The sequence below is a fragment of the Asterias rubens genome, chromosome 18 (assembly GCF_902459465.1).
Source record: "Asterias rubens chromosome 18, eAstRub1.3, whole genome shotgun sequence".
Classification (NCBI taxonomy): Eukaryota; Metazoa; Echinodermata; class Asteroidea; order Forcipulatida; family Asteriidae; genus Asterias; species Asterias rubens.
In genome coordinates, this window is record NC_047079.1 from 348,042 (window position 1) to 565,617 (window position 217,576).

The 217,576-nt window shown below is 38.8% G+C and overlaps 9 protein-coding genes across 13 annotated transcripts; 5 read left to right on the plus strand and 4 right to left on the minus strand.

The window, feature by feature from the left end:
* The first annotated feature begins 10,405 nt into the window (after positions 1–10,405).
* Positions 10,406–51,744, plus strand: LOC117302494 (chordin-like). 4 transcript variants are annotated; one of them, XM_033786450.1, is made up of 23 exons: positions 10,406–10,782; positions 29,231–30,210; positions 34,316–34,413; positions 39,551–39,686; positions 42,118–42,219; positions 42,408–42,519; positions 42,866–42,950; positions 43,097–43,238; positions 43,521–43,768; positions 43,902–44,046; positions 44,152–44,261; positions 44,375–44,491; positions 44,859–45,015; positions 45,360–45,604; positions 46,022–46,135; positions 46,234–46,440; positions 46,653–46,752; positions 47,099–47,229; positions 47,738–47,837; positions 48,520–48,585; positions 48,819–48,916; positions 49,676–49,769; positions 50,056–51,744. In XM_033786450.1, the coding sequence occupies exons 2-23, from the start codon at positions 30,021–30,023 to the stop codon at positions 50,148–50,150; spliced, it is 2,892 nt and encodes a 963-aa protein (XP_033642341.1). In that variant the 5' UTR covers positions 10,406–10,782; positions 29,231–30,020; the 3' UTR covers positions 50,151–51,744. The 4 variants fall into 4 exon arrangements, with proteins under 4 accessions (XP_033642341.1, XP_033642343.1, XP_033642340.1 ...); XM_033786449.1 differs by lacking the exon at positions 10,406–10,782 and adding an exon at positions 25,234–25,310; XM_033786452.1 differs by lacking the exons at positions 10,406–10,782; positions 48,819–48,916 and adding an exon at positions 25,232–25,310 and having other exon boundaries at positions 50,056–50,145.
* A 7,687-nt stretch (positions 51,745–59,431) lies between these two features.
* On the minus strand, positions 59,432–69,184 carry LOC117302541. The gene is made up of 11 exons (XM_033786515.1): positions 69,051–69,184; positions 66,764–67,133; positions 66,288–66,557; positions 65,445–65,669; positions 65,060–65,296; positions 64,161–64,268; positions 61,938–62,286; positions 60,708–60,845; positions 60,094–60,192; positions 59,802–59,898; positions 59,432–59,483 (listed from the first exon to the last, which is right to left on the minus strand). Exons 1-11 carry the CDS (start codon positions 69,182–69,184, stop codon positions 59,432–59,434), a joined length of 2,079 nt encoding a protein of 692 aa, XP_033642406.1.
* A 3,081-nt stretch (positions 69,185–72,265) lies between these two features.
* On the plus strand, positions 72,266–90,538 carry LOC117302699 (guanine nucleotide-binding protein G(s) subunit alpha-like). Its single transcript, XM_033786696.1, has 14 exons — positions 72,266–72,358; positions 73,929–74,664; positions 77,452–77,524; positions 77,889–77,943; positions 78,806–78,925; positions 79,015–79,112; positions 80,159–80,213; positions 80,725–80,798; positions 81,032–81,090; positions 82,075–82,195; positions 82,611–82,735; positions 86,709–86,786; positions 87,425–87,498; positions 89,713–90,538. Exons 2-14 carry the CDS (start codon positions 74,544–74,546, stop codon positions 89,869–89,871), a joined length of 1,212 nt encoding a protein of 403 aa, XP_033642587.1. The 5' UTR covers positions 72,266–72,358; positions 73,929–74,543; the 3' UTR covers positions 89,872–90,538.
* Positions 90,539–92,731: 2,193 nt separating this feature from the next.
* On the plus strand, positions 92,732–114,070 carry LOC117302485. Its single transcript, XM_033786440.1, has 8 exons — positions 92,732–92,902; positions 98,804–98,897; positions 102,998–103,192; positions 104,384–104,443; positions 109,613–109,726; positions 109,836–109,949; positions 110,891–111,068; positions 111,781–114,070. The coding sequence occupies exons 2-8, from the start codon at positions 98,826–98,828 to the stop codon at positions 111,873–111,875; spliced, it is 828 nt and encodes a 275-aa protein (XP_033642331.1). The 5' UTR covers positions 92,732–92,902; positions 98,804–98,825; the 3' UTR covers positions 111,876–114,070.
* Positions 114,071–118,389: 4,319 nt separating this feature from the next.
* On the minus strand, positions 118,390–157,616 carry LOC117302705 (DDB1- and CUL4-associated factor 17-like). The gene is made up of 16 exons (XM_033786703.1): positions 157,521–157,616; positions 152,435–152,562; positions 151,527–151,676; positions 145,337–145,398; positions 144,345–144,386; positions 143,675–143,771; positions 143,186–143,319; positions 139,123–139,189; positions 137,572–137,652; positions 136,555–136,662; positions 135,812–135,917; positions 128,578–128,747; positions 126,527–126,633; positions 125,914–126,097; positions 124,256–124,435; positions 118,390–120,437 (listed from the first exon to the last, which is right to left on the minus strand). Exons 3-16 carry the CDS (start codon positions 151,650–151,652, stop codon positions 120,303–120,305), a joined length of 1,599 nt encoding a protein of 532 aa, XP_033642594.1. The 5' UTR covers positions 151,653–151,676; positions 152,435–152,562; positions 157,521–157,616; the 3' UTR covers positions 118,390–120,302.
* A 102-nt stretch (positions 157,617–157,718) lies between these two features.
* Positions 157,719–174,805, plus strand: LOC117302704. The gene is made up of 5 exons (XM_033786702.1): positions 157,719–157,807; positions 167,040–167,246; positions 167,544–167,671; positions 168,471–168,740; positions 170,725–174,805. The coding sequence occupies exons 1-5, from the start codon at positions 157,739–157,741 to the stop codon at positions 172,622–172,624; spliced, it is 2,574 nt and encodes an 857-aa protein (XP_033642593.1). The 5' UTR covers positions 157,719–157,738; the 3' UTR covers positions 172,625–174,805.
* A 1,992-nt stretch (positions 174,806–176,797) lies between these two features.
* Positions 176,798–178,271, minus strand: LOC117302426. Its single transcript, XM_033786366.1, has 2 exons — positions 176,996–178,271; positions 176,798–176,962 (listed from the first exon to the last, which is right to left on the minus strand). The coding sequence occupies exons 1-2, from the start codon at positions 177,645–177,647 to the stop codon at positions 176,889–176,891; spliced, it is 726 nt and encodes a 241-aa protein (XP_033642257.1). The 5' UTR covers positions 177,648–178,271; the 3' UTR covers positions 176,798–176,888.
* A 2,911-nt stretch (positions 178,272–181,182) lies between these two features.
* LOC117302238 (cytosolic acyl coenzyme A thioester hydrolase-like) lies at positions 181,183–202,587 on the minus strand. Of its 2 annotated transcripts, none has more exons than XM_033786085.1 (7): positions 201,911–202,587; positions 196,408–196,528; positions 194,049–194,229; positions 190,718–190,945; positions 188,078–188,287; positions 186,453–186,637; positions 181,183–181,448 (listed from the first exon to the last, which is right to left on the minus strand). In XM_033786085.1, exons 1-7 carry the CDS (start codon positions 202,231–202,233, stop codon positions 181,332–181,334), a joined length of 1,365 nt encoding a protein of 454 aa, XP_033641976.1. In that variant the 5' UTR covers positions 202,234–202,587; the 3' UTR covers positions 181,183–181,331. The 2 variants fall into 2 exon arrangements, with proteins under 2 accessions (XP_033641976.1, XP_033641977.1); XM_033786086.1 differs by lacking the exon at positions 201,911–202,587 and adding an exon at positions 198,164–198,248.
* A 4,727-nt stretch (positions 202,588–207,314) lies between these two features.
* LOC117302748 lies at positions 207,315–217,189 on the plus strand. The gene is made up of 4 exons (XM_033786769.1): positions 207,315–208,597; positions 212,845–212,988; positions 215,081–215,408; positions 216,042–217,189. The coding sequence occupies exons 1-4, from the start codon at positions 208,207–208,209 to the stop codon at positions 216,286–216,288; spliced, it is 1,110 nt and encodes a 369-aa protein (XP_033642660.1). The 5' UTR covers positions 207,315–208,206; the 3' UTR covers positions 216,289–217,189.
* Positions 217,190–217,576: the final 387 nt, after the last annotated feature.

Sequence of the window (217,576 nt, forward strand, 5' to 3'; positions counted from 1 at the left end):
GACGGTCTGAAAAGGGCAATAAAAAAGGTTTGTTTTGTATTATGTCCACGGAGGAGGAAGAATGGCTAAGGTCCGGATCGTGACAATAGTTTCTGTTTCAGCTCAACACTTTCTTTAATCATTTAAAATAGCTCTTTACAACATTTCAATCTAAATTTTCGGGTCAAATCTGCAAAAAAATATTAATTTGTTCAGATAACCATTTGCAGGAACTAATAGGCCTATGGTTCGCTAAATTGAAAAACAAATTTCCGAACCATGAAAATCGCAAGAATGGCTGTTCAAATGCCTGTACACGTTTGGTAATAATTGTCAAACACCAGTCTTCTCACTAGGTGTATCCCATCATAAGCATAAAATAACAAGCATGTGAAAGTTTGGGGATTAACTGATCATCGAAGTTGCGAGAAAATGATGAAAGATTGGTAGACGAATTTGTGTGCTTTCAGATAGGAATAAAAGTACTTCTAGCTAGAAGTCGTTTACTATTTTAGTGAGAAATTACCTCTTTCTCAAAAACTATGTTACTTCAGAGGGAGCCGTTTCTCACAATGTTTTATACTATCAACAGCTCTGCAATGCTCGTTACCAAGTCAGTTTTAAAAATAATATTTGTTTTGAGTAATTACCAAACGTGTGTTCCTTCCCTTGTATAAGCTATTGGTGAAGTCGCTCGTGTTGGTCGCGAAGTGAAGAAATAAGATCAAGGAGTCGACGTTTGACAAAACAACATATTATAATATAAAGAGCCAACAACTGATGGTGATTAAATTTAAAAAAAAAAATTATAAATAAAAACTTCACGGAATACAGTGCCAATGCAAGATCATATCATAGAGCAAGGACCAGATATCAAGCTAACTCGGGCACAGCTGACAACGACTTTCCATCCAATATTGCTGTAGGACGCCCTCTAACAGAATAACTTTTTATTTTATTTTAAACAAAATAGTTTATTTTGTACAACTTTGGAACACAGCAAACGGACAGAAAAAAATAGTTAACACAAGTAAATATAGTTTCAATAAAGCAGAAGAAACAAAGATGGGCTGAATGATAAATCCTAAAAAGATTCAAAAAGTGATTACTACTAAAATAATTACTTTGGTATAAAGGTTCTGCAGAGTGTACAAAGCCTAATTTCATGGCTCTGCTTACCGCCGAATTCTGCGCTTGCGATCATGATTCCCCGCTTACGTGCAAGTGCTGAATTTCTGCGCAAGCCTTGTAAGCGTAGAATGCCTAGTAACGTACGCACGCACAGAAGCCAAAATTCGCCGCTAACCCGTGAAATATGCTTGCCGTGAGCACAGAGTTTCCTGCTTCCGTAAGTGCCGATTCTGTGCTTACGGTAAGCAGAGCCATGAAATTGGGCCCTGATGGTTTGTACATTCAGTTAAATTGAGAATTACAGACATAATTCAAATTTTCAAACAAACCTTAAAATACTGTAATGCCACAGAAATAGGTATGTTTAAAAGTCAACCAAAACTATATATTAATGAAATGAAGTGAAACCTTAAAGGCACTGGACACTATAGTCGTTTGATATAATTACAACTTACTTTTTAACGATCACTGGAGAGCTGTTGATAGTATAATATATTGTGAGAAACATCTCTCTCTGAAATAGTAAAGTTTTCCATTAAAATATTTGAATATGATTTCGACAGGTCTCGAAATCAAGCATCTGAAAGCATACAACTTCGTGTGACAAGGGTGTTTTTTTTCCATTTTATCTCGCAACTTCGACGACATTCGTGAAAATCAATGATACGCTTATCACAGAGGGCGTTTCGACCGAATTCGTGCACGACGGGATTTCGTTCGTCGCTAGGTTCGTTTCAATCGTCGTATTTTAATTTAGAAATTCAATTACAAAGCTAGGACAAATTTGTGAAATCTTTTTTTCCGGTGAACTTCTCAGAATTACCATGTATTTACAATTGATGAAACTGAACGGCATTCTATTACGATATTGAATGATCTGTACGTTCATGATGAATAAGAATGACCTTATTTGACGAGTGAATGCTAAACTGTTGAAATTAAATAACCCCTCTCTAGACTTGAATGATGGTGCAATGTAGCATTTTGTTTTCAAACGAAATTGAATAAGCAATTTATAAATTTATAAACGAGTTGAAATTTGCCGGGAAAAAACAGGTTGATTTACTAAATTTAGGTTACAATAATGACAACAAGTTTAAGGTTTTCTCCCGCTGGTGAATAGTCTTAGTAAGAACTTTATGCTGAGAGGGTTTGCAAAGTTTATTTAATTACATTCTTTTAGATTTAAAGGAAAGCATGTATACAAAGTTGGACAACATGTCACAATTGTTCATATTCTTATTTATTTATTGATACAACCCTCATGGCTATTATACGAAGTTCATCCAATCTTTTCGGTGACATATATTTACTTTAAAACGACGTCATATTTATAATGAGCAATCTGTATTTGGAAATTTTAAAACCTACATACCCATCCAGTTGATTTCGGTTCATTTCCAACAATAAGTACAGTGTAAAAAAACTGCATGGTTTTTCAACCCCCCCCCCCCCGACGACTCACACAGCGGATTGAGCCCAAAAGGTTCATATAGGTCATATAAATGGTTGATTACACACAACATGAAAAGCCTTTAGGAGATAATATTATGGTGGACACAATGCTTGGTAATGTTGTCTGTACACTCTCTTACTAAACATTGCACTCCCTATATAGTCCATCATATCTTAAAAAGGCTAATACTGTCTGCTCTACCAATAAATAGCAGCCTTCAATGAAACTGCCCTACCAGCTATCAGAGGGATGTGGTTACCTGTGGGCTCACATCTCCTCTAATTCATCCCTCAGTTTTTACGCACCCTAAGTTATCGTCTATTGTTAGCAGTCTTTTCGCCACCTTTACTCCACCTTATTTCTTTTCACTTTGCCTGGACGTCACATCTGCACCATCCTACAGTAAAGCTATATGTGAATAAGATTTCACTATTGAAGATTGAAGATGTCCAATATTAGTCCACAAAGAATTTGCAACTCTCTCACCAAGCAACACAAACGTTAAACGCCCTCTTGCGGTTGATCATTTCGAAGTTAAAACCCTTCATGCTTCAATGGAGTGAGCCAAAGTGGTGGCGAAAAAAACCCCAAGAGGATTTCGCTGGTTAGGAGACTATGAACACTATATGTTTTTATAATTGTAAGCACAATAAATCCCTTTTTGGTAAAAATGTTCACAAAGTTTAGTTAACCTTCAGTATTGGAACGAAACGTTTAAAATGGACTAAAAACAATGTTTTACAACATAATTAACCATTTTAAAGGCTAAATTAGATTTGAACAAGAAATGTTGTTATAAAGGACTCTATATACGTCTCGACAGGGTTGGAGCGAATAATAAAATTGCCGTCACAACATATTGGTTTGTGCAGTGAGCAGTTCATCGGCGCCAATTGAATGTCATCACTATTTTATGCCACGGGTCAGTGTGAAGGTGTTATGCCACTAGTCTTTAATAACAGCAGCCATTTCACCCCAATTCATTTACCGATCCCTGGATGGTGGCTTCAAGCTATAATTAAGATGTGACCGGGCCAATGTAAATGGCTCAAGGTTCCATGGTGTAAGTAATGATGCCTGATAGATAAAAGGTCGTCACCTTTAGATGAGATATTGCCCATTGATTACTGCCATGGTTGGGGTTAGTGTTCTCTCATGTCGCTAAGATGTGGGTCGTTGCTGATCTCAGAGTCTATGCCAAAAAGGCTCAGTAGTGTAGGCCAATCTTAAAGCATGTAATTTACCAATCAAGTTCCTTCTACCGCGGATGCAAAAAAAAACCCGATATTTCCCCCATGCAATGATGAAATAATTTCATACGTCTTACGTTTCGACAATGCTACAGCATTTTAACCCATACCTAATACTACCTCCATGCTCATACAGTGCTGATTTGCCACTTAAATCAGCTGGCTAAATCGATATGCTGCTGCCCATAAACACACCGAAAACAGATATCAATGGACGTCAAAACCTATAACGTTGTGTGATTGTGATGAAGTATCTGACAGAGACGTGTTATTGACGGTAATTTGTGGGGGAAAATCTTCTCAGAATACATCTGCATCAATTTATTTCAGATTCGCATCCATTTCCTTCTCGGCGTTTAATTTGTCATTGTGCGCGATAACAATAAACTTAAAGACACTGGACACTATTGGTAGTTGTCTTAGACCAGTCTTTTCACTTGGTGTATCTCAACATATGCATAGAATAACAAACCTGTGAAAATTTGAGCTCAATTGGTCACCGAAGTTGCGAGATAATAACGAAAGAAAAAACACCCTTGTCACACGAAGTTGTGTGCTTTTAGATTGTTGATTTCGAGACCTCAAATTCTAAATAAAATTCGTGGAAAATTACTTCTTTCTCAAAAAGTATGTCACTTCAGAGGGAACATGTTCCTCACAATGTTTTATACTATTAACCTCTCCCCATTACTCGTCACCAAGAAAGGTTTTATGCCAATAATTATTTTGACCAATTACCAATCGTGTCCACTGCCTTTAAAGAGCATGTATTATTTTAGTTACATCAAACATTTAAAACAAACAGACAGACAGTTTTCTTTCAGAACAATTAAACATTCTCAAACTTCCTACTGTGAAATGGCTAGAAGTAGCAGCCCATGTTTGAGACTGGAACCGTTACTAATCTTGCCATGAAACAATTACAGCTATGTTAATGTAGTTTAAAGAAATCCCCATTTCAGGGGCATGCCCCATACGCCGCACTGAAAGTTAGGTACCTTTTTCAGAACGACACTTTATAATCCGAACACAGAAAACTTTGCAGCATCGAGTCATTCAACTCAGACACTATTATGCCTAGAACTCTGATACAGCATCGGTTCCTTGCTCTATCGTATTACATTATACGTTCTAGTCAGGTTTGCTTTACGGGGTTCACGAAATGGTAATTTCAACCTCTTCTTTAAATGGCGTGCATTAAACAGGAACTATGCCTTTTCCGTTTGGTTTGTCATCATTTCTCCTCATGCTGCCACGTATTGAAAAACAGCCAACCAGTAAATTAAAGTCAATGGTTTCTGAGGCTCCAAGAACTCTGGCCATGTTGATGCGATATAATATCGGTCCGAACAGTCCTCCCTATTATAGGACGTCTTGTGGTCACTATTAGTCCATGCTCTTTTAAAGACAGTGGACACTATTGGTCATTGTCAAAGACCAGTCTTCTTACTTGGTGTATCTCAACATATGCATAGAATAACAAACCTGTGAAAATTTGAGCTCAATCGGTCGTCGAATTTGCGAGATAATAATGAAAGAAAAAACACCCTTGTCACACGAAGTTGTGTGCTTTCTGATGCTTGATTTCGAGACCTCAAATTCTAAACTTGAGGTCTCAAAATCAAATACGTGGAAAATTATTTCTTTCTCGAAAACTACGTCACTTCAGAGGGAGCTGTTTCTCATAATGTTTTATACCATCAACCTCTCCCCATTACTCGTCACCAAGAAAGGTTTTATGCTAACAGTTATTTTGAGTAATTACCAATAGTGTCCACTACCTTTAAGAGCAGGCCTCAACGATATAGACAAGTAAACAAATGTATCACAAACATCATATTCTGGTAATCTTTGAAATTCTAAATCCATGATTTCAGATGATTTAAAGTGAGTCGTAAAATACAAAATATCGTCGTAAATGCTAAAAGAGGTAACGGTTTGAAGTAGATCCTTCGACTTTCTTGGGAGACAGAAATGAAGTTGGTTTGCACGTATAGAGTGGAGCTCTTCTTAAAGTTATAGGAGCAATGCAGAACTTGAAGGCTATAGGTGGCATTATTAGTAACACGTATGTACGACCTGTATACCGTAGGAAATAACAAGCTACTGACCGTGGGGTGAAGGGTCTAGATTTAGCAAAACCCTTGTTTTAGATCTTTTACTGCTGAACAAATAATGGGTTGACGTGTGAGACATGGGGTGACTCAGTTAGCCTGTATTAAATGACAGGTACAAATCTCTAGGTACATGCTGCATGAACGTCGGCTATCGGTTCAAGTCCATTAAGGAACAAACACGGGTGGAGCATTGTCCCTTTATAGTGTAATGTAACAGGGCCCAAGAGACACATTTAGTCATTTCCTTTTAATGTTATCCATGAACACGTAGCAAAAACTCAACTCTATAAAGCTGAGTAACACCATGGAAGTAGTCATTAAACTGGCCACCCCAACCATACACTCACAGGTCAACATTTCACAGTTTTCATTGGGTGTCTTTCCTTCAACAAAAAATCCCCAAACACCTCTCAAATTCGATGCAGGCCTCTTTAGAACATTCTTGCCATGGAAATCTCTTGCCGTGATGTTTTATATAATGATTAGGATTTATGATACCCATTTCACGGAGCCCGCAGAATCAAGGCCATTTTAACCTCCCCAGCGATATCTTTTAAGAGCTATTTTATGTGACTAAAATTGTAAGTAGTTTCGAAATGAAAAGAGGCTGATATTTTTGTAGTGTCAATACACTGAAGTAAAGAGTGATATTTTCTACCTCCCTGCAATAGCACAAATTGCACAAGTTGAATGATTTTATTGTGATTTGAAACGCAAGCGTTGTTTATACGTAGGCTATTGAGCTATTAATGTTAGCCACTTGCAAATGGATACGGTTGAAACGGGGAGGAAACCTCAGTCCATTATTCGAGAAACAACATGTGTATTGCGTTGGTAAGGATGGGTGACGCTTGGGAATGGAGGCCTACTTCACGGTGTTCAGGAAGTTATCAAAGCACGGGTCCAGCTAAAGTATAAAATAAAAAGGTGTATACATTGTCGTTGGTATTTAAATTCAAAACGCAGACTGATTTGGTTAAACCATGGATTTTGCAACACTCGGGTAAATTACAGAGTGTTGCTTGCATCAATATACAGCTGATGCCCAAAGCATGGTGTATATTATACTGAAACCAGGCTATACATGTAGACTCCATGTTTCCCATCGATGACGACTCATTGCTTCAAGTATAGCTGCATGTCAGACAAGCATGCATCCTTGTTCACTAAGGATAACAATCAAAAGGAATAATGTATGAGTACATCACCTGTTGATGTACATCGCTCGTCATTAAACAGGTGGATTATGAGGGCGCACTTTCACTGGTCCATGCCCAAGGCACCCATTGTGTACAAAGTAGATGATAATGCAAACTATAGGAATCTTACACGTGACCGACCATGATATGTCGGCTTGAGTTTACCCCAGCGGGTCTCAGTCAGGATGTTCTCCAATACATTTCTGACCTTTCTTTCAACAAACGGTTTTGTTATGTCAGTTTCGACACCCACCACCCTTTAAAAAGAATTAGGAAATTAAACATTAAATTGTTAAGATTAAGTCTGCAGACAGTCTGGGTGGAAAGGTTCGAATACCCCGGCTGTCTCATCAATTTCGATCAAATAAACTACAAGTACTCACCTAAATCATGTTAAAATGCATCCAAATTATGTAGTTCATGCCAAAAAATAAAACGTTGTAGATGAAATCACGGGCTAAAAAGAGTAATGAAAACAATTTGTGAATGAGTATAGCCCACATTGCCATTAATCTTTGTATGACAGCAGACATTCCCAGCAGAGGCTAACATAATTCAAATCCTTCAAATGCTTTCAAGAGACATCTCAGTAAATGTAAGTATCTTCGATTTGTTAAACTGTAAATTATAACTTTATAGAAGGAAATGATGTTTGGGCAAATTAAAATGTTGATCTGGTCATAGCATAAATGAATTGCAAGGCGTAGTGCCTAACTTTGAATGGTCTTGAGGCGTAGTGCCTAACTTTGAATGGTCTTGAGGCGTAGTGCCTAACTTTGAATGGTCTTGAGGCGTAGTGCCTAACTTTGAATGGTCTTGAGGCGTAGTGCCTAACTTTGAATGGTCTTGAGGCGTAGTGCCTAACTTTGAATGGTCTTGAGGCGTAGTGCCTAACTTTGAATGGTCTTGAAAAACAACAACAAAGAAACACAGAAACAGGACGAAAATCTCTTGTACTCCCTAAAGCAGGCACTCCCAATAATTATTAACCATTCGTTGTGGCACAGATATACCAGAAAGAAAATACAATGTTTATGACGACGTTCTGTATTTAGGTTTAACTTTTGTTTATGAGATTGCTAACAATTGCTAAAAAGTTTGTGTTTTACACCAGCATTATCTCAAGCGTGTCATTTCGCAGAGTATTATTAGGATTCACATTGACTGTACACATACCGTTCAAGTGACCCGGTGGAGCAATTTGGTGAAACTACCAGTAATCAAGCATACTTGATGTAGTCGTAGTTCTGGTTAACATCACCATGATAACTCAATCGCTGTGGTCTGTGGAGCGTATTCACACGAAGCGAGTGCCGTTGAAAAGTTATTTTGAACGGTGCACCACCAGGAGCTGATCCAACACTACACGAACAATTCATACAGGCGTCTTCGGCAAATCATGGTTTATTGTTTCCATTTTACGCAAAAGTTACTAATCTGCAAACAAACAACACTGGTGCAACTCGTGGAGGTTTGATTTACAAAACTATCAATGAACAATGTGCGGCCAACTGTAATGTTTGCTTTAATGCTATTTTGCCCAATGTTGTGTTTCTTTGTTAGTTGTGTTTTGTTTGATTTTGTAAAAATTGTGATTGAGTTACGAGACGTGTTGTGCATCTACAGTAAACTCTCGGCCCATTTCGGCTTCTGTGTTTATAAGAGGTCTTGATGATGGTTCACAACGGATGGACATAGTATGCGGTCTCTTTTCGTTTAATGGTTTGTAGTGATTTTCCAAAACTAAACATCGCTTGATGACCTTTCAACCATTTGGAGCTGTCAATCACTATGGAACGGAGACAAGTTTCTACTCAAAGTAATTAGACGGCAATCATGGTGTGAGAGATTTGGCTTTGACTTTTAGTTTCTGTATTTCATTTTAGAAAGAATTGGTAAAATTATAATTGTTAACGACCAAAATGCGGAACTTATGATTGAAAGTAACATGTTGTATCAGTACGAATGACATTTAGTATGTGCTCTCACAAACTGACCTCATTTGTAATGACTTAACTCGCATGAGTGACTTTGGTCTCCGCTCCCTTTAAGGCCAACCGGAACTATGTTTTGCACGGTGAAAAGTTTGGATGTATTAAGTTTCGCTATGGATTATTATGGAATGCGACCTAATTCTAGCCTTGACAATTCGGAAGGAGACTCAATTAAGTGGAGATTTAGGTGACTGGAAAACCTCAAAACATAGCAAGGTGGACAAACACGAAATGCGCGTGTGTGGCCACATCTGCTTGTGACGAGCAATATTGCTGCATGCGATGTTTCCACTCATACTCAATTTTGGAATATTAAATAGGATCTACCACCACTTTCCTCATAACAATATGGACGAAGTCGCCCCTGTTGAATGTCATATGTTGAGTAGTGTACTAAAAATAACCTTTGGGCTATTGAAGATCGGATAATCGAAACTTCTGCTCATATTGGGATAATGCAAAGGATATAATTTTTAGATCAAAGCACATGAGACGCGCTGATATATGTTCTGTCTGAGCTCTTCGTAAAGTAGCCTACAAGTTACCCCCCTCACATCCCCCCCCCACACCCGGAACAAACACACCCAGCTCTGTGTTGCGTTCACTTTTGTTCTGTTCGCTCTAGGAAATTCTTACTCATAAACACTGTATACAAAAACACCAAATGAATGTTATGTCCTCTGTTTGAGTTATAACACTATACGAGTCCTACCACACACACACAAGCCAGAGGGATTGCATGGATTGTCATTTTACAGAATCAGCTGTTGGCTGAGTGGAAAAGTTTAAGGAAAACCCCAACACAATATCCACACACTCCACAATCCACAGCATTTCCAAGAATTCTTCATCTCTTTCCGGACGAACCTGCATATTCTCCAGAGCGGCTCTCCAGCTCACTACACTGCTTTCACCATAATGAGTGACAGGCAAGGGACTAACTATAGAATGAAAGGAAAATTGCTTATATCTTTGTTTAACAGCATTGTTTTCAACTGGCAAGGGTTTCACAATATTTTGTTTGGTGAATTGTTTTTCTACATTGCCGGAATTCACTTTTTCGTCAATGTTGGTAGAGCCTGATGGTGCTCCCACTTCACTCGCACCTGTTGTGAACAAGACTTGACGGTTTACATGTTCCACACCATCCAGTCATCCACGTAATCCACGGCAAAGCTCTTGTAATCATCAAGAAAAGGTGCCAAAAGAAATGACGTGTGTCGGCCTAAAAGACAACCAATTAGCCAATAAAACCAAGACATGTCCTCGAGGCAAATGGTATCCCAATTTGTGATTAGCTATAGGGCTAGCAGTGCTTGTCATATTTAGTAAACCATGCTTCTTTCATGCAGACGTTTCTGAGGGGATGATCCAAACACCAAGCGTACAATAACACCGTTGTGCTATTCCTTTAAGACAGCTTATCTTGGTCCCGTCCAGCATTGAGAAACTCGACTCACTCTAATGAAGTCTCACCACGACGGTATTGTCTGATTTGCCAGGGATGTTGATTCGCGCACACATGCTGCTTCCTCCCTTATCAAGTCGGTAAATAGATGTATTGATGATGAAACAACTATGCTGGATCAGCCCACCCGCTGTGTTCTGTGAAAGAAGTGGGTTGAAACCACTGCGAGCTTCAATGGAATTGTGGTTGTAAGTTTGATCGAAATCACTTAAGAATTTACAATAAGAGGCAGCGATGCTTCTTAAAGAGAATGCCTTGAATTCTTACAAAACTTAATTCAGTCAACCAAATAATACTGGCAGAGTCACAGTGCTTTCTTTCAGAGCAGAATGCCCCACGCTGTGCTGTTTACTCATGAACACCTTATTTGGTAAAAAAATTTCAAATTATGAAGGGCATTATATATCACCAAATTTGCACTAACTATTGCAGTTAACATCCTGCTATGATGAGTATTTGGCCACGCTCAGTACGATAGTTATCGTTTGTTAGATGGGTCAGTTTATAACACGGTCTTAATTATTGGTCAATTACTTTGGGTAAAATCACCATGGTTATTGACTTGAGTCCACTGCTTTGATAAGAAAGGTACCGGGTTCCAATCCAATACCACCAGGCTACTTGTGAAGTTTCTTCAGCATCAAATCTTGGAAACATCTGAGCATGTGGTATACTAAATCAACACAGATATGAGCGTGAATTGCTAAATATTGTTAACCACGTAGTCTGTAGTACTGGTATACATAAGGGACAATTTGCGTTCAACCGCTGATCACGGTACCGTTGTTAAAAACCGGTATACATGTACATTAATGTAGTGCATAAAATACATACAATAGTACTGCACAGTTCACATAATGCAGGCAATGGATTTACCAATGGTGTCTGATCACAAGAGTGAGTAGCTTACCGATGACACACCAAGGGTCGCAGCATATCGACGGTTACCACTGTGGGCCATGCAGCTTACCAATAATCCAGCCTTCCTCGGTGGTCAACTACCAAGGGTTCAAGCATATCGATGGTTACCACTGTGGGCCATGCAGCTTACCAATGGTCAAGCCTTCCTCAGTGGTCAACTACCAAGGATCATAGCATATCGATGGTTACCACTGTGGGGTAAGCAGCTTACCAACGGTCTAGCATTCCTCAGTGGTCAACTACCAAGGGTCAACGCATATCGATGGTAACCACTGTGGGGCCATGCAGCTTACCAATGGTCAAGCCTTCCTCAGTGGTCAACTACCAAGGATCATAGCATATCGATGGTTACCACTGTGGGGTAAGCAGCTTACCAATGGTCCAGCCTTCCTCAGTGGTCAACTACCAAGGGTTCAATCATATCGATGGTAACCACTGTGTGCCATGCAGCTTACCACTGGTCAAGCCTTCCACAGTGGTAAACTACAAGGGTCAAAGCATATCGCTGGTTACCACTGTGAGGCCATTCAGCTTACCAATGGGCAAGCCTTCCTCAGCTCAGGATTTGTAATGTGAATTTGTGAATTTGTAACTTGTAATGCGGGCATTTTATTTCAATGCATCGTTTTTATTGACTCAGTGTGAATATAACGTGTGGTAAACTCCCATGTGTGTCCATCTTCTCTGGAAACGCCTTCCAGGATGAAGACGCACTCTCATCATATTTTAGTTTTATACATAGATCCTCAACTAATTTGGGATTTGAACATTGTTCAACCACTGAGCAAGGTTCAACAGTGAACTGTAACCAATTGTCACCATTATGTGCCAAGTGTATTTAGTTTGTCACCCTTCTCACTGGGCCTAAGAAGCATGATTGAAGTCAATGCCGGTTAAGACGTGACAGTAGTCAGGTCATGAATACAAGATAATTATAACAGGTGCTTGCCTTCTTATTATTCTGTTTAAACAAGTAGGGAGCTCATGCTAATCCCCGGCTTATATCCACTTCGCTGTAGCAGTTCAAAACCTTGTTTTGGGGCTTCCTTTGGTCTAAAGGTCGTGGGTTCCTTACAGGTGTTGCGGCAATAGAAGAGTGTTTGGTCCAAGGCGTGGGCTGTTGACAACTCCGTCACATTAAGCTACGTTATGAGTAATTATCACAACATAAAAATGCCACATAGTTAGAATTCCATTTCAGGGCAAACTACACACCCCTGTCATGTTCAGAGTCACATGCTTAAAATTAGCAGAAAGTAATTTATCATTGTGATTTATACAACGTCAACAAACCCTAATATTATACGTGTTAGAGCAAATATCAGTTAATTATAAGGTGCACTACATCAGTGTGGCATGTTTGTCATTCTATGCATACAAGGGCCAGACGCGAGCAGGGCACATCACGGCCAGGCCAAGAGCCAATACACGAATGCATGGTATGGTGTCTGGCTACGCTTAGATTTAGGGAACAACTTCCAATACGTCTCCACTATTTTTAGCTTGGAACTACCACTGTTCATTTCAAGTGACGTACGGTCGTGACGCTCTAAACACTAGCAGAGCTGACGACCACTTTGCAAGACAGTTCTTACAAGACATATAGGTGGTATTTATAGCGGGAGAAAGTCAGAGGCTAGGCCAGTGACATCACTCGGGAATTCCAGTCTATTTTGGTTGTACATGCATTCTCTCACCTCGTACGGTTTTATCATTTCATGGATCACATCTAATAAGGCATGCGCTTTCAGTCAGATTCATATTTAGGTTTAAATTCTTCAATTATCCCATTGGGACCTTCTAGTCAAGAAGCTTCTGAGTATGAGCTATGGAAAGCACAACTTAATGTTTTCAACCCAATTCTTTTTCTGTACAATTGCATTTTCTTGGTGACGAGTAATGGGGAGAGGTTGATAGTATGAAACATTGTGAGAAACGGCTTCCTCTGAAGTAACGTAGTTTTCGAGAAATAAGTAATTTTCCACGAATTTGATTTCGAGACCTCAGAACTAGATTTTGAGGTCTCAAAATCAAGCATCTGAAAGCACACAACTTCGTGTGATAAGGGTGTTTCTTCTTTCACTATTTATCTCGCAACTTCGACGACCATTTGAGCTCAAACGTTCACAGTTTTGTTATTTTATGCGTATTAGTGATCACAAAGTGAGAAGACTATAGTCTTTGACAATTAGCAATAGTGTCCAATGTCTTTAAATGCAGTGGACACTATTGTTGGTTATTTCTCAAAGTAATTGTTAGCATAAAACCTTACTAGGTAACGAGTAATGGAGAGAGGTTGATAGTGTAAAACACTGTGAGAAACGGATCCCTCTAAAGTAACATAGTTTTCGAGAAAGAAGTAATTTTTCACGAATTTGACTTCGAGACCTCAAATCTCGAAATCAAGCGTCCAAAAGCACACAACTTCGTGTGACAAGGGTGTTTTTTCTTTCATAATTATAATCTCGCAACTTCGTCGACCAATTGAACTAAATTTGTCACAGGTTTGTTATTTGATGCATATGTTGAGATACACCAAGTGCGAAGACATGGTCTTTGACAATTACAAATAGTGTCCAGTGTCTTTAAACCAACAGCCATGAAGGTTAAAGGCCTATAGCAAGCAAAGCCACGCACTGTTATTTGTTGTATCATTAAACGTATTCAACTTCGAGGTTTAATATCTATGTCAATGGCGAAACGAAGATGGGGGGAGAGTCATCGCCCCTTGCTAGAAGCCTCCCCCTCCCCCCCCCCCGTCTTTCCCATCCCCACTCGAATCGAGAACTAAAACACCCCCTTTCGACAAATAATAGTAATATAACAATCATAAATAAAGCTAATAAATAATTAAATTAAATTTGAAACTAATTAATGATCAAAACATAACATATTTAGAAAAACGCTATGGTGCCCCCATTATTTCTCTAACTAACCTTCTATATCTGAGTTGGCTCTACGAAATTGATCACACTAGGCAGTGAAACGCAAATTTTGCATCGTTGAGGATTTTGTAAAAACAAATAGTACGACGTGTAAGGTTGATTTTTGGCCACATTGTGTTATAAGTGTTTTGACTATAGTGCGAATTCCATTGAAATGTGTAAGTGAGAAATTACTTCTTTCTCAAAAACTACGTTACTTCAGAAAGAGCCGTTTCTCACAACGTTGTATATACTATCAGCAGCTCTCCATTGCTCGTTACGTTACCAAGTAAGTTTTTGCCAATAATTATTTTGAGTTATTACCAAAAGTGTCCAGTGCCTTTAACATGTTGAGTCGACTTGAAGGAGTATTTGACACGCCACTGTTTTGGTTCACTAGTTATTTCCGTGAGGACCCCGGTCTGACGCAACCAAAGTTGAATTTGGAGTACCTCAAGGCTCTGTGCTTGGGCCTGCACTCTTTTCGTACTATATCAAACATGTTGCTAATATCATTCAGCATTACAACATAACTTTTCACATTATGAAGACAACATATGGCTCTATACTTCGTTCAACCATGTTGTTCCTGGCGACTCTGCCACTCCTCTCAAAAACCTCTCTTAATGCATTTGTCGTTTACAACAATGGATGCCTACCAATTTGCTGAGTTCTTTGTTGCAGCTTCTCTACGTGTCCTAACTCGAATTGAAGAAACTCTCACACTCAATATTGGCTCAAAATCTCTCGGGGACGTGTTTGTTCACGTAAACCCCTGTATTTGTCTTCTTGATTCTAGTTTTTTGTCTGTTTTGATCTGTTTTGTAAAGGCGCTAAATAAACCCCTGTTATTATTTTTTTTTATTGGATTCAGAATGCTGGATGCCGTTCCTGGTCATACGGTTGTTCCTAAACGACTGGAATCACCAATTAATTGTTATTGTAGAACCATTCATGTAATACTCTCCATTAAAAACCTTTTAAAATAAAATAAGATGTTCTTGTTTTTCTATTAAATATAGGTTTTCTCGGTCAAATTCGGCAAATGAACAACAAATTTAATTTTCATGCGTTCGAATTAAAGCTGTTTTGCTTTTCAAGTTGTTACTGCGTTTCAAATTCAGAATTCGGCCATTCAATTTCGTTTTGGGTCGAGTCAAATTCCTTAAGCACTCTGTTCAATTTAGCATAGCGTCATTCTTTTTCGTGACACACACGTCTCAAGAAGCGTCTGCGAACTTGAATGCTGCTTTGATGAATTGTTGAATTGAATGATTATTTTGTTAATTCGAATGACGCAACATTACATTTGACTAATTCCAAAACGAAATCGAATGACCCTTTTCAGTAGCATTCGATTTTGCGCGAAATAGAATAGCTTGTGGTTAAATTGGCTGCTCTTTTTCCGAAATTGACCGAGAAAACCTATAGTAAAGGCCCGTCAAAATAAAGTTAGAAGAAAAGAATGTTCTTTGGTCTACCTTCCGAGGAAACAAACCCACATTTGTGTAGAACGACAATAAGGTTGTCTCTTTGCATCCTTCCTCCATGGCATAGTAACCGAAGTGGTTGCATTATTTATTTGTTGTTCCAACTTTGATATGGTTTAATTCAATGTTAAATTAGTCGAATTTATATTTGTCTGAATGAATGGTACCAATAGGTTTCTCCCCTCCATGCCTCAGATTAACGTTCATGCTTGACCGGAACCCCCAAAATGGGAACGCTGGGGTGAACTGTCTAGCTTTGTTTTCATAAAGTAATTGCGATGTGTCTGTAAGTAATTGGCGGAAGTATCTCCTTGTTGCAATCAATTACTTTTGTCCCCTGAGGCGGACGTGTTGACCCACTGTTCAGTGGTGGTCAGTGGTGGTCAGTCAAGACAGGTTGACCCAAGATTAGCTCCAGGACCAAGCATACTTGGAATACAATGGTCATGAACAAATGAAAGCGACTTTACTGCATCATTGTCAAATTTCAAACTCGAAAAGTAGTTAACTTGGCCCGGCATGAAGACATTGAGTAAACTTGCCAATCGGGGTGCAAAGGGACATACAAACGAGACCTCTTGTTTATTTTATCTTAACACTGAGGGTGGTGTTATAAGGAGAAGACTTTACGCTATTTGAAATAATTTAATAAAGCAGTGAGTTGGATGTTAGCACCTGTGACTAAAACGATAGATCAATGTCAAGCAATCAACAGAACAGAACAAGAATGCTAGAAGTTGATATTCCGTTTAAAAAATCTCAACACTTTCTCGCAACTGTGAATCTTTCAATTTGATTGACTGACTTTGATTAAGCACCTCCATACCACAGTTTGGTTTACCTGTAATGTTCTCAAGAACAATATATCTGTAGGCACTCGTTGTCATGAATGGCTTACCTAAACACACCTCCTCTCGTGTGACACCTAATTACCAATCACAAACCCACACCCAAGAAGTACTGCCGGGTTAATTTACGGACAAACCATAAAACATGACGAGTGAAATACGGTACTGCTTACGAGGACTACAGTAAAGCAGCCACGCGACAAGCGGTTTGTCCATGATCAGCTGGCATATTAATTACTTGAGAATCATTGTTCGATCTGAGCTGTAAATATCATCCTCCTTGCGTCCGACTTTGATATTTATAAAAATTAATTAATATAGGTTTTCTTGGTAAAATTCGGCGAATGAGCAGCCAATTTCATTTTCAGGCGTTCGAATTAAAGCTATTTTGCCTCTCCGGTTTTTACTGCGTTTCAAATTAAGAATTCGGCCATTCAATTTCGTTTTGAGTCGAGTCGAATTAAGCACTCTGTTCAGTTTAGCATACCGTCATTCTTTTTCGTGACACATACGCCCCAACAAGCGTCTGCGAATTTGAATGCTGCTTTGATGGATGGTTAAATTTAATGATTATTTTGTTAAATTGATTGACGCAACATTACATTTGACTAATCATAAAACGAAATCGAATGATCCTTTTCAGTAGCATTCGATTTCATGCGAAATAGAATAGGCTGGTGGTTAAATTGGCTGCTCATTTTCCGAAATTGACCGAGAAAACCTATAGCATAAAACCTTACTTGCCAGTGAGTGGGGAGAGGTTGATATAGGTTTTCTCGGTCAAATTCGGCAAATGAGCAGTCAATTTCATTTCCATGCGTTTGAATTAAAGCTGTTTGCCTCTCCAGTTGTTACTGCGTTTCAAATTTCATCGTTATCTCGCAAATTCGAGTACCAATTGAGTTCAAATTTTCACAGGTTTGTTATTTTATGCATAGGGGCTATATGCTGAGATACACCAAGTGATTAGACTGGTTTTTGACAATTACCAACAGTGTCCACTGCCTTTAAGTTCTAGTCCGCAGTTGGTGGCAAACATGCGGCAAGAGGGACACAAGGGGTTAGCGACCTTTATCAGTGGGTTGCCTTCCTACAGCCACAAACTTGTTGAATTTCCGTTAGCATTTTTTCTTAATAATCCTTTCTCATCTCTCTTGTTATGCCGTTCGCTATTGTGTAAGAAGAGGGATAATTAAATATAATTTATCTGTTTGTATTAAAATATAAATAAATAGTTTATATTTGAGGCATTGCATGGTGAGGTATCACCATGTGTGTATCTACAAGGTAGAGTTTGTTCTTAGAGAACTGTCTTGCTTTATTCTACTACCGCGGAGTAGATGTTCGGGTGTTCGGGAGACTACTCAGTTCTGAAAAGAACTGTCCTGCTTTTTAACTACTACCTGGGCGGATGGTATAGAAAATAGGCCGGGACTAGTAGTATCGTGATTAACTGTACTTCCGCGGAGTCAGTTCTTAAAACTGTTATAAACATACAGAGATACATCATTAAAATTGTAAAATGAAACAATTCATTTCGGCAACTTTTAATCTGGGGACGGGAAAGAGGACCCCCACTGGGTAATGGATACGCAACAATGTTCACTTTGTTTTACCCACACTCTGAAGTTGGGAGTCTGTTTGTGTTTAATTGTATACCTGAGCATCACGCAATGATGTATAGCTCTTGTATGGCCACCATGTGGTCAGCATTGGGCACTCTCCATCGCTACCTTTAAGTGTTTGATGCTCACTTCAAGCATCAAGTATACTTCAAGCTTATCTAAGTAACTATTAGCAAGTCCTCATGAAACAATTACTCGTGACTAATAACGAGCAAGTATATTGCTTTCAACCAAATGCTTAATCCTATGTCTGGGTCAAACCAAGCTTGAACCATTTAGCACCCACTTAGATAACATACTCTGAATTAATTTGATACATTAAGCAGTCTAACGAGCCGTCTTGATTTGAAGTTTAGCTGTATCATCATTCATTAACCAATTAAACTGAATGGTTGAGTGCACAACAAGGGGGCTAGCACCAGTATCGCAAGTCTTGTTCCCTACCGTAAATGATCGGCGTGTCGCACCATTAATAACAGTCAGTTGATTTATACACACGTCTACTACTTCTTTTCTTTGAATGTAGTTCTATTGTCAGGCACTGACTGATGCGTGCCACTATGAAAGTTTGTATAATCATGGAGGTGGTATATGCTGTTATATGAAGACAAAACTGGTAATAAACTACGGCAGTACGTGTCAGACATGTAAATTATGCTGCAAATGAACGCTAGAAACCCCACCTTACTGCCCTGTTACTCTCTGCTTAAGGTGCTGTACACTTTACAAACACATTTTGAGTTATGAGTAATTCTGCTCACTAAGTCTTGTGTTGCTACTAACCGATGGCACATTTATTGCTGTAGTTAATGCATGGTAGATCCTTCCATATACAAACTAGGCTAACTCACAGTTCCTGCCTTATGTTAGGAAGTGTACTTCGGTAATAAATTTGATTAAGTAGAAACAAACACCAGAATATTTCAAGGTGTTACGGAATTGATTGATGCATTTGTTGATTGTTTTAACTGGCATTTGTTTTATTAAGGAAATGCATGACGGTGGTCTAATACAAGTAGGGAGTGAGGACAATAATTACGCTTGTATAACTTGTTTTTGTTTCAACTTGTTTTCCAACACAACATAATATCAAGACACGGGCCTGAAAAAGAATTCACATTAGTTTCGGTAGTCATTTCTTTAACTGCAATTCGTATACCTCTAAAATCGATAGGACAACCACTTAACCTCATTATAAATTAGCGTACTAAATAGGAATCTTGACATATAGAGGGTGCGCTCGTTTAGCTTCCCTGGGTCGACCCCGGTGTGTGGCAGGGTTTTTTTACAGGACGAACGTGGGTTATTATCTGCACACGTTCGTCCAAAAAAACAACAACACACACACCGCGGTCGACCCGGGGAAGCTAAACGAACGCACCCAGAATAGTCATTGACTTCTGCCATCACGTGACACCCTAATTAAGAGGGTATTTTCTTTTAATTTCCACTTCAAATAATTTTTTATATAGTTGGAGTCATAGTAATGTTGATATATTACGCGCCTTCAGGCCAAGGAAGTATATCAAGGTGAGGCCTACCTTCCACTATATACTACCCCCCCCCCCGTGTTCATCCTGAAACCATGAAACCAACGCCATGCTATTGGTACAGCACCGGCAGCCCAATCGGGTGCACAAATTGCTAGTAGTTCACGTCAACCATCTCTACCCCGCAGGTAACCAGTGATGAGAAGCAATTAACAGCTAAGTGCCTTGCTTAAGGACACACGTGTCACGACCGGGACTCGAACTTAAGAGGCTGATGCTCGATTTGAATGCCAAATAATAAAATACACCGATACAATAATGATTACATGATTAACAGTAAATTCGTATTAGGATCAAAAGCTTTGCAGAAGAAAGGTGGCAAAGCAAAAGAAAAGCAAAGAGCATGCAGAGCTTGTTGGGTTCAGGGAGTCACCCCAGACACCATTGCTGCATATTGTCTGTACTAAAGGGTCAAATGGAACACAGAAACAAGAATATTTATAAACAATAAACAGTTTAACTGTTAGGCCTACGAGGAGTACGCTATGAAGTAGAAAACAAACCATGCAGAATCACTAAACAAAACAACAACATTTGGGGCAAAACGGAAGTTTATTTAGAGCGAGTGAGAATGAACAAGTTTAAAATATACTTTTAATGTTATGGAAGTATTGGGACAGTTTTGTAGTTTAATAAGATACCAAGATACCAAGTTGTAAACCGTATGGCAACCGTACTGGGAAAAGAATTTCACATCTCATTGACTCAACATTTATAAGGATAACGTATTCTGAAAAATAATTGAATTTTGACTTTTGAGTCTATAGATCCAACCCATTATGAGAGCGGTGTAGTTCAATGACTATCAACCCGGGAAGGAAACCCTTAAGCACAATTAAGTCAATCTACAGAATAAAGAGGTGTGTCGAAAGATTCTTGGTCGGTCCTGCCAGTATTTATCTTGACTTCTCATGACCAGTTCATCCACAATTCCTTCAGGCAATATGTCAGGTTGAATGATCTAACGGCCAAGCTCTATTCTACTCAACCCCCATTCCTCTTCGCCTAAACTTTGGAATTTAGCGAGTCTTTCTGAAATCTTCCCAAGGTTCATTTTCTAAAGAATCACGTGACGGCATCGATAACATTAATCCTGTGATTGGAATGGAGAGCACGGAAAGCTTATCTCCATTGTCACATTGCTGGTGACCCAAGGTGTTGAGCCAAACTTTCTCAGTATTCCTTCTTTATACACCTCAACTCACGCCATTATTGAGCAATGTGCATCATTTGCTGCTATTTGAGTTTTGTTGGCAGGGATAGTTTGATGTCCTTGTTTTTATGTCCTTTGACGAACCAAGCAAAAGTCCCAAATGCACAGACGGCTGTTGCATGAAGTTATTAAACGTCTTGCCAAATGATTGATCACTTATAAATATCCTGTCATCACACAAGTGTGAAAACTACCAACAACCAATCAGTGTTGTTTATAGTAACACATTATACCGACACTGCACCTGTGTAAGGCAAGTCATTGTACTTATCTGAGAGGCACTAACAAACCAACAATGTGTATCAGACTTGTTAAACCATCACAAGACGCATCGCATGCGATCACACCACTATAACCTATAACAATAGTTTTGTTTTATTTTAAATTGGGCGGCCATATTATTGTTAAAAAAAAATCACCATTTAATCAATGTTTTGCTTCCATATTTTGAAATGGTATCGGAAACATGGCAGATGTTATCCAGACGATGAGTATTATGTTACGCCAATAAACCCATCTGAAGGAGGATCGAAATGGCAAGATTTCACCGTTAACCCCTGTTCATATATTTTCTGCGAATGCGTGTGCGATACGAATGTTGACGTCACAAATCCGCAGTTGACTTGTGCTCAACTCCTGTGAAAAATTCCTGCGAAAATGGAGCTATGACGTCAAAATTCGTATCGCATTCGCATGAAGTATAAACCGGGCTTATGTAGATTGTGTAATATTATTCAACTTTCGACAAGTTTACGTCATGTAAGCACCACTTGTGTCAAGGTGTGCCAAAGCTTGTGTGCAATCTGGGTGGTCATGTTGCTACATGTACTTGCAGGTGATAGGACAATCGTAGAGGCTTTACATGTATACGTGCTCTAACAAACCTCTGCAACCGCCATGTTTATTTATACGGGTCTTCTCACAGGCGTTTGATGTATACACAAAATGATGACATTTACTTAAGTATCACTTTAAAATGTTACTCTGCGTATGGAGCTTGGAAACAAACCCGCGTGTATCTTGCATCAAACCCTCTTTAAGGTGCTTAGACATTGTGACAAAGTGATGGATAACTTTGCAAGTTAACTGTACTTTCTGATGATGACTGAGTACTGACCTCCGAAGGCTGAGTGTACCCTGCACTTAAAGAGTTTACACTTTTCACAATACATGTACATGTATACGCAAGCCTTGGTGATACCAGTTCTGTAATAAATTCAATACAACGTCCCAATCTCAAGCAAAAGTGTCGCGTTCAAATAAAACGAATAATTCGTTTTTCTTTAGATTGGTGAACATCGCATTGATTATGATACTATCTTTAATTGAAAAGAAACCAACTATGCATATATATACATCGCATTGATTATGATACTATCTTTAATTGAAAACAAACCAACTATGCATATATATACATCGCATTGATTATGATACTATCTTTAATTGAAAACAAACCAACTATGCATATTATGTAATATGACGACATAGTTCAATGTGTTATTCCACATAATTATATGACCGAACTATTAAAAACTAGATCTAGTTCAACCATGGTTCAACAAGCAGTAATTTGAGGATGTCCTTGTGATTTTTTGGCTACTTGTTACCCAATGAATTTCTAAAATGGTGTTATTTGTGTACACATGAATACCTGGTCCGTGGTATCGAGTTAGTATAGATAATCTCGTTTACAATATTATATATACAGTGACAAGTTAAGTGTCTTCTTTTATGTTTTTAAAACAATACATTTTTGGTGTAAGGTCAAAGTTCGTTTGATGAGCCTATGAGGTCTCATATAGCCTAAATTGTGAGAGTGAACTGCGCGAGGTGACCCATTCACCCTATGCAAATAAATCGTGTAGTTCATCATGAAACAGCACATACAAGCCAAACAGTCTACCTGTCATCCACTGCTACCAGGTGATGTTCCAAACCACGAGTAGCCATACTGATACAGCTACCCATGCACTCTTCTTATTAACCGCTCTTCTATAGAGCAGCCAGTAGCTCGATGTAATGGTTTTAATCTCCAGTTAAGAGGATTGTATTTACGATACTCTATTCGTAACATTTTGACAATCTGATCTACAAACAACCTGAATATTTACACTTAACACCCACTATGCGAATACAACTTTCGCAGAATAATTTCATTCGGTTGGCTGAAATGAGTTTTTAGTTTGCACTGTGGAATAAACACTCAATAATGATGGTTTATTCACCGTCCCACTCAGCAAATCAAATTTAGAAACACTGATCGGCAGCTGATGTACGATTTAGTGAGGATCTTCAATAGAACTTATAGAAAGCAGGCACTAAAGCCGCAACAATCATTCAAAGGCGGGGCTTTGCACATTCTTAGCTCATCACCGCGCATCTCAAACCATGGACATACAAAGTATTGTTCGAAGTAAAACGGTTCACGACATCAACAAAAGATGGAATTATCATTAGCTGGGATGAAAATGCCGACTATTCTCCTTTCCTCTCATGTTTCCATTTAAGCCCCTCTTTAGTTACTAACAAGGGAATTTTACAGAGCTTTAAACAAGTTTGAGCTGTGAATTGCCCAACTCTTCTCCGTGCTCAAACAGAACCCCTACAAAATAAGACGCCGGTCATCGCTTCGTCTTTGTGTAGTTATAAGCCGGCTTGTATAAGTGATCCTCGAGCTTTTTTACAAATTGGATGGTCCCCATTTTCGTTAGCATTCTTTATCTTGCCTGTCGGAACTTGAAAGTGTACGCACAGCGGACAATGAATAAGTACCACATTAGTGTTTGGTAGCAGACGGGTGAGACAGCCTAGATAAACTATCTCAGCATCGCCTTATGGCAGGTGTTTTGCCACGGTGTTTGGGTAGTTGGTGTGAACCGACGACCAATACCGGATTATGTGGTTACTGGTTACCGGTACATACTGATTATACCATGGAAGGTGGTCAACGGAAACGCTATTCAGACAATCAATCATTTAATTACAAGCTAGTTAATTAACTAACTAGATTGATGATGTGATAACCCTAGTAATTGAGTTGCCATCCATTGTGTCACATTATAAATAACTAGGTTATAAATAACCAGTATACATTACTCATCGTACCAACAGTTATCTATGACTTAAGTCTCAATTCAGCTCTTATGTGTTTCAAACGCTAAATCAAACTCACATGTTTTCACTCCATTTTTCGTTTGTGTGCTGTCACGTTGTGTACGCAAAAAGCTGACATTAACTGTAAACAAGACCTGTATATTAACATTATGACAAATCGTGTTCACTATACAAGAAAGAATAAAGTACAAAGTGTTATAGTGCGTGTAAAATGTCAACGTTTAAACCGTCTAAAAAAGTTTGCTGATTGCTGACCTTTGACCTTCTGCTATCATCTCATCTATGTTTCATAGTTCAATTTTGACAAATAAATACCCTTTATCTTTCCTTAGTCTGGCCACTGTTTGACCCCACTCCATAGACCCCACACATTTTCCTGTAGCATCATATTTTAATCTAATTGTTACAATAAGGCTTTTGTGTGTTTGTAATCACTGCATATTGGTATGCCAAATAGCCTTCGTCTTTACTGAAGACACAATACAAAAGTATACGTGACAGCTCCTAACATTCAAACCTGTTTGTTTTGTGTGTTTCGTATTTGTCCAACTTTAGTTAACTTGGTTTCGAATTGCACGTGATCATTCATGTTCTTTTTCACACAAACTTGGTTATTTTGTTTATAGTTTTGGCTAATCAAGTTCTTCCAGCTCTCGTCTTTCTGTTCGTGTACATGTCAACTCAGTGATATTATCTATAGTTCAAATAATGTGAATGATTATGAACGGTAGCACGTTATGATACTTTATCAAATGATAATAGTTTGTCAGTATTGGGAGTTGGTTGTCTTTTGTATGAAGGGAATGTATGTGATTTGCAGGAGTGTGATTGACACACTGATCGTAGCTGATTTGTCACCATGGCTCAGATGTTGCTAGGCTGCTTCACCTCCTAGGTCTATACGCATGAGCACCAGTCTAAACGTAGAAATTATCAACATGTAGCCCTAAATCATGGATTTTACAAAGATCAAGATGCTGGTTCTAAACTGCGGGAAGCTACATCACATTGAAGTGAATATAACATAACTGGTAAGTGTTACATGGATGTTGCTGTCTGGGACTGCTCAGTTTTCTTAAGATGCCATACAGTATTAATCATTAATTGTTTTACGCTGTCTCGAATACACCACAAAGTGAGTTGAGTTGCTGGCTGCACGTCAACCTATCAGTCACGTGACATCATGACAGCACACTTACAGTTATCTGCTATGCGAACAAAACATTTTGGGAAATTAGACCATCATTTAAAAAAATGTGACCAAATCATTCTAAGTATACTTTTGCTGACCAGGGAACAGAATGTTCCGTGTGTTAAGATTTAATTCAAGTATTGTTTTCTGTCGAGCATTCTTTTGAAGTATTGGAACTACATATTAAAAGCGTGTATTCATCACTTAAATGTAGGCTTAACCAAACCCTATATTGAAGATGTACTAAATCCGTTTGACAAAACCACAGGATTTCCCAAGTGGATTTCATGATGTATGCCCATGTGTCAACATTGTTGACCTAGAAAATGAATATGCATGTCGAGATGTATTGAGTTTGACATGGATATCAAGGACATTTGTCTTCTTTGATGTTGAACGACTCGAACAGTGAAGATGGAACCTGAGATACATGTGTCGCCTAGATGTAAGTTTAATTGAATTTCCTGTAGCATTATCAAGGGCTACGGTATACTCCAATCCAATTGCTGCTCAATCGGGGTACACTATATTCTTGTGTCAAAGGGCATTTTGAATTTTGCTCATTCAAGAAAGCTACCATAAACTTATCTTGCCTTAAAGACACTAGACACTATTGGTAATTGTCAAAGACCAGTCTTCTCACTTGGTGTATCTCAACATATGCATAAAATAACAAACCTGTGAAAATTTGAGCTCAATCGGTCGTCGAAGTTGTGAAATAATAATAAAAGAACAAACACCCTTGTCACACCAAGTTGTGTGCTTTCAGATGCTTGATTTCGATACCTCAAATTCTAAATCTGAGGTCTCAAATCAAATTCGTGGAAAATCATTTCTTTCTCGAAAGCTACGTTACTTCAGAGGTAGCCGTTTTTCACAATGCGTTATACTATCAACCTCTCCCCATTACTCGTAACCAAGTAAGGTTTCATGCTAATAATTATTTTGAGTAATTACCAATAGTGTCTACTGCCTTTAAGTGTAATTTGTTATGGTTCCAATTAAAGATAACAGGGTTTGCTCCTTTTTCACAGAGTTGGCCGGCGGTCTTGGTGCACTGTATACAGTGTAGTAATTATCTGGATGGTGCGAATACAAAACAATGCCGAGTGTTTCAGCATGGTTACAGCATAGAGCTAGGAGAGATTTCTATGGTTACAGTAGCAAACTGTCAATAAAAATCAAAATATTTACTATATAATATACAACAGAAGTTAAAAACACATGGAAACCATGGTTTACGTTACACGCTCGCGCATTACAAAACACCTGAGCCCCTAATTTAGGTCTCTGATATAACGGATACAATCATGGGGACCACTTCTTCGAATCCCGAACGCAGATAAGTTACGTTCAATCTGTTGCATTACGATATGCTCAGATTGCGTACGGTGGGCAAATAGGCAGTTCATGAAGTTTGCAATCGGAAATGTGACTATATTCACTTTGACTCATCGAACAAACAGGTGCACCAGACATATATTACCACCACTACGACATGCTAAAGACCTAATAATCATGATGTTTTTAATAATTCCGGTGATTATATTTGTAGATTTGGTAAAAAGTGCTGAAGGCCTCCCTGGATACGGGAAGAGCCTGTAATATTTAATACACGTCATACCATTCTGAGAAATTTAACTGAATTCGATAATCTATTTCAAAAGCATCAACAAATGGTTTTATGTTCTATCATAACTGGACACGTGTAGGGCCCTGCGGCAAGATATGATTTTGTGTGACTTATGTTATTTGTTGTTTTTAACAGTATTTCAGAAGAGGACATTGTGATAAACGGCTCCCTCTGAAGTAACGCAGTTTCTGAGAAAGAAGTAATGTCCAGTATAAAAACATTTTAATTGATTTCGAGACCGCACGTGAGGTCTCGAAATCAAGCATCTGAAAGCACACAGATTCGTGTGACAAGTGTGTTTTTTCTTCCATTATTATCTAGCATTTTGGACGACCAATTGAGCTGAAATTTTCACATGTTTGATTTTGTATGTATATGTTGAGATACACCAAGTGGGAAGACTGGTCTTTGACAATTACAAAATGTGCCCAGTGTCTTTAAGCGTGGTTAGATGAATACAGCAATGTGAGAAAATTGGAAGAGTGACAAGTCAAATATAAATGAAATCACAAAATCAAATCTTTCTAGTAGTATGCAATGTTTGCTTGGTACGGAAGTCATGTCAATATATACACATGATGAACCTCTGAGCTCAGAGACTGTGAGGTAGAGATGTGCTCTGGGAGGTACGGTATCACTCAAAGCGTTGTTTCATTATTTTACCTCCAGAGGTGTGTCGTAGGTTTCGTGTGTGAAAACTTCAACAATCTCTTAAAACGGTACTGACTTGGTTTGCAATTGTTGTTAGTTCTCGTGAATAATGGTTCTCGTGAAGATTCCTCGACGTGTCACTCAAGGAGAGCTATAAGAATACTTCGTCTAGGGTGGAAGCGTTTGAGACTGGGCCGGACGGAAAGGGTTAGGGTTAGCTAAATACAGCTGGGGTTAAGATTTAGGATCTCTGCCTATTGTCTTAAAGTCTCTGTCGTCTCATCTTACTATATTGCCTTCAGCTTTATGCAATTGTGATGGGAATGTATAGGACGAGTTTAAACTTTGACTGGTGTAAAGGTAAAAGAAACTTTCTGATGACAATCGTAACATAAGAAGGTGGTTCGAACAGGATGGGTAGGCCGACGACGTAAACGAATTAACACATCATCATCATAACATGTTGAGATTGAAGTGCATTATTCTAGAAACAAAATAGGAAAGACCTATCTTTAAAGGCAGTGGACACTATTGGTAGTTACTCAAAATGATTATTAGCATAAAACCTTACTTGGTAACGAGTAATGGGGAGAGGTTGGTACTATAAAACATTGTGAGAAACGGCTCCCTCTGAAGTGGGGGAGCTATCGAGTACGAAGTAATTTTCCATGAATTTGATTTCGAGACCTCAGATTTAGAATTTGAGGTCTCGAAATCAAGCATCTGAACGCACACAACTTCATGTGACAAGGGTGTTTTTTTCCATTATTATCTCGCAACTTCGACCGGCCGATTGAGCTCAAATTTTCACAGGTGTGTTATTTTATCGTACGTTGAGATACAGCAAGTGAGAAGACTGGTCTTTGACAATTACCAATAGTGTCCAGTGTGTTTAAGCGACTAATTGGCTTCAATAAAAGTGTTAAATAATGTGAGGTGTTATCGAACAAATCACCTACCTTGAGTGAATAATTTTATGAAACTTTGTACTTATCCCAACCTACGCACCAACAATTAAATAACAGAACGGGCAAGTGGGTTGGCTTTCACAGGTGTGGTAGCATTTTTAATGAAAGCTAAGCTGGTTTAGTCCTGTTCAGATCAGCCATCTGATCGTCTGACAAGTTGACAGCATTTGCAGCTTTCTGCACGGTAACAAAAGCACCCCGATTTCGCCATAATAAAGAAGGCTTCTAACAAAGAATGCAGGACAATAAGTTTAATGGTTAGGCTGACACTTGTGTGAGTATAGCAAGTATAGGGTCCATGCACTTAAAGAAAAGTGAGAATCGCCTTCTCAATTCGTCTGGCATTAATCGCCTTTCGATTAACTGATCCTATCTTCTAGTCACCTATCTGTCAGACACACTAAATTCTTCCCTGGCATGTGTGCATAGAAGAACTACGTCAGAATGTCATGCGCAGACCAAGCTAGTTTATCATAATGTACAACGTCTTGGTTTTGTCTCCTACAGGTTGTACTGGTCCCAGGGCCAACGTGACTGTATTTTGTGAAGTTGGACTGCATAAAACGCTCTGTCTACACTCACATTTGTTCATAGAGAAGAGCTGAGCTTGGTCTGCGGGTAGCTACGACACACTCTGTGCGACCTCTCAGCGTCTCATGAGCGGCCTGCCTGTGTACTTTGGTGTCACCAACTTTAGTTGAGGGTCCTTGATAAATAGCAATCGTTGAGCGTATATGAGACGACGGACGACAAGCAGCCTCCGGCAGCCAGGTTTCTTCGCTTTTATTTTCTAGATACTACCGCCCTGTAAGCTCATTTGACCGGAACGTAGATCCTTGATTTACCTCCAGCCGAACCACCTTCATAACGAATTGACAGAGAGATGCTAGTGTCAGAGAGACCTTTTACCAACTTGCTGATTGTATTGTGAAACCAATGCGTTAGGTGTACCTGTCAATGCTGTATATGTATGTACAGTACTTATCGCCCTGGGGCTCTCAGTGCGATTTGGTGATCGGCATTTCAACTTTGCTGAGTACTCGGTGCTTACCGACCGAGTAACGCCCTCCCGAGTCATTACACATACCTCGAGGTCTTTCATTAGTAAGCAGCATCCTACGGCATCAACTCGTGATTAAAGAGAGCGGTCGGAGACGGCGTGTGTCCGTTAAAGGGTGGCGTACCTGTAGAAACACAACTCATTACCAGATTGACTGGACGTGTATATCTAACACACATCTTATTGAATCTAGTGTACAATACAAGCCCATCACTAACAATATTCAGAGGTGCTGGGATGTCTTTTCTCAATCTTGCTCTCACATGTCAAATGATGAATTGGAGAACTTTCCAAGTGGTCCGGGAGATGCTGATAGTTGCGTGTTTGTTAGCGTTTGTAATGCCATCAACACATGCAGCCAGAAAGAGCCAACATGAAATCCCTATCATAGCAGAGCCAGATACACCACACTCAAGGGGCATTCCAGGTATGTTCAAAGTCATTCAATTATATGTAATAAACACTAAATAGTGAGCGATAGACAGTGTAGGCACCTAACGTTTCAGCAAATCAACTGTATCCCTCCCTTATTCTTGGTTTTGTATGCTTTAGAAAACTGTACAACTTAGTATTTTTATGAACAAGTTGCAAAAATTGTAAAGAGAGAACTTCAAAATGAAGTCTAGAGATAGGGAATGCTGTTGTGCAGAAGGTTGACCTATATTTCAACTTGCAACCATCCAACTGTACAGTATAGTAGAACTATAAAGACCGTAAGATGGATTGGTGCATTTTGCATGAGTTGCTGTATCGTTATCCAACAATATTTTTAGTTACAGTTAAAATGGTTCCTTTAAAAAAGCACCCCTGCACTTGATTATTGCAACACTACGTGCAAAATCTTCGTCTTATTTTTGTTTGAGTGATGCAGGAGCCCATACAACGTTCGACACTTTGGAGTTGACATAAAAATTGTTTACGGTTTGAGTTGACCCTCTTGCCATAAGGCTACCGAAGTTTACTAGACCTGCACAATTTGTTTTCTTTTCATGATTAATGGTGAACAGCCAAACATGCTATACACAGCACGCGGTCTGCAGCAGCCAGACCTGTTGAACAAGAACACTAGTCCAAATCTCAACTTCAAATGCCTGAATATTTCATTAACTTAAAAATAAAGCATCTGAAATAATCTTCATGATAATTTTTATCCTGACGATTATTTCAGATGTATTTTGTTGTTCGCCGCTGCCTTTGGTTTATTCGGTGGTTATAGGCCAGTCATGCGCAATAAGTCACATAGTGATGTTACTTTGCATGGCCATTATGTGCCAGTCTTTGCTTGTTAATCAGTCATCAATGATTATAATCAAAACTCGGTTGGTTCATTGTTATGTTTCCAAAAATGATGAACAAAAATCTTAAGATCTAAAATGGTTTATTATTATAGATGAACGTTTTAAGCTAGAACATTCTATAGGGCTATGCGTGTTTGTCCAAACTAGTAATTTAGACATTTAAGCCAATAATCTGCAAATTTGACAGGTTGGGTTGTGTGAGGATACCCATGCTATTCATTAAAACTTAGTATTTCATGTAAAGTATTTATAAATGCAATCCATAAAATGCAAATTTTCACGGCCTACCATGCGATAGCTTTCCCTGGCAGTATAATCAAAACTCGCGTATGTTTTGTTTTAAGATGTGTAATGTAGAGTTTGTATTTTTTAGCGAGTTGGCGTTTGCTGTGTACGTGAATATCTCCCATGTGTTTGCAAGCTAATCACTATAAGAAGTAGATTGGACTATGTACGCAGTAGGTTCACATAGTGTGATGTGATAACAGCATAGTAAGCATACCACAGCAAGTCAAAGGTTTCAATTATGAATCGTAACTGATATATTGAATTGTTCTTATTTACATGTTTACCATGAACTGTAATATGACTTTGAATGAGAAAGATACAAAGTTAATATTTTGCACTTTGCCGTCTATTTCTTATCACACTGTGAATGAAATTTCACAACAGTATTTTTTGGCACTAAACAACTTATACACACTCAAAAGTTTAGCGTATTTTAGATTTATTGGCCTGGAAATAATGTATACAGATGCAGATGATGTTGGGCTGAAGCCGTGGGTTGTTAGTCGGTGACTGAACCTTGGCAGTAAGGTTACCGGGGGACTCAGCGGTGGATACCCACAGCTGTGCTTGCATAACCGCGTCTTGAGCAACACCATCTTATACCTGCACCTGCGATCAGCCATAACGGACCAGAAATGTTTGTCAAAATGTCATCGCACTTGAACTTACACAAGTGAACTTGCTTTTCATTTACACCATCTAAGATTTACAACGCCTGTTTGTCATGATTGCATGGAATAAGATGCAGTGAACAGTTTCGGAATAGATGCAGCGATTCAACCCTGTCGAAGACACTTCGTGCATTGCGTAAACAGATAACCATTATGTGCGTTACTCATTAAACCAAAAAGGAAATGAGGGTGTAATTTTGGAAATAAAGGTACTTCAATAAAAGCAATTGATCTAATTGAGATGAATGAGTAGAGCTTAAGATCAAATCGTTGGACCAATACACACTGCCTGCAAAGCACATGACACAATAAACTCAAAAGCTGCTTTGCCTGTGACGTATTTAAAATGAAAATTGTAGGGATTTGATGGCGGTTCAATCCAGTTATAAGTTTAACAGATTTATCTCCGTAAACTGAAGTCATGTGTTTCATTATCTATGATTAGTTAGTGGTCATGTTGGCCGCTGGTGCTCAAAATATACTTCCACGGGGACACAGCTATATGATGGAAAGTATGAACCGTGCATTTTCTTATAGTCGTCTCTCCACACTGTGCCACATTATGTGCCATCCAGATAGTTTTGGCTTAAACTATTTGAACAAAAAAGCTTGTCAGTTTGAATTGATTTGATCGCATAATCAAAATACATTTCAGTGCAGTTGCGAGTTATGAACTTCCCGATTAAAAACATCAAAGAGTCTGTATAATGAATGAACGGTTTATGGTGAAGTTATAGATGCAATAAGTAAGACAATGAATGTTTATAACCAACATTCAATATACTCGCATCTAGAATGTAAACATACTTTGTAATCCTACCGAACAATACATGTAAATGCAGCCAATGCAGATACTTGGTTGCGATAACAAATTAGGTTCTTTTCATTGTTATGATATATGGTAAGCTGCAATTCAAAGAAAAATGGTGGGGTGTGAAATCAACTTTGCCCGTATAGATCCGAAATGAATCGACGCTTTCATTGCAACCAGGACATGCATAAACTTTTGGAGCCGAGGTTTCTTTTAAAACACATTCAAAGTCACAGGAGAATAAAGTATTTTTGCCCGTTGGCTGATTGTGTATGCGAAGTGTGGGGTACTCGTTGGTTTATAGGCTTAATGATGATTGATTTGACTTTAATGTGGTTAACTATGGCTCCTAGGGGATGCCGCCAAAAAAAAATCAAGACTAAATGATCACATCAAAAAAGATCGCAAAGAAAGTTGTCATGCATTGACCAAAACCCATGTCTAGCCGTACAAGTCTTATTCGTTCTCATCCACACTTCAACCAATGCATACAATTTAATGTTTACCTTAAAATTTGCAATGATTTATTGAATCTTCAGCAAACTGATTGTTCTTAAAATGTGAACTATTTGAACATTATTTAACACTTTACCGTAACTTCTGCTGAGCAGTTAAATTTGGTATAGACTATAACTTATAGTTTGAGAAATCATTCAAATGAAATGTCGTTTTTGAACATGTTATATGAAATACGGAACAATTTTCGATATTTCCTCACGTCTGAAATGTCTGGGCCTTTTATTAATCGGAACTTATTTGTTCCCATCAGCCCAATCTGAATTGAATTGTATGGGTAAATGGTTCCCGTGTCTAATGAAGGAATAACTTATGTGACGCCATTCCATTTCTCGCTAGACAGACTTTGCAGACGGTGAGAAAACCCTCAATACTTGCTTTTCTATTATTTATTTCATCGCATTGTATGTTGGTTGCGGTGGCGAAAGGTCGTTTATATATTTCCCCAATCTGCCATCGATGGGTAACATTCTTGATAATTTAATGCTTTTCATTGTTTAGTATATCGGACTAAAACAGTGAAATAAGTTGAGCTGTATTTGCCGCACGTGCGGGAGACTGGTTAACTCGGAATGTTTTGAATTATGTGTCTTCCTTTGAGCTATTTATCTTAATCATTGGCCCGTCACGATCCAAGAGCGACAAACATTGCACTCCATGAAGGAAGTATAGTCTTAAACTGCCCTCCCCAGGGAAGTTCAAGTGTCCCACTTTGGCATGAGGTGAAAAAATGTCATCTTGAGATTAGACTTCAGTTCAAATCTCATTTTATATGAACTATTAAAAACAAATTAAAGTTGACAGTGAAGATTAATTACAATCTGTGGACTTGAGTTGTTTATATGCACTTGTAGTATGTTCTAACCTTCCGTGTTAACATCAATCATAGCATTATTAGTTTAAGCAGATTGTTGATATTAACTGATTGTCTCATATACCCATCAACAGGTTGCATATTTGACGAAGTTTTCTATGATCTTGACACGCACTGGCATCCAGACCTTGGCTTTGGTGAAATGGCATGCATGGACTGTGAATGTATACCGGTAAGTTCAATTTCCTTCATCCGAAAATCCATCTTCAAAAACAACATTCTCAAACAGCATTCCACATAGTTTATTTAGATGTTAAAGGAAGTTGTATTTGTATCGGTCCTTTTTGCTGAATGTAATAGGCCTATTTAGCCTGTGTCAAATTTAAGATTTGTATGTGCCTGTCCGTTTTTTACTGTGTAGGCTTACTGTGGCAAGCAGTAGGCCTACGGCCAATGGTCTTTTTAACGCCATCCACATTCACGCATCATCATAATACAAAAAGAGGTACTCGGTAGGCTTACGGATGAGAAACTGGCAAAAGATTCTTTTGTTTTGCGAGAGATTGCCTTTAGTTTCGTTACGAGGCTACCTGGGCTGTGTGACTGCCTGAGCCATGGCTAACAACCAAGTACTAGACAGACCTTGTGTATATAGGAATGTGAAGGACTATGTCTGTTAGTCTTTTGGCTTTGATTTATGGTTAATGGGTCATTATTCCGGAAACAAAACAAACAAGAACCCCTACAATATGAACGGGCTTTTTGCTCACATTTCATCTGTTAATATTATTATTAATAGACACAGGCAAGATAACTTGTGTGTGGGTATAGTATTTGTAAACGGGTCGCTGCTCTAATGCTTACCCACTAAAATGTCAATTTGAATTGTTATAACCACCAAGTGTAACGGGTATGCTCATAAAATGCATTAAAGCATCGTTTTGCCAACTATTTTATAAACAAATGGTACTTGGTTGTTTTTCCTGATGCAAGAACCTTTTGAAAAGTACGATATAAATTTGTTACGGGTTGAACCATATATATCCCATATTGAACGTGATGATCTGGACTTATATCGGCGTGGTCAGTGCGATTATCACACTCATTTACCCAACGTCTATTCTTAGACTAAGCTCCGGGGTGCAGAGTAGAAAATTGGATTGACTTAATCCGGGTTCAATCTCTAGGTGAAATCCAAGTCAAGTGTGACGTCATAGAGAAGGTGCTTCTCACACATGTACAACAGCTTGCAAAAGCCGACGCCATGTCGTATAACATTGAATATTAAAACCAGTAAACATTGTCATATACGGGTTAAAACAATTCTGGGATATTATGAGGCCTACAAAGTTGTTTTAAATTGGCCAAATGAATCAAATTATCATATTAGTTCACTTGATCCCTACTTGCTCTCAATATAAACTAAGCTGATGAGGTTGTTCACTGCCATGCACAAAATATTGTTTTAACTAACACTTAAACGGCTTTACGAGTTACCTTTTAGCGTAGTTTGTACAAAAAATGACACGGAAGCGGCAAGCTACTCAAACACGGTAGAGTATGTCCCCGAGATATAATCAAGGCAGCGACAGGTTTACGACTGTTTTTCTTAAGCACAGGCCACTAGCAGTCCTAAATTAGGGACATGAGTTATATCGCATGTTGGCCCTCTGCTTGGTTCATCGAAGCTAAACCGTCCCGTGGGATACGTGGGTTGTGTCTGGCCTTTTAAAAACACTCAACGATGCAAAGGATAGTTACACATTATGGACGGTGACAATATTGCAATATAAAAGCAAGACGCCTTAACATTTTTCTTTCTTTTAAAAGCATGAAAATCGAAGATGAAATGCATAACAATTTACGAATCAATGCAGTCAATTCTGAAAACGCCTTTTTCTTAAACTCGTAAAATAGTTTAAAAGGTCCCTATATGGTAAACGAAGCACTGTGTTGGGCACCAGGCTATACCGCAATGTGATGCCTTGTACTCCGTCAGCTGCATGAACCATAATCTTAATTGTGTCCGGATTGAACATGCGCGACCCGCGCTAAATTCATACTGCTCCTTCAGTGCCTTTTTACTCAACAAAATGTTGGCAATTAATATTGAAACATTGTTAGGCTAGGGCCTAGGGGTTGTAATTATACTCTGCGTGCGCATTTAAGACACATGCGTTAATGTTGTCGTATTTTAAATTATTACCCGGTTGTGGCTGACAGTATTCGAATGAATTGTAGTTATTAAAAGCCACTTCGTTATTGTTTGTGTGCGCCATTTCGGTCATTATTTTTTGCAGTAGGCCTACACTGCACTGCACAAAGGCCGTTTTATATGTGCTACACCATTAAGGCCGAGTTATAGTCGGTCGCGCGATGGTCGGGCGTCGGAAATCTTGACGCGCGATCATAAAAAGACACGGTTTTTAGGCCTCAGTCTTAGGATCGCGCGTCAAGATTTCCATCGCACGACCATCGCGCGACCGACTACAAACCGGCCTTTACAATAATTTTTCTGTCCTTTAAACTTGTCTTGGGAGGGGATCGGGGCAGGATATACTGTGTTGTCTTATTGCCTGAGTCATCTATGAAAGTTGAAATGATCACTTTTTATGCATTAAGTGAGGTGAACTTTATACCGTAGAATGGTACAAGTTTTGTAGACAAGTCATCATGCACATAGACATATAAGCTGGTTAGACGGCACAAAGCGTAGACCTGTGTTTTAACAGGTTCATGTCAGATTGTCCCAAATACACGTATACTATAATATGGAGCAACTGGGTTTACCTAACATGTATAAACCGCACTGACACGGAATATTAGACAATAACTTTGACCAGAAGTCTTTGCACGAAATGTAGTGTACATATCTTTCTATCATGTAGATTATAAAAGGCGTTCATCCATAATTTCCTTTTGAAACGACACCTGTTTGAAATATTTTCCACTCTGACAAAAATTGGGGCAAGACAGGCGACAAATTGACCGTTTGAGATTGTCAATTAAGGATTATGTTGGTTGGCACCTCGCTTTGCCCAGAGGCAATCCAGGTTTAGGTGGCAGATCAGGCGACTCGGTGTGGTACCAAATCATATTTTCACATAGTGGCCCATATCTTGACGTCACACATTCTTTAATTTTCAACAAATTCTCGGCGTGACAACGGACCGGCAAACAAAGCCTTTTATAAAATAAAATAAAACTATTGTTGTGCAATTAGTACATTTAGACAAAAAAAGTTTTGTTTAAACTTATCAGGGAAATTATTGGTTTCAATTCAAAATCTGAATGGTTTTAATTTCATTCCAATTACCGCCATCTATAAGTAAGCATTGATCAACCTAAACATAAATCTCGAAAGAAACGTATTCGTTTTCAGTTGTTTTCACTAAAAAGTGACATCCGAACTTTCGTAGGTTTGATGTGTTTGTTGAAATAATGACATAATTAATTACTCTTGCAGTTTACTGTCGGCATGTTTGCATCGCATGGCCGACCTGGTACAATAATGTCGTGGTTACAATCCACTTTCAATATTCTCCTTTTAATAAAGCTTGAAATAACCATAATAATATCACGTAGGAATAGTTTATAGGTCATGTAGTCAGTCTTATTATTAACTGAATTGTCTGCAACAAGTTGAGTTAGTTTAGACAGCCAAGTGGCGTCTTGATATTATAACTCCATATGGTACGTATTACCGCCACGTGCTGTGCATAGAGTATCGACCTCCATCAAACATCAACAATTTCTGTTGAAATATCTATTGCCGAAAATATATTGTCAGATAAAACCGACTATAAAAACAACGTTTTCAAGAATGCGTTTTCATTAATTTGATGTGGCTTTCTTTGGGAGGGGTCGATGTGTTTTTCTTTGTCTATCCCCTCACGATGTCACATGTTGTGCAGGTACTTCTTTATATAATAAGCCAATTGGTCCTCAAATGCTGTTTGGAAGTAAGTTCTAACGGCTAGAGAATGCTGAGATCGAAGTTGAATCATTTTGAATGCATAGAAGGCCGTCATCTCACTATACCATCCTTCATTTATAACGTGTATTATTCACGTTAAGAATGAAACCAAAATTCTACATGTATTATGTCACTGTGTCGGCCTTTAATCGATTCGATCACATTCTGTGAACAATGCAACAGTTTTGTAAACCTCGCCATGAATAATGTATACTATTTTTCAAGAAACCTGTCAAAACGATGAAACTGAAATTTGCTCTAAATAATAATATCAAGATTTTTGTTAGATAATTATTGTTATAAATATTTTACGTTTTCCTGAGTTTTGTATTTAGATCTTGAAAACGGTGCAACAATGTATTATTATTAATAAGCCAATATTTAAGCAGCTGTATTTCATTCTCAAGCAAACATTCTCGAAACTATATAGATTGACTACACTAATAAGAATAGTTTGAAAGGAATAGAACTTCATGCTGTAATTGCTTGGGTTTTTCCAATGTGTAGAATAATAGGCGATACCGGTACCCTAGCACATGCATTCTGATTCCTCAGTTTGATCGCATTGATTTGATTGACAGAAAAACCAATCACTGTGATATAATGGGGACATTTTACTAATCCGACTTGATTAAAGACTAATAAATTGAATCCTGGCTATACACGGCACGGACCCATTGAGATTTCCAAGCTAGTTTGTCTGTCATGTTTTTCAGACAGGATGAGATGCAACCGATCAGTTCAGTAGTTGCTGGTTAATTTTTTGCCAATTTGTTTTAAAAAGTTATGAAGACTCAACTTTGTGGTTAGACGTCATGGTTTTTGCGGTCGGGTCTGTAAGAGGAGTTGTCATTTGATGACAAATAGTTTGTGGTATTTGTCTTCAGCTTGAATGTGATACGGAAATGCAATTTCCCCATTGTCCCATGATGTTCAGAGACGGTATCGTTTATGGGTAGATAGAGCAATAGAGTCAGGCGCTCTGACCATCGGACACCGACTGGTATCGCCCTTTGTGTCCAGTCCGGCCCCGTGGGGTGTGTCGCGTAATCCATTCTGTCAAGACGTATGTCGTGTTAGTACCTGCGTCACCAGTCTCAAACATTGTACGCAAACATTGTACGCAATTAATAATTAACAATATTGCTGATGATATAACTAATTATTAGTCTGCTGTTTGTAACCGATTATATCACGCTTTATAAATACCCCTCAAGTTAGTAACAACCAGTCTAAGGTAAAGTTATTCAAACGGACAGCATTAAAGTAATGAGAGTTCTATGTTTTGTTAGGCCATAGGCTGTGTTTTTTACCTATATTGGGCCTACATTATTATTCTGTTTTGAAAGCTGAGAACTGTGAAGATCTAATCTGTTGTATTTTTGTTATTCAGCATGCCAAAGATGGACGTCTGACAGGAAGAGTAAATTGCCGCGATATTAAGAAGGATTGCGTGGAACCTGCATGTCCGGTTGATGTTGAACCTGTTCTCTTAGAAGGCGAATGCTGCAAGTCATGCCCATCTAACAGTAAGCTGATTGCATTGTCATTGATTCTTTGTATCCTTTGACCCTATTCTAGGCTCCTATCATCCAACTTCTCAATTGCTGACTAATACTTCAAAGTCACTACCAATCATCCCACCCCAACCATGGGTGCATTTAGCTTCTTTCTGAAATCACGTATGTTTTTATTTATATTGATGATTATAAGTTGCCTATGTACATCGTTCCCAATTAATTTGTATGCGTTGTGTATGAGCCTTGTGTAATTTTAAGTGTCGTCAAATGCGAAGAAGCATCGGAATATTCCGTAAGTTTATGAATCATCTAAATTTGTTGTGTATGCTTTTGTTTTTGTTTCTCGCGAAAATTGCCAAAATGTTTTAACAACAAACGGCTCCACTATGGCATTAGTTGACTTAACTCAATTTGTCATTTACTTTTTAGTCAATGAATTCAAGCTGTTGGTAAAGTACATCAGCTTCGGGTTGCTCCATACAAACCCCTCGCAGACAGCCTCTATCCGTCAACATCTCATTCTTTTCAATATCTGATTCATGTCTTTGTCGACACCGTTCAACTTCACTGAAATTAGGAAACAAAATGTACTAGCTTAATTAGAAAACAGTCTGAAAGTTGTTAATTTATGAAGGTTTTAAAAGCATTTGCATGCCTTCTCTGGATTTTCAATTTTGTTCTCAACGATACCCAGCGGAATAAAGTTCAAGTCGCAGTTGAACTCTTGGTTGTTTTCACTGCACTTGCCATGGGTATGGGAGACTGAAGCTGCATACCATGCGGTCCCCGAACTCATCACAGTAAGGTATCGGCACCATGCACAGCGGAAACTACCAAATCATGGCCTTGAAATAGGTCCATGATCTTTAGATGCAATTCCACAATTCCCAGGTCCTTAAACTCATCGTAAATTATCACTCATAAATGCACATTGAAAACGACTAAGTATCATGGATATTTGAACAAATAAACATCAAACTGTTGTGGACAAAAGATGGCTGCTGTTTCGCTGCATGGTGGGAGTAGGCGTCGGCCGATATTTGAGGTTGGAGATTCAAAATAAGATTTGGGTTGAAACCATTTCTATGTTTATTAGCGAGTATACAAGATGGCACCTGCTATTTTTGTTCCCGAAAATTGCTGAACTTATCAGTTGAACTTTGGCGCAGTCGTTAGTGACAGAGAAACATTATTATTAAGAGGTCAACGTAATTTTTGTAAGTTCTCACGCACCAAGTAAGTGGTTTTCTGCAACGTATTTTAGGTGTAAAAATAGCGCCACGCGTGCAACCAATCATCCCCGGTGAATTGTTTGTCGGTTAACAGTGTGGCCCCAGACACGAACAGGGAAATTGTGTTGTGTTTTTGGAATTGAAGTTATAAGTAACTGACTCTGTTGTGTGCATCATTTGAGGGACAACCCTTGGTTCTTGTAATAGTCTCAAGCCGAGATTGGTATGCGTGATGCAGTGTTCGTGTGTGTGTTCGTCATCACTATTGTTCAGAGCAGCTATAAGAAAAGTTGCGTAGTACATCCACTTATAATTCGAATTTGATATCTGGGTGTAGAAAATAGAAAAACTTGCCGTAACGTCATCAGTTGATATGCCGGTTAATGTTTTAAAGGGTGTAGGAATGGGGATGTAACACTCGCATGCAAGCAACATACGCACATTCACCCCCCCCCCCCCCCCCCCCAAAACCGGTGAGGGCATACTAATGATTCTGAAAAAGTCTTTCGCATTCTGTTTGTGAAGGAATTTCTCTATAAATATCACTGTTCCATTGACGTTCAAGTATAGGTCTCATGATCATAGAAATGATTGAATGCCTTATGGCAAGTTATTACCCTTTAGTGTGGGTTGAAATGGATATAACTAATGAATCACTGTCGTATTCAAGAATGTTATGAGTCTATAATAGGCTGTAGAGTTGAGTCCCAAGTTAGTTCCCCTGAATGTTCACGTAATGAACTCTGTGATTAAAATAAAACGTGAAATTTCAACTTAGAGAAAAGTCCTCACGTATTTATAACATGTGGCAGTTATTCCAGTTGCATTCAAATAGTCCAAATTGCAAACTGTTATTTATATTTTCTAAGGAACGAGTATGATTCCCAGTCTAATATACTTGATAATACAATACCACTTCGTTCGTTTTCTACACTTACATATGGATAGTTCAACTTGAAGAAGCAAACAAAGTTCAAGCCACTATGAAAGTATGAGATGTTGTTTAAAAGCCTACTCAGCCTATCTCAGGGTGTTCAACATTGTTTTATACAACAACAGTCGTTTTTAACAACATCAGACGTATAGTGGATAAAGGTCAAGTCCATGTGAAATGTTTGCTAGTTTTTCATCACTTGCTCCTACCTAATTGATTGGCTCATAATGTATACGCTATACTAATGGCGTGTTTCAATTGGATATATTAACAGGTGGCAGTGGCAGTACTAAACCAGAAGAAGGTGGTAAACCAAGCCGTGATAGACCATCAGGCTTTTCTGATGATACAATAAGTACACCATTTACTGGAGAAGGTATGCACAAAATAGCATTCATTTTCAATTATGTTCCCTTTACTTTCCTGCGCCAACAATTCTTTGCCAACTGTTTTATTTGTAATACAGTATATAGAAATTTTCATTTTTGTAAAATCCAGTGTGATGGGAGGCTTGGCTTACTCTTTCCCTTTCTTTTACCTATTTTGTTTAATTTATCCTCCTAGTCTATGTTGCTATGCTGACTGGCACACTGATTGATATAAGAACTAATGCTGTTGCGAGAGCATCACTTTCATTACTGGAGGAAACACTCTATTACTCAATCATATTCAGAAGGTAGGTCATACTTCATAATATCATTATTGAGAAGCTGTGCTTTATGTTTTAATCTAATTCTACTTTGTAGTATTTGTTACTGTTTTTAACGCTGCTAGGTATTATATTGACATGTTGCATCTTCTGTTCTCATTAAAGTCTTTTCGTCTTAAAAATGAAGATGAACTTAAGTTAACCATTAAACACTCATGTTAATACAGTTATGCCACTTAAGTTTTAAAAACACGATTGAAATAGTTTGTTTTAGTGAATTTGATTCTGCATAGAAACATTTTATGTGAGAAGCAATAGGATTATGACAGAGTTATATGTATAATGAAGTTTCTTGACATTCATTTGTTTACAGAATGGATCAACCTACTAGTTTGGTGTTTACAGATGCATTGAATAATACTCTGCATTTCATTGACATTGAGGAAGGCACTGAAATGGTAAGATAACTCAAATGTCAAGTGATAAATCTTGAATATTTGATCAAAGAGTTTTGCAGTTATGAGAAATGGAAATGTTGTAAAAGTTAACTAGTAAACTGCCATATAAGCAATAACTGTTATCTTTCCTTTTTGCCTTTGCCCAGATATGTGGTCAGTGGAAAAACATTCCTCAGACATATATCCAGTATCTTGAGAGTAAACTACTCTTTTTGACTTTAGCAACAACATCTCATCCTGGAGGAGAAGTCCGAGGTCGAGTGATGAGACATCGAGCTTTGGAAGATGGTAAGTAATTGGTCTGTAATTGGTTGGGAATAATCTTTAATAACCCCAAAGAACCCAAAACAATTTTTTATCAATCAATTTTTTTGGTTTAAATTTCAGCTTCAATGATTGTTCTATCACATATAACACATACTGTGCAATGATTGGTCTATCACTAACTTGAAACTGACTCAACTAACAACATTAGACAATGGAATTTGAAAGTAAACACATTTTGATATCTGGCAAGTTATCATGAATAAAATGAATGAAATTAACAAATGAACAAATGTCCTTTGATAGAATCTTTCAGTGCTTTGCTGACGCGTAAAGATAAAGGGAATGGGAGATCTCGTAAGACTACAGATCGTCTTGGATCTGGAGGTGTGATGATGGTTGCTGTAACAGGCAATGGAGACCAGCTGGACTTTGCCACTCTGGTAGATGGAATCACTGAAAACACTGAGCGGTCACAAGAAGTTACTTTTATATTGCAACTGAAGAAAGGCAGAGATGTGGTCAAAGAAACGCGCAAGACGGTTCTTCCTGATGTAAGTTATTTGTTTATAAGTCACCACTTATGAATAATAATTTGATTCTTACTGTAAAAATTGATTAAAATGTTTTACAGCATCTAATAGCAGAATTAATGTAGCAGAAAATTTGTAATTTACTACAATTTAGGATTTGGATATCGCTGATGTATGGGACAATTTAGCAACCAAGATGCAGAAGAGTATGGCAAGAGGTCAATTAACAATCAGTATCATGGTAGAGGGACAAGATGGAGAACTGGCTGGTCCTCTCACACCAATGTCGTCATGCAACAGTGAGTATATACATCTTCTTTAAACGTTTTACAGTAATTTGTTATTGCTCCTGTGGTTGATTTGATGTGTGATGTTGTAACATGAATTGTGTTTTATATTGGTAGCTTTACATGCTGTTTTGTCTGGAAGTCAAGCTCTGGATAGACCTAAAGCCACTGGGGCAAGTGGCTCAGCTATAATCAGTGTAGACGACAAAGGAAATATCAAGTATAAGGTAAATCAAACATTATTTTATTGATATCAATCCAAAATCACAAAACGCACATTTGACTAATGGGTCGAAAAGCTAACTATGTGATAACTAAAATGTGTTTGGTTATTTTTTAGATTTTGTTGACTGGGTTAAGGACAAATGTGGTTGGCTTGACAATAGAAGGTGATCCAAAGAATCGACGTAAGCGTCGCATTGTTGCTGACATATTGAAAGACTACAGAGATGGCCAGGTAAGATCCAACATTTCAAAAGACATATATTTTTACAGAGAAGTTTAAACTGCCCCTGGACTCAACATTCGGTGGATGTTAACGGTACTAGATTTAATGCAAATAATGTTTTACTGATTATAGGAACGGACATTCTGTCTAGTTCTCTAGTTTGAAGGTTACAATCATTCCAATATTCTAGTTTCTAAAAACATTAGTATTATGCAAAAGGTGTGAGAATGATCAGGCATTTCAATATATACTAATTCTAACGTACATTTTGTTAACATAATATTTGGAGTTGGAACATTTCTTAGGATGATCGGATTGATCTTTCCTTGGTCGTTGGTGATAACATTAACATATGATTGTATTTCGTTTCTTTCAGGCTTCTGGGAAATACAGTAAGGCTAAAGCTAAGGAGATTCATCAACTCTTACACGATGGCTTGTACATCAATGTAGCAACTGAGGCTTACGAAACATCAGAGTTACGTGGAAAGATATCATTGCTTCCATATTCAACATCTCTTGCAAACTACAAAGGTTGGTCCATAGTCTATTTTGATAACCAAAGACAATATACGGCAACACAATAATTCGTCAATAGAAGGATATAATAGAATTCAAAGTTAAACTGCAAAAGTGTCATTAATTCATATTTCAAACGTTTTGAGAGTCAAACCCATGACTTTCACGATAAGGTGCCAGTGCTCTCCCACCTGAGCTTTTCAGCTGTATATATGTTGGCAGTCTCCCTATGATGTCACCATCTTTGTTTGGGGCTGTCAGTCAAAAGCCATCCATCATCAGTAGATGTATTCGATAACTTAACCATCATTAGTAGATGTTTTTGATGACTTAAGTGTTTTTCTTGTTTGATTTGATAGGAATGCCAGTGCAGCTTTCAGGCAGTATAATCAATCCACCACAGCTAACTGGTGCTGGAGGCCATGCCTTCATGGTACTGGATTCATCTTGTGCTTTACATTATCAAGTATCTGTAGTGGGACTGAATGGAGATGAAGCCCGGGTACCAGATGGAACTGTAGATCACATATTTGCTGAGATTGGAGATATTAATGGGGACCAGTTTATCGTCAGACATGTCTTAAATGAAGTCCAACGAAATCTGGTAAATAATCTACAATTAGGATTTTACAAATCCGTCTTTCACCATTTAGTTTTTTGTTCGCTGCCTGAAGTTTGCTATACCTATCTGTTGGGACAGGCTAACAGATCTTGGACAACGGATGGATTTTAATCAAATAAACATTCATGAGTTCTGTGCTATCACAGTTTTTTTGTAATGCATTGTTAATGTTTTGTGTGAACTTTCCCGCTCTTTAGAAACATTATAGTAATTTTGATAATGATGATCATGATTTTCAGAGATTTCAAACACGTCCACTCTTAAGAATCAAGTTGCTATTTATATTTTTGAATATCTTATGGTGTATCTTATGTCTAGGTGATTGATGTTTTTCTAATTCTTCTTTGTAAAAGCCAAGACATTCAATAAGTAATGGGATCATGTCTGCTTAATTTCTAGGCCAGTGGTGTCCTAAATGATGTGTCATCATCCTTGTTAGAAGCTATGGATAATGGTAATGCTTTCATCCAAGTTAGCTCCAAGAATCATCGAGATGGGGAAATCCGTGGATTGGTGAGTTATCTTATTACAGTATCAGCAGTTATCCGCATTGTGGTCATTTCATCATGAGTGCTGTGTTTCACTTCAGAATTGTATTGATTGTATAACAGGTGGTGCTGCCAAATAGCTGCTACAGCACAGCGGCTACTGGATCTCGTCTGCCATTTGATCGACCTGCATTGATTGAGGATGATGCTTCACATGGTGGTAGTGTAGAGTCACTTCCTAATTCTTGTTTCTTTGAGAAACGTTTTAGAACATCAGGCTCTACATGGTCTCCTGAATACGATCCTACATGTGCTACTTGTACATGTAAAGTAAGTGGAACCATTAGATTCTATTACCAAGGTCAACTTTGTAAATAGGAAAATACTTTTATCTGATGTATTTAAATTTGCTTAATGATAAAGTCCTTCTCTACTTTAAGAAAGAGCAGTGTGGTGCGGGCACCTTGGTTAGTCTATCATTCATCTAATTTTCCACAATGACATACCTGAATTAAACTGTGCTTGTTTGGATTGTGTTTCAGAGAGGTGTAGTGATATGTGATCCAGTGGTTTGTCCCCAGCTTGCTTGTACTGACCCAATCAGCATCAACGGAGAGTGCTGTCCAGTCTGCCCTTTGCCAGGTAAAATATAGTTGCAGCCAGCAGTTTGAACATGGAGGCTCTCTCTATGGTTTCAATAAGGATAGTAAATATAATTCAATAATGAATATCCCATGGACTTGATCTCTAAAACTCGTCCATAACTATCTTATTGTATGTGCCATTCAATCAGGAATGTTTTCTGTTTTGTAAATTGGATGCAAATGTTGCTTAAAGGCAACCTTGAAACTTGAGTCTTTGTATAACATTGACCAGCACAGCATGCCAGTTAATGATTTGTTTGGATTATCCACCCAATGCTGAAGGTTTTTCACCTATATTATTGTAGAAATCAAGAAGTATAATTTCCTTTTCGTTTTTGTTACAGCGGAGGAGGTGTATCAAGATACAGACAGTTGTTTTTTTGAAGGCGATAAAAAGTATCACAGTATTGGATCTCAATGGCATCCATTTGTGCCTCCGTTTGGCTACATACAATGTGCTATCTGCACATGCCTCGTGAGTACAGATTAATGTATCTGCTTAATAACTTACTGTACCAGTATTTAACACAAACTGCCCTAGGCCTTATTTTCAAACATTTTTGGGGGCTCAGAAATAGTTTTAACTTTGAAAATCTGGAAATGCAATCTTGGATGGACCATGAAGCTCATATTGTAAATACGACTACAAGTTAGTTTATGGGTGACAGCCCGGTGGATAAAATTCTCCTGTTGTAAAAATGGTGAATCTGAGAAGAACCTAAAGTTGTATTGTAGTCCCAACTTCTTAAACAGTATACTCACTCATCCTAGACTAACAGAGTTTCCTGTTCCATACATCAAGAGACCAGTAGAGTAAACTTATCTTAATTCCAGCTTTTTCGGGAACCACAACTTCTTGTGAAAGAGATATTTTATTTACCTGTAAGCTAACCTTGTATTGATAGATATTAAAATACATTTGTTATAACAAGTAAAGGTATACATTGTATTTGATTGAATTTGAAATGTTTGTTATATTTCAGTCCGGAGGCCAATATGACTGTCAGAGGGTACAATGTCCTAAACTAGAATGCAAGAAACCAGTGCGGATTAACCTGTCTGACTGCTGTCAAACATGTCCTGGTAAGCACAGGTCAATTCAAAACCTTCCTAACTATTATTTTAATAGGTACTTACTCTTTCACCTATTTAGGTATTATTCTTTCAGTTCAAGGTTGTCATGGGCCCAATTTTATAGAGCTGCTAAGCACCAAAATATGCTAAGCGTGGAATTTCTTCCTTTATAAAATAGGATTACCGACTAAATTTCCATTTGTTGCATATTAAGCTGTTGTTTGTTTATCCTGAAAATCACTTGGCTGGCAATTCTGTTTTTATCAAGGAAGAAATTTCATGCTAAGCAAATTATTGTGCTAAGAAGCACTATGAAATTAGATTCTGGTCTCTCATATAATGTTCTGATAGGTATTAACTATCTCAATTTAAACCTGTCAGAGTGGTACTAATTCTCTAAAATCAACCCTGTCCTTCTAGGTACTAACTCTCTCACTTGTTCTGGTAGGTAGGCCTACTAACTCTTTCAATGAATAACATGTCAAGGAAGATACTACCACTCTCCTCTTTTATAGTAGGCACTTACTCTTTTAATTCAAATCTGCCATTTTATTTGAACTTGTCATTAACTTGAGTTTGAGGCACACACTCAAATGAAGTTTTGAATGATGTTTTTCTTTAGAAACTCACAAAAGAGAGAATGGAATGATTCAATGTCTAAATCTGTATTTGTTTTTGTGGTTGTAAACAGAAGAGCCTTCTACAACTCCTGAGCCTGCTGAGAGTGACGTCATTCAAGCTGATGAAGTAGAAAGAGGTCAGACAGTTTGCCATTTCAATCAATGCTAAAAACGGAATGCAGCATTCATTTTGTTTCTTCAATGTGTATTTGAAGAAGGCTTAATATTTTTAACACTTGTTTTTATACAATATGCTTTTCAATTTGTTTCCAGTCATTACTTTGCATTTTATTTGGACACTTTCTTTGTTATTGTTTGCTTCCTGCTTGATTTTGTTGTTCAATGCATTGCCGCTATTGTTTTGCCACAGGATGTTCATTCCAAGGAGATTTCTACAGGAATGGTGAAGAATGGCACCCAAATATTCCTCCCTTTGGGACCTCCTACTGCGTCAAATGCAGATGCAAAGTGAGCATGAGTACTATTCAATTCTTACATCCTCATTAATCAACAAGTCACTTTCTAACATCTATGTTGGAGAGCAGTGTAATGTTAAACTATACGGAAAAAAGCAGAAAAGCGATTTGTATTAAAAAATGCATCAACTTAAAGTTGCTCTTTTAACTCAGGAACTTATGTCATAATACAATCAAACAGTGTGAGTTTTGTAAAGAACGTTTTTTTTCTTTCTTTTTTCTTGCTTAGCTTCCATTTTCAATATTATCCTCTTACGTCCAAAGAAATGTACTAACCTCTGCAAAGATGCTTAAAAATGCCTGCGGTAAATTTTATGTTTTTACTTGTTATAAGCAAACAATCAGGTCTACCATAGCACTCTAAGTGCAAACCTTCATAGGTTGGTAGGGAGTTGTTGTTTGTGCCTATGTGTTCTCACACAACACACAAAAAGTTTGATAACCTTTTAAGCGACCATTGAATTCCGCAGTAAGCAGAGCCATGAAACAGACTGAAAGCATTGATCAGAAAGTTGATTGGACATGGAAGAATATCATTAGTGGATCTCAGACAGACATCTTAGATCTCAAATGTGAGGATTCAAACCGACATATCATTGTTAATTTCAGTTGAGCAAGCTGGAATAACGATCATCACAAAACAATTGTCCAATAAGACAGTAACTCAAAGTGAAAAATACAAATTTCCCTCAAATACGCTAACAAAGGTTCATTTTGCAAAATGTTAAATAATATTTCTTATTTTCTGCAGAACGGCTCAACGAAATGCAAGAAGAAGAACTGTCCCAAATTATCATGCGAAGAAACAACAGAGATCAAGGGTGAATGTTGTCCAGTGTGTGCAGGTAATTTAATCTCTCTTTATTCTTTCTCATGTTGTCATGGTAACTTCAATGATTTCACTTCATCAGTGTTTGTTATAAAGGTCATCGAATGTCCATACTTCAAACAATGGCGGTTATCAATCTTGTTAATGTTTAGGATCAGTGTAGGGTCAGCAAATGCAAATCTATCATGCTGTTGAAAATAGACAAAGAAATTCAACTGCAATCAGCATATTCATTAATTCCAATCCTTTTTCAGTGAATTTTCATGTATTTATTGTTGTTTTCTTTTATGTTTGTTGAATAGATGGAAGTAGTAGTTTATTAACAACACTTCTGCCCTCCCTAGCAACAAGGACACCCTCATCAGACGAGGAAAGAAAATACAGATGGAAGCACTAGTCTGAGTAATATAGCACGCAAACATGCTAACATACAGTTAGGCAATAGCAATTCGCATTATTTATCAACATGGTGTAAGACGACATTAAACAAAAGTGTTTTCAGAGAAAGTTATTGTCATTTTAAATCTTGTAGTTTTCAGGTTGAGTTCTGAATAACATATGCTTCATGTATGTTATTGGTAAACTATATAACTGGCATAATGACAGGGCTATAACATCACAATTAAAACAAACATTCACATAGTATAGTTGTGTGCTCTACAGACAAGTCTTTATTCAATAGATAGTGACATAATAAATTGTTTGTATTTTTAAAGCTAATTATTGTAAATTTAAACAAAATTTGACCAAAAAGTTTTTGTAAATACTAACTTATTTAAGAGTGTGCGGCGAAATCTATGAGATGGCTTGTATGAATTGGTGTTTTTTATTTGATAATATACTCTTAAGTTCCTTTAATGGCATGGCTGCTAGTACAGTTAGTTTGTACAGATGTGATAAACATTACCTACCATTCATAATGGATTAAAGTCACAGGTCATGACCCCTGTTCAGAGTATGTCACAGGTTATGACCCTTCGTATGATTAGGGACAATTTATAAAAGTTTCACACCTTTAAGAACATCCCTCTTTCCCTAAATCTCTTATAAATACAGAACCCAATTGTATGGGAATTGTACATGACCCTTCTCTATGTACACTGGTTCTCGTGGTGTACTTGGGTTGAGACCATTAGTAATGTACTGGCCAATGCAGCTTCTTTGACTGTGTACATGTAATGACTGTATTATGGCAAATTTCAAGAAAATACTATGTGAAACTGTTACGAATGGTATGTTGACGTTGATTTTATCTGCTAGATTAAGTCGACACTATAGGGATAAATACCGGTATATTGGCGTAGATTCCATTCAGGCACGAATTTGTCTGTGATTTAGTTGTCAATCTCCTCCTTTTTAATTTTTTTTTTTTAACACAACCAACATTTACGAAAGATGAGTTATAGAATTAATTACATTGTAAATAGAATGTCAGGCTTATTGTACATATTGCGCTTTTTGAATATTAAGAGATTCAATTACAAATATATATACGTTTATAGATTATTTCTGTATTGTATTGTAAGATAAACTTTTGTGTTAAAAACTTAGAAATATGAGGTGCATAATGAAGTATATAAATAGTTTATTTTTTTCTGCCATATAGTTTATATTAATACACCGTTTTTGGTTCACCGTGTATCATTGTGCGATTTTTATAATATCGTCTGCTTTTTCACTCCAACTTTGTGTTAAGACGCACTGTTGAAAACGATGAACTGCTTAACAATATAAACATGAGTAATATTACACATCAATTACTTGACATATCATTAGCAATGGTGATTCTATTCTAATACATTAAACAGCTAATGGTTCATTAACAACTGACAAAGAATATTGATGTAAGATTAATATTTGAGGTATAATGAAGAATGTACTGAGGATGTTGGAAACCAATGTTCCTATAAACCAAAGTATTTGACATTGACTTAATCGTTACGTCTCGTAATTATTAGAAATGATTAAAATTGTCAGAAAATGAAAACAAAGATCTGGTATGATTGAGTAATTTCTTTGCGTTATTCTTGACACGAGAAAAATACGATGATGTTGGAAATAGATCGCGCAAGTATTTGGTAGAAGGTTTTTATTTCGTTCATGATTTATTTTAACACAGTTTGCCTCCGGTATTTTGAAACAGTGTGACGAAAGAGCGTAAAGAAAACAGTTTCTTGGGGTGAATTCAAGCTCAAGTTCATTCTCTGACACTCTCCGACACCCATGGGTGTCGGAGAGTGTCAGAGCTGCTTTAGCAGGAAGTACTGCCTAAATGTATTTTAAAGGAACGTTACAGAATTGGTAAGAAACAAAAATCGTGAAGATCACAGATATACATAAAACTTACACGGTCTAATGATGATGATAGCAGAAAACATCCATTGACATATTTCTGTCTGAAATTTCATATTTGATGAGAAGTAAACAATCTTTTTTCGCGTTTGGAGTTTATCGCTCAGGGAGCGTTTTGTTCATATTTGTTTTGGCATCGATGCAATGCAAAACCTTAATCGGTTTTTCACTATTTTCTCTTGACTACCAGGTTTGTCAGTTTATGTATATGGTGGGTAACATAAAGTGCTTACACTGCCAGCAAAGCCAAGTCTGTAAAGTTCCTTTAAGAGAAAAGGAGCAGAATGCGACATTTGAGCCTCTAACCTTAATCATAACTGTTTTGTGCTTAGCTTTAAGTGCTTAAAGGCAGTGGACACCTTTGAGTTGTCAAAGACCATTTGTCACACAAGATACAGTTGGTGTATCACAAGATACTCAAGGTACACTTGGTATTTCTTAACATTATGCATAAAATATATTTAAAAAACTGTGAAAACTTCTACTCAGTTGGTCGTCGAAGTCAAGAGAATAATGGGGAAAAAACATTTGTCACACAGTATTGTGTGCTTTCAGATGCCTTGAATTCGACACCTCAGCTGAGGTCTCGAATTCAAATCAAATATAGTGGGGAGTAAGGCCTAATTATTTCTTTAAAAAAATACGTTACTTCAGAGGGAGCCGTTTCTCACAATGTTTTATACTACAAACAGCTCTACATTGCTTGTTACCATTCAGAGTAAGTTTGTATGCTAGCAATTTTGTATAGTTATCACCAATAATGTAGAATAAGAAACGAGTGTTTGAGGACACCAGTTTCTTTAACAATAACACAATAGTGTAGAATAAGAAACGAGTGTTTGAGGACACCAGTTTCTTTAACAATAACACAATAGTGTAGAATAAGAAACGAGTGTTTGAGGACACCAGTTTCTTTAACAATAACACAATTTCACCCGGACTGACTATACCTCGTGTATGTTAAGCTTCAACCTTTTCATCATCTTAATATAGGTTTTCTCGGTCAATTTCGGAAAATGAGCAGCCAATTTAACCACCAGCCTATGCTATTTCGCACGAAATCGAATGCTACTAAAAAAAGGTTATTCGATTTCATTTTAAGACTAGTAAAATCTACTTTTACGTCATTCGATTTAACAAAATAACCATTCAGTTTAACAATTCATCAAAGCTGCGCTCAAATTCGCAGGAGTGTTTTTGAGGCGTGTGTTTAGTCATTCAATTTCATTTTGAGGCAGTCAATGCTGATATTTGTGCAAAAACGCTTGGTTAACTTGTTGTTTCCTTATACGAATGTTAAACGCATGCGGTTAATTTTTTGGCACTCTTGAACATAATATGCCAAGATGTCTGGCACGCTAACAGATGGTTGGTGAATATAAAAAAAAAACTGGAAAAACATAAAAAAAAAAATTAAAAAAAAACTTTCAAAAACATTCAAATGTCAGGTCTTGGTCAGTTAACCATTGAAGGTCTCCCGAAGAAAATAAAGAAGAAAACAACTCTTATGGGGCCAAGGTAAAGTCTACCTGAAACATAAAATAAAGAAAATAAGGTTCGCTCGATTTAAAAGTGAAGGTACGACAGTATATCTGTTTATTCGTATTTCTTTAGTCGTACTTTAGGCGAAATTGGTTGCCTCTTTACGAAATTGAAAATGATTAAATCAGCAAAATCTCTAGTCGAACCAGCTTTGCTAAATTGAATGATGATTGTGTGTCATGAAAAAGAATAAGTGTGCTAGGAACTTGAATGCCTCAAAACGAAATTGAATGACCGAATTTTTAATTTGAAACGCAGTAAAAACCGTAGAGGCAAAATAGCTTGAATACGAACGCATGGGAATTAAATTGGCTGCTCATTTGCCGAATTTGACCGAGAAAACCTATACCAAAATTGTTTTCAACTAAATTTATTATCATTTATATACGGCCAAAACAACACAAAATGTACAACGTGATACTGGATAAATTCAAGTAAGTATGCTGTATATGACAAAGACACCTTTAGACATAACGAATCAACACTGTTAACTAAATAAATAAGTGAAAACGTACATACACAAATGAATGTATATAATTTTCATGAATATATTGTAAGGAAAACAATGTTCGTAAGTCGACGTCTTTTCATTTTAATGCGAACCATAGATCCGTGTGCGATTTTGTGATTGCGTCCTTACATGTTCAAACGGTGTAAATTGTTTCGTTAACATCCAAAACATTGATAGCCTACACTTTTTTGTACGGAACGTGTTATTGGTTTCAATACTACTACGGTATGTATACGTCCAACTCGAAAGGAATACGCTTTGTATACGCTCACATACATCGATAGTTTAGCTTATCCAACGTTCTAGCGAATTGTTCATACGTCGGCAGGCGCTGGCTAAAACGTTACGGTGTGTCAGGGACAGTAGAGATGTTTCGCAAGTCTACGGATACACATACAGATACCGACGTCGACACTTTGTGTGTTCACGTGACGCGTTTCCGCGACTATCGTATTTTGCACACACGTTAGCAACGGATACAGGAGCATGATCGTACACTTCGTAGGTAAACGGATACTGTTTTGCAGACGTTTAGTTGCCGTTTAGTCCAAGGGATCAAAATCATTTCACACGTAAATAGAAATTTGTTATTCATTTGCAGGAAAAACGATGAGAAATTGCACTGTATAAAACACGGGGTCTCTATAAAGTCATGCCCGTCGGGAAACCCACTCATGGTGAATGCGACGCGCACTCAAGTGACACATTACTACATCTGACGTGAACGGGAAAGGTTATCATATCCGTATCTGGTTCTGTATCCGCACGCTTGCAAAACCTCTCGATTAGATCGACAATAATTACGGGGGAATCTTTGGGTCACAATCTTGTTGTGATGCAAATTTGTCTCCATGAGGCACAGTGGAGATTGAACTTGCAATGGAACTTGCGTGAGCGTGCATTGTGACTCGAATAGTCACCGTGGAGCATTGAGATCGCAATGCAACTTGCGTGAGCGTGCATTGTGACTCAATGAGGCACCGTGGAGCATTAAGATCGCATTGGAACTTGCGTGAGGGTGCATTGTGACTCAATAAAGGCACAGTGGAACATTGAGTTCGCAATGGAACTTGCGTGAGCGTGCATTGTGACTCGATGAGGCACAGTGGAACATTGAGTTCGCAATGGAACTTGCGTGAGGGTGCATTGTGACTCAATAAAGGCACCGTGGAACATTGAGATCGCAATGTAACTTGCGTGAGCATGCATTGTGACTCGATGAGGCACAGTGGAACATTGAGTTCGCAATGGAACTTGCGTGAGGGTGCATTGTGACTCAATAAAGGCACCGTGGAACATTGAGATCGCAATGTAACTTGCATGAGTGTGCATTGTGACTCGATGAGGCACAGTGGAACATTGAGTTCGAGGCACAGTGGAACATTGAGTTCGCAATGCAACTTGCGTGACCGTGCATTGTGACTCAATGAGGCACCGTGGAGCATTGAGATCGCATTGGAACTTGCGTGAGGGTGTACTGTGACTCAATGAGGCACAGTGGAACATTGAGATCGCAATGGAACTTGGGTGAGCGTGCATTGTGACTCGATGAGGCACAGTGGAACATTGAGTTCGCAATGGAACTTGCATGAGGGTGCATTGTGACTCAATAAAGGCACCGTGGAACATTGAGATCGCAATGCAACTTGCGTGAGCGTGCATTGTGACTCGATGAGGCACAGTGGAACATTGGGATCGCTATGGAACTTGCGTGAGCGTGCATTGTGACTCAATGAGGCACAGTTGAACATTGAGTTTGCAATGGAACTTGCGTGAGCGTGCATTGTGACTCAATGAGGCACCGTGGAGCATTGAGATCGCATTGGAACTTGCGTGAGGGTGTACTGTGACTCAATGAGGTCACGAATGAATGTGTGTGTTTCGATAAGGCACAGTGGAACATTTAGATCACAGTGAGCCAGCTGGGGTGCAATGTGACCAGCAATTGAATATTGCAGTCTCCGTGTGGGTGCACTTATGACTAGATGTGGCACAGTGGGACATTGAGGACAGGTTGAGGCTATCTGAGGTGCAGTGTGACCCGAAGAGGCACATGGTGAACGCCTGAGTCAAGGTGCAGTGTGACCCCATTAGGCACCAGGGAAAACTGAGGTCAAATTAGTCTAACTGGGTGCAATGTGATTCGATGGGGCACAATGGACAATTCAAGTTACATTGAGGCTAACTAACTAAAAAGTAATTGTGACACGACAAGGCACAGGGGAACATTGGGGTCTCCATAGGCGAATTGAGAAGCAGTGTGACTCAATGAAGCACAGTCAGTGTAAATTAACTTTGAGGCTACTTCAAGTTGCAATGTGACTTAACAGGGCACATGGGAACAGTGGCCAACGTCCAGTGTGACTCACTGAGGCAGAGTGGAATATTCAGTATACTTGGGTGCAATGTGACTGAATGAGGCACACTGTAACATTAACTTTAAAGCTATTTTAAGATTCTATGTGACTCATCAACAGGGCACTTAGGAACAGTGGCAAACGTGCAATGTGACTCAATGAGGCACAGTGGGACATTAAGTCTACTTGGGTGCAAAGTGACTCAATGAGGCACAGTGGAACATTCAGGCTACTTGGGTGCAAGGTGACTCAGTAAGGCACAATGGGACATTTCAGCTGCTTTGGTGCAATGTGACTCAATCAGTCACAGGCGGAACATGAAGTCAAATTGAGGCTACTTGAGGTACAATGTGACTCAATTAGTCAAAAGGTTAAATTGAGGCTGCTTGTGGGCATGTGACTCAATGTGGCACAATGGAACAATGGAGTAACATTGCAGCTTCTTGAGTGCAATGTGACTCATTAGGGAACACAGGAACAGTGGCTAAGGTGCAATGTGACTCAATCAGTCACAGAGGAACATTGAGGTCAAATTGAGGCTACTTTGGTGCCAAGTGACTCAATCAGCCACAGTGGAACATTGAGGTCAAATTGAGGCTACTTTGGTGCCAAGTGACTCAATCAGCCACAGTGGAACATTGAGGTCAAATTGAGGATACTTTGGTGCAAAGTGACTCAATCAGGCACAGTGCGACATTAAATACGTTGAGGTACAATTCAGGCTACTTGGGTGCAATGTGACTCAATGAGGCACAGTGGAATATTATGGCTAAGGTGCAATGTTGAACATTGAGGTAACTTTGAGGTAACAGTTAGGCTACTTGGGTGCAATGTGACTCATTGAGCCACAGTGGATCATTGAGGTCATAATTAGGCTAATCGGGATACAATCTGACTCAAAGTCATAGTTGAACATTGAAGTTAAATTGAGGCTACCTAAGGTAAAATGTGACTCAGTAAGGCTAAGTGAAAGAGTGGCTAAGGTGCAATATGACTCAATGATGCACGTGGGAACATTGGGGTTACTTAGGTGCAATGTGACACATTGGACCACAGTGAAAGAGTGGTTAAGGTGCAATATGACTCAATGAGGCACTTAGGCTACTTGGGTGCAATGTGACTCAGTGAGGCTAAGTGGAAGATAGGCTTAGGTGCTAAATATGACTCGATGAGGCACAGTGGAACATTGAGGCTACTTGGGTGCAATGTGACTCAGTGAGGCACTTAGGCTACTTGAGTGCAATGTGACTCAGTGAGGCTCAGTGGAAGAGTGGCTAAGGTGCAACATGACTCAATGAGGCACAGTGGAACATTAAGGCTACTTGGGTGCAATGTGACTCAGTGAGGCTAAGTGGAGGAGTGGCTATTAGGTGCAATGTGACCCAATGAGGCACAGTGGAACGTTGAGGTCAAAGTGACGCACTTTGAAGTCCAATGTGACTCGGTGGTGTACTGTGAAAAATTAATGTTACGTTTAGGCTAACTTATAGACAAGTGTGACTAAAGATAAAGCACAGTGGACAATTTGAGTCACTAAGTCTACCTTAGAAGCAATGTGACTTTAAACGAAGCACCGTGGAATAGTGAGGCTACTTATTTAAAGCCATTATACACTTTCGGTAAACAGTATTTTCCAAGTCCCACACTTCGTGTATCACAACTTATATATAAAATAACAAAACTGTGAAAATTTAGGCTCAATCGGTCATCGGAGTCGGGAGAAAATAACGGGAAAACCCACTCCTGTTTTCACGCGTTTCGCCGTGTCATGACATGTGTTTATAATAAATTCGTAATTCTCGCTATCGATAATTGATATTGTTTTAATGTTTTCTCAAAAAGTAAAGCATTTCATGGAACAATATTTCAAGAGAAGTCTTTCACCATTACCTTCTGTAAACCCTGTAAATTATTTGTAAATCTGTGAACTTGTTTTTTCTGTACCGAAAGTGTATAATGGCTTTAAGGTGCAATAATTGGCTGGGTGAGCACAGTGGAACATTGATGTCACAGGATCAGACGTGCAAAGGACCAGATGAGGCACAGTTGAACAGAAAGAGGAGCTACCTTAAGGGTGCAATGTGACTCGATTATCATACCGTTTTCGGTTATTAAGTAATAAAAATAAAAACAAGTTTTCTTGTAATGATTAATATAGTTTTACAGTTAAAACTTCCGTTAAGATGATGCTAATTGGTTAAGCATGCTTCACGTGTAAATTCTTTAGCTTGACGACGGCCAGACGAGCAGATCGCATTAGGTTGAGAGACCACAAAATAATGTCTTACGAGAATAAAGATTGCGATTACAAAATAATGAAATAACAGACTCAGTCAAAGCCAAAGTATTCAGTGAAGGTCCAAGGCCTTTGGTAATTGTCAAAGATCACTCGGTGTATCTCAATAAATATGCACAAAATAACAAACCTGTGAAAATTTGAACTCAATTGGTGATTGAGAGATAAAAATGAAGAAGAAAAAAAACTTTGTCACATGAAGTTGTGTGCTTTCAGATGCTTGATTTCGAGACCTCAAATTATAATTCTGAGGTCTCGAATTCAAATTCAAATAGTTTAGTGGCAAATGACTTATTTCTTGAGAACTACATTATTAAGTCAGTTTTTATGCTAACAATTATTTTGAGTAATTACCAATATTGTGTCCAGTGCCTTAAAATACATAGCCACACCAGTATAACCAATACTTAACCCACTGAACGATCCTAATATCGCCCGATTTCTTACTTTCTCCTTTTGGCCTCTAAGACGGAAGGAGGCCCCACTGAGTGACGTCATAGGATCGATTAGAAAGTTGATGTTTCTCGTTATTTTTAGTCATTGGCTACAAATGCTGGAGTTGGTAACTCAGGTACATGTATATTGACGCCCTCACGGTACACCGGGTTGACAGTAGTGCTTTAGGATGGATTCTTCACGTAACCAAGCAACCAGTAGGTAGTCATGGTGCCTCTTCCCTGCTCATAAAAAAACGCATAACAATTGTTTGCATTAGTTTTTGGTTGGTTCACATTTTTTATTACATCTGACTATAGATGATTCGGATAACAATTACAACGATATAACAATATGCAAATCAAATTGGTGATGAACTCCTTGCTATAGAGACCTACTTTTATAAAACTATTTATATATTTATTTTGAGGAAATGGTTCTTCTACAGGCCCTTAGTGATTTGATTCACATTAATCGTTTTTAAAACTTAATTAAAACTGGCTATAATCGTGGCTATTGCGCAGTCGTGAAGTCAAGGAGGGGAGTGTTGAAAACTTTACCTTAATCAACATTTCACCTCTCTTTGCCAAACAAAACTTGTTGATGATGGTCAAAATACGTGCACAGTCTTCACTCACTTGAATGCGATTAGCTGAACGGATAATATAAGACGAAGAAAGTTACGAACGACAACAAAATATTCATAGTTACACTATACGTCTAGTGCAGAGCTTTGAAACATGTTCTCCCGTTACGTTAAAACGAGTTGATACATTATACCCTCAGCTGATTTTACAGTAACAGTGTTTTGTAGCTTGTTCAAACTAGTTTTAATTCAACAACTTACGTAGTCCGTTAGACTCCATCTTAGCAGCAATATTGACTGTTTCACCAAATAGACAGTATCGAGGCATCTTGGATCCAACAATTCCAGCAACCACAGGACCTACGTGTATATACAAACATGTATTTAGTGAAAAGCAAAAAACAATTATTGTAATGAAACATTTGATGGAAGTCATCAGTGTTTTTTTTTAACATATAGTGACGGGGCTCATTCCCCATAATTTAATTGTTTTTTTAACTGGTCAGCAATTTTTTGAAAGTCATATACGTAATTCCCGCTATGACATGACGTCATTGTCGGTAAACCTGCTTGGTCTAATTAGTAATAAACTGAAACCATTCCTGACGCCTTACATTATAATTGACACACCCTTGTTCCGTTCATATATTGCAGGCAGTGGCGAAATACAAATTTTAAAACGTCAGAAAGTGTGTATCATTTTTGTTATTGTTTAATTTTATTCAGCCACGAATCAACAGACAAATACAATAATGCTTTAGTTTCTTCATGCATGGACGTTGACACCCTTTAGTATAGCCGACTGGATTTAGTACTAACATAATTTGCCGCAGTTTGATTACTTAGAAATCGAATCAGTTGTTTTTCTTTCTTACCAGTGTGCATTCCAATCCGCAATGTCATCTTTGTTCCTGGCTTATGTGGAATGACCAATCCTTCGATACAATTCTGCAAATCCAGTGCCATGAGTGCTATTTCACTGGCATGCTTATTACCATTACGCTGAGGCAAACCTACATTAAGAGCAGATTAATCAAACAAAAAGCTTTTTAGTCTGATGCATTTACAAAATGAAATGAGAGGCCTACATATCAATAAGTCAATTTAAAATGGTCAATGGTTATTAGGAACTTTTACGATAGCACACACTCCACACAGTCACTCCATTTGGGTCGTTTAAACCTTTTAAATGATGAAGCTATATCACCGTGACCGCTGTGGAAGTGTCGTGGCCGAACGGTCAAGAGCACCGGATTCAAGCTTCCGTGTTTCTGATCAGTAGAGTGTCATGGCCGAGTGGTTAAGAGCATCGAATTCAAGTTCTGGTGCGTTTTCACCGGAGTGTGGGTTCGAATCCCGGTCGTGACACTTGTGTCCTTGAGCAAGATACTTTACTATAATTGCTTCTCTTCACCCAGGGGAATAAATGGGTACCTGCGTGGGTAGAGGTTGATATTGTGAATGAAAAAGCCTTTGGAGCGATATAAACTGTTGCCCAGGTTGTATACTCCCAAGGGAGCTGAGAAACATTAAAAAGGGATGTTATTGGCCCTATGATCAGGGCACTAATGTAAAGCGCTTAGAGAATTAAGTGTTAGTTATTAGGCGCTATATAAATCGAAAGTTATTATGTTATTATCAGCAGAGTGTGAGTTCGAGTCGAAGTCGTGACACTTGTTTCCTTAAGCAAGACACTTCATCATTGCTTCGTCCTACGGATGGGACGTAAAGCCGTTGGTCCCGTGTGTTGTATAACACAAGTAAAATAACACATAGCTCAATTGTCAACAGAAGGGGTTTGCCCCTGTGTTCCTGGCTGGATTTTAGCATACTGCGCACATCACCGTATTAACATTGGTGCTATGTAAAAGGAGTAATAATTCAAACGTCGTCCCAAAATTCGCATTTACGTTAAAAACTAATACAGCGCGCATATCCGTTACTCTGTGACGCTCAGGGCGCTTTAACATACAGTATTTCCTAAAAGCGCCCTGAGCGGCCATTGGGTGACGGATGTGCGCTATATCACTTTGTAACGAAAATGCGAATTGTGACTATATTTGGCTCAATTTGAAGCTTGTTCCACAACATACAAAAACAGTTACCTGATACAACCATGTAGGCATCACCAATGGTCTCCACTTTATACACATTATATTTATCGATGCGGCTATCGAAGTTGGTGTAAACGTTATTCAACATCTCGACGACCTGAAGAGGACTGCTCTCAGAACATATTCGGGTGAAGGCGACAATATCCGAAAATAAGATGGTGGCCTCGGCGAAGTTTTCTGCGCTTACATTCTGGTTGTGTTTCAGGCTGACTACGACGGACTTGGGGAGCATCTGGTAGAGCAGTGTATCAGTTCGTTTGCGTTCTTTATTCAGGGCTCTAGTCTGGTCAGCCAGGGTGCGGGCATTTACTTGCATATTTGCTGTCAACGACTCAACTGCCTGTAAACCAAATTCAACAAGACATTTACATTTTGGTGGCATCCTATAAAAAACTGGTTATTGATAGTGCACAAACGTGAGATACTATCAAATAGAGCTATATATAGCTCTGTGGATACTACATACACCAAGATAGGCATACACTGAGCGAAATAATTTAGAAAGACAAAACAAAACACGTTAACCAGATTTTCAATTTTGAAAGCAGAATCACTGAAGCAGTGAGAATGGATGTTTTCCAACACGGTCTTTACTCTTCTCTGTTGTGTTTGCACACTTCCCTGCTACTGGTCGGTGTCGTAGGGAAAATGTCTGTCCCCCAATGGGAACTTAACATGGGCTGAAGGTGGATGGTTAAAAAGGGCGCTATCACAGTTCGTCGTATGAATGGGGGAGAGAATCTCCCGCCACATCGGGTGCGTTCGTTTAGCTCCCTGGGTCGACCCCGGTGTGTGACGGGTTTTTTCCCAGGACGAGTGTGTGCAGATAATTACCCACGTTCGTCCTGGTAAAAGAAAACGCCACGCACCGGGGTCGACCCAGGGGAGCTAAACTAACGCACCCATCGGCAGAGCTTGGTGAGAGAAGTATACGCGCCTTGTAAGAATGGAGTCAATGGCTGATTTCACAAAGAGGTAAGCTTGCGCTTTAGATGTGCATCCATCTTGAGCGTAAGTCACAGTAAAAACACGATAGCAACTGAAAACGCATCTTGTGATGAACGGTTTTTGTAAAGGGACAACAACTACATAGAAAACAAACTAAAACAGCAAAATGGAAACAAGAGAAGTATGTTACTAATTATCTATCGGATAAAAATAAGATGCAGTGATGCAACACAGTAGTAACATATTGTGAAATCAGGTATATGCAAAGTGGAGATTGGCCGGACACGTGGCATGCATAGACAAATCACAACAAACGGACCAAAATGTCAGATTGGAAACCAAGAACAGGCAAGGGGGAAACGAGTCGGGTAGAGGAAGGGGTTAAAAGACGATACTGCCCGATGGATACAACATGGATCAGACAAGTACAAGACAAGGCAAATGCGTGCTTATGAAATCGAGCCATAGTAGCATCCAACAATTTGTTTAGCTGCAAGTTACGTGAGCAAATACGTGAACGAGAACGTCACAATTGTGTCATTTCTAGGTGACGTCGCCATTTCTAGGTGACGTCGCCACTTAAAGGATCGGTCGAGTTGGTCTTTAAAAAGCGTTTGTAAACGTTTGTTATAAGATGCATATGGGTAGAAAGGTGTTGTAAAAGTAGAATACAATGATCCACACAAACATGCCTCGAAATTGCACGGTTTTCCTTTTACCTCGTCGACTAACACGGTCGACCATTTATGGGAGTTAATGGGAGGCAAATTTGTGTGGATCATTGAATTCTACTTTTAAAAGATCTTTCTAGCCATATACATTTTACAACAAACGGTTACAAACGCTTTTTATAGACCAACTTGTCCGATCCAAGGTAACGTGTTCCTTTAAGGTGACATCGCCATTTATTGCATGCTGACGCATGACGTCTGCACGTACGCACCTGACGTAACAATTAATGTTAACTTCACGTATGTTAAAAACGTGAGATTTTGACGACACAATTTTTAACGTTCACGTTGACGTTCACGTTCACGCAGAACGTGCAGCTAAACCTCCCCCAAATACGTGAAATCGGTATAAAACAAACGTGTGGTCCGTATTCATTGGACGATGTTACTGTAACAAACATCGTTGACTGTTAATGATGTCATAATGCTTCTCAAAATGAAAAGCCTTTATAAATCTCTTCCACGACAACACCTTTAGCTTTTAAACCGGACAGTTTTTTTGTGTTGGTTTGTAGTGGGTGACTGTGTCTGTTACCTTGATGATGATCACGCACATGATGACTACAATCACCATAATGCAAATACTGACAGCCAGATCAGCATTGTCCGTAGTCACAGCACTATTCAACTTGTTCAATATCACCTGTAATCATAACAAGAATTATCGCTTAATTTTGTCTTTCTTTTCTCTTTTTCTTTATGCATGTAGGATATTGAGGACTAAGGCCGTTCCCGAAACGGTGACTTTGGCTACAGCTATGGTTCTATAAATCAGCGAGTGTCTGCCAGGTGTTGAAGAATAGAAAGACGCGCGCGACCTAGCCGTAGCTTTAGCCAAAGTCGACGTTTCGCACACGGCATTATACCGAATAAAAACGTGATATAAACCACTCACTAACCCGGAGGGACAAATGAATGTAGGGCCTACTGCATTCATTATCGACTCACTAAAAGGGACGGAATAATAGGCCTAGTCGTTTTTTTGTAAGCAATGCCAATACACTTTTAGTTAGAAGCCTACATCAACTTTTGATAACACTTTTAAGTTACAGAAATACTTTACTTCGAAGTGAAACAGTTTTTATGTACCAAGTTTTGAATCTGAGAAGCGTTACTGTCGAAACGTTTCTCAGTTTGTGTTCTCATTAGGGATTATTTCCTGCTTGGACATTTTCAAAACGCGACCATCTTTTGAAATGAAATTTTCACATTTAATTGTTATTCTATACATCTATACATCGAGCGGTCCAAAAATAAAATATATATATACTTTGCTTTTAATTCATAAATCCTCATTACAGTAACTGGAAAATAAAAGAAAAACCATCGTAACATGTACTGTTTGTTTTGATGAGAAACGACTGTGGACCAACTGAATACATAGTTTGTACTTAAATGATTAGGTCTAATGACTCTAACATAGTGTCGCCTAACCTCAGCCATTCGTCGTTGTATATCCTTGAGCGTGTCGATGTAGATGGTCATATTATCAAACCACCATGTTCCTTCTTGCCAGGATGGTTCACGGGAAGCATTATTGTGCGAGATTTCTTGTCGCATCGTGTTGATAATTTCTGCGTAATCGTATTCAAACTCTTTTACTTTACCGTCCAAAATCTCGCGTACCAAATCGGAGTATTTTTGAGATGCCCAAATGTTGCTCTTTCCAACCTGCAAGAAAGATAAGTGACAATCAATGTATTTTTCTTGTTAGTTCCGTTCATTTTCATTTTACTTGTCTATAATTAACTTATTTCTTCATGTGATTTACACGTATATTTTATCAGTATAGGTTCTGACTGAACATTAAGATCCCAACCTGCATTTTCTCCATATACCAGCGATAATCGGTAGGCTTGTCGAAACCACCCTGAGTATAGAACACCGCCCCCAGTGTTCGTTCAATGCCAGTTTGTTCCATGCCAACTATAAGTAGTTGATAAGCCACCAGGGTTTCCCACAAACCCTGACCTCCAGACTTTCCAACACTCTCATACAACCAATCAATGAACAATTGGATAGCATCAGTGTAGAAATGGATGACCTGAAGGAAGAAAAGAACCAATACGTTGTTTTTATGATACAGTGTCTTTATCAGCATACAGTCTCGTGGTTGATATCAGAAGTACAACACTTGAAATAATTTAATGAAAATAACAACATTACAATATTATACTTCTCTTCAGACTGGCGTCCTCTGAACAATGTCATGTCGTTCAAGAAATCATCCCTTGAAGAAGTACATTTTTTTTAAATGTAAAAATAAAGTTGTTTTTTTAAATCTTAATGAGACACTGGACACTATTGGTAATTGTCAAAGACCAGTCTTCTCACTTGGTGTATCTCAACATAATGCGTAAAATAACAAACCTGTGAAAATTTGAGCTCATTTGGTCGTCGAAGTTGCGAGATAATATGAAAGAAAAAAACCCGTGTAACACGAAGTTGTGTTCTTTCAGATGCTGGATTTCGAGACTTCAAATTCTAAATTTGAGTTCTCGAAATCAAATTCGTGGAAAATTACTTCTTTGGCACAATGTTTTGTTCTATCAACCTCTCCCTATTGCTAGTTACCAAGTAAGGTTTGATGCTAATAGTTTGAGTAATTACCAATAGTGTCCACTGCCTTTAAACAAATGGAGACGGAACTACGATACTGTACCTCATAAATGGTGGTATTGTGAATATCCAGAGTCAGTCGATACTCGAACAAAAATGACATGAAAGCTTCTTTATTTTGAAATTGTTGGTAAGCTACAGTCCCCGCAACAGGCCAGTCATCGAGATTCTCCAATACTTCATCTACCAATGGATACGTATTAATCAAAAAGATCTTGCGCTGGGGACCAGTCGTCCTTTGCTGCATCAATGAACTAATGTATAAAGCAGTCATGTCACGTTCAAGCTGAAGACTATGAACAAGGGTACCAACCTAGAATACAATTGGACATGTACAAAATAACTGTTATAACAAACGCCTTTTGGCAAGCTTCTACTTTTAATTTTAAAACACCTAAAACAAATTAATAGGATGTACCGGTACATGAGATGGAGCCGTATACGTCAGAGCTTAGACGTGATGAACAAACGTGTATAAAACGTTTACAATGGTTCTGTTATAACAACAATGAGTCTTACCTGCCGACTGAATTGTACATTGCGTCTTATTTCAATAGCGTCAATACTTTTGGTAAGTGTTGCAATCAGATCAGATATAGCCAGTGTGGTCAAGACGACAATTGGCATTAAGGTCAACGTCAACATCTTGATCATCTGCTTCCTTTTGCCAACTGGTGTAAGTGGAGTTGCTGAACACAGACTGGTCTTTGTGTCTTGTATAGCCTCTCTGATAGACTCATCTACTTGACTCATTGATCCCAGGCTAGATGCATTGCTGTTAGTGCGACTGTGAGCATGACCTCCAGTTGCCGGATCAGTTTGGAGACCCTTCTCAGAAGCCATTGTGAACTCCAAAGGGTTATCCAGATGAACTGCAGCTAGCAAAACTCTGTTGAACAAAATCATAGTCAAACTTCATACTTAATTTTTTTGCTACGTAGCCGCAGCTACTTATAACTTTTGCCCACTATTTTTATAATAACTTGTGGACGCTGTTTCTTAATAACTTGTGGTTGTTGCTATATAACTTGTGGCCACTGCTGCTTAATTTGCTGCCACTGCTACTTAAAAAGTTGTGGCCGATGCTCTTTAATAACACGTGGCTTCCTAAAACTTGTGGCCTCTGTTATTTAACAACTTGTGGCCGCTACTGATTATTAACTTGTGACCGCTGGCCACAGTTGTTTGCGATATTAACTGGCGGCAACATAGGTGGCTGATATTGCCAAGTTAACGTATTTTTGCTCATACTAACTTTTCAGTTTATTTAACATTCGGCATCATTCAGATTTAAAAGTAAAGACGGGCTTTTAATAGAAAAACCATTGCGTTGAAAAGTTCGATATTGACAACTCAATGTTTTGACAGATAATTTGTTTGTCGTTTTTTAACACTTAGGCGCTTATTTTGTCCATCAGTTTTGATATCTGGGATGGTTTCTTAAAATTGTTATGCAGTCGGTTTCTAACTTTCTATGTTCTTGGTTTTCGATAAAACCAACTTCTTGTTATAGTCACTGAAGTTGTTATAAGGGAGGTTTAGCTGAACGGTTTAAGTGAACGTGAGCGTCAGAAAATTGTGTCGTTATAATCGCACGTTTTTACATATGTGAAGTTCCCATTTTTCACTCCAGGTACGTACGTGCGCGCAGACATCACGTGAGCATGCAATAAGCCCTAAGTGGCAGAAACAGCACATTTTTTTAACGTTTACGTTAGCGTATTTGCTCACGTAACGTGCAGCTAAACCTCGTTATGACCTTGTCCTGTAACGCTCGTAATATATTTGCATTCTTTTGCGTAAAAGTTCGCATTACGTAACAATTATTTTCGTTGTTTTGTTTGGGTTGCATTTTTTTTATACATATTTCTTTGAATGTGCGGTTTTTTTTAATTTTATTTTTTTAATGTATTTTATTCTATTATTATTACACGGTACAAAAAAAGCTGACGGAAACGTTTGAAATATAAAGAGTATACCGCTCTGCAAGGGAACTTCGTCTCGTTATTGACTGTCTGGAGACTATAGTTACTGTGTCATATTGCTCAAAAAGCAATCGGTAAAGAGGATTACATGAACATGGACATCAAAGTGTGACTGCGAAATTGTTAGCTGCCGTGCTGGACATTTAAACGAATATGAGACTTCTGTCCACGCGTTGCCTATACAAGTCTACTCATTTGTGTTTTTTCAGAGGATTTTTAATGTGGGGTACTTCTGCAACATCTGTCATTGTATACTAGACCCCGTAAGGGAAAAAATGACCGAGATTTAGTATTTGTACGTTTCCTGCGGCGATGGATAGCCGGGTAGCGTCCCTCATTACACCGTAGTACTAGGATTCTTGCTATATGACACACCGATCTTGACAATTCCCATACAGTACTTTGTAGGACATTATACAATAATAATAAAAAACTACGTAAAATATGCATATCTGCACCCCTCTCCCCTTTTCTAAGGTTCACACACAAACGCAAGTGCCGTTAAATAGGAACGTATCAATTATTTTTGTTAGTTTCATGGTTGGAGTAATAGTTCGGGTAATGTTGATCCTATATCGCTTTATGTTGTTTTCGAAGCCGGCCGGCAGCAAGGGTTTTGTCTTGCATTCTTAACCACTATGACTACCAGTGCAGAATTTTGTCAATCAATATCAAATTGATGCTAACACCCTTAGTATAGTTTCGATCAGTTTTCTGTGATTCCCTTTTATGTGATTTGTTTATGCCACTTGTTCGCTTGTTCACCCAAGTTCTCTTCGACTTTTCGCCCCAAAATGACATTATTTGACTTACCTTCTCACATGCACGTCATGCCTGTCCTGAGTAACGATGTAAACTGCGACACAAGCAGCTTACGTTTCGTCTCATCGTTGACTAATGAGGCTATTGGTGGCTTCACTCCGGGGGACTGATCATACGAAAGAAGACGAAACATGGTTTCATAGAAACCTATATCTCTACTACGACTTCTTAATTATCGTTTAGATAATGAGTTCTATGAAGGCCACACAAATAACAGAAATATGGACTTAGACTTTGCATGTATCTTGTGACTAATGGTCCCATACTGTTTTAATGCTACTTGTGAAACTGCAGCTCAAAACAATGGCGGTATTTGTATTATACAGAAAAACAATGTGTGATGGGCACCTATACACGGGTCGAATTCGAACCCAAGGCTTTTGCCATTCAGAGCAGATATCTGACCCGGTAGACCCACCGTTATTAGCTAGCCAGGGTGGTACATCTGCTAAAAAACAACAAGATGAAACTGTTTCAATATGGAAAACGTGCATTTTGGGGCATGTACTGCAGTGGACAGTGCACAAAATACATGTCAATTGCAAGATTGTTTGAAGGAGATAATTTCGTGTGCGATACCTGAAGTGAAGGCTTTTAACTTTATTTAAGTTATAAACAATTTTTAAAACAACTGTTAAATTATATTATTACTGCCAGAGATCGGATATAGCACCTTGAAAGGCAGTGGACACTATTGGTAATTACTAAAAAATAATTGGTTGCATAATTTATTTATTTTTTATTTATATTATTTTTTTATCCAGGGGGATAATGGTTTATTTACAACATTTCACTAAATCGTACATCAGATCGTCAAAACAAACAATGTTTAGTGAAAGCAAGACACAACGTTTTTAAGGATAATTAACACTTAGAACATTAATCATCTTGGAAAAGAACAGAATAGTAATCCCGATGAAGAAACTGGCCAACTTATTGTTACAAGTGGAAATAAATTTTTCCATGGCAGTATAATTTTTTAGTTCTGTTTTGAAAACTAAGAAGGATAGTCTATTCTTAGACATTTTCATTTTGTAGATATGAAAACGGCAAATCAATAAAATAAGAGTTGTAGCTTTACACTTAAAGTCTGTTTTGCCAAATAAAAACGCTTCATGGTCAAGGATGATGTTTAGCTTAGTCTTATAATTAATCCATGAAGCCACTGCTGTTTAAAAAGAAGTTGCAGCGGTACATGAGCAAAACAAATGGATAAGAGCTCCTCCTGATTATTACAAAAAGTACATAAATTAGAGTCCAGCCTGTTGATTTTGAAAAGGAAACTGTTTGTGACTAGAACTCTATTAATAAGTCTACACTGGAGACTAGAACTCTATTAATAAGTCTACACTGGAACCAGCATAAAAACTTAAAGACACGGGACACTATTGGTAATTGTCAAAGACCAGTCTCCTCACTTGGTGTATCTCAACATATGCATAAAATAACAAACCTGTGAAAATTTGAGCTCAATTGGTCGTCGAAGTTGCAAGATAATAATGAAAGAAAAAATACCCTTGTCACACAAAGTTGTGTGCATTCAGATGCTGGATTTCGTGACCTCAAATTCTAAATCTGAGGTCTCGAAATCAAATTCGTGGAAAATTACTTCTTTCTCGAAAACTAAGTCATTTCAGAGAAAGCCAATTCTCACACTATTTTATACTATCAACCTCTCCACATTACTCGTTACCAAGTAAGGGTTTATGCTAATAATTATTTTGACTAATTACCAACAGTGTCCACTGCCTTTGAAGCAATGGAAAGATGTTGATAGTATATAACATTGTGAGAAACGGTTCCCTCTGAAGTAACGTAGTTTTCGAGAAAGAAGTAATTTTCCACGAATTTGATTTAAGTGGGCTAAGTGGAAACAGAAGGGAAGTGAGCGTATCTCTGGTTCCACACGGTTCCGTCACTATACTCTCACTTGTTGTCTTCAGATACATTTGAACGTTATTTTAGATTTCGAATCAGGTTTTTTCTGTTCTTGAATCGTTACCAAAGAGGGTAGACAACATATTAATGAGAAGGCATCATGGATAAAGTCAATTTTACAAGTTTTTGTCCACACCCTGATGGCTGTTAAAGGCAGTGGACACTATTGGTAATTACTCAAAATAATTATTGGCATAAAACCTTTTTTGGTAACGAGTAATAGGGAGAGGTTGATAGTATAAAACATTGTGAGAAACGGCTCCCTCTGAAGCAATGTACTTTTCGAGAAAGAAGTAATTTTCCACGATCTTGATTTCAAGACCTCAGAATTAGATTTTTATGTCCCGAAATCAAGCATCTGAAAACACACAACTTCGTGTGACAAAGGGTGTTTGTAAGAGAAAATAATCAACGGTTTGTGCTTTTAACAACAGAGAAATTATGTTCAAGTAATAAATAACTTTTTATTATAAAAAACACTAACTCAAATACTTTCAAAATTACATTGAAAGCACCTGTCGGTCCCTCTGAAAGTGCAATTTGATTGCAGATCTATCCAGTACACCCAAAAGCTTGTTACGGATACCTGATCTGCACCCGGGTACATGCCCTGTATGGTATCCTGACAACATCAAGATGGAACCACAGCAGAACCTGACTATTTTTCACGTGAGAAGTCCGTCGTCTGCTAGGTTTTCTGTATTGTTTTAAATTTGATTTTTCAGGGTGAAGGACTAAAATTAGCCTTGGTATCCACCATTTTCGGACTCAGCACCCCCAAATTAGTTAAATCAGGTATGTTACCAACTTTTACTCAAAAAAGCCGCTCACTTCCTTAACAAGAGCCCTTTTTGGAAATCTGGTCTAGACTATAATGAAATCAAACCTGGATATGTGTGAAGGAAATAGCCTACTACTGCACCACATTAAATAACTCCACAGGCATTCTTGATGAAGTCGAAACCAGCTATTGCTGCACTGCACAACAAAAGCATTGGTCGGGATATAAATAACTCTGACCCATACCGCTTTATAGATTAAATTTGCATATCTATAAAAGTCGGTTTATGCATCCAAATATGATCACTCAACAAACATCACGCAAGATATCAAGTTAAAAATAGATTGTGAACTTTGTTAACCAGTAGAGCATGCCTGGACATAGATTTGGTTTGTACTAACAAAGGTGGACATGCTCGACATCATCAGTCTCATATAGACTGCGCCATGATTGTATTGTGTTAGTTTCAGTATTGATACACAGAAGTTACGAGACTGCAAAAAGAAGGAAATATCTATAGCATAGTAATATACAGTATAACTTGTTAGATATGCCAGTTGTACAGCCTATAATTTGTTTGGCTGACAGGTAAGTAGCTTTAATCTTGTTTTATCCCGTCTAATTATAGTTATATAATATAGGCCTAATTAGAAGTCCTAATTAGATTGTACTTTGATGTTTCACCGTTTTCCCGTTTTCTTAAAGGAACACGTTGCCTTGGATCGGTCGAGTTGGTCTTTGACAAGCATCCTGGAACCGTTTGTTATAAAATCAATATGGTTAGAAAGATGTTGTAAAAGTAGAATACAATGATCTACACAAATACGCCTCGAAATTGCGTGGTTTTCGTTTTACCTCGTCGAAAAACACGGTCGGCCATTTATGGGAGTCAAACTCGTCCGATCCAAGGCAACGTGTTCCTTTAACGGATACACTATGTGGTTTTCAAAGCTCATTATGTGTTCATAATGATACGATCATTTCAAAGAAATCTCATAGTTTGGTCAAGCGATTAAATGTTGGTTTGATTTTGATTGATACTTATTGCGTAAGTAGAGTGTGTACAGTTAGTGTTTGGGAAGTCTTTTATCATGAATGCACGAAGGCCTATATACCCGTAATATGGCAATAATATGAAAAAAAATGTAATAAAATGTTGCATAGAACGTTTCATTCGTCAAAACTTGTCTGCTGCCCCCCCCCCCCCCCCCAAAAAAAACCCTCCTATTTGATGTTAGGGCGTTTTTTCATCAAAGCCTCTTATTCCAAATAATCAAAGAGTACAGCCAATCTGTCAACATTTGTTTAATGATCAAAATCATCCAAAGTACTGAACTAGAAACAACTTTATAATGATATTCCTTGCGTATAATTTGAACATTATAAATGGAAGCAAGCCGGAATAAGCACGATCACAACAATCATGAGTCAATAAATTTGCAACAGGGATAAAGAATATTCATTTTGTTTTTTGACCATTATACACTGATGTGTGTTAGCACTGTACTCAGTACTTTCCCGAGTTCTGTGAAAACATTGCTGACTGTATCCCAAACTGGAAGTGAGAACGGTTGCTGGGGTGCGGTGGGGTTAAAATTTGCCGGGATTTTTCCGGCAGTTTTTTCCCCGGGAAATGGCTCTGCAGTGTCAAAATAGGCTTTAGCTTTCAATTGCATTGTACCGGTAAATGGAATAGAAATACCTTCTTGGTTGTTGTTTTAAATGTACATGGGCATGGTTTTACTCTAGTCTGTCAATACAAATGTTGCGTTTAAATTCAAACGATAGGTGTTGCGTAATTATTTCTTCAGTTGACGATTTGGACGGGCGGCGAAACCGTTCATAATACCATTGTCTTTGTGAATTTAAATGTAGACCCTATAATTTCAATATTCAAATGCACAACGATAAGCTGAGTCTTTTTATAGGGGTCTTTATTTCTACTCCAAATTGATAACTGATTCAACTTAGCGTAAAGGCCTAGTAGAGGTTTTTGGCCAAGCTTGGGTTATGTTGGAAATACTTTAAGACCTCATTTCTGCTATAAGGACGAATGCTATAAACTGACAAAACATACAACCGACACTTTCAAAAATCAAAGATTTTCATAGAGTATCTATCTGTGCCATTGCAGTCATATATATACTTTTCTTGACAGCAACCGACACAATATACTGCAATCATGGAAGTTGTTCTTTGGCGAATCATAACCACAGCATAACCGTTGATTTAAACGGTGTTAACAGGAGGTCATCTGCAAACGGTGTTAACAGGGGGTCATCTGCAAACGGTGTTAACAGGAGGTCATCTGCAAACGGTGTTAACAGGAGGTCGTCTGCAAACGGTGTTAACAGGAGGTCGTCTGCAAACGGTGTTAACAGGAGGTCATCTGCAAACGGTGTTAACAAGAGGTCATCTGCAAACAGTGTTAACAGGAGGTCAACTGCAAACGGTGTTAACAGGAGGTCGTCTGCAAACGGTGTTAACAGGAGGTCGTCTGCAAACGGTGTTAACAGGAGGTCGTCTACAAACGGTGTTAACAGGAGGTCATCTGCAAACGGTGTTAACAGGAGGTCGTCTGCAAACGGTGTTAACAGGAGGTCATCTGCAAACAGTGTTAACAGAAGGTCATCTGCAAACGGTGTTAACAAGAGGTCATCTGCAAACAGGAGGTCATCTGCAAACGGTGTACTGCAGACTTCGAGCTGTATTATAAACGGCACTGTAACAAGCCGACGACAAGTTGGCTCATGGTTCTATAGGATTATGCAATATGGCCAACGAAGAAATGGTCACACAGAAACAGCGTAGTAAGCAGATTGACAGATATCTCAAGGATGAACGGAAAAAATACAAAGACTACGTCAAGAAAACCATGAGACTGCTCCTTGTCGGTAAGTTTCGGTTTTCTAATAAATCGTACACTTTCAGAAACGAAGACTCGTTTCTCACAGCCTTGCTACCATGGGGCAGCGCACCGTATCGATACACCTCTCGTCACTAACCCCTGGGAGGGATGTACTGGGAAACAACGCTGATTGGCTCAGGAAATGGGAGACTTTCTGGGACGATAGAGGGCAGCAGACTTACCGGGTAAATCCATTGTTCTCAGAATTATGCGCATGTTCAGAACTACGTAAACAATAGACCTTTTCGCAAATACTGGGGCGCGCGCGTAAAGCTTGGAATTAGGTGCATTGTGGTCTAGCTGTATTCCAAATTTGATCCATATCTATCCCACAATGCACCTCATTCAAGAGTCTGCGCTTGCGCATTGGTATTTGCGATAAGGTCTATGGAAATTTACCCGGTATGTCTGCTGCCGCCTAGCGTTGGAAAGTCTCCTATTGGTTATGTGTTAGATGATGTCAAGTGCGTGCGCGCGTAGTTTTAAGATATTTGCGTGTTGATCACGCCCGCGTTTTTTTATGACACGATCACGTTTTTTTAAAACAAAAACAATTTTTTAAGACGAAAGACATACGTGCGAGCGTAGAAAAGATTGAATACGTACGCTTATTAATGGCTCATTTAAATGTGCTAGCATATAGCACATTTAAATTTGTAAATTCCAGGGGTTATGATCGAGCAAGGCATAGTGGGAAAATAGTCTGGTCACTGACCAAAGATTCCTTGACGTCTCTTGTTAAAAATCTTAGGTCAGGTATCACCCACGGTTAAAAATAGAGCATGACGCAACTTGTCAGGGTCGGGGGTCATCTCCAGGGAAACCATGTCTGCACTAGTTGCGATAACGTAACCCTCCTCCCGACGGCCGCAAGGCCGGAGGGTTACGAGATTATTTTGATCGGCAATTAATGACAATCTGGTTCAACACGTACAGTTTCGACAGCTATAGTCACCAGATTTGCCCCATTTTCACCACTTACAAAAATCATGAAACTTAATCCTCAATCAATGTCTAATGAACACTCAAGTCAAAACACCTTTGAAAAAATATTCCAGATCCCAGAGCGATTTCCCAGTGTTATATATTTTGAACTTGTCGCATCGCTTTGCAAACGCTTTATTTGGGCACAACGCCTGCATTGGCAATAACTGGCATAAAAACTCCTGGATCTACGGCCGACAGGACTGACATTACGAGTCCGCGTACCGAACATCAACGATACTGTCCGAATGTTGACGACAACACGTTCGGAACATTTCGGTCAACTTCGAAAGAGGAGGAAGTTCCTCCTTTTTGGTCACGTGAGTTTGGGTGATACCGGACCCTAAATTCGACAGAGCCTAGTCGGAGATTTTTGGGTCTGGGACCAGACTAAGTGGGAAAAATGACGCAGTAAGATCGATCACCCCTGGGAACGAGGTTGCGTTTCTCAGTATGTGTAAAGAGTTGACCACTCTGTCACTAAATGGTTAATTAAAAAGATGATTATATTTTTACAGAAATAGTTCCCTGTCCGATGAAAATGTAACGCTCTCTATAGTGAAAATGATATACGTTTGTGCTATTTATGAGACGTCATCAGAATAGGTGAGTCTGACTGGTTTGGGAACCAAAATACAGACAGAGAAGAGTATTAGGACCACTATGGTAGACTGGAAATACATGTAGTTTGGGAACCGAATGGTAGCTTGGAAGAATGTATAGTCTGGGAACCAAATGGTAGACTGGAAGAATGTAAAGTCTAGGAACCAAATGGTAGACTGGAAGAATGTAGTCTGGGAACCAAATGGTAGACTGGAAGAATGTAAAGTATGGGAACCAAATGGTAGACTGGAAAATGTATAGTCTGGGAACCAAATAGTAGACTGGCAGAATGTATAGTCTAGGAACCAAATGGTAGACTGGCAGAATGTATAGTCTAGGAACCAAATGGTAGACTGGAAGAATGTATAGTCTAGGAACCAAATGGTAGATTGGAAGAATGTAGTCTGGGAACCAAATGGTAGTCTGGAAGAATGTATAGTCTGGGAACCAAATGGTAGACTGAAAGAATGTGTCTGTGAACCAAATGGTAGACTGGAAGAATGTGTAGTCTGGGAACCAATGGTAGACTGGAAGAATGTATAGTCTGGGAACCAAATGGTAGACTGAAAGAATGTATAGTCTGTGAACCAAATGGTAGACTGGAAGAATGTGTAGTCTAGGAACCAAATGGTAGACTGGAAGAATGTATAGTCTGGGAACCAAATGGTAGACTGGAAGAATGTATAGTCTGTGAACCAAATGGTAGACTGGAAGAATGTATAGTCTGGGAACCAAATGGTAGACTGGAAGAATGTATAGTCTGTGAACCAAATGGTAGACTGGAAGAATGTGTAGTCTAATGGTAGACTGGAAGAATGTAGTCTGGGTGGGAACAAATGGATGAAGTACAGGAAAGGGTATGCGAACCGTAGGGGTAAAATGAAATATTAAGTTGGTCTAGAAACTAAACGAGAAGAAGTGGCACGGCTTATATATTCTGATTTTATGAACATCTTTGGTTGCATTGTTGGAACAAGACCACAACTTGGCTGATTTTGATGTTGGACGGGACGCCACATGATCAATTTATGTTTCTTTCACACACATTTCCAAACAAATAAGGAAAAATCAAAACCGCTGGAAAAAGGTTCATATTTCTAATTAACCCTTAGTTTAAAATAATTGAGTTCCAATATCTTGAATTGATTAGCCACTGATGACAAATATCCTTTATATTTGCATTTAGGTGCTGGGGAATCCGGGAAAAGTACAATAGTCAAGCAGATGAAGATATTACACCAAGGGGGATATAGTGATGTGTGAGTACATGAGTTTTGTCACAAATTGTTACAAAGGATTCCCTTGTATATCTGCAACGACCTAAACATTTTCCAACTCAGTTCTACTGCATGGGTTTTGGTTTGAATTCCTCTCCACCTCCTCCGGGCGGCCTTTTACTTTCGTACTACACTACAGCGCAGAGGAAGAGTCAGAAGAGTCCAAAGAGTCACTATAGTGAGAACACCAAACCTATCAACTAGGTCTACCTGTCTCATTTGCTACAAGATTTGTGTTTTGTTTGTCCTGACCCTACCTCCTCATTGAAGTATTGGACCGCATTTAAATCCCTCTCAAACGAAAAATTTACTAAACACCATATAACTTTATTTACATATTGTGCAGAGAAAGAAAGGAGTTTGTTCACATTATTCGTGGTAATCTTCGCGATGCAATATTGGTACGTATATCATTTACACCCTTTGATTTATGTCGGTCTTGCCACCGAAGTTCACCCAACTATAGCTTTCTTGATAGATGCTTTATCCAACATTCATAAAAACTGAGACAGTTTCGCTATTCTTATTGGTGAAGAGCGCGTCGCGTGGGCATGTATAACACTTTGATAATGACCAGTACAAAGTGTTGAAACATCATGGGCGTGAGACGCGAGCTTGCACCTGTGCTTATAAGACAGTTCATTCATTCCTATTTGTCGAGAGCAACGGTTGAAACAGTTGTGCCACATCACGCGATACGCGCGACGCGCACAGAATCTCGTTATACGGAGTTGTTTGCCCGAGGGCCTTACCGTTTCATGGAGCTGGAGGGCTGTTGTGTTGAAAGAAATCATTGAACATTTATAATTGTTGCATTTATTTTACTTTTTGACCAAAAAAGTGTTGATGTTTTTTGACCGAAAATGTACTTATGAATGGGAATCAAATTGTGTTGAATCGGTTTTCAACTAGTGGTTTAAACCCGCCGAGGGCCTGGATCTTGATAATTTACCTCGACTTCGTCTCGGTATTATCAAGTCCAGGCCTCGGCGCGGGTTTAAACCACTAGTTGAAAACCTCTTCACCACACATTGATTCCCTTAATAAAGTAACCACATGTTTTGTTATAATAAAAAAAAATACACAACAAGAACACCCGAGCAATATGCCTGTTATTTTGTTCACAGAACTCGGGAAAGATTGAGTATACAGTGCTAAGTAACACACATCAGTGTACATGGTTAAAACCAAAATGAAGATTCTTTATCCCCGATGCAAATTTAACATAAAATAAAAGAATGTTTTTTCCTAACTTTGCCGCAGACGATTACTGGAAGCATGCAAACATTACAACCAGCCATTGACTTAGCTGATGTCAGTTTACAACCTTGTCTTGACTACATGCTTGACAACGCATCATGTCCAGACTTTCAATACAACAAGGTAATAATACTCTTATTGTATACGTGCATCAATCCAAGTAAAATGTCTTCAATTTCCAAACTAATTGGCTCTGTATTCACTCCCTGTAGGAGTTTTACGACAAGGCTAAGTTATTATGGGAGGATGATGGTGTACTTGAATGTTACACCAGAGCCAATGAATATCAACTGATTGACAGTGCAGAATAGTAAGTATATTTTGGCTGTATAGTCGCGCTTGTGTCCTGTGAATGTCTCATTTTCATTGGTGTACCAGAAGGGTGCGCCCCTGCTCAGAACCCTTGCAATCCCCTCTGCCACGATATGAGATCAATACATTAAATAAACCATCCAGAAACAAGGTCTTTGTTGATCATTTATATGCCATAGAAGACCGTGAGATGACGCTCCAAATTCTGCTTTCGAGTAGTTTAACCCGCACAGTACTTTAGTATACAAATATTGACTGCTTCGAGTGCTATGGTTAAAACTATGACTCCCGAGGTGATCCCCGGGAGCGTTCTATTTTCCCGAGGGAGTCATAGTTTTAACCATTGCACGAGTAAAAGCAGTCAATATTTGTTTTATAACACCCCAAACATTTCTAAATACTGTACTATTATTATTAAGTTACAGACCTGAATGCTACAATCCACGGACGACGCGAATACAGATTGCAAACACTTTTACTGTGCTGCATGTAGTGTCGTTTATGAATTGTCCATTAAACGAGGCAAAGTCTAATTAAATGAAACATTCTATTATTTCAAGTTCCACATTTCAAATATTTAAACAAAATACACCACCCATTGAACTAATGCAAAATATTCATTAGGCTATTTGTTTTAACTAACATCCTACTACATTTGTCATTTGATTGGAGGAAACAAATTGTGGAATCACCAAATTGAACAACGATGCTGATGAAGCTAATGTCAATTAAAATGCATTGTGGTCTAGGCCCTAAAGAAACCTGTAACAGTAGGCTTATGAGACAAACAACAACAATGATGTATGGTGGCCCTGAAGGGACATATCGCAATCTTTGCAAATATTGCGACATTGCAGATAATATTTGCGATGCAATGTTCCCTGAGGGCCACCATAGTGAAGAATACGCTACTAAAATGGAATTTCCTGAATGCCGTTTGATCTAGAATCTAATCATCCAATTAAATGAGCAGGATCTACTGGGATGGGTCTTTAATTCCGTTTATCTGTGTTTAAGTTCACGTTTGTTTATATTATTATCAAGTTTTCTAAGCAGAATTGATGAGATTCGGGAACCAGACTTCCTTCCTTCTAACCAGGTGAGACTGAGTCGGTTTCTATACATGCATTTATATATTGGTCCTTAGAATTCAACAATGAAGGCAAGGTCAATCTAGCCCTCGGCGGCCTTACACTTTCGTATTGTACTACAGTGACTGCATCTGTGTACGGAGGAAGAGTCCTATATAGGGCTAGGTCAATCAAAGCCAACAACTGCCTTTGGTAATTACTGACTAAAAAATACACTGCAGGTAAATGCGAACAGATTTTTCTGTCAATGCACGACATTTTTGTTTACAATTTTTCTTCTTTAATCACAAACATTAATAACCAAATATTCAATTTTCAATGTAAAACTTGGTTTGTTCTAAGTTACGGAAAAAATTTAAACAAAGGCACATCAAAAAGTCTTGCTATAATGTAATGGTATTTTGTGAGGTTGGTTTCATTGTGTATAAGTATTTGACTTAAAATAAGAGGATTTGAATTGGGGTATTCTTCGGATAAATATTTATGTTTCAAACTCTAAAATATCCATTTGTCCTGCAGGACATTCTTAGGTCTCGAAAGATTACGACTGGCATACTGGAAACTTGTTTTGACGTTAAAAACATCAATTTTCAGTAAGTTGCCTTTCTTAATGTACATCCTTTGTATGCGTATAATGAACTGTATGAAGGACACAAGACGACAGCGAAAAGACGGTCAGAGAGAGCTGTATGAAGGACACCAGACGACAGCGAGAAGACAGCCAGAGAGAGGAAATAAACTGACAAAAATAACAAAATAGTATTGTTTATTTCGTTTGCGATTGAACTATGTCCAAACAACAATGGTGCGTTGCATTTGTTTTCAGGATGTTGGATGTCGGTGGGCAGCGAGATGAAAGGAAGAAATGGATTCAATGTTTTTCAGGTACGTGTAGAGAGCACATAGACAGACTGTTATAGTGTGTTGAAGTGTCACTGACAAAATATGCTTTATTAGAATAGTTACATATTATTATTGGTATGCAGCCCGAGTACATTGGTATACAAATTTCAAGTTAAATGTAGTGTCACCGGTTTTTTTCTTTTTTTCGGCGCATTACGTATTTATGAGAAGAAAACAAATCCAGAAAAAAATTACAAAATTCACCCGTGGAGTTTTAACTGAATACTTTAATTACTTGTTGAGAAAATAGCAAAAAAAACCTGAACTGAATATGCACGAAGAACGTCGATGCCACCCTGGTTTATCTAGCTAACAGCGGGTACTCAACCACTCTCAGGGGCCTACTCATGGCAGCGTTCAATTCAAACGGAATACAAAGCCAATTTCCAAAGGTCACCTACTCACCTACAACTGGCGATGTTTAGAGGTTCCAATTAGTTAACATACTTCTATTGACTTCTAATCAACGAGGGCACATCAGACGAAATGATTTCGCATTATGCTACTACCATGAGGCTTTGGATCAAATGTAAAACCAAACCATTTCTTTGTATTCTTGGGAAAGTACATTTGTTAATTTTGTTGTTGTTGTTGTGGTTGTTGTTGTGGTTGTGGTTGTGGTTGTTGTTGTTGTTGTTGTTGTTGTTGTTGTTGTTGTTGTTGTTGTTGTGTGTAATTGTTTGGGTTTTTTTGGGGGGGGGGGTGGGGGTTGAAATTGTGTCATTCCACTAGTTCATTGATTTAGTCAAGGACTAGTGTTCATTTATATTAAACTCATTTTAACTGTGGAGATCAGCGACTTTGATAGTGATTCAGATGAAAATGTTTGTCTTCAATATTAGTATACTGGTATAAGCATTATAATCGTCCAGCTTTCAAATTAAAATTTGCTAGTTGGGTAATCACCCATCTGTTTTATGTGATTGGGTTGCATTGATTGTTATGTGTTTGATTGGTACTACGTAGATGTAACAGCACTCATCTTCGTAGTTGCATGCAGTAGTTTTGACCTGGTGTTACGTGAAGACCAGAACAAAAACAGATTACAGGAGTCGTTGGACCTTCATGAAAGATTATGGAAAAACAGGTAATGGTTTCTTTACGCCTTCATTGCAAATAAAGTTGACCTACCAACTTCTCGCTGAACGAGAGATGAAGTCCAGGAAAGACTTAAATGTAGGCACACCTACAACCTTTTCGTCCTTGCCATAGAGCTATATCTCTATGGTCGTTACACGTCTCTTTATTGCTTTATCGTCACATGAAAAAGGCTATCATACACACAGACCTGTGTAAAATTATACTCATTATTATTATAACTTGTGACCCGTCGAATAGTTATTGTCATCAACATATTTTGGACTTATACCACCATTAGCTCTTCTCATCAGTTGGTGCCCTTTTTTCGCGTTTCTATTTGCGAATAAATTTATTTCTAGGTCGTGGACCCAAAACGATACTTTTCATAAAACTGTTTTTAAAATGTGATCGTTTCTGTCTAGATTTCTAAGGGGTACGTCTGTCATCATGTTTCTGAACAAACAAGACATTTTAGCAGAGAAGGTGTCGAGACGCCAGTCATCGTTAGTGGATTACTTCCCAGACTATGAATCCTACACACCACCGGGTAATAATCTATAATTCAATATTGGATTTACTCAATCATATACAAAATTTAATGATATGATGATTTTATTATTTATCAAGTAAATAGTTATATAATTAATAATTGTGAAATCGTTCGATCACCAAATTATAGTTATTTATTTAAAAACTTAACTCACTGTGAAATGTCGTCAAGGTCAACAGTTATTTCTTGTTCAGTGTAAGTCTTAAAAGAATCTTCTGAAATGTTAAAATGTATTTTAATCTTGCATAGAAATAAACAAGTCCAATGGTGTTTCATATGATGATTTATCAATCATATTTGCAGCACTGTGGTTGCCGTATTCAACTAGTTAATTGTGTGCAATGTGACTAACATCGGGTGAGTCAAAATACCAAATCATTGGATGGGAGCTATTATTTTAAGAACAAGACACATATTGATCATAAGAGTCAATTTCTTAGTAGGTCATGGATTTGTTTATAATAATGAAAGGATGGGGAGTATTGATAAAGGCGTTCAAGAGATATTGTTTCAATCGGGTCACATAAAAACATATAGGTCCATATAAATTTGAAAACATGAGCTCGGAGATGCGTTAATCTTCAAGGAGTCCAGATAGATGGAAGAGCTGGACTTCAGTGGATTTTATTTTACATAGTCCTAATAACATGGTCCAACAAAACCAAACGACTTTTTACAGGGCCAACACTAACTAAAAGGCTCTAACGAAACCAAACGACTCTTTTCAGGGCCAACACTAACTAAAAGGCTCTGTAAAAGCCAACGAAACCCAACGACTCTTTTCAGGGCCAACACTAACTAAAATGCTCTGTAAAGAGCCAACGAAACCCAACGACTCTTTTCAGGGCCAACACTAACTAAAAGGCTCTGTAAAGAGCCAACGAAACCAAACGACTCTTTTCAGGGCCAACACTAACTAAAAGGCTCTGTAAAGAGCCAACGAAACCCAACGACTCTTTTCAGGGCCAACACTAACTAAAAGGCTCTGTAAAGAGCCAACGAAACCCAACGACTCTTTTCAGGGCCAACACTAACTAAAAGGCTCTGTAAAGAGCCAACGAAACCAAACGACTCTTTACAGGGCCAACACTAACTAAAAGGCTCTGTAAAGAGCCAACGAAACCAAACGACTCTTTTCAGGGCCAACACTAACTAAAAGGCTTTGTAAAGAGCCAACGAAACCCAACGGCCCTTTACAGGGCCAACACTAACTAAAAGGCTCTGTAAAGAGCCAACGAAACCAACGACTCTTTTCAGGGCCAACACTAACTAAAAGGCTCTGTAAAGAGCCAACGAAACCCAACGGCCCTTTACAGGGCCAACACTAACTAAAAGGCTCTGTAAAGAGCCAACGAAACCCAACGGCTCTTTACAGGGCCAACACTAACTAAAAGGCTCTGTAAAGAGCCAACGAAACCCAACGGCTCTTTACAGGGCCAACACTAACTAAAAGGCTCTGTAAAGAGCCAACGAAACCCAACGACTCTTTTCAGGGCCAACACTAACTAAAAGGCTCTGTAAAGAGCCAACGAAACCCAACGGCTCTTTACAGGGCCAACACTAACTAAAAGGCTCTGTAAAGAGCCAACGAAACCCAACGACTCTTTTCAGGGCCAACACTAACTAAAAGGCTCTGTAAAGAGCCAACGAAACCCAACGACTCTTTTCAGGGCCAACACTAACTAAAAGGCTCTGTAAAGAGCCAACGAAACCCAACGACTCTTTTCAGGGCCAACACTAACTAAAAAGCTCTGTAAAGAGCCAACGAAACCCAACGACTCTTTTCAGGGCCAACACTAACTAAAAGGCTCTGTAAAGAGCCAACGAAACCCAACGACTCTTTTCAGGGCCAACACTAACTAAAAGGCTCTGTAAAGAGCCAACGAAACCCAACGACTCTTTTCAGGGCCAACACTAACTAAAAGGCTCTGTAAAGAGCCAACGAAACCAAACGACTCTTTACAGGGCCAACACTAACTAAAAGGCTCTGTAAAGAGCCAACAAAACCAAACGACTCTTTTCAGGGCCAACACTAACTAAAAGGCTCTGTAAAGAGCCAACGAAACCCAACGACTCTTTTCAGGGCCAACACTAACTAAAAGGCTCTGTAAAGAGCCAACGAAACCCAACGACTCTTTTCAGGGCCAACACTAACTAAAAGGCTCTGTAAAGAGCCAACGAAACCCAACGACTCTTTTCAGGGCCAACACTAACTAAAAGGCTTTGTAAAGAGCCAACGAAACCCAACGACTCTTTTCAGGGCCAACACTAACTAAAAGGCTCTGTAAAGAGCCAACGAAACCCAATGACTCTTTTCAGGGCCAACACTAACTAAAAGGCTCTGTAAAGAGCCAACGAAACCAAACGACTCTTTACAGGGCCAACACTAACTAAAAGGCTCTGTAAAGAGCCAACGAAACCAAACGACTCTTTTCAGGGCCAACACTAACTAAAAGGCTTTGTAAAGAGCCAACGAAACCCAACGGCCCTTTACAGGGCCAACACTAACTAAAAGGCTCTGTAAAGAGCCAACGAAACCCAACGACTCTTTTCAGGGCCAACACTAACTAAAAGGCTCTGTAAAGAGCCAACGAAACCCAACGGCCCTTTACAGGGCCAACACTAACTAAAAGGCTCTGTAAAGAGCCAACGAAACCCAACGGCTCTTTACAGGGCCAACACTAACTAAAAGGCTCTGTAAAGAACCAACGAAACCCAACGACTCTTTTCAGGGCCAACACTAACTAAAAAGCTCTGTAAAGAGCCAACGAAACCCAACGACTCTTTTCAGGGCCAACACTAACTAAAAGGCTTTGTAAAGAGCCAACGAAACCCAACGACTCTTTTCAGGGCCAACACTAACTAAAAGGCTCTGTAAAGAGCCAACGAAACCCAACGACTCTTTTCAGGGCCAACACTAACTAAAAGGCTCTGTAAAGAGCCAACGAAACCAAACGACTCTTTACAGGGCCAACACTAACTAAAAGGCTCTGTAAAGAGCCAACGAAACCCAACGGCCCTTTACAGGGCCAACACTAACTAAAAGGCTCTGTAAAGAGCCAACGAAACCCAACGACTCTTTTCAGGGCCAACACTAACTAAAAGGCTCTGTAAAGAGCCAACGAAACCCAACGACTCTTTTCAGGGCCAACACTAACTAAAAGGCTCTGTAAAGAGCCAACGAAACCAAACGACTCTTTACAGGGCCAACACTAACTAAAAGGCTCTGTAAAGAGCCAACGAAACCAAACGACTCTTTTCAGGGCCAACACTAACTAAAAGGCTTTGTAAAGAGCCAACGAAACCCAACGGCCCTTTACAGGGCCAACACTAACTAAAAGGCTCTGTAAAGAGCCAACGAAACCCAACGACTCTATTCAGGGCCAACACTAACTAAAAGGCTCTGTAAAGAGCCAACGAAACCCAACGGCCCTTTACAGGGCCAACACTAACTAAAAGGCTCTGTAAAGAGCCAACGAAACCCAACGGCCCTTTACAGGGCCAACACTAACTAAAAGGCTCTGTAAAGAGCCAACGAAACCCAACGACTCTTTTCAGGGCCAACACTAACTAAAAGGCTCTGTAAAGAGCCAACGAAACCCAACGGCTCTTTACAGGGCCAACACTAACTAAAAAGCTCTGTAAAGAGCCAACGAAACCCAACGGCCCTTTACAGGGCCAACACTAACTAAAAGGCTCTGTAAAGAGCCAACGAAACCCAACGGCCCTTTACAGGCCCACTGAAAGACATTGTCACATGCCCTCCAATTGAAGTAAGCGTATCTCTGGAACGCCTTTATCAATCACCCCCATTCCTCTAACATGGTGAATGTAAATCCTTGACCTACTTTGAAATGGACATTATTTGTTCAAGATTGTTCTTGTTTTTAAAATAATAGCTCCCATCCAATGATTGCGTTATTTAGGACTCACCCAGTATAACAATAAGTGTTTTATTCGCCTATAATAGAGACAATCGAAGCTCCTGAGGGATTGTGTTGTTTTTCAACAAAACAGAAAAGAGCAGCTCAACGCAGACGAGAATCAAGTAAGAATATTAAAAAATGGACTTAATCTTCAGCAACATAGTCACTCACATCCAAGTAAGAATATCAACCAAACAAAATGGACTTAAATCTCCAGCATAATAGTTACTCACATCCAAGTAAGAATATTAACCAAACAAAATGGACTTAAACATCCAGCATAATAGTTACTCACATCCAAGTAAGAATATTAACCAAACAAAACGGACTTAAATCTTCAGCATAATAGTTACTCACATCCAAGTAAGAATATTAAAATGGACTTAAATCTCCAGCATAACAGTTACTCACATCCAAGTAAGAATATTAACCAAACAAAACGGACTTAAATCTCCAGCATAATAGTTACTCGCATTAGAAATCAAAAACATTGGTTTACTCAGAAACCAAATCATTCCTTCTGTTTGGCGTTTTTTAATATATATTTTATACAAGCCTGGGGAACACAGTCCAAGTTTGGATTTTAGAAGTGTAGAAGTTTGGAATGTCACAACACAGACGGTACGGCCCCCTATGCATACCGTCTGTCTTATTGAAATTGTCTGTCTTTTATAGGTTGTTGTATCTTAGTTTTAGTTTAAGTTACTGTAGAATCTTTTATTTCCACTTTAACATGGTATATATTGTGCTTGGCCTACAGCATTCCCAGCTTTGAACATCGTGGAAAGTAGAGAGTTCTTCAAGGCCAAGAGTTTTATCAAATCTAAATTTCAGGTAAAAATACATTTCTGGTCTAAAATTACGAATGAGGATCTTGGGAGTGAAAGCAATAGCAATAATATGACTTTTTTATATAATAAAAGTATTGTTTTGTTAATTGAATGCAGTGAAATAAATTATTAATTAAAAGTACAGTCCAAAGGTAAGTATTATATTTATGAACAAAACAGGTCGTCGACAAGAATTGGTAACTATAACTATAGCTTATGCATTTTGCAATATTTTACCATCTCTTTCAAGTGTTCAAAAATGTCAGATGAAAATGAACCAAGACACAGGGGTTCATGGTTTTGAAAGATAGACATTATCTGATCCGGTTTATTAAAAACAGTCTTTTTCCATCCGTAATAGCATTTTTCCCATTCATAAACACATACGCGTAAAACAGTATGAACAACAGAGGCAATACTCTGAAACAAAATGCTAAATTCAGTTCATTTCTGTGCATAACGAATAGCCAAACAACAGAAGATTTATTTTGATCAAAATTACGTATACTCAGTTTATCTATACCAAGAATTCATTTGTATATAGATATAATTACTATCGGTGATAAATTGTCGAGATATAAATTGTTTGTTATTGTTTGTTATTTCCTCAGAGTATATGCATTACGGTAAACAAAGAGACAAGTTACAAGAAATGTTACTATCCTCATTACACATGCGCAGTGGATCAAGAGAATATACAGCGTGTGTTTCAGGATTGCACAGACATCATACAAAGAGAACATCTTAAAAAGTTCAATTTAATGTAAAACTATACATCAGCATTACTCGCAATTTGCTTGACTTGACTGAAGTTACTAAACTTAAAAGAATAAAAATAATCATCGCAGGACACTTACACCAAAACAAGCAAGCTTGGAATTATGTCAGTTAATTGACAGATCCTTAGCCATAGCTCTCATTGTAACTAAGAGCTATGTTTTCAAATACTTACAGCTGACGCTTTTTTTTTTTTTTTTTTTTTTTTTTTGGGGGGGGGGGGAACACAGCCACTTTTAAAGACAGTGGACACTATTGATATTAAAAAATTGTCAAGGACAAGTCTTCTCAATTGGTGTATCTGAACATATGCATAAAATAACAATCCTGTGAAAATTTGAGCTCAATTGGTCATCGAAGTTGCGAGATAATAATGAAAGAAAAAAACACCATTTTCACACGAAGTTGTGTGCTTTCAGATGCTTGATTTCGAGACCTCAAATTTGAGGTCTCGAAATCAAATTCGTGGAAAATTACTTCTTTCTCGAAAACTAGAGGGAGCCGTTTCTCACAATGTTTTATACTATCAACCTCTCCCAATTACTCGTTACCAAGTAAGGTTTTATGATAATAATTATTAACCAATAGTAATTAACCAATAGTGTCCACTGCCTTTAACTGAATGGTAAAAAAAAATATCCATCTTATTTTCATTATTGCCGGGTAGCCTTTAAAGCATGGTTATTTGGTTGGTTCATGCCTTTGCATGTCGTTTTATTCAGTATTAAAGGAACACGTTGCCTTGGATCGGACGAGTTGGTCTACGAAAAGCGTTTGAAACCGTTTGTTATGAAATGCATATGGTTAGAAAGATGTTTTAAAAGTAGAATACAATGATCCACACAAGTATCACTCAAAATTGCACCGGTTTCATTTTACGTCGCGAACTAACACGGTCGGCCATTTATGGAAGTCAAATTTTTGACTCCCATAAATGGCCGACCGTGTTTTTCGACGAGGTAAAACGAAAACCACGCAATTTCGAGACATATTTGTGGAGATCATTGTATTCTACTTTCTAACCATCATAATCTTTCTCACCATACCGATTTTATAACAAACGGTTTCAAACGCTTTTCAAAGACCAACTCGACCGATCCAAGGCAACGCGTTCCTTTAATGTATCATCAATCAGCATTCTGTTTATGGATCAGATCGTGACAACAGTACTACACAGGTGAATTAATCACGGTACATCTAAGCCTTTAGTCAAGGCACACGCGGCACCCCATCAGATGTCGAAAAAATACTTCGCCGCTCGTGTTGGTCTTTTTTCGTGCGTGATATTTTGGGGTGCCGCCGCTGCGTGCGCCTCGAATAAAGGCTATAATAATTATGTACATTTTTGTTATAACCAGTGGAAAGTTTTAATGTATAAAGTAATTTGTATTTTATTATTTATTCGGTAATCATGTACATTTCCATCTTTTTCTTAATTCAGGAGCTTTGTATTTGTGACACATTTGAACATCGCTTCGTCAAACACTGCTATTTCCATTTCACCATTGCCGTCAATTCAGAAAACATCAGCAAAGTATTCGAGTCGTGTAAAGACATGATCCAGCGATTACACTTGGAGAATTCTGGAATAATCCGCTAGCCACTCCCATCAGTATCATACTCAACGTTCCCATCTTTCAGTGACATCACGCTTCTTTATACATCCACACCGTGGCTTGACTTATCCGAGAGCGAACCGTCTAGAACGACACACCTCAAACTTGCAATGCTGTCTTGATGCTCTACACATTTATTATTGGGTTAAAATCAAATCATTTGTAAATAAGTGTTTAAACGATAATAATTATTTTCAAACAACTGAAATTTGTTTTCGTTTTACGTGTAGATAGAGTCAAGAGGGGAACACACGACCGCCCATCATCCCACACTCATGACTTAAACGCCCATTTAGACCATTATTCGACCGCTTTTCAGCATGCTTTCTCAAATTAAATATCATATTACCTCTGCTTTGGTGCTCGTAGCCGCCACTGTAGCATTGCAGCATCAGAATGTTATTCGACAATTAGTCACCAAAGAAAGTATAATAATATGGGACATTTCAACTTAAAAAACACTGTTTGATAAGTCACGTTGAGGAACCAAGCTCTCTGTTTTCTAGGCATTATAAAACAGAACCCGGGTAAATAAAAATGGAAAGTTCGGAACGGTACCGGTTTAGAAAACTGGATCACTTTGTGGAAGTGTCGTGGCCTAAGCTGTAAAGCGTGTGGGTTCGAATCCCAAGCCACGACACTTGTGTGTCCTTTTTAAGCAAGACACTTAACCATTGCTTCGTCCTTCGGATGGGACGTAAAGCCGTTGGTCCAATGTGTTGTGTAACGCATGTCAAATAGCCTAGCTAGTGCACTTATCAAAAAGAGACAGGGTTCGCCCCGGTGTTCCTGTTGGCTGCTAATAATGCGCCGTAGCACCTTGTTAAAGGCAGTGGACACTATTGGTAATTACTCAAAATAATTATTGGCATAAAACCTTACTTGGAAACGAGTAATAGGGAGAGGTTGATGGTATAAAACATTGTGAGAAACAGCTCCCTCTGAAGAGATCTAGTTTTCGAGAAAGAAGTAATTTTCCATGAATTTGATTTCGAGACCTCAAGTTCGAAATCAAGCATCTGAAAGCACATAACTTCGTGTGACAAGGGTGTTTTTTTTTGTCATAGTTATCTCGCAACTCCGACGACCGATCGAGCTCAAATTTTCACAGGTTTGTTATTTTATGCATATGCTGAGATACACCAAGTGAGAAGACTGCACTTTGACAATTACCAATAGTGTCCACTGTCTTTAAACCATTGTCTCTCATAATTTAAATCTGTCAATGCCTTCTCTTTCTAAATGTAAGCGCATTGAATAACTTGTTGGTAAAACGTGCGCTTTTTATAAGACTTTGATACTACTAGTAATTGGTGCTTTTAATTGCCAATCATTGCAGTTTTGCATTACATTTTCTGAATCGCAAGACTGCTTACCGTTAAAACCCTAGGAATGAGCGAGTACTGAATAAAAAACATACTCGGACTAATATAATAAGTTGAATACCCTCCATTGAAACAGTTTTTGACGGATGTTTAAAACATTGTCCTTCCTAATTAACTAAAATCAAAATATAGTGTACGTTCAGACGTTTCTATATGAATGTTTCGTCGTCCCACATGCAACTCAATTTTGCTGTAAAAAATCTTCAAGGCTGTATATATACGCTTCCCAAAAACATGAAATAAGGGAGTCTGACTCGTCTATTGCAAAGCCTAAAGCACTGCTTCACGCTCATAATGCTATAGTAGGCCCCTATGAATTGTCATTGTAATTATGCCCATTAGTGTTTGATGACATTAATGACATAAAAGGTAATATTAATATTGTTTTATGTGTGTGTAATAAAACGACAGTTGTGTCATTGCTATTCCTCTCTCATCTTGTTTCTTATTACCGGTTTCTCGTTTGGGTGATGTACACTGTATTATAGGCGGACGGAGCTCAAACCTCAAACCAAAGTCGTGTTTCGAAATGACTTTTGAAAGAAAACTCGGCGTTTCACAAAATACATAGACTTGACCCAAGTCGAACTTTCGTCGAGTCCTTCGTCGCGTCGAATTACTCCACCGAAAAACTGCATCTTGGAGCAAGATCGAGTGTGCACAAAACTAAAGGCTGACCATTTTGACTCGAACCCAGGCTGGTCGACCATTGGTTGACTACTATGGTCGACCATTTTGAACCAGCTCGAGCCCATGGTTTCTTCACTGGGCCCAATTTCATAGAGCTGCTAAGCACAGAAATTTGCTTAGCATGAAATTTCTTCCTTGATAAAAACGGGATTACCAACCTAATTTCCACGTGATTTTTAGGATAAGCAAACAACAGCTGAGGACCAGCAACAAGCAATATGCAACAAATGGAAATTTAGTTGGTAACCCTGTTTTTATCAAGGAAGAAATTTCATGCTAAGCAAATTTTTGTGCTTAGCAGCTCTATGAAATTGGGCCCTGGTCCCAACAGTATGTTCCATTCTAAAAAATAATTCAGGACGAATGTGGGTAATTATCTGCACACGTTCGTCCTAGGAAAAAAACCCACCCACACCAGGGTCGACCCGAAGCTAAACGAACCATGGAGCAATAAACGAACGTACCCAATGTTTTACTCCAAATGTTTAACTATGTAACTGTTCATGTAATTCTGCTGCTGGCATCGAACTGAATAGATTTTTAATAAACCATTGAATGAAATGAATGAATGAAATCGGGGAGCGGGGAGTTCGCGCGCGCGAGAGCAGTGATCTCGCGAGAGCACCGCCACAACTCGACTAACTCACCGCGTGGGCTGATTTAACGACTTGTCCACAAGTCTAGCATCATCCTGGCATAACTGTCCCAACTATAGTTTTGGAACGGTCGACCGGTCCCCAAACGTACGTATGCGGAACGTCAACTCGACTCGGCACTTTTCGACCTACCCAAACAGTCATATCATAGAGTAAGGTCATAATTATGTCGACCGTGTGATGTGACGGGTGTGGCCGGCTGTGAATTACACTATACACGACGTTCAAGTTCACGAATGAAGTTAAATTTGTTTGCATGATTTGTATATCAACAACCAAGAAAGGTAAAACACAATTATTTTGTTATTATTAATTTTCCAATTCAGTGAAATATCCTTACGTCTTAGTTCTAGTTGTTTAGCCATCGATCGACTCGCCACCGACCGCGCGCAGCCTGTCAATCATGCCCTCTGTGTGCGCAGGCAGGCCGCGGGGTTTTCCCCTGGAAAAATAATCTGCTTCCGTCCTTGTTGTTGTCAACTCCATCCTTGAAAAAGGGTTCTTGACTGGGCTAACACTACTCGTTCTACCCCCCCCCCCCTCCCCTAGCCCACCTTGTTGAGCTGTTAATGGCTCCGCTTTTAACATTGGTCAGTGATGAGACCGATGTTAAAAGGAGCCATTAACAGCTCAACAAGGTGGGCTACCCCTCCCCCACCCTGCTAATATTCGCTTCTATTACCAGAACAAAAGCATTAATAATTCATAAATGGAAAAAAATGTATATATATCCTCTGCTTACCAGATAAAAATAAACAAACAAACCAGTAGACCGTTCTGGTTGTTTTTCATATTATTGGCTTTTTACACAGTGTCCAAATTTACAGTTTGAAGATAATGATGGATGTAGTTTTTGAGAAATTAGTAAAACAATCACAAAAACTATTTTAGTCTCAGTTTTTATGTTGTAAAAATGCAATTTTACTATCGTAGCGTCATACGTTATCGACCCTCATATGTTTTTTGAACCCCAACTTTGATTCCCGTTTACCGCGAGATTGTGCAAGCTGCACCGGTGACAGAAGCTATGCAGTTTACTCAGGGTCTGTTTTTTCATCAGGCTTAATCATGCTGATAATAAAGTTATCTGCCGTTGGTTATGCTCAAACATAGATAAAATGATTGATTTTTGGTACAAATCACTAGTGCATTAATCCATTATTATGTCAACATTCCCTTGTGGTTTATATTGATAACATTCAAATGAGTCAAAGAAACATCATCCAACCTCGAAAGTTTAAAACAAAATTACTATCTGCTAGATTGAGTTTCATTCTGCTTTAGTCACTAGATGGATCACGTGAGGTGGTTACTATTTGGGATTCTATGGTGTGCCAATATGGGGAAAAAATTAAAATATTTTAAGTGAAAATGAAGTGTTGATATAACTGCATACTTTAATAAATTCCGATAAGCGTAAAAAATATTAAGTCTACATTAAAGAGAAAATATCATAGATTGGTTTCTTATCTCCTGAAACCAAACATTACTGGTCTGAAATGGGGGAAAACGGATTGTTATGAAGTGTGTGTGCTTCAAGGGGGGGGGGGGGGGTGTTTTACTTTCATGCCTTATGATATCTCTGGATTCTTATATAGTAGCCATAATTCCTTAGGACAAAAATGTAATTAAATTTGTTAAGTAGTAATTGAATAATATTTTTGATTTATTTTGAAATGATTTTTGGGGTTAAACAAAGAATTGATTAGAGTGGGATTCGAACCAACGACCTCCGGATTAACGTGCCGGCGCTCTACCAACTGAGCTATCTAGCCCTATATTGGCGGTGTCCCTATTTTGTCAATATCTTTGTTTGGGGGTGCCAGTCAGAAGCCATACAACCAGGGATCACACCCAAATTACGATACAACCTGGGAAGCGGCAGCCAGGGGATCACCTTAAGGGGATTGACAGTTAACGGTTGTATGGCTTCTGACTGGCACCCCTGAACAAAGATATTGACAAAATAGGGACACCGCCAATATAGGGCTAGATAGCTATGTTGGTAGAGCGCCGGCACATTAATCCGGAGGTCGTTGGTTCGAATGCCACTCTAGTCAACTCTTTGTTCAACCCCAAAAATCATTTCGGAAGTTATTTGAATAACTGTTATTGTAGCATTGCAGTTTGTTCAATACGAATCTACTACTGGAAGACAGCAGATGGTCTACTAACAAGATATTCCCCAAATAACATTAAGCTGCCTGACCTATACAGATTACAGAATGTAGCAAGTTAAAGGCCTTTTCAGTGAAACCATGTCAAAACCATCTTCAAAGTAAAAAGTACATGTAGGTGACATGTTTGAAGAGAACTGAAACAACCAATTTAAACTCAAAAGACATTTTAACACCAAGTAACTGCCAATAACATATAAAATACAAACAAATTTAACTTGGACACAGTTGTCTTTCATTTTGGTTGATCTGGATGACAGGTAAATACTCATGCTTTACAATAACGCCAGCTTTTGTTAAATTTGTGACACATCATCATCACTCCACTTGCAGGCGCCCCTTTGAGTCATTATTATAGGGTTTGGAATTGAGATCACCATGTTTAGGGATGCCTTCCACTGCTTGTTCTCTCCAGTTGGCCAAACAAAGTAACCCTTTTTTGACATCCTGATGAGTTTGAAAAAAATGAAAGAAACTTTGGTTTAAGAGGAAAGCAATAACAATATGACCTTATTTTAATTATAATTAATAAGCAATTTAAGTCACACTCTCAGATACAGAAACAGTCTATACAGATCTTACCTGGTTCCTTTTGCAACAAAATTTAAATCTGCTCTTTGTTTCCTAAGCCTACAAAAACATGCAAGGAATCTCTGGAAAATAGTTTAAATTCAGGTCTTATGATTGTTTTAAGACAACACAATTATCACTTACCTATTTACTGCAGCAGAAGTGTGGTATACAGTGTGCTATGTGCGTGCAGAAGTAGTGCTTGTTGTAGTATACTGTCATGTAGTCTATGTATACTGTGTACATCATCAAATACAGGTTTTATGCGTACTCTTACAGAAATGCAAGTCAAACCTACCCAGACACACACTCCTGTGGAAGTTTTAACAATTTATCTGTTTCATTACCTATTTGTATGTCCACTGTCTTTAGTTATGTCCGAAACAGCAATATGTCCACACAAGGAAAAGTTAATTTTGAACAAAACACTTCAAATTTCAGCATTACTTTGGGATAATTGGTGCAAATAAATTAGCTACACATTATTTGAGACTCAAAAATAAAGATTCTTTACATCACCATTCTTAACTTCCCACATTGAAAGCTTGGGCCTTTTGGGAGAGAGACTTCATATGTGATGATCATTTTGTAGTTTTTGCTCAATTGAATTATTATTTATTTCACAAATGCCAATTTATGTTTTTAGTTAATAGTTGAATTGATGAAGTACAAAATATTCGCCCCACCCACATACAAAATAAGTTTAAGTCATACAAAAAAAGCATTAAGTGAATTCTGGATATAACAGTTATGTCCGAAATGGGTTTTTCAGTATATTTTGGAGTAAAACGTTTATAAACTTACTAATGGTTCTATATGTTTTTAATTATCATTCTTCAATACACAAAATAAGAAGTGTCATAGTTTCAATGTTATAACTTGCCCCAAAATGTTTATTCTTCCATTGGACACGTTTCGGACATAACTTCTATTTCGGACATAACTCATGTGGACGGAAAGTTCTTAATCCACCTCCCTCGTGGAGTTTAGGGGTAACTGTTTCAGGTGAAGATTTTTATTAATTGACAAGTCAATACCACTTGTTACATCTATTAACTTGAATGATTTCTTTACTAGGGGTACATGTTGTAAAGAGAAGTGTATTATTTCGGACATAACAAAGTTGTGGACGGAAATATGCATCACTGTTTTTAGCACTTTGTCACACTTAAACCGGCGCATCTGAGATTATGAAAACAATTGCACTTAGTGCTGGGCTAAACAACCTTGGGAAAAATGTTAAACTTTCTGGTTTCCTATTTTACTAGTTGATAGAAACTAGTATCAAGAAAATACCTTAAAATTGGACGGAAAATAGTTATGTCCGAAATGGCTCACTAATGACCCTGGTGTGCTTTTACCAGACATAAATCATTGAAGCTATTGTTGTTATCAGCAAGGCATTTCTCCATTCTATCATCATGTAACATGCAGTGATGGCTTTAATTGGCAACTGAAACAAAAATCGAGGGTTACCATTCCTGATGGTCGTGAGGATGGAGGGTTGCAAACCTGATGGTTGCGACCATCGGGAGGATGGAGGGTTACAATTCGTGATTGTTGCGACCATCATAGGATAGAGGGTGCAATTCCTGATGGTCGCGACCATCCAGAGTATAGAGGGTTACAATTCCTGATGGTCGCGACCGTTGGGAGGATTGAGGGTTACAATTAAGGAAATTCCTGTTGGTTGCGACCATTAGGGGTAGGGGGGTTACAATTCCTGATGGTTGCAACCATTGGACGGATGGAGGGTTACTATTCCTGATTGTGGCGACCATCGTGAGGATGGAGGGTTACAATTCCTTATAATTGCGACCATTGTGAGGATGTAGGGTTACAATTCCTGATGGTTGCAACCATTGGACGGATGGAGGGTTACTATTCCTGATTGTGGCGACCATCGTGAGGATGGAGGGTTACAATTCCTTATAATTGCGACCATTGTGAGGATGTAGGGTTACAATTTCTGATGGTTGCAACCATTGTGAGGATGTAGGGTTACAACAGGTTGCAACCATTGTGAGGATGGAGGGTTACAACAGGTTGCAACCATTGTGAGGATGGAGGGTTACAACAGGTTGCAACCATTGTGAGGATGGAGGGTTACAATACTGATGGTTGCGACCATCGTGAGGATGGAGGGTTACAATACTGATGGTCATGACCATCGGGAGGATGGGGTTTCAATTCCTGATGGTTGCGACCATCGAGAGGATCTAGGGTTACAATTCCTGGTGGTTGTGACCATCATGAGGATGGAGGGTTACAATTCCTGGTGGTTGTGACCATCGTGAGGATGGAGGGTTACAATTCCTCATGGTTGCGACTTTTTGTGGTAAAATTCAATTCATAGATTTAAAGCAAAATGCATTGCATCATTGAAACCCCCAAAGCAATCCCCAGTGAAATAAAACCTAAACAGATTCTCGAGTGTCTCTTTTTTGGATTGTTTTGTGCAGTTTAAAACTGCAGAGAGAATCGGGAGAGAGAATCGTTGGGCTTCTGTTGTCTCTTGCAAAGCACACATGTCCATTCAAAACAAGTTAGAATTGGACCGGTCACTGTACCTGGGTACGTACGGGAGATAGTTGTGAATTGTTGTTTCCACCAAAGTAAGATCCACAGAGTCTTATTTGAAACGGTGAACATGACTGCAAGAGTTGTTGTCTGGTTGAACGTTGACAGCGGCATCATTCACAAGTGTCATGGACCGCGTTCCCACTGGATCCACAATTGCGAGATCGGGATCCTGCAACAAGATCAGTTGCAGGCGTGAAATCGCGGTCGCGTTCCCACTTGAGTATGATCGCGTATCCTCCTTTTTGGGAACGGAAGTGGGTTGAAAAGAATATTGTTTTGCTAGCAAGTTGCGGGGTCTGATCCCACTTAAATCCTACTCCCGAGGAGGATCCAAAAATTACGGTTAGATCCTGATCCTCTCGCATTCCCACGGGAGCCTGTTTCTGTTTTATCGCCCTTTCAGGGGTCTTGATCGCCCTTTTCTCGGATTGGGAGATCACTGCGGGGTCCACTGGGAATGGGGTCATAAACACCGCAGGTCCAAGTTAAGTGCCCTGAGGAACACCAGAAATGATGTCAGGTACACTATTGTTCGAAGGTGTACTTTTACCCGACATCATATGAATCAGCGCCTTGAGGGGGACTCTTTCTGCTATTGTTTTTGCGCTTTATAAATTTCTTTTATTATTATTATTGTCAAGAACACTTATACTTGGGTCAGCTTTTTTCAAGTGTCGAACGCGTTCAACGCACTTTTGGCCATTTGGTTTCTCTAAAAAAGCTTTCCAGTGCTTTTTACCATTAACTTGTGAAGTAGGCTACAATGTAGGACCAAAAGTACATCCTGCTTTTGGAGAGACCCACCTTGTGTTTTTAAAAGCAATAATTGTTCACTTGATGATTGATTTTTTCCAGGTGAAATTTCAGCCATAAAACTATGACAGCAGTCAATGTTGAAGCTCCTGCTCCGATGTATGTACATGTAGCAGCACAACCCCAACAGCAAATGGTACAGTATGTGTTAAAAAACCTAGTACCCTGTACATGTTGAAAGCTACATCCAGATTATGGATTGATAAAAAGAACCAATACTTTAACCATGTTAACCGTCCAGTTTAGCATGTACTGCAGCTGTCTCAGAAATGCACATAACTCTTTTAAAGGGAGATACAGGCTAAAAATAAAACCATTACGAAATTTAGGGATGTTAAATACATGTAGTAGTAAAAAATGTTTAGATGGGATGGTTGTTCATTAAAACCACCGATAACACCAGAGTTCATTTAAAAAAATCATTAAAACAAGTAACTATCATTTATTAAAAACCTGAGAGTGGTCAAGGTCAGTGTGTACGCTTTTCCAGCCATTCCAATTGTCAAGTCTATACTTACAAAAAGTAAAAAAGATCCGAAGGTTACTGATAAACATCCACTGGCACTACATACATGTAAGCAGTAAGCAGGGCCTACTACTTAAGTGCATTGCCAAATGCAGTTGGAATGCAATCGTGGTATATTGTTATATAATGCTATACCACGATTGCATTCCAACTGCATTTTGCAATGCACTTAAGTAGTAGGCCCTGCTTACTGCTTATGTAGTGCCAGTGGATGTTTATCAGTAACCCGGATTCCAATATCTGGAATTGAACCTGGGAGTTTTGTTGTTGTAAGAACTGGCAAATCTATCCATGGGGTGAGGACCCAATTTAATAATAATAATAATAATAATAATAATAAGACTTGTAATGCGCACGTATCCACCCTGCTGGGTGTTCAAGGCGCAGAAAAGAACGACAAAATATAATCTGAAACAGCCCAATTGTCTTGATCTAAAATTCTGCTGAGATTATCTGCTCTCTTGTTCTCCGACCATGGGACCCACTCCATTTCAATATTATGGACCAACATGTCTGGCAAATACTCAAGGCAATGTCTTGTAAATCTCTCTTCATACTTCCTCTGGTTGTTATTCTGGAAACAGCCTGGTTACCTGGAAACCACTTGGTCCTTCGGCAGGACAGCTTTTTCTATAAGCGACTTCAGAACTATATCTACCGCCTTCTTAAGCTCTGTCCAAGTAGAGCTCTTTAGGGAATCTATTCTATTCCACATACCTTGTACGGTTCATTCACCTGTATCTACTGAATACCCACCATATCCCGTGGAGCTTGCATCTGAATACACAATTTGTGAGCATTCTTTTCGTACACCAATCACCCCTACATTTATTTCTCCCACATTACTGTTCCAGAAAATTAGCTTTTCTGTTGCCTCTGCTTGGATTGCCACTGGTGCATCCCATGTTGACCTGGATTCAATACAAAGATGTAAATATTTGGTCATTAAATTTATGTTACCTATCACCAAATTACACGACATTATCTTTTCAACAAGTTTTGCAAGAGCCCTTGCTGTTGTTAAACTTGGACCCATGGATTGAATGTCCCTTTTTTATGCTCAAGTGCGCCTCTGTGGTACGCAGAAGGTACCGGAATCTAGGTTTATTTCGAACCCTATTAAACCATTCTATTGTTTCTGTTGGTATCCAAACACTTTTTTGGGATATTTGGAATGAACCCTGGCCGGAGAATGTCCCCTTTCACAGCTCCACTAGCTGCCAACGCCTCCAATAAGGTTGGTGCAAAACCAATCCCATCGTCTAATTATACCACAATTGACTTCCCTTCACCCATCCACTCTTTACCAGTGGTCTTATAAGTTTGGTGAATACTATTATGGGGTGCAGATGAAAGACCGAAGGGGAGCTGTTTAAACCTATCAAATGATTGCATACCTTTATTATCCCATGAAAACCCAAGGTATTTGACGTGTTCTTGGCATATGACAACATGGTGATATCCTGATTTCAGATCAAGTTTAATGACGTAACCATAGGAACATTAATGCACTACGCATGTCTTCAAACTTTACGTGCACTTCCTCTATGTGTACATACTCGTTGGACTAGAACGAGGTCTAGAATAAGGCGAAGCTGTCAATGGATTAACTAATAAACGAATGGCTTAGACTTTGTTACCTCTATTGTATCTAGTTAATATAACTCTTGGATAGCTTTGGGTACGAAATCTGTGTGATTCAAAGCAGATTTATTGTTTTTTATGGAACATTGTTTGGGGTTCTGAAACAAAAGGTATAACATATCCATGTTCAATGACATCCAAAGTATCAACTGGTGGGGAAATTGATCGCCAAAAAGCAGAATGACTTTTCAATCTACCCCAACTTTGATACTAGGAATCCCTGCATTTTGCTCATATTAGAAATAGTTATCCACAGTACCAATTATGAGAGGATCTTTATCTTCACTATACCAAACATTAATTGACTTAACATTACTGGCCAGTTGTTGTGGATGCTGGCTTGTTGAAGCTGTATCATCTAAGGCACATAGCCTTCCAGTGGGTGAAGCTACCACACAGGAAGCATGCTCCCCCGCCTTTGCCTCGACTGAAGCTGGTGTTGTATGAAGCGGAAAACTGGGTTGGGCGACGAAAAGAACTAATGCCAGTAGTCTCAACGTTCTGACTTCTTTAAACTGTTCTTTCATTCTTGTTGGGCCGCTTCGGTGTAGTTTTCTGCTTTCTCCAATGCAGATAATATCAGATCTCTTGCTTTCCTAGGAAAAAGAAATGAAGATGTACAATGTAAGACTGTAAGATTTTTAATTTTTATATTTTTAAATAGCTGTATATTCTGTGCCGAACCAACGTGAAGTGATCTTAGTTACGCCACACCCTTAACACAATGCCTCGCATTCCATAGCGCGCCCTCAGCCTTAATGCGTGCCCATGCACCGTGAAGAAAACCAGGATGTTCTAAGTCACACATGGATGTTCAACCGAACATATTTGAATTAGGACACCATTAATAACAGACATACACAATTCTTGGGTTTGTGTTGGTTTATTTGTGGCACAAGCGGCTGCCTGTCTAAAACCAGGCGCCGTCTGAAGGTTAAAGAGGCCGGAGTAATTTACCGGTGCTGTATATTGAGCAATTATTTAGCACAAAAAATAGTAAAATAATTTTGTAAAAACTTAGATGTCAACTGCAGGTTAAAATTGAACTGCCTTTGGTTCCCTTCTCTCCGCCTCTTGGTCTTCTTCGAGTCCTTCAGCTTGTTTGCTCGAAGGCGTAAGAAAACTCCAAACCATTGCGTTGATGTTGTCCTTGGTGGCCGGTTGTTTGTCGCCGGGCATGATGATGGGTTTAGTAAGCCGTCTTGATATAGCACAACGGTGTAAGAATTAGGAAGATTTTTTAAATAGCTGTATACTCTGTGCCGAACCAACGTGAAGTACATAATATACATACATACAGGCATTTTTTCTCGGTAAAATTATCAAGAACCAGTCCTCGGCGGGTTTAAACCACTTGTTAAAAACCTCTTCACCACACATTGATTCCCTTATTATAGTTGGATATCATAAGATCTTGTGACTTATTTGAACCCCTTTTCTATAAGTTCTATTAGATCACGCCACCTTTGTTTTTTGAAAAATGCTCGAAATATGCAAACAAAATTATGGTTTCTTTTATAGGGAATGTTCTTCTCTGTTCCTGGAAGACCTTTGGAGTAATATCTTAGTTAATTTTGTAGCCTCAAATAGCCCAATTGGCACAATATTCACTTTTCTCATTGTAAGTATCTGCGCCAACAAGATCCCATCAATGTTTTTTTGTATTCGTCTAACTTTAGTATTCCCAAACCGAGAGTCAGCAAACCTTTTATTTATTTGTTTGGTATAATGATGTACATCATCACTCTGTTTTGTTTAGAAGTTAGATCTGAGAACCAATGAATCATACCCCACCCCCATAATTTGGTACATTCTTACAGGCAGAGCCTCTTAAACAAACCTGCATTTGATGTACATATAGTGCCCCTACCTTTGTACTGTTAACGCACACTTTGCCTGGAAAAAAGCCACTAGGTCAATGTTCTTTATGGTTAAAAAGTGTATGAAATGTTTCATTATTGGAACTGCTTCGATAAATAGAAAGTTTAAAACAGTCAATTAAAAATTTGGGTTGGTGTGTTTGACATGCATACAATAATTGACCTAATTAACTTGTCATTCATTAGGTTACTGTACAGCTCCCCAGAGCTTCTTATGGTGGCACTGGGTGTTGTGATGTTGGACACTACAAGACCATTAGAGCCATGGGTATTGTACAAGTTGTTTGTGGAGTCTGCTGTGCTGTCCTGGGGATTCTCCTCTTAACGTTTACCGTTTCTCTTGGATCACTGTCCGGCTTCCCAATCTGGGCTGGAATTGGGGTAAGTAGCCTATTTCACTAATCAGGAAAAACTTTTTAAATAAAATATTAAAACATTACTTACAACTGCCCAATAGCCCCGGAGAACTTTCAGTTTCTTAAAAAAATACCACAGTGATTTCTGCATATCTGGCCATTTTTCAGTTTTAGAATCTTCCTGGTATTTCATTCAATAAAATTTGAAAAAAATTCAACTGGAAGCATGATCAAAGGGGGTTAAATTCCCTTCTAGGAATGCTACTGTTGGTGAGTACTGGCATAAAGTACTCATCTTCTGTAGTATGGTCACACATTTTTGTGTAAACAGCATGGTTCATGTAGTATGTATGTATGTATAGAGATAATGTTAATGTAATGTATCTATAGGGATCCTGCAAGTGCTTTACATGGGATTAGTAACTTGGTTTAGTTAATATAATAATCAAAGTCTTATATAACGCACGTGTCTACCAAACAAGGTACTCAAGGCGCTGAGTATATACAAACTTTAAGAAAGATAGGTTATTGCAGTGATGGATTCTGAGACCCAATTATTAAGCACCTTATAAGGGTTTACAAGGTGCTACGGCGCATTAAGCAGCCACAACCAGGAACACCGGGGCGAACCCTTCTCTTTTTGATAAGTGCACTGGGTTCTTTTACATGCGTTATACAACACATGGGACCAACGGCTTTATGTCCCATCAGAAGGACGAAACAATGGTAAAGTGTCTTGCTCAACGACACAAGTGTCAAGGCTGGGGATTCGAACCCACACTCTGATGATCAGAAACACCAGAGTTTGAATTTGGTGCTCTTATACGCTCGCCACGACACTTCCACAGTCCAGATATGATCACAGTTCAAGGAGTTGATGATTCAAGTTTAGTGTTTGGGTATTGTTATAGGACCTCTCTCTTACCACTGACACTGGTCAGTTCTTTGAAGAATTAAACAGTTTTTAAACTAAGGCTAAAGAACTGTTTATAAGAGTGTTTTGAGTAGCGTGATTCAGCTTGCATTCCACCAACTTAACAAGCTTAAGAGGTTACATACATTGAGTTCTCTCTCTTATCAAAGACTATGCCATCGCTGCGGCTCATTTCATATATTCATAGAAGGATTATAATGGTCAGATACCTCAAATTGTTTCTGAATTCAACGAATTGGTGTAACTTATACATGACTTATACATTTATATATTTTTTTCCAGTTGTATTTGGTTGCAGGAATTCTTGGCATTGTAGCTGCATCAAAGAAATCAAAGAGATTAGTGAGTATTTTTTGTTTTTCTTTAAACCCTTAAGCACTCACAAGTAAACATTGAGTCAATTACATGAACTCTTGAATGCAACAGGGAAAGTGACAAGGTTTTGTACTGTACCTAGTAATTCTTTGATGACTCTCCTTGGGATTACTTTTATGCATCACAAATTTGATTTATTTTGTGGAGGATGAATTTATTTTTTCTTGGATCATATCGAAGCTTTAAAAATAAAAACTTAAAACAGGTCATGTCAAGTGAAATTAACAAACATTATTTGTATGTAAGGTAAATGTTCATTACGTGGAAAGTTGAACACAAGTTTGCTCCACTGTACTGTCGTCTCAATGAAACAAACTGTTAAAAAAGTAGTTAAAGAAAATATTCTCAACATACCATTGTGGCACCTTTTACCTTGCGAATAACTTGTTCGTTTTCCTCCAAGTCCAACTCTCCAAAATAAGGAAATCATTGTGTGGTGAAGAGGTTTTCAACTAGTGGTTTAAACCCGCTGAGGCCTGGTTCTCGATAATTTTACCGAGACAAAGTCGAGGTAAATTATCAAGAACTAGGCCTCGGCGGGTTTAAACCACTAGTTTAAAACCGATTCAACACACTGTGATTCCCATTCATAAATACCTTTTCGGTCAAAAAGTAAAAAGATGCAAAAATTATAATCTTTTAATGATTTCTTTCAACGCAACACCCCTATGAAATGGTAAGGCCCTCTGGTAAACAACTCCTTACAAGGAGATTGGTGTGCGCGTCGCGCGTATCGCGTGATGTGGCACAACTGTTCCAGCCGTTGCTCTCGACCAAGAGGAATTAATAAACTGTCTTATATAAGCACAGGTGCAAGCTCACGTGTCACGGCCATGTTTAAACACTTTTTACTGGTGTTATATCATCCGTTTAAACACCCTCACGTGATGCCCTCTCGACCAATCAGAATGGATAAACTGTCTTAGGTATTAATGAATATGCTTTCAAATCATGGTTTTCCTTATTGGCCGACGAAATATATTTTATTGAAAACAAAAATCCGGCACTCCGTAATTCATCTGGTCAGAGAAAATATATAAAATAATATATGCCGTCAACTCGCTGTCAACTCAACCACTACCAAGATGGCAGGTATGAGCTAGTCTTGACCTAAGGCCTCAGTGATCAATTAACATAAATTGCAGTGCTACACATGCAGTACCAATCATTCACGCCTTGAGGCAAGACTCTTAAAAATAGAAAAGGGCCCTCTGTTGTCGGTTTTGTACAGGCCTGTGCAAAAGCAAGATGGCGACCGACGGCTTTTGTAGCTTAGAGATATTTTTTTCACAAACAAAAAACTAAAATCTTATATCAAAAAGTAGCCTAAAGCTTTTCAAATTCTCTTTTAGCTTATACTTTATAGTTTTATGCATCTTTTGTGGATTTTAAATTTATTTTGGAGGAGTTGACGGCGAGTTGACGGCACCAAGCGAGTTGCCGGTGAGTTTGCGGTAAGTTGCTGGACCCTCCCAATAATGTGCGTTGATGACACCGATCGAAAATTTTTATTGCAAAAGAAGTTTTTTATACAACCGATCCTCACATTACGCACCCATCAACATGGTTGAAGAAAAAAAAAAAACTATAAAGGCAGAAATTCTCGATTTTTTTTTTTTTCATTTTTTACGATTTGAAATTTGTACTAAATATAAACGGGAAATTCAAGACTAAAATCAGACTAAAGGGGGGGGGGGCTTCATTCAGAATTTCCTTTTTCTTTATGTTTTATTAAAAAAGTGCTGTTATGTTTTTTATATTTTTGGGGGTCTGAGGGAGGGGGTCCCCTTTTTCCTTCAAAATGTTTTTTCAGGCTGTGAAGGAGCCACTGGCATCCCTGATCATTTACTTACAAAACACAATCAGCAAGAGTGACCCAATCCTTCAAACCTTTCAGCTTGAATTTTACTATCAAGTGAGGTATTGTTGTGAGGGACCATGTATTGACTCCATTGAACTGTAGCAGACTGTGAGATATCTTCTGTAGAACTCAAAACTGCATAATAATAACACAAATTTATACCACGCTTAATACTACGTTTCTAAGTGCATGGTGCTCAGGTGTCCTGGTGAAGACTATAGTAAACCAGGGCAACAGCATCAAATAAAGAACAATACATATAAACAAAATAAGCAAACAAAAGCAGAAATAAACATGAGAAATAAACACAATTAACAGAAAATAACAAGCTGCAGAATGGCTAACTACAAAGACTTGAACAAGTGAGTTTTCAACATAGTTTTAAATGTCTGTAAGGAAGAAGCATGTTGAATTTTGGGAGGGAGAGTGTTCCATAATGTGGGAGCTGCAACAGAGAAAGCTCTGTCACAGGACCAGGCATCAATTGAAGGTGAGAGGATGTGGAAGATCATAGCCCGGTTGAAGGAATTTTTTGTTGAATGAGTTCTGAGAGATATGTAGGTCACTGACCATTAATACGAGTTTTGAAAGTGAGCAGAAGAATTTTAAACTGAATGCGTTGAATGATAGGAAGCCAGTGGAGATGTTTGAGAATAGGAATGATGTGTTCATGACGCTGTGGACGTGTAACCATGCGTGCAGCAGTGTTTTGGATACGCTGAAGAGGCATGAGATGAGAGGAAGGCAGATTAACAAGGAGACTTTTGCAATAATCAAAATGGGAAGTGACAAAAGCATGAATGAGGCGTTCAGTTGAAGAATTGTCCAAAAAATTCTGAATCTTCCCAACTTTGTGAATGCCAAAAAATGCAGCTCAGATATGAGAATGCATGTTTAGAGTTGAGTTCAGGGTAACACCGAGATTTTTAGCCGATGTTGAAGTCGTCGCCACAGCATTGTCTATAACGAAGTCAGGCAAGCTAGATGAGTTGCGGAACTGAGATGTTATGCATTATTTCTGTTTTATCGCCATTGAGCTTGAGGTAATTATTCAGAGCCCACTTTTTGACGTCAACAATGCATTCTTTGAGTTCCTTTATGCCAACCTATTGATTACAGGGTTTAACAATTACATACAGTTGGGAATCATCAGCGTAAGTAACATGACATATATTACTATGAACATTATAACATCATTCAGAGGACTGGTATACAAAATGAACTCAAGAGGCCCTAAAACAGAGCCTTGAGGCACACCGAATGACAAAGGTAGAGGATTTGAAACAACGCCATTAATAACAACTCTCTGTTCTCGGTGTTCAAGATAAGACTTAAACCATTTCAATGCAGTACCGCCAATTCCAAACCTGTGGCAAAAGCGCTCAACTAGAGTGATATGATTAATAGTATCAAACGCTGCCGAATAGTCTAGCATTACTAAAATGGCCTCCTGACCCTTGTCAACAGCCAGTAGGAGATCATTATAGACTTTCAGCAGTGCAGTCTCTGTTGAGTGGAAACATCTGTAAGCTGACTGTGTACTCGGAAACAAGCAATTTTCCTCAAGATACAGTCAAAGCTGGTTAGAAACAATACGTTCCATAACTTTTGCAACGAACAACAGGTTTGCAATTGGTCGATAATTTTTCAGTTCATTTCGATCCAGATTAGGTTTCTTTAATTCAGGTCTAACATGTGATATTTTAAAAACCTTTGGAACAATACCAATAGTTAGTGATTGGTTGACAAGTTTTGTGATAAATGGAACAAGTTCGTTGATGCATTCCTTGAGTAGAGTGGTGGGTATCGGGTCAAGCCTGCAGGACTTGGGAGGACTCTCTAGGACAGTTTTACGGACTTCATCCTCTGATACCGGATCAAAGTCAATGAACGCAGAGTTGCATGATGACACATTATCCATAGGAAGAGGTGATCCTCCTAATGAAGACACAATACCTTGAACTTTCTTGAGAAAGAATTGTCCAAAGTCATCAGCCAACTGTTGATCGGATTTACTGTCAGGGAGGACTTGATGTGACGTTGGTGCAGTGAGTTTATTTATGAACAGGAACAGCTGTTTAGTGTTACGTTGCTCTCTATCTTTGAGGTGAAGTAATGAGACTTGGATTTCATCAGGAGCTGGTTATAGGAGTTACATTGTTGCTCATAAAGTTGCCTGTCTATCTCAAGGTGAGACTTCATAAACTAACGTTCAGCACAACGTCGTTTACATTTTGCCTCTCTCACATCGCGTTGAACCAAGGAGCACAAGGTCGAGTGAAGACAGGTACACATTGCTCTGTTGCATGTTTGTCTAGCAGCTTACACAAAACATGGTTAAACGTCTCCGCTAGATGCGAGGGGTCCTCAGACAGACAGTGGAGAAGGCCAGAGTTTAAGATGTCTCTCCTGAAGAGATCTCAGTTGATCTCAGAGATCTTGCGGCATTTGATGAGTTGTTTCGTAGCTTTCGGTCGCTTAAAGTTCAGTGATATCAGAACAGCTTTGTGGTCAGAAGGAAGTCCTGACTTCAGATCGACGCATGATACTAGATTGTTAGCCTTCTCAGTGATAACAAGATCCAGTATGTGTCCAGCTTGATGAGTAGATGAAGATACAAATTGGTGTAAACCAGCAGCATCCAGCATGTTCAGAAAGACCTTGGATTCTTTGTTGTGGGGATCGTCAACATGAATGTTGAAATCTCCTACCAAGAAAGCGGTTTGCGGCCGTCCGAGGCAGTGGTACATGTGTAGCTTTCACCAAAAATGGTAGCTGCCAACCAAAATGCAAATGATTGTTTAAAAAACAAATAATGGCAATATGGCTGGTTTAAATGCTTTATTAATGGCGTGAGATGGAGTTGTAGATAATGTTGTTATACCTTGGCCACATGGTGTCTATAACAAGATGCTTGAAATTATAGTATGTTTTAAAATGTTTTAATTATATAAGTTTATGGGGTTTTGTTGTTGCTAATTTCTTACTTAGAAATGCTCTAATTTACTTGACTTTGCTCTTATCTGATCTGATTAAATTGTAACGGATCTCAAGATTGAACCTCTGGCCCATGATGGAAGGGCAAAAGTCAACCTTTCCTCATGCGCAATATATATGAGTCACTATGATTTGCACAATACTTTGCAATGCGGCAATTCATTGACCATCAGCAGACAGCACACAGTCCTGAAAAAAATACATGCAATTGACATTGTTAACAATTGCTTTAGTATTAAAATAACGAAGACATAACTTGTTGTTGTTTTACTAATCAGGTGGTGGCTTTCATGGTAATGAGTATTATATCTGCTACTGCTGCAGGGGCTGCAGTCATTCTACACTCAATCTCTGCAGCTATTGGACCTCTGTTTAATCGTGGAGGATACTATGTAAGTCAAACAGATTTGTCTCTGTGGTAACGATTGTACAGTATGATGATTCTCTGCAATTTTTAAACTTGAAACCTTCTAATGTACAGTTACTCCTTTTTGCCAACAGATGTCCAGCGTTGCATGTAACTCAATAATAGCCCTGGTTTCAATGGTGGAGCTTATTATTGCTATCATAGGTGCAAGTATGACATGTGGAGCACTCAAAAACAAGCAATGTGTGGTATGTATTACACACTAAATATTATGGGGGAAAATACATTTATTGATGCAGAACATTTCTGTAAGCCTATAGTTTTACTAAATTAACACCAATGGTGACAGACATACAAGCCAAAACAGGTGAAACATATTTGATGTTTTGCTTCTGTCCTGAGAAGTGCTACATTAGACAAAGTTGAAACTACGTACATGTAGTTCACACCAACCACATTAGACAGTTCCTACATACTTGAATAGTCAGCTACCTCAGTGTCATGCTGTGGCTCTCAGCAGCTTTAAAATAATGTCTGCTTTTATGGGCACATTCCTTCCTGCATAATGTTTCTTTCATGTTCCTCGTTCATTTTGCCATTTTATACCACGGTAGCCGATAATGCAGTTTTATTGAACCAATTTGGTGATGCGATATAAAAATGCATGTTACATAGCTTAGGTATGGCACAGCGCATGACGCACAGTGCAGAGGGTACCATGAGTTTCGTTAACCAGTGTATGTACATTACCTTGATTGCCCCACCGTTGGTCACTTTCAGCGCTATGTATGATACAGCTCTGGGGTTCGAGAGAACAGTGAATAATTGTTTTTATTTTATCAACTGTTTGGCTGTTTCTCATTAAAATATGCCTACTCCATCGTAATAGCTGTTTGGAGATGAGACAATGCCTATTTGTTAGAAGAGGAATATGTTACCAAGGTACATGTATAAGAAAACAATTGTTGCACTCTGTGATGAGGTCAATGGGTTTTGTACACCCTCAGGGGCAAATGGCACCCTCGGCTGCCTCTGATGCCATCTCCCCCTCATCAGGTGTACAAAACACCAAAGACCCTGACACAGCGTGCAATGATTGTATTATGCACCATGTCAAAGGGTTTGCATAAAGGTTAACCGCAATGTGATGGTATTCTGTTATGGTAAGGAGTTGATTTCATTGTGATAGGTTCAGTACCAAGCTGCTCCAATGCAAGTTGTTGGGATGAATTATCAACCTCAACCAATGTACACCCAGCAGGTGGCTCAGCCTCAGTATACAGGTGGCCCACTTCAAGGTGTCCCAATTCAAGGTGTCCCAATTCAAGGTGTCCCAATTCAAGGTGTCCAAGGAGCTCAACAGGCAGGTATGTATGTACAATGTGACCAGTCAAGAAAATGAGATTAACACTGGGTGATTTGGGTGTGTAAGATTGCCAATACTGGGTGATTTGGGTGGGTGATATTGCCAACACTGAGTGGTTTGGGTGGGTGAGATTGCCAACACTGGGTGGTTTGGGTGGGTGAGATTGCCCATACTGGGTGATTTTGGTGGGTGAGATTGCCAATACTGGGGGATTTGGGTGGGTGAGATTGCCAATACTTGGTGATAATTGGGTGGGTGAGATTGCCAATACTGGGTGATTTGAGTGGTGAGATTGCCAATACTTGGTGATTTGTGTGGGTGAGATTGCCAATACTGGGTGATTTGTGTGGGTGAGATTGCCAATACTGGGTGATTTGGGTGGGTGAGATTGCCAACACTGGGTGATTTGTGTGGGTGAGATTGCCAATACTGGGTGATTTGTGTGGGTGAGATTGCCAATACTGGGTGATTTGGGTGGGTGAGATTGCCAATACTGGGTGATTTTGGTGGGTAAGATTGCCAATACTGGGTGATTTTGGTAGGTGAGATTGCCAACTGAGCGGAGATGTTGCAATTGATCTCAAATCTAAACAGGATCTCTTTACAACAAGCTTTGACATGTAGTGTGATATTGATATTTTGTTTCTAGTTTCTATTATACCTTATAAACAGTTATGTATGCCTCTCAATGAGGTGTTGTTTGTTCATTTTAGGTGCTTTTGGTGGAAGTCCTCTACCTGCTCAATACACAGCTGGAGGTGAAGAGAAACTCCCTATTGATCCACCACAGTACCAAACTCCCTATTGATCCACCACAGTACCAAACTCCCTATTGATCCACCACAGTACCAAACTCCCTATTGATCCACCTCAGTACCAAACTCCCTATTGATCCACCACAGTACCAAACTCCCTATTGATCCACCTCAGTACCAAACTCCCTATTGATCCACCACAGTACCAAACTCCCTATTGATCCACCTCAGTACCAAACTCCCTATTGATCCACCACAGTACCAAACTCTCTATTGATACACCACAGTACCAAACTCCCTATTGATCCACCACAGTACCAAACTCCCTATTGATCCACCACAGTACCAAACTCCCAATTGATCCACCACAGTACCAAACTCCCTATTGATCCACCACAGTACCAAACTCCCTATTGATCCACCACAGTACCAAACTCCCTATTGATCCACCACAGTACCAAACTCCCTATTGATACACCACAGTACCAAACTCCCTATTGATCCACCACAGTACCAAACTCTCTATTGATCCACTACAGTACCAAACTCCCTATTGATCCACCACAGTACCAAACTCCCTATTGATCCACCACAGTACCAAACTCCCTATTGATCCACCACAGTACCAAACTCCCTATTGATCCACCACAGTACCAAACTCCCAACTGATCCACCACAGTACCAAACTCCCTATTGATCCACTACAGTACCAAACTCCCTATTGATCCACTACAGTACCAAACTCCCTATTGATCCATCACAGTACCAAACTCCCTATTGATCCACCACAGTACCAAACTCCCTATTGATCCACCACAGTACCAAACTCTCTATTGATCCACCACAGTACCAAACTCCCTATTGATCCACCACAGTACCAAACTCCCTATTGATCCACCACAGTACCAAACTCCCTATTGATCCACCACAGTACCAAACTCTCTATTGATCCACCACAGTACCAAACTCCCTATTGATCCACCACAGTACCAAACTCCCTATTGATCCACCACAGTACCAAACTCCCTATTGATCCACCACAGTACCAAACTCACTATTGATCCACCACAGTACCAAACTCCCTATTGATCCACTACAGTACCAAACTCCCTATTGATCCACTACAGTACCAAACTCCCTATTGATCCACCACAGTACCAAACTCCCTATTGATCCACCACAGTACCAAACTCCCTATTGATCCACCACAGTACCAAACTCCCTATTGATCCACCACAGTACCAAACTCTCTATTGATCCACCACAGTACCAAACTCCCTATTGATCCACCACAGTACCAAACTCCCTATTGATCCACCACAGTACCAAACTCCCTATTGATCCACCACAGTACCAAACTCTCTATTGATCCACCTCAGTACCAAACTCCCTATTGATCCACCACAGTACCAAACTCCCTATTGATCCACCACAGTACCAAACTCCCTATTGATCCACCACAGTACCAAACTCCCTATTGATCAGCAACAGTACCAAACTCCCTATTGATCCACCACAGTACCAAACTCCCTATTGATCCACCACAGTACCAAACTCTCTATTGATCCACCACAGTACCAAACTCCCTATTGATCCACCACAGTACCAAACTCTCTATTGATCCACCTCAGTACCAAACTCACTATTGATCCACCACAGTACCAAACTCCCTATTGATCCACAACAGTACCAAACTCCCAATTGATCCACCACAGTACAAACCTCGGTGATCCCCGTAGCGTTCTATTTTCCCTCGGCTTCACCTCGGGAAAATAGAACGCTCCGGGGATCACCTCGGGAGACATAGTTTTAACCATAGCACTTGAAGCAGTCAATATTTGTAAACTATATTGGATTGATCCGATCCCAAGTTCCGGTATTTCCCTGAACAGTCCTTATAAGGACTTGATCATCATCTCTTATACCCTGTATGCTGCATGTTAAACCATATAACCTTTCTATGTTAAACCATATAACCTTTCTAGTAACGTCATTTTTATCTTATTCTCATGTTATTGCTGTTTATTTGGCAGGAATTGTTCTTGTCTTTTTTAAATACTTAATATTGTACATTGTTATGAACAGAAAAACTGAAATACTGTCAAAAATAAGGAAATAACATGTGAAGAAGACCCATGAAATCCATGTTTCTTGTAAGCCAAATATGAACATGCTCAAACAAAACATAAAAACGTGGAAGTGTCATGGCCGAGCGGTTAAGAGCACTGAATTCAAACTGGTGTTTCTGATCAGCAGAGTGTGGGTTCAAATCCCCAGCGGTGACACTTGTGTCCTTAAGCAAGACACTTATAAACCATTGCTTTGTCCTTCGGATGGGACGTAAAGCCGTTGGTCCCATGTGTTGTGTAATGCATGTAAAAGAACCCAGTGCACTTATCGAAAACAGAACGAGTTCGTCCCGGTGTTCCTGGCTGTGGCTGTTGTATGCGTCGTAGCACCTTGTAAACCCTTATAAGGTGCTAAATAATTGGGTCTCAGAATCCATCACTGCAATAACCTATCTTTCTGAAAGTTTGTATTTACTCAGCAGTGTGAGTACCTCGTTTGGTAGATACGAGCGCTATGTACATGTAAGACTTTGATATTATTTTTTATTATAATTACCAAATAAACAGAGTATGTCTATCAAAAAGCAATCCTGGTTCATCACAGTCAAAGAGAGTTATCATGAGTGAACTCAATATGGCGTATCTTGTCAGGAAATGAAGCAGGAACTTGACCCAAACCTCATTTTAACCTCTGCTTTTTTGAAAATGGGATCATTAATACATTTGCGCTACCACTGTTTACATGTGACCTATCGTGGGTATAGAAAAACACAGCTACACAGTAATGACATGGGAACACTCGTACCGATGGACCATAATTGGCTGTATTTTCAATGAATAACACTTACAACTAAAAACAGTTGAATATTTGTGACATTGATTTAAATCACATTTGCTGTTTGGTGTTCCCAGTAGTCTACTGCAAAAGAGGTTTCTTTTGAGAGTATGGTTAGACTACGTAAATTACTGATGTTTGAGCGAGCTCGCGCACTGTGGATTTTGCGTTGTGCACGGCGTGAAGTTGGGCTGTGATAAGGGAGATCGCGAAACTGTCCTGCTCATAGCTGACAGCTACCCCTCTATCATATATTTTGAGGGTGAAAATATAGGGATTTGCAGCTTCTTAATGAGACTTTATTGAAAATATTGGCATCAAAATCGTTACAATGAGAGCAATGCAAAACCACACTTTCCGTGCACAAACATGATGACAAAATTCTCTTGGAATTTCCTATTTGGTGGAACTGTGTTTACAGTAATGGCATTGTTCAGCCACCGGTAAGGTCTCATGTTACAACTCCGGAATATTCTACAGTAGCATGTCATGGCTGAATGTCTACAAGTTGAGTTAAAAATGCTACCTTTAAACTTGATAGAGGGCTGAAAATGTGCACGGTCCACCCATTCATCTGGTGTCCTCTTTTGTCTCGAGGGTTCAGGCCATGCTGATAAACTATCCCAGGTATTTATAACATTTATTGGCATTTCCTTGATTATAATAGCTTTTAAGAAGGCTTTTAAATGTTTCACTGTTTTAGTCAATAGGGATGTGGGTTTGAACCCTGGTGATGATACTTCGGTCCTTAAGCAATATACTTTACTACGAGGTACTTATGTGGGTACAGGTTGAAAATTTGTTTGGAAAAAAAACATAAATTGTGCTGTAAAGGTGCTGAGAAAGATAACAGGAATATTATTGCCCCAGTGACCTGGGCCCAATTTCATAGAGCTGCTTAACGGTCGATTTTGTGCTTAACGGGTGCACCTAGCAAGTTTTTCATTTCATAGTGCCGGGCCCAGTTTCAAAGAGCTGCATCCCGTAACGGTCGATGTTGTGCTTAACGGGCGCACCTAGCAAATTTTTCATTTCATACCCTTGCTTAAGCAAGGTTTTTTGCTTACATAGGTAAGCAAACAAAAAGCCTCTATTTTGCTTAAGCACCCTATTCACACAGTGCATAGTGCAACACTCATTGCAAACGATGTTATTGTGCCGGCACAGCGGTGATTGTACGTGCGGTTGCCTAAAATGCTTCAGAATCATGCTGCACAATGTATTATCTTCTTGGTTACTTTCAAAATAGTGTGTAAACCTTTCGAGGGGCACTTTAAACCATTACAAATAACACATACATGTATCAGACACAGAAGGTGATGAATTTTTTTTATCGCCACTCGAGTGCACTCTCCGCATTTATTTCGCCCGCCATGTTGTCAGCACCTTCTTTTTCGCTTAAGCAAATGATCTAAAATGTTGCGCGCGCAGTTTGTTTACGTGCTTAAGCTAGCAACCGCTGGTGAAATAGGTTTACGCTTAAGCAATTTTTGTTGCTACGTTAAGCCAACATATTTGCTTACCATTAAGCAGCTCTAGGCCATACACACAGTGCAAAATACACTGCCTTCTTCTGTTTTGCTTAAGCAAACGATCTAAAATCTCCGCGCGCAGATTGTTTACGTGCTTAAGCTCGTGTTTGTTTAGCATGGAATCCGAATGGTTTTAAGCAATTATTTTTGCTACGTTAAGCGAAAAAATTTGCTTACCGGTAAGCAGCTCTATGAAATTGGGCCCAGGGCAGTTATGTAAGACGCATTAATTGTGTGCTGTTTAAGAACCAGCTTATATTGTTGGATTGTATGCTTTTTATTTGAAACTAAAGAGAATGTGAAATTTAGTCTCTGTGCTTTGTTTTAATATTTTGTTATAATGTTGCGAATGTGGTTCCTTAACTAAAACGCAACTCTTGTACATACATAATGATAATAAAATACTCATAAAATTAGCATGTTTTCATATCAGGTCAAGTTATTGTGAGTCAAGTTAATTCTGTGAATCTAGAAGATGTATTTTTTTCTTGTCACAATCTTACAGACCTACATAACCATTATATAGCCCCTTTGTTAATTCCTTCGTTACATTCAGTATTCAAGGATAAATTTGGTTTCCCTTTGATTCAGAGACACTGTAAAAACCATTTTGTAAGTTTTGATTTCTTGTAGGTTCATTGCTTGTTTTGCTTGTCCAGCTGTTGTCATACCTGCTTGTCCAGCTGTTGTCATACCTGCTTGCCAGGGGCCAATTTCACAAAGAGCTATATAAGTCTGATTTTAGCTGCAACTCAATAGCAGTTGCAAAGTGTGATGTCACAATACAAATTACCATGGTAATACTGAACATTTGTCTTGCGATACGTTTTATTGCTTTGTGAAATAGGCGTCCATCTCCACTTATTTCCAGCACTCATGCTTTCTTTTCTTAGGTTCTCATTTCTAAACGCCCTTTTTATCATTAGTCTTTCAATGGCCCTCTCTGTCACGTCTTGTCTTTTTTCGAGACAATTGTATGTAGTCCATTTTGCTGCATTACAGTATGACGTGAATGGACCCCTGCCTTTTTAGGAGTCGAGAAATGGTGTCATCTTGACACATGTAGGTGAGTGTGCTGAACTTGACCCAACTTAACTGGATTCTTCTCTTTCTTTCCCTCCCCAGATTCCTTGTTGAAGGTGATCTTTCCTATACATGTACACACATGTATATGAAATGCTCTACCATTACTACTGTATCAAATCATTTCCCCGAACCGACTGTTTTGAAGTTAATATTTTTGCTACTAATCATAACCTTTGTGATAAGAGTGGTCAAGATCGCTAATCATTCAGGAATAAGATTGGACAGATGTTGAAATTCTTGGAACATTGCCTGCGGATCTGGGTTCCCCTTAACCCAGACCCAGAACCTCCTTCAAATCTGGTGAATTACAGACTCTATCTATCACCAGAAAGACATCTGCAGGTTTGGACTCCAGGTGAACTAATAATTTCTACTTTAGTGACTGATTTACTTGATGTACATGTACCATCATTCAAGAAGTTAAGGCTCAAGAAGGTTTGAGACATCTATTAAAAAAATTAAAAATATTGTTCACACTACACAGAATTCCTGTCTTTTACAGTTCATGAGTAAGCAAAAAGGTGATGTTGCTGGAGGCAAAAGTTCTGTAGAGTAACTCCCTCGGACAGTTGCCTGCTACCAAAACAAATGACAGATGGGACTTGAGTAACAAGGAAGTGGACACTAGATTGGTAGTTACTCAACATAATTATTAGCATAAAACCTTACTTGGTAACGCCTAATGGGGAGAGGTTGATAGTATAAAACATTGTGAGATCTCTGAAGTAACATAGTTTTCGAGAACAAAGTTATTTTGCACGAATTTGAATTTGAATTTGAGATCTCAGAATTAGAATTTGAGGTCTCAAAATCAAGCATCTGAAAGCACATAACTTCATGTGACAAGGGTACTTTTTCTTTTATTATTATCTCGCAACTCCGACAACCAATTGAGCTAAAATTTTCAGTTTGTTATTTTTATGCCTATGTTGAGATACACTAGGTGAGAAGACTGGTCTTTGACAATTACCAATAGTGTCCAGTTTCTTTAACTACTACTTCGTCAGAGACAATTAAAAACTCATACAATGAAAGACAATGGGGGTCAATTACACTCCAAAAATATTTTTTAATGAACTACGTTAAATCTGTTCCCACATAATAAATACACTGTTCATCAGCTGTATATAGTCTTGATTAACGAAACATTTGTAAATGAAAGCTGAATTTGTCCTTATCTGCTATAGGACACGGTCCGTTAAAGTTGTTAAGCAGGAAATACCACTTGACAAATTTCTTTGCTAGTCACAACAATGTAAACAGAATGTTATTTTGGCTGGTTTTCTGTTTCTGTTAGGCAATCCTTTTCTGTGCTTAGCAAATTGTTGTGCTTACAGGTTTTATGGATTTGGGCCCCGTTAACAAGCTTGATCAGACCAAACTCTTTGCAGCAGTAGTGCCGATGCACTGGAATCAAGTCCTAAGTATGGAAGGTTATTCAGCTCAAAGGATGTAAAGTAACAGTCAAGTTAAAAGTTGTATACTGGACATTTCCTTGCTCAGGAGCAATCTTCAGATTGCTTATTGAAAGCATATTGAAAGCATTTCATCATTCCGCATCAGGCAAAACATTAAAAGGAATTGGTATGCCTCTGGTACCGGTAATCACTCTTAAAAGGAATTGGTATGCCTCTGGTACCGGTAATCACTCTTAAAAGGAATTGGTATGCCTCTGGTACCGGTAATCACTCTTAAAAGGAATTGGTATGCCTCTGGTACCGGTAATCACTCTTAAAAGGAATTGGTATGCCTCTGGTACCGGTAATCACTCTTAAAAGGAATTGGTATGCCTCTGGTACCGGTAATCACTCTTAAAAGGAATTGGTATGCCTCTGGTACCGGTAATCACTCTTAAAAGGAATTGGTATGCCTCTGGTACCGGTAATCACTCTTAAAAGGAATTGGTATGCCTCTGGTACCGGTAATCACTCTTAAAAGGAATTGGTATGCCTCTGGTACCGGTAATCACTCTTAAAAGGAATTGGTATGCCTCTGGTGCCGGTAATCACTCTTAAAAGGAATTGGTATGCCTCTGGTACCGGTAATCACTCTTAAAAGGAATTGGTATGCCTCTGGTACCGGTAATCACTCTTAAAAGGAATTGGTATGCCTCTGGTACCGGTAATCACTCTTAAAAGGAATTGGTATGCCTCTGGTACCGGTAATCACTCTTAAAAGGAATTGGTATGCCTCTGGTACCGGTAATCACTCTTAAAAGGAATTGGTATGCCTCTGGTACCGGTAATCACTCTTAAAAGTTTTGTGAATAATGTAAAGCATCTTGAGAATCATTTCACTTCCAAGTAATGTATGTTGTTGTGTACACGTACATCAGTTTTTATCCCCCCATAATTTGAATCTGAGAAGCCCTACTGACAGTATCGTTTCTGAGCTGAGATGGTGTATTCCAATACTAATTTGAATCTGAGAAGCCCTACTGACAGTGTCGTTTCTGAGCTGAGATGGAGAAGCCCTACTGACAGTATCGTTTCTGAGCTGAGATGGAGAAGCCCTACTGACAGTATCGTTTCTGAGCTGAGATGGAGAAGCCCTACTGACAGTATCGTTTCTGAGCTGAGATGGTGTATTCCAATACTAATTTGAATCTGAGAAGCCCTACTGACAGTATCGTTTCTGAGCTGAGATGGTGTATTCCAATACTAATTTGAATCTGAGAAGCCCTACTGACAGTATCGTTTCTGAGCTGAGATAGTGTATTCCAATACTGATTATTCTTTCCGCTTGAACTTATCGCTCCAGAGTTTTTGGCAATATCCCAAAACCGAAGAAATTTTCACAGTTTAGTTTTATTGCATTTTATTAGATCAAAACAATCCAACAGTTAAAAAAAAAAGGGCTTTGGTTTTCTTTGGCATACTGATAAAATCTTGGACATGAGTTTCGTTACTAGGAACCCACTACATGTAAATACATGCCTTCTCTGCGGTTCAAGGTAATTTACTTTTCATCATGACATCTGTTTTCAATTCCTCGTTCCAATCTGTACAACTTGCAGACATGTTCAACACTGGGTACCTTTGTGTAGATCTGTACCATGAAGTCCATGTCCATTTCAATTGAAGTTGGCTGGAACTGTAAGATTCAAAGAGAAAGACTTATCAAGAGTTGACAGAGCTTGCATATACATTCAATTTGCATAAATAGCACCAGGAAATGGCTTTAAAATGTCTAACTAGAATACACATGTTTGTTTTGAAAGCTGGATAAACTAGCCCCCCTTTAGTTAGTGATATTTGTACAAAATATAGGTGGTAGTTATACATGTAGTTAATGGTTTGTGAGAATATCATGATAATTATATGTAGTTAATGGTTTGTGAGAATATCATGATAATTATATGATGATTCCTGTAATTGATCGAGTTGCTGCTGTAGGGAACTAGTTTGTGAGAATATCATGATAATTATATGATGATTCCTGTAATTGATCGAGTTGCTGCTGTAGGGAACTAGTTTGTGAGAATATCATGATAATTATATGACGATTCCTGTAATTGATCGAGTTGCTGCTGTAGGGAACTAGTTTGTGAGAATATCATGATAATTATATGATGATTCCTGTAATTGATCGAGTTGCTGCTGTAGGGAACTAGTTTGTGAGAATATCATGATAATTATATGATGATTCCTGTAATTGATCGAGTTGCTGCTGTAGGGAACTAGTTTGTGAGAATATCATGATAATTATATGATGATTCCTGTAATTGATCGAGTTGCTGCTGTAGGGAACTAGTTTGTGAGAATATCATGATAATTATATGATGATTCCTGTAATTGATCGAGTTGCTGCTGTAGGGAACTAGTTTGTGAGAATATCATGATAATTATATGATGATTCCTGTAATTGATCGAGTTGCTGCTGTAGGGAACTAGTTTGTGAGAATATCATGATAATTATATGATGATTCCTGTAATTGATCGAGTTGCTGCTGTAGGGAACTAGTTTGTTCGGTATCTCGGAAGGTTTGGCTCAAAGTCATGTCATCCACATATTTATAATGAAAAACATCAGGGTTATGAGACTGAAAATCATTTATCATCACAAGAAAGGCAATTGGCCCAATTTTAGTCCCTTGTGGGACACCAGCGTTAGTTAACTTCCAAGTAGAAATTTCACCTTTATACCGAACAGCCTGTTCTCTATCAGACAAAAAATTACATATCCAAGGGATTATGGAAGATCTTACTCCAAGACTGATAAATTTCTCAACTACAATTTGGTGACTGATACGATCGAAGGCTTTAGAAAAATCAGTGGTGACAAGAACAGAAGAGTGTTTAGGTTTGTCTAATTGTTTATGAATATCATCAAGTAGTTTGACCAAGTAATGGGTGGTGGATAATCCCTTTTTTAACGAACCAAATTGATGACAGTCGATAAATTTCTCAATGTCTTCCATAATCCAACTAACAACAAAATCTTCAAAGATTTTAGAAAACAGGCAGGTTAGGGCGATGGGACGAAGGTTTTCTAAGTTAGGTGGAGAGGTCTTAGGGACCAGGGTTACATAAGCAGTTTTCCAAATGTTCGGTAGAATACCATCTCTAAGAGAACAATTAAAAATGTCAGTGTTGGGAAAGCTTTGTTCATACGCAAACTCCTTGACTAAACGGGGTGGGATAAAGTCAGGTCCACCACTTTTACTAGTATTGATTCTATTGAGTTTATTGTAGACTTCATGTGGAGACACAGTCATATGTGGAGTTATAAATGGTAGGTAGGCTGGCAGGCTGTTGTGGTCAAGTGGAGGAATGTCCTGGGCAACAGAGATGAAATTCATATTTATAGTGTTAGCAATATCCTTCGCTGATGAGCCCGGAAGATCAAAACTCTTCTTTTTTCCACAACCGGTAAGTTTACGAATTTGCTGGTGCCATTGGCGAGGGTTAAGCTTTTTTAATTTCCCCACGCTGGTGTCGTAGAAGATCTGTTTAGCATTCTTTATGAGTCTAGATGTTTTGTTGCGCAGGAATCTCCAGAGGCACATTTCACCACTAGCGAAGGCTTTCTGTCGTTTCAGGATAAGCGATTTCAAGTTCGCAGTAATCCAGGGTTTATCAGCAACATGGTTTGAAGTTATCTTTGTTGGGAAGAACTTATCGATGGCACCTTGAAGTGTCTCGTAGAAAGTGGATGTCTTGCACTGGACCGTTTCAGCGGACTTGACCTCCGCCCAATCATAGTTCGTTATCCATTGACCGAATGCTCGTTGGTCTGACTCTCTTATAGGACGAACCACACGTGAAGATACCATGTTCTGCGTTTTAATTATAGTTAATGGTTGCCACAAAACAATGTTGTGATCGCTGAGGCCAATAGGACTTGAAGAACGAGGCTCCTGGTAATATGAAGTAATATTGGTTGAGATCTTGTCCAGTACCGCTAGCCCCCTGGTAGGGGTATTAACAACCTGGCGGAGGCCAGTTGTCTGGCAAATTAAGTCTGTATTGGCTTGGTTAAAGTCCCGAGAATCACTACTCCTGCGTCTGGATATTTAATTTGTAGCAAGTCCAACGTTGCAGAAATATGTTCCATCATTAGAGCTTCGTATGGGGAGGCAGGGGGTGGTAAATAGTACATATTATTAGGCCACTGTTAGAGGTAGACGCCGACGACGTATCCAAGCCCAAATAATCTCAAGTTCATCTGGGATGGCGATTTCAACAATAGGTTGTATTTGAATGACGTTTCTAATATAAAAGGCAACTCCACCCTCTCTCTTATTACGACGGGGATTGCTAAGAAGAGTAAAATTGCAAATGTCAAATGTTCTTGAACTAACCTGCGGCGGAAACCATGTTTCAGTGATTGCAGCAATGTCAATATTGTGGGTATTCAGGAGAATTTTGATACGTTGTGTTAAAGATCTAGCATTTATCAACATAAAGGAAGGCATGCAAGATGGTTGTTGGCGATGCTGTCGTTGAAAAATTGGTGGTGGAAGTTCATGTACATAAATGAGGTTCAACGTCACCACTCGACGGGGAAGTGTACAGTTACATGTAGATGGCACTCTTGCAAAGTTATCATGAAGAAAACCTGATCCTGACGTGCCGGATACGGTAGTAATTTTTCTTTGACTGTGTCGCCCACCTCTGCGGCTTCTCTGGGTTTAACTTTATTCAGTTTGAGCTCTTTCAGGGTATCACCTGGAACATGAGTAGTTGAGTTATTCGGTGGTTTTAGGCTCAGAAGTTCTTATCTTGAATAACGTTGTCGAGACGAAACATTTTGGTATGGTCTCCTGTCCAAAGGTATAGTAGTTTGAAACGCTGGATGATGAGCGGTGGGCAGGGCACCAGCGCATCACCCATCATGCCTGCAGCAATCGTTATATTGTACAGTAACATGCACAACACGTGAACAAACATGGTGACTGAAATATATTCGGTTCTCTCACGAAGGAAGTTCAGAGTCTCCTGATGAACAAATCCTTGGAAATACGACTTTCAGCCAGGACTCAAGTAGACTAGACAATGACTATAATTCAGGACGATACAGCAAACATAGACTTAAAACTCGGAAGATGTCAAAAAAACCTAAAACAAAATACAAAACACAGGAGCTGTATCAACTGCGATGTGACCACGCTGAGCGCCCTATACGTTAATATTCCTCTAAGTGCATTCCGGCCATGACGATTGGATAATCAGAATTGTTTTAATTTTATATTCAAAACTTAAGGTATTTTTGTTTTTTAAATACATGACTCGCAAGTCAAGTCCTAAAGGGACAAGTCCGAGTCATGATGGTCGAGTCCGAGTTCGAGTCTTTTGACTCAAGTCAAGTCCGAGTCACCGAAATTGTGACTCGAGACGGACTCGAGTCATACAACACTGATAGGAATAGCGAAACTACCCGGGGTATTTATGAATGTGTAATAAACATACCTCAAACCACAAGCCATCAAGGTCAACCATCTTAAGTAAATGACCTGTTTGATTACAATGAATTCCAAGCCTTCCTTCTAACATGGCTGATGATTGGTGTGGATCATTCATAACTTGTTGTGTTGCATAAGATAGCAATAAAAAATCCAGCTCGGAGTCGTAATTGATGTCACTGATTCTCTGTATGTAAAGCAATAATAAAAAAAAAAAAGCTGCAGTTCTACACATCTCAAGCATAATATAGTCAACCATAGTAATCTTGATATGCCAGAGTAAAGAATGTTCAGATAAAATTTTTAAAAAATCAGTTTTTTTTTCTGAGTTGCCTTTTTTAAATTGCTTAAAGGAACACGTTGCCTTGGATCGGACGAGTTGGTCTATAAAAAGCGTTTGTAACCCTTTTTTATAAAATGCATATGGTTGGAAAGATGTTTTAAAAGTAGAATACAATGATCCACACAAGTTTGCCTCGAAATTGCGTGGTTTTCCTTTTACTGTGCGAACTAACACAGTCGGCCATTTATGGGAGTCAAAAATTTGACAAAAATTTGACTCCCATAAATGGCTGACCGTGTTAGTCGACGAGGTAAAAGGAAAACCGTGCAATTTCGAGGCATGTTTGTGTGGATCATTGTATTCTACTTTTACAACATCTTTCTACCCATATGCATTTTATAAAAAAACGGTTACAAACGCTTTTAAAAGACCAACTCAACCGATCCAAGGTAATGTGTTCCTTTAAATCTATTTTAATATTTGGGCACAGATGACTTTCTGTGTTGTTAACTACAATACAATCCATTCATAAGTAGATTAAAGAGTGCCCATACAAGTATTCATTTTGTTCATCAATATTGAAATACACGTAATTTAGGTGATTACATAAAATACTCCAAATGATTGCAAAGAATATTCAAAAATCAAACAAGATGGTACATGTACATGTAGGTGTGTTTCAATTTGGTTGTGATAACTTGTACAACTTCAGTTAAAGACAGCATGATTTGACAATCGTCTTAAACAAGCCAGGCAAGCTTTGTACACAACTGTCTTAAAAGGCAGTGGACACTATTGGTAATTACTTAAATAAATTGTTAGCATAAAAACCTTCTTGATAACGAGTAATGGAGAGCTGTTGATAATATAAAACATTGTGGGAAACTGCTCCTTTTGTAGTAATGTAGTTTTTGAGAAAATGTGATTTCTCATTAAAATATTTCAATTGAATTTGAGACCCCAGCTGAGGTCTCGAATTCAAGTCATCTGAAAGCACACAACCTGTGCGACAAGGGTGTTTTTTCGTCCATTATTCTCTCGCAACTTCAATGACTAATTTAGTTTAAATTTCCACAGGTTTTTTTTTTTATGCATATGTTGAGATACACTGAGTTAGAAGACTGGTCTTTGACAAACCAAAGGTGTCCAGTGCCTTTACAGAGTAAATCCTCGGGCTATGGTTTTTATGGCAACTAAACAATCATAGATGAACAAAAGCTTTCAAATGTTTGATCTCTACATTGGCTGGAGTTGTGAACAGAGAGGACATACAGACAAAGGCAATGAACTAGTCCTGGTAATAACAATCAATAGGATTATTCAATAAGGTCTACTTGCAAAGTTTACTTTGTTCACACAGTTGAAATAAGTACAACACTCACGCTTTTATTTGAAAGACTGTCTCTCAAATTGAAGGAGCTGTTTTGTTTGACTATTCTCCCTGATGATGTTATCAAGATGCTGTCCTCTTCATCTTCTTTATCTTCCTCAGCATCAGGAGGAAGTAACCGATATGCCACACGTAACTCACTCTTACCATCATCTCTTGTATGAAATGTACTCACACTAACAATCAAAATCAAAAAATCATTCATTACAGGCATTGACCCAAGGTCTGAGCGTTAAAAAGGGTTAGGCTCTGATGTTAAAGGAACACGTTGCCTTGGATCGGACAAGTTGGTCTATGAAAAGCGTTTCAAACCGTTTGTTATGAAATGCATATGGTTAGAAAGATGTTTTAAAAGTAGAATATAATGATCCACACAAGTATCACTCAAAATTGCACGGTTCTCATTTTACCTCGCGAACTAACACGGTCGGCCATTTATGGGAGTCAAAGTTTTGACTCCCATAAATGGCCGCCCGTGTTTGTCGACGAGGTAAAACGAAAACCACGCAATTTCGAGGCATATTTGTGTAGACCATTGTATTCTACTTTTACATCTTTCTAACCACATCGATTTTATAACAAACGGTTATATTGATTTGACTTACGTAAATTCACAATCACCGAGTTGTACAATCCTTTGTGAATCATCAAAATGAAAACAAGTTGTAGCGTTAAATGACCAAGTTTCCAATTCCAAGAGTCCGCTCTCAACCTGTTTATGTCACAAACAACATATTCCAATATCAGAACAAAAACTGTATACAATGTAGAGTCCCAAAATGAGCACTCTCTGGTTTGCAAATAATAATTGAAAAGTTATTTTAGCTATGATTTCACAAGAACAACAGGATCAGCCAACTAAATATCTCTATGAAGGCTCCAATTTCAAAGAGCTGCTTTAGCACAAAAAGTAGCTAATCAACCAAATTATGCTTACTAGAAAAAGGTTACCAGCAAAACTACCATGTCATGAGTAGAATTTGTGACTCCAGGTTTTCTGCTTATTTCTGCTATTAAGCAGAAAAATTGTTAAGCATTTTGTTCTGCTTAATCAGCTCTATGTTTTACTGGATTTATCTACCTAACAATTTGCAATCAACATTTGTTAATATTTGTCTATTCATTTTTTACTGCAACAGTTTTTGTAAAAAAGTATGCACTGCACGATGATACTCTTAAAATTGTTTTGAAACTTAAGGCACTGGACACCTTTGACAATTCTCAAATACAAGTCTTCTCACGTGGTGTATCTCAACATATGCATAAAATAACAAACCTGTGGAAATTTGAACTCAATTGGTTGTTGAAGTTGCAAGATAATAACCAGGGAAAAACACCCTTGTCACACAAAGTTGTGTGCTTTCAGATGCTTGATTTCAAGCTGAAAATCTAATTCTGAGGTCTCAAAATCAAATACAAATATTTAAGTGAAAAATTACTTCCTTCTCGAAAACTACGTTACTTCAGAGAGAGCCGTTTCTCGCAATGTTTTCTACTAATGAATCAACAGCTCTCCATTGAACATTACCAAGTAGGTTGTTGTGCTAACAATTATTTTGAGTACAAATTACCAGTCCAATGCTTTTAAAACAGGGGCTACATGATGCTCTGAAATATATACTTATATTACATTCTTCTAATAGGAAACAGGAAACTGAGAAAAAATATACAGGTCTCTTACCTCCTGTTAAAACATGGTAAAAACACTCCTTGTGACCTCATCTATTTAATATGGAATTATCTATAAAGATGCATGGAGCTAACGCTAAAGCACCCCAAAACTCGACAACTTTGCACTAAAGATGGCCTCAATTGTGACTATAGAAAACCGTTCATAAGGCACACAGCCAATGATTTAATTTCCAATAGATTTGTGATTTGGGGATTTTTCCTTCATTTAGAGGCAAAGCGATTTCTCGGCTCGGGTTGGTTTTAACATCGATCAACATGTCAAAAGTTGAACATCCATCCACACATCAAAAATTCAACTAAAACATACACTCACATGACAATGTGTAAACAATTGCTTCTCTCTGGTTGCATGCAGTGTCGTGTAATGTGCGTGTACGAATTCAACATGCATATCGCCTCTGTTTCAACAGGATATTGGCCATTATCCACTTTCATTTCATCAAATCAAAACATCTCCATAGTATGTCACTCACATTAAAAGCTGTTATTATTCCCGATTTATAAACAATAATAACAGTTTGCTTGCATGTGTGTGTACTGTCTAAAATTTGGACCCCCTTCGTTTTTAGCCGTTGATGACGTCAAGGGGTCATTGCATATCATTATCATAGAAAAGCAGTTTTTGACTCTCCGCTGAAAAAGCCGCGCGAAGCGGTGCTTTTTGGACTTTTTAATTATTTATTACTAAATGCAATATTTTTTAGTGTAAAATGGTTATAAACAGGTATCTAAGATGTATATTTGGCCATAAAAAGGTAATAGTTACAATATTGAGAGCATCCTGTAGCCCCTCTTTAAGGTTGATAAAAGGAAACGGACCCAAATCTACCATAATATTAAGATAATTTACTGAAATACAAACTAATTGTATATTTGAGTCAGAGTTCATTCCTAGAAAGACTAAATGTACCTATTAGAGTTCATTCCTACATAGACATTTTAACAAACAACCATGACAACCTACCATTTGACCGGTTGCCACATCGCAGACTACAAATGTTTCTGAATCAGTCTCTGTTTCTGGAGGTAACACAGGGTCATCACTGAGTGGTACATACATATAATGCCAAGGATGACCTCCAATGGACACATTCCGATCTAGGCATTTCAATTCCAGAAGAGCTGCTGGACATTCTACAACAAAAACATCAAACATGATCACCTTTTAGACTCCCATTGCTTTACTTACTGATATGTTACCACAAACTGAAAAATGTTAGTCAGTGGAATTGGAAGGTCCCAACAAAAACAAACATGTGATCAACACCAGCAGACAAGATACACTCTGTTCTTGGTTCTTTTAAGGGCAAGGGGCACCATTAGGAGAGAGTCCTAAAAGTCAACTAGAACATGTACAGGGGCACCAAGGCAATGACCAGGGTGTAATTGCCTTTTATGAAGTATCAGGCATCTATTGTTAGTGTTTAATCATCTCTCCTGTCAATTGTTGTTTTTATCCGACTGCAACTTGCACAAACAAAGTTAATGTTTTTAGTTGGGGGAAGTGGGTCAAACATTTTATAATAATAATGTGACGGGGTCGTCAAATAGAGAATTGGGAAACTGACAACGAACTGTAGTCTGAAGGTTTATTCTGAAAATAACGAAGACACAGAAACTGATGTTGATTGCGTCTTCGATACAGAAAATAATCATATCAAAATAATAAACAGTATTTAATAATATATTAATGAAGAAAATAATTATAAGAACTTTCAAAGTAAACTATTTACAACTATACTGGCAAACCAATTCAAACTAATAGAGACCGACATGTTTTCTGGTCCCGATATAGCCTTTAGTGAGTAACACTTACTACTCCCAGATCTATTATTATCTATGTTAAGAAACCATCAAATTATTCCTTTAAATGGTACAACTTCAAGTCCTTCATCTATAAAACTGGCTGATATTAAAGGAACATGTTGCCTTGGATCGGACGAGTTGGTCTATGAAAATCGTTTGAACCCGTTTGTTATGAAATGCATATGGTTAGAAAGATGTTTTTAAAGTAGAATATAATGATCCACACGGGTATCACTCAAAATTGCACGGTTTTCATTTTACGTCGCGAACTAACACGGTCGGCCATTTATGAGAGTCAAAGTTTTGACTCCCATAAATGGCCGACCGTGTTTGTCGACGAGGTAAAACGAAAACCACGCAATTTCGAGGCATATTTGTGTAGATCATTGTATTCTACTTTTACAACATCTTTCTAACCATATCGATTTTATAACAAACGGTTACAAGACGCTTTTCAAAGACCAACTCGACCGATTCAAGGCAACGTGTTCCTTTAATCTTACTTTTAGGAATATTATAAATAAAGAATAAGAGTATAATAAAGTGATAGTTACCTGAAAATAACAAGACACAGAAACTGATGTTGATTGCGTCTTCAATACAGAAAATAATGACGAACCCCGCGAAAAATACAAAGGATGGTATTTTGGGGCGAGGGTGATGAACAATTAAAAAGAACTACGTCATAGGTAAATACTACGTCACTAACGCTACGTCATTTAAGTAAATGCAAATGAATTTAGGGGGGGGGGTATGCGTGTACTCGTCACATTCTTCCCCCTTTTGAAAAACTAGTCATTCTTGATCTAGCAACGTATCAATTAAGTAATCAAAATGAAAGAAATTAATGTAATTAATGAATGAAATTAATGTAAAATAGAAATGCATGTGATCGTCATCTTCACATTACACACATCTAGCCTAGTATCGGAGCTGTTGTTAGGTTTTCCTTCAAGACATCCATTGCCTGCTGACATTCTTGGGTCCACACAAAAGGAGGAGGAGGGATGTGTGTTTTCTTTTTGCCCTTCTTCTTGAGGCGAGGTTCACTGGTAGTGAGTCGATACAGGGGTGCCATGATGTTCGATTAACTCTTGATATAGCGTCTGTGATAGCCGGTGAAACCAAAAAAACAATGAAGTTCTTTGCGATTGGTTGGTACTTTCCAGTTTTTGACTTGGAAAATTTTGTCTGGATCGGTCGAAATACCCTGTGCCGAGACAATATGGCCTAAGTATTTCACTTCTTGTTTCAGTAGATGGCACTTGGATGGTTTTAGTTACAGGCCGTGTTCTCACAGGCATGTAAACACTTTTCCAAGGCAGTCTATGTGTTCTCGCAGGCATGTAAACACTTTTCCAAGGCAGTAGTTTCAGGCCGTGTTCTCACAGGCATGTAAACACTTTTCCAAGGCAGTCTATGTGTTCTCACAGGCATGTAAACACTTTTCCAAGGCAGTCTATGTGTTCTCACAGGCATGTAAACACTTTTCCAAGGCAGTCTATGTGTTCTCACAGGCATGTAAACACTTTTCCAAGGCGGTCTATGTGTTCGTCAAAAGTCGAGGAGAATACTATGATGTCACCTAAGTACAGTAACACTGTTGAATAGTTCTGGTCACCGAGGCACGTTTGCATAAGCCGTTGGAAGGTGGCAGGTGCATTTTGGAGGCCGAATGGGTGTTGAAAAAGCAGTTTTCGGCTTGTCGGCTTCTTCAACTTCAACTTGCCAGTACCTAGAAGTGAGATCTAACGTGCTGAAAAACTGGGTGTCACCAAGTGCATCAATGCCTCTTCGATACGTGGGAGTGGGTAAGCATCGCGAGTCGTTCTGTTATTGAGTTGTCTGTAGTCGATGCATAGTCGTATTGATCCATCCTTCTTGGGAGCTATTACAATCGGTGAGGCATAAGGAGAACAACTTTTGCAGATTGCTCCAAAACTTACCATGTCTTTGAGGTGATCTTTAACTGTCTGAAACTGTGAAGGTGGTATTCGTCGATATGGAAGGCGAAATGGTTGATCGTCTAAGAGTGGAATTGCATGTTTGACGGTTGAAGTACATCCATAATCTAGAGAATTTTTGGAGAAAACTTCTTTGTGTTCATGAAAGAGACTGGCCAGTTTGTTTGCTTGTTCCTCGGTCTTGAGAGAAATATCTGCAATGTCCAAGGAAGGTATTATGGAAGTCAAGTCTTGAGATGGTACTTGATGCACGAGGTTCATGAAATGGTGATCTTCTTGATTCATCGTTGGTTTATTTGGTGTATCATCTTCTTGTAGAATTAAAGAAACGCTGGCAAGTTTGCAGTTCCGTGGGATTATGATAGGCTTGGTTGAGATGTTGCACATTCGCACAGGAATTCGACGATTGGACCCAACATCTGCTATTACGTTGCCAACTTTCAGGTAGGAAGGGTTCGGGGGGAAATTCTTGACAAGAGCTGTGTACGTTTGGCCAGTATGAGATGGAGGTGCTTCACAGATCACCTCAACTTCTTTTCCTGGTGGTATTGTTCTCGGTGAGCCTCCAATATATTTGGCATAACCAATTCTGCCGACATGGTCGCCTGGGTCTGATGACATGATGTTATTGAAAGCAGTGTGCCATGCAGTGCCGTCATCTCCAAGTCGTTGTAAATAATGTTCTCCCTTAGACAGTTGTTGGTCTCTCTGTGATGCTCGTATGGCATTATTGCCAATTAGAACAGGTACTCTCAATCTATACCCATCAGTTGGGACGACAAATGCTGGTACATCATCATATACAACACCTAGGATGTGTAGAGTAATAGGTAGAACACCCAGGTACGGAACCGGTTGACCATTTGCACCTTCGATGGAGACACATGTTGATGAAAGTGATACAGAGTTTAGTTGGGGGTGCGACTTCCACAAATTTTCTGTGATGGACGTAACCTGCGAGCCAGAATCGATGAGTGCTAAGTAATCTTTCCCATTGACTCCAACTGTTGCTTCATTGTTTGGCCCGATGAGATATTGATGATCTGACTTCTGATTGTTAGTGAAGTAAGAGTTGGCTTGGTGTGGTACATCACCTGTGGTTGTCAGAGCTACTGGGCATTGTTGCTCTTAGCCTCGAACGGCTTGCCCTGCAGCCGTGGGCCTTGGTAGTTTAGAGAAGGATTTTGGCAGCCTCTTGCAATATGGCCTTCCTGACCACAACGATGACAGACAAAAACTCTTGGTGTTGTTGGTCTGTTGTTGTAGTCTGAAGATGAGCTTTTGACTTCGTACTGCCTTTGGTTGTTTCCATCTGCATTGGTACTCAACTGTTCAACCTTAAGTGTAAGTTGGTGGACCGTTTGAAGGAGACTTCTGAGTACCTCATCCCTGCATGATGCTTGTTCGGTCTGTTTGGTAGGTGGTAGCTGCGGTTGCGGCATGTGTTGTGGATTCTGATGGGGTGGTTTCGCTCGCTGTGGATTGGTTTGAATCCTGACATCTGGACGTACTGATAGCATTTTTGTTTCTCTCTCCATCTGTCTCAGCTCGGCTTGCAGTTCTCAAAGCGGCATTTCTCTAGGCTTCATAGGAGCAAGTCTGTCACAACAGACTGTTTCATTGAAGGTTGGTGTCATTATGTTTCCCGGGTAAGGCGGAGTTGCTTGCTGTCTTGTCAGAAAAGGCATGGCATTCGAATGATGATGTGTTCGGCATTGAGGCAGAATGTTGATTTCGTGATAAAAACGGCATGGTCTCAAAAATGCGACGTTCTAAAGCAGCGACGTCGACCAGAATCTTGTCTGCGATGGGCTGTTGATGCTTGTACGCTTCTTCCAGAGGTGAAGAGTTTGCTGGGTATCGTTTCTGGCGAGCACCAACACTTGGATGTGGTGTTAAGTGCGGGTGACCGGCAAGTCTTGAAGGTGTAGAGGGCATTCTTTTAGGAGAGAATCGCTTCTTGAGGAAGCCATGGTTTTTGATGAAGAGTTGTGACTGGCGTTAGAAATTATCACCAGGGCAACAATCACAAATATAAATATATTTGGCATATTAGATTGCAATTTAAACAGTCAAAATTCAAAATTAAATTAGTCAATCCAAATCAAAATCAATAATCAAATCAAACATCATGAAATTCAGTCAGAATCAGATGTGGCTCAGGCACAAAAAAGCATAAAAATCTGATCTGTTCATCCAAGTTCGGTTTTTGAATTTGGTGAATCTGACGGGATTTCGGTATTCAATGAAAAAGTGAACTACAAAACACCTGTTGCTTCAATTTGTTGACAAAGGGGAACCTTCTGCTGTGGATCTACTTGCTCAACAAAAGAACCCACCTCTGTCTATTGGCAGAGAGTAGCAGTTACAAGGGCTTAGGCTAATGAGGCATGTAATCCGTTCATTGTTGTGGATCACGCTATTGTTATTTTCCTACAATAGACTACAGGACTTTCCAGCTTTAGGAATGCGTTTCCCTTTGTTACATAATTAAAGCAACCACCTACAACAATGGGTATGTTCAGACAGTGTACTAACTTAGACCCGAACTGGTTTAACTTTTACGAGCAGCGGGGGGTGGTCGTAAAAGTAAAACCCCCTTGGGTTCAGACAGCACAGAGTTAAACCCGATCTGGTTTATCTTTGGTTTTAAGAGGTCAAAGTAGACGCGACCCCGTTGCTCTAACATCCGGTTTTATTCACACACCGAGCATGCCGAGATACTGAGTGCCCCATGCCCTGGATGATCATCAGGAACATATTATTGGATAAAAATGGCTCAATCGAACGCGGAAAACAGTTTTATCGCTGGGAGGATGTGGGCACTTAAAACAAACATGAACACGACTCTAAAACAAATGATTAAACAAACAAAATATTGACACAAACCGCCGAGAAAACTCACCAAAATATTATCCATATATTCCATGAAACAGAACACGTTTCATGTTTGTGTTTTTATACCACTGTGTGACCGTTTCCGATTTAATTAGTACTTTTAGTTTGTACCTCAATCAATTGGAAGTTGCGATCCCTCAAAAGCTGGTGCCGCGATTTTTATTCCGATTCGTTCATAAAGACAACTACACGTGCAAGTTATGTAAATACATGTACTTTGCAGTATTTTCCCAACTTCCCAACTTCCCAACAACGTGGTCATTGCTGGCGAAGGGAATTTCCCCTACACACAGCCTCGCACCCACGGCAGTTCATTCTCCTAATTTGAAAGTACAGCACGCTAGTAACTCTGACGGCAATAGAAAGGCACATCCACGGGATCAGTGATGGATAACTATGGGATATCAAAGAGTGATCACTATGGGATGGCAGCGCTGTGCATGTGAGAAGCATTAAAAAAATCCTCCTTCGCTGCGCTCGTAGTATGAAAAACAGTTTCAATTTATTGTAGGACACTCAACAAAAAACGCTTGGAAAATATAATTTTGTTTCAGAATTTAATAAGTAATGGGCGTGGGCCGTTGTTAAACTGCATACACCGATTGAGAGGGTTTCGCCAACTCGGTAAGCGGCAAGAAAGTAATATAAATACTCGGTGCTTTTCAAGAACAACAGAAACCGTGTACATGCACGCCGGGTCCTGGGCATGTGCATTGAACCACACAATGGGTCGTCCGTTGCGAGTTAAAACCGGATGTCATTCTGTCCACACGCAGTGTTAAAAGATAAACCCGAACTGGTTTAGACTTAGACCGCCTCGCTGGACGGTTTAAGTTTTGAGGTTTAAACCCGATCCGGTCTAACTTTTTTTGCGTTCAGACGCACAAAAGTTGAACCCGAACCGGTCTAAGTGGACTTAGACCAACTTTAATACGGCGTGTGAACGACCTCAATTTCATCAAGAATTTGGTTAAACACATGGATGAAAGTAAGCAGGTGCAGTATAATGTCTACCAGGTCTGGATTCAAAATACAGGAGCTATAACCATGCAGGTAGTTTGTGGAATGTTCATGGCAGCACCTTTGTTGAATTGAAAGTTATTGTTCTCCTGCCGCTACCGAATAGATATTATGGCGTTACCAATGGCAATATTCTCATGTAATGTCACGAAATGAGATATTGCGTTCTGTGACAAATGTTGTTTTACTGTTGCACTTTGGTAAACAATGAAGCAGTGTCCATCAAATTGTTTAATTCCGGCGACAATAATTTTTTATTGGCCTAACAGTTTCATGAAGACATCGAGTCAGGAGTGTAGTAGTCTCGCGGGGCCAGCATTCTTGCGAAAATACCACCAGTGTCGTGGGAATCGCTATCACCGGACGAACATTTAACGACATGTCCACAAGTCTATTAACTGGATGGTAAGCAGAGCAAAGTTCCTTGGAAACTATAGCTTGTTAGAAAAACTACACAACAATTGTTATACAAATAATAATACAGGTACACTACTATTATCATTGGATTACCTGATAGTTGTAAATTGCTTGGTATTCCACTATGATACGACTGTCCTGACTCTGATCTTCCAGTAGACTCAAATGACTGCTTTTGTGTGATTGGAAATTTCATATTCTGTAAAACAGAAACAACAACCACACATCCAGTGAAAACTTGTTTGTACATTTCTTACTGGTTGTCATTATAAGACAAATTAAACAGCTTTTTGTTGACGTTAGATATGGAGAGAAACATTCATGTGAAAATGAAAACTTTTTAATTGATTAACTTTTCAGATCAATATACCCATGTAGTTAGATGCACATTAACATCTATACAGGCAATGTGTACTTGTCTCAACACATTAACACATAGAACCTTTATATTGTTGATAAACAAACTGAGCTTGTTTTAGCCGAAAGCTAGCAAAACATTTAATCGTTTATGTTGTGACCAAATTCAACATTTCTACATGAACATAAAACTTTCAATCAAAAAGAAATACATAAAATAATTGCTTGCTGTTTTTTTCACACATTATTCAACCCTTTTTTTTTGGAATATTTATGTTAAATTGTTACAACGTGGCTTTGATCTGCTTTTGTTTTACTTTTATAGCCGGCTTCCGTAGTATTTAGTTGGCAAAAACGCTGTGACAGTGCAAAAGAAAGGTCAATTTCAAGATCAATTGAAACTGTTACTGAACAATTTCTTCTCTGGCTATGCTGGTTTGCATGACTACATGGCAACATAGTGATTAGAATGACCATACCTCTTGTATGATATTGTCCATGTTGTACATCTTGATTTTGTTGTTTTTATGCATCACTATCAGCAATCCATCTGTTATGGTGGCATCTGCAATATTTCTGCCAAAGACCTTTGAATACAAAATATAGTATATTGTTTATGTTTATACATGTACATAGTGAACAAGATTACTTTGCACACTGCTTCCTTTGTAAGCTCTTTTTAAGTATTCACTGATAACCACCTACATTATAAGCTTCTGTAGCAGCAGACAATTCTGTCAATCCATGTCAAACACCCAACTCCATATAAGGCTGATTTTCATTACTTTTCTACTTTTTTTGCAAACAGCACTTTTTTTATTGTTGTCATCTTTCTCCCTGGCAAGAAACTTTTTGAAATGCCATCCCTGTTATTCATGTAGTTATCAGCTTCCACCTGCGCTGCCTACACCGCATCTTGGGCATTACATGGCAGGAGAAAGTTCCAAACACTGAAGTCCTTGAACGTGCCCACTCCACCAGCATGTTCACCATGTTGAGCCAGCGCCGCCTCAGATGGTTGGGTCACGTCCACAGGATGGACGCCAGTTGGCTTCAATCCAAGAGCAATCCTTTATGGCGCACTTTCATCAGGCTCCAGGCCAATTGGTCGCCCATACCTACGATTCAAGGACATCTGTAGACGCGACATGAGGCAGGCTGGCATAGACCCCAACAGCTGGGAGGAAGCTGCACAGGAACGCACCGCCCAGTTGCCACAGGGGTCAATCACGCTGAAGAGAGGCGCACTTCCTTGCTGCAGGAGAAGAGGCAGAGGAGGAAATTGCGAGTAGCAGCCCCCACCCCTGTGTCAGCCCCCCGTGTCAGCCCCCTCCCCGTATGTCATGCAAGAATCGGACTTCTTAGCCACAGCCGCAGCTGCAAGACAGAGGACAACCCCCCCCAGTATTGACGGACAGATGCTTACTACTAATTTTGTTTTTGTTTTTATGATAAGTTAAATATGATGTAAACCCTTCACGAATTACAGCTCTTACCTCATGACAAACATTAAACCTCCCAAGTACTTCAAATGGAAAAACATTCACCAACACAAATGACTTCAGTATAGTTGATGACTGCATGCAAAAAGAAATGAAAACAAAAAGAAATTATCAATAATGTAGCAAAACTTACTCAACACTTGAGGCCACAGGACTAGCTGCAGGTATATAAAAAGCAGGGAGTGGAACAGTCGTGGCTCTTTGTCCTTGAGTTGGTGTAATCACGTGCAAGGAGCCTGATGGTGTGCTGCACGGTGGGTGAAGTCGGGTGGGGCTCTGGTCACCGGGTGTTAGGAGGCTACTGGTGGCATAGCGACAGACTGCTATAATAGGTAGCGTGACAGAATGGAGCCGGGGAGTGCGCGTTGATGCACCGGCCGCTTCTACGGGGGAGATCCAAGGACTCTGGGAGGTAATCAGGGATTAGGCAGGCACAAACACAATTGAGGTGTACGGCACGACAGACACCCGGAGGCTAAGCCCCAGCCAGGCATTACAGCACCGACAGCATTGCCTTACAGTGACGAATAGTACGAGGCTATTGTGATTACAGGGATTGCATTAGGGAGGCTAATCATTAGGGGTTCATTGCATGTGTGTGATTACAGAATAAATAGTTGGAACAGTGACCTCTGTCTTTTGTAGTTTTATATATTGTCTCCTTGTCTGTCCCAGAAGGCTGAGGCACGGGTGAGTGCCGCTACCCGTATAGGCGATATATTTCAACCATAACAGAGCATACCTTTCTTGACCGCTCGATAGATACAGGACCTTTTCTGCCACAATACTTAAATACACTTAACACCTTTGATAATTGTCAAAGACCAGTGTCCTTAACTAGGTGTATCTCAACATACAAAACATAAAATAAAATAACAAACCTGTGAACAAATTAAACTCAATTGGTCGTTGAAGTTGCGAGAGAATAATGGAGGAAAAAAAACCTTGTCATACGAAGTTGTATGCTTTAAGATGCTTGATTCAGAGACCTCAGCTGAGGTCTTGAAAGAGGTCTACAAATCAATTCAAATATTTTAGTGAGAAAATTATTATTTCAAAAACTAGCATGACCACTTTACTTCAGAGGGAGCCGTTTGCCACAATGTTTTATACTATTAGCAGCTCTTCATTGCTCGTACCAAGTAAGTTTTTATGCTCACACTTATTTTTAGTAAATATCAATTAGTATCCAGTGCCTTTAAGTGTGTTGTATACAAACAATTTATCATAGGAACCATAGGGAAACTACATTTAAAACAAAGTCACAACAGGTTTTCTGTAGTGTGTTGAACAGCCTCGATGTCATGCAATAACATGAATATTGACAAACATTAAGAAGCTAATCCACCTCCACCCCAAAATAATAGATTTTCAAGGTTTGAGAGTTACTACATGTGTAATAAGATGACTAGGATCCTTCAGGTCATCAGATGGAACCTTGCTTATTGGTTGTGAAGTTGTGCTGTATATACACAGCTGTGTGTGTGGTTCCAATAATTCTTTAAAGGTTTACCCTGTACATGAAAGAAATTGCAGTCAACTTACTTTGGATTGAGTTGTGCTTACAACTGCTCTCTCATAATCAATATCCCATGTTAAGTACTTAAAGGATCTATAAATGATAAAGAGAAACAATAAATAGAAGTTAATACAAGAAGTTAATGTGACATGAGACAATTTCCTGGGTTATCTTTTAATCCTGGCCCAATTTCAGACAGCTGCACACAACTTTACACAACTTTGCGCATATTAGCACGGTTTGATTGAATGTCTTCTTCAACACCAATGCTTTTTAAAGCTGTTTTAAATAGGCAACTCAGGGCTATTGTCTGCACAGGTGCAAATTTAATCGAAGTTACACAATACTTGCACTCTTGAACACGCAGTGCAGTCACCAGTAAACATTTCTCTGAAAATTAAAAAGTAACAAGCTTCAAGTGAAAAAAAAAAACTATTTTTAACTAGACAATTGAAGTTTTTATATGTTAACAAACACTAGGTGTTCAGTACTTCCAAGTAGGATGTCTATTTGTACAAAATTTAAATTTTAAATTTGAAACATTGATAAAATTAAAAAATTGATTATGTCACATATGACTTAAAAACTATTTTTGTATAAAGACTTTGATAGACACCTACACCCTGTGTGTGTGCCAACTCGCTAGTTTCCAAAGTGTTGTAAAAGAAAATAACATAACATTTGACTTACTTGGGTCGGATTCGAACCCACAACATTTACATTGCTAGAGCAGATGTCTTACCACCAGACCATCAAGCAAGTGTGTCTTACCACCAGCCCATCAAGCAAGTGTGTCTTACCACCAGACCATCAAGCAAGTGTGTCTTACCACCAGACCATCAAGCAAGTGTGTCTTACCACCAGACCATCAAGCAAGTGTGTCTTACCACCAGACCATCAAGCAAGTGTGTCTTACCACCAGACCATCAAGCAAGTGTGTCTTACCACCAGCCCATCAAGCAAGTGTGTCTTACCACCAGACCATCAAGCAAGTGTGTCTTACCACCAGACCATCAAGCAAGTGTGTCTTACCACCAGACCATCAAGCAAGTGTGTCTTACCACCAGACCATCAAGCAAGTGTGTCTTTGTTGGCCGACCAAAATTCTCACAACAGGCTTTTTCGTAGACCAACAAAACCGCACGCAAAATCAGGCCTCGTGGACATTGTGATCAATGAACAGTCTGATCAATGAACAGTCTGATCAATGAACAGTCTGATCAATGAACAGTCTGATCAATGAACAGTCTGATCAATGAACAGTCTGATCAATGAACAGTCTGATCAATGAACAGTCTGATCAATAAACAGTCTGATCAATGAACAGTCTGATCAATGAACAGTCTGATCAATGAACAGTCTGATCAATGAACAGTCTGATCAATGAACAGTCTGATCAATGAACAGTCTGATCAATGAACAGTCTGATCAATGAACAGTCTGATCAATGATGCAGAACAGCCAGCCACAGTGCTTTGTGCAGTATATACGCAAATTGCTCTTTCATAAAATTGTGTTTTTAACATCTGTTTTCGACCATAATTTTTAGTCAAATAAGTATCATCTCTATGCAAACATTTGAGAAGGCTTACAGGTTTACAATCAATGGATCAATAAATCAACCAGTTGAAATTTGTAAAGTGCCAAAATCAGCCAAATTTGTTTAAAGACGCTCAGGACAGTTACATGAAATTAATTACAACACACTTGATGAAAAAGATGTCCTTCGAGCATTTTCTAGAATTGTGTGAGCATCATTGATGTAAAATTTTAGACTAAAGAATAGAAGTTAATGAGATATGAATTTTTGAAATATTCAACATCCAGTCAGGTTCAAATGGATCACATTGTGTGTATCATTTGTTGAGTTTTAACGCTTGTCCGATGATGTACAGTAAAAATCCATTGAGGCGTTTAGGATTTTTTGAAATATTAACTTTGAATTAATGTTTTTCATCAACATAATGACGTTGATATATTGTCAACATGTTTGGTTCTCAATCAGTAGCATTGTGACCACTTTACTGTAGTAAGTTTCGTTCACATCTTGCAACAATGTCACCCTTTGTAGTTTGTTTCTCATTCTACAGCAATGTGACTCTTTTGCAGCAGTTTGTTTCTCTCCCTAGCGGGGATGCTGCGCGGCAACTCCGCTAGAAGTCATGTGTACAAAATGCAGCAAATGTAGCGTTGTGTAAGGTGGGGGGGGGCAACTTGAGACACTCTGTAGAGACACTCTGAGTCATTGCAAACCTTTAAGTGCCTCGGGAATTTAGAAAACCGTACATGTGCCCATCTTTTTCTCGCTTCTTTTTCTCGTCCCCATGTTTTCTAGTTTCACGCGGGTGCAGCTAGTCGTTCTTCCCAGTCCCGTTTCGTTTATTTTGTTCCCGTTCAATTTACTATTTTCCTGTCCTGTATCGTTTTCAAGTGCCTTTTCTTTTTTTCTTTCCCTTTATTATATTCCCAGCCTCATTTAGTTGTTCCTGTCATTTATTTTGCCGTTGCTGAACTCCCTGTCCCAGTGCCGTGTGCCCCTTCCCTCTCCCCGTCCAAAAATCCTGTGCCTCCTTGCCCCTCCCGTCCCCGCTATCCCGTGCATTGGCATTGTTCGTTGCTTGCCACTGTTTGCCCATAACTCATGTTTTCCAGTTTCGGCGAATCCCACTAGTGGTTCTTTCCCAGTCTAGTTTATACCCCATTCTAACTTTTGTCCAGTTTTGCACAGGTCCCACTTTATTTAACGTGGCTCTATCCCCGTTCTTAGGGTTTGATTTCTAAGGGTTTGATTTTCCCCAATTTGGTATAATATTTTCCTTTCCCATATCCCGTTTAATTTTTTCATTTCTATACCCCAGCCCTGTTAATTTTATCCGTCATTTTTTTTTGCAGTCCCTGTCCCCTGTACCACTGTGTGCCCCTAGCCTCTCCCTGTCCCACCGTGCTCTAATAACCCACACCGTCCTGCATCGTGCCTCTGTGGTGATCCTCGTAATGATCCTGTGCATTGTTCTTTGCTTCCACTGTACGTGCGAAGTTACTGGATGCTTGTGCTATGACGGGTTTATGAAACAACCATAGAGGGTAGCCCCCAACCCCAAAGTTACATGTACTACACACACGCGCTTTGACTGTGATGTCACAAACAACACAAACCCCAACCCACTGGTACCCGAAGTAGACCCCGGGCACATCAATTCAGCAGGGTGCAGGCACCACTTGACGTGAAAATAATGGCGGCGCCCATGCGATTTAAGCGTCAGTATAGTACAGGTTCTACAGCATTGTAACCCATTAACAGTTATTTGTTTCTCAGTCTACACAATGTGACCCGTGTAGATAGATTCTCATTCGGCAGCAATGTGACCCGTTTACAATAGTTTAGTTCTCATTTTACAGCATTGTAACCCATTCACAGTTTTTTGTTTCTCAGTCTACAGCAATGTGACCTGTGTAGTTAGATTCTCAGTCTACAGCAATGTGACCCGTGTAGTTAGATTCTCAGTCTAAAGCAATGTGATCCTTTTACAGTAGTTTAGTTCTCATTTTACAGCATTGTAACCCATTCACAGTTTTTTGTTTCTCAGTCTACAGCAATGTGACCTGTGTAGTTAGATTCTCAGTCTAAAGCAATGTGATCCTTTTACAGTAGTTTAGTTCTCATTTTACAGCATTGTAACCCATTTACAGTTTTTTGTTTCTCAGTCTACAGCAATGTGACCCGTGTAGTTAGATTCTCAGTCTAAAGCAATGTGATCCTTTTACAGTAGTTTAGTTCTCATTTTACAACATTGTAACCCATTTACAGTTTTTTGTTTCTCAGTCTACAGCAATGTGACCCGTATAGTTAGATTCTCAGTCTACAGCAATGTGACCCGTATAGTTAGATTCTCAGTCTACAGCAATGTGACCCGTGTAGTTAGATTCTTATTCTGCAGCAATGTGACCCGTTAACAGTAGTTTGGCTTGCATTCTACAGCAGTGATCATTTCAATACAACAATGTAACTAATTTATTGTAGTTTGGTCCACACTTTGCAGCAATGTTTTCCTTTAACAGCAAACAGAGGAAAGCTTGTTATGAACTTACATATCACCCTGTCGTCCTAGGAAAACCTTGTTGAAGACTCGTCCAGTTGGGAGATCAATGCAAATAAGGTTGCAGCATTCGGTAAGGGCAAGGACATAAGGTCTATGCCCTGCAGTTGGAAATGGTAACGAGGCCTGTAGTAAGATAATAATTGCAAACATGAAGAGCTGCCCTGATAACCAACCATGCAATTTTGATATCAACATTTTTAAATATCACAGACCTATGGGTATCCAATTGATTACTTACTATTTGATATGTATTGAAATATTTAAATTCTCAATGTGCTTTTGTGCATCATGATAAAGTGTGTTAAGTTGATATTTAGTGAGAATCCTCAGTATGCAACAATTACATCAATAACATTGTTTGTGGCATCCAAGTTTGGGAAAAAATATTATACAAAATCACATACATGTTACATTGTTCCAGAACATCAATACAATCATGAGTCAACTGTTTGAATATTGGCTATGTTGTGAAACTTACTATATTGACTGAACAATGAAGATGAGCCTCCAATCCATAGGAATGGGATTGGTCATTCTCCTCATAAATCAAGGTCGGCAATGCATTCCGACCATTCCTAGCAATCAAAGCACAAATCAAACAAAGGAGATAATCTTTTATCAGTCTCGAGCAAGAAACTTATGTAAATTTCGTTGTCTTTCAGATGGGACATTTGGTCCCATGTGTTGTATAACGCATGTAAACGAAAGTACACTTATTGTTAATCGAAGGGGTCTGCCCTGGTATTGGATGGTTTGTTGTAAACCCTCAAAAGATGCTATATTAATGGGTCTCTACTCAAACATAATGTACAATAAGTAGGATTTGAAACTTTGCATGGTGGAAATACGATATGGAAAGATTTGTGGTAACATAATGACTATCTCTAAACTGTTTTTTTTTCAGATCCACCCCAACTCATTTACAGATAGTCATTATTACATGGTGTTATCGCAAACCTTTCCATATTAATGTACAATAGATACAAGGCATGATTGGTACTTAGTGTACAGAAAACATTGATGCTACTGAATACATGTAAGACTGGTATGTTAATATGATTTTGCAAAGTACCATGTTAAGATCAATATGAAATGAATTACTAACCAAGTGTTGCAATAATTCTTAATACAAGTTGATTAATACTTACAAAGAGTAACACGTTCTAAAATCATCAAGGTAGAGTCTATCTCTGACAGAACATTAAAAGAAAAAAAGAAAGAAATAAGTTAATGACAAAATAACAACTTTCCATGGTGCAGCTATTTACATCTCATCAAATCAATACTAAACCATGTATTACTATAGAGCATGTGGAGCTGGAAGGTTTGATGTAGTCTGGTACCATTTTGTTACAAGATTCAATGTTTTGATTGCTGATTGCATTTGGTAGGATTCCAACTGCCTTTAGCTACCGGGCAATCTCAGTGGTCTAGTTGGTAAGACACTGGTCTACAATTGCAAAGGTTGTGGGTTCGAATCCCAACCATTTTGACATTTTGGTTTGAAAGTTATGACCCTTTGAAAAATAGATTATGTCATAATCTATTATGTCATAATCTGAAAGTAACCCATAGTGGGGGAAACAGCCTGTAACAACTTTCCATAAGTAAGTTTATATGCTACCAATTATTTGAGCAATTACCAATAGTGTCCAGTGCCTTTAAGAAAGTGTGAAAACATAGAACCTAAAAAGCATAAACCACATAAAAAAAATTACAAATATGTTCTTTTTTTCACCCTCCACGTGTATGACACAAGTTACGTCATAAACATTGCGCAAGTGGACTTACGCAGTCACGTAAAGTTTCATGAAATCGGCTGCCGTACTGGAAAGTTGGTTGTGCGCAAGCCACTCAATTTTATAGAGCCTGTCACAAATTATTCATTTACATGTATAATGTTTACCAAACACAAATTAAAGATATTTGTATATAATGCAATATGTTATTGGTAGCAAGATCTTGCTGCAAATTGCTGTATATTTTTTCAGCTTGATCATATACATGTAAGTACTGTCAAAATAATGAGGGATGTACATTTTGTAAATGTACCCGTTGTTTCTGAATCCTTTGACTATTTGTACTTGTTATTCTCCTTCTATTTGACATGCTGATACATGAAGTACATGTAGTAACTTACCCAAGGTAATATATATTGCTTTCTGACGATACAGTCCATGCTTTCTTGTATTGTGCATCTTTCTGTATTTAACAGGAATTTTCAATTAAGTCAATCTTTGAAATTCACACTTTAACCACAGTATTATTTTTCGACACGTTTTAGAGCTTCCGGAGTTATCATTTTCTGCTGCACTTAATGCAGAAACCCTGACTATATAAAGAAAAAAAAAGAAAAAAGTTTCACACAAGCACCTGGGTTTAATATTTCTTTGTGAGAAAAGGAGTAGGTTTCACTAAGAATCCAAAAACTACAGCCAAATAAGCCGACCAATAACCCGACATGGTATGCAGTCGTCGATTTCACAAAACTCTTCCTAACTTAAGACTAATCTTAGGACTTAGGACGAGTCCCAACACTGCACTGTAGCATGCGGACCTTAAGATTAATCCTAAGTTAAGACGAGTTACTGGTCCTAACTCGAGATAAGACGAGTCCTAACTCTTTGTGAAATCGACCCCTGGAGTCTTTAGCCCTTTTCACACAAGGAAAACAAGCAGGGGGTCTTTGGTCCTAAGAACACAACGCTGTTTAATCCACATTGTGTGAAATGTACCTCTGCTTTTATAGGCACGGGTCCCTGGTCTTTTTAAACTCCACCTTAAAAACACAACAATGAGTAAATTATACCAAGATCGTCCGTGCGTGCTGTGTGAATGAACATTGCTTGCATAACTATTGTAGCTGGAGCTACCACGCATGCACCCATGCAAAAAAACAAAAAACAAAAAAAACAACACCAGGTCCTCGACCTCGTCATACACTAACATTGAAAACAAAACTTTGAACGTGTTTATGAAAGCTTGTGTGTAAACTCCTTCAAGTTGCCAGATGAGATCGTTGAAAAATGTTTTGAAAGGTTCTCCCTCGAAAATCATTAGATTTTCCTTAAAAACGTTAGGTGTTTTTCAATGAAACTCCAGCACTCTAAATTTAGGGCTAGTCGTGGTGTATAGAACTACGGGGATTCGAGACGTTAGTGGAACGAAATGACAGAGAAACGAACCTCATAGTTCTAGGAGTACACTATCGGTAAACTTCATGGTCGAGAGTGGCACAGATTTATAGAAAACTTCAGTGGGCGAAAAAATAGGAATGCGTGCCAGAATTATCAGAGTATTCAGCGATAAGAATCTCCACTCCCCAGTTTATTATCGATTGTTACTTTTTCTTTCTTGTAATTTGGTGGTCAAAACGAATGTTTCGAGCTTAGATCATAACCATGTTTTCTTCGTCCCAAAACAATTTTTGTTTACGGCCGACTCAAGACAGCGCTGGAAAATGACTGGTAACCATCACATGCATTAGCGATGTTGTGCTAGCGCTGCGGATATCAGTGAAACGGACAATAAACAATGTTGATCTTTAGCACCACAAAAGAGGAAGGTCTAAGACATGGGATGTTGGTTTCTGCGCCGTGTGAAAGGTCCTGTTTGAGTTTGACCAACGTTGGTCAAGACAACTGACGCCCGAGACCGCAAGGACCCTTGTTTGACTGTGATAAGGCCTTTGGAACACTTGGAATTACCTCCCTGAATACAACGGGTTACAATGGTAGCAAACATAAACATTTTGATATGCCACATTTGTGTAACAGAAGGTTTTGAGTTTATGGTCTTCACTATACCTTATGAAAGTGGAGGTTGAGACAGACTTGACTTTAATGCGCTGTGAAACTTAGCTTTTATTTCTGCTAGACAGCCATGTTGGTGAAGTAAGTTAGTTGACAAGAGTGGGTGCTATTTATATTTATATGTGAATGTAACATCCCCTCTTCTTTAAAGATTATTACACAGTAAAATTTTCTGATGAAATAAATGTTGTTTTCAAAATTTTAAAGCAAAGAAATGTTCATGAGTCCGGTTGTTCCATCGACAATGCAACCCAGTCCACAAAAATTGAAAGGGGTAAAAAATGATCATCTTGTTACTGTAAGATAATGATTGGTGAAATGTTGTTCAAACACTTTACAAGTCTAGTTTTTGAGGTTTGATAATGCCTCTGCCTGAACTGGGGTTGGAATGGCAGTCCGGGTGGGGGGGTGTGGTTTTGAGATTGGGGGAGCTGTTGTCGTGGCAGTTGATGGTTGAGCAGGTCTCAGGTGAACTCTGTTTCGTCGAACTTAGTTCCCCTGGTCAATTTCCACTGTGTATGACCTGGGGGTCTTGTGGTGGTTGACGATCCTTCCTTTGCACCAAGTATTATCAACCATATTTTGGACATAGACTGATTGATCTTGTAAGAGTTCGCTGACTGGGGTAGAGTGTTTGATGTAGTTGCGTGTTTGCGAGGTTTGGCTCTCTGCGAGATGTTTGCGGACGTCCTCGTGATTTGGTGAGGGGCGAGGTCGCGAGGGGAGTGTTGTTTTGTATTTGCGATTGTTCAACAACTCTGCGGGGGAGTCCATGTTGGATTTCAGTGGGGTTGTGCGTAGACTGAGGAGGGCTAGGTTGGGATCATCTCCAGATTTGCAGCATTTCTTGAGGATGCGTTTCACTGTCTGGATTTGACGTTTAATGAAACCATGACCCGCAGGTAGTATGGAGATGAGGTCGTGATCTGGAAAACATATTGCTCAGCCAGTGATCGGAATTGTGAGGAAGTGACCTGGGTACCATTATCGCAAATGATTACTTCTGGAATTCCTTGCTCAGTGAAAAAGCACTTGGGTGAGTTTGGTGACTGTGTTTGCTGTTAGGTCATTGAGTTTGCGCATGAACGGAAACTTGGAATAGTAATCTGAGAAAATCAGACGGTAAATTGACGGAAATTTTTTTCCATTTTTTTTTTTAAGGATTCCTTTTTTTTTATAACCGATTTAGAAGAAACAACTTTCACATTGTAAGCATCAAGACAGTGGTTATTTCATGGTACATGTAGGCCTGTACAGAAAAAACATTGCTGCCTGGGGATGGTGCTGTCTTCCATTCTGGAAAAAAATCACGCCCCCCGTATGGAAAATCCTGGATCCGCCCCTGGTTGATGTGATATTTGAACTGTTCGAAGCACCCAACGGTCTTGTCAAAGCAATCTGGATACATTTCCAGTAGATCAGCCTTGCTTTTGTTGGTCGTTTATCGAGTGGCGTAGCACTGCTTACGTATGTTGGCGATCGTTGTATCGGGTTGGGTGTGGCAGACTGTTGTGTTTGGTCTGCAAAATGAACTTGTCTGTCACTGCTGGATTGTTGATTGTTCTGCGCAGTTTGCTTTGGTGGGTTGGGTGTATTCTCAGTCTCATTTACCGGTTTCGTTTCCACCAAGCAGTGTAGTGTGAGCAGATTCAACGCTTGACAAGTTTGCAAACCGAGAATTGCATGGGCCTGCTGCATCTGTGACAGTTGTATCTCGAGTCTTTGTATGCACATGGAATCTTAACTGTGCCTAGCTGTGTAATCTTGGATCCACCGTATGCGGTGAGGGCCATGTTGTTTTGCTGTAGATATTCCAGTTTCGGATTACCCTCGCCGTCTAACTTCTCTGGGAAGATTATACGAAAAAGGTGGTCCGGTAGTATGTTTGTCTGTGCTCCTGTGTCAACCTTACAACGGAGCTTGATTGGTCGTCTGCCCTTCTGCGTTATGTTCAGCGATGCAAAGACTTCCGCTCGAGTGTCATTAGTCGAGCCTATGCTGTTAATGTTAATTGTGCCGATAGTGAGAAATTCATCAGGGCTTTCCTCATCCTTATAGACATACACGTAGTGCACACGTCTGCGAGGAAATTTTGAACGAGGTTACGTTGCTGCTGTTTCCCCGATCTGCAAACGGATATCCAGTGGTTGTCTTTTCCACATTTGTTACATGTGGAACCATAAGCGGGGCAGTTGGTCTTTGGTTTGAACGGATGCACACGACCACAGTTGTAGCATTTCTTTTGTCTCTGGTTCCTGCCCGACTCTTTTGGTTTGATTTCATTTATGCTCACTTCCTGAGTAGCACTCTGGGGTATGTGAGCTTTCTCCTGCAGGGATTTCAGCTGATTCGTAGTTGCCTCATGGCTGCGGGCAACATCAATAGCAGCATTCAATGACAGGGTTTCATCTCTTCCGATGAGTACTTTATGTACGTCTTTATAGGCAGAACCCCATATGAGTTGGTCAATAATCCTGTCTTGCATTTCCTTGTCATCACGGAATTTGCACTTGGCTGCTATTGATTTTAACTTTTTAACTTTTTAACGAAATCATCGGCTGTTTCAGAAGGGTCTTGTCTCATATCTTGCAGCTTGTATCGAAAAAATGCGATGAATTGATCGGGGCTCTAGGTGTTTTGGGAAACAAGACAACAAAACTTCAGGTTTCTTCTTGTCATCTTCATCTTCGAAATTTCAACTGTTATATTTGTCTAGGCCCTGTTCCCCAACCCACAAGAGGAGATAGCTTCCTCTCTCTTCATCTGTGGCCTTTTTAAGGACACTCGAAAACATCAGTTCACACCTTTGACGGAAACATGCAAATGTCAGAACAATATCTGGGGCTTCCCAGTCCATCTGGGGGCTGAGACCGCAGAGCTGAACGCCATCGTTGTATTGTATTTAACACAGTATAGTAGTATAATAGTTCTCAGTTCGGTTTTCAACGATTATGATTACGTGAGCAAACACAGCAAGAAAATCACACTTTTATTTGTTTGATGACTTTGTTTTGTTACTCACATGCGTGTAAGTCTCCAGTTTACTGCTGCCACCATGTATGGTCTTCACTGTGCCTTATGAAAGTGGAGGTTGACTTTTATGCGCTATGAAACTTAGCTTTTATTTCTGCTAGACAGCCATGTTGGTGAAGTAAGTTAGTTGACAATAGAGGGCGCTATTTATATTTATATGTGAAAGTAACAATGAGCATAATAGACCTTTTCGCAAATACCGGGGCGCGCGCGTAAAGCTTGGAATTAGGTGCATTGTGGTCTTGCTGGTATCCAAATTTGATCCATATCTATCCCACAATGCACCTCATTCAACAGTCTGCGCTTGCGCATTGGTATTTGCGATAAGGTCTATTTCCAGCACAGTCTGTCCCTCTTTGTTCAAACATAGTGTAGCATTGTAGATGCATGCATGGTGCAGGATACACAATGAAATGTCTGGGTGATAACATACTATTGTATCAGCTGTCCGACTGACTGCAAAAAATTGAGGGCACTCAAACGTTGTTCCTGGCGTTAAAAATATGTCCACGGTAAGCCAGTGCAGAAAAAATGACTATACGTCATCCAACTTGAATTGGTTTTAAAATACAAACTGTCAAAAAAACACTGAAGTTCATGACTGGTAATTATAAGTACAGTCCATGGACAATTTGTGATGACAGTTTGGTTTCCAAAAGTGTAAATCTTTCCCTATATCAATATTCACTATTCATAAATACCCAAGACAGTTTCGCTATTCCTATTGGTGGTGAGTGCGTCACCTGGGGGTGTTTAAACCTTTGATAATGACCAGTGTTAATAACCAGTTGTGAGTGGAGACTCCGCGCAAGTCTTGATGCAAGACGATTCTTGTTACAGGCGATGCAGGCGCTGTCGGTTAGTTGGCCACGCTGTGTGTGAAAGGAATACCAGCGAATATGCACCAAGACTATACGCGCATGCGCACGAACGGAACCGGAAAACACACGGGTACGGACGTCGTTCATGTACATGTAACATGTATACTGAACATACCATGGAGTTGGAAATATACAGAGCTCAAGCACTTGGAAACGGATAAGTTTGACAGAGTTTCTTACTTTATTACGCCTTTTAACCAAAAAGGTATTTATGAATGGGAATAAAAGGGTAGCTACTAGTTCTTTCACGACCGTTTAAAACAGTTATGGTCGAATTGGCGTGTGATAAAGGCCCTTCGGCTTGGGCCTTTGTTATTCCCTTATTTAGCATCCAAATTATACAGTTCAACTAAATCTGACCATTAGTCACATTTAAATTGAGCAAGGCTATTTATGGAGTATTTACTTCCAGGTAGCGGTCTTAAGGGAATAAAAGAGAACATGTAGGCGATGAGTTATTAAACGGCTGTTTAAAACCATCAGGGTCATGGGCATGTGTTAAAAGCCTGAATCCAGGTAATGATGTTGTGTATGGTCTGTGCATCCAGTTACAGAGTGAACATTCTTTAGGGACAACATAATAATTGAGTTATTAGATACGTACGTCACAGATTAGTGTTCTCCACATTTTACAGTTGCGTCTATATGTGAAACTGTTTCCTCTTCCAGCTTCCCGATCCCGTAGATGTAGAGCAATGTTGAGTTTCTTACTATTCAATGGATCACACATATTGGATTGCCACCTAGCTTACACCTGTTTTCAACAACAGTTAATTGTTTAGATTAGTCACATTATATAACACACAGGCTGTAATCACTGCATGTAAAGGAAACATTCTAGTGGACACACCTTGGCAAGAATACTCATGTACCTATAGATTTAATTTGTTATTAAATGAAATAATTTGGAATAATGGGAACTTGTCTTGTCCTTAATTATTTTGTTGTATATTTGGTTTGCTGTAACACCATGTGATCTGGGTAAATTTACAAGACTATGTTCTTTTTAAAAACTTGTGGTCCTATTTTTTCTATTGCTGCCAAGTAGATTTTTTTAAATTCAGGAAACTTTTTAGAATTAAGGAGACTTTTCAGTTCTAAAACAAACTGGCACTGCTTAATAACTACTACCTGAGCACAAGGTAGGAAATCATCCGAGCCTACTAAAGTACTTTCTCTTTTTAGTGGATCGAGGGGAGATCTTGAACTAACTGCTACTGAATTAGTTCTAGTGGTCTCAACATTTCAACTAGCTTGCTCCAGTAATCGACAGGAGACTGACGAGTGTGAGACATATGTTGGCCTATCTATAGGGGTATATGTAGTCGGTCACTGCAAAAAAGTTTGAGCTGATATTGTGCGTAAGCTCAGGAATGGATAATTTTGAAAGGTCAAGAATAAGATCCCCCAACAAAAATTGGTTCACATGTACGTAAAGAGCTTCAAGTTTGTTTCTATGTTACATGTATAAGGAAAACATAACCCATCTCAATGTTTGAAGAGAAAAATTACCTATAATGTAGTTGCAATGGAGGTTTCCAAGACTTGAAACTCAGGACAGAGGACACACAGTTCATAGGGTGCCACAGAATTTTGCTGCTTGTCTTCTAGTACGAATTCACGAGTTCCTCATAATGTATCTATTGTTAAAAGGAAAATAAACCATCTCAATGTTAATAATAATTATGAAAAGTAAGGCGCCAAAATCCACCAAATTATGACTTGTTTAGGTAAACTCTGATCTATTTTTTTGTATTGACGGTGTCAAAGACTAAAAGTAGATGAGTGTACACTTTATAGACTAGAGCTGTTCTGCCCCAACTTGACAATTACACCAACTAACCTTGGGACCCAACTGAAGTCGGGACCCAACTACTGAAGTCGGGACCCAACTCAAGTCGGGACCCAACTCAAGTCGGGACCCAACTCAAGTCGGGACCCAACTCAAGTCGGGACCCAACTCAAGTCGGGACCCAACTCAAGTCGGGACCCAACTCAAGTGTTAAGTTGGGGCATTCCAACTACAGTTGGGATCACAGTATACAAAATATTAATAGTAACCACAGTTCAGAGTGAGAGTAGAGATTGCAACAAAAGCAGCACGACTTCAAAAAGTGATCCATATGGAGTTTGCCATGAAGAGGTACAAACATTTAGGAAACTTTTTGTTTTGCTATTGACAATGCACCTGAGGAACCAAAATACCTGAGGAACCAATAAGGATGATAGGGGTATAACTCAGTTAAAAACTGCCCAAAGGACCCATTACAGTAATGATTTCATATTAGAGTAAAAACATTGCTGGTCTGAAATGGGGGAAAACAGATTGTTTTGAAGTGTTTCAAGGGGGTTGGGGTGTTTTACTGTCATGCCTTGCGATATCTCTTGGCTCAAACAAACCATGGAGACCTCCTATCCTAGTCCTACTCCTAGAACTGTAAGTTTTGTTCCGCAATTCGTCTCCCGTAACGGGAGACGATGTAGCGAAACTACAAACCTCATGTCATAGTACTAGGAGTAGGAGACCTCCATATGCTCACACCATAGAGCTATTAGAGCTGTTTCGCCCCAACTTGATAATCATCCCAACTATAGTTGGGACTGGTCCCAACTTGAGTGTTAAGCCATTATACACTTTCGGTAAACAGTATTGTCCAAGTCCCACACTTCGTGTATCACGACTTTTATAAAATAACAAACCTGTGAAAATTTAGGCTCAATCGGTCATCGGAGTAGGGAGAAAATAATGGGAAAACCCACTCTTGTTTCCGCACGTTTCACTGTGTCATGACAAGTGTTTACTATAAATCTGTAATTCTCGTTGTCGAGAACTGATAATTGTTTTAATGTTTTCTCAAAAAGTAAAGCATTTCATGGAATAATATTTCAAGAGAAGTCTTTTACCAATACCTTCTGTAAACCCTGTAAATTATTTGTAAATCTGTGAACTTTTTTGTTTTTGTCTGTACCGAAAGTGTATAATGGCTTTAAAGTTGGGACAGTAATGCAGGGTACCAGCGCGTTGCAGTGGTACCAGGTTTTTTTTTTTTTTTGCTGCTGTTAATAATGGTGTTATGTTGTGTGTGCACAGAATAAACAGTGTTGGCGAAGTAGACTACATGTACCTCATGGTGTGAGCTAGTACTACCTCCTGGTGTGAGCTAGTCTTGAAATCAAGTCGGTAATTGTTTACAGGCAGAGCTAATTCTAGGAGTAAGAGCCAGCATCGGCGGCGGGGTGTGTAGAAGGGTTTTAGGAGTGGGTAAATTAATTATTCTCAAGTAAATCTTGATATATAATAATATAACTTAATGTTGAAAATTACAGTGTTACGCGTTTGAGCCTACTTGTACAAATATAGATTAACTTGTGGGAATCAAACAAAAAACCATGCCAAGGGGCATAGGCAATGAACAAGCGAGGTCAAAGTATTTCTACAGTTGGGACTGTCCCCTAGAGTAATGACTGTCGCGACTGAAGTTATGACTGTCCCAACAATAATGAGGCCTAGGGGTCCCAACTAGAGTAATGACTGTCCTAACTGTACCAATGACTGTCCCAACTATAGTTAAGACCATCCCTACCAGATAAAATATTATAAAATAAATTTGGTCTATCCCCACTACTGTTAATGGTACAGTCATTAAAGACAGTGGACACTATTGGTATTTGTCAAAGACCAGTTTTCTCTCTTGGTGTATCTCAATTCTCAACATATGCATAAAATAACAAACCTGTGAAACTTTGAGCTCAATCGGTCATCGAACTTGCGAGATAATAATGAGAGAAAAGAAACATCCTTGTCACACGAAGTTGTGTGTGTTTAGATGGTTGATTTCGAGACCTCAAGTTCTAAATCTGAGGTCTCAAAATCAAATTTGTGGAAAATTACTTCTTTCTCGAAAACTATGGCACTTCAGAGAGAGCCGTTTCTCACAATGTTTTATACCATTAACAACTCTCCATTGCTCGTTACCAAGTAAGTTTTTATGCTAACAAATATTTTGAGTAATTACCAATAGTGTCCACTGCCTTTAAAGGCAGTGGACACTATTGGTAATTACTCAAAATAATAATTAGCATAAAACCTTTCTTGGTAACGAGTAATGGGAAGAGGTTGATAGGAATTAGTACTAGTAGTAAACATTGTGAGAAACGGCTCCCTCTGAAGTAATTTAGTTTTTGAGAAAGAAGTATTTTTCCACGAATTTGATATCGAGACCTCATATTTAGATTTTGAGGTCTCGAAATCAAGCATCTGAAAGCACACAACTTCGTGTGACAACATGAACAAGGGTGTTTTTTCTTTCATTATTATCTCGCAACTTCAACGACTGATTGAGCTAAAATCTTCACAGGTTTGTTATTTTATGCAAGATACGCCAAGTGAGTTCTAAGACTAATCTTTGACAATAATCTTTGATAGTGTCCAGTGTCTAATACAGTTGGGACTGGGGGTCCCAACTAGAGTGTAACGACTAGTCCTGACTGTACCCGATTGTCCCAACTATAATGAGACAATCCCTACCAGATAAAATATTATTAAACTAATTTGGTCTATCCCCACTACAGTTGGGAAAGTCATTACTCTAGTTGGGGTTTTATTTGCCAAGCAAAGAGTCTCCTCTGCCTTGACTAAAACTTAGAAACACGTAAGGCTCCACTGGTTATTTGCACTTGTAAATGCAAAAAGTTTGGTATTTTAGGCATTTCTACAATACAAGGTACAAAAATATGTCATAATGTTGAGGCCATATCAGTCCGCGCAAAGTGCAGATAATGCAACGTTGCATTATAATAATGCAACGTAATTGTGCAACCAGTAGCGCAATAATGCAACTTCCGGTGTAAAAGTAGAAAAATGTAAGCTACGTTGAAAACTAGATGAAATACTGTCAATGTCTAATCAGCTTATGGTCCGAGGGTAAAATCAAACAACTTTATTGTTGTTTTAGGATAGTTGGGCTGGTTGGGGATGGGGTTGGGTATGGGTGGAGGATGGGGGAGGTGTTTAGGGGGGAGCTAATACTACGGAGAATACGGGGCGGAGAATAGAGTCTTGTTTAAAGGTTTATTTATTCATAATATAAGCTTGATAATTATATTCTGTATTTACATTGAGTTTTTAATTGTAATAAATTTCTTTATAATAAATACAATTATTAAGTTCTGTTTTGTATAAAATGACATTTTAATCCCTTCTCTGTGAGCACAGGCTTTCTCGATCTGCCGGCTCCAAGTCTTTTTCTCTGGCTGGGCCGAAGGAATGGAACAAGTTACCTAAACTCATCAGGGAATCATCTTCTACTCCCATTTTCAAGAAAAACCTCAAACCTACTTTTTTTGTCAGCCTCGTGATTAATCCTTTGTTGTTTTGTGTTTCTTGTTTCTTTGTATTGTTCTTGTTTATTGTTCAGCGCTTTGATCTTGGTTAAAGGCGCTAAATACCTATATTATTATTATTATCACTATAACTCTCAAATTGTTTATTTTTTTCTAAGTCTGAGATTTCAAAAGTGTACATTTTCTAGGTTTCAACATTGAAAGAGCAATAAATAATAATTAAAAACTATTTAACTTATGTTTAAAGTAAAGTTATTTCTAGACAAATTTTCTGACAGTGATTGAACAATTTAATTAAAATAAAAAATGACAAATTGCAAACTGCATGGTCACTTAAAATAATTCAAAATTTGTCTAAAATACAAAAACACTTGAATAAAATTGCCTAACTGATCAAATCAAGTTTCGTTTATGGTAATGATTTATCAAGATTGCACAATTTTAGTAAATCAAAGTGAAAAACATTTCTTGAGCAAAATTTTTATAAATCTTTAACAAATTAGCAATTCGTCAACATTTCTCAATTCTGCTACTCAACGTTGCACAATAATGCAACGTTGCATTATCTGCACTTTGCGCGGACTGATATAAAAAAATTGCCCAACGAAAAAGTTTCATCAAACACTATTTCAATTCAAGGAAAAGTTTCCGTATGGCGCCACCACTTTTTCATTCGAAATAAAATAATATAGTATCTAATTTACCTGATTGATATATCCCTTTTTGTAAAAATGAGTGAAAAAGTGGTGGCACCATACGGAAAGTTATCCCAATTCAATTCACAATTCACGATGATCAAATCATGCGATTGAACATTCTGCTGAGCATTCTCGGAAAAAATTTCAGAGGCTTAAAGAAGCCATGTGCCTTTATTATACATATTATAAATACTAAAACTTAAACATCAGCTTGGTGATTCAATTGTCACTTTTTATTTTTTTAAATGTCCATCAAGTTTTAATTTATTTGCATACTTAATGTAAACAAATGAAGATAATTAATTAGGGCATCGGTTGATATATATCACATCATTATTTTTTTTTCCAATTCAAAGGAAAGGGCATCATTACTAGTACTCTATGGTAAATACCGTGAAAACTGGTGGGTAAGAGTAGGTAGGAGAAATAAGTCGATGGACACCGGTCACCGGCGGATCGGACCATATCGTTTATCGGATTTTATTAATAATATTAAATAAATATTCAAATCAAACGACTGTATACTATCGTCTTACTGTACTGGATACATAGTTTACCTTTTAACCTTCGGAAACCTTCAGCTTTGACGGGACGGTGTTCATGTTTTTCTCACAAAATTGTAGTAGGCTTACTAAAGGGCGCCCTCAATTTGCATGCCCGGCGTCTGATGGTCACGTAGCCTGAACTGAATGCAATATGAAAATTTAATGCGAAACCCGATCGCGGCGAAACACCCAATCGCTTCGTGGTCGGTCATGTCACGCTGGTAAACAACATGGAGTTAAAAGTTCGTGTTTGCAATCCGTCGGTCTTGTTGTCACAAGTTCAGAAAGGCAATCTCTCGGTAAGTTGGTTCTGCAACTCTAAAATGGATGTAACCGATTCCCAGTTGGCACCAGTCTCTACTCGTCTCTCACATCACAAATTTGGTGCAAGTGTACATGCACCATTTTCTATCATTGTTTTTGTCATATGTTCAGTTTTTAACTGCTAGGGTTTCTCTTTTTTAGCTGGTTTTATTCCATAGTGGGGTTTCAATGTATAAGAGGGTTCCCCCAACACCCTGTGCATTTTTTAAAGTGTCTTTTATTAGTGGTTTATCTAATATTTATTTTTACTTATTGTCGTCTTCTTATAATGTTCCTTTGTACCCCGCGGTGGTGCAATTTTTGTTTTTTTATCTATGCTATTTTTATCAATATTGTTATCTTGTAATGCCACATTATTCAGCTTCGTGCTGCCAGTTGGTTTTTTATTAAAATTGAATGAATGAATGAATAAATGAATGCAAGTGAAAGTGGGACATCGTAGGATAGGAGGTCCTGTTTTCAAGATCAAGGTGTCCCTAAAATCGTGGCAAATCTTTTATCTCTCTGTGTGCGATTTAAACAGTCCCTAGATAACAATATTTTGGTTGGAAAAGTTTCCGTAAGGCGCCACTACTTTTTCATTCGATATGAAATAATATAGTATCTAATTTACCTCAATGAGATATCCCTTTTTGTAAAAAAGAGTGAAAAAGTGGTGGCGCCATACGGAAAGTTGTCTCGTAGGAGGTCCTGTTTTCGAGGTGTCCCTAAAATCGTAGCAAATCTTTCACCTCTCTGTGCGCGATGTAAACGGTCCCTAGATAAAAAATTTGTGGTTTTATTTGCCAAGCAAAGAGTCTCCTCTCCCTTGACCAAAACTTAGAAACACGTAAGGCTCCACTGGTTATTTGCACTTGTAAATGCAAAAAGTTTGGTATTTTAGGCATTTCTACAAGGTACAAAAATATGTCATAATGTTGAGGCCATATAAAAATATTTGCCCACCAAAAAAGTTTCATCAAACACTATTTCAATTCACAATTCATGATGATCAAATCATGTGACTGAATATTTTGCTGAGCATTCTGAAGAAAAAAAATACAGGGGCTTAAAGAAGCCATGTGCCTTATAAGTATCATTTTCTAATATTTTTGGAGATTTTTATTTTTTAACCCTCATATAAATATTATTATTAATATTTAAATTTAAACATCAGCGTGTTGATTCAATTATCACTGTTTATTTATACGTTTTGTTATAAATTTTAAGGGAAAAAAGGGGGAAAAAAATAAATAAAAATCAGATTTGAAAGCCAATAATTTATTCACACTTTTTATTAAATTATTTGTTCTTGTTATTTTTTGCAAATTACCATGGGAATTTTACAAATTTCATTAAAAATATTTTGAATAAAACGAAGACAACTGCTGGCTATATTTATAGAGTCGTACACATGACAAAGTCTCAAAGAACACTTGTAGTCACTGCAGATGTTTCTTCCATGTATGGCTTCACCGGGAAACCATACTTTCTTGTTTGCCGATGAAAACAGGAAAAACTCAAAACAAATGGGGCCAGTTGAAGTCATCGAAGATCGGTGTGTAGTGTAAACATTTCAATGTCCATCAAGTTTTAATATATGTTTGCATAGGCCTACTTCATATTAACAAATGAAGATAATTAGGGCATCGGTTGATATATATGGCATCATTATTTTTTCCCCAATTCAAAAAAAAAGGCATAATAGCGTGAAAACTGGTAAGAGGAGGATCTGATGTTTCTTCCACGTATGGCTTCACCGGGACATGACGTCATTTCAGTACGGCGCCCTCGCCTTGAGGTCAAAAGCAGTCTGGTCCCCTGATCAAAGATTCCTTGACGTCTCTTGTTAAAAATCTTAGGTCAGGTATCACCCACAGTTAAAAATAGAGCATGACGCAACTTGTCGGGGTCGGGGGTCATCTCCAGGGAAACCATGTCTGCACGTACTAGTTGCGATAACGTAACCCTCCTCCAAACGGCCGCCAGGCCGGAGGGTTACGAGATTATTTTGATCGTCAAATAATGACAATCTGGTTCAATACGTATAATTTCAACAGCTAGTCAATGGATTTGCCCCATTTTTACCACTTTTAAAAATCATGAAACTTAATCCTCAATAAATGTCCAATGAACACTCAAGTCATAACACCTCTGAACAAATATTTATGAAGAAAAAGGACAAAAACTTACCAGATCCCGGAGCGATTTCCCAGGTTTATATATTTTGAACTTGTTGCATCGCTTTGCAAACACTTTATTAGGCACAACGCCTGCATTGACAATAGCTGGCATAAAAACTCCTGGATCTACGGCCGACAGGACTGACACTACGATTCCATACCCAACATCAACGATACTGTCCGAATGTTGACGACAACACGTTGTCGTTTGTAACATTTTGGATAACTTCGAAAAAGGAGGAATTCCTCCTTTTTGATCACGTGATTTTGGGTGATACCGGACCCTAAATTCGACAGAGCCTAGTCGGAGATTTTCGGGTCTGGGAACCAGACTAGGTCAAAAGGAGGTTGTTCATTGGCCAATCTATGTGCGTTTCAATTGTTTCGTCACCGTTTGACCTCAAAGTTGGCGGGTGGATGATGTCAATGCATTAGGTCTATTCTTTCTCGTTTACCTTGAAAACAGGAAAAACTCAAAACAAATGGGACCAGTTGAAGTCATCAATGATCGCTGTATGGTGTGAACATTTCAATATCCAACAAGTTTTTATTTATGCTTGCATACTTCATACGTTGTGTAAACAAATGAAGATAATTAGGGCATCGGTTGATATGGCATCATTATTTTTTTCCCAATTCAAAGAAAAAGGCATATAATATCGTAGCGTCATACCTTATCGACCCTCATATGTTTTCGAACCCCAATTTTGATTCCCGTTTACTGCGAGATTGTGCAAGCTGCACCGGTAACAGAAGCTATGCAGTTTACTCACGGTCTGTGTTTTCATCAGGCTTAATCATGCTGAGAATAAAGTTTTCTGTCGTTGGTTATGCTCAAACATTTATAAAATGATTGATTTTTGGTACAAATCACTAGTGCATTATTATGCCAACATTCAAATGAGTCAAAGAAACATCATCCAACCTCGAAAGTTAAAAACAAAATTACTATCTGCTAGATTGAGTTTCATTCTGCTTTAGTCACTAGATGGATCACGTGAGGTGGTTACTATTTGGGATTCTATGGTGTGCCAATATGGGGGAAAAATTAAAATATTTTAAAGACAGTGTACACTATTGGTAATTGTTAAAGACCAGTCTTCTCACCTAGTGTATCTCAACATATAGGCCTATGCATAAAATAACAAACCTGTGAAAATTTGAGCTCGATCAGTCGTCAGAGTTGCGAGATAACTATGAAAGAAAAAAACACCCTTGTCACACGAAGTTGTGTGCTAGATGCTTGATTTCGAGACCTCAAGTTCTAAACTTGAGGTCTTGAAATCAAATGCGTGGAAAATTACTCCTTTTTCTAAAACTACGTCACTTTATTCTCACAATGTTTTATACTATCAACCTCTCCCCATTACTCGTTACCAAGTAAGGTTTTATGCCAAAAATTATTTTGAGTAATTTTGGTCTTACATAAACGTGTACATTGCGAGAGATAGTCCGTTGTGGTCCATTGTGAATACTAGTGTAGTGGTCATCATGGTCATATGGGGTGGGTGACTGCTCTATTGTAGGGTCGTAATATGTTATCGACCCTCACACGTTTTCGATCCCCAACTTTGATTCCCGTTTACCGCGAGACTGTGTAAGCTAAATCATGCTGGGAATAAAGTTTCCTATCGTATGTCAGTCCGCGCAAAGTGCAGATAATGCAACGTTGCATTATTGTGCAACGTTGAGTAGCAGAATTGAGAAATGTTGACGAATTGCACTACTTCAAAGTTGCACTATTCTGCAACTCCCGATTCAAATAAACACAAAAAGGGAATCGAAAAAGGCTTTGTTGGAATAGTTAAAATCATTAATAGTATCGTTAAGTTCCTTACCCAACTTTCTATCTGTGCAAACCAAAAAGTTATCTGTGCGTTTTCGCGCAAATGGCTTTTGAAAATCATCACTCCACCCCCGGTGAGATGATCATGAATTGTTCTTGAAGACCCATGAACAGTTCAGGTTTGTTCATTGACATCAGTTCATGAACTGGCCATCAAACTTTTCATGATGTTCTTGAACAGTTCATGAATGTTCTTGAACAACAAATGGAACAATTGGTTGATGAACTTTTCATGAACAATTTTCATGAATTTTTCTCAAACATTTTTCATGAAGTTTTTAATGAACATTTTGTTCAAGAAAAATTCACATTTGTTTGTCAATTCTTGATTCTGCCCAGTGGCAGGTAGTTAATAACTTATAACTCACTTATTGTTAAGGGGCATATTATAATCAACATTAATACTCATGTTTCATTTCAATATATTTTATACAGATCCTATCTGAGTATACACCTTAACAATTCGTCAGCAATTTCACGAAGGGCCAAAAACCTTTAAAAAAATTTTGGTGGATTTGACTATTGTGGTCTGGATCTAACTATTTACGAAGTTATACATGTAGGTCTCAAATTTTTCTAGTTTCTTAATTACGCTAATTTGATGAATGACAAAACCCTCAAGAACCTGGAATTATAATTTCACGAATAGCCAAAAACCTTTTTGTACTTTATGTGTATACCTTACCACGTTGATTGTACAGCTGGCACAGTGCCAATCATGAGCGCGCCGGCTTTTGTGTTTTCACGAAGAGCCAAAAACTTAAAAGGACAAAAAATAAGCACCACCCGGTATTACGTTTTCACGAAGTGCATTAAAGTGTTTTGCTCTACCGCGTGGAATTATCCCTTGGCACGATGTCAAAAGTGGGTGCTTCGGCTTTTGCATTTTCACGAACTGCCAAAAAGTTTACATGACGCGCTGCACGCAGACCATGTTTTGTAACGTTTTCACGAAGAGAACATTTTGTTAATTAAATAATTACTCATTTATTAAACACGTTAGGGACAAAATTGAAACAGATTTGTATGATTTACATGTAGGATCTCTCCTTCCCTGACATGTAAACAATTCCAAGATTAAATTTTGAATAGTCTACCAACTACAACTAGTAGTTTCAAAATTAGCTAAACTTAAAACGCGGTTTTCTCGAAACAGACATATTTGGCTGCAGGGGACTTTTTGGCCCTTCGTGAAATTGCTGACTATATACGGCTTTGCTATACAACAACCCAGCAGGCACAAGATGGTCATAGTAATGTTAAATCAATGTCAAATCCCAACGTCGGATGACGGTCGGCTCATGGTTCTATGTGAAAGTTTGTAGGACGTATGTTATCGACCATGTTACAACGTAATTTTTCCGACCACAAACCGACGTTGGCATATTGTCAATTAATGACATCGTTTAGACGTTATAATACACCAAACTTGACGTTACATCAATTATGTTTATTATTTATTAGTTAATTTATTTTTAATTATTAACATCAATTAATACAATGCACACATAGGGCCTACAATCCGCTTGATCTCCCTTCGTCAACCTCTAGTCACCGCACCTATGATATACGGTGTACTATTCAATGGTACAGCATGTGTATATATACCGATCGGTTTCAAGAATTTTGCAGTCATGAGTGTTAGATTGTAATTAAAACTTTGTAGTTTTAATTAAAATTTTTGAATTAAGCTGTCAAATTTAGTTCACACATTTAATTTATCACAAAATCTAATTACCGATTAATTTGTTGTATAATGCAGTATGTAACCACATCTAGGCCTGACCTCAAAATTTGCATAACATGCAAATGATGTCACGACGGTAAATTGCCGTTACAAGCTGACCATAATATGACGAAATACTGATGTACATATTATGACGTCATACTAACGTCACAGGTTGACCAAAATATAATGACACTACATACTGGTTATAATATAAACAATAACATTACGTTTGTTAATGGTCGGCTTATGGTAATACAATTATGGTTACAAAGGGAAATACAAAAGACGTCTATGCAACGTCTGCTCAATGACGTTACTATCTGGTAACGTCATTGAGCGATGTCCTATTATGGTCAGACTGTTGTAATAAAACGATGGTTAGATTATGACAACAAAATTAAGTCTAAGCAACTATTAAGTTATAAATCTACCTAAAATGTAACGTTCATTTTCGGTTACATTTCAGTTATCATAGTCATGATCATCTTACGACGTCCATACGACGTTATTAATTTACGTTTGATTCTTGTCGCCAATCTGACGTTGCATTTTAGTAACTTTTTGGTAATCTGACGTCGCGACTCAAAATCAACCATAATATGATGTCAGAAAGACGTTGTGTGCCTGCTGGGATCACTTTTAAAAGTTATGCAATATCTTATGAATGTTCAAACTTATTCCCGGCCAAACTTCGCCAGGAAATCTGTAATACAAGATGTGTTTTTGTTGTTTGGTTAACAGAGTAATAATGTGCGAAAATAACTTGTCGGAACATAGGGATGTCTGAATTTAGGGACGGAACATGGGTGTCGGAATATAGGTTCAGTTGTCGGAACATAGGGGTGTCGGAATATTAGGGTCGGAACATAGGGGTGTCGGAACATAGGGATGTCGGAACATAGGGGTGTCGGAATTTAGGTGTGTAACCGCTGCGTGTACTGTACTGACTACTGGGGCTACTGGTGGATACCGGTCACTATGGCACCTTGCAAACTCGGCAACTGCAAACTCAGCACCTTGCCAACTCAGCACCTACAACCTTGGCACCTTGCAAACTCGGCACCTTGCAATTTCGGCATCCACAAACTCGGCACATGTGCAAATACAAACCCGGCACCCAGTTAAAAAGTTTGATTTTCACACTGCGTGGTAGGCCTCATTTTAATGTAACAGTTCAGTCCCACCATTGTTCCATAAAAAGCTTGATTTTGTTATAAAGTTATTAGTAGTAACATTACAAATAATATTGGAATATTGCGGTAATGTAACCTCCGGATGGCAGGAGGGTTACGTTATCGCAACCAAAACACTTTATAACAATACAATTCTATTTTCCCCCATTTCAGACCAGCCATGTTTGGTTTAGGAGGTCCGAAACCCCATCTGTGTATTTTCTCTTTAATTTAGGCATATTATTTACATACATGTATTACGTTTATCAGAATTTATTACACTTACAGTTTACACTACAGTCTGCAAGATTATCCAAATTTAAAAAAAAAAAAATTCACTTTCACTTAAAATACTTAAATATTTTCCCCATATTGGCACGCCATAGAATCTCAAATAACATCCACATCATGTGATCTATCTAGTGACTGAAGGAGAATGAAACTTGATCTAGCACTATGATATTTTTGTTTTGAACTTTCAAGAATGGATGTTGTTTCTTTGACTTATTGGATTGTTGGTATAACATTCTATTGTTGGCACAAGTGATCAATCTATACCAAAAATTCATCATTTTATAAAAACCTATGATAGGAAACTTTATTCTCAGCATTGATTAAGCCTGATGAAACCACAGACCTTGAGTAAACAGCAGAGCTTCTGTCACCGGTGGAGCTTGCACAGTCTCACAGTAAATGGGAATCAAAGTTTGGGGTTGACAATACATTTATGTGACTATCAAAAACATATGATCATGAATGGGTTTCTAAAAATGTTTAACAAATTTGGAATAAAACAAATATTTGTACATTTTTGTGGAACAAAAAAAATGTTGAAGTTTTTTTCAAGCTCAAACATTGACATATAAAAAAGGAATTCAAATTAAAATCTTAAAGTTTTTAAATAAAGTGTTAAAACAAAAATCAAATTCTCTGTCACTGGTTCCAGTTGAATGAGCTGAAACATTGAAAAATATAAATGGTCATCATAACTCCTGATTGCAATGATGTACTGACTTGAAACTTAAGTCAAATATTGCTTCTTTTATGTTGATTCATATGAAAAGATAAAACTCGCAGAATTAATCACTGGATTCAGTTGAATGAGCTAAAACATTGAAAAGCTTGAATAAGCAAAACTCCTTATTTCCTTGATGTAAGCAGATACTGACTTGAACTTAAATCCAATATTGCTTCGTACATGTAGATAATATGAAAAGATAAAACTCAAAGAACACTGGTTCCAGTTGAATGAGATAAAGCAATGAAAACCTTAAATTAATGGTCATTACTTCATACTTCAAGTCAGTATTCCCACCCCTTTACCATCAGTTGATCAAATAATTGTTTTTCTGTCAGTCGTTGGTTCTATCTGGCGTTCAGCAGCTCGCCATGGCAGCTTCGCTGTTCTAGTTTTAAATCATCTCACAAACTTTTTTACACGACACTTGCACTTAATCGTGTGTTGAAATCTTACAAGTTTTGGTGCTTTTGTTGTGCAAGAGATCGTCCGCCATCCCGTGGTAATGCATGCACTGTATTGGAGCAATGTCACATGTTTCCAGTACTTTGATTGGTTGTCATTTTAATGAATATTCAGAAGCTAGTATATGGCGTGCAAAATTTAAAAAAAATCAAAGTTTTTATTAATTTTACAAAAGTTTTATTAAGTGATTGTCCTTAGACATTTCGATATAACTCAAAACAATAGCTACATAGTTGGTCCTATTGTCTTGTAAGTTTTAGTTCTCTATTGTGTTTTGCAATTCTTGGACAAGTTTAATTTGAAGGCAGCTGTCACCATATAGCTCAATACGTATACATAGAATGGGAAGATGAAAAACTTGTGTCAGGTGTCAGGGATCTGATAGAAGTGAGCACGCCAATGACAAGCAGCTGGTTGAGAGTGAGATATGAGGCGCAGATGCATTGAAGGTGCAAACTCCCACTTCATGTACCAAGTGGTCCAGTGAGACATCCTCAGAGTACATTGTGTTATGCCGTCATCTTCACCATGTCCACTCAATTTCACAAATTTGTACTAACAGGCTCAAAATATTGTCCACTGTTTATTGAAGTCTGACACATGGAGCTGATGGAATCTCATTTGTGGAGATAAAACGCAAAGAAGTCACTCTAGTATTGCAAAGCCCCATAACCATGACAGCTTGAACAGTTAGGAAACCTAACTGTGCTGTGCTTCAGCAATAATATTGTCACGGCTGACTGAGTTGTTTTCACACCACTGACTGTGTTCAATTTTATCTTAACAAATTTCATTGGTACTTTACATTTTTGCAGAGGATTCTGCCTTCCAGTTACAACTACTGTATTTGTGAATACAGAGACACAGATACAAGCAGAGATGCTTTCCTTGCAACATTGGGAGTAAATATCAAAACAAAACCTGATGCAAGCAAATGGTTGCAGCAGTTTCAAAAGAAGTCTATGACGACGATGCGAGTGAGCAGAACTTGGCCACAGTCGGGCCCTGTAAATATCTTTAAGGTAAGATACATTTGCCAAGCAGTTCAGAAATCCTGGGGGTTTTCGAATGCCGGGGTCCATTTGACCTTAGTAGGTTGTGGATATTTTTATTTAAAAACCCCATCAAGTACTCTTCATTAATTGATCTATTGAATGTTTGTAAATTGAATGAAATAAATGGATTGGATGTTCATCTAGTTAGGTTGCAATGCTATTAGTAATTTGAAAACTGCCCATAACTTGAGAACAGTGTGTTCATTTGATGGACCATACTCAAATTGTACTAACAGCTTATACTCTTACATTTTTCACTTAAAGAAGCGATTCAGATGTCACCACAACACAAGGGCAGCTATAACAACAAATCAAAAGCTCTCCAGCAAGAACACAAGATGTCAAGCTTTCATCAATATTACTGTGCAGAAAATTGGGGTAAGAACCCGAAGGTCAGTTCAATTGAAATTTGTTTTAATTTACTTTTATGTTCTGAACCACCTCATTGTTATCAATCAATCAACAAATTAGTGAATAAATCAATTAATCGATCAATCAATCATTCAACCATCAATCAGTCATTCAATGAATCACTCAATCAATCAAGCAGGCAAGCAGTCAATCAATCAATCAATCAAGCAGGCAAGCAGGCAGTCAATCAACCAATCAATCAATCAATCAATCAATCAATCAATCAATCGATCAAGCAGGCAAGCAGGCAGTCAATCAATCAATCAATCAATCAGGCGATCAATTAATCGATCAAGCAGGCAAGCAAGCAATCAATCAATCAGTCAACCAATCAAGCAATCAATCATCAATCAATCAAGCAAAAGACATTAACAATGCTTAGTTCCAAAATCAAAACTTAAGCTCTGAGGAGCGATTCCTAGAGTTGTTTATTTGACTGATTGGAACCCTGTATAGTTTTTTGTTCAAATCAGGAATTATTGGGTCTTGAAAACCAAAATTGTTTGGAAGTAATCTGGTGAAATTGGATTAAAAAATTTGGAGCCTCTTCTTCAGTTTCTGGCTGATAGAGGTAGCAAATGATTACATTACATGACATGCCAAATAAATTTTTTTAGAAGTTTCTGTAAAAAAAAATACCTGTTGTTGTTTTGTGTGTGGTTAGAAAGCATCACTGCTGTGGAGACTACAAATTGTATGTGCTTGGGAACAGTAAACTGTTAACATTTTATTTGGTTTTTCTTCACTTCTAAAATACTTTGAAATAATTGTTCCCTGCAGGAAGAATGCCTCACATTGTCTGGAATTTCCAACAAGGTTAAGGATGGGATTTGACCACAATCATGCCTTAGAAAGTGCAGATGTCCTACGTCATCGTGATGTATGTAAAGCTACAAAGCATAAATTCAACAAGTTGTTCAAAGCTGGGCATAGTCCATCATCTGCTCTAGAAATTCATAAATATGACATGCAGTGTCTGTATAGAGATAACTACCTGCAAATGGCCTTAGCTGACCGTGCTGTTATCCCAGATGTCCAATGGTGTTACAGGTAAAACCAACAATAATTGGCTAACACAAAACACAATGTCCACAGATTTACATTAAACTTACACAGCTTGAAGAATATGATAGTAGAAAGCTTCCCTTGAAATTTTACTTACTGAGGTGCTGTAGTTTTTGAGAAAAGAGTAAAGCAAAAAACTTGCGTCTCATTTATAGCATGTAAAAACGTATAAACCAGTTATGCTATGGTTATGGTATATAATATCATAACTGGTTGGGATTTCACATGCTAAAATAATTTTCGTCTTCCTGAGACGAAAATTATTTTGTGACATGTTTTACTCAAAAACTACAGAACCTCAGTTAGTAGTATTTGAAGAGAAGCTTTCCACTATCATTATTTTTAAACCCTGTAGGTTAAATGTAAATCTGTGACTGGGTCCATGGCGTTTTGTACACCATCGGGGGGAAATTCGGGTGCCATTTCCCCCCGAGGAGTCTCCCGACGATGACTAGAGCAAGCTAGTCGAAACGTTGAGACCAATTTCAGAACTGACTCCGCGGCAGTACAGTTAATTACGATCCTGTAAGCTAAAGTAGTAGTCCAGTCTAATTTCTATACCATCCGCCCTGGTAATAGTTAATAAGCAGGACAGTTCTTTTCAGAACTGAGAAGTCTCCGGAACCTCCGATTATCTACTCCACGGCAGTAGAATAAATCAAGACAGTTCCCTAAGAACAACTCTACCTGGCAAGTAGATACACACATGGTGTTACCGCAAACCCAATATACATTGATACCTCACCATGCAATGCCTCAAATCCTATAACAGGGATATTGGAATTGAAGGCCTTCGGGTTACAGTTTTTAGGTAAACTTTTTTAATTCCAGGCATATATGTCTCTGGTTTTTGTTTTGTTTTTGATTATGTTTGTATTTTGTATGTGTTTTTATGCCAAATAAATAATAATAATAATAATATTAAAAATAATAATAATAATAATAATCAAGGTAATGTACACTGGTTAACATCACTCATGTTATCCGCCGCGCTGTGCATCATGCGTAGTGCGCATCCTTAGCCGTGGTACATGCGTATTTGTTGCACGGCTGTTATTTTATGCCTATTTTCAAAATACACTACATCCTTCTTTGTATGTCATGATATTATGACCACATACTAAATTAGTGGCACTATAAATCTACTAAGAGGAACGTAACAGAATTGGTAAGAAGAAAAAGAATCGTGAAGATCACAGATTTACTTAAAACTTACACGGTCTAATTATGATGATAGTTAAAAAGAATCCCTTGAAATATTTCTGTCTGAAATGTCATATTTGATGAGAAATAAATAATCTAGCTTCGCGTTTGGAGTTTATCGCTCAGTGAGCGTTTTATTCATTTATATGTTGGCATTGATGCAATGCAAAATGTGTAATCAGTTTTTCACTATTCTCTCATGACCCAGATGGCTGATCGATCTCAAACTTCTACAGTTTTGTCAGTTCATGTATATGGTGGATTACATGAAGTGCTTACACTGCCAGCACTGTTTTGTTAGCAACAAAAAAACAATTCTGTAATGTTCCTTTAGAAATAAAATGAAACATTTAATTTTTTCAGAAAAACGTTCTTGCCATTGAAAAGCAAGCTTGACATCCTAATGAAATTGTGGACTTGATCATAAAGAATACATCACCCTTGTACATGTTGTACATGTTGTACTATGTGGAATGCCCTCCCAAACAATGCACATTGACCATTTCCTTTTTGTATACTTTGACTCCCAAAATGGCAGATGTGCTTGTGAATGCACTGTGCGTTGTGAAAGGGGTCAATAAACAAGATTTCACAGATCGTGTTCACATGACTTGTAAGATAAAAGGTTGCAGTTTGTCCAAATTCATATCAAAATATTAGACTTACAAATGTACCTGCAGTAGAAAAGATATTGATAATAAACAAATAAAGAAATGTTTTGAAGGAAAGTTGACTAACTTGTAGCGTGGATTGTCTCATTTGACAGGTTATACTACAAGACTGTGAGTACTGTACAGAGACGTAAAGGAGCTGAGGAATTGATATCCGACTTGCAGGCTTCTGTCAACAAGTATAATGCCAAGGTTCAACAACCAATCATCACTATCAAGGTCACTGCTGATAACAACACTGCCGTAGCCATGTCATCTCTATTGATGCAAAGGGTTTCTGCTGAGTTTAAACAAAGTGGGGAAATGGTGTTTGTCAATTCAATGCCAGTGGATCGAAAAAACGTTCACGTGTTTAATTTTATGACTCCAACCAATATAGGAGGTCTTCCTGTTGGTTGCCTGATCACCACAAACAAATCACCAGACACAATGTCACAGGCATTATCTTTGTATAAGTCGTTGTTAACAAAGGAAGCATTTAACGGGCAAGGTAATAAAGGGCCACGTATCTTCATTATTGATGACAGTGAGTCTCAGAAGAGTGCTGTTCAAAAGGTCTTTCCTGATTCCCAAGTTATTCTATGTGCATTCAGTATGCTGAAAACAATGTGGGGATGGTTATGGGGTACCAAGACAAAGCATGGAATACCAGCTGCTGATAGGCCACATCTCTTTGCGCTGGTTAAAGCTATGCTTTGTGCAGAATCACCAGGGATGTTGGAAATGTTTTATCAGCGAGCACATGAAGACAACATTGCAAGAAAATTCCCAAAGTTCACAGAATACTTGGCAAGAGTTTTTGAGAAGCGCAACACTTGGGCACTTTGCCTCATGTTTTCCATGCCTTTTGACCAAAGCAACACACATCAAGTTTTTAAGGCAGCGATGCAAGTAACCAAGGATAAGCTTGTCATGCCTTTAAAGGCATTCAATGTGGTGCAGTTAGTTGACTTCCTTGTCACTAGAACAGATCCATTCTATCGGATGAAGCTCACTGATGCTGTTAACAATAAAGCAGACTGTCTTCCAGGTTTGCAAGGGGAGCAGAATGTTAGCTCAGATGGTATTGTCCAGTTAACAGCTACAGAATATGAGGTACCAGGTGAGAAACAGGATGATACGTACACTGTTAATATGGAATTGCTCATGTGTACATGTTCCATTGGACACAGTGGTTACCCCTGTATACATCAGGGTGCTGTTGTTAAGATGCTTAATCTACCCACTGTGAACTTTATTTCACTCGACAACCAAGTACAAGAAAAGCTTCATTACATTGCTACTGGTCAAAAGAGACAGTTGTCATTAGTTGAGCCAAGTAAGCCAAGAAAGGAGCCTCCTTCTGAACTATTAACATCTATTGCACCACAGGGTACCAGACGAGATACACACATTGCTACTGGTCATAAGAGACAGTTGTCATTAGTTGAGCCAAGTAAGCCAAGAAAGGAGCCTCCTTCTGAACTATTAACATCTATTGCACCACAGGGTACCAGACGAGATACACACATTGCTACTGGTCATAAGAGACAGTTGTCATTAGTTGAGCCAAGTCAGCCAAGAAAGAAGCCTCCTTCTGAACCAGTAACATCTATTGCACCTCAGGGTACCAGACGAGATACACACATTGCTACTGGTCATAAGAGACAGTTGTCATTAGTTGAGCCAAGTCAGCCAAGAAAGGAGCGTCCATCTGATCCAGTAACATCTATTGCACCACAGGGTACCAGACAAGATCAAGAAACTGCTGTAGATGCTACTTCTATTGTTAATGTGAGAAATAAAACAGAGACATTGGCTGATAATACAGCTGACATAGAACTTGAGAAATTTTCAAATATGTTGGATAATTTGAAAGAAGTTATCTCACATAAGGTGCAAACAGGTGATGCAGCAATGTATCGACAGGCAGTGAGAGCTTTTACACAAAACTATGAATCCTTGACAACAGACTCACTGTTAATATCAGCCATGTTCAATTTTGGCAAAGTTTGACAATATAAGGCATTTCATAAATTTGTTAAATAGGATTCACTTTTAAGATCTTACAGAATAAATTATTGTTGAGAATGTCACAATGAAACCATAGAATCGTCATCATCATGGCCTATCCAGTCATAAAGGACGATGAGCTTGTCGTCTGTCACAGTCATCAATGTAGCCGAGAGAGCAGATTGCGTACCCAGAGGGAATTGCAGAATGACTGGAGGAGCAATTCTAAGCAACAATCTCCAAGGTGGCAACCATGTGGCAACTGGGACGTTGAAAGCAGGACATCTTTGAAGTGCAGCCTGGGTCGTTTATGTAGACGTCGGGCATCAGCCAGTTCAATTAAGAAGATGTCCTTCCGGGAGGCAGCCGGTTTCAGTCTGCAGACATGAAAAGTCCAGCGAAGGCAGCGCACTCTCAGCATGGTGAACATATCAGTTATACTATAGTGAGTTTAAGGATGGAGGTGTTCGGGAACCAATCAAACCAGGAGATGCCAAGTATGGAGCGAAGGCAACAAAAGTAGGGTGGGTTCAGGCGACTTTCCTTGCGACTGTATGTGGGCCAAGACACACTGCAATAAAGTTAATCTCAAATATCATAGATTCCCTTGAATTAATTGATCTTTGCAGAGTTGATTATTTTAAGTGTCTATTATCATCTTTGGGGTAATACTGACTCGTCAGATATTGTTCCTGGTTATAAAACAGATCACTCTATGGTCACTTTGACTCTTTCCAACGATAACAAAAGGGGCAGAGGTTTTTGGAAATTCAATTCTTTATTTTTGTTTGTAAAAACAAAAACGCCGTCAAGTACATTACAAAAGTCAACACCTCAGATAACCCTAGTATTCTCTGGGAAATTAATAAAAGCGAGATTAGGGGTGATACAGTCGAGTATGCGAGGTGTTGAATTCCCCGAGATGTAAGCAGAGGCAGCTAGAGAAGATTTTTGAAAGCAGGGCTAGGAGGGCTATTGAGGTACAGGGCATGTTGGATTGAGGTTGGTGAAAAGAAAAGCGTTTTCCTAGTTTAGAAAAACAGAATTTTAAGATTAAATCCTTTTCCAAACTTGGGTGTGAGAACAAGGATGTCATCACAGATCAGGCTGAAATTTTGAAGCAGGGGCTCAATTTTTATTCAAAATTATATCATTCTAATTCTACAGAGCAGGATCAATTCGACGTGTTTCGTCCCAACAGTGTTGACAACAAATTATCCGAAGATGACAATTTGTTTTGCTTTTTCTGTGATTTGTTGTCTTTGTATGCATATGGGATAAAATATAAATAGAAAAATACATCTAAAAGTATAAACAAAATATGTTGAGACCTGAACTTTTGTGTACTTTCAGTGGGGAAATGCTTGTGATTAATATAAGCCCATTTTTAAAGGCCTAGTATTCACCAACAGAGTAAGGGTTTGGGAGTCGTGACACTTGTGTCCCTGAGCAAGTCACTTATATGTAACTATAATTGATCTCGCCACCCAGAGGAAAACGGGTACCAGTTAGGGCAGAGATGGTTCTTGTGGTTGACTTAGCCGAGTAGCGCATTGTTGCACAGGGCTCCCTTGGGAGCTGAGACGGTTTAAGGAATGATTTAAGGCCCAGTGACCAGGGGTAATAATGTGTTGCGCTAGGGAACGCCCTTCGGGTGTGAAAAGTGCTTTATAAAACTACCTAATATGATAAGTATAATCTGTTGATTATTGGATGGGTATGAAAGGAATGGATGAATGAATGCACCTGCATTTAATTGTTCTTTACAGAAAGAACAGAAGAAACCCTTACAGCATTGTACAGCCTTAGCCGAGCCAAAACATGGCTTCTAGCATTTTATAAAGGCATTGTATTTTTTCATGAATTTCCTTACTATTTTTCTCACTAGCCAATAAGACCTTCAAGCTTGTCACATCAATCGCACACTAGAATTTTCACTCGTCCATTTCCAGCATGACTTAAAATTCCCCTTTTTGGCGAGCTGTGAAGCAAGTGCAGGGCTATGCAATACCAATTTCCGTACGGCGTTAGAGTTAATTATTTTATGTACAAGCCCAAATGAGATTGTTATGTATAATTGCCAGTCATTTTCTGTAATCTTTAGCTATGTTATGTTCTCCAGTAATGTTGAAGATTTTGGAATAGAAGAAATGTTAAGTTTTTTGAATAAAAAATGTTAACTTTTATTTTCTGGTGACTCAATTATTGACCTTCCTGATTTTAAAAGAACCAAACTCGAACCAGTTACATGGAGATGTTAGAAGCATTGATCTATAACACCCTATACATATTTTCACTTGGTACATTATTCCTATTACAACCAATGTACGATACCTTTAGCAATGATAGCTTCTTGGCACCTTATAAATATGTTAGGGTTTTTTGTACGAGTTGTTAAATCAAGAATTGACTGCGTTTACTCATGCTACATGTATGGTAGAAACTACATCCCCCAACTGTTTTATTTTATCCCCTGCTCATTCTATTTTCTTCTGAGGCGAAGCTCAGAAAAAAAGAATGCTGTAGTAAAATCGCGAGTTTTAACCATAGCATGAGTTAAAGCAGTCAATACTGTTAAAGACACTGGACACAATTGGTAATTGTCAAAAACCAGTCTTCTCATTTGGTGTGTGCCCAAAAAAACAAGTCTGTGAAATGTTAAACTCAATTGGTCGGCGAAGTTGCGAGATAATAATGAAATAAAAAACACCCATATCACACAAAGTTGTGTGCTTTGAGATGCGTGATTTCGGGACCTAAAAATCTAATTCCAAGGTCTCAAAATCAAATTTCCCGGAAAATTACTCATCTTTCTCAGAACTACGCCACTTTAGAGGGAGCTGCTTCTCACAATGTTTTATACTATCAACCTCTCCCCATTACTCATATACCTACATGTAGTAAGGTTTTATGCTAATAATTATTTTGAGAAATTACCAATAGTTTCCACTGCCTTTATTAGCAGGGAGACTTAGCTGGAGTTCCCATTAAGTGACTTAAATGCTCCACAACCAAATGTTCCGTTATTGGAGAAAATTGCAGCAGTGAAGTTGAACTTTTTCCCAAACTATGGTTTTGGAGACTGCTTATCTTCTCTTTTTTATGACAAAAACTTCTTCATTTTTACAGATCTGTCAATATGATATAAACTGCGCCAATAAAGTATCTAAACACTTACAAATGGTCAGATATATCGGAACCTGAAACAGTATGCCAAAAAATAATTATTCATTTCGAGTCACCGTTAATTTCTGCACATTTTGACACATCTTGTGTTGCGCTACGATGTTTGGTGGATTTACGGGCACTTGAGTGGCATAAGGTCGAATTTCAAAAGTTGCAAAAGCCCCTATTCAAGCTAAATCGTTGTATGGTGACGAGTAAGATCGGCGTTTCTTTTGCTCGCCTTTTATAAATGATGTTTTTTTGGTCGCTTTTTGGATAAATCGGTTGCAATGAACATACTCACCAATAATTGTCAGTAACCAAGCAAAGGGGTCAAAGATGGGAGGCATACAACAATGGTAAGACAGGGAAAGGTGTTTCAAGATAACAGGAAAGATGGCTCAAACGACCAAACAGGATAGAGGACGGATCGTTGGTTTGATAGAAGCCAGTACGTCGATGCGAGGTAAAAACGTCACCAGCGACGGTCAGTAAATGGTGGAATCGCTACCAAGCTCAGGGAAATGTGGACGACCTGCCAAGGAGTGGCCGTCCGAGGGTGACTTCTGCGTTGCATCCTGATCAGGAAATCGCAGGGGATTGACCAGGGACAGATCAGAGGTCTCATTGAGAGTATGAGAAGACGACTCCTTGCCGTTCAGGACAATGATGGAGGACACACCAAGAATGGAGGACAGGATAACAGCAGTTTTAGAGTTAAAGATACGGCAATTAATTTCATGGTCATGTAAACGAAACGAGTTTGTGTCTTTTGTCTTGATTTTGTCTGAGTGTGATGCTTATGTGAGTTCCCTTTTGGAATTGGGGTGAATAGGGGCTTTTGCAACTTTTGAAATTCGACCTTAAGCCACTCAAGTGTCCATAAATCCACCAAACAACATCGTAGCGCAACACAAGATGTGTCAAAACGTGCAGAAATTAACGGTGAATAGAAACGAACAATTAAATTTTTGTATACTATTTCAGGTTCCGATAAATCTGACCATTTGTAAGTGTTTAGATACTTTATAGGCGCAGTTTAATTCTTGCAACTGGTTTTGCCTCAAACACAAAGGTCACTTTGTGAAAAAGGAAAACAAAATTATCTGGCGCTAAGTGCTGCATACAAATCAATGAACATCCAGATAACGCATCTCTGGAAACTAAATGCAAAATCTGCAGCATGCGAGTCTGGCCTCATTCTAAAACCTGCAGCATGCGAGTCTGGCCTCATTCTAAAACTTGCAGCATGCGAGTCTGGCCTCATTCTAAAACCTGCAGCATGCGAGTCTGGCCTCATTCTAAAACTTGCAGCATGCGAGTCTGGCCTCATTCTAAAACTTGCAGCATGCGAATCTGGCCTCATTCTAAAACTTGCAGCATGCGAGTCTGGCCTCATTCTAAAACTTGCAGCATGCGAGTCTGGCCTCATTCTAAAACTTGCAGCATGCGAGTCTGGCCTCATTCTAAAACTTGCAGCATGCGAGTCTGGCCTCATTCTAAAACTTGCAGCATGCGAGTCTGGCCTCATTCTAAAACCTGCAGCATGCGAGTCTGGCCTCATTCTAAAACTTGCAGCATGCGAGTCTGGCCTCATTCTAAAACTTGCAGCATGCGAGTCTGGCCTCATTCTAAAACTTGCAGCATGCGAGTCTCGCCTCATTCTAAAACTTGCAGCATGCGAGTCTGGCCTCATTCTAAAACTTGCAGCATGCGAGTCTGGCCTCATTCTAAAACTTGCAGCATGCGAGTCTGGCCTCATTCTAAAACCTGCAGCATGCGAGTCTGGCCTCATTCTAAAACTTGCAGCATGCGAGTCTGGCCTCATTCTAAAACTTGCAGCATGCGAGTCTGGCCTCATTCTAAAACTTGATGAAAATACTGGAGGAAATGAGAATACAAGTAATTTGTACAAAATCGGATTTGACAAAATGTTGTGCTTTTTGACATACTTCTTGGGAACAGTGATGAATTGATACCAGTCGTTCTTTTTGTTAACATCATCTTGTGGTTTTTATCATCTTGTGAAACTCTCAAAAAGGGTATTAAACAAACTCATTCAGTAGAACTTTATGCTTTAATTTTGATTGTCTTTTATTGAAAACTTAATATCAAATATTAAATCATGGCTTGTAATGTTCCAGTTCAAAATAGTACTGACACACTCGCTCTCAAGTTAAATAGTTTTACACATAAAGAATGATTATGTGAGCAACAGTAAATTGATGAAAAATTGAAGGTATTGAGTGCAACTTCATTAAGTTCTTCTTTGAGGGATATTACATCAATAGGAAAATACAGTGCCCATTTATTTCAGTGAGTTGTGAGTCTATTGAATATGAAGTATTGTGACTGACCTGACTGTTCCCTGAGGATTACATTACAGTATAAATGATTATATTACTGACGTACAGATCCTTGTCATTTGATTGGTGGAACTTACTTCACGTGACATTCACTATAACTCCCATCTGCACCAGCGATCAAAAAGACCTTTTCACCCATGGGGAACGGCATTTCCCATTCAACAGTTAGTTTCATCCTTGTTCCCAATGTTTTTGAGCAGTACAGCGCCGCTGCTAAAACAAAGGAGCATCTGTGCAAAAGGTTGTGATCCGATTTGTGCATTGTTGCAGCTACGCGATGCTATATGATTTTTTGTTGTCAGTAATTTGTGTGATTTTTCATAATGTTATACTATTAAAATACATCAAATGACAAGGATCTATATGTCAGTTATATAAAACAAATATTGAGTGGCTTTAATTCGTGGAATGGAAGAGATATTATCGCTCGGTAGAATTTGGACTGTTCCATTTCACTCGGCTTCGCCTCGTGAAATGGAACAGTCCAAATTTTACCTTGCGATAGAATTCCTCCCATTCCACTCTGGGCCACTCAATATTTGTATAGTATCACACTATAAGGTCCTTATTATTTGTACAAATTGGTTACATTACCATATAATATGGGTACCGGTAATATAAAATGATGTAAAGTTTCCATTAGTAAACAGATATCATGTTATTACCACAGTGTACATTAAAAGATTCTCATCTTTTTCAATTGTCCATTTATTTTTAATTTGTTTTTCCTATATAGGCCTAAACGTTCTAAATCTTTGAACTCGGAAGTAGTTATCTTATTCAAATTTCTTATGAAAGCAAGTTTAAGGCCTTATCTGTCACCACAATCTGTTCTTTATACATAATCTATTCTATTCTATTACTTGAATGAAGAGCTACATGTACATTCTTCTTGTTTCATTGAACAGAACACAACGTTCCTGGTAACATGCAATCTTCTGACAAGAAGAGACCTACTACTTGCCAATCAAAACAACTTGTGGTTTTTTAAATGCATGAACAGATGTACGCTGTTATTGTTCACATGCCATGTACAATGTAAATGTAACAGTTGATGGTGAAGAAAAACTTAGCTAAAAAAACACCTGTACTGTCCCTTTATATGTACATACTTTTGAAAGTTTATTTCATTTAAAAATAATGCTCATGATGTGACGCCACTTTGGAAGAAACGTAACCAAAATGCATCAATTTCATTGCTACCACCTACAAGTTTTATTGTGGTAGCGCAAGCTTTAACCTCCAAGTTTCTTGTTGCTCCAGTGATGTCACATGCTAAATCATGAGCCTTGCTTGTTTTGGGAAGGCAATTTGACATGGCATAATGGTCAAGGCAGTATGGCACAGATTCTTGAAAGGTGATTTTATTAACGGCCCCATGGTTCGACTGTAGCAGAGTCTAAGACCATGAAGCAGAGTCCTAAGACCATGAAGCAGAGTCCTAAGACCATGAAGCAGAGTCCTAAGACCATGAAGCAGCATCTAAGACCATGAAGCAGCATCTAAGACCATGAAGCAGCATCTAAGACCATGAAGCAGAGTCCTAAGACCATGAAGCAGAGTCCTAAGACCATGAAGCAGAGTCCTAAGACCATGAAGCAGAGTCCTAAGACCATGAAGCAGAGTCATAAGACCATGAAGCAGCATCTAAGACCATGAAGCAGAGTCCTAAGACCATGAAGCAGAGTCCTAAGACCATGAAGCAGAGTCCTAAGACCATGAAGCAGAGTCCTAAGACCATGAAGCAGAGTCCTAAGACCATGAAGCAGAGTCCTAAGACCATGAAGCAGAGTCCTAAGACCATGAAGCAGAGTCCTAAGACCATGAAGCAGAGTCCTAAGACCATGAAGCAGAGTCCTAAGACCATGAAGCAGAGTCCTAAGACCATGAAGCAGAGTCCTAAGACCATGAAGCAGAGTCCTAAGACCATGAAGCAGAGTCCTAAGACCATGAAGCAGAGTCCTAAGACCATGAAGCAGAGTCCTAAGACCATGAAGCAGAGTCCTAAGACCATGAAGCAGAGTCCTAAGACCATGAAGCAGAGTCCTAAGACCATGAAGACTGTGTCTGAAACGGCTCCTATAGGTATGGCTATGGCTAGATGTTCACATCATCATGTGGCACCAGCCTTAGCCATAATCGTAGCCACCAATTCAGATATGGCCAAAGACTCTGCTAAGTGGAAAATGAACCAGACATAAAACATGAACCTCCCTGAATCATGAGAATACACAGCTTATTGTTGGAGTCACAATAGAGTAATTATTTTGTATATGAAAGTAATGACACGGTATAGACCCACTGCGTATCACGTCTTACTCTCAAAAACGGGGCAGATCATTGAACATAGCTGTTCTCTGTGCGTAAAAACTGCGCCTGACCTCGACATACCTGTAGCGTTTCACATTTATGCAAGGGGGAGCTATTGAATTCTTAAACAATACAGTAACAGCCTCCAAACAATGCACCTAACTTTGGGTGTCAACTCTCTTTTGTACATGTTTGTATACGATTTTGACCTAAAATGACACCAACAATAGGTAAATGTCAGTATGCTGCGCGTTTTGCAAGGGGTCTATATGTGTGGTCACATTCTAATCTAAAATGTTCAACAAAACTTTAAATTAAAATGTTAAAGAGTAAAACCTACTTGAACGAAAACGATCAGTCGTGATCTTTGCTGAATTTCATTCAAAATATTTACAGTCAATAAGGAAATTGAGTCAAACGAGTATAAATAGATTTTAACTGTAAAAAGAAAATTGTGTATTCATTTTGAATACCCTTATCCATTGCTTTTCTGAAAGATCCTCGAAAAGCTGTTACATCATCACTTTTGTAACATCATTACTTGGGAGCTCCAATTTGTATAGCCGCTTTAATGCAGCATGGAGGTATAACAATAGCAAACTCCCACACATGACGTCAAAGCATTGTCATTTTTATGCACGCCGTCAACGGCAGACGTGTTTCTAGCTTTTCAAAACCTTGAGGTTGGGACCTGATTTTCTAATGTATTTTTATGAAATATTCATCAGAAGTGTACAAATAACAAAATGACATTTAAATTTAAAAAAACACGATATAAACAAGTTTTAATTGCATTTACGTCAAAAGGAATTTGTTTAAGCACTTCCTTAACTATGCTGATTTTATAAGACAAATTTGACTGATTCCGTTCAAGAGCAAGATGCTGCATTTTGATGTTGTTTTTTTCCTTTTGAACGAGCTTGTTTGCGTAATTCATACCTTGCTGCTCCTTCCTTAAATCTGGATATCTCACCTTCGGTCTGTACCTGGAGTAAAACAAAATAAAGGGAAAAGGTTGTGGTATTGTCTCGACTTGGAGATAAAATCAACGCTCATGACGTATTTATTGTATCATCGGAGATTTCAATCTACCAAACATTAAATGGGAAAATCATCAAATCAGCAACAGAAATGGATACAACACAGCCGCTGCAGAAAAGCTAGTTTCCCTCACTAGAATATGGTCTGTTCCAACATGTGAATCAAGCAACTAGAATCCAAGGTGACACAATAGAGAACATATTGGATCTCGTATTCACAAACAAACCCAACCTGATGAAGAGACTCTCTTTAACTGATGGACTGTCAGTTATTAACACAATTATTGTCGAGTTCAACATGGCTCCTAAGCTAAAACGTCGACCAGAATGCACAATGTTCATTCGAAGTAAAGCAGACCAAACAGGTATTCAACATGCTCTGAATTCCTTCCTTAAGGAGTATGTCTTCTGCTTTGGATATGTCAGTGGATGACAAATGGAACATGACTGCCACCAAAATCACTGAAATAATGAACAAATTTGTCCCTACCCGCATGATCTCACCAAGACACAACCTACCAGGGTTTACAAAGGACCTAAAAAAAAAAATGTAAACTTGAAAAAGGGTTGTACAACAAGGCAAAGAGAACAAATCTTCACAGCGACTGGCAGAAGTTTTGTGACGCAAGGAAAATCATCCACAAGAATGTCAAATCTGCTCACTCCACATACATCAGTGAACTCTTGACATCGACCATTACAGAAACCAAAGTAATTTTGGAACTTCATCTCAACGACAACCAAGGCATTGGTGACCTTTAAAATGAAGGGAACATCATTAGTGAGGATGCTCAGAAAGCAGACATTCTAAACAATCAGTTCAAAAGTGTCTTCACTGAAGAGGGATCCTCTCCAATGCCAGATATGGGGGAAAGCCCATACGAATCAATCGGGAAACTCATCATCTCACTTAAAGGGGTCAAAGACCAACTACTAAAGATAAACCCATCTAAATCACAAGGACCAGACGGTATCCCGCCTTGGTTTATAAAAACATTTGCAGATTAACTAGCACCAATTCTTCAGGACTTGTTTCAGTCGTCAACCGACTCGGGCCAAGTCCCCAAAGGTTGGAAGGAGGCCAATGTTACGGCACTATAAAAAAAGGGAAGTACATGTAGAACGGATCCCGCGAATTATAGACCCGTTTCATTAACACCAGTTATCTTCAAACTCATATAACAAATTCTACATAGTCACATCATGAAACAATTTGAAGAACATCAAATACTCACAGATTATCCACATGGTTTGTGTGCTGAAAGTTTGGTTTGTGTGCTAATGAGACTCAACTTATACTCACCATAAACGACATGAGTTAGACACTTGATAATACGCAAATGGTCGACGTAGCTATCTTAGACTTTACCAAAGCTTTTGATAAAATTCCCCACCGTAGACTCCTTCACTACTATGGAATCAATGGCAATATTGCCAAATGGATAAAAAGCTTTCTCACTGGAAGAACTCAACAAGTTGTCGTAAATGGGACTTCATCCTCTTCTGTTGCAAGCACCTCGGGCGTACCGCAAGGGACTGTCCTCGGACCGTTTATGTGTTTGGCATACATAAACAATCTTCCTAGCAAACTAATCTCTTCATCAAGGTTATTTGCAGATGATTGTCTTTTGTACACACCAGTAAAGTCAGCTCAGGATAGATCCGTTCTACAAGATGACCTGAACGACTGGAAGAATGGCAAGACATTTGGTTCATGCAATTCAACCCCAGCAAGTGTTTTACTATGACAATTGCTTCAAGAAAAGTCACCCCCACCAGCTACACCTTTTGTGGCAAACAACTAGAATCTTTGGAATCTCACACGTATCTTGGCGTTCATATCACCAACACATTAAACTGGTATGTTCAAACAGCTTCAGCTACTTAGAAAGCCCAACAAGTACTTGGTGTCATCAAAAGGAACCTCAACAAATGCCCTGTTCATGTAAAATCACTAGCCTACACAAGTTTGGTTTGTCCCATCCTAGAGTATGCCACAGCAGCCTGAGACCCACATAGTAAAAAGAACTGTCAAGCCCTGGAAAGAATTCAAAGACAAGCAGCTCGTTTCACCACAAATAATTACAGTAGAACACCAGGTACAGTCACCAGTATTCTAGAAGAACTTAGCTGGAAACCACCTGAAATAAGAAGGAAAGCTAGAAGACTAGCTATGTTCTACAAACTCGTCAATAATTTAGTTGAAATCCCTCTTGAAGACTTTGCACAACATTCCACTCGACCCTCAAGAAAACACAGACTGCAATTCCATCAAATTCGTCACTCAACCAAAATCTACAGCAACAGTTTTTTTCCGGCCACCTTTAAGGACAGGAATGCCTTACCCGGTAGTGTGATGTCCACCAACTCATTAGATATCTTCAAAGACACTCTCGCTAAGCACTTCAAAAATTAAGCCATCCCATCCACACAATGTGCAAAGCTGGTGTGATGTGTCTTTAGAAATTTTTTTGCCGGGTCAACAATACAGATACAGATACAGGTATTAATAATCATTAGATGAGATTTTTTATACAGGGCTTATAACACTTTTAACAGCCACTAATGCTGTTCTCACACTGTGGCGAATATTCTTGAGAATAATGAATATTTGAATTTCGCAGTGAATTCGCCAAAAAATTGCGATTGTATAGTGAATATTTTCATCTTCGTCATCCCTCCGTTGTCCCTCGACCTCTTCTCACCAATATCTTACGACACCTCCTAAGGGCGATATGCCATTAATATTCGCAAATTTGTCTAGGAGACTTTTGCAATACATTCTTAATGGCACTTTGAAAAGAACACCCGTTCGCAAGCATTGGTTACCGTTAGTAAGCATTGGCAATCCATTGGGAAGCGTTCCTAAACATTGCACATTGCAAATTCTGTAAAATACTGGTAAAGTATTGGTAAACCATTCGTAAGACCTTCATAGCGTTGGTAAAGCAATGGTAAAGCATTTTTAACATTTGCAACAGTGGCAAAACATTCGTAAGGAAGTTACAAACATTAAGAATGTAGAACGTTGACAACACTGGGTAGCTTGGAAAATCGAAAAACGATGGCGAATTACTGTCTTCACAACATTCACTGAAGTTTAGGAAACGCTCGTATTGCTGCTCTCACAGAGTGGCAAATGTTCTTTCAAAGATGAATAGTTGAATTTCGCGTTGAATTCGTCAAAAATGGTGGTTGGATATTGAATTTTTTCATCTCTGTCTCACCCCTCGATCGTCTACGGTCGGCCCTCTCCTTACCAATATGCTTACGAACGCTTGCCAATGCCTTTACGAACATTGACAACGCTTACGCAAGCTTTACCAATGTGACCAAATTGACGGTGAATGACCGTCTTCGCAACATTCTCTGAAATTTACAAACTGTTTTCTAAATTGACCGATCTTCATAAGGAGGTGGGGAATAATTTGTAACTGTTCACAATTTGTTACCAATGCTTACGAAGGGACGGCGAATGTTGCGAAGTTTGAGTGATTGTCAAATATCTCTTTTCGTTAGCATATTTGCTAGCATATTTGCCGTATGAGAGCAGAATAAATTGACTGATCTTCGTAAGGAGGTGGAGAATGACTTGTGAACGTACCAACGATTACGAAGCCACGGCGAATGTTGCGAAGTTTGAGCGATTGTTAATTATTTCCGTTCGAAAGCACATTCGCTAGCATATTCTCCCTAGTGTGAGAGTAGCAATAGTAAGCTCTGGTGTTTCTGATCAATGGATTGTGGGTTTGAGTCCTGGTCTTGACACTTGTGTCCCTACGCAAGAAAGTACACTTCACCATTATTGTTGTATCCACCATTATTGATGTAAACCCCTAGATCCCATGCATTTTGAAGAACCCAGTTAAAACTTATCGTTTAGAGCAAGGTTTGCTGCTGTGTTTCTGGCAGTGGCTGCCAGTGCACCACAGCACCTTGTATACCATTGGTAAGGTAAGGTAAGGATCATTTATTTGCAACCATAAACAGGTTGGATTCGTTATAAAAATACATTCAAAGTTAAAAAATACATCACATAAACTGTAAAAAAAGAAAATCTTTATTTACAACTTATAAGGTGCTACATAAATTCACCTCATAATTTTAAAATATCAACTATGTCTTTTAACTATTATTTAGTTGAAGCACCTTATGAGTACCTTATTGATGGATGTGCACTATATTCAACTCGGGTTGGTATTTAATACACATTGATAACAAGTACTCCAAGGTTTGCATTACCTACATGTAGTGCCCTCTAAAGTAGTCTCTAAGGAGAAGCCGTTTTCCAGTGCATCACAAGGAAAAGGTTTCCACAAGTATTGGTCCAAACTTGGTTTTTAATTTGTTCGCTCATGAATTGCAGAATAGCTAGGTTGTATTTGTTTGTATCCCAACATAAGACAAGGCCAGAGCATGTTAATCACATTCATGTCAGACGACATTTCAAGGTTCTAAACTGCCCAGAATGCTGCCGAGTTTTAAAAAAACATAATCTAATATGAATTCAGGGTGACATTAGTGGAACCTGTAGTAGTTTCAGTAGTTTAGTTCATAATCTAATATGAATTCAGGGTTATATTAGTGGAACCTGTAGTAGTTTCAGTAGTTTAGTTCATAATCTAATATGAATTCAGGTTGATATTAGTGGAACCTGTAGTAGTTTCAGTAGTTTAGTTCATAATGTAATATGAATTCAGGGTGATATTAGTGGAACCTGTAGTAGTTTCAGTAGTTTAGTTCATAATATAATATGAATTCAGGGTTATATTAGTGGAACCTGTAGTAGTTTCAGTAGTTTACAATGTAGTTCATAATCTAATATGAATTCAGGGTGATATTAGTGGAACCTGTAGTAGTTTCAGTAGTTTAGTTCATAATCTAATATGAACTCAGGGTGAAACCAAAGTATTTCCTCAAACATGTCAAACACAATAAGAAGAAACTTACCTTCAGATGTGGGATGTCTAAAACCTCTTTGTTATTGCTAAGAGACACAAAGGTGAAAAATGCATGCACAGCCCTCTGCTTCTTAGAATGTCCTTTAAACATGGTCTCCATGTCCACAAATACTTCAATCTCTATGGAATGCTTACTGGTAAAAGAAGGTCGACCCACAACATGCATCACAGATCCTAAAAGTGGTGAAAGTTAGTAGGAGAACCAGTGCATTAATTAAACTATCGTTTAACCTCCTAAAAACGCACGCATTTACAGATTTACAGACTACTGAATATTCTTGACACAACTACAACATGTCTTGTATAAAAAGATACAAAATAAGAGAATCAATGTGTGGTGAAGAGGTTTTCAACTAGTGGTTTAAACCCAACGAGGCCTGGTTCTTGATAATTTTACCGAGATGAAGTCGAGGTAAATTATCAAGAACCAGGCCTCGGTGGGTTTAAACCACTAGTTGAAAACCAATTCAACACACTTTGATTCCCATTCATAAATACCTTTTCGGTAATAAACATCAACAATTTTTGGTCAAAAAGTAAAATAAACACAAACATTATAATTGTTCAATGATTTCTTTCAACACAACACCCCTCCAGCTATGAAATGGTAAGGCCCTCAGGTAAACAACTCCTTATAAGGGAATGCTGTGCGCGTCGCGCATATCGCATGATGTGACACAACTGTTTCAGCCATTGCTCTCGACCAATAGGAATGAAGAAACTGTCTTATAAGCACAGGTGCAAGCTCGGGTGTCAAGCCCATGTTTTTCACACTTTTTGCTGGTCATCAACAGGTTTTATACATAAAGGTTGATACACACCCACGTGACGCGCTCTCCACCAATAGGAATAGCGAAACTGTCTGAGGTATTTATGAATAATGCTTTATATACTGCAATATTTTTTTCAAGGGATTTTTATTTATCATTAAGTCAAAAGACACAAAAATTAACTTGAACCCTATCTGACTTTTTACTGTTTCATTTTCACATCAACTATTTCCTTTCTTTCTTAATTTGACTACTTATTTCTTTCTATGGGGGAATTATTTTGATTATTCACCTCCTTTTAGCCAATTTCCATTCTGGAGTTTCACTCACTGCTTTGGATTTATTTTTTAAAGGCCTATACACAACAACAACAAAAGTTAATTTAATTTTATGTTTTCTATATTTTATGTTTTCTATATTTACTTGTTTTTACTATACCAGTTAGGTAGTGGTCTGTTTCATTTCCAAGCTTATGCCTTTATATTTTGGTTTCTGCATCAATTGTATTTGATGTTTTTTATGCTTATGAATAACAACCAGTTGCAGAGAAATTTAGTTCTCATTCTATTGTCGTTATCTACCCCCCACCCCCCCCCCCCACCCCGGTACAGTTATTTCAACCAGAAGGACAAACAGTGTCATGCACAATTGCCAAATTATGAAATGTGAATTTAAAATGTGATGCTATAAAAGGTTACTACTACACTTATCGTAAAAAAAGACTGCAAGACAACAACAGGATGCTGGAGCACATTGATATATACAGACTCACTGAACCATCAAGAAGAGCAGTTTGGAAAAGAAAAAAGAAATTGCACAACGATGTGATAACACTTGACTTTACCTCTTGGTATAGGTTGATGGAAGTTAACTGCATCCATAGATGCAGTTACTACTGTTGTTTTGCAGTGTTTAAATGCGGTGATTCCAGCTACTTCATCCATTAACTTCATTGTCACACCTCCATTAACGTAACTAGCAAAATTGCAATCAGTAACACCAGCTAGATGGATCAGGCTTGACTGAGCATAAGGAACTGAGTGTTCTGTAATACCTAAAAGGAAAAATAAAGATTTGCAAGTAATTCAATTTTACAGATGAATGAAAAAAAAGAACAAATGTTTCTTTGAACGAAAACAAACACATTCTTCTTTCAATTCTAAACAATCTATGTTCAAACAAACAAAGATATTTAAGGCCCTGGCATGGATATTGATTGTCTTAAGCCGTGTTCGCACTGGATTAATATTTTGGGTAACTTGACCATGACGCTGGGTAACATTCCGATGGGTAAACTGTCCCACCGTCCACACTTAGATTTATTTGACTCGGGTAAACTTACCGAGACCATGGGTAAACTAACCGAGCTGGCCCCCTTCGCAACATTGAATAGTTTGATAATCACGAAAATGTTATTCTTCCATGGCAAAACAGGTCAGCTTCTTCAGGTCATGGACTGATGGGAGATTTCACAGAGTCGTCGCGTCCACATTGGACTTTCTGGCTCAGTTAAACTGACCTGGTTAATCTTCCTGGGCATCTTAGGCTAAACTACCCATTCGAGTCGAGTATCTTACCTGGGAGGAAAACTTCCTGGGCTGTTCGCATTGGACTTAAAATGGGTAAGTTACCCATTGGCTCAGTTAGTTTACCCAAATTAAGTCAAATGCGAATAAGGGCTTAAGTTGGATAGTGCCTGCAGTTTCCTAAACTGTGAGGTCGTTCACACGCCATACTAAAGTTGGTCTAACTCAACTTAGACCGGTTCGGGTTCAACTTTTGTGCGTCTGAACGCTAACAAAGTTAGACCGGATCAGGTTTAAACCTCATAACTTAAACCGTCCAGCGAGGCGGTCTAAGTCTAAACCAGTTCGGGTTTATCTTTGACATCCGGTTTTAACTCACAACGGACGACCCATTCATTGTGTGGTTCAGCACACGCTTGGGACCAGGAGTGCTTGTATGTATATACTGTCATCTCTGGTGCCGAAAAGCACAGAGTATTTATATTACCATATATTACGTTCTTGCCGCTTACCGAGTTGGCGAAACTCTCTCGATCGGTGTATGCAGTTTATTTACAACGGCCCAATATTGATTAAATTCTGAAACAAAATAATATTTTCCAAGCGTTTTTTGTTGAGTGTCCTACAATAAATTGAAACTGTTTTCATGGGTATACCAAAAAGCATGGATATTGTGTAACGCTTCTCACATGCCATCCCATAGTGATCAACAAGCATGGATATTGTGTAACGCTTCTCACATGCCATCCCATAGTGATCAAGAAGCATGGATATTGTGTAACGCTTCTCACATGCCATCCCATAGTGATCAATCTCTGATATCCCATAGTTATCCATCACCATTCCCATGGATGTGCTTTTCTATTGCCGTCATCCTTACTAGCGTGCTTGACTTCCAAATGGGAGAAAGAACTGCCATGCGTGCGAGGCTGTGTAGGGGAAATTCCCTTGGCCAGCAATACCACGTTGTTGTGAAGGTTGGGAAAAAAACTGAAAAAGTACATGTATTTACGTAACTTGCACGTGTGTCGCTGTGTGAACGAATCGGAATGAAAAATCGCTTGAGGTTTTCAAACTTTTACTAAATCAGAACCGATGGTATAAAACACAAAAAAATAAACGTGTTCTGATTCATGGAATATGGATAATATTTTGGTGAGTTTTTTTGGCTGTTTGTATCAATATTTTGTTTGTTTTAGAGTCGTGTTCACGTTTGTTTTAAGTGCCTCTATCCTCCCAACAGTAGAACTGTTTTTCGCATTCGATTGAGCCATTTTTATCCAATGTATAACATGTTCTGATGATCGTCCAGGGCACTCAGTATCTCGGTGCGTGAATCTGATAAATAGAACCAGATGTAAAAGCAATGGGGTCGCGTCTACTTTGACCTCATAAAACCGTAGATAAACCGGATAGGGTTTAACTCTGTGCTGTCTGAACGCAATGGGGTTTTATTTTTACGACCACCCTCGCTGCTCATAAAACTTAAACCGGTTCGGGTCTAAGTTAGTACGCTGTCTGAACATACTTTTTAATTTTTTTTTCAATTCAATATTGGTTTATTTTCATACAAAAATACAAGACCAAATAAAAAGTCATAGACTAATGGCATTTGGTTAACAATAAAATTACATCAAAAATATATGTACAAGTTTACATGATAAAACAATAATTGTTATTAAAAATATTATTTAAAACTTAAAAACACCAGCACTAAAAATAAACAAGTGGCAGCTTCAAAATAGCGCCCTCTTCTCTGTGGTTTATGCAGCCCTGTTGCCTGATGCAGATTTATTAATCTTTTTGTTCAAACCAAGATTATTTTTGTTCTTTCCCTATGGTGCTAGCAGCTACAAACTGTACATATTTTTTTCAATGATCATATTGCAGAAACAAACCTTGTTCACCTTTTATGTTAGTGCAGTGAAATTAAGAATGAATACGTAGTTGCAACTTACAATTGTCTTGATCCATCAGATGTTCTACCTCTGCCATAGTGAAGCTAACAGTACTACCAAGACCCTGTCTCCTTCTTGCTTCTTTCTGTTTATTGTAACGCTCCCATCCAGCAGCCTCTTCCTCTGCTGACAAATAACTTATCTTTGGTATAGGAAGGACCTTACCCAAAGTCTTCACACTTGTTGGTACATACCATAGGGTTGCCTCGTTAGTCATTCTTTTGGTGCCTGAGTGAAAAATGTCATGGTTTAAGATGTGACATTAAAATAAAAGATATTAAAAGGTCAAAACCAGCTTTGATTTCTTCAGTTACATTGGCCATGACCTACTTTCTACATATTGGGAGAATCCTTTGACCTGCAAATCAAAAAGTCTTTCATTATAACATTTCAACCCTAATCCTAGTCAAAGTCCTAGTTAATGAAAAATGGACTTGAGACCACAGATCATCATGAGACTAGCCTCGAGTCCTCCAGGACTGTGTCAATGATACCATAGTGCCATTGTCGTCAACTGCCACCTCCTCGCATGCTCCCAGATGGTTGATTGAAGTTTACAATTTCAACACATACCAAGGATTTGCTTTGGGCGGACAGCCTCGACACTTAAAAACATGTTCATGTAAATTGTCCCATACGACCTAATACATGGTTAAAGGTACAACCAAAAACTAATGACAGAACATGATAAACCTATGCTTATATTCATAAGGTGTACGAGCCTGGTTCAGATCTCACTTCCAGCATGCCTTTCAACATTTCTCAGTAGCTCTTGGCCATTGCGCTGATCATCGCTGCAAAGACAAATATCATCAGCAAAATCCAGATCACATAGGACTTCTTTAGGGTATCTGGAGCTTCTTCTTTGGTTGAGTGTAAAACCTTGTCGTTCTGCGTCTGTGGTTGACTTCCTCATTATGTAGTCCAATCAAATAATGAACAAAAAAGGGGCAAGTGTGTCGCCTTGTAAAACTTTTTCTTTGATTTTGAAGGGATCAGTATGGCTTCAGGAGAAAGAACAATTGCTTCAGTGTTTTCCTGCATGGCTTGGATTGCGCAGACCATCTTCACTGGTATTCTATACGCCCTCAGTATTTTGAACATTTTACCCTGTGAATTGAATCAAATGCCTTTCGAAAGTCAACAAATGTTACCATATGAGGGGAAGATTATACTGCTTCTTCCATTATGCGCCTCAGAGCTAGGACATGTAGGATGTGTCCAACAGTACCCCTGCCTTTCCTAATTCCATTTTGGTTCCATTTTAGCTTCTCTTCAAAAGGGATTCTGCATCTGTTGAGTATGAGTCTATTGTATATTTTAGCTGCAATAGGGGTCAGGCTTATACCTCTGTAGTTGGTGGCCAGATTAAGGTTGTCCTTCTTGGGTAGAGGGACTATGCCGCTTCTTGCAAATTTGAGTGGTTTTTCTGTTGAGTTTAGTATGAAGTTGCAAAGAGATAGAAGAATAACTTTGAACTCTCCAATTTGCCAGAATTCCAGTGGAACTTCATCAAGACCTGGTGCTTTGCCAGCCTTTGAAGCCTTGAAAATTGCATTGAGCTCTTCCATAGTGAAACTCTTTGTAAATATTTCTAGGTCACAGTCGGAAACAGTTTCAATGCTTTCACTGTCGTCTAGTACTGAAGGTTCTTCTCCCAGTAGAGCTTCAAAATGGTCTTTCCACTGTTTCTGTCGTTCCTCGGGTGTATTGCCGTTAAGCCTTCCTTGGTTTTTTTTTCCCCTACCAGTCAAGTGGTCAATTGTTTTCCAGGCTGCTGATGGATTGTTCCGATTGAAATTGTCAGATACTTCATCAAATCTTTCTTTGTAGTAGTTACTTTCTGCTGTTTTGTAGGCTTCGGAGAGCTGGCTTTTTAGTTTTTGTACCTCGCTTTGTTCGATTGCCATTTGCAGTTGTTCTCTCGCATCGGCAACTGATTCATTGTTGTACAGGGTTGCTGCTTTAGTTCTCCGCTTCCTTTTTGGGAGAAGTTTAGGGGCCACCTCTTTATTTGCTTGTACCAGGTATGTGTACTCTTCACATGGGTCTGTGGTGTTGATTGAGAGTGCAGAAAATCGGTTTTGAACAGCAACGGTGAACTTCCTCTGCAATTCTGCATCTGTTCGAAGAACTTTCCAGTCTAGCATCATTCTTTTCTGAGTCGATAGTTTTGGTGCTCTTAGGCTCAAGACTATGCGGCAGGTGAGGATACGATGATCTGAGCCAACACTTCCGAATGAGCTGTAGGCTTCGATGTTACGAATGCTATTTTTCCATTTAGTTCTCACCAAGATGAAATCTAACTGTGCGTGGTAGCCTGGTGGATATGTGAAGGTCCATAGTCACTCTTTTGGTTTCTGGAAATTTAAGTTAACAGGAGTGAGGTCAGTTTTGTTGATGAGGTCTTGAAGGAAGTCGCCGTTTCGGTTTGTACATTTGTGGAATATATACTTGGCAGTAGAATGGCCAACCTTGGCGTTCATGTTTCCTCCAATTAGAAGAAAGTTGTGCTTTGGAATTCCTTCTATAGCTGTTTTGAGATGTCTGTAAAATAGTTTTGCCTTGTCTTAGCAGATGGCATTTGTTGGGCTGTAGCAGGTGATGATGGTAGTGACTGGGCTTCCACTGAATGATGCTTTGAGTATTCTAGCGGAGATCCTTTCCACATGTTGTAGACATTTGCAGGCATGGGGGCGCAAATGTCCCGCTCCCCCAACTGCTGCACAAATTTAATTTCTAGTTGCAAAAGATGTTAGTAACAACCAACCGTTATGAAGTATAAGACCTGTGCCAGCCATGGAATGGATAGTGCATTGTTTGCAGTTTAAACATAGAGCTCAAATTTTTCAGAGAAAGTTTAATCCCCAAAATTCAGAACAAATTTTTCTTAGGTAAATATTTATGAATATCAATACACAATGGCTTGAAGTAAAATTATCTCATACGGTCAACAACCAAAAATGTGACAAAGATATTTATGAGACTACTGTTTCTAAATTGTTTAAACAAAAACAGCAACATTTTGAATTGTTTTGTAACATATTTTTTTCCAGTCATATACCAACAGCTTACTGCTGTCACCCAAGTCTATTTGAATCTGAACAGTAGAGTGCTCTCAAAAAAAATTCTTTTAAAAGATGACTTAATACTTGTCAGAATTAAATCAAAGACTCAACCATAGATACTGTAAAGATTACTTCCTGCACATTGACTGACCCTTTCCAACAATAATACAGAAGATGTTTTCCTCTAGGCCCCACATGAAGTTATCTGCTATACCATGATGTACTCATGTGTACTCTATGCAGCTCGTCCTCTTCATCCTTACCATGCATGACATCCTCTGCCCATACTCGTACTTGTACTTCCATGGAGTGGTATGCTGTGTGTGTTATCTCTGCATGAAGTTGGGCAACTTCTCCTATATACATAGGTTGTACAAAGTCTGTCTTCTCCACCCGTACTAGACCTGCCACACACTGTTCAAATTCATCCTCTGATGTGGATTCCTATATTAATGTCAATGCAAAAATATCATCAACGGGAATCATGCAGTGACATTTCTTGATCACGTATACACAAGGCATACATGATAAAATAACCCATCAGCTGCTTGTTTAGTTTGAAGCATACAATGTTCCTTGATAAAGTAATGTTATCTTTAAATTGTTAAAGATCTTAAGATGGTGTTTGATGGCCAAGCAGTCAAGTACACCAGACTCAATTGCTAGGGTTTCTGACATCAGAGTGTGGGTTCTAGTCCTAGTCTTGACACTTATGCTGTATTAGACTGTGCTACTCTCTCTATAGAGTCGCTTGAGGGCCCCCTTCAAGCTAGCCGGAGGCTGAGTTTTTTCTAACTCACATGGTTTTTAACACCATTGCAGCCATCCTTACATGAACGAATTTGATCCACGATTTACTACTTATAGAACACTCTCCTCATGTTTTAGTCATCACTTTAGACACTTCGAACCACAGTCATGTAAGTAGAGCTATTCCCTAGGCTTATACAACATTATTTATCACAGCTTGCCAAAACGATGTTTTTCTGGGTCAATCTGCTCTATATTTCATTCATTCATTCATTCATAATTGGTTTATTATTTTAAAAACAAATTCTCATGGCGACCGGAGGTCGAATTACAGGAAAATATACAGAGATTAAAAAATAAGAAAAAATCACACTATTTTACATTATTTAAGAAATAATTGATTAAGGAGAGACAAATATTTACAATGTACAAAATAAATTGTTCTGAAAGTTGCGGGAAAAAATTTGTGCCTCACCTAGATTCACCCACTTCCGTATTTAATTCAGCAAATAGGTTCAGATTTCTCAGACTTTTGGAACTCCATATTCTTGTAGATATTGCATTTCCAACGGGTCATTCCATGAATAAGTGTATTTTGGTCTTTTAATATCGATACTTAGTAGTCGAGAAGCGATCCCTGTTTCTTATTTACGAACATACCACTACTGGCCAAATTGGTGGAGCCATCCCTGCTTTTAAAGATTTGGCTTGTATTTACCATTTAAAGGTATTCGTATTTTTAACTGTTTTCTCATAAACATTGTTACTTGTTTTTTGTTTAAAAGACTATTGAGAAGCAAACAAAGGTTTTCTCATGTAGGCCTATTTCTTACAGTTCATTGTGAAATAAAGATCAGCTTTGGAAACTGGAGCTCTGAACTCTGGCAGACTCGATTTTATTTTATTGTTGAAACTAGCTGGCAATTTTGGGTTACGCTACACCACACGCTACACCCTCTTAACTCAGTACATATGCCAAGCAAGACACTCAAATGGAGGCAGGTGCTATATTTGAACAGCTCTGCAAACACCATGTAGAATCAGCACTTTGAGATGCCATTGGGCGCGATGAAAGCACTGTTAAAATTGTGCATATTGTTAAACTGCATTAACTGCTTTTAAAACTCAGTGGGTCCATATTGTAACATTCAACCGTACTTCCAAAAGAATCATGGCATTGAAATCACATTACTCAAAGTAACATGAACTACTGAATTTGCAGGAACAACCATGATTTAATCTCTTTTACAATAAGCCAGGGTGGTCTCAAACAGTAATACTCTGGTCATCTTCATGCATTTAAAATATCAAAATATTTGTTTGTCTCCTGCAAGACGAGCAGAGTTTACACGTACTGTGGGAAATAACAAGACCACATTGTTGTCTCTTTTCAGAGCCAATACTCCTCCCAAAAGAAATTTACTCATCATCTGCAAGTTTAAAGGAACTTTGGATCTTTGAAAAGTGTTTGTAACCGTTAGTTATAAATTGCATATGGGTAGAAAGATGTTGTAAAAGTAGAATACAATGATCCACACAAAAGTGCCTCGAAAAGTTACCTCGTTGACTAACACAGTCGGTCATTTATGGGAGTCAAATTTTTGACTCCCATATAAATGGCTGACCGTTTTAGTTCACACAGTAAAAGGAAAACCACCCAATTTCGAGGCAAATTTGTGTGGATCATTGTATTCTACTATTAGAACATCTTTCCAGCATGCATAATTTTTTTATAAAAAACGGTAACAAACGTTTTTTTATAGACCAACTCGTCCGATCCAAGACAGCGTGTCCCTTTAAATACATTGTAGATACTTGCTTTTATTATTACTATAATAGTTATTATTTCTTATTATTGCTAGTTATACTGACGTGTGTCCGCATGACATTACAGTGTCTAGTTGAAACAATCAGGCCTGCTTGTTCAATCATCTTCAATATAACACCTCCATGAACATTTCCTGATATATTGGCATCTTGTGGACCCATCAATCTGTAGTAATCAAAATAAAAAACAAACTTATAACAGACTCAAACTTTTGCAAATAACATAGTAAATGAAAAGGTCAGTTAGAAAGGTGTTTGGGTTTGAACAAAGACAATTTTACTGGAGCGAGACTTGAAACACAAACAATGATCGGGTGATGAATAATACTAATAGGCAGAACATTTAGTCAGCACCGGCTTTCTTTCATTCAGCAAACTTCAACAATAAAACAATGCAGTGACTGCTTTTGGGGACTAGATCAAATTTTACTGTGACAAACATTAGTTTCCGTATCCACAGACATTATGACGTATTGAACCCATCCCATTGGAATAGCACCGGGGCTAGTCATCTTGCCTTGCTCTCTACCAACCGCCACGCCTCTACTCAAGCTTGCGATCAGCTTCTGACAACACACGCCTGACAACACCCAACCATCAGAACACTCTCATTTGCTCACAACCCGACTTTATCCTTTATAGCTCCTCGAATGTGGAAGAACCTCCCAGTACGCATCAAAATTGTAACTCTTTGCCATTGTATTTAGGCCTACATGTATATCAAAGGAGGTCCTGTTTTCAAGGTGTCCTTAAAATCGTGGCAAATCTTTTACCTCTCTGTGCGCAATGTAAATAGTCCCTAGATAAAAAATTTGTGGTTTTATTTGCCAAGCAAAGACTCGCCTCTCCCTTGACCAAAACTTAGAAACACGTAAGGCTCCACTGGTTATTTGCCCTTGTAATGCAAACTGCTTGCTTTAGAGTCATACACAGAGTCTCACAGAACACTTGTAGTCACTGCAGATGTTTCTTCCTGGTATGGCTTCACCGGGAAACCATTCTTTCTTGTTTGCCTTGAAAACAGGAAAAACTCAAAACAAATGGGACCAGTTGAAGTCATTGAAGATTGGTGTGTGGTGTGAAAATTTCAATGTCCATCAAGTTTTAATATAATTATGTTTGCACACTTCATATATATACACGGATAAAGATAATAGATCGATCCAGTAGGCTCCGCCCACAACGCACGTGTGAGCAAGAACACGTGGGGCTCTCCAATGCCTTTCTGCACAACTCTGCCGCGTGCGCCAAGATACGCGCACGCATGTCGGACCTTATTTGTCGGACCTTCGTTGCGTTGTGAATGGTCAATACGCAATGGGGCAGAGCTTATTGGATCGGTCTATTAAGGCATCGTTTGATATTATTTTAGGCATCATTTTTTTCCAATTCAAAGAAAAATTAGGCATATACCGTGAAAACAGGTAAGAGGAGTATATACTATTAGTTCCATTTGTTTTGCTCTTTTAAGTGCTTTGATCTTGATGTAAAGGCGCTTTATAAATATTTTGTTGTCTCTGTCCTTACTCATAGATGTAGTATACACATGATGTAAGTTAGGATGGGTTAATACTTGTCCTAACTGCTGAGCCTGCTTAGTTTCTGAATATGGACAATTTTCCTGTTATCCTACTGAAAACACATCAGACATGACACCAGGATAGATTAGCAGGATATTTTTAGGGGTGTCAGAAAATTACATTTGGAATATTATTCTAGCCCTGGTTTTACAAATGGTTTGGAAAAGTTTCCGTATGGCGCCACCACTTTTTCATTCGATATAGTAGTACATCTAATTTACCTCAATCTCCATGGAGGCTGGTCATCTCGCCACCTAGCTAGCTCACCACCTAGCTAGCTCGCCACCAACAAAGCCGCCCCCTGCCAAAGTTGCCCCCTAACCGGCTCGCCCCGAGTTGTTACAAAGTCGCCCCCTGACAATGTCGCCCCGAGCCAATGACGCCCCCTAGCAAAGTCGCCCCTAGAAAATAATTTTAAAGGGTTCTTTCGGTAATATAATGGCTTAATTAGGGGAATCAATGTGTGGTTAAGAGGTTTTCAACTAGTGGTTTAATCCCAACGAGGCCTGGTTCTTGATAGTTTTACCGAGACGAAGTCGAGGTAAATTACATGTATAAAGAACCAGGCCTCGGCGGGTTTAAACCACAAGTTGAAAACCGATTATCAACACACTTTGATTCCCATTCTTATACCTTTTCAGTCAAAAACATCATAACTTTTTGGGCAAAAAGTAAAATAAATGCAAAAATTATAATTGTTAAATGATTTCTTTCATCACAACACCCCTCCAGCTATGAAATGGTAAAGCCCTCCGCCGCACTCGGGTAAACAACTTCTTATAAAAATATAAGGGAATGCTGTGCTTCTTCAAGATCAGGCCCAATTAAAACCAAAGACGGCACACTTTTATCAAGTGGAGAGGAGAAGCTGGCAAGGTGGGCGGAGCACTTTTGCAAGGTTTTAAATCGACCAGACCCTGCAACCCCTGATGATCCTGAAGACCCGGCAGCTACTCTCCCCATCAACACTGAAGATTTTACTACAGCCGAAGTGAGGAAAGCCATCAAAACGATAAAAAACAACAAGTCACCAGGCATTGATTGTATCACTGCAGAAATGCTGAAAGCAGGTGATGAGGAATCCATTCAGTAGATGTGCACGATCTGTAACCAAGTGTGGAAGTCCGGAATGGTCCCAGATGACTGGAAAGATGGTACTATCATCTGTACCCCAAAGAAAGGGAGCCTTGCTGATTGCGACAACTGGAGGGGTGTAACCTTTTAAACTGTCTGTTCCTGGCAAAGTTTACTGCAAGATGATTCTGAATCGGTCTGTGACCTGGTAGATACATGTAATGGGCTTCGTGAGGAACAGGCAGGTTTCAGACCGAAATGCTCCTGTGCAGAACAGATCTTTACTCTCCGTCGCATCATTGAAAAGAGCCAGGAGTTCCAGGTGCCTCTTGCAGTCAGTTTCATCGACTTCAGTAAGGCTTTTGACAGTATCCATGGGCCTTCCTTGTGGGGAGTACTCCTTTCATATGGCATTCTGGAGAGGATAGTCAAAGCAATAGGAAACATCTATGACAACTCCCGCTGCCGTGTTTGGACCGAAGACAGTCTCAGTGACTGGTTCCAGGTACTAACTGGTGTGCGCCAAGGCTGTATCCTGTCTCCTATTCTATTCGCTGTGGCCATTGATTGGGTTCTGAACAAAGCTACGAAGGACCATGGAATCGTTTGGACTGGAGGAGCCAAAGTGTCCGACCTTGATTTTGCTGATGATACCAAGGGTCTCCAAACTGTAATGGACTTCATCAGGGATGCCTCAGCTAGACTGGGTCTTATGATCAGCAGAAAGAAAACAAAAATCATACTTTCAGGTGATCACCAGACAACACCTGACATTCTCGTTGGGCAAGATAAAGTTGATGTAGTGGATGACTTTACCTACCTGGGAAGTTCCATCAACAGCCAGGGATCAATGGATCATGAAATCAGCTGCAGAATAGGTAAAGCCTCCGCAGCCTTCCACCAGCTTAATAAAATCTGGACAAGCAAGAAGTTCTCTCTTCAAACAATTCCAACGTGCTTTCTACTTTACTCTATGGCTGCGAAACTTGGCACTTAAAATCAAGTCAAGAGAAGAAACTTGATGCATTCGACTCAAGATGCCTAAGGAAGGTCTTGGGCATTAAGTGAGATGACTTCGTCGGCAACGAGGAGGTCAGAGAACGATCACAACAAACTCCAGTGTCCAATACAGTCTGTGGGCGGTGCATGAACTGGTTGGGCCATGTTTCGCGGCTTCCCCCTTCGAGACTCGCCAATCAAGTCCTGTGGTGGAACCCACCGGGAAGGAGGAGGAGAGGCCGACCTAAAATGAACTGGCACCAGACTGGAGCGACGCAGGTCACTGACTGCTGACCGATCTGCCTGGAGAGCGTTGACTGCCTCATGCGTCGGACGACGCAGGAGCGCCTAAGTCTAAGTCTAAGTGTGCGCGTCGCGCATATCGCATGATGTGGCACAACTGTTTTAGCGGTTGTTCTCGACCAATAGGAATGAAGAAACTGTCTTAAAAGTACAGGTCCAAGGTCTTGTGTCACGCCCATGAATTAACACTTTTTACCGGTCATAAACAAAGAATCATACACACCCACGTGACGCGCTCTCCACCAATAGGAATAGCGAAACTGTCTTAGGTATTGTGGCGCAACAGAGGTAGAAAGCCCCTGCATGAGGAATGGAACGATCCCAAAAGCAGTGACTCCGCATAGCGCGTGCTATTGATAGCGCGATCACGTGTGCACGTGGCCAAATGCTATAAAAGCGGCGACGTGCAGATTGATGAGGGGCTGGACTGACGCTCAAGTAATATTGGTTTGTCTCGCCAATTCTGACTGCACAGTGTAATAAGAATAAGATACGTGTCCTGTCCTACTAGGTAAGTGGACTGAGGGGCTGCTGCGTGTTTGGGAATCGGTTGACTTAAGTCGGCTGTAATGGTTCTTGTATGAGCTAATTGAGGGGACCTTTTAGTGTAGTTGAGGGACCATACTGGGTTGTGCGGCGAATAGGTTCCTCTATTGAGGGGCATATTGGGTAGTGCGGCGATTAGGGTTCCTTGAGGAGCTCTTTGAGGGGTTTATTGCCAGTATTGGTGATGCCCTAATGGTCCAATAATGAAATACACGGTCCAATCATAGAGCTTGTGGGTTGCCGGATCGTTGCTGGCGTGCTGTTGGCCTGTTGCTGCTGAGCTAAAGAGCGCTGTGCCCCCTCTTGCTGTTGCTGGTACTGCTGTCTGCTGATCATTTGTGCTGAAAGGGCGCCTTCTGCTGTCTGTCTCCCGTAATTGAGGGGCCACCTTCATTCCCTGCATATACCATTTCTCGGGACGGTATACATCCATCCCAACGGACTCGTCTCCAGCCGCTCGGAGACGTTCTCGTCATTGCCGTCTGCGCACCGCCCTCTACGTCGGAGGGTGAGGCGCCACAGTATTTATGAATATTGTATTGGATTAGGGTTAGGGTTAGGGTAAACCTGTATTAAATTTAACATTTACAGAGAAGATTTTCAATGTTAGGGGGGTAGGGATCATGTAGTTTTTAGGTCATAGACCTTCCACAAGCACATCATTACTTCATACGGAATTTTTCCTGAAAAGATTTTAACTATATTTTTTTACCATATATTTAGCCTTAATTATTTTCCGAACAACATCTGGGGGCGACTTGCTAGGGGGCCACACTGGCTGGGGCGCAATGTTTGGGGCACATTGCCGGGGGAGACTTTGTTTCAACCCGGGGCTAGCGGGGTAGGGCCTTTGCAACAACTCGGGCGAGCTGCGTAGGGGGCGACTTTGCAGGGGGCGACTTTGTTTGGGGCGAGCTTACACTGTTTACACTTTTCAGTTGGCGAGATGACCAGCTTGACATTAATGTCAATGAGATCCCTTTTTGTAAAAATAAGTGAAAAAAAGTGGTGGCGCCGTCCGGAAAGTTATCCAATGGTTTACTCACCTGCAAACTTCAACGGATTTCTGCTCCCCAGGCGTTGTAACACCACTAGTTGCCATCTTGGAATAAGCTACTGATGACATTGACAGTAGTGACTGACTGTTTTTAAGAAGGTTTTTTTTTTCAGTGATCGGGTCTTGCTGATGAGGTTTCGCTGGTGTTGCTGAACCACCACCGTTGATATTTATGAAACTAAATGAACAAGATGATGACGAGAATAATCTCCGTACATTGGCAGCATTTTTTCTTGTGTTTGTTAATGTAAGACCACGTCCATATAAACAATTGTTTGACACTGACTTAGTTCTTCGAAGAAAATTTGCCATTAATAGGACCGGCTTAGCATAATCACCCTTACTTTTGTTTCAAGGAATTAAGCTTCGCTTACTGTGTGGCCCATACTAGCTCGCTGAGATATCGTTTACACACCGTACTGTACATGTAGTCCGACATTCAAAAAAAAGTTTAATTAGGATACATACGAAAGACTATTTGGGTTTTTGTCCCAACTTGATAATCGTGTAAAATTGCCATTGGGATTTCACCATAAATCACAGACGGTAATCGTTCATGCGACGTGGATTGCATGCTGGGCATATTTACATGCTGCATGCAGCAGTAGACTTGATTTCAAGTCTGGGACTGCGATTGTCATGTTGTTTCTCTGCATAGATCTGGATCAGGGGTCGATACTACAATCAATCTCCCAATGAAGGTTGCAGAACGAGTCGAAATCGGGGAGCCATCAGTTCGCACACGAGAGCAGTGATTTCGCGAGAGCACTATCTCAGCGTGTGGGGCCAATTTAACGACTTGTCCACAAGTCTACATAGACTGCCGCCGCGTCGCTGATACTTGTATACTTTAAGCGGGATTCCGCGCTTCGCGCGGCGACCCCGCTAAAAAGCTTTTCGTATAAAATGCTGCAAATAATGTAAGGGGGTGGTGGAGCAAAGTGTCACAATACAAATCACCGTAGCATTGTGAAATCGTATACACTTGCCCGTCCTTATTCCATTTCTTATTATGTTGACGATCCCATCCATATTTTCCAGTTTCGCGCGGGTCCCGCTATCGGGTAGGCCTACTTTCCCACTCAGTCCCTTTTATACCACGTTTCGTTTATTTTTACGTTCAGTTTATTAGTTTTCTATCCCGTATCCATTATGAGTAATTTTTATGTTCTTTCCCGAGGGCCTGTATTTTCCCGGCCCCGTATTTGTATTATTATATATATATTTTTGTTTACCGTACACCCCCGTCCCTGTCCCACCTTGCGCCCCTTCCCGCTCTTCCATTCCGAGATCTAACCCGCGCCTCGACCTCGGTGTGCCTTCGTCCCTGCGAGAAAGATGGCATTGTTCTTTGCTTGCCACTGTTTGCCCATAACTCATGTTTTCCAGTTTCGGAGCGGGAGTCCGGCTAGTGGTTCTTTCCCGGTCCTTTTCTTGTTTTTCTCTTACATCCGGATCCCAAGCCCCCATTCATTTTATCACGTCATTTTGCCTTCCCCCCCACACCCTGTCCCATCCCACCGTGTGCCCCCCTTCCCTCTCCCGTCCCATCCCGCGTCTCCCGTCCCATCCCGCGTCTCCCGTCCCCGCAGCCGGCCCCGTGCGTTGGCATTGAATTTTAGTGGTTCTTTTCACGTTTCACGGTTGTATTTCCCCCGTTCAGTTTAACATTTTCCTATCGTATCCCATATCCCTTATTATGATGTGCCTTTTATTTGTTCCTTTGTTCCCCAGCCCCGGTTCATTTTCCACGTCATTTTTTGTTTTGCCATTCCCACGTCCCCCCCCCCCCCGCTCAACGGATGTACCACTTAGTGTCTTTTCCTCCTGTCCCGGTCGCTATTTTTTTCCACTGTTAAAGATAACAATCATTGTTGAATAAGGGAGTAAAAGGGTAGCGACGAGTTCTTTAATATTTTTAGGCCGTTTAAAGCGGGCAGGGTCGAATTGCCGTGTGGTAAAAGCCCGAGCCGAAGGCGAGGATCGCACGGCAACGACCCTGCAAGGTTTAAACGGACGTGTAAGAACGATCAGCCCAGTCACTATTTTTTAAAATTCCCATTCATAAATACGCTTTTGCCCTTAAAAAAAATGCCCTTTAAAAAATACATTTTGAATACCCAAGACAGATTCGCTATTCCTATTGGTGGAGAGCGCGTCACGTGGGGTGTTTTAAAGAGAGCAACGGCTGGAATAGTTGTGCCACATCACGCGATATGCGCGACGCGCATGTTTTGACCAAAAAGGTAGTTATAAATGGGAATCAAAGTGTGTTGAATCGGTTTTCAACAAATGGCTCAAACCCGCCGAGGCATGGTTCTTGATAATTTACCTCGACTTCGTCTCTGTAAAATTGTCAAGAAACAGGCCTCATTGGGTTTAAACTAGTCTGGTTCCCAGACCCAAAAATCTCCGACTAGGCTCTGTCGAATTTAGGGTCCGGTATCACCCAAAATCACGTGACCAAAAAGGAGGAATTCCTCCGAAGTTATCCGAAATGTTCCGAATGTGTTGTCGTCATCATTCGAACAGTATCGTTGATGGTCGGTATGGTATCATCAGTCCTGTCGGCCGCCGTAGATCCAGGAGTTTTTATGCCAGCTATTGTTTTAAAGCCAATGCAGGCGGTGTGCCTAATTAAAGCGTTCGCAAAGCGATGCGACAAGTTCAAAATAACATAAACCTGGGAAATCGCTCCGGTATCTGGTAAGTTTTTGTCCTTTTTCTTCAAAAATATTTTCTCAAAGGTGTTTTGACTTGAGTGTTCATTGGACATTGATTGAGGATTAAGTGTCATGATTTTTGAAAGTGGTAAAAATGGGGCAAATCTGGTGATATGACTAGCTAGTCAGCAATTTCACGAAGGGCCAAAAACCTTAAAAATCGATAAAAAAACGGATTTTGATTTTTTTGGTGGATTTGACTATTGTGATCGGGATCTAACTATTTACGAAGTTATAGGTCTCAAAATTGTCTAGTTTCTTAATTACGCTAATTTGATAAATGACAAAAACCTCAAGAACCTGGAATTATGTTTTCACGAAGAGCCATAAACTGTTTTGTAAATTTATTTTTTGGTATACCTTACCACGGTGGTTGTACAGCTGGCGCAGTGCCAATCATGAGCGCGCCGGCTTTTGCGTTTTCACGAAGAGCAAAAACTTAAAAGGACAAAAAATAAGCACCACCCGGAATTGGTGTATTGCTCTACCGCGTGGAATTATCCCTTGGCACGGTGCCAAAAGTGGGTGCTCCGATTTTTGCGTTTTCACATAAAGCCGAAAAGCGACTTGACTTGCTCTCTGAGGTTTATATAGTAAATTTATAAATGAATTGAATTTAAAACATCTATCTGAATCTTAATACATTTTCTCGTCTGAGTTTTTGTTTAGAAATAATAAATGTCATTATCGTTTGATACGGAAATGTCTCATCTTTTTTTGCAGTTCACGAACTTTGTCTTATACACTTTATAAAATATATGCCTGTGGTTAGTTTTATTGGGAAACTTCAGCAAAAAAATACGTAGCAATATATCAAATAATCGTGGAGGATCGATCGTCATGTTTTTCTCTTCTTTCCTGTACAATAATCGAAATTTTTATTTTTTTCAAAACACTTTCCACTTACACTAAATTAAAGACACTGGACACTATTGGTAACTGTCAAATACCCGAGTCTTTTCACTTGGTATTATCTCAACATGATGCATAAAATAACAAACCGTGAAATTGAGCTCGATTGGTCATCGGACTTGAGAAAACTGTACTGTATATATGATAGAAAAACAAAAAACTGTTCACACTAAGTTGTGTGCTTTCAGATGCTTTATTTCAAGACCTCAAATTCAAATTTTGAGGTCTCGAAATCAAATTCGTGGAAAATTACTTTTTTCTCGAAAACTACGTCACTTCAGAGGGAGCCATTTCTCACAATATTTTACTCTGCCAAAAAATAGTGATATACATGAATGGGATTAGAAAGCATACAGAAAAAAGCAAGGGGTAAACAATGAATGGGGGACAAAAGGGGGGGGGGTTGAAGGGAAGGGACTGGCTTGACCAGAAGAAGATGAAAACACAAAGGAAAATATCAAGGGTGGGGAGGTGGGGGAAAAAACAAAAGGTTTATTAGTCGTTTCCTTCTTGGATGTTCCATCAACTATCAACCTCTCCCCATTACTCGTTACCAAGTGAGGTTTTATGCTTATAATTATTTTGAGTAATTACCAAGGTGTTGATAAAGCTACCCGTTTGAAGGAATTGCGCCGCCATTTACGCATCATAAATAGCGCACTTGTGGACAAGTCGTTAGACTGTCCGTCGCGGTGGGGATAGTATGGGGGCCCTGAAGGGACATCGCACATCGCAAATATCTTTGCAAATATTTGCGATGTCGCAAATATCTTTGCAAATATCTTTGCAAATATTTGCGATGTCGCAAGTATCTTTGCAAATATTTGTGATGTCGCAAATATCTTTGCAGATATTTGCGATGTCGCAAATATCTTTGCAAATATTTGTGATGTCACAAAAATTATTGCATACTTCTTCGCATAGTTTGCATATTAACTATGTACACAACGAGTTGGTAAAGGCGCTCGTGGTGATTGTCTTTTTTCGTGTGTTACATTTTTGGGGCTGTGCGTGCTATCCGGTGTGCCGCGTGCGCGCAAGTTGTAATGACATAAAAAAAAAACACGCGCGGACTGTATCCGACTATCCACCCATGTGTACGTGTTAATGGAATGAAGGCTGGAACCCAAACAACCCTTTAGGCTCTGGACAAATTTCTCGCCACAAATATGTAAACTATGCGACAAAGTATGCGATAAAATGTTCGACATCACAAATAATTATTTGCAAAGATATTTGCGACATCGCAAATATTTGCAAAGATATTTGCTACATAGCAAATATTTGCAAAGATATTTGTAAAGATATTTGCGACATCGCAAATATTTGCAAAGATATTTGCGACATCGCAAATATTTGCAAAGATATTTGTGACATCGCAAATATTTGCAAAGATATTTGCAAAGATGTTTGCGACATCGCAAATATTTGCAAAGATATTTGCGATGTGCGATGTCCCTTCAGGGCCACCATAGAATAGCGTTGTTCCGATTCTTGTGGTATTCTTGCGAGACTGCTGCTGTCTCCGCGAGACTAGAGCAGTGATCTCGCGAGAGCACCGCGACAACCAGAATCTCACCGCGTGGGAACATTAACGACTTGTCCCCGAGTCTAGCCAACGCAAAGCACTTTGCGTTAGGTGTAGTATAGTATGTGTACACGTGTGGCTAATAATAATATTGACGTCACCATTTACCAATCAATGTTGTCATCAGTGCTTAGTAACAGACAACTGTTTATAGCTCAACAAAACGCCGCGAAAAAACATTGTCGCAGTGAGTTGGCAATGTGAAGTCGTACCAGAATCCAATGAAATTTTGTCAAAGTGTGTGTTTTGAAAGGACAGAAATATAATGTTGATGTCATCTCACGTATATATATGACTCTGAGGAAAATGCTAGCTTGATGATACACCGTGGATGGTCAATACAGTATCAACAACACTGCCGTACTATCTACGACTCCGTCTTCGCACTGAACTGCATTGATCATCGCACTGCACGATAGTGACGATGTAACGTACAGCTTCAAGTAATACAGCCGATCAGTACAGTGTTCATGCTCAAGTTTACATGTTCTTGTCTTTCATGTCATGATGGATAGAACAAGGAGCTCATTGTATTGTAGGGCTGTTGCGGGTGGCGGTGTCGTATGCAAGCTGCACTGCTCTTCTTCCAATTGACAACCTTTTCCGTGGGATGTATGCACTGGAGATTCAGTTGTTTTTACTACCACCTGATCGTGTGGTGACTTAAAAGTTTGCACTAAAAAATATTGGCATTAAAAAGCTATCAATGTTGTACTTCACTTGTATGTAATTATTTGAAATAGTGTATTTCAAATGAGGAGGTCCAGTGTTGAGCTGCAAGTGCAAGCAATTGCAGTCCAGTATGTTAGCTACTGGCTGATCTGAATACCTTTTCTTTGTTTTTACAATGCATTATTGTCCTCGGACTTCTTACAAATGACATTGAAATACCAAACTACAGTTATGTGTCGTACATGTACATGAAGCATATCATTGCAATTCTGCTAGGAATTACTTGCAATTTGTATGATATATGTTGATTTTTAAAGTGAACACAGTCACAGTGTTATAATATAGGCTACTTACACTTGAAAGAAAACTATTTCACCAAGAAATTTCATCATGGCAAAAGTGCTACCCCCGGCTAGCTATTTAACAGTAAAGAGAGGACCTTCTGCTCCACTTAGTGGAAGTTCATCTGAGGAGGGTGAGAACTCTGACCTTGAAGATATACCACCATCACCGTGCAGTAGTACATCTAGTGGTCCAATCTACATACGCCCAGCTGGGTTTAAGCATCATGCTCAAGAAATCCAGGCCTTGAAGTTACGCACTTGCAGCTCTGTTAAGTTGAAAAAAAAGATAAAAAAGAATTCTGCCATGACTGTTCCTAGAGACACTTTGTTTTGTCCAGATGTCCAAGATTCTGGAAGGGACAAAAACAATAATAACAGCAATAGCAATAAACTCTCATCAGTTCCACAGAGCAGGGCCAAACAAAAGACAAAAAAGGGTAAGCATTCAATTAAATGTAGTCATGCATGAACATTTTAAATTGCCTGCCGTCGATTTCACAAAACTCTTCCTAACTTGAGACTAATCTTGGGACTTGGGACGAGTCCCAACCCTGCACTGTAGCATGCGGACCTTAAGATTAATCCTAAGTTAAGACGAGTTACTCGTCCTAACTCGAGATAAGACGAGTCCTAACTCTTTGTGAAATCGACCCCTGGGATGTAAACTTGGCCTTGGGGTCTTAAAAAAGAAAACACTTTAAGTTGTTGATCTTCGCCACATAAAAAGGATACTTCTGTACAGACTGTAGTTTGGAGCCCGCAAAAAAAATGTCTAAAGACGCATCAATGCGTATTGTGTGGATGAGATGGGTGAATATTTGAAGTACTTCAAGTGAGAGAGTCTTTGATTTGAAAATGTCTTAACTAATGAGATGCTTGGAAAAAACTGCTGCCGTAGATTTGGGTTGTGTGACGAAGTTGATGGAACCGAAGTTTGTGTTTCATTCATGTACATGTATCCGTTTGCTACTCCTAGAACTATGCGATTTCGTTTCGCTATGGAGACGATAGCAAAGCGAAATCGCATAGTTGTAGGAGTATCCATTTGCTATATCATAGTAAAAATTAATTATGTAAAAACGTGCGGGACATAATGCGGACTTGTTTGAAATGAACCAATGCACTGAGGATTTGAATTTTTTTAAAACTTAAATCAGTTCCTTGAGGAACGAGCCAAAGTTGATTTGACTAGCTTTGTTTAAAGAATCCAATTAGGTTAAAATTCTGCCCAGTCGCACTCAGATTGCGCCATTAATTGTCTATAATGGCGTATATCTTGGATATGTGATGAGATTTAGCAAAAAAAAACACCCTTACAAACTCGGCTCACACGCATAATTGTTGTTATCAATTCAATGTACGTGTACAACAAAAAGTTGACTTTTTCCCAGTTTTGGTTGACAGGTTTTGGATAGACTCCACTACTGAAAGCGAAAAGGCCAAAGGGCTTAAAACATGGGTTTTTTAAATATTAAACCAGTTGGACACAGCCAAATAAAAGTGTTGTTTTCGTTGGGTCCTATAACCCGACGATGGCTATTATTTGATAGCAAGATGAATTTTGACAAACCTTGTAATGCAGCGATATCTTGATTTGATATTGATTACGTCGAGATTGTTCAATAGGTTTGTCAATGTTTATTGGTTAATGTTGCAAGCCTACATGTGTGTAGCCTGTCTCAAGTAATAATAATAGATTCTATGGCCTATAAAAGACAAATTTGGTGCATTCTTGACTATTAAATGCATCCCCTTTATACACAATGAAAGCACTTCCTAAAAAATGCACTCACTGAGGCCCCTAGTGCTAGATTCCCTTTACACAATGTATGAAATCACTCGCTAATTCAGTTCAATTAAAAAAACTTTAATCAACCTTTGCAGGCAATTACAACAGTAGAGCAGCTCCATACAAATATTAAGAGAAATATACAATATACATTTATTTAAAAATATAAAGATTATTTGACAGAATGACATAAGCAGATACGTACAAATGGTTGAAACCACATCAATTAAAGGAACACATTGCCTTGGATCGGTCAAGTTGGTCTTTGGAAAGTGTTTGTAACCGTTTTTTTATAAAATGCATATGGCTGGAAAGATGTTGTAAAAGTAGAATACAATGATGCACACAAACATACCTCGAAATTGCGTGGTTTTCCCTTTACCTTGACGACTAACACGTCAGCCATTTATGGGGGTCAAAATTTTGACTCCCATAAATGGCCGACCGTGTTAGTTCGCACAGTAGAAGGAAAACCACGCAATTTCGAGGCAAACTTGTGTGGATCATTGTATTCTACTTTTAAAACATCTTTCCAACCATATGCATTATATAAACAACGGTTACAAACGCTTTTGTTTTGACCAACTCGTCCGATCCAAGGCAACGTGTTCCAATCCTTTAATACAAGTGAATACATGTAAAACATTAATTGAATTTTAAGCACCCTCACTGAGGCCAAATGAGGCACATCTTTGTAATGTATAGCAATTTTTCCAACCCCGTATTCAGTTTGACAAAATGAATGCATCCCACATTTTAAAAGGTGTAGTTTGGATGTACAGAGGACGGATGACCAATTGATACAAAATCCAAAAATCCATTTTCATTGCCATGATGGAGATTTGTCCTGATGCTTGTATTGCACCATACACTAAGTGTGTACAACCTTGTAATGAAGCAGAAACACTATTGTGATGCCATAGCAACGGTTGCTATGCAACCTTCTTTCATGTATAAAATAGGTTTCTTGTGGTGATGGTCAACGTTGAATATGAATAGCATGCAGGCATTTCTAAAGTATTAACTCATGAGATGAAAACAAAAAGAAAATTGTATTTCATTGGTTAATTTTTCATGTGATGTAAATTTGTCATTTGCAAATGTCTTAACATTTTTTACAAAGTGACATTGCTAAATTGTTGTCCAAAATTGTTTTATGATGTGAATATTTATCAGATCTTTTCTGCTATTTTAAAATGTGCAACGTCTACAGGTGTACAAATATTGTGTTTTCCTTAAAAACAAACACAGAATAGACACACACAAACTCGGCAACCGCTAATTCTCTGAAAATTATAAAAATCCCTTCAAGTGACGGAGAATTATCCATGTACATTGTACAAGTAGACCCCAAACCTTGACCCTAATGACACAACCTTCCTCGTTATAATGAACGGCCGAAAATGATTATTAGGAAGCCTGAGATATTAAATTGTAAAAGCATTGAGGCAGTAGTATACATGTTAGACTCTGTTCTTTTCAAAATGGAGGATGAATGATGCATCCTTAAAGCCATTACACACTTTCGGTACAGAAAAGAAAGACAAAAGTTCACAGATTTACAAATAACTTACAGGGTTTACAGAAGGTAATGGTGAAAGACTTCTCTTGAAATGTTATTCCATGAAATGCTTTACTTTTTGAGAAAACATTAAAACAATATAAATTCTCGATAGCGAGAATTACGGATTTATTTTAAACACATGTCATGACACGGCGAAATGTGCCGAAACAAGAGTGGGTTTTCCCGTTATTTTCTCCCGACTCTGATGACCGATTGAGCCTAAATTTTCACAGGTTTGGTATTTTGTATCATAATTGTTGTGATACACGAAGCTTAGTGTGGGACTTGGACAATATTATTTACCGGAAGTGTATAATGGCTTTAAGTCAAATGACAAGGATCTGCATGCCGTTTAAAGGCTTCATGATAAGATGTACAATTTGTCATTTTGTAAACAGTAAATTTTTAAACACAGTCTACTTCTTTTAATGTAGGTAGAGGTAGCCATGCTGGTTAGTAGAATAACAGTTTTAGGTCACCAGTGCCAGATCATGTCTTGAAATATTTTAAACAAAAATATTGTTCAAGACGGGCATTTGTTGTAGTGTATCTAGGTCAATGATTGCTCTATATATTTAAATGTATGCAAATATTCTGAAAAGTTTTGTGTGTTTTTTTCCTAAGCAGTAAACAGTACTTGTGACTTCTTAAAAAAAAAAAAGAGAATATAAAACCATTGAGGAGCTTTTCTTTCGAGTCCAAGCCAAACTGTAGTTTACATCATGACTCGAGCTCAAACAAGAAAATAATGTCTCTTGTTTCCCCCTCTTTTGTTTAAACATTAATTGTAAGTTTCAATGTGGCTTTACTTAAATTAAGGAATTTGGATTATGGTTTAATCGCCAAACCCTAGTTTTGAGTCATCTGACATAAACAATAATTTCATCAGGCCTGCCCCATATACGTAGGCCTACCCCATAATGGCCTACCCCATATATAGGCTTACCCCATTGCCCATACGTGTAGAATCAACATGAATATAAACTAGTTTCTGAGAACAAAACATTTGATGGTTTTGTCTTTATTGGAGTGAGATATCAAATTGTCATGCACCAACAATTATCACTTTAACAGTTTCAAAGATTAACCCCAACTATTATTATTATTATTACTTTGTTTTTATTAAACCATAACATGAATAAATAGCAGGCCTACTAAATAATATTTATTAGGCTATTTATTAATTTTATGTTTTTTTCCCCTTTTTTTTTTATAGGGGGGGGGTATTTTTTGTTGATAATTTTAAGGTGTGGGGATATGACATTGTTGTATTAATATTTGTTCAATAAGCTCTTTTAGTCCTTGACCACTGACTGCTTGTTTTTATTCAGATCCTTTGCCTATGAAACTACGAGCCTTACCACAGTCCTTTTGGCAACAACCAAATACAGTCAACACAGCACCCCCTGGAGCAATGTATACTGTATTACCACCCGTCTCTAAAACAGAGCAACCATGTATTGCTGAAATTACAGGTAAGTTTGGGTTTGTATTGTAGAAATGATCAACATCTTAATGTAAATCGTTGTAATTGGCTCATCACATCTCACAAGGACGGATTGATAATACTTTATGAAATCCTGATATCTGATTACTATGTATTGGCAAATGAGAGTTCTTGACTTTGGCTGTAAAAAGCTGCTCAATAACAAGCATTGACAATTCATCAAGTGTTGCAGCAACTTTTCATTGTTCATAATTACTACGAATTAATTTAATAATTTTTTTAAGTTTCAATCAAATATTTGAATTTGTTGAAAAAAGGCAGTCTAGGCCTACTTTTTCAAATTATATTGATGTCCGCCCCTCACACATAAAAAACAACCCTGCTTTTAAAAACCCTAAAGTGAATTTCACTTATAACGCATTGATAACATCGTAGCAAGTAAACATACAAGTTCAAATAATTTTGAATCTGCTATATTCACTAATCAGTTTATTGCTTTACAGGTGTGGCTATCATTTCATTTGATTATTCATTTTAAATTTATTTATTTTCATGTACTTAATGATTATTGTAATTAGCGCTGTGCTTTAGTTATACTAAGTAGAGCGTTTTAAATGCCATTTGTTGTTATTGTTAATTACTATTAAATGTATTTTCCTAATAATTATAATTATCATTAGGAAAATACATTTGTCTATTGATTTCCATCCCTCATGTCGAGGCCGGAATTGGATCCCGCTCTAGTAGAGTAAAATCCACATGACCTTATTAGCAGGAGGGTATTATGCACAGACAGTTTGTATTGGCAAGATGCTCATATTTTCATCCCTCATTAAAACTTGACCAGGATAGGCAGTGTGCTATTTTTGTTAACTCTTGGATGCAATTAAGTCAGTAGCTACATGTATGTCATATAATTAATTGGACTTGGGAATTGCTATGGGTCTATGTTGCAATGATGTTTCTTTACAGTACAAACTGTGGTTGTTTATTGATACAGTCATCAGTGTGCAACAGTCTTGTTTTGCAAAACATAAAACGAATGTCATTGTCATATTAAATGAATGTAGTTCTTTCTAGGGGTAGTGACTGCCCCCAAAAGTGAGTTTGAATATCGTTCAATATACTCTGGCAAAACTCAACGCATCGTTTCTCATCCTTGACAATGCTTGATGGTAGAATTAAATTGTGTTTTTAAAGGTAATTTACCCTGCTGCTCTGGTCTCAGTCTTTGGAACATCTTGTCAATGCTTTATCACATGTGTAAAGGAAAACACTTTCAATAAAAAAATTGTCTTCATATTGAGTTATATTCTTGTCAAGCCTGCTGTAATGAAATAATTAGGGAATAATAGTGTAAGGACCCGGTCTTAACCGTGTTGGTGCCTGGCCGCTGTTAACAGACCAAGCCAGAGCATCAGCGTGGTCCACAGCGGCCAGGCACCAACCAAAAACTAGGTCATAAAAATTACGTAGTGAAGACCTAGTCCTCAGCTCAGCACTGTTATTCCCAAATATAAACCTTTTTTTTTTTTTTTTTTTTTTTTAACTCATGTTCATACAAGGGCCTTATTTTGCTGTCAAACTGTGAGCTCTGCTAAATGTTAACAAGAGAAGACCATATATGAACATAATGGCAGGCCTGATACTTCACGGAGGCAATGAAGGCGATTGCCTCCGTGGCCCCTGGTCATTGCCTTGGTGCCCTTAAAATGCTCTGCAGTACAAATTTACAATTTCCTCATAGGGTGCCCTTTACCAAGGAGAAAATGCCTTGGTGCCCTTGCCCTTTCAAAAACGAAGCATACAGGCCTGTAATAGGTTTATTTACAAGTTTCAACGTGTACTTAAATGCATGTTAAGATGAGCACAAAGCGCAAACACTAGATGTACAAAATATATGCGGGTTTAGGGGCCACTTATTCGCTAGTTTCCAGGTCTTTACATCACATATAATACATCCCCACATGATCAGGTTATGTCAAATTTTAGTTTGGTAACTGTCAAAATTGTTTACCTATAGCACAACGTTGAAAAAACTAAGCTATCTTTCTTCAATAAGATTATGGATATTGTTTAACAATTTTATTCTATTGACAATTTTAATTTGTTTCACCCAGATGTGCGGCCAGTTACACCAACATCAGACCAAGAGGCAAAGCAAAGCAAATCAGTGGTGAAATGTGAACGATTAGAGAGACCTCAAAAAACACATTCACAATATGATAGGCAAGATACTTGCAGATCAGTTGAGACATTACAAGATGCATCCAGAGAAGGAGAAACAGACACTCTTGTAAAGGAACGTATCAAACCCAAGCAACTTAAACCTGCAGCTAGAAGGATCCTAAGAGTATCTGCAACAAGTTCCAACCTTCTTGCTAAGTTATTTGATGGAATAGAAAAAGACAAGAAAAGTAACGTAAACTCATCAATCAAAAGAGGAAGGTAAGCTGATAAAAAGAAGTCAAATCATTTTAGCAGTCTGACAAATGGTCTGTAGTGGGTCCAAAAGTGTTTTATTTGTTCCTGACGTTTTATTGTATTGTGTTAACCTTGTTTTGTTTTTCTGATTGTCATTAGGAAACCCATTCACATGTCAAAAATTGTCACCTACAAAGCAAGTTACCTACATGTTGCACCTCAATGTCAACACATTCATGATTCTTTTACACAAAACATAACAAATTGATAAAGCAGTGAAAAGGAGAGAATGATTACATTCAGGTTCTAAATGTGACACATTTTTGTGAAAAACACACAAAGGTGTTACACTGATTGTCGTACCTTTGCAATGAAGTAATAAAATAATTAGACACTCAAGCTGTGCACTGAGTAGCCTAATGACATGACTGAACAAGTACCCAACATCTGCATTCATTCATATCAAGTTAATAGACATGCTGGATAAGAGTAGCAAAAACAGCTAAGGTTGAAATGTTTGAAAGTACCAGTCCAAGATAACATTCCAGTTACAAGCTGTCCAAGACTAAATGCAAGTGGCCAGTAGGTTTGTTACGTATTTCTAAAATTGATTGGAGTATTGATGAATAAAAGTTCTAACTGTTTGATTGTTCACAGACCTAAGAGAGACTGTTCACAGTCGCATCACAAGCATGTGATTGGTGAAGATCCATATTTGATAGATGCTGTGGCAGATGGGCTCTTACCACTACTGAGTATTGAATCACATCGACAGAGTGTTGGACCTTCTTCACATCTATCAGTTGTAGCAGTGAAAGATGGCGATAAAACGCTAACTTTACCATCATTAAGTATTGAACAAAACTATCCAGCCATGTTGTCAGAGCTTGTCAAAGCATTATAAACAGCCATGTTGTCATAGCTTGTCAAAACGTTATTATCAGCTAAGCAATTCACCGCGTCTAGAAATCTCACAGGACTTTATTTGTTCTTAGATACATGTATGCATGAAATCGTGTAGATCTTTGTTTCCCCAACTTACGGATGTTGAAACGACTGAATCAGCTGTTTGCTGCAGTTATCTATTGACCTCTATCAGGGTTGTCACATGGATTGCTGCAAAATGATATTAGTTTCAATTATACTACTGTCGGCACTAAGGTAACAGATAGTTTTAGATACATTCTGAAATATGTTTTCACAGTAAATCAATTTAAACTCATGGAAAAAAGGAAGGTTAACTTCATTTGTTGCAAGGCAAGGAAAACATTTTGATTTGATGTTTGCCTTAAATTGTTATATGTCAACAGTTATGTTAAAATGTATTGTTTTAAAATGTATTGTTTTAAAATACATAAATCAAGTAGAAGGATATCATTGAAAAATAAATTACTCAGCACCTCTGTAAAACAGCCAGCTCTTTTAACTTCAATTATAATTTTTGTTCTCTGCATCAAATCTCAGTACATGTAAAAAGTACAGAATTGAAAGTTGAACATTGTCACACAGGTATATGTGACAGTGTGTGTGTTTGCGCATGTGAGCACATGCGTGATAATGCAGCAAATGTCACTTAAATAAAAGAAAAAACTTGACATCCAAGTTCTGATAACATAAAATGTGTTCAACCGTATTAATGTAAATTGGGGTGAAGTTAATAGCTTTTAAAGAATTAAGAGCAAATGATATATGGAGTAACTTTTCTACCCTGGAAACCTTGTGGCATGTCAGGGCTATAAGCCCTATACGCCTCTCTTAATATTTATGCATGACGTCATAATTCTTGTCCAAAATGAGGCTATGGGCGCAAGTCCCCCATCACTTGCAGTGGCTGCGCCCCTCGCCTTTTTTTTGGTTAGCATTGTGACTAATTGTGACGTACCTCATGCATAAATATTAAGAGGCAACTAGATATGTCGCTGTGACAATGGGTTTGCCTCAAGCCATGTGTAGTACAGACAGATTCAAAGTGGATAGTACTGGTGTTTTCTGTCATTACTGGGAGGCAATAAATATGCAAAGAGTTCAATTTCACACCACAGGGCATTTTCGACCAATGGTGTTGGTGCAACTACAAAATGCAAGCAATACCTGATTATAAAAAAAAAGACACCCCCTCCCGTCCCAAAAAAATAAATAAAAATTTTGTTGAAAACACAGTACAGGCCTTAAAGACAGTGGACACTATTGGT

Bases quoted from the DNA above. Each gene is read 5' to 3' on its own strand.
- LOC117302485 (XM_033786440.1), top strand. From the start codon at position 98,826: ATGACAGCAGTCAATGTTGAAGCTCCTGCTCCGATGTATGTACATGTA. The intron at 109,950-110,890 runs GTATGTATTACA...TCATTGTGATAG, and splicing joins TCAAAAACAAGCAATGTGTG to GTTCAGTACCAAGCTGCTCC. The intron at 111,069-111,780 runs GTATGTATGTAC...TGTTCATTTTAG, and splicing joins CCAAGGAGCTCAACAGGCAG to GTGCTTTTGGTGGAAGTCCT.
- LOC117302541 (XM_033786515.1), bottom strand. From the start codon at position 69,184: ATGTTTCGTCTTCTTTCGTATGATCAGTCCCCCGGAGTGAAGCCACCA. The intron at 62,287-64,160 runs GTAACAGACACA...TTTGGTTTACAG, and splicing joins TGTGCGTGATCATCATCAAG to GCAGTTGAGTCGTTGACAGC. The intron at 60,846-61,937 runs GTAACTGTTTTT...CTCTTAATGTAG, and splicing joins TGCCTACATGGTTGTATCAG to GTTTGCCTCAGCGTAATGGT.
- LOC117302699 (XM_033786696.1), top strand. From the start codon at position 74,544: ATGGCCAACGAAGAAATGGTCACACAGAAACAGCGTAGTAAGCAGATT. The intron at 78,926-79,014 runs GTAATAATACTC...CACTCCCTGTAG, and splicing joins CAGACTTTCAATACAACAAG to GAGTTTTACGACAAGGCTAA. The intron at 80,799-81,031 runs GTAAGTTGCCTT...ATTTGTTTTCAG, and splicing joins GTTAAAAACATCAATTTTCA to GATGTTGGATGTCGGTGGGC.
- LOC117302494 (XM_033786450.1), top strand. From the start codon at position 30,021: ATGTCTTTTCTCAATCTTGCTCTCACATGTCAAATGATGAATTGGAGA. The intron at 43,239-43,520 runs GTAAGTAATTGG...GTCCTTTGATAG, and splicing joins ACATCGAGCTTTGGAAGATG to AATCTTTCAGTGCTTTGCTG. The intron at 47,838-48,519 runs GTAAGCACAGGT...GGTTGTAAACAG, and splicing joins CTGCTGTCAAACATGTCCTG to AAGAGCCTTCTACAACTCCT.
- LOC117302704 (XM_033786702.1), top strand. From the start codon at position 157,739: ATGGAGTTAAAAGTTCGTGTTTGCAATCCGTCGGTCTTGTTGTCACAA. The intron at 167,247-167,543 runs GTAAGATACATT...TTTCACTTAAAG, and splicing joins GCCCTGTAAATATCTTTAAG to AAGCGATTCAGATGTCACCA. The intron at 167,672-168,470 runs GTCAGTTCAATT...TGTTCCCTGCAG, and splicing joins ATTGGGGTAAGAACCCGAAG to GAAGAATGCCTCACATTGTC.
- LOC117302238 (XM_033786085.1), bottom strand. From the start codon at position 202,233: ATGGCAAATTTTCTTCGAAGAACTAAGTCAGTGTCAAACAATTGTTTA. The intron at 186,638-188,077 runs GTAAAGTCAAGT...CACCACTTTTAG, and splicing joins CCATCAACCTATACCAAGAG to GATCTGTGATGCATGTTGTG. The intron at 181,449-186,452 runs GTAAGTTTCTTC...GTTTTACTCCAG, and splicing joins TAGACATCCCACATCTGAAG to GTACAGACCGAAGGTGAGAT.
- LOC117302748 (XM_033786769.1), top strand. From the start codon at position 208,207: ATGGCAAAAGTGCTACCCCCGGCTAGCTATTTAACAGTAAAGAGAGGA. The intron at 212,989-215,080 runs GTAAGTTTGGGT...TGTTTCACCCAG, and splicing joins ATGTATTGCTGAAATTACAG to ATGTGCGGCCAGTTACACCA. The intron at 215,409-216,041 runs GTAAGCTGATAA...GATTGTTCACAG, and splicing joins TCATCAATCAAAAGAGGAAG to ACCTAAGAGAGACTGTTCAC.
- LOC117302426 (XM_033786366.1), bottom strand. From the start codon at position 177,647: ATGAGGCCAGACTCGCATGCTGCAAGTTTTAGAATGAGGCCAGACTCG. The intron at 176,963-176,995 runs GTTTTAGAATGA...CGCATGCTGCAG, and splicing joins GCCAGACTCGCATGCTGCAG to ATTTTGCATTTAGTTTCCAG.
- LOC117302705 (XM_033786703.1), bottom strand. From the start codon at position 151,652: ATGTGTGATCCATTGAATAGTAAGAAACTCAACATTGCTCTACATCTA. The intron at 143,320-143,674 runs GTAAGTTTCACA...ATCTTACTACAG, and splicing joins TTCATTGTTCAGTCAATATA to GCCTCGTTACCATTTCCAAC. The intron at 126,098-126,526 runs GTAAGTCAAATC...TTTGATTGTTAG, and splicing joins CTCGGTGATTGTGAATTTAC to TGTGAGTACATTTCATACAA.